We start from the raw sequence: 288,358 nt of genomic DNA on the forward strand, positions 1-288,358 counted from the left end.
TGAGTTCAGAAGAAACAACAGAAGAAAAAGAACAGTTCAGAAATTGATGTGGGAATCAGGACCTCTTGGATTGCCTAACATAGTTCGAATTCTCTTGTGCCAAAAATCATTTGAACATCAAGTCTCCCACTCACATAACACATGGACCAGCCTTTCCCAGAATAAGAGCTTGTTCATCTATGTACAGCACAATGTAAGCCTGATGGATCTGATTTTCAAAGGTATTTAGAGTCCTGAAACTGTAACTGGTGGGATTTGCTCAGCTCTCGAACAGGCTGAGCACTTTATTCCCATTCATGTCAGTGGAACTGAAGTACCTCATGCCCACCTTGTCTGTCTGAGAACTATTGGCACCCTAAATTTTCTCTATGGTCCAGTGAGGGGGATGTGTAGCTCTAAGATGAATTGAACCAACCAAGATTTGAATTGGTTTTTCTCTGTGAAGTGACTCTATAGAATGCACTATCAATGGCATTTTTATTGAGACTATATTTATCTATGCAGCTTCCTATTTGTAGAGTTCATAAGTAAAAGGAAGAATGCTCTCCAGAGATGTTGTAGTGTGATCTCACTCCAGGCTCATGATACTCATGCAAAAGAAGAGAATTTCCAGAAGATCCTGACATTTGCAATCCCACACACAGTGATGGCTTCTCCACAGAATGGCCACTTACTGATCTGCAATACATTTACCTTCACAGAGCAAGGAGAGATAGATTATAGAAGTGGAAGATCAAGAACACTGATGACAAGATTTGTGATACTAGAAAGCCTTGTGGTGATTTTTCTGATTGGGGTGGGTGGGTGGGTGTGGGTTGGGGAAAGCAGTTTCATAAAGCACCTTAAGAGGAAACCCAGGGACAAGACAACACTTATGGTATACAGTCAAGCCCACAACCCAGAGAATGGCAAAAGAGAGGTTCTGAAGACAAAATGCAATTTACTACATGGGGCGCTAAAGACCATGAACTCTGTGACAGCATCCCCTGATCTTACCCCTTAGTGGAAATTCAGACAGAAGGCAAAATCATAATGCACAGCTGAATAATTAGATGAGATCATAAAACCTGTGAACCTTCAAGTAAAAAACACAACAGAGAATGGCAAAACTCACGCATGAAAATATTTTTGCCAGGCTTGAACAAAGAGAGTACCCTTTAAACAGCACCTGAAAATTGGGAAACTGGATGAGGTATATACATACAACTACACAGAGATTAGAAAACTTCAAACAGCAAATCAAAACACAACAACAGCAACAAAAAAATCCAAATAAAAACCACCACCAACAACAAATCTACACCAAAACCACAGCTAGTATTAGCCAGCATGCTTGGTTTTCACACATACATTCACTTAATCAGCATATTCAACAAATACAACCTCCTCTCCCTCAAAGCCATTATGAAGTGATTCATCTCAAAAGGGACACCACATAAAAATAAGAAAAATTGTTATTTTCAGATTACAAATGAAATCCAAAAAATTAGAATTTTGCAGCTACAATAAAGATTGTTTAAATGCACCATCCCAAAGGCTGAAAAGATAACCAGCTGTTCCTCAAATAGAAACTAAGACCAGATGGCTGACAGTGATGAAGCACAAGGTTAGGGAAGCTGCTAGAAATAAGATGGTGTTTTGAGTCATGTTCAAAAGACGAAGTAGAAAAGAACAAACCGGGGAAAAAAAAAATAAGGTAAGCAAAAATCATTGAGAAAAATGTGTTGCTTAAGGCATAAAAACAAATAGTAATTACTTTTTCAAATAAGTAGAAAGCCAGTAGAAAGCCTGATCAGAGTGTCTCTAGGACTAGTAGACGATCAAGGTGTAAAAGAAGTACTCTGAAAAGACACAGCCATAGCAGAAAAGCTAAACCTGTTCCTTGAACTTCCTTGTAACTGTGCTTATCATGAAAGAAATCAGGGAGGAGACAGAGGTTTGAAGGAACAACAGACCAGTAAGGCTAGTGTTTGTAGCACACAAATCGCACAACTGAAACTGCTAAAAATAATGTAGTTAACAGACATACAGATAAATATCAAGTATTGGGAAAGATTACAGTATTTGAAAAAATGCCAGAATTTCACTCACGTTGTTAAACTGAATTACAATCTTGGATTGTTTCTTCTTCTCTGTGGAAAGACAGGATGATTTCTTCACTCGTAGATATCTACACAGTAGGTGTCTAATGTTGGGTGCCAGAAATATTCCATGAAGAGACGTCATGCCTCACAAATCTGTTAAAAGTTCTTCGCAAGAGTCAAAACGTATACGGACACAGAGATTTGGCTGATATAATAAATTTCAGATTCCTGGGGGGGGGAGGGGGAGGAAGTTATAAGAAAGGAAATTGTCTCATCAATTATCCAGCAAAAAGGGAGGGTAATAAAAATAATAAAAATTAGAAAACAAAGGTCATGAGTAGGTGGTCAGTTATCTCAATATAGGGGTTGATCTTTTCAGTCTAGGAACTTAGGCTAGAATCTTTAGTGTACCCTGAGTGATCTAGGCAAGATCATAACAACACAGCAGAATTTTCAGAGTACCAAAATCCTGAATGTGAAAAGCTGCAGGGGAATCTTGTATTACTGAGCAACTGGTGATATAATGGCAAGTAAAACGGAGTTGTGAGAAATATGAACCAAGGTTCCATTCACAATGGTGGACTGTGAATTAGATATTACTAATCAGGAAGAAGATCCCATTAGGGAACAAAAGAAATGGCAATTTGCTTCAACAAAACTGACCAAAAAAAAAAAAAAAGGAAATCAGAGATAATCCAAGTGCAGAGCTGCAAATTTCTATGTGTAACAGAAGCGAAAAGAAGATTGGTGTGGTAGTGAAGAGGAAAAAGGGAGCAAAACCAAGCAAGAGACATAATAGACAATTACTTTTATAAAACAAAACCCCCAATATATATAGCACTCATTGGCAAAGGAAGGTAAATAACAGATGATGAGAAGAACTGAAATATTCAGTGCTGTCCTGGGTTTTGGCTGGAATACAATTCGTTTTCTTCTAGTAGCTAGTACAGTGCCGTGTTTTTAAATTTAGTATGAAAATAGTGTTGACAACACACTGATGGTTTTAGTTGTTGCTAAGCAGTACTTACTTTCAGTCAAGGACTTTTCAGTTTCCCATGCTCTGACAGTGAGCAGTGCACAAGACACCAGGAGGAAGCAGGGCCAGAACAGCTGACCTAAACTAGCCAAAGGGATATTCCATCCCTAGAACATCATGCTCAGTATATAAACTGGGGGAGTTGGCTGGGAGCTGCTGACTACTGTACAGGGACTGGCTGGGCACTGGTCAGCAGGTGCTGAGCAACTGTGTTGTGCATCACTTGTCTTTTGGGGGGTGTTTCTCTCTCTCTTTTTGTTGTCTCCCTTTTCTTTACATTTTTTTAATTATTATTGTTGTTGTTATATTATATTTCAACTATTCTTATCTCAACCCATGGGTTTTACCTTATTTCCAATTTTCCTCCCCATCGCAGCAGTGAGGGGAGTGAGTGAGCAGCTGCACGGTACTTAGTTGCTGTCTGGGGTTAAACCACGCAACTGGCTTTTTGCTCCAATTATCCTAAGGAAAATTACTCAGCACAATTAGCATTTGTAACTGGCAATAACAAAACAAGCAAAACAATAAAAGACTTTGTTAAAGGTAAGTGAGATACAGTCAAGACAGAGAAACCTCATAAAAATTAACACTATGGATTTAAGAAACAAGCCAAAGCAACCTCCAAATTATTAATAAATGTCTTCAAGAGCTTAAGGGAGGTAAGAGATGTACCAGAGTAAAAAAAGTACCTACCTTTAAACAGAAAGAAGTACAAATACATCACTGACTAGGGAACTGAAAATCACACTCTGACACCTGAAAGTAAGCATGGAAAATATGAGACAATTGTTTTGTAAGATAGTAATTATATTAACATGACAAGAAATGTAAAAGTTGATTGTCTAAGAAACATGGTGTCATACCAATCAAATTTACTTCCCTGACAGGGTGTGGTGGGTTGACCATGGATGGACACCATGTGCCCACCAAAGCCACTATTAGCAGTCCCCTCCTCAGCTGGACAGAGGAGAGAAAACAGAATAAGAGGCTCGTAGGCTGAGATAAGGACAGGGAGCGATCACTCGCCAATTACTGTCATGGGAAAAACAGACTCGACTTGGGGAAATTTGGTTAATCTATCACCAATCAAATCAGAGTCAGATAATGAGAAATAAGCCCCAATCTTAAAACACCTTCCCCCTACCCCTCCCTTCTTCCTAGGCTCAACTTCACACCTGATTTTCTCTCCCTCCTCCCCACCAGCAGTGCAGGGGAGTGGCTGCGGTTCCCCACGCCCGGCCCCGCCGTGGGTCCCCCCGCGGGGCGCAGCCCCTCAGGCCCGGCCGGCCCCGGCGCGGGTCCCCGCGGGGGCACCGGCCCTGCCCGCAGCCCGGCCCCGGCCCGGGCTCCTCTCCCCGCGGGGCCGCGGGCCCTGCCCGGAGCTGCTCCAGCGCGGGCTGCCCGCGGGTCACAGCCTCCCTCGGGCACCCCCTGCCCCGGCGTGGGGCCCTGCCGGGCTGCGGGGGGGGAGCTGCCCCCCGGGGGCTCCGTGGGCTGGGGGCACAGCCTGCCCCGCCGGGGGCTGCGCCGCGGGCTGGGGGGAGCCTCTGCCGCGGCGCCTGGAGCCCCCCGGCCTCCTCCTGCCCTGCCCTGGGGGCTGCACAGGCGTTTCTCACATATTCTAAAAGCTGCGCAGATATTTTTTCCCCTTCTGAAATCTGCTGCCCCAGGGGCGCTGCCACCGTCACTGACGGGCTGGGCCTTGGCCAGCGGCGGGGCCATCCTGCAGCCGGCTGGCGCTGGCTCCATCATCATGGGGGAAGCTTCTGGCAGCTTCTCACAGAAGCAGCCCCGTGGCCCCCGGTATCAAAAGGTTGCCACACAATACACGGGGCTATCAGAGCAGCGGGAAGTAATTCAACATACACATTCTGTCTTTAGTAAAGCTTCTGGTATCTGGCATTTACATAGAAAAATTAAGGATATGTCATTTAGGTGAAGTTAATATTTAATGCCTACACAACCAATTGAAAATAATAAGAAAACAACATGTTCATAGAACAGTTATTAATAGTCACTTTTAGCCTGGAAAGGTGGGAGATGAAATGGAGGATCTGTCATGGGTTTTGAATTATATTCTGAATTTTCAGTAATAATATGGTTGATAGAGCAGAAACAATTTGTAGATGCTGCAAATGCCTTAAAGACTCTCAAGGACATGGTTAAAGCTTCTTATCAAAGAAATAACATGAAATTTAACCAATAAGATGGTATGCCTGAGAAAGATGAATTAAAGGTGTAAACACAAAAAATGAGAATAACTGTTTAGACAGCACCACTACAGAAACGTAGCTGGGGTTACAGTAAACCACAAACAAAATGAGTTGAGAACATGAGTACAGAGAAAAGTAATTCTGGAATTAAAGGTAGAGGAGCATTGCAGGAAGGCCTTGAAAAGTAGCTATTCCTTTCTGCGAAGTATTGACAAGACAGTAATTATGGTACAATATTTCAAATAAAATATGACAAATTAAGGAGAAACCAAAAGGAGGTGTTCTAAAAAGTAAGGAGTGGGTGTGGGTGTAGAAAAAACAAAGAATTATATTTGTATGAATTACAGAAGATTTTTTAAAAGCCTTCCAAGGTATAAAAGGTCAGAATAATGGAGGCCATACTGAGGTATTCTCCGAGATGCTAACAGCAAGTTTGAGAAAGGGATATTTTTCTGTTACACTTACAGGAAAATTAAACAAAACAAAGCTTTTCAGCCTGATGACAGTTAGGTACTAGGACTAATTATCTGTGGAGAGTACCTAGCATGGCTTCTAATTTGGCCTCTATTATTGTCAAATCACTCCCTGAAGCAGAGTGGCAGGGTAAATACACAGTAATGCAGAGCCCGGTTTACGTCTGTTGTCGCTGGATTGACTTTCTCAGTGTTGAAGATTTTTTAACTGTTTTCTCTGGGTAACAACTGGGATGAAAAAGGATTGATTTCTGCAGGGAATTTATTTGTACTATATGTTTGCAATTGTTTATTTACAAGAGACTGTAAGAGATATTTTAAAAATAATGAATGTTAAGGGCAAGGATTGGGTACTTACTAAATGCATCAGACTTTGAGTTCTTCCCATGTTAACTCTGAAAATAGCACAGAAGCAGAGTGGTAGTGGATACAGTGTGCCACTTCCTCCAGAGTTAAAAAGGGCATTGTTTTTCCAAGGGTTTGGGTGCTAGAGAACAGATTTCATTACCTCAACTAAGCATTTTGCACAATTGCATCAAATAAGATACCAGAATATCCATGAAAATTTGGATTTGAAGTCAGAGAAAATAGTATCGTAAAGTCTAGGTGTAGCTATGAGGAAAAGGCTCATTTAGCAGAGACAGATGCATCTTGGAGCTCATGATGCATGAGGATAAAGCAATACTTGACAAAACTTAGACCGAGCTAGAATTTTTTAACGGTATTAAATAGGAAAAGCTTTTTCCCACATTTGTCAAAAAAAAAACCCACCAAGGCTTTTCACTGGAAATTGGGCTACAGAGTTTCTAGAATGTTGTTGATGATGAATATGGGGTGGGAAGGTAGGATAACTAACAGGATTACAGAAATGGAAATGTACATCAAGCAAGGCAAAACCCCAGGGGAATCCCTGCCCACAGGACAAGGGGCTTCACATTCTGCACTGCAGAAATGTTACAGGACTATAATGTGGACTTGTATGCTCAATATCAAGGGGTTTTAAGATATGTCCCCTATGCAAATTTATTCCCTGTTAGGGATGAAATTTTATATTGTGTCTACAAAAAGATAATTGGCAAACAAAAATCAGGTATGTCTATTTTGACTTCCATAGTATACAGGACTTTATAATATTTTATAATGGTGCACAAGCTGACACTGGATGCCCTTTCTGTTTGCATTTTGGGAAACCAACCAGTTTGGAAGCCATCTAATCATAGTATTGTGGGGTTAAGCTTGAAAAGACATTAACCAATAAACCACATCAGTAGCCCAAAGGAAAAATCTAAACCTAAGGCATGGGCTGATCCTCAGTCCACTCACCTCCAGCATTGGCCCAGTTGAAAAATCTCAGGAGAGAAATCTCAAGGAAGTCAACACATTCCTTTGAAAGACCCCTGGAGCTCCACTATAACAGGAGCTCTAGGCTGTGTCTCTCTCCAGACCCCACTCTTGACCACCATCATACCCAAGGGCCTGGCTGAGGACCATGCATCCTCAGGTCATTCAAACGAACAAGTTCTCCAGGAATAACTCTGCCTGCTGCCTACCTCTTCTCCAGACAGCTTCTCCTTGGCTACCCTCCAGGTGCAACTCCAGGTTCAAGATAAGAGAGGGAAATGGGTCTTTTCAGTGCTGCGCTGCTGGGCCATGTATTTTGGGACCAAGCCTCTCTCCTTCTAGCTCAGGCTCAGCTCTCTGCCTAGGACCATTTAGACCTGTGACTTTAGTTTTACACAAATCACCAGATCTAGGTGGAAAAGGAGAAGTCAGGACAGTGTTTTGTCAACCTCTACCTATCCACAGGAACAGCAGATACTATGTCCACCCTTTTATGAGAACAAGCTTTAACTCATCTTTTCACTGGTAGCCTATATACAGAAGGTTGGACAAGCCCTATCACTCCTAACAGGTTAAGAAAAAGCACCGTATGGAGTTAGTTCCAGGCCAGATGGAAATCATTGCCAAATCGAAGCACAGAGCTAATACATCTGTGTAACATCATCTGATTATTGGCAGATAGATTATTTCACAGTATTCTCCCAGGCCAAGTCATAAACGATTCACAAACATGCTTTAGGATACAAGCCATCAATTCATAACACTGGGGTCTGAAGCTCTTTTCATTGTATTCTAAACATCTGTAAAGGAGATTTTTGCTGCTATACACAGGGACATCTATGGAAATAACATATCACAGATTCTGATGCACTTCTATCACCAGCTTGTCTTCCTCTTGCAGAAAAATCAAAAGAGGTTTAGCTAAAGTAATCCAGGAGCAAAACAATACCATGTATTAGGCTTTAAAATCCTCTTAGCCAAATTACTGGATTAATTAAAAATACTAGAAGCACAGAAAAGTAACAAGTCTTGGTAAGTAATCTGGAAATTAAAACTCATATATAAAAATTGCCACTGGAATATGTGAAATAAGAAAAATCAGCAAAAATCTCAGGCTTTCTACAAGTAACTCAAAAGGAAAATCAGGCAATATTCACTCATTTTCCCATCACAAATGGCTGGAATAGCTCTGAAAAGAGCAACCTTCTTCTGTTCTTTCAGGCCCATAATGTTTGAAACCATGAGATGCTATGGTTAAACATCAAAGGAGAAGAACTGGGATAGGCACCCATAAATGAAACAAAAATAACATCAATAAGGTATCCTATAGAGTCACTGGGAAGACAGAACGCAATTCAGGTCTTGGTTGGTTCAGTCCATCTTAGAGCTACGTATCTTCTGACTGTAGGATTAAGTCACTCCTAAGAGGATGTTTCTTTGAGTACAAAAATATGTTAATAAACTTACAGTTACAGTTTTGACACAAAGACTGTGGCTCACTTCAGATTGCTTAATTTTTGGTAATGTCAGAAGCTGCAACTGTGCAACAGTGGGGCTACAGGAGCAGTAACAACTGCTAAAATTCTCCAGGCCAATAAAGAAGAATCTTGGCATGCTGCAAAAGAACAAGCAACCACAAAGTCCTCCTTCATCTGCCCCAAAGTTCACTTCTTATAGTTCACCAAGCAAACCAGTAACTGCAAAGAACAAGTAAGGGAAATTTAATCCTGTAAGCTCAAACTTACAAATGTATTAAGCAATGCAAACTGATCTACAGCTCTTAGAAGCTGGAAAAGCTGCCAGCTCCAAGAACTGAAAGCTAACACTCTTGACATCAAACAACCCTGAAATGTTATTTTCCACAGCAATGCTAAATACTAGTCTTTAATAGAGGGGAGAGCTTTCAGGCCTAGGGTTAAGCCAGTCTTATCAAGAAAGTAGGGCTTTGGGGCTTTGAGATGTTGGCTGTCAACCACCACGTCCCACACATGGTTGTGTGACACTTATCAGTAATCATCAGTAGCAGCTCGGTAAACACTGGAGGTTGTGTTATTCAAACTCCGACTTAGGGATGCCAAAAATTGCACCACGCCTTTCCCCACAGTTACAACGCTGCTTTGTCTATGGATATTCCTCTGATTAACCTTTGTAGATTTGAAATTTGATGGATTGTAGAGGTGGTTTAGTATTACAAAATTCAGCTTGCTGATTTCTGTTCTGCAAATTTAATCCTTAATTATTGAACTGTGATTAAAACCAGAAGCTGAAACTAGCAGCTGCAATAAGTAACATGGTAATGAAAGATCTTCCCAAGGAAGTTAGTTGTTGGTACCAGCTGGTTTTCTTTTTGGGACAGATTACACCCATAGGACAATAGATCAGACTGGTACTGCAAGCAAGGAAGAATATTTAATCCATGCTGTCTGAGGCCTCTCCCAACAACACTGACCAACATTAAATCCTTGCTAAAAATCTCAAATGCTACAATATGCTGTGAAAAACAAAGAAGAAAGATGCAGAACATTGCCAGTGTCTTCAGTCACAGAAATAGCAGAGGACTTAAAGAGAGGTGATTCTGCTCCGCATTTTGTTCCACTGTCAATAATTCTAAGGACCTTGAGGCTTTTGCAATAGGTGTTGGATACACTGAGATCAGTGAGCAGCTGAGCGAACAAGGAAACACTTCAGAAAGTGCTCCCTGCCTTTCAGGGCTGAAGTTCAACAGACTGAGCCACAGCTACACATACTTTGTTATGTATATAAGGAATTAATAGCTAATTAAACCCCCTAGAGGTCTAATTAAAAATGGTAGCTTGTAGTTCTCTTCATTCATTTACCATTACTCATTGCTCATTTCTAGCAAGATACACTACTTTCATTCCTCTCCAAAGATCGTCAGACTCCTGAAGTGTATGTGTTAAATATTTTAGAAAATCCCACAATTAGTCTGAGCTGTTTGGTGTGATCATGCTAGCTGTTTTCCCATCATCATGAACAAGAAAAAAAAATCATCAAAAACAATTAACCACACCACTTAAATATTTACCTAGGATTTTCCTTCATCTGGAGAACTATCAAGTCATTACAGAGATACAGATTATACCTGGATATGAAGCCAACATCAACCCAAAACTTAAAACTTTAAATCTTGAACCATCTCAACCTGGACCTTACTTTATATGGGAAGCTATATCTCACAATCACTTTTAGTTTTTCATCCACTTGTGTCCAGCAAAGAGTTTAAGTGCCAAAGACTGGGAAAAAAAAGTCACATCTTGGGAACATATTTGTTACAGAAAAGCTGTAGCAGTTATAGTGCCAAAGTCCAAAATGGCCTAGGCTAGTTTTTGCTCCACTTTTCTCTGCAATGTCTTTAACAGAAATAACTTTTAAAGCAGCACTGTGACAAACACTCATTAAGTGCTTAAATGAATTGAAGAGGTGACAAAAGAAACACTCCCAGGACTGGGTCTTAAATTGCACTATCATTCCTTTTCCAAGATTATACAGGATACTGCCTATATATATAGTTTACATACATACTACTGAAATTTGCATTCAGATACCGTTGTGTCTTTTTTCTTCTATAGCCAGAACCAGTGCAGATGGTACTACCAGATTAATTAAAATCACCCCCCGGTTCCATTCTCAGTTTGTGTTCTGTATTGTTCTCCCATTTAGAGAAAACTCCTTCTGCTTATTTGTTTTCAAGCATTACTTTTTCTTTTTAAACAGAATACATCTGCTTTGCTCGTTAGAATAAATATTTTACATGCACATTATGTAGATAAAGATTCTCAGCAGAAAAAGGCTGTCATGCAGTTTTATGTATCTGGGTTGCAAAGGACATTGGACTATAAATCAGAGCCCTGTGTGACGCTGGTTTCCCTGTCACCTGCAAGCAAAGGGAAGCCTAGGAAGGTAGGCTAAGAGGACATCCAGTGACAGGGTGTCAGCACAGCTTGGTAGAAGATGCTGATTTCAGAGGGAGAACACCACACGTTAAAGCAGACAATTCAGTTTTAATGGTAATCACATATTTTTTTTTTATTTTAAAGTCTATCTACACTGTTTTTTGCCATTAACACTTATTTCCTTCAGAGAGTACAATTAATTAATTGTTTCCTTCTTTTGCCTTATAAATAGTGCACCAGGTCCAGTATTTTATTACCTCTGTGCCTTGAGAAAAGAGACTGACTTGCACCAACTGCTATCAGGAAACATTTCAGCATTTCGTATCTTCAGAAGAATGAATCACATTTAATACGCAGCTTTGCCAGAGCTAGGCATGCTAGCCAGTGACTAAATCACGTATTTCAGCTTCTACAGCTATTTTCAATAACAACCGCATATAAATTGATTATACGTTGTATTGGGTTTGCGTAGCAAGGTTGGGTGGTGGGGGCTGCCGGGTTGGCTTCTGTGAGATGACGCCAGAAGCTTCCCCCATGATGATGGAGCCAGCGCCAGCCGGCTGCAGGATGGCCCCGCCGCTGGCCAAGGCCCAGCCCGTCAGTGACGGTGGCAGCGCCCCTGGGGTGACACGGCCAAGGGGAGAAAGTCGGTGCACAACGGCAACTGCAGCCAGGGCAGAGGAGTGAGAACATGTGAGAGAAACGCCTGTGCAGCCCCCAGGGCAGGGCAGGAGGCGGCCGGGGTGCTCCAGGCGCCGCGGCAGAGGCTCCCCCCAGCCCGCGGCGCAGCCCCCGGCGGGGCAGGCTGTGCCCCCAGCCCACGGAGCCCCCGGGGGGCAGCTCCCCCCCCGCAGCCCGGCAGGGCCCCACGCCGGGGCAGGGGGTGCCCGAGGGGGGCTGTGACCCCGTGGGAAGGAGCCACGCTGGGGCAGCGTGTGGAGAACTGCAGCCCATGGGCAGGACTCACGTTGCAGAAGCCCATGAAGGACTGTCTCCCGTGGGAGGGACCCCAGGCTGGGGCAGGGGCAGAGTGCGGACTGACCACAGCCCCATTCCTGCTCCCCTTGAGCTGCAGGTGGAGAGGAGGGAGAGAAAATCAGGACTGAAGTTGAGCCCAGGAAGAAGGGAGGGGTAGGGGGAAGGTGTTCTTAAGATTTAGGTTTTATTTTTCATTACTCTCCTCAGATTTGAATGGTAATAATTAAAATAATTTCTCCAGGTCGAGCCTGCTTTTTCCGTGACAGTGATTGCTGAGCAATCTTTCCCTGTCCTTATCTCAGCCCACGAGCCTCTTATTTTCTCTCTGCCATCCAGCTGAGGAGGGGGTGATGGAACAGCTTTGGTGGGCACCTGCTGTCCATCCAGGGTCAACCCACCACATATATAAAAAATTTCCACTGTCATGTATCTGGTATTTATAAACAATACAGGAAGCTGGGGTTTGGAAATGACACAGCTGTGCAACAGGGAAGCTGTTGTTGGGGTGTCTGCCATCCACCCCCAGGCAGCTTCAGAAAGCGCAGTCTCTGACAAGTTTGTCAGATCTAGCAATGACTGAGCTGGACATAACCTCAGACTTTATCTTGTTTGCACACCTTAGTTTACCCTATGAAGGTTCAGTCAACATGATAAAATACCCTGCTTTGTTCAAATAGCATAGTTATTAGCATGAGCACCATGCCATCCCCTTTGTTAGCCAATCCCAAAGCAAGTGAAAAAAAGAGGACAGATGAAATGTATTACTATAAGAAAAAAATCAAAGTAAATAAGATTTTCATATTTCTGATTGTCATGGTAGTCAGAGAGGTTGGGAGAGGGGTGTGGGTTTTTTTTTCTCTGTGAAGTCTTGTCTGCTTTAATTACCTACTGAAAATACTGCTTGTAGTTAAAAAACGCCTTTCCTAAGCACTGTGGAAGGGTGAGACTGTCCTTGTGTGGCTCAAGTCTTCTGCCCTACGATGGGATGCTCATTCAGTTTGGAAACTCAGTACTCCATCTCCACCTAGTGCAACAGAGCATCACTGAGGATGAATATACGAAAGCTTAAGGCACTGAGCTCTTGTGGAGAATGCAACCATGTCAGCAGATGATTCAACCAAGCTAAAAAGGGCCTGTTTCTGACCACCTGTAGGACCTTTATGTAAAAGCAGAATAGATACGTGCCTTATCTTCAGCAAAATGAGCTAGCTGTTTTCAAGTGCAGGCAGTTGCTAAAGAGACTCAAGTTTACTATTTTCTGTGTCTACAAAAGGGGACCAATAGTAAAGGTGTCCAAGAGTGCTGATGAAGACAAGTTTTTGAGTAAGAATGAGGACTGGATGAAAAACTGTTGAAAGTACTGAAATGTACTGTCTGGGTGATCAACGGGTAAATGGACTTCAGTCTGTAACTACAGTAATGTATGAGAAAAATAATCTTAAAATAAAAGTTAAAAAAACATATAAAGTAATGTAACATCCAATGACTGCTACCAACGTGGAAAGAAAGCTCAGGGTCAAACCAAATAATCCCATGCAAACACTATCTCAAGTGCTTGGTAACAGTTAAACAATCAAACTGAAAAACATTTTTATGCCACTAGGTGAACCTTTGGGTGTATCCACAACACCTGATACAAGGCATGGCTCTGCTCCACCTTTTAATAACTCAAACAATATACTGAAAAAGATACGGAAATAAATCAAAAAAGCAAAGATTATGGAGAAATAACTAAGTACACTAGGACTCAACAGGTTGGAAAAGACACAGCTAACACTGAGTATATTAGAAGTTCACAAAAACTGGGAGGGTGGACAGTGATTTATTTTTTTCATTTTTTTTTTCTGATATAAGAAGTAGGGACATAATTTGAAACAAACGAAAACCAAAACATAAATAATGAAGGTGGCTCTACTGATAGACAAGTTTATGTCAAGGTGGACATTCAGATCAAACTAAACAATCTTGGAAGCGAGACGAGTCTCAGGGCTTTACTGAAAACGTGCACTCTGAACCTGAAAATCTTTAAGTTGGAAACGTGGCCGGCATGGTGGGCAATGCTACAATAATAAATCCATTCCAGAGGTGGAACACTTCTAGTTCTGTGTTCATTCTCTTCCTTCAGAATCTCTCAGTCTATCATCAATCAGTACAATAAACCACCAAGGTGTTAGATGTTACTTGCTGTGTGTTTTGCAGTGAAATACAACCCTAGCAAAATCCTTGCTTTGGCCCCCTTTTTCACTTCCTTCAATTACTGTGGCCGTTTCAGTGTTGCCCTGCCCTTGAAGTGCTCTCCAGCTAGAGAGCCTTCTTGTTTGGTACTCACCCGCTGACAGACGAACACTGGTTAAATCCTCAGTTTCTACGTGGTCTGCTGTAATCCTGTGCTTCTGCATAAGCAACACACTCTTTTGGAGAACTGCCTGGGTGGTAACCCACCATTGTTGTCAGGAGCAAACAGCCCAAGGTTTCACCCAGCATCCCCTGATGTGTGAGTAACAGAGGCACAGTCACTGTCTGCATACTGTTTGATTAAATCTGACCTTGCACAGAATACTTGCCCAGAAAGGAAAGTAGAGGTAAATAAAACAAACTTGAAAAATGGCTTGGTTTTGCAAGCATAGAAATTCTTACCCCTGTGATGAAGGCATCCATATTCTACGGCCATCCTCTCAAAAAGTCTTTTCACAGTGCAGAATGTCACAAACAATAAATCACAGGAAGAATCATTACACAAGGAAAATATCCGAATTATATGTAGCCACCCCACCCATTGAATTGCACTGTTTTGTTTATAAATGCATCTACTCTGCATCTGTTGCAATGACATACTGTCTCCACTTACAATTTCCAGTGAAGAACTTGTGAGTTATGATCTTTCTTCCCTGAGCTCTGGTTCTACTTAGCCAAAAAAAGGTGACATTTTGGTGCTTTGCTGTATATACCACACAGCAAAAATCTCCTCAAAGATACAAACACTATCAGTGTTCTTCACGCAAAAGAGGATTAATTGCTCTAGGAAGCCTTGCTCTTTGAGACACTCTTTATTCACCAAACTCTTTATTCACCTGCTTTTGGAAGCGCAAGCATCTCCAGAGCATGTATGTGTTTTAGATTTTCTATAAAAAAAATAATAATAAAAAAAAGTCACCTGTATTCTGAACAGATCCCAAATGCAAATTGAGCAGACAAAAGTGAACTGCTCAGCATCTTAAGTACTATTAATAATACCAAGGTGAGTTTCTTAAATATAAAAAAAACCCAAAACCAAAAACCCCTCAACCGCCCCCCTGCTGAAGACCACCTCCCAAAATAAAATCCAAACCCAACAAAAAAGCATTCACTAACATATCTTGATCACTCCTAGAGCCAAAATATTATTATGCAACACAAAAGATATGAAAAGGCTGGCACCGAAATACAGATATCCTTGTTACGTGCCTCTTCCTTCGCTGCCCCCCCCCCCCCCCCCCCCCTTATTTGGAACATACACTGATATAGGCTGATTGTTTTGGATGTATAAACTAAGTGTGTTCCTTACAGATGGAAGTTTTGAATACAGAATAAATCGGTAGTAGTCCTGGCTGCAAGGAAAACATTTATCATGGATTTGTAATGCCAGCAAAACAGAAAGTGGACAGAAGATCAATAACACTCATTAGAGCTTTATCTATAGCTCAGCTCTAAAGTGACACTAAACACAAACTTTTCATGATCCGGAATGAGAATGGTAAGAAAATCTAGCACTGAACTTACTAACCTCAGAACATAACATGCAGACAGACCAAAATGCTCCATTTATGAGGTACAGAAATGTCTTCTACAGAGTAATCCATTTTCTCACTGGAGGTATGCCTTGTGGTTTGCCCGCATCTACCGATTTCCAGTTACATTGCCTTTTTTAAATTTTTCCTTTCTTTTCTCTGCAGTTCCAATATATTTTGCTTTACTAGTCAGGGCCTCTTGGGACTGCTAACATAAGAGAACAGAATTAAGGCATATAGCTGAATGATATACATTTGATTTATATTTGTCAGATACATGGATGAGATAACCTTCTGTAAAATACTGAAGGACAGCTGGGACCACCAAGTACAAAAAAAATAAGTTAACAATCTGAAGAATTAAAGCATTCTTAAAAATCTTGCTAAGAGTCCTATGTAAGGTGGGAAGTAACACTAACATCTGAATAATTTTCAGTGTCAGTAAAAGCTGGTAAAACAAAGCAGATCCCACGTCAAAGACAATGCTAGTAAGAGTCAGTTTTAGTGCCAGAAATGTCATCACCCATTTCTAAATGCTGACATCTAGGAAAGAATTCAGTAATACAAATGGGCAATGAAATAGCTACTTCAAGCATTTAACCTCTTCTTCTTCCATCTCTATGGTTTAGGCTGACATTTAGGGAAAAAGGAAGATTTTAGACACTACTATCTCAATAACAGTCAGCTTTTTACTATATTGCATAATGAAGGGGCTGGCTATTCCAAACAGCACAAAGCTCAGAGAAGTGTTGTTACTGAAGCACAGACCAACTGCACCTGAACTGGATCCCTCTGTTGCCAAATTTTGACTGTTACCAGTGTTAATGGAATCCATCACCGACCTCCGTATTGTAGGCATGGCACAGCCAGCTGAATCATCTGTGAGCTGCACTACAATTGTTTTGTGTGTTCTTCTTCTGGGTTTTGTTTGTTTTGAGGAGGGAAGGCTGTGGGGGGACGCAATACCTACAAGAAGATTATCAAAACGATGGAACCAGGCTCTTCACAGCGTGCATGGTGGGAGGATGAGACACAATTGGCAGAAGATTAAGATAGGTTCAAACAAGAGGATAAATGTCAAAAAGTTTTTCAACATGGGGACAGCCAAGCAGTGGGTCATTCACCCTTGGTGGTTTTCAAGTCCCAGCTGAATACAGTTCTGAGCAATCTGCTCCAACAATAAATGAATGCCACCTTGAGGAGGAGGTTACATTACATTACCTCTAGAGATTGCTTCCAACAAGTATCTTACGGATATTACATATAATGTTTCTGTACATTATTACATCAACATCAGATCTGAACACTAGATTAGGCAAAACATTTACAGACTATTTTTAATAACAAATTCCTGTAAACACATGGTAACATCAAACCCTTCTGGTAATGCAGTGTAATAAACAGACAGTCCCCTTGTTAAAAAAAACCCAACAACTCTGAAAACAATCAGAAACACGTTGCCTTATTAAGACAGACATTTGGAAATAAACACACACTTAGGGAATTTTTCAGAACTCAGGAAAAATGTAAGTAAAATACTTTGAAAGTGTATTCACAAAAGGTATCAACAAGTGCTTAGGATCTGAGATGGCGCTTCCCAAATTGTGGAGAGAAAAGCCTCAAAGACTAGAACTGTCTTCAAGCACAGAAAAATTCAGCTTGTCCTTATGACTAAGCATTGCTAAGGAGAGGCAGGAATTACAGAAGAAGGGGCCATATAAAGAAAACATTTAGCTGTCTAAAAGAAGGAAAGAAAAGAGTCCACAATGAATGTAAAATATTTTATTTATTGCAAACAAAAGCTGGATAGCAACATTGCACAATACCAAATTTTAAGCTTTTGAAATTCTCAGAAATTATTCTTCGTTGTGATTTCTTTTTTGCTCCATATATCTTTATAGTTATATTTTTACATTAGCTTTACATTATGACAAGAGTAAATTACAGAAATTAAGACAAAGTCTATATAATCTGCCAGCTTACTAATGTTTCATTTATATGTCAGTGTGTAACCATTTAACACTTCGATCTGAAAGGATTACCAGATTCAACGCTTTGCTAGTCATAAGAGAATGATACGATCCACACCAATAATTTTTTTAAACTATTAAAAGTATATGGGAATTCACTGTGTCCTTATTTCAGCTGCGACAGAGAAACCAGAACACACCGCAAGTGTGCTGTTCTTATTTTGTACAAAACATAGGTAATAACTAACTATGTTACTTCACTAGAACAACAATTTCTCCCTTTTGTGTAAGATCTCCAGCAAAAAGGCAGACAAATGCATAAATCCAGCATTTTTAGATCCAATGCTGAATAGCCTGGAGGGCAGTAGTGAAAGTCCTGAGTGCTGGATGAGTCCCTCGATGAGACATCAAGAGGGACCCGGCCTCTGCATTGAACCCTGCTTCTTTAAGTTGTTTTGCTATTTCCTCTACATCCCAGCCTCCCTCTCCGTGGTTAGCCAGTAAGTGGTCAATAAGGCGAGGATAGAAAGCAGTAGATATGCACTTCACCACTAATTTGGCATTGAGGAGCAAGGTAAGTATTTCAGCATCGCAATTGGAATCATCAACCTATGAAGAAAGAAAAATCTAAAGTAATTAAAAATTACCAGATACATCCATCAACCAGAACATGTCATGACTGTTCTAACTGCACAGCACGACCTTGAAAGAGAGATGAGTATTCCACACGGATTAACAACAGGGATACGTGCTTTGCATATGTCGGAAAATGTAAAGGTATGTCTTTAATAGTTTCTGTCACAATAATGTAAATATTTGACCTGCATAAAATCAGGCAATAAGGATGCTTAGCAACCTGGCTAGGATTTAAAGAACAGCTTTATAGACTTTTCACAAGTTCTTAGCCCCAGTGCAGAACAGACTACGCCACTTACCTCCACATCAAGAATGACACTCTGAGGAAAGTCAGAGCACAGCGTATTAATTTTTTGTCACCTTATATTAATACAATATGTTACATACCACATATTAATATGATAGGCAACATTTGCAGACCCAGCGAGATTTCCCAGAGTTTCAGCATTCACAGAAAGAATGAGATTTTCAGAAGAATACAACTTTTAGAAGGAAACATTCTTAGAAGATGTAGAGTACAGAGCTGCTTCCTCTGTGAGACACCCTGGATGCCTCAGAAAAATGCGGTTACTTGAGAGCAAGTATCCTCTTGAAAGTCTTGTCTATAGCCTTACGAATAACACTACAGAATACTTCAAATTCTATTTCTGTTGATCTTGACATGTCTTTCCTGGGTTCCCTGAAATGCAGTGTTGTTTTAATCAGCTTAGGTGACTTACCACTTCAAGAAGTGCAATAAAAAAATATACTGGCCAAAGGAGGGATAGATAATAGTCAGTTTTCAATGACTATATCCTATCAAGTTAGAAATAAATTAATCAAATTATGCTACATTCACAAAACAACCTCTCAGTTAAAAAAAAAAAAAAAATCTGTCTGATTAGCTTCTGGTTTTATTTTCTGTAAAACTGATGTATTATCTTACATGGTTGGTACCAGCAAGTAATGAAGACTCTCTGATCCAGTGATTTGGTACCCTTGAAGACCAATTAAACTGCCACACAGGACTACAGAATGTGGCTAGATTTGGAGCTAAGACTTGACAGTTGAAATTAAGCAATTTTTTACCTAATTAGCATCACAACATTTTTAACCCTGATTCGTTTCAGGACAGCATTTAAAGTTTCCTTGTCTCTCTGTTTTAGTTCAAAGTGAAACAGTGCAGAGCTTTGCTTTCCCATAATCATGTGCAATGCGCTCCATCCACCCCTTGCCCTGCTGCACGCTGCAACAAGCACTCCTTATAACCCCATTCTCTGTCCCACAAAGTTTCCACACCCATTTCTTAGTAACATGTAACAGTGTCAGTTTGCACTTGTGGGGTGGGTTTTGTAATTATTTTCCAGATAGATCGAACAAAACTATAATCTATTAGTCTAGAAAACCAAATGTCCTGGTAAAAACAAACAAACAAAACAAAACAAAACAAACAAACCCAACCAAACAACCAACCAAAACAACTCTTACCTACTCAAGACACAACACTGTGGGATATCAAGCACGCCATTTAACATGGATCATCTACTGCGGGAGACTACTCCCTCCCATTTTCCTATACAGGTCGTCAAACCAGAAACAGGATGTTCAAAGCATGTATCAGCAAAAGTACATGATTTTCTCTTGAATGCATGGAATTCCAAGACTCCCAAGATTTGGCATCTTATTTGGAGGAATCACCATTACATTTCCATGTAGAAGAACACAGAGTTCATGAGGAAATACCAGGTAGCTCCTTGCACTGAAGTGGATAAGAAATTTGCAGCTAGCTTCAGGGGAAAGAACTTCCTCTGAAGTAACAACAAATTCTTTTAGAAGAAGGATCTTTTTTGCACATAAACATTAGTTTAAACATCCAATTAAGACAACTACTAAAAAGCAACGTTACCATTCCTGTGTTAAAAAGCTGCTGCTTCTGGGCAGACAGCAGAGGTAGGATCTTATCAATGAGTCACTGATCTGCCTGCATATGAAAAGCCCTTGCTATCCCCAGACCCTAACTAAGCCTTAAAACACTGGTTCCACCAAAGTTTATCGCTGATCCCAGAAACACTGTTCCAGCAATATGGGATGCAGCTGACTGCAGTTTAAGCAAGTCTCAGAGGTGCAAGTGTCTTCCACACAAATTAACACACAAGCACTTTCCATATTGTGTGAACATGTGAATAAACTATAAACCACAATAATGACAAACTCAGAGTATATATGATGGAGAAAAATCATTATGCCCATCTAGACTTCCATGCTAAGGGTGCTAAATTTTTCATTGGTGTAAAATGTGTTACTTCTGGAAGGCTTAAATGGGAGCAGCTTTAGTTTTTCATATCCATTTCTCCTTCAGTAGGATTTGACCATGCAGATTTAGCATGATGCCCGCACACAATGCACATGTGTACAAGTAAAAGAACTAATGGAGTTAATTACACTGAGGAGAGGAACTCCAAACTTTTTTTCCTTTGACTTACATATCTCTTTGGGTTTTGGCTGAAATCTACTTTCAAGATGTAAGCATTCATGCAGTATCTCTGTTGACTAGCTCACTCCTTTAGACTGTGATGATCAATACCCTTCCCTGCTAGAGACATACATATTCATCTAGAAAGTGAGATGGTATAGAAACAGATTATTGCAACAGATGTACTCATTTCTACTGAAGCAGCGCTACGGCACTCTGCTTCAAATAAGGCCTGTGCATTTTATCAAATGTCTCTTTCATGCAGAATTTATAAATGGATCTGCATCTACAGATGGAAAACCACGTCTCAGAGCAAGGTTTCTGTCAACAGAAGTGAGGACCCACTTACGCTCTTTCTCCACGAGTCCTCAACTCTTTCTGCACATCTTCAGCAGGATGGGAAGAAGCCTCATCCCAGACTGCTAAGTGCTGCTTTTAGAGAGGGTGGGGGATTCAAGCTGTTCCCCTGCACAACCCGTACTGACCCCTGCGCTGATTGCTGTATTTCTGAATCAGAATGGCAGTTTGTGTCTTACACTGAACTTGGTGCTGTCAGTGCATAATTAGTAAGGGTTAAGCATGCCTGCCTGGGGCTTTGCCATCAGCACACTAATATTATGAACTGCAAATAGGCTCAGGCTTGAGGCGTCAGCTCTACCAAGGCAGCAGGTCCCCTGGGCGTGCAGAGACAGGGAGCCTGCAGGTTTTAAGAAAGCCTGTGTGTGAAATAGGTCGGTGAAGATCTGTTTTGCTACAGGTGGCACCTCTTCTGATGTACTCGGAAGAGGAACTTAAGACATGTAAAAGGCTTCACTTATAAATCACTGAGGCCTCCACAAATCCATGTGATCATGAATGCATATCAGCATCCAGTGTTCTTTCTGGTTGCTAATACAGCCTACACGGCCAATGTACTTATACTTGCTATGATGCAGCATATCTTGTGGGGGCCGGGGGGGAACCCCTCCTCCTACAGTGAGAAATTCAGATAAGCAAGAGCAGGTCAGGTGTTATCTTTTGCTTAACTAAGAGGCAAGTCAGGGTCTGGGCAATTCCCCATCAGCATTGTTTGTGCAGGGATCTAGAGATTCTGCTATTAGCAAACAGACAGGATTTCATCCATAACTTATGGATTATAAAATCCATTCATTAAGAAATATGGATACTAATGGGAAGATAAGAGCTGCTGCTGATGTAACAGCAGAAAAGAACTGAACCTGCTACTTCCCTAAATATTAGCTCTCTGCTACTACTGGAGATAAAAATGCTTTTTATTTATTTTCTTATTGGAGTCTACAGCTATGGACAGATAAATATGGGGAGAGAAGAAAACAGAGAGATTATAAATAAAGTCTAGAAAAAACAAACTAAAGAAAGATATTTCACCATAATTACTGTTAGCTTACATTAGCTTATATACACATAATTCAACAAGATTTCTTTTAAAAGGTAAGCCACATCAAGTAAGTAGCCACAAATGGCATAAGACACTGGAGAACACTCGAAATTCCATTATTTCACATTCTTTATGATTCTTCATATTAAATTTTTCAATAAATCATGTTGCAAAGGTGGTATCAGTACTTCATCATCTAAAGTATAGTATGCAAATGGAGCTAAGGTATTGTTTTAGATTAACTAAAAAAAAAAAATCTAGTTCTAATTTCTATTAAAGCCTTGACTGAAGAAGTATTTTCACTGATTATATTAAGCCCCATTAGTAAGCTGTTTTAACAGTACAACTACCAACAGGTAACAGAATATTTACTTGCTCTGTCAGAAGTATAAAAATCACTTTTGAAGATAACCCAGTGAACAGACAACACTGAAACCCTTCCCAAAAACAATCTGACTCTTAAGAGCAAACTGAGCCCTATTGGCAGTAATAAACTTATTTAAGGAAACCAATTTTTAAAATTATTCACACACCACAGAGTAAGTATAGTTATTTCTGTTACCCAAAAAAGACAAGTGACAGTTTATAAAAAGATACGCAATAAAAAGAGAGGTCTGTGTAAGCTTTTTTGGAATTGCAAAAATCTTGGTTGTTTTATTACAGGCAAAAGCTATACAATTCTTAGTATCAGCACTTCAGCATCATCCTTAACTGTAAACATCCATAAAGCTGTCAGCAACATACAACAAATGGCTAACTAATACATCGTATCAGCAAGCCAGTGCTGTATTTTTCTCACAGCCATGTTTGTGAGCTGTGTTTGCATTATGTCAGGGAATCAATGGCTATGTTTTCCCTTTGCCAGATGTTATTTGTCCTTTTCCTGTTTAATGTAAGCAGAAATGGGCTTCCTATGAAAAATTCATTAAGAATTCTACAAAGAACATTAACAGGCCGAATACTGTTTTTAAAACGCAAAAAGTATGCATACAAAATTATACTGGAGAAACAACATTGACACAGCTAAGCAATATATGCACTTTTAGTACAACACCAACTAATGTAATCATAAGAGATGCATATACAACAAGGAGTAAGAGATACTTTTCCAAACAATGGAAGAACAGCTTCTAAATTTAGCATGGCACTCTTCTGTACTAGTTGCTTTTCTAACACTGGCAGTGGAATGTTACATTCAAGGTCCTGGCTAAGCTCTTTGCCCAATGTAATGAAGTCGATAGGTAAATTTTCATTGACTTAGGATGAAGCATTAGACCAAAGCTAAATGTTTTGAAACTTCTAAGTTATTTAGCAGTCTTACAGAACTATGCACTCAAATTAGTCATGAACTTAAAAGGAAAAATTAGAACAGCTTATCAAGCTGTCTCCTGCATAAGGCAGCCAAAAAGAAAATTATTTACGCCTGCACAGGTGTACAAAGTGCTTTATATTAGTAAAAAGATAATATGGTTCCTGGTCCCAAAACTCCAATATAAAGTAACCAACCTAGGGTGTACAAAACCAAAAGTTGTAGCATATTAGAACAAAAAGGGCAGTTACGAGAGCAATACAATTAGTAACCATTCAGAAAGTGCTACTACGCAGAATTATGCTTTAAAATTAGTTAAATATAATGTACTTGGACACAAATTCCCACTGGCAAGCTTCAGAGCGAGTCACACAGCAGCTTCCACCATAACAAAAAAGTCAATTTTGAAAGGTTAACAAGAACATGTAAGTGAGAAAGTGCATACATCCATCAGATCTCTGCTTGCTTTTCAGTGAGAACTTCTTGTTTAAAAACAGTTACAAAAAAAGCCTTGTTTTGCAGACACAATCTGAAATTGCAGGTGGTAAAAGAAAACTATCAAAAAATTCAGAGATTATTATATTGGTGATTAATATTTATAAAATTATGTTCTGCATAAAATTTGTGGTTTATTTATATAAAGAAAAGGGAACAGGCACATCTTCATAAAAACCTGTGGTTCTTTACTGAAAATGCCAAACTGAACTAGGAAATACTCCAAGTTCATATTGGATGCCAACTATGGCATTGGAAATTTCATACAAGCAGATACGTATTATGTATGATACACCCTGCCATCTTCCATGCTACCATTTTAAATGTTCATAGAGAACAGGTTCAAAAAGCTGGTACTTCATCTATTTTGGTAACCAAGTCCTTTGGAAGGAAAAATAGCAGTGTCTGAGATGGAGCCTGTGCTTCCAGATCTGTTGCTTCTCTGGCTGGTCCTCACTGCTGTGTTCTAGAAAGGAGAGAAATCCTTTCTCAAAGTATTCAATGGATACAAAAAGATAAAGATTCTGGAATACAATGTGTGGCATAATAAGGAGACACAGCACATAAGCAGGAATAAATGAGGAGGACAGACTTAAGGGAGAATCCAGGGTAAGAGCAGGATGCAGAATTATCTTTTCTAGGCAACAGAAGATGGTGTGAAAGTAGGGAATAGGATTGCACCATTTATTGCAACCAAGGAATCTGAAAAATTTTTATCATTCATATAACTAGAGCAGAGGGCCTGCCCTAGAAGGCTTATGCAGAAATAGGGGCATGTTTGCTGCTTTTGTGCATCTTGGAAAAGAGTTACAATTTCAATCTGAATTCCTACAATTCACAATTTAAAAGCTTTTGTGTTTGGGGATGCTTATTTTTAAAAGATATACACAGTTCCATTTTTGTTCCCATATGGGCAGCTTCATTTTGAAGTAGCAGATGGGAAATTTATGACAAATTGTTATTTTATATTGAAATACGCAACCAAGAGCTCCTTAAGATATGGTGCAGCTGGGAAATATTAGAGATGAGGTTTTTTTTACTTAGATATTATAATTCTGGAAATGTTCAATGCAGTTAATTTAGCCAGACAAGAAAGCCATTCCCTTTCATATAAAGGTCTCAGACAATACCTCCCTTCTCTTTTGTTGTGGTAGAATGCCAGATCATAAGCCATAGCTAACATACACTCTAAGGAAGTCAAGTTGTACACGCACAAGTTCAATTAAGAGCTTCAAGAAGTTTTAAACCCAGCTCAGTTTTCAGAAGATAAGATAAAAGATAATATAATGCTTTTGTCTAGGAGACTAGCTTTCATCTTTTTAGTTATTCCTTCTTAATTGAAAAGTTAATATGGGAGGGGAGTAATGTAACTTTATATAACAAATGAAAACTACAGTCATGTCTGTTAGTTCTTGTCCAAAGAAAACAAGGTAGCCTTTAGGTGGTTTTTTCCCCCAGAAACTTTGCTACAGTATCACACAAAACCTGTTTAGAATTGCATGAAAGTCCCCAAACATACCATCTTGCATTTCAACTTTTCCACAACAGAACCCATGATGCAACAGCTCTCCACATGTATATAAACTGCCACGTTTGTCAGAAACAAACTCATCTGCTGTACTATTATCACTTTAAAAAAAACCCAAAGTGCTAAAATATTAACACAGAGATAACAATCTACTTTATATAACAGAATAATTTCTGCTCTACCACACTGACTCAAAATACCGTATTAGATAATTTAAAGGAAGTACTATGAGTTTTAATCACCTCAAATATATATAAAAGATCTTAGTAGCCCTGTGTTACTACTCACCGTGGAGACAATAGCTGTGGAAACTTTTTATAATGATAAGGGTCTCAATAGTCTCTGCTTACTGTATGAAGATAAAAGAGCCAATTTATTACCTCGAACTCTGAAAGGTGGTTAATTCAACTGCTCATACCTTAGCAACAGCTGTTATCTGCTCCAGTGCCACAGCGTGAAGATCTTGATCTTTGCTTTCTACCAGCAGTTTCAGGGACGGCAGCAGAAGGGACTGGTTAAGCAGCAGTGAACATAATTCTTTTATACACTGAAAATAAAAATAAACTCATTTGGTGAGTACCTCTGGAGATACTAACACCATCATTCACACTAAAATTTATGAAAATTCTATGTCAAATGCAAAATGAGAACCAAACTTCTACAACAAATTAACTCCCTGTTGGAAATAACTCTTCAGAAACTTGAAAGGACAAATCTAAAACAAAGTGGAATGCAGGGTTGTAAGTGCAACATTTGTTATATTAAGACAAGGCAGGTACTGAATCACCATTACAACCCAGAGTTTTACTGTAAGAACAACACGGCAATCACAGCTTTCTGTGGGACTAATATATTTATGCTTACTGGAATACTGCAAAGCTCAGGAACAAACTTAACAGACACCTGCGATATTTCTGTAACTCAATTATGCAAGGAAATAACAGTACATACCAGAGTTCAATCTTTCGAAATTTTATGCTGTTTTTATACATGATTAAAGGTTAGCAAATTCAATTTTCTTTATTCATCTGATTTGTCATGGTTTATAATATAGCGCTAATTTAGCATCATAAATCTTCTACAAAAAGAAACTGACCAGAGAAATGTCTTTTAAAAAACAAAGTCCCACAACAAACCTACTGTGCATTTCCAAATCTTTAACCTGGCCTTCAGTTAAAACAAATAAACGAAACATCCTACATGTAACTTGTGGGCTGGGGTTTGTTGTTTGTTTGGGTTTTTTTTCCCTCAGCACTGCAGTGATTTATTCATTTATACATAAAAAAGTACTTCAACTAACAGAAACTGTTATAAATCAAATTATAACTTCCATTTCCCTTTTTGCCATTTCCAAGACTTTAGGTCATTTGTCACAACTGCTTTCCAATGAGGCTCATCAGAGGTGTCCCATGTTCCAGGACAAATTACATTAAATGCTTTGGATATTGTATGGTGATCACCTTGAAAATGGTTTCCAACTTTTAGAGGTGCGCTCTGTTTCACTCCAACATTTAGAGAGCAATTGTCAAAGGAGGTCATCCGCTAAATATTAAGCTGAGAGTATGCAAGTCACATATTTTTTTTATACCTTTTGCAGTTTAATGACAAGAGTAACGATTTGATGACCAAGACACAACCACACCTTCAGCAGCATGGTTTTAGTAGCTGTGCACCTAAAAGCCTAAAAATTATTTGAAGATGAGGAGACATTAAATGCTTTGACTGTAATGTACTGCAGAGATACCTGGCCTTGCTTGGCACAGGGAGCTCCCTCTTCACGTTGATCAGTCTTTTCTAAATTTATACCTTCAAGAAACACTGCCTAAAGGCTATATATCCTATCACACTGAGCTCTGAGTCACTGAGGCAAGGCTTGTTCTCTTAGCCAAACTTGTTCCTTTAAACTTGTATTGTGTACCACTACTAATTGCTGATGTTTTTAGTGAGATACGATACAGGATCACGGAACAAAAAGGTTAAATTAGCATTAAGCTCTGATTGATCAGTCACATGCTTATTAAAACTTCTGATAATTTAATATTCCGTTGTATTTGAGCAGTAAACTGCCATTCCAGCAAACTTACTGAATGGTAGAGATTCATTCTGTGTCTCTCTTTCTTGAAAATGTGTATCCACAGCAAAAAATGCAACTTATGTTCAGAAAAATAAATTCTGAGAGTCATAAGATATATAACCTCAGAAAACAGCAATTTTACCATGCTTGCTAACTTATTCTGTCTGAAAGCCTTTCAAAACTAACTGGAGAAGCAGTAACATATGAAATAAGTCATAACTATAAAAAGGCTCTCTAAAAGAACCCCAAATCATATTTTGGGATTGTAGGAGGAAGAAAAGGAAACCACACAAATTGTAAAATGTAACTAGTTACTGTACATTTTTAAAGCAAGAAGGCAGGGAAAGAAAAGATACAGATGTTGCATCAGTTTGCTGTCTCAATGAGCTGCTTTAAAAAAAAAAGAAAAATCAGATCTCTCAGCAAGCAAATGCAATAATACAGACATTAACATTGCTGTTTTCAAAGCAACAGCATTTAACTCCTATGATATGCCTGCATTTTGTTTTCTTCTTAGATGCTTCATAATATACTCTAGTACTGGTTACATATTCTAATGGGGTTGTTCTAACAATCTGCCTTGCTCACCACAGAGGCATAAAAGGTCTCCACATAAGGAAACACATGCTTAGCTATCCAGTTAACTTCTGTTTATCTTAGAACAATTATATTTTGAAGCCAAAGGTCATTAGATTTCATGTAGGTACCACTCAGATGACTTGAGTAACTTTGTGCCTGATGATAACATATCTAGCAAACATATCCAGTCTTACCTACAAAAATATTTCAGTATAGAGAATCCATAATCTCTCTTGAAGGAGAAATAACACATTCCAAAAGTTATTTTTACTTACTGTCAAAATATCATGTCTTATCCTAAAATTTCAAATGGTATAAATTAAATTCAATTGGTTCTTGTTACACCTTTCTTTGTAAAACAAGATTTTTAGTAGCTTGTGTTCTATCTAAAAATATCTGCAGAGTACAATCAATAACCTCTCAATCTCTGGTAAGATAATGCACTGCACTCCTCCTTCAGTCTTCAAGATATTTTCATCTGTGCACTAATTTTTGCAGGTTCTCTCTTTTGCCCCTCATTTTTCTATGCCCTCTTGAAATGCAGCTATACTAACAGGGTATTTTATTTTAATGCCAGTATCGCTAGTGGTTTATGGAGAAGGGTACTTCTTATCCACTCTTCTTCACTTGATATCTCGTAAGGTAAGGCTGCACTTCCTCTGTTTTGCTTATGACACTACTTTGTGATTAATGACATACTGATGTTTTTTTTAAAATATTAACGAAAAGCCAAGAAAAGCAAAATGCTAAATACCTTTTTTGCTTTAATTCTTATTAAAATGTCAGACAAACGAACAGCTAACAGTTGACGATAATAGTAACGGGTGAGAGTACAGCACTGAAAATTCAGCCTACAAAAAAAAATCACCCCCAAACACCTAAAGAAATAATAAATCAAGTAAAGCGATATCACCCTCCAGACAGGTTATAAAAGACTGGAAAAGAGAAATACAGTCTGTCTTTCAAGCAGGCACACAAGGGGAAAAGATATTGTAGACCTATCAGATACTCCCCGTTCATGAAAGCCATCAAAACATAAAATGAAAAACTAACCAAAAAGAGTGTATGGAAGTATGTTCCCACAGGGCCCTGCAACAGGTTCTACAGTTAGGAATAAGGCCATCACTATGGCACATTTTGACTTTAGCAAGACTTTGAAAACGTCACATGAAACACTCACTGTGCTCTGCACCAGGGAAATAAGGTGTAGGATAATGTGGTCCAGCATGCAAAATCTTGGAGTGGCTTCAATCCCTTTTTCCACAGGAAGGGAGTGGACAACTTGCCAAGCACTGAATACTGAACAGTACAACTAACTCCTCGTATCTCCGCCAGAAATGACTGCACTGCTGCTCTGGACAGAAATTGGAAATCCAGCCCTAGGCAGCAAGCCACCACCCACAGCGCTTCTCAGAGCAACACAAGTGGCTTTCTTTTCTGCAATAAGCACTCAAAAGCCTTTGAGTGTCTGCCCGCCTGCAGTGAGAGGCTGTGCTAAGAGAGGCCATGATCTTACCTGCGAGAGGGACAGGGAAGTCCTAATTCAAAATCTGGAATACCACGATTTAGCTGAAACCTTTCTAAGATAACTTTTCTGTCTAGGTAGGTGGCTACCAATGGTTCACTGTGACACCAGTGAGGCATATTAAGCGGATTTCATAGAAATCTGTTTTGGGTCCAGTATTCAGTATTTTCACGGATGGCTTGAAGGGCTGGATAATGAGTAGTACAAACAGCATTGTGTCTGGAGAGGCTCAAAGCAGACTGAAGGGCAGCGTTTAAATTCAAAATTATCTGAACAAAACGAACAGGGACAACTGTGAACAAAGAAAAATATATAATGTAAACTCATAGATAAAAACAGGAACTAGATACATAAATAGAAACAAGGAGACCAATTGGCTGCTACGTTATTCTCAGAGATAAGCATCTTATGGTTACTAGGACCACAGGGTGACTACAGATAAGAGACTAGATGCATTCTCCCATTGAGGTGTTTATGTTAACTGGCATATGACGCATAGTTTGATAGAAAAACATGAGATATTCAGGAGTCACACTTTAACAGTTGCTGGGGGGAGAAGGATTTGCCCCTTTCTAAGGAGATTAATCAGACAGTCCAAACACATGTGCCTTCCAGGCAAATAAAACAATGCTTCTTTCAATTAAGAGGAATGGAAAAAACTATCCACTGAATAGTGTAAATAAAATAAAAACAAACAAAAAACCCCACACGCAGACAAAAAACAAACCACACACACAAAGATTAAAGCTACGCAGCTCTCCAAAAGACATTAAAAAAAAGAACTTGGCTATAAAAAAATTAGGAAGACCAGCAGGAAGTAGAATAAAGGAAGAGAGAAACCTTTTTGGTTACATCCAAAGAAACAGTTTTCCTTACTTCTAGACCATCATGACTTGAAGTTAAATGTTTTTTCCATCACAACCTTTGGACTTCAGAATGGCATATGTTATTCACGGTGATAAACTGATATCTCTGTTTTTAGAATACCATCATTCTAGGTCTTTCTTAATCAGTGTATTTATTGAAATGTGAAGTAATCTAAACAGGTTAATTGTCAGTAATCAGATTTTCATCTTATTCAGCCACGTGGTTTCAGCTCTCCAATTTGTGCACTTAAGTAATGCAGCCGTGCATACAAATAAGTTACTTAAATTTATCCATGTCGTTCCCCCTCTTCCCAAGTAGAGATTGAAAGCAATCAACCTTGTTTGTAGATAACTGTACAATTACACACTTTAGAGCAACTCCTCCTGTTGCTGTACAGCAATCTGTTCAGAGAAAAGGTATATTTTACATTGGTAAAGGTAGTTTATGCTTGAGGACCAGAACACCCTCATACTGTACCTGTATATTCACACCTACATGGAAGGCTCTTCCAACACCCTGTACCATTAAAAAAGGAAGGCACCTCCAAACAAAGCTGCCAACCAATACCAAAACTTACTTACGGAGTTCAAGAAAAAGTTTACTCAATGAAGTGAGCAAATCATGACCTATTCTTGAGCAGAACTCTTGGTGAACTGACTTGCTGTATTACAGTGACTCTCAGTGGGATCTGTCTTCCTGGATCATTGAGCTGAGGTATAAAATTCTACTTTCACAAAGTTTGACTGCTCCTGGGCACAAGTAAGACCATGAGTTTACAAGCTATGATGCACCATTCAATACCTTATAAAAAAAAGCTACATATAATTACACCATTCCCAGGGATAGAGACCTGCCTTCCACCAAAAACTTTTGGTGGGATGAACTAATTAATTTATGTATTTACCATTTCAGCTTACTGACACTTCCCAGAATCACATTTTACATAGATTTTGAACTTGACTCAAATCAGTCTGTTGGACTATTTAAAAAACCCACATCCCCACCTGTCTGTATTTTAAACAGAATGTGTTGTTTCTATTCTGCTTCTAGTCTTAACATCAGCTGTTTTCCCAGCAGAGTGTGATTGCGTTAAGATAAAGGATTAATCAGCCTTCTAAAAATATGCACGACTACTCTGAAGTTGTGCGAAGTTTATTAAGCATTTCTCCAATCTGTCTTCATTAATATACAATGTTTATGTACAAAATGCTTCAATAATTTTATACTTAAAAGATGCTTGTCTTGAAGTATGCATACATAGTTAAGGAAGATAGAACACCATGATTATTACAAAGCAATTACTTGTTATTATTATGTTTTTTCAGTTTCCAACACATTTTGCAAGGATTCCTCACTAAACCTTTACGCATTTATTAGTAGAGAAAATTACCGATAATTTAATTAACAGCTTTTGCCACACTGACTTCAATAACAATACACTACTAAAGACTTTCTACAAGTATGTCAAAGAATAATTTATACTGGAACAGACCTCTAAAGGACAGCTAATCCAACCAGCCTTCAATCAAAGCAAGTCCAACAAGATCCAATTGCCTGTGACATAATCCAGTCAAGTTCTGAATACATGCAAGGATGGAAACTCCATGTCTCTTCTAGGCATCCACCTGCTCTAATGTTTCAAAATTTTAATGACGACAAACATTTTCCTTATATGTAATGTGAGTTTTTGGTGATGTAACTTATCTCTATTGCCTCTTGTCCTAGCACTGAACATCTCTGAGAAGAGGCTAGCTCCATCTCCTCTGCATGTTTCCTCATCTGCATATTTAAAGACAGCAATATGATCTCCCTCAGCCATCTCTTAAAACAGAATGAACCCAGCATTCTCAGCCTCTTTGCATTTTTTGTGCTCCAGCCCCGTAATCATCTTGCTAGCTCTCTACCAAACTTGATCGAGTATGGCAACATCCTTCTTGTAGCTGGGACCCCAAAACAGGACTCGTATCCATGACACCCAGAGTTAAAACTTACCTTGACAGGGAGCATGTGCTTTGTTTCATACAAAGAACGGCAGATTTTCAAAATTTCGTTTCCTGTGTTCTCCTTTTCCTCAGGTGGGCATCTCTGTAGCATAACAGTCCCCAGCTTCACCCAGGGATTATCATTTGTGCACAATCTGCCCAGAAAAAACAGAGATGTAAATAGAATATAAATATACATACACTCCTCCACCATTTTCTGTAAGTTTTTTTTCTTTTTTTAGCATATGTGAGTTAAAGAGAGAGGAAAAAGTTTTGAGACAAGTTACCGTCATGATGCCATCATTCTTTCAATGCAGCAAAGAAGCTTTAAGTGTTTTTGAGTTATGACATGCTGTTACAATCCCTGAGGAATCACACACCAAATAAATATTGATCAGACTGGAATAACATAGGAACAGCTCCTCCTGGCTTCACACCAGCTGATTTTCCAAGCAGAATGGTATCAAGGGAGGGGTGACAGGAATCCAGAATTCCTAATTTTGTTTGCTTTGATCACATTCCAACAGCATCTGTTTCTCAAGTATCTGTCTCTTGCTTCTCAGTGGAGAAAATATTTCCAAGATTCAAATTCTAATTTTCAGGTCCGACAAGTACAAACAAAAATAAACTTTTTATATAGCCCATCCAAACAGGGTAGGAGAGTGGAAGTACATGCATCTGTTGTTCTTGTCCGCTACTAGGTATGGACACAGATACATTTATTTCACATATTTAAAATGTTCTTTTCATTCCACACAGAACTTTATGCCATGTCACTGTTACACAGTCAGACTTAAACAGACAGCAGACAGTAGATACAAGTACATTTTATCACGCATGATGGCAAAGGCAATGTTTCTTGGCCTACAGCCCCTGTTTGCTAGATCATGGAGCTGCTTGCCTACTTTTGATAGGGATAGGTGTACTTGCTAGGACTGGATGCACTGACAGAACTGGGTAGCAGACCAGGGCTTTTAAATGACAACGTGAAATTTAACACTGGAATACATCCACACTGCCATTTTCCTAATGTGAATTAAGGTAATGCATTTGAATTCCTTTCTACAGTGAGCTAAAATCATGCACAATCCCAGCTTAGACTGTGATTATATTAAGCCACAGTAACACAAACACTATGTTCATCTGTGCATAAACTTAAGAAGGCACAAAAGGTAGTTTAAAAATCACTCCACCAATCTCTTTGGCCATTAATCAGCATCCCAAAGATATGGAAAACTTTTCATTTTAGCTTGAAGGAAAAAGAAAAAAAAATAATCACAGCAAGACCAAATCTGGCAGGTTGGTCTTACAATTTAGAGTAAATTAAGATACTCAGCTAGCACATACAGGAAGGAGCAGTAAAATGCTGTCAAAGCACTGCTTTTCAAAGATATTATTTAGCAGCAATCATTGAAAGTAACACATTAATATCACTGTAAATTGAGTCCATAAATAGAGTCTGTTGGATTGACATATACTAAGGAATAGGTCTGACAACTCTGGAGAGGACAACCACCAGTATCTACTATTTCATGTATAAAAGCTATCTCCTCCTCATCTTCCACTTCAAAATGTACGTTAAGGAATAAAACCAGCTCCACATGAAGCTGACGTTATATCCTATTGTGAAAACCATACAGAGATGCTAGGAGTGGGTAACTTTGAATGCAAATTAAATATAAGTCATTGTCTGTATTCATTCTGACAACTTAATTGAGCCTTTCCATCAGTCACAGTCACTGAGCACAGAGCTGCCACAAATCAGGCTGGGAACAGCAGAGCTCTTCCTCTCCTTTCCCTCCAACCTGATGGGTCAAACCCAAAGATGCCAGCTTATTCAACAAGCAGAACATGATACACTTAATCTGTGAACCCCTAGAAACTTCAGAAGAAAAAAATGCCTGCAACTCCTTCATTGGCACTGGCTAAATTGATAGTTCCTGCTATGTGATCCATCTCTTGCTTAAAGGCATAAACAGTCATAATGAATTTCCATTTTTATAGCTGCTGCCTCCAGAGTACATTAAGAAAACCTGTAAGAATTTCCCATTAGAAAAAGAAAAGAAAACAACAACAAAATCACACTACTAAACACAGAAGTCAGAAATAACCAGAAAGATGGAAGGCAATCAAGGCTTGCCACATGCAGGTTTATTTCAGTAAAGTATCAGATATATACATTACATCAATAAAGCTTTTCTCCACACAATTCCTTACAACTATTTCAAATACTTGTGTGATCTATTAACAAATACCCATTATCTTCTGTATCTAAATTAAAACAATATTCAGTTACCAAAGATTTGACACCTACAGGTAAAATTGAGTTTTTTTCTCTCCTGAATTTTACCTTAGTTCAACTATGGTTAAAAAAAAAAGAAAAAAAAAAAAGGCTTTTTTTCAACATGAAAAAAAGTAATTATTTAAAAAACTCAGCATGAACACATTATTTTTTTTTTGCCCAGAACCAAAACAGGGGAATTTTGAATTAAGTTTAAAAAAGAAGAGTGAACTAAACTATTGAGTCCCTAAAAGCAGGTCTTTTTTAATTCCAAAAAAAGCTAGCCTTTTTTAATTCCAAAACACCTTATCAAAATTAATATTAAAAAATGCCTTTTGAATGTAGGTAGGCAGCAAGTTCCAAAGAACTGCAGAGCTTCAGGTAGTGTCAATAACTTTTTAAAAAAATATCTTCATGAAATGCTTAAAATGACATCTGACTATGAGACACCTAGGCAGAAAAGCATCGATGCATAACAAGAGTGTGAAAATAAAATTTTAAAAGTAAATTGGTTTGAGTGCTGACTGAAACATCCAAGCTACCTCTTTGTTTCCTCACAGTCATCATGGCATATTATGCTATAAAGAGAAACAAATTTGCAGGTGAATAATGAGTTTTATTATAGCTGTAGTGTTTTAAAACACATGAACTCAAAAAACCTCCGAAACATTAAAAAGCACAGAGGTCATAAGAATTCTTTAAGAAATAAAAGTCTACTAAAAAAGAAAAAATCCCAAACTTAAGTTCTTTTACTCCTTCTTCCTTTTGAGCCTTCACAGAATGTAAATTGTAAATTTTCTAGCTTTACATTCCAGTATATGTATTAGATATTTACAGTTAGATTGAAACCCAAAATTCTAAGTATTCAGATGACTCAGACTTAAAGTCCCCAGTTCTTGCACATATCATGCCATTGTTGCTAACTGACTGAAGCAGAGAAGGAAAAAGTAAGTAAAGATTAAACAAAAATCTTAATACGTATGACTAAACAAATGGCTTATCTGCTCATAGTTTTCCCCTTTGCTCAAGGATTTCTTAATACAACATCTTTTAAAATGAGACTGTGGAAAACTACTTCCTGCTCCTCACTCCAAGCCAGCCAGCAAGGTAGGTTTTTCAGGAACACAACTTCAGGAACATAGCTGTAAAAAACCCTAGGCTGGTAAGCATAATTGAATGCTGTTAACATGGAAATACACAACAGAAGCAGAAGAAGGAAGAATGACCAATGTAAGAAGAGAAGAGCCCAGAGCAGACCTCAGACCCTAAAGGAGTTATGATACAGGTGATGTAAATATTTTGCACAAATTTTCAGACTGCACAGATCTTGGAGCTAAGAGGTATCCCACCCCTGAAATCTAATCCATTGTTAGTTGTGAAAACAAATCACATTTATTCATTAATTTGTTTTCTCTTCTTCAATTGAGGAAGTCAGCATGAAGGAACAGAACACCAAGTGGGAGATAAAATTAAATATTTTTTAATTTCCTCTGTAGCAGTAGACAAGAACTACCTATACATAAGAAGTGTTCTCCTTTCACAAAATCTTTAGTCTTTCTGTTCGACATAAGGAAAAAGAATTTTGCTAATTGCAGTAATATTTCACTTGACAATCTGTTCCATAAGTTTAACGCTTCATTATTTTTTTAACCTCAAACACTACCTTAAAGTTTGACAGTTCCCACACACTGTGAGACATCCAATTTTTCATTACAATTAAAACAAAACTAGAAAGAAAAGTTGGAATATGAATTTCTGACAGATCAAACAGCGGTCCTCATACTACTTAATGTACAGAAAAAAAATCTTTAGCTGTTAAAAGCATCATGAAGGATTTGAGATTTATGCTCATCCAGAAACTGCAAACAAACTACAGGCTTGAAGGTGAAAAACCCTTACAGATCACCTTCTATATGGAGCAGTTCTCTACACTACACAAAAGAGTTACTTAAGACTTAACTTTTCTGACATATCAATGCACATAACTTTGGGGAGTGTAGCCCTCAGGTAAAAACAGTCTATAATTCAATTACTTTGGAGTATTGATATAAGCATAATTTAATGTCTCCAACATAATGACCATCAGATATAACATGGCACATTGTACTAGACAGCAAAAAAAATATTATTGCTCTCCTTGAAAGATATGTGACTTTTACCTCATAAGATTAAATGAATGCTTTTATCTTAGAAGTAATTATGTTATAGAATATAACAACTAACATTTTTTTACTTCTAAATTTGTTCAAAGTCACAGAAAAAAACCCAAAGAACTGGTAAATAATAATGTAGTTAAGATGTTCCAAATTAACATCTTCAACAAATACCCATTCTAATGGGTACAATGCTGAAGTTCTAATTATTTTAATTTAAAATTCTTGAGATGGTCTTTATTCTTTACTTTTGAATACTCCATTTATAGACAGAAAGAACAGATAGTGGATCCAGAAAAGAGAAGCACCATTGCTTGGTACCATTACCCTCACAGACCTCTTGCAGACTGACTGGCACAGCTATCTGAACACTAATTTCCAAACGTTTTTCTGCATTCTCCAAATGTAACTTGGAATGGAAAAAACAGTCACAAATTTCTATTCCTTTTTATGGATTTTGTGCATACTGACAAAAATAAGAGCAAAATAAATACTTTAAACTAAAATGTTCAGGCAATAAAATCGTTTTCTGTCTCTTCCATGAAACATACTACATATGTATAGATAGTTTTTACAAGAAACTGTTCCAATTCAATTCTGCTTTAACGAAACCATTTATTCTACCTAGTGTGACCCTTTCCAAAGCTCATATTCCTCTTCATCATACTTGAATTAATTGACTGAAAACTAGATGATATTATCAAGAAAGAAGACTCCACAGAAATCATTTAGATTGGAAAAGACCTTTAGGATAATGACCCCAAGTGTTAACCCAAATGCCATGTCCATCTTAAGTGCCACATCTACACATCTTTTGAATACCTCCAGGACAGTGACTCAACCACTTCCCTGGGCAGCCTGTTGCAATGCTTGACTACTCTTTCTGGGAAGAAATGTTTCCTAACGTCCAATCTAAACCTCCCCTGGCGCAGCTTGAGGCCATTTCCTCTTGTCCTGCCACTTGCTCCTTGGGACATGAGTCTGACACCCACCTCACTGCAACCTCCTTTCAGGTAGTTGTAGAAAGCAATAAGGTCCTCCCCAAGCCTCCTTTTCTCCAGGCTAAAAACCCCAGTTCCCTGAGTTGCTCCTCATGAGACTTGTGCTCCAGACCCTTCACCAGCTTCATTGCCCGTCTCCGGACTTGCTCCAGAGCACCTCTATGTCCCTCTTGCAGTGAGAAGCCCAAAGCTGAACACAGTGTGCGAGGTGCAGCCTCACCAGTGCCAAGTACAGGGGGACAGTCACTTGCCTAGTCCTGCTGGCCACACTGTTTCTGACATGAGCCAGGATGCTGTTGGCCTTCTGGGCCACCTGGGCACATTGACAGCTCATGTTCATCTGGCCGTCAACCAGCACCCCCAGGTACTTTTCCTCCAGGCAGCTTTCCAGCCACTCTTCCCCAGCCTGTAGCACTGCGTGGGGCTGGTGTGACCCAAGTGCCGGACCTGGCACTGAGCCCAGTTGAATCTCATACTACTGGCCTCAGCCCATCAGTCCAGCCTGTCCAGATCCCTCTGCAGAGCCTTCCTACTCTCAAGCAGACCAACACTTCCACCCAGCTTCATGTCATCTGCAAACGTACTGAGGGTGCACTCAATCCCCTTCTCCACATCACTGATAAAGATATTAAACAGAACTGGCCCCAATACTGAGCCCTGGGGAACACCACTTGTGACTGGCTGCCAACTGTATTTAACTCCATTCTCCACCACTCTTTGGGCTCAGCCACCCGGACAGTTTTTCACCTAGTCCAGAGTACACCCATCCAGGCCATGACCAGCCAAGTTTCTCCAGGAAAATGCAGTGGGAAATGGTGTCAAAGGCTTTACTAAGGTCCAGGTAGACAACATCCACAGCTTTTCCCTCATCCACTGAGCGCGTCAGCTTGTCACAGAAGGAAATCAGGTTTGTCAAGCAGGACCTGCCATTCCTAACCCCATGCTGACTGGGCCTGATCCCTCACTTGTTCTGTATGTGCCACGTGATGGCACTCAAGATTGTCTGCTCCATAACATTAGCTAGCACTGAGGGCAGGCTGACAGGTCTGTAGTTCCCCAGATCCTCCTTCTAAGCCCTTCTTGTAGATGGGCATCACATTTACTAACCTTAACTCAAAACCTTCAAACTCTTATTATATGTTTTGAAGAAATGCTCACCCATTGCTCATATCCATCGGCGGCCAAGCTTGAAGCAGTAAAACCAAGTGCTGAAACTCTGATGGACTGTGACTAGACTCCAGAAGTTCCAGGAAGAGATCATACCTCTTTTCTTCATTTTCAATATCTTTTATCTCTACCTGGAAAAAACAAAACAAAACAAAACAACAAAACACTCAAATGATTTTTTGTTGTTGGTGTTTTTTTTAAGATATCAATTATTTAAAAGCAATTAGCAAACTATCTGTAAGGACATCACTGTTTTAAAACAATGTAGGAACACAGTGAACGTAATTTCCCCAGAAACAGTTTCTTGCCTTGCTTTTTCAATTACATACAAATAAAGCAGAAGAGTACACAAGTGATGGGGAATGACTTAGGTGTACGTTCCTAAAACAATATACCCCACACAAGTACATTCATTGATTAGTTCGGAGGATCTTATGTCTGTGATTCTTCAAACAACCAAAAATTCCTTAAGTTTCCTCTTCTAAACATACAGACACATACACACACATATTTTTAAAGAATGAGTATGTCTAGTGCTTCCCTTTCTCACCTGAGAAAATTCAAGTTTTATCTGAATTTACAGCACCTAATCTTTTCTCCCATAGGGAAGAGCCCTGAAAGAGGATTCTAAATTAATTTACTCAGCAAAGAACACTTGCTGACAAGCACTGTAATATTTCTCTGTATAGGTGTTTGAACCTAAGAAAAACAAAAACCCATACCCCATCAGCCAGCCACCAGACAACTTGTCTCAGAAAAAGTGTCCATCTAAGTTTAAAAGCTGCAGCTTCTGCCAGAACTTGAAATCAATTCAGTTGATGACAGGTTCTTTTACAGATAATTATTGCTTGCAGTCTGCATGGTAAAAAAGTGCAAGGTAAAAGGTCTGACTGTTGAAGGAAGGTTGCTATAAATGAGAAACAACTTGCTACTAAATGAGAAGCAGCTTCTGCTTAACAGTTTGGCTATCACAAATGGAATAGGTAATCACTGTTTATTTGACATACAAAAGTGCTTGGGAGTTTAAAAATAATCTGTTACAATAACAAGGTAGCTTACTCTGTGTTATTAACACATTCTAATGCTGAAATGCTCTTTCAAAGTTTGAAAAGTTCCAGAATATCATACACTTCAGTTTCATCTTATAATTCTGCTGAAGATACATAGCATTAACTGTTAACTTTTCTGTTTCAGTCCAAGAAGTTCTAAGGCATCAAACATGGACAAAGTTTTCCTTACTTCTGCGGCTACTCTGAAAGATTACAGATCACATTCCCATCTTTTGAAAGTAACTCTGATACATCAAGGCCAAATTTTTCAAAAGAGGTTGGAAAACAAAGATTACTGATGCATTTACTGAGTTGCCTACATAATTTGTGACTTCAAAATATTTAGCGTTGAAAAACTGTTTGCTTCTGTCTCCAGAGTACATCTGAAAGGACTGTATACTAAAACATTTTAGATAGTGAAGAAATGTTTCTGAGATCTGTTCATTTAAAATACTTTCCTGTTCTGCAAATGTCACACAGCAGATATCTGTTACCCACTTGCAATAACCCTACATTCCATCTATACTTGTTAATACAAAACATTGCAATCCTCAATATTTAAATCACAAGGCTGAACAGAGAAGGGAGAACAAGAAAGGGTAAAAGGGACATAAGATATGTTAACCTCTAAGGATCAAAAACATTTTGCAATTTAGCAAATGATGTACTATATAGATGAGAGAAGCCCTCTGATTACTTCATCTGTCCCCAAACTCCTTTTTCAGGCAACTAGCTCTTTAAATATTTAAACCAAGTAACTAGCATTCTGGATAGTCCATTGAGTATATTTTAGTATATCTGCATAACCAGCATGTTACTTCAAAACACAGGCTAAATCTGATCTAATGATAATCATAAAAATGGCAAGAAATGGCGCAGACAATATTAATAGATGAGAAAAGCTGTCACAGAAATTAAGCTATTAGTAGCAGAAGGTAGATGAGAGTAGAGGTAGATCAGACATCCTATTCAACATAAATTGAATTCCAGTAATTCTGCCTAATAATGCATCTATACAGACTTGGGTTCACTTTTTTTTTTAATGAGGTTAATTAATCTAACATTATAATCTTGCATTTTGGACAGCTGGATCCTTGCAACATGATTGCTCATAACAAAACACATTAATATGTTTGAAGTAAATTGGAAGAATTAACCTTTTATTCTCAAACATGGGGTGCATTTCTGCAATACTTCTTTCTACAATAGCCTTTTTTCAAGTCACCTACAATTCCCACTAAAAGTAATAAAGTGAACTTTCTACAATATTAATTACTTACAGTTTTTAAAGTAAACTATTGAAAACTCAGGGGGTTTTATGTTTTTTTAAATAGACTTCACTTCCACCTACTGTGAAATAGTTGAGATTATAAAGCTGCAACATAGTGTGTAAGTATGCATGCTTTTAAGAGTGCATGTGGTGATCTAAAATTGCAACTCTAAAGATAGAGGAAACGGAAGTTTAATGACTTCATAGAATCATAAAATCCTTTAGGGTGGAAAAGACCTTTAAGATCAGTGGGTCCAGCTGTAGGCCTAGTACTGCCAAGTCCACCACTAAACCATGTCCTTAAGTGCCACATCTACGTCTTTTAAATACCTCCAGGGGTGGGTAACTCAACCACTTCCCTGGGCAGCCTGTTCACATGCTTGACAACCCTTTCCAGGAAGAAATGTGTCCCAATATCCAATCTAAACCTCCCATGGAAAAACTTCAGGCTGTTTCCTCTTGTCCTATCGCTTATTACCTCAGAGTAATAAGCTACAACAAAACAATACACATAGGAATGAGTTTTTTAAAATTTATATTTACTACACTTATATATGTGTGTGTGGGTATGTATGTGTGTGTATATATATACACACATGCATACACAGAGAACATGTTTTCCTCTGTATTGTCTCTTTCTGAGGCTGAGGGAGAGCATGGTGAGGAAGCAGCCACCTCTGACAGCAGAAACAGATCACACTGTGTTAAAAGGTAGAAATTTCATCTTAACAGAGGTAAAAGCTAGGTGAGATGAAGTTGCCAAGGCTAGTCAAGCCTACTGTTAGCTGCAACAACACAGCAAAAAGATTAAAAATTCTACTTTTAATTGAACATTCTTTGTAGTGACTCTGAATGATCGATTCAGATGACTGAATGTTGTAGAAATGCTGTGCCTTGTTGCATGCATTACAAGTATGATCATATCTAAACCCATGGTAATGGGATAATACTAGTTCAGCTCCCCCCCCCCCCCTTTTTAAAAAAAAAAAAAAAAAAAAAACCGAAAACATCCCTCTAAACCACTCAAAGATTAATCATGCAAAGAAAGCTTGCCATGAACTGCTCGGAGCCCTGATAGCACAAGTGCCTGTAAAGAAGAATCTGTCACTAAACAGAATAATAAGGCCCATATCCAGGCAGTGAGGAGTACGCTTGAACTTCAGATGATCCCAAAGGAATATGAAAAAAAAAAAGAAAAAAGAAAAGAAACAAGGAAAAAGAAAGCAAGGACTTTCAGTCTTTACAACAGATTTTCTCCATTCTGTCTTGATTTTCCCTAGTTTCATGACTTCTCTTTGGCACCAGAACACAGCTGCCTTCATGCTTTTCATTAAAATAAAAGGCTGCATAAATATTTACCACAATGGGAAAGCCAATTAGGCAAATTAATTTCAGAAATTATACTTATGATAGATTATAAAACAAAATACAAATTAACTAAAATCAAACCTTATGTTAAACTGTTAAAATACATGATTTCATTATCAAGGGACTACATATGTTTAAAATCAAGAATATGCAACATCTGCATATGCTCATGTTCCTTAAAAAAATATTCAGAAAATTCACAAAGCAACATACAGGCTACACAAACAGCACTGAGTGTTCCTTAAAACTACATTTCATACTACTAGCTGTCTGAACCCATAAAAACTCCACTTAATATGTTCTCCTCATGAGCACTTGGCTTTTACATCTTTTACTAGTTTCTTCTGTTACTAGGTACCAGTGGTTAGCATGGCTCTTAAAAGAGTTCTGACTCATCCCATATTATCTCTGCTTAATAATGACAAAAATTAGTCCACCTTTCTCAAATATTGATTAAGACAGAAAATTAACCACAGCTCTGAATGGGAATGCAGACTGCAGCTACAGGCTGTGGCAGCTATGGCATGCCAGAAGTCAAAAGTCAGATTTTATTTTTATCTAAGATATATTATTTTGAGTGTCTTTGAGCATGGCCACACAATATACTTCATTGAATTACATGATTTTAGACATCAAACCAGCTATTTTTCCTCAAGTAGTTATGGCCTGCTTACCAGTTGCAGAGACTTGACATGGTGTATGTTCAATCAATCATTTTTACAGGGACAGTCTTGAACTGCTGTGTTGAAAAAATTATTGCTGGAGTTCAGTTATTTATCAAAAAATTGGCCAAAATATCTCTGACATCATTTTGCTAGTAAGAAGTTACTTCACACAAGATTCCCACTTTTTTTTAAAACATTTGGTTGTATATACAAAACGTGAAGTATACTGCAAGGGTGCTATTACTGCTAAAGTATAAATAAAAAGAAGGATCTGGCAGTTGGTTGAGATACTTGTAGTCTCTTCAAGAGTACATTGTCTGAGCACTAACATACCCTTCATCTGACTTTGGCCATCCTGAGCGAACTTGAAAGGCATTTTCTCTATATCCATATAAAACCCCAAGCTGTTCTGCCTGATGATAGAAACTTTAGAACACTTACACAGTTCTCTTCTATCACAGATTAAATCCTATTATATGCCCAAGATGTTGAAACCAACATGCTTTATCCACTTCCAACGCACAAAGATCTGACTCATCATCTTGTTCTGTAGTTCTGTTATTGCTTTATAGATACTCGTTGCATATGACACACAAGAGTCCAAACAAAAGTTTGTTCTGCACCTTTTAAAAATCTAGAATTTTATAAAAAATATAACATGATACACTTGAAGAATGATAAGGTTAAATAAAGCCGTGGACATCATACAGGACTGATAACGAAAACCTTTGGTATGGCAGCATGCAAGATCTGTTGTTTAGTTCCGTACGTTATCTCACCCTTGAAATTGAAGTTAGTTTAAAATCAGTATTTACAGCAACCATGGAATACTGCTGTATCTAAATTGTGTCCCTGAGGCATAGATAGCCACTATATAATGTTCTCCTGATCCTAAAGGATGGAGACATCTGATAAGAGCTGTAAATGCTTTATTGCTAAAGCTACATAATTTGAGAATCTGGTGCTGACCAACTTGGCTGATAACTTCAAGAGTTTTGTTTAAAAAATGGACATGCCAGTAAAAAGATTCAGCCAACCCAATTCTGTCCTTCCTCTGATTTAAAATACAAAAGATTACCTATTTACATATGAGAATGGTGAGCAGGAAAACTAACAAAGACAGACCTCTACCTCCGCCTGCACAATGAAATCTGTTGTGCAAATTATGTCTTTACTGCCTGTGACACGGCAAAGCCATTGTTTTCATCAACAGATTTTGTTCACTACTAATGTTTTATGGAAGTAATTGATAAGGGTGTTTGTAACCAAAGAATTGAGATGTAGAAATCAGAGAAATCTTTTCCTTCATTGTAATTGTTTCGTTATTGAGAAAAGCTATATCCATGCTTAAAAGCAGCTCTCTATATTAAAGGCAGAGACAGTTGTTTTCAAGAGCTGCAACCAAAAACCTACTGATTTACATGATTATAAAATTCATTTTATTACATCCACCAGATTGTAAATGTAAATATTTCAAAATATGTTCATGTTCATCACTGCAGCATAAATTTGAATTAATATCGCATTGAAAATAGAAACACTAAGCAGGCATTTGAGTAGTCCCTTATTGCTACGATACATTTTCAGTTTGTCAGGACTCCCTTGTAAAATGCACTACATTGTTATTTATCTCCCTCCCACCCAAGTTCTCGTGGTAGAGAATTCATCTATGCTGCATTTTAAAATAATAGGCAGATCTGACATGAAAGATTTTATTCAGCTTCAAGATAGGGAATGCTGATGCTAAAACTTGCTTCCACACATTATACAGGGTTTAACATGGGTTATAAACGATGACTGAAAGACTTTTAACAACTTGATTGAATCTCTCTAATTGACATCTTGGTGTGCCGTTCATGGTAAAAAAAATACAAGAGTCTTGCCTTAAGGAATCTACAATCTAATTAGGTAAATCAGCAAAGACAATACTGCCCTTCCTACACGAACAGGCCAGTCAGGGTCAGTCACTGAAGAAACTGTTCCTCACAATTTTGTGGTCAACCTGTAGTCTGTTGTTCGCTATTCTGCTGGTATCTGTGCAGCTACTGAAACGTCTGCATGAACATAAGTTACTGAAGCCTACTTCAAGTACAAGGCTGCAAAGTTAAAAGCTTGTTACAAAAGACATACAAAATTACAGACTAACAAATAGATATTTAGAAGTTATTTACTCCCAATATGAACATAAATGTGAAAAATCACCAGTAAAACCAAGTAGCTACTGACCCTGCAAAGATAAGATTAGGAGTTTTTAAAGGCTATTATTTATTTCATTCTCTTCAAACTGCTTCAAGATGCTCGACTTCCTATCAACTTTGATGTTAGACCCATTATATACTTGTGAAACAAAGCAAAACTGTAAGTATATATTGAGACATCTTATTCAAGACCTTTACATCCCAGAGCAACAGTAAACCCTTTTTTAAGGCAAAACCGTAAGTGCTGTACTCCCCAATACACTGCCAGCACCCCATTACTTCTAAAGCAGGGTTTCTTTAAAAAGAAAACTTTTACGTTGTAATTGAGAGGAAAATCTGCAAAGACACACAACAGGGTCAGGCAGGGGAGAGTAGTGAAAGGCCTGGAAAAACAAACCACCGTGTCATTCAGCCACCTATCTACCAGTATATGGGCAAGTGCACACAGAAAGAAAAGTCAAGAGTAACCACGAGAGCACAGCTGCAAGGTTAGGTATGGACAGTTTGAGATACCTGGTTAAAGGCAGGTCAGGAGGAGACCGTGCATACAGGCAGACAGAAGAGGTTAAAAACCGGTGAACTAATCTGTTTTGTCAGGCATACACTGGAAACTGGAGATCCCGAGAAAGAAGAAAAGTGGGGAATTACTACTCTTTCTCCTCACTTTTTCTCCCTCGCTATATTTATAGTCTCATTCTCCAAAGTTTAATAAGAGATTTTAGTGCTGGAAGAAGACATTATTGAAATCTGTTCTGATAATCTACATATCTCTGTGCATAATTTTACCCAATACTTTTTCATTAAAATTGTAACTTCTGTTTAGAGCTAGAACGCTTCCTAATAGACGTAGTCTTTTGACTTAAGTAAACAAGTTTAAGGTGTCACCAAGTTCAGTACCTTTCTGGCAAATTATTCCTACCTATCAATCAAAAAGTAAATCTTCCTTATTTGATTTTATTAAGATTTCACTTACTTGATCTTGTCACAGTAACACCTGAATTTACAGCTTGTCTACACAGAATTGTTTCCAATTCTTATTCCTAATTTAACCTCCTCTGACCACCCACAGATGAGGGCAATATCGAAGTTTCATATATACTTTTCCTTTTCCTACTCTTCTTCCACATCTGATCTTTTGGCTACTGTTGAACACAGAATACCAAGCTGGATTGGACCTTGATCTGAATTAGCATTGACATTTTTATATACTCAAACACTACTTAAAATTTACATTATGAAAACATACTGGGACCACAATATTTCATTATATGCAGTTTCCAAGTGGAATTGGGGGACTAGAGGGACTCAAGTAAGCTTAAAATTTTCCATATGTGAAACATGTACTCTCACAAGGTAGCTGAATAGGAGTCAAGGGGTCAAGCTAAACTTGCTTCTCAAAGACATATTTTAAAGACTTCATCTCAAACTTAGTATCTCCTTGAAGTTCTTTCCCCGTTTTTTATAGAAAATTGGAAGTTTAAACAATAACATGATGTAGTACCTTTCACTCTGTGTCCTAGCACTATATTGCTATGAACAGAGTTAAAAGCAATTAAGAATAGTTTAAAGAACACATTCATGCAGCACTAGGTTTTATATACTTTAAATATTCACAATGTTTTAGAATTAAATTCAAAAGATTTCCTAGAAAAAGGAATACTGCCAAATGACTATGATAAGACACTGACAAACTGCTGCTTTACTGATCATTAAATCTCAGTACTGCGCTTCCTATTTTTGGAAAGCCTTTTTTGTAAAGCTGATAAGAAATTTTACTTTTAAGAAAAATCACAGAAAGCTGTGGTTTAGATTAAAAGTGTTAGTTTATTCACACCACTGCTGGATAAGAAAAGTGCAATTTGAAGACTGCATACATACAAGTAAATTGTAAACCTTCAAGTTCAAAGATTTCTTGTGCACTAAATTCCATAACAAAAGAGAAAAAAATGTATGCCAATGTGTCATTCAAGATGTCCATCTTTCCTCTAGCACAGATGACTTTTACTTTCTCAGAAATGTATTCCAAATATATTCACCCACCCACCCCCCTCCCCCCCATGGCAGAGGAACCTGCCAGTTCTAAATGAGACTTTTTCATCTTACTTTCTCCATCTGCCCGAATTTACATGTGGATAATCCTACTCTCAAACCATTTTAGAACTTGGTAAATGGAAACTTAAATGGTAGTAAGTCACAGCTGAGACACGGCAACTTTTAAAAAACTGTTCTACTGGTCTCACAAATGCTCCCATACAATGATGGCCGTTAGTTCTATTATATGAAAAGACACTGTAGGAAAAAACACGATCTGGTTTGCAGCCTACCAATGCTGCAGATTAAACTCCCTTGCTTGAAAGATGCCTTTATGAAGCTATGCTTATGGATTTATCCCAGTTAATAAAAAGCAACAGCTTTGTTAAGGAATATTCACTTTTAAAAAATCACCAACAACACACCAAAACCAACAAAACCCCACCACATTCAAAGTACTGTTGATTTACATTACTAGGCGGGATATAAGCTGAGACAGTGATGTAAAGGCTGTCTCACATCACCCCTTCATTTGAGTTTAAGACCAACAAGGAGACAGCAGTTCATGGTGGAACATAGTCCAAGTTCTCAACTCACAAAGAGAACACGGGCTGATACGATCTAGACTTCGGAAAAAACAGCCACTGCCTGGCAGACCAGAAGGAAGAGTCTGCTATCAAAACAACAATCTTAGAGCAACCAATACAAAATTAAAACTGAAGTCAACGGTTTTGCATTACAAATTCAGTGTTCACAACCCACAGCTTCTACCCAAAAGGAGAGATCACTCTGATGCCAGGCTTTCTTGCACTTTCCCCAAAGCTGGACTTCACAAATTAAAAATTACTGTGAATATGAGCGCCGACCATATATGAATGCCTGCTGCACACAGACACTAAAGGGATGTGCATAATCTCACAGGTCAAATCCTACTCAAACTGAAGCCAGTGAACAGGATAAGCAAGTTAAGGGATTCAAGTTTAGAAACAAATCAACCAGAAGCCTACTGGTGATGAATTAAACAAAGGTTCAGCCACATCTTGAGTTGCCTGTCTTGCAGAAATACCCAATAACTTTTTTCTTCGTAACCAATTTATGTATTGTTTAACTCCTTATCTGCTTGTAACACTAAGAAATGCATGTAGATTCAATAAACACAAACACGTTGCCTAACGCACAAAAATGCGTAACTCGTGTGGAAAATAAAATCCATTCATTTGTATTCTGCAGGAGACTATGCCCTAATCTGCAAACACATTTTAGTACAGAAAAAAACCTCTGAAGACTGTATATAGATATTGATAGAGAGATAAGGGCAAATGAAAAAATTATGCTTTTGAAAGATTTATGTATCTAGCCAGCTAGAACTGAAAGAGACAGGATTAACATACATGTAATTTACAAAGGATATTAATGAGGTGTCAGTTAATAGGTAACAATCTGGATCTATGTTAGTTTTAGGCATGATTTACATCTGTGCAACAATGGGGACTTAAAAACATGTAAGTCATTTTACTTGTATGCGCCAGCTACTATTCACTGTTTCATATTTCATATCTATGTATAATATAGATACTTCACACTCAGAACAGAAAAGACTGTTGGAAGATGCAGACTGGAAATTACAATATTTTAATCCTTAAATATTACTTCTAACTTTAAGCTGTGGAATTAGTGTCAGCCATTTCCCTCCATACCTTATGCAAGTGGCTCTTCATTTTACCTTTTCTGATCATCACTACCATCAAGCAGCAGTGCATACACAAGCTCCCAGTATTGAGGTGAATGTATAATTGTCTTGGTAATAAAAGTCTGCAATTTTGCTAACTGAGGGAAAATGATTTTAAAAGCTGTTTTTCATGTAAATGAAAATTTGTCAAAAAACAATCTTTCCAAAATGACATCCTGCAGATACGACTAAACTGACAAGGTAAAATATGTATTTTTAGAAAGAACAACTCAGAATATACTAATATACTCTTTTAGGAACAATGAGTTGTTGATGTGGACTCCAGTTTTAAATAGTATTTCAGTACTACTATTTTCAGGGGAAAAAAAAAAAGAAAAGAGAAATTTTTATGAAAAGTTCCTCCAGTGTTTATCCATATTTATGACCTATGCCAGGAGCACTTAAAGTACCAGGTAGATGGATCCCACAGAATAATTTAAGCTGTAAAAAATGAAATAAACGAGAAGCTTTATTGCAGCCATAAAAATAATCAAAGGTAGGCAGCATCATGCAATGGCATTACGTAAGCACTGCAGTTGGTGGTTTTCTTCTTAATTTGATGTAGTGAGAATCCCAGTCACAGCCATCATAGATGAGTCCTTATGTAATAATAGCAATAATATGGAAAACCCCCTCACACTCTCAATCAACATGACCTATCAGAAATTACTATGAAGAACTACTTTAAGAATACTGAGAGGGGCTCCTCAGATATGCACAGTTTACAGACCTCTGAATAGGAAGCATCAGCTTGCAAGATGGTTGCTGGAACAAGGTAAGACTTTTTTAAAAAAAAAAGATATCAACTGAATGTCACAGTTATTAATACAAAATATTGAGATATTAACAAAATAATGCCTAAACCCCCTCCCCATTTTTACAATTTATTTTTTTTAAAAGGCTTTTAACAACATTCCTGACTAGAAAACTCTTAAGACCTTTATCTGCTAACAGGAACAAAACCAAAAAGCACAAACAAAAAAACCTGGTTATAATCAAATGATAAAGGTAAAAAGTAGAATCTATCAGCATTTTATGACTGCTTCTTTGCTTATATAATTTAAATGATGGTTTTGGAGCACTGCAAGCATAGAACAGATAATACTGCACACAAATAAGCTACATTATGTTTGTCAAGGACACTGTAAAAAGAAACCTCTGATCGACCTAAAGAAAATTCTAGGATTAGTAAATATGATGGCAAATAAAATGTAACAATGGTAAAGTCTTCACGTTTTAAGCTATGCTAAATTAGTCTCACCAAGTCAAAACAAGATCCTGAGCCTCACTGAATGAAAGTCAGAGACCTCTGGTTAAAATACAGCTGAAGTCAAGAGAGCAATCAAGGTGTTGGGAATGCACAAGCATAGACTGTTCATTTCCACACAAACATCACATTCATTTCTCTCATTACCTCCTTTCAGGAGGTATACTGCATATCACAGTGGGCTCCAAGATAGAGGGGAGAATAGTTACAGAGGCAGAAAACACTGTGGATGAGGTAACGTGACTAGAATTGTTTGCTTAAAGTGACTAAACCACAGAATAAGGAAAAAAGTGATGAAGTACATAGAACAGAGCAGGGACTTTGATTTTCTGGCTTCTACTATCCTATAAAACATAGAACGCCACCACATACCAAATCACATAAAGAGGTTAAAAATATAAATCCTTCTGTAAAGTTTTGGCACGTTTGGCATTCAATGCTGTATGGCGTACCAATGCCACAAATGTAGCAAGACACACTCAAGGCTGAATCACAGTTCATATAGTTTCTTTGCAACATAATAATAGAACTTGGAATACATCTCTGATGAGCTCTTAATTTCTCTGAAACTGAAATAAAAGCAGAATATGCAAAGTCTAAACCACGGTCCACTTATACCTTTAGTATAAAAGGCCTAATACAGAAAGTGACTTATCCTCCATGAATCCACCCCAGAGCGCTATCTTCCTCTGAAGCCACTACTGCTAGTCACAGAATACCACAGTACCCAGGGCTCGCATTCAAAACCATCATGTTCATTCAGGCTCTGCTGCTTTCCTCTCCACTTTGTCTTATCTATTTTACTTGTGTAGTTAATGAAAAATATTTCATTTGCATCTTAAAGTATCATACACGCTACAATTTATGTTCCCAGCAAAAATACAATTCACGTGTTCTCATACGGATAAATTGCATCTTCAAGGAACGGAAATTAGTGTTTTAAAATATTAATTAAAACTGAAATTAAATTTCTTAAACTTAATTTTTATGCATTACTAGCAGAGACACAATGTCTCTAGAATTATAAACAACATCATAACAAATTTACTCAAAGTTGATAGAACCATAAATCTTTCTTCTAATTAAGCATTTTTCACAAATTAAAGATGGCTGAGGATTAAACAGATACAGCTCCTTCACATGTATTTTACCAGATCAAGCTAAATACAGGTCATTGTTACTCAGTAAATGACTTCAGCAAAATTGACTTGGGAATTGTTAAATTTCACTGCGCTTTCCAAGCCCTTAGGTTTAAATCTCTCTGACACAAGCAGAGGCAATGGGAAAAAGTTGAAAATCACTGGACATTGACTTATTCCTGTTGAAACCTTTCTTTATGAAGTCATATGAAGATACACATTTTTCATATACTGGGGGAAGAGGAACAAAAGAGCAATGGAGGCTTGACAGCCATACCCAAGTTGTCAGAAACTCATTATGTTAATTGTAGACATTACTAAGGTTGCTAAGACACATAAATCTCGCATATGGCATACATAGATTGCCTATATGAAGGAAGGGTAAATGTACATATGACGTACACAACACATACAAATTAATCTGGCAAATTTTCAAAGCTAAACTTTACAAAGAAAAAAAAACCCCAGATACAATAAGAAAGGTGCTTAAAGTTACAGTCTTAAATTTGTATTAGATATCCCTTCCAGTTTTCAAAAACACTTAGCCCTCAGCAGCTCTGTATACCCCAAGATAATGAAAAAAACGTAACATAACAACATGAGGGGAAAGGCTAAATGAGATTAGCTTCTCTAAATGACAAAGCTATTTGCATGTAAGTAGCATGCAACTAGCAATTACATTTTGCATTTGCATATAATAAACAATCCTTTTAAGATCAGAAGCTTCAGAAATACTAACTTTTTACCTTTAACTAACCCCTGGTTTACCTACAAAATCTTTACCAGTGCCGCTGTAACTTTCTTGGGCAAAATTCTAACTCTTATTACTGTAACTTGTATCTGCAAGTGGTCACTGAACTGAACTACTACATACACACACATAACCTGTTAGTTGATACCTTACTTACACCAGTGCTGTGAGACATTACAGACGATATTTTTATATATTATGTGAAAACAAATGGATTTCCTATCTTAGATGAATAAAGCTAAAATTTGAGATGAACATTCTATAGCATGTTTTTCTCCCTCCCCAACATTTTTGTAATATATAACTAAGTCAGTATTTTGACCCATATTTTTCATGCACCAATTAACTAGAAAATTACAGAACCTGAAGAGCTCAGATAAAACTCATCAAAGGGATTAAAACAACACATGCCTCCTTCCTCCAGTAGCGTGGGATGCTACTGGAATGTGAATTAAAGACTCTCAAGCCTTTGAAAAATGAGGATCCCTGAATTTTTAATTTTGTTAACTAATCATTAGAGAACTGGAAATTGCTGTGTTTCTGACTGTTTGATAGGTAGCTGCTTCTATAAAGTACATTTTTAATTTTGTAAGAGCTGGCCTGTTTCCCAGTAGTACATTGATTTGTGGGACCACTACTTACAGCACCTACAGCATAATTAAATATTAAGTCCCTCCTTGATGTATGCAAAGTCTGACTAAGAGGATTACTAGACACACTGAGGGTGGCTTTCACACATTTTCTGGTAATTGAACACTGCAATATCATTAAACTTATCTTTACTCAATAAAAATCCACATTCATCCTTTATAATATCTGTTGTCGCTTTCTATGCCAAGGAATGGTAAAGGAAAAGAGGGAAACCCTCAAAGCATGTAAAAAATCCCAAGCAAGTAAGGATAAAACAACCTGGAAGTAAGATAAGGGATAAATTTTTGAAATATTTGCAATTTAAAGTTCATTAAAAAAAAAAAAAAAACAACCAACACCCAAACCCAACAACCTTTAAATACATTCCTCTACCATCTAAAACCAGCATTCAATCCACCCACCCACCCCTCTTTTTTTTTTTCTTTTTAAATGTGGTTGGTTTTTTGTTGGTTGTTTTTTTTTTTTTACTACTTTGCTGGAGGAGAAAAAAATGACCAAATTAATAAAGGTGTAGTGACACTAGAGAAATTGATACCTACAGACAAGGCAGACTGACATAGCAGTCTGAGCACGTGTTTGAAAGATGTAATGCCTTATGTTTACCTTCTGACCCTGCTTCACACAGGATTACACAGCAAGCTGATCGGACTTTTAAATTGTGCTTCAACATCCCCTTCTGTAGAACGGGGTTGCTTTTGAAGCACCTAAAGCATTAACTTGCATGAAAAACTTGCTTAATTAATGCTTTGCCAAAAGCTCATATACAAATCTCTCTTTTCACTTTTCAGCAGTCATGCAGCCACTGAATTCTGCAGGGTTCTTGTTTTACTAACATACCATGAAGGATTGTGAAATGTAGTTTTCAATATGCTATTTTCCCTGTTTGTTAATTCACAAAATAAGCAAAACTAATCATCAAATAAGGTCATCACTTGCTTTTTCTAATACCAACTTGTACACCAGGATTTGACATCAGCTGACTTTCAAAGAGAAAAAGAAAAAAAGAATAGTCTTAGTAGTGGGTCACTCATTTTTTTTCTTGGACATTCATGAAGAACTCTGAATTTCAATGACTGGTACCTAATGGACAAACCAATATGACTCTCCTGACTAAATCACACATTAGTTACCTAGCACAAAATATTCAATGAAAATAAAGGGTTCTGATCTAACACATTTAGCTTGAACTGACATGAAAAACAGAATAATTTTTAAATGTGTTCCAACAGGACACTGCATTCTGTAGCAGGAATTGGGGTGAAAAATCAATGATTTTTATGAATGTACTATAAGTACAGCTTTCACTATTGCTAAGCATGAAAACTATTTCTGAACTTAGCTAAATAATAAATACTATACACAGAGAATTTTATATTACAATATAGTATAGACATTTTTATACAATCAGGTCTGAAAGGTTTGAGCTTATCTAGCATAGTACTTAAGCTTTTTACTACATGGCTTCTTGCACTACTTGCTTACTCATCAGAAAAAAAGTAAAGCATTGAAGCAATCAGCAACTCTGTGTTATGAGCAAATGGACTTCTGCTTATAGTCAGTACAAACTTCTTCCCTCACAAGAAACAGGTATGTTTTCCTGCCTCAAACTAGGAGTATTCTAAAAATCCACCACTTCAAGAGAGAGAAATTATTAGCTGACTATATGAAGGGACCAAAACAAGCTGGAAGATTGCACCAACAAGAATCACACCAGATTTAGCAACCATGCTGCACCTGGGACAGCACAGGTGGGGACAGCCAGGCTGGGCAGCAGCTCTGCTGAGAGGACCCTGGGGGTCCTGGAGGGCAGTAAGCAACACATCAGCCAGAAGCATATGTCATGCATTCAAGTAATTCCTAAAACATCATGAGACAAAAGCAAATGGATGTGAGTTTCATGTTGAAAAGTTACACGCATTTTGACTTACCAAATTACAGGAGAAAAATATAAGTGATCTTATCTTATGTATTTTTCAAACAACTATAAGGAGTCTCACAAGCTTTCTGTCAAATACAGGTTCTTCTTCTGTCTTCTACAGACATGGCTGAAAGCTATTATCTACTTGTAACTTTTTTCTTTTAGACCTGAAATGCTTTTGGATTGGAAAGCAGGTCACAAGCAACACAAATATTGACAAAGGATTGAACTGAAGACAAAGAATCCAATCATAGACAGACACCTGAAGAGCAGTTGAAGAGTTAACTGCTGGTATTACTGTGAATGCAAGAGAAAAAGTAATTTCTAAAGCAAGCCAGAGATAAGCATTTTATTTTACTTTTAAGATTTTTATTAGGATTATTTCCTTGGATGATCTTAGCACAGTGAGTCACAACTGAAATACTGCTTTTGTTTTATATGAATATAAAACGGTTTTATGCATAGCTTTTTGAGGAAGTATTAAAAATACTATATTTTAGTTCTATAAGGTTGGCATTGGGGGAGAGGAGGCCTATAGGAAATGGATGAAAAGTAACTCTGCTTCCGAACACTTCTACAAGCAGCAAGTGATACTTAAATGATTTCAAAATGGCACAAGCTTCAAAGACAAGACTATACCTTCCTGTCTTCCTGTTAAGCCTTTAGTATATTTTCATAGTACTTACAAATGTAGAACATCTAAAAATATGTATGTTGATATTAAGCACTTCACCAAAATGAGTCATGAAATCAAGCAGTTAAAATATTAATGAATAACCAGAGCCTTTTTTGCACATATGGAATTTTTAATATACTACTTGACAAATTCAAGCATTTTCGCTCCTGAGAACATTCACTAGATGATCCTTATTAGTCTTAGATCAACTTCTACACGTACTTAAAAAAATGAAAGACATTTTGTCACCCTTTGATTCAGAAAGAAAGCTAACCTGTTAGAGTCTTTAAAACATGAACTAGAACCACTCTTTCTTAGCTGGAAACAAACAGCTAAGAGTAACTTCTTTCATGAACAATTTGACCTTGTTTTTTTCTTGACTTTACACCAAAAAAAGACTTAAAACTATCACTTGGGCAGTTAAAGGTATGAGCTGGTTTTAAGCAACTATCTTTCAGTTACGTGCTGTCTCTTGGGTGACAACAGCAGACTATGACTGAATGCATTCCCTATCAATCAAGCCTTTCCATTGAGAAAGTCCTTAAGGTTCCTACTACACGTTAATGGAATAATACTTAAAGACCACAGAAAAAAAGAGACAGTGGTCAGTAACTGTCATTCTAATTCTGACTATAATGTCACATAAAGAAGGAAGGTAAAACAGACAGAATAAATGGTCAGAAAAGAAAGATCATACAAAAACTGCAAAGTCAATGCTTGGACCTTCCAATGCAGGAAAATCATTAGTGTTTAATCAAGTTTGGTATTATGTACTTCTGATCCCAAAGAAAAGCTGAGATGTCCATTAACTTTACAGAACTTCAAAGAATCATAATGTATTAGAAACCTGACTCAAAAGGAAGGCAGGATTAGTTCCCATACCAACATCATGTATCACAATCATAAATTGCAAACCACAATTTCATCATATAATCCTTGCATAAAAACAGTCTTAAGCTAACATTTATAGCAATCAATATTAATACCTTTGTTTCAGGCCAGCAAGCTCTGAGAACAGCTTGTGTCCTGAAGTACACAAGTAGCTTGCTATCCTCATCACTGAGATGGAAGGCTTGCTCCAAAATTTGCAATACTCTGATGCGAGGCTTCACTGCTAAAGAGTCATCACCACAGAACGGTCTCAACCACTCCAGGAGGTCATCTGAAGAAACTACTTTCTCCCTGTAATTAAACAATACTGTGTTAAACAGTCCTTGGTAATCCTAATGAGAGTACTGCATGTATTTTCAAAGCTGTTAACAAGCACATTCAATGCATAACAAATACGTAACACTAGAAATGAAAGAGCTCACTTCTGTGAGACTGCAGAGAAACTAGCCTTTGTAAATCAGGTGCCTAAAGCTCAGTTGTGTAAGAACTTTTTTTGAACTTCAAATAACCATGTAATACCATAGAAATCCATCTATACAGTTACATATTCTCCCATATCTACCTTGCCTGCCAACTGTATCGTTGTGCTGGATTTCTGCACCTGAAAATGCAAGCCTTTTTATAGTGTCTGATCCTGATCAATGCCTGTACTTCCATGCCATATGACTTTATGGAAAACCACCTTGACTGCCTGCATTTTAAGTATGACATTTTAATATGTGATGCTTATTCATATTGCCATATATTTTCTTTCTTGCCTTACAAGTCCCTTCTTTAAACACCACATACACAAATTAGTTTCTCCTGATTGTAACTCTAGTAATTTCTTATTCTTTTTCTGGGCCATCTCTAGCCAGCTTGATTTTTATATGTTATAGTATGATGATTAAAAATGCCCATAATCCCTAGAAAGGGAAAAAAAAAAAAAAAAAAAAAAAGCGCTGTTAAAATAAGGTTTTGAGGTTTTCTGACTTGGCTAATTAGAAAAATTAGAAAAACTCTTAATTAAATAATCTGATTCAAAAAGTATATTATATTGAATACATTCTAACTGTGTGAAAGCATTTACAGTTCAGATTACCATGAACTCACCAACCAGCTAGCAGCTGCAGACAGAATCATCTGTTCTGAACTTAGAGTCTATAAACTAGCATGTAACAAATCAGTAAATGCTATTCTGCTATCTTTCAGTATTATTTTAAACTAAAGCTATTTTTTTTTCTTAAAAAACATTTCAAGAAAGTGGTTCCAGGTGGAGTGTGATTTATAACTAATGTTCCCTTATTTGTCTTAACAAGACAGATGGGAAAGTAGTATCAGACAGAAAACACCAATTTAACCTGTCTTACAGCCCTGAAATAATAAACATTGACAGCTTAGGTTTTCATATTACATGGATTTCAATTTTACTTAGGCTTTATATTGTCTGCTTGATGCTGTTAGCTCAGAACTTCAGCTAAATTAGACATGCCTCTGCTGAACAGGTGGCATTCAAACTGTAAATTAAAAGCTTGGGAATTAAAAGGACCTGCTGGAATATTTCAGTTTTGTAGAGCTCACATTTGATGTTTATATATGTTTTCCTGAGGGAAAGATTTATATTTTTTAAATTTAATAGCTGAGATTTAAGTCAATAAATAAGAACAAGTATTTAAATGAATGTAAGCTATCCCTTGTAATCACAATGACTTTCACTCCAGCTTACTGTTTCAGCAGTTAAACGTTGATGAAGTACACAAATAAACTCCAGAAAATTAATCTCAGAATAAAATAGTACTGACTCTCTGGTTCTACCTTAAATATTGCAAATGAGATTTACTGTAGATTTTGACATCAATTCAGTCTACTTCAGTATCTAATATTTAACTAATTTAATGTCAGTGGAGAAGCCTCCACACAATAGTGTAATTGTTTTTTGTGGCTAGCAGAGAGTATAGGGTTTTATTATTATCATCATACATGAGTTTATATGTCTGGAAAGAAAACTGTGTTGTTTTGTTGTGCTTTTTTTTTTATTCTTTCTTGTCTTTAGTAGAAATGCAATGGAAAATGTCAGTGAGACATACAGACCATTATGTGACTCGAAACCAGAACACAGCCAAAACATGAGGGGGGAGGGGGGGGGAATATGCAGTGAAGCATCATACAGCATTTGTGGAATTGTTTCTGCACTATACTTTACAAATACTGACAAATTTACCTATCTAAATTCAGATATCTGAAAGTGAGTAATTATTATTTGTAATTTTACCTTCTAAACTAAAACAGAAGCAGTAAAGTACTCCTGGTAGATACACAGTCTGCAATAGTCACAGCAGAAGAAACATTTTCTCAAATCACCGTAATACATGCTTATCTAAATTTTATGTTCGTTGACTTAATGATCAAATAAAGGCTTCTGTCAGGGCTCATATTTTGAACCTGACGGCAGACTGTTCCAGAATAAAGCCTCAGAAAATTAAGTGCAATCCCATTATATACAACCATGAAGAAAAAATCATCCATATTCAGTATTGTACCTTCACTGCTTTCATGAGAAGTATCTTTCAAAGTCTTAACCAAAGAATCCATACAGGAAGTTCTTACCCTTTCTCCACACTTGCATGCACTGCAGAAATGATGCCTTCCAGGGTTCCAAGTGGATCTGTCACTGATGTAGATGAGTCACTGTTTCCACTGTTATGGGAAGACATAAAATTACCATTAAAATGGTCCTTGATATCGTATCCAATTCTACCCACTTCTAGGATTTACATGATTTGTTCAATAATTACAGCACTTTCCCTACTTAAGTGGTACCTTTATTTTTATGTCAAAGTAATGTGAGGAGCACCAAGAGCGGGAAAGAGAATTACTAAAAATACTTAAGTGAAACTTGAAAGAAAAAAGAATAACTAAAATGGAGCACTTCTAACACAGATGAGGTCAGCAAAATATACACATGTAGGCTTGTTAACTTAAAGATCTCATCAATATTGACTAAACAGATTAAAGGTTACACATAAATGTCACCAGCTTTTCTTTTCAAGTATCACTATTGGTTTAAACCAACTTGACTGTAACCTGAGTCAACAGAATCCTATCTGCTGATTCATCAGATGTCTTCCCCCCCATCCTCAGGTTTTATTTTTAGTTGGATCAACCAGGTTCATGATTACCAGAACAACAAAATTAAGAAGCATGGAGTACATGGTCAGGAACAGCATGTGGGAAAGGGAAGGGTCAAATCACCCATGAAATGGCATCCACTATGCATGTGTAGGAATGGAAAAAATGTGAATTATGCTGCCTATCACACATTCCAGTTACAATAAAGTGTTCTGCAGGTCAAAAGGTAGTAAATACTGGAAAAAAAACATTCTGGTAGGAAAAATAGTTTCACTCATAATGCAATGAAGTAACATTTTCTGCTAAGATTTTCAGCAAAACAAACCTAAGATATGACTGGGTGCTGAAAGAGGGAAGGATTTTGCACTGGTACTCCAGTGAAGCACACAGTGTCTCTCCATGGAAACCACTGCAGTGGCAGATGCCTGGATGAACTACAAAAACAACAGGTTTGCCCCTCTAGAGTTTGTCAATGCTGCATTAAAGAAAGAGAAAGAAAGGCAAAAAAAAAAAAAAAAAAAAAGAAAGAAAAGAAAGAAAAAGTTCCAAAGTTAGTTTACTAAAGGTGACTCAAAAACCCAGGGATGAAGCGTATTTTCTCTACAGTTCATCAGTATATCAAAACTCTCCTGCTACTAAAAATGTCAGCCTCTTCCTATATGATCTCTTAATAAGAATGAATACATGCCCAGACTACCCTGACCACTCTGTCTAAAGCCAAAAATACACTGCACAGCTGACAGGAATGTGTAAAAACAACTGCAATTACACAACTTTTTTGTCAAGTTACGAGAGTATTTATAATTCTGTCATTTGTTACTTCAGTAAGATAAATAGATTGCCTAAAAGATTATTATACTCTATGGCATAGAGACCTGAATTTTTCTAAACTTTAACATCTTCCTGCATTCAGAACTTCTAACTTTTCTGGGTTTATTTTTATCTTAAATAGGAAACCAGCACTTCTGTGAACAACACTAGATTTAAGACCGTGTGACTCCACTCAGAACAGATGAAAGATCTGTTGCATGACGAAACCTTAGTATATTCATTTTACATTTATACTGCACTCATAAGTTTGAAGTAGGAGTAGAAAGTTCATAACACCTCCTTTTTCTCAAAAAATACTGTTATATATGAATATGATAGTATTGCCATTCTTAATACCAATACTATCATATGGCAGCTAAATAAATTTTAAAGGACTGAAGTTTAAATCTAAGTGTTTCCCTAAACATCTTCAGAATATTTGGAAACAAGCGAATTATAATTTATAGTACAGAAATATCCAGTATTTTAGACTCCTGAAAAGCCATGTGTGTCCAAAAGATAAAAATCTATTTTCACCAAGCACATAAAAAAAAAGAAAGAAAAAAAAAGTGTATTTTTCACAGAAAAGGAAACTCAACAGATCTGAATGCACTGGGGGGGTGGGGGGTGGGGGGGGGTGGGGAATGAATTACATTTTTCATTAAGATTACCAATACTGCAGTAGTGTGAAAGTGGTAGAAAGAACAGCAGTATTAAAGTAATCATTTTACACAAGCAGTACACAAGCAGCTACATGCATTAGGAGATGGTTTCAAACATGTTTTAAAATAAAACAAACTAAGAAAGTTTAAAATATGTTCCCAGACTGAAGACAGATATAAGCTTCTTCATCAACATTCTATTTACAGGACAGATTTAAATTTTCCTGTATTATTATGCTTTTTGTGGGTTTTTTTCAATTAAGTTTGTAATAAAAAGACATCTATAAAGGGCAATAATGACATCTTCAAAGAAAACTGGAATACGTACAAAGCTTGCATACTAAGAAGAGAATCATGATTGAAACAGAAAAAGACACTTGCTGCCCTCTAGTACTTAAAGGGGGCTTGTAGAAAGATGGGGACAAACATTTTAGCAGGACAAGGGGTAGATCGAAGTCGGGTTGGACAGGGCTCTGAGTAACCTGAGCTAGCTGAAGATGTCCCTGCTCACTGCAGGGGGGCTGGACTAGGTGACCTTCAAAGGTCTCTTTCAACCCAAACTATTCTATGATTCTATGGACTACAGAAGTGGAGATCTTACAGCTCTACTTACCCTAAATTATCTTTAGTATACATTAAGCAACTTATATATCAAAGAGACTGCCCAGCAATACTTTTATTTTGGATATTGAGAGTTTTGGACCTGCTTTTCAAAACGCCTTCATATCTCTCATTAGAAATGAAGGCCATTAGCTCCTATCACAATCAGGCTCTGAACATCTCAAAAACACTCAAGTCAAAAGAAACATATGTAAAATTAATGGATGTTTCTGAAAACAGAAAACCACTGTTTCAGACAATACATCTGTGAAACCAGTTTTCAAGTACAATACATATATGAACATTTACAGAAAGCTTCGATTTTGTTATACACAGGCAGGTACTATTCTATTAAGCAGGGGGAAAGCATAAAAAAGGTGAACACTAAGCAGTAAGTTACAGTTCTCTAGAACAAGAAATTATTTTTGAAAGAAATTTGCAAAGATTGAAAGCTAGCACTCTTTTTTAAGCTTAATATTGCCTTTACTGCCTAATGGTTAGAGAAACCAAAACGAAATTACAGCTCACGAGACAAATAATCATGTCAAGTTTCTACAGATTGTTGCCTTGTTCTTTTCTTAATTATTTAATTAATGATTAGAAATAAGCAGCTACTAACAGAAACAAATATAATTAAGGAAGGATTAGTCTTCCACACAGATTATATGCTATTTTATGCATGTTCTAAGCAACAGAACAGGGTTCAGTGTTCACTTCAAAACTCCTAGGTATGAGTCTGGTGTAATTACACTGATAAAGGCTTATTTTGATTTTAGTTCAGCTTCAGAAAAAGTGATGCATATTTAATCAACTTCCTCAAACACAATAAAGTACAAAGAATGCTTGAAAGGAGAATAAATTAACTTCAACTAAATCTTTTAACCTAATTACAGTATCATTGAAAATACTTGATATAATCTTATTTCTCCAGCCTTATTTTCCTCTTTCCGTGTTTCCTGTAAATCTCAGGAAAATAAGAAAATAAAGTATCATTGGTATGAATGTTCAAAGCTGGGGAAAAAACTCATAATGCCAAATGATCATTACAATCAGAAATATTATTCAATTATGATATCCAAGTTACAAAATTAATCTGTATGACCCCTGCTCAAGTGAGATGAGATAGTAAAAAAAAATGGCCTTTTTCCTTCGAAGTTAGCTACGCAGTCTAATACAAGCTGGTTTTACCACCATCATGAAACACTGGCCATTAAACAAGAACTCAATATTTCACCAAACCATTCTTGCTCGCTGCCTGGTGAATACTTCCAAAATTCCAAGAAATGCTACATCCAGGTGAACACCTAAGATAAGGCATTTAGGAGCTGCAAATGAAGGAGGTCATAATTTCAACAGATGATCTGTCTTCCCTGACTAACAAACCATGAACTAGGTCATGGATCATGGAAAGTCTCTAGTGTGTCATGTGAGTAATCTCGGGTAATGGATTAAATTGAATCTTAAATAAGTCTAATCAGACTACCATCGTTACCAAAATCTTTTGGGTTTTTTTCACAAGTGCATGATTTCTACCGAAGAGGCAACTGATCTTTATTTATAGTAGCCGTTTGCATAGACAAACAAGGAAGTGCCCCATACAATATACGTATAAGTATGCAGATGTGCTCTGCTGGAGAGATTTTATACATACCACTGCAAGAGCTTCTACTTTGAATTTCATATGCCAGAATTAGAGAGTCAAGGAGATGAAATTAGTTAACAGAGCTAGACAATACTGCTCCTGAAATCACAATATAAGTACATAATATTAGGCAAATAATTGCATTTTTTATTTAACAAGAAGTCTGGTTCTGAGAAGGTGTCAGAATCTAAGCCTGTGATACTGTATGCTGTTGAAAAATGAAGCCAAAAACTAACTTTTCTAATCTTTCACAAAAGCAATACTTCCTAGAAGGTTCTTCTGCAATAGTCGGTAAATATACTAGTAACAAAAGATGTTTTACTGTGTTTGAAGGGGGGTTATAGTTATGAAACTGAAAGAAAAGATGCATATTTTCAATCACAGAAGCGGTGGATTGACGCTTGACTTTCAGGGGAAGCACTGACGCTACCATGATTTTTCACATCCATACAGGACTATTTCACTTATAGATACAATACCTTAAGTCACATTCCCTGTCACCATAGCTACAGAAAATCCAAGTTCAGTGTTATAACCTTACAACTGCTACTGTGAAGGTTAATTGTCAAAGAAGGAATTTTCCAACTCTATTTCTTTCAAAACTATTGTATAAAACAGCCACATTGTATAACATATCAAAGCTCCAATACACAAACCTGAAGAGTTTTCCCTTGAAATGTTTCATTTATTGAACAGTATTTTGTAATTCCAGGTACGCGTACAAGACTACTTCTTTAATTACCGTTTTTGCCTATTAACCTTGACATGCAAGTACTGGGCAAAATGTAGTTAATAAGTTTTCATTTGTATTATGTTCTAGCCTGAAAGCTAACATCTGAGCATACAATAGACATGCATCCAGCTTTATTCACAGCAACCACATTAATACCAGCAGGCTTAAGAGATGCCAAGCAACAACCTTTCTTTTAATAGCCCCCTGTGTTTAGAGTGTTGCAACTTTATAATATTATCCTCTTACTGAAATTTATAATAGAGAGGATATTATTTCAAGTATTTTCTTTTTTACTTCATGCTCTATCATTGTAGTAGAAAACTTTCCACAGGTTAGTATCTGTTCATTTAGCATAGATGACATGAAAGGATCTTCCCCTTCCCCACAAAGGAAAAACAAAATCAAACAACAAACCAAAAAACCCAACCAAACAACAAAAACACACAACCATATTAGGTCACATCACACACCAAATGATTTTATCTGAAGCCTTCAACTACTTCTCCCATCTTTGCCATTACAGTTTTCTCTACCAGGGAGACAGACGTTCCCTTCTTTAGCGGAGAGTGCTGCATAGGAGTAATTGGTCATCATTTTAGCCCCAGAACTTTATATCAACTTGCCAACATTCCAGGCTTGCAATGCATACAAAGAACAAATATTTCAGTTCACAGGAAAATGTTGTTAAGCAGCAGAGTAGAAAGGAGAATTTTGATAGGTTTATCACACTCTGCATGTTAATGAGACTCATTATAGTTGAAATAACTCGACTCTGTGAGCTTTATATCCAGATGCATCACACTGTTATATTTCAGTCAGAAACAGCACAACGGTGATTATCTAAAGGCAAATTATTTTTCATCAGATGCACAAACCCAGACAAGAAAGACAGTATTACTTATGGTTCTTTACAAAAGCTCTACAATCATTGAGGATACTACGAATAAGCAACCGAGTGACAGGATAAATCCATTTTCTGCCAAATAAGACTGCAGACGCTTTGACAGGCTCCCTTCTTTTCATTTGTGACACTTCAGTCTGCTGTAATATATACATAGATGCTGAAGAAAAGGTAGAGCCATAGATTATTTTCCATGCTAGACTTGTTTCTCTATTTCTGGTATGTGCATTCAGGTCACCCGGCCCACATAATTTTTCTGCATGCATAAGAGCAAGATAAATTCCCAAAGTTTTATCTATCTAAACTGGTCTTAGAAGTGATAAAGTGTCTAGCAGCCATCTAACAACAGAATACTCTTTCACACTTGTTGCATGCCTCTTTGGATCAGAAATACTTTGGAAGAGAGTTTTGTATGAATAGTTAAATGAGAACTATCTGTTCATTTATCATGAATGACACAAAATCATCTCTTCCCCTCCCACCCAAAGGGGGGGGTGGGGAGTGGGGAAGAAGAGGGGGAAGAAAATATTTCTACTGAAACTACTAGGCTACAAATACAGTGCCATTTCATTTGGAATATTCAGTACATCAAAGACCCAGCCCAGAAGAGGCAACAGGTGGCAGTCAGAAATACTAAATCCATGAGAGCTTCCTCAAATGAGAAGAAAAAAAAATCCCTGATGAATTCATTTCATCTGACTGCAGAAGAAAAAAGCCAAAATAAATACTTCTATGCTGTTCTGAAGGAGAAAGAGCATCAAGGACAGAAAGACTCTTAAGAGCTCATTGATACTCTGTCAACAAGGGCGGGGGAGGGAGAAAAGAAAGAAAAATCTTGGGTTCCCTTCATCCTGGGAACGCAAATACTGACAGGGATATAGATGTAAAAGCCCAGAACTTCATTCTCTGCTTGCCGTCTTGATCATTTCACATCTCAGCTCTAGTCCAACAGCAATGGCAACCAAGTGTGCTCTTCGGTTAAGCTGTTCCAACAGAGAACAACAAGCCAGACGCACAGATTCCACTGCACTAAGTATGGGTCAGAATGCTACTTCCTTGGTAGGAAAGAGGACACATTGCACTTACCCTACTACCAAATTTTGTGGACTTCCACATATCCTAAATCTTGTTAAAGAACAATGGCACCTTCACAGACTCATTCAACCTGAACAAATCATCTTCAATGTACAGTTGCCTTTCAGTGTACAGCTCATTTGAGCCCCCAGACCACATCCCCTGTCACTTCACCACCCTAATAAATATCTTCAGTTTTGCTGTGGCAGGAAAAAGGTTGAAACTTAAAGGATAGTCTCACATGCCAAAGGAATTTTACAATCCCTATGACTACAAAAGCAGTCAAATCTCTTACCAAATCTTAACAGAGGGTGCTACAAATGACAAGCTGAGCTAGAACTGAAAACAAACAAAATCAAGGAAAAGCACCTTATTTCACTGAGAGGCTTTTCAGTGTGCTTAGCTTTCCCTCACCTGTGTCCATATCCTCACCGTGTCTGGGAACTGTTAAAAATACTTCTGTATGGATGCATTCAGTATTCCCAGAGATGACTACATTCTCCCAAATGCCAGACAAACTAAACAGTTTCAGCCTTAAACTTATGAAGAATAAGCCATGTCTCATCTGGGCTGTAAGACGTGGAAGTGCAGAGGCTGCAGCTAACCAAACAGGCAGGACTTCAACGCAGGACTCCTCCCTTGCCCAAGACATGACTAGTACTGGAGAAACTCACTGACTACAGTAGTTTTAGACTGTTTCTCACAAGCATTACAACTACGATTTGGAAGCAAGACTATAAAGAATATATACAACTAGAAGATCATCATATTCAAGTTAATTAAGACTTTAAGCTCGCTGTTAACAAGATTGAGTTGGTCAGCATCAACTGCATTTCATGTCCCTTTGTATCACCCAGGTCTCGCCTGGATCTCAACAGAGTTATTCAGGGATGTGTACATATAAACTGTGCGGAAGCTAGTTATTCTGCATCTTCTGTTCTCCTAGGGTGTCTCTCCATGATTTTAAAATATAAGGTGACGCAGGTTGCTGGGGCTGCATGAACAGGCTGGTTATTTGGTTTGTGTCATGCCATGAAAAAGACAATTGCTGAGGTTTGGGACTGTGAATCCCAGAAAAAGATGGAGATAAAGCCTTGTTTCTTGTACAGCATGTGGGATTGCTCATAATAGCATGTGGGATTGCTCATAATAGTGTGGCATTAATAATAGCAAGAAACAGCAACAATGGCAACAGTGAAACAGTTGAACAAAACAATCCCCTTCCTCACATTAGAAACCTATTTCTCTCCAAGAACTTTGCAGGTCAGGGGTTTTTAAAGGTATCATTGTTGCTTTTAAGTGCTGTAGGGAACAAAGCACTCATGCTTGCTTTTTAATTTGGAGATATGGTATGACACAAAGGGAGATGGAAGAGGAAGAGTAAAAACTCTATGAAGCATTCTTTATGAGAACAAAGAAGGATGATGTATAGCCTATATTTTAATGACAGATAAACATGTTTTTGAAAAACCTGCAAATAAAAACCAACCAATCAACACAGCCCCAAAAATACCCCAAAAAGTTATTCCAAGGATGGAAACTGTACTTCTTCCTGTAGGACTAGCTGTGTTCTAACTGCCATTGCTAGCCCTCTGCTGCCCAAATACCTGCATTAGGTACGCACCATTTCCAACAAACATTCCTTTTGACTCTGTTTAAGAGCAAAGAATTATGTGCAATTCTAAATCTGTCAAAAATTAACAAGTGCACGCACATGTAATGGAACATTATTATTAAGCCAAAATTTTTAACTAAAAAACACCCTCCAGTGAGTAGGATGAGTTCTGTAGCTTGCTTTGTTCAGATTGCCCAGGCTTCCCAAACTCAGAAAAATAAAACTGTCTTATCTGAATATGAAGTTATAGGTAAACATGAGCATAAATGATCCAAGAACTCATTTCCTGTTACCACCCAATTTTCTGCAAAATCCAGACATTCAAAGCAAACAAAGTACTAAAAAAAAAAAAAAAAAAAAAAAAATCAACCAACCAACAATATCCAAACCAATTAAAAAACCCCCAACAAAACAAAACAAACAAAAAAAACCCACAAAACAAAGCCTAAAAGAAAGCTTTTTTACCTCGATTAGGGCAGTGTACTTACCTCAATATACATACAATTTTTTTAATAGCACATTGGACAATATCTTTGGGAGAAAGACCTACATCTCCAACAGCCACTTGTAACAACTGTTGTATCATGTCCAGGGGCTGACCATCTATACACATAGCTACTGCTTGGTCATGGATTTTTTCTTTCTTTGACCTTGACAAATCATATAAATAACCATACTTCTGTACTGTATCCTGTGAACAGATAATTTTTAAACACAAATCAGCGTACTCTTTATTTACAGGGCTGTATCATTCAGAGTCTTTCTTTCTACCAAGACTGAACATACGCTATGAAAAAGTCAAGACTGATGGAAGTTAATTTTCAAAAACCAAGTCAACAAAAACAAAGATACAAATCATTAATAAAATACGATAGACTATTTATGTCCGTCACTGCTAGTCATGGGAACACTCCAAACAAGCATTTGATCAGTAATCATTACCTGTTCGCTGTTTTTCAAGTAAGCAATAAAACTATGAGTGAGGGTTTCCAGATGAGCAAGAGATTGTTGCAAGTGATCAAGAGTTTCTTCATAAGCAACTGATGGCTTTTCAGCATCTTCCATGTTCTCAGCAGGTTTTTTTCTTGATTTCTCATAAAGATGTTTGACTGCCTTAATAGCCTTCTTAGTCACTTCTATCCTGGCTTCAACTGGCAGCTGAAAGAGATTACTCAAATATTTAATCATTCATCATCTGTACACTACTATTTGTATTACAGCACGACCTAGAGGTTAGGTGGTTCCACTACTCTACAGCACGGCATACAACTAAATAAAGTATTTTATGAGAAACAACTTTATTTCTTATTAGTCATTTATTTAAAAATTATCAGTATTCCATTACATTCTTCTGTTGTCCTTTTTATTGATGTTGAATCTGGCTCATTTTAAGCCATTTGAAGCTTCTTTTCCCTAATAATGTTTAGGATTTTTGTAGACAGCCTTACAATCTTTGGTTTTTAATTCTGCATTGAGAGATATCTGAGGATCATTTTACAAGATTAACTGAAAATATCAAATGGCAAAAATTAACTTCATTTTATCAGGTTTAGGTCACTGTTTAAAACATATCCCTAAGATCACAATTGTAAGCAAAAACCCAATAGATGGTACACAAGTTTTAAATCAACCTATTTATATTACATGCTATACAAAACAGCAAGTTACTATTTTGAAAGACCCATACAACTAGATGTACCTAGCCACTAAACTTAAACAAGGAAGATTAGGGTTTAACATTGTATTTCTCAAAGAGTTTGAATTTTTACATGGAGTCATCATACATTCACTGAATGCCATTTTCCCCTACCCCTCCATCTAGCATGAAAGTGTTATTCCAGTGTGTCAGAATGGAATTTAGGACTTCAGAACAGAGCCTGGGCAATGATCACAGACTCCCAAGCTTCCAGAAACCAAGAGTATGTTGGAAAAAGATATAGATAGAAATACTCTTTATATAGACAGTACTTGCAGCAAACTGTTATGCTTTTAAGTCAGGAAAGACACAGCTTCAGCTTAAGTCCAAGTCTAAAACGCTATTTTAAAAAACAACGTATAATTTACTAGTTTATAACTTCCAAGTACATGTTGAAGCATGCTTGCAATATACTTTCTAATGGGTGAGGGTCTCCTCTGCCTAAACCCACAGCATTAGGTACTTTTACCATCAGGTGTTTAGTTACTGGAATACTGGACAAAGACATGCAATTTCAATCCTCAACTTGAAACACACAACAAATAGTAAACAAAGCTTAAATCTGTATGACCACTGAATAGGAAAGAGGCTGAATTACTACAGAAAGAGGAAAATTAAACCGTTATAGCATTGTTCATAAAAAAATCAAATTGATGTTTATATCGTGAATTAAACAATCTACTTGTAAAGCCACAGAAAACTTAATAAGGATTAGTTAGCGGAAAGTTTTATAGCTTATAGACTTTCCCACTCCCTCCTCCCTAAAAACACACAGTGAAAGAAGTATGGTTTACTCCTGTTTTTATGTACTGCTGCTGTAAACCACAATAATGGTCTACTGGACATTTTTAATGATGAAAGCAAAATGGGTGGACATTATTGTAAGAGCTCAGAAAACTTGCCAGTGTAGCAAGGTAAATACAAAGGGTACTTTACCATTGGGTTGCAAACGCAACTCAGTTCCATTCCCACCAAAAGTAATTAAGTACGATTTTGTTACTTTGAACAAGGTCTCAATATCAGGTTTTACACTAAGCAAAGGGGATATTCCTCACATCACATTAAAATTTAATGACCACAGATGGATCTATATATCCAGTTTGTAAACATGATAAAAGATGAAAACTGCTACATATTTTGTTTTTCTCCTTCTACTGTACATTGTAATGTTCAAAATGCAATTAAGAGAGATGCAAAAGGCAAACAATTTAAGTATTCCATCTAACTGTTGTATCCTAGAGAACAGTGTGAATATACTGCCAGTTTAGAAGTCATGTGCTTATGGCATCATACAGAATAAAGCATTAATAAACAAAAAACAGGCTTTTTCCAAGACACTTTTAACTTTGCATTCATATTTGCACAGTGCCAAAATGCAGCACTACAAACATGCTATTTCTCTGGTTATTGTATTCTAAAACATGAATGGTTATCCTGCATACTTCTAGTCAGTTTTAGTAATGAGATCTGGTAGCATACCTAGTGATTTAAAAAAAAAAAAAAAATGTAGCTTAGGGGCTAGTTCAATCTTTGCTTGCATGTGAAGTGAAGATTTATTTTTAAAAAGCTTTTAGAGTTTAAAAAGCTTTTTAAATCTATAGGCTGTAATGTGTAATGAAAAATCCTAAAAACCAGTTTTCTTTCATTTTCAAATCAATGAACATCACATACTATTTCAGCTCAACAGATTTCACTCCTCAGGGTAAAAACTCATCTCAAACCCATTTCCTTCTGAATATGTATTTCTTAATAAAGTATTGTACAAGTAACATTCACTTGCACATGAAGATATTGACCCTGCCACTCTTATTGCTAGTGATCAGCATGCAACTTTGAATGCTCTCCTTTTTAATGCCACAGGAACCTGGATCCCAGCAACGCTGAAACACTGAATCGTTGAGGTTGGAAGGGACTTCTGGAGAGCATTTGGCCCAACCCCCCTGCTCAAACAGGGCCACCTACAGCCAGCTGCCTAGTACCATATCCAGGTGGCTTCTGAGTGTCTCCAACATGGGAGACTCTACGACCTCTCTGCACAACCTGTGCCTGTGATCGGTTCCTCTCATAATGAAAAATGATTCCTGATGTTCAGATCAAACAGTTTGGTTCAGTTCCTATCTCTGCCACTAAAACCCAGCTCTACATATTGCACCAACCAAATGTCACCTATCCACAAGCCAATCAGATACAATAGAACGGAAAGCAAATTATGTTAATTCAGAAGCAGGTTACACAGTTACGAAGTAACAAAATCTGGTTCTCAATTCCTACAGGGGGTGAGAAAAAGAAGAGCAAAACCAAGAAAACTTGTGGATCAAGATAAAAATAGTTTAATACATGGAGAGGGTGGCAGAGAGAATGAACAAACTAAACCTAAGTGACGCAAAGGCAATCAATCACTCACCACCTCTCACAATGAGACCAATGCCTAGCCAATATACAAGCAGTAACCATCTTAAAAGACATTGTCCAACTCCGTTCATTACTGCTGAGCGTGACATTATGTAACACAGAACACAGCTTTGGCCAGCCCAGGTCAGCTGTTCTGCTTATGTCCCCTCCCCACTTTTTGCCTACCTGCAGCCTACTCAGGGCTGGGGTGTTGAGAAAAAGATAAAGCCTTGACACTGTGCAAGCAGTGCTCATCAGTAGCCAAAACACTGGTGTGTTATCAGTGCTTTCAGCCACAAATCCAAAGCACAGCCCCATACAGGCTGCTATGAAGAAAGCTAACTCCATCCCTGCCACACCCAGCACAGTTCATCTGGAGAATCACTGTGAAAGCTCTAACACCTGTAAGGAATCAGTTAAAGACTTTATTCATGAAGTCTCCTGTTTCGCAGTCTTGAAGTAGATTTAATTAAAATAACTATATTAATGGCAAGGCACAATAAAGTATCTTAAAATGTATTGATATTAGAAAAAGAGGTACTGTCAATACCCCTGAAGAAAACAAGGACAGACAAGACAAACCGACTGAACTGGAGCACAGAGATAAAAAGTGGCAGAAAGAAGCCAAGTAAATCTAAAGGTAATGTCTGAATGCAGTCATACTATGCAAGAACACTATTAACGCATTTCTTGTACATCTTCAGGCAATGTCATGTCCTGTCTTTTTCCGTAGCATTTTACACAGAGTTAAGCAGTGAGCCAGACAAAACATACTGAACATTACTTTGAGCTTTTTTTTTTTTTTTTTTCAAATTGAGCTTTCTATACAATTATTTAAAATAGCATTCAAAGTCATTAACATAGAAAAAAAAATGTAGGTTAATATCCAGTTGTAAGAGGTTCCCATTCCACAGCCATTTAGTGTGTGGTCAAAACACAGACATTGTATTCCTGCTTAAGCATGAAGAAAGTGGTCAAAAAAGCATTATTGACTCAGAGAAAATAAGAGTCAACCTTTAAATTATAAACACTGAGTTGCAAGTAGAGTTCCTCCTTTGCATCAGAACTTGAAGTTATAAAGGATGGAATAGTAAACTTACAATGTCATTAGCTATAGTTTCAATGAACAGGGCTGAGTCTACAGAAGACTGCAGGGAAGAATCTGTGTAAGGAAAAATTCCACTTCTCTCTATAGATGACACCACTGATTTTTATTCTACTTTTGCTGTCTAAAGCTGTAGTCTTTTCTTCTCAACCAACATATTGTGCCCATCCCCATTTGTAGTGGGTGTTCAATAATGAAAACACAGTGATTGAAAAAAATAATTGTATTCAGTTGTGGTTTTGTTTTTTGGTTTTGTTGTGTTGAGCTTTTTTTTCAGAGAACTGTTAGTCAACAAACATCAGGACAATGACCTACGAGCTCTGAAGCAGATGGTTCTTTGAAGACATAGCTATCTAGAACAATAAACAAAATGCTGGCAACAAAGGAATAGAAAAGAAAAAAAAACAAATTACCTATAATGCTTTACTCAGATCACACAAAGGGGAATAAACACGAAATAACCAAGATAAAGAAGCTGGTATGATCATTACTATAATTAAGAATCTATGAAGTCAGCACTAGTTAAAAGCAAACAGAGCTGCTGAAAGAAAAGAAGACAGACTCAGAATACAAGCAGTAGTTACACTGAATATCTGGAATATATCCCTTTTAGGGAGAAATCTGCTCCATACATGCAAATAGTTTAAGCTTACCACTATGGAGGTAGACTGAATTATTATTTAGTCAGAAAAACTGAAACAGTTATTGAGAATTAAAAGCATTTCTGAGTAGAGGTGCCACAGTCAGGAACTCTCTTCACTGGTTGCAGCAGTGAGCTGCTGTGGTCAAAAGATCAATATTTCAGTCCTTCAATGTGTGAAGAGGGTACTGATGAAGAGCAAAGGACTTCACCTGTTTCATTCACTGCAAATACAACCAGAATACTGCATCAATCTCTACCTTCTTTAACTAGAGACGGATGCTGATATACTGGATCCAAGGAAGAGTTGTCATAATAATGGAAGAGCTAGGGAAAAAAGAAAAGGGAACAACCCACACCTCACAAAAACCAAAAACACACAACAAGAGGGGGAAATTAAAAAAAAAAAAAGCAGAAAACTTTCCACGGTCAGTGCATTCAGTTTATCAAAGTCAAGTGGCCTCTGCTGAATATCTGACCGTGAAAGCAAACTTTGATGACTACCTCTTTAGTATAGCAGACAAAAGATCTATAGGTGGAATTTCAAAACTGGATAAATACAGGTTAGCATCTCTGCTCACACAGTTCCCACCACCCACTTTCACCACTTCTCTCAGCACTTAAGGCTGGGAAACTGAATCTCGTCTTCCAGGTAGTAGTAACTCATTTCTACTGATTGCAAGAAACATGGGAGAAAAGAATCTTTGAGCTCTTAGAGCTAAGAGCACCTAAAACCTCATCACACCCTAAGCTACAAGTCAGCATAACAATATTAGTTGCCCTTTCACAAATGCAAACTCCTCATCCATTTCTACAATTCAGACATTCTTGCAAGAGGGTCCAAGTGTAAGCCCAGTATGTTCCTGTCTTTCTCAGTAAGAACGAGAAGTTGCAGGAGTCAGCACTTAGTGCCTGTGTTTTCATTCCCTTTTGCACAATTACACATTCTGCTCCCAGGTTCTCTGCCATATCAAGGGACTCACACAAGTAGAAGCAGCGTCTTATTACTTTGCTGGCCCATCACCTACCTCTACTTACTACTGTTGATATATTCAAAGAGTGGGCGATATTCTGATGTCTGCTTCCTAAACTGCCACATGGTACCAGCAGCAATGGTACCCTTGAAGTTCAATTCATATAGCCTACACTGCTACACAGCCTACCTCCCATTACCCCTTATCACTCAAGACTTTTACTGATTGTTTCTGACAAGGAGGAGCTTTTAGATGCAGGTGCTGTTCCACAAGGGTAACAATGGAGTGCTATCTCATCACCTCCCTAGACTACACTCTCTCTTTCTCTCCTTTTCCCCCTTCCCCTTTTGAAATTTTGAGGAGGTAGGAGAGGCTGGGTGGTGTGTGTGCAGCAGTTTCTTTTTTTGTGTGTGTGGTTTTGTTTTGAGGTTTTTTGTTGCAAAGGGGGAAGGAGCTAATTCATCTTTCACCACTACTAAAAATCCTACTTAACACTACTTCACCTTAAGCTCCCTGTCAAGGTCCACTGAAGAACTCTGGAAATTTTCTGTGTACAAGAAAACTCTGCTGTCTCAAAGACAGCACAGATTATTTCATGATATTGACCATGGGCTTTCTGCAGTCCTTTACATATATTAACTATCAGAACTTCCATGAAATACAGGAATGTGCACCTGTTATGGGAATGGGAAACTGATATAATAAAGTGCTTGGCCACAGAACTAGGCTGGGAAAAAACTGCTGAATTAGAGATTAAGAACAATCACATCGCCAGTGCAGCCTCAAAACAGGATAAAACTAAGTAAAAGGTACAAGCCAAAAGGCAGCTTTTACATATGAAGAATTTTTCAGATCAAAGTTAGAGGAAAGAGATGTCTGAAAAACAAGTTTTCAGGTTCTGTAACAATAATTTTTCATTGTACACTTCCACTTGAAAATTGGATGGGATCCTGAGACAAAATTTGTTGCAAGCTAGTTAAACAGCTGTTTCTTTCCCAAACTCAGTGCAAGGGACACACTAAATCAACTGACCAACTGTTTCAAATACTTCTTGAGCATCTTTCATGCCCCAAAAGCTAACAGATTCCTGCTACAAAGTTCTGCTTGGGCACCAGCCACTATAATCCTGCCATCAATGTTTCCTTCCTGCTACTCCTACTCATCTTAAGAGACAAGAGAAACTGTATTAGAATCCTGAACAGAAATAAACAAAGGAAAAATAAACAATGTTTTTCAAAACAGAGCCCAGTGGAGGCTATCCACCCTCTCCCTGCACCGTTCATCTGGAATCTTGAAGTACTAAAGATACATTAACAGCAAGAGTTTCAAGTACTCACTAGCAGCAATCACAAGCAAAGACAGTATTTTCTTCTCATTAGACAAAAGTGATCCCCTGGCTATCTCAGTCCATGGTCAGGTCTGGCAAGTGGTATATCAGGGTAAGTGTCAAGTCTTTCCTGATAAGCATGAAACACTTAGTCCTAACATATGATAAAAAATATAAAAACACCTAAACAAGACAGTAGTTCCGCTGAACAGGCTTTAGAGAGAGACAGCTGATGGAACTAGTGATAAAAGGTGTCTAGCATGACAGACAGATCAAAGCATAAATTTTGTGCTGACAAAGCTTTTTGTTTTCCCAGGATTTCAATAAATTGTACATTTTTTTTCAACCAAATTTTGATATATACAGGTTAGACGGGTTCTAATAAATTTATACAAATATAATGAGAACACTAAAACAATATCCAACAAGGGAATAAATTGAAATTCACTTTATTAAACGTGGTGAATAAAGATCTCTAGAAAATGAGCACAATCTCGAATAGAGAAGATAAAGACACAAAAAAACCCACAAAATATCCTCTTTACCATCTTTTCATTTCAGATGAAGTTAGTAAATACATCTCAGGATCTTTCAATAAGGAAATATCTAAGAAATCTTATCTTTTTTGTGCTTGGCAGTACAGATACATAAGAACTCATGGGTAAAACTTTATGTTAGAAATATCCTTATAAGTAGGTTTCACTGGGCAAAAAACCTGCAGGCAGATCTGGTAATGTAAGTTACAGACACATAAGCACATTCTTACAATAATGGGCCTTCAGCCAGATGGAGATTATGACAGAGTTTATAATTTCTATTATTATAATGCCTAGAAATCATATGCACTGGCCCAGAATGCTTCTCTGTGGAGCATCCTATTCAGAATGCAGAAACCTGGTACTAAACACAGGCATGTGGCACCGTGAATTTTAGGGTGAGCACAAATGAAGTAAGTAAATATAACCACCCTGATATCTGTTGGACAGGCAACACAGTAGGGCATAGGTAATCCAGAAGATTCTTGGAATGTGTTGATGATAGCTTCCTTTTCCAAGTGATAGAGGAGCCAACAAGGAGAGGTGCTATGCTGGACCTTGTTCTCATTGACATGGAAAGGCTGGGGGGAAATGTGAAGCTCAAGGGCAGCCTTGGTTGCAGTGACCATGGTAGAGTTCAAGATCCTTAGGGCAGCAAGGAGGGCACGCAGCAGGCTCACTACCCTGTCCTTCAGGAGAGCAGGCTTTGGCCTCTTCAGGGATCTGCTTGGTAGAGTACCATGGGATAGAGCCATGGAGGGAGGAGGGGCCCAGGAAAGCTGTTTGGTATTCAAAGATCACCTGCTCCAAGCTCAGGTGTGTGCATCCTAACAAAGAGGAGGTTGGGTGAAAATACCAAGAGGCCTGCATGGATGAAGAAGGAGCTCCTGCACAAACACAAAAAGGAAGCCTATAGAGAGTGGAAACAAAGACAGGCAGCCTGGGAGGAATGCAGAGACATTATCTGAGCAGCCAGGGGCCATGTTAGAAAAGCTGAAGCCCTGATAGAATTAAATCTGGCCAGGGATGTCAAGGGCAACAAGAAAAGCTTCTATAGGTACATCAGTGATAAAAGGAAGACTAGGGAAACTGTGGGCCCTCTCTGGAAGGAAACAGACCTGGATAAGGCTGAGGTACACAATGACATTTTTGCCTTGGTCTTCACTGGTGAGTGCTCCAGACACACTGCCCAAGTTACAGAAGGCTTGATAACCAAGTGGAGAGTGATGATGGGTAGCATTCCTCACGGGTCAGTACTGGGACTGGTGCTGTTTGACATCTTTGTCAGCAATATGGACAGTGGGATCAAGGGCACTCTGAGCAAGTCTGTGGTGCAGTCCATACACTGGAGCGAAGGGATGCCATCCAGAGGGACACTGACAGGATTGAGGTGGGCCCATGGAAACCCCATGAAGTCCAACAAGGCCAAGTGCAAGGTGTGGCACATGGGCGGGGCAATTCCCAGCACAAATAGAGTCTGGGTGGAGAATGGCTTGCGAGCAGCCCTAAGGAGAAGGACTTGGGGGTGCTGGTGGACAAGAAGCTCAATATGACCCAGCAAAGTGCGCTTGCAGCCCAGAAAGCCAGCCATATCCCGGGCCATATCAAAAGAAGCATGACCAGCAGGTCAAGGGAAGTGATTCTTCCCCTCATCTCCACTCCCATGAGACCCCACCTGGAGTACCACATTCAGCTCTGGGGTCCCCAACATGAGAAGGACATGGGCCTGTTGGAGCAAGTCCAGAGGAGGGCCAGAGAAGATGATCACAGGGCTGGAGCACCTCTTCTATGAAGACAGGATGAGAGAGTTGGGGTTTTTCAGCCTGGAGAAGAAAAGGCTCCAGGGAGACCTTATAGTGGCCTTTCAATACTTAAAGGGGGCCTGCAAGAAAACTGGAAAGGGACTTCTTACAAGGGCAGGTATTGATAGGACAAGCGGGAATTTAAACTTTTAAACTGAAAGAGGGTAGATTTAGTTTAGATATTGGGAAGAAATTCTTTACCATGAGGGTGGTGAGGCACTGGAACAAGTTGCCCAGAGAAGCTGTGGATGCCCCATCCCTGGCAGTGTTCAAGGCCAGGCTGGATGGGGCTCTGAGCGACCTGGTCCGGTGGAAGGTGTCCTTGCCCACGGAAGGCGGTTGGAACTAGGTGTAAGGTCCCTTCCAAACCAAACCATTCTGTGATTCTTTCAAATACACAGGAAGAATACCTTACTCTCTGCTGAACCAGAATACAGGGACTTTGTGGTTACATCAAGAACTCTCTTATCCACAGAGTTAACTCCTCTAACTGAACAAAAATGTGGTTTTATACTGGCAGTCATAAAAAGAAGAGGTAGGCAGATAAAGGTAGATTTATGAATTTATTTTTTAAAACTGTAAAATGAAAAATCTCCTGAGACTTTCTTCTTTATACTACATTGAACTGTACCTCAGCTGAGGCCTGTAATTCTTCAAATATGCCTGCTTACCTTTGTGACAGCTTTTGAAGAAAATGTGATTTCATCGATAAGAGTGACAATATCATCTGGATCAAGTCTATCGAAGTACTTTGAACACATATCATATGCATGTAGCCACTCATCCATGGTTTCTGGTGTTTTTTTAATGAGATTGTGATCGCCATTCCAAAAAAGTTTTTGTAACCAGACAGCATAAATAGAGCTTGGTGACAGCATGCTGCCATCTTTTTTAGGAATTTTGGGAGCCAGTTTGGAAATAGACAAGACATTTTGACTTGTAAGGACAGACTCCAGTGTTTCCAGTGGGTTTTCATTTTCATCTGTTAGTTTTTTATAATTAAGACCTATTGACAGGACAAGAAAGAGGCAAAGTACAAGTTATTCATCATTAAATCTACTCAAACTCTACATTTATCTGTAAAACAATCAGTACTAAACCAATAGCTGCAGAACTAGAAAGACTACTCCATTTCCTTTTACAATCACACATACTGACAGACTGGGAAGGAAGACAGATCTGTATAAACTGCATACATATAGCACTGGGATTTTATGATGTCCTGATGGTGTGTGAAAACTCTCAATCCCGGGAACACATTTTAACATTGCATATCAACACAAACTAAAAAAGCAGATTCTCAAAGAAATAAGAATACATATATAGTATATAGAATCACAGTACTATTTTTTTTTTTTAATATAAAGCCTGGAAAGCCTTATGCACCTAATGACATAAGTCTTCATTAATTAAAAAAGATGCATTCTGATCATGTAACAATTGGTACTTATTATCTATCTTAACAAAAATGCAAGGCACTGACCACAAGTAAATTAAGTAAGGGCAACTAGAGAGAGGACACTTAGATCCATTTACATTAGTATCTCTATAACAGAAGAATCTGTTACTACTTTGGTTTCTACAGGAACAAACCTCTTGCAAGTTATCCTAGCAACAATACTATTTTATTCTCTATATCTATAATTCCCAAGAGAACTGACTTCTGCTGCCATCTTTTCTTTCATATATTTAGGGCTTGCAACCTCTACAAACACTTTAATGTTGTTCCTTGATGTCTACCTGTAAACTATCTTGAACACTGAGAAGTTTAATTAAGGTTATAATAGAATAGATTTAACTATTTAATAGATTTAAAAGTGACTAATTTGTGTCTGGTATATAGTTCTAGGATTATTTTTTTTTTTTTTAAAGCAACATTTAAAAATAGGTTTCAAGGCAAACAGTAACTTCTTGACAATTTTGTCTTTGACAAGTATCATATTACTTGAGTGTTTAAACATATCAATAAGAACTGAAGGTAACCCTTCTTTTCACAAAAACATTATTGCCTTTTTTTTCTGCAATACATGAATTTAGGCATAATCTCTCCAAATTCTGCAGTAACGCTAGTGTCTGATACAGATGAGATTCCAGTATTGAACAATTAATTCATCCACAGAGCAAATAATCCCATACAGTGTGTATTTTACGTTCTGAAACTGGATTTGGAGTTATTCAACTGATATTCAAGATACTGCTAATATGTGACTAACAAACAAACTGAAATGAGTATTCACAATTTCAGAGTGCTTTCTAGCTGCTCACTTTTATAGGCACAGTCTGATAATGTAGGAAGACAAATAATGCAGATCTCCAAAAGCAGATGTTAATATCAAGGATAACATGCAAAGTAAAATTACCCTCTTTAAAACAAACAAATGCTTACAGTTCCTAATACATTATGCAATTCAGACTTTTGAAAGGTAAACTGTTAAGTTCTTGTGAAATCCATGTTAAAATTGCAGTGTTAAAAATTACGCTCTATGCGGTCTGTATTTTTTTTCTTTAAAAATTAATTGTGAACCACTACCAATAATATTGATCTGCACCAACAGAAATCTGGTTTCACATATTTTTTGCTTGTTGTGACTGAGTAAATTAAATTTCCAGTAATACAAAGAGAAGGAATTTACTCCTATAAAGGTATGACTAACCTACTAAATTACTTGTATTCATCTGATATGCTCACTTTATTTTTTTTTTTAAATCTGGAAGGTATAAATTAAATAAACAATCATGTCAACACTCACATAACGGAACAATAAATATAGCTAAAAGGAAAAGAAACAGGAATTCTCCTACCTGGTGCAACTGCTTTGAATTTTTTCAGGAGTCGGATATGAGTTTCAGGTTTAACAGCATGCTTCACCACTTCTGCGCAACCACAATTTTCAAGGAGTGTAAAATAATAAAGCAACCGCTGGTGATCTCTGCCTTCAATACTTGGGTAAACATATTTAACCATGTGTTCACATAAGGCTTCAGGACTGTTTTTCAAAGTTTCAAATAGAGCAAGACTTTGTGCTCTTTCTTCTATTTCCAGTGTTGATAACCTGTGTTTACAAATAATTTTGGCTTTAAAGGCTTGGATGTGCCATGAAAGACTCTTCAGCTGCACACTTGGGAGATAGGACAATACTTTCCTTTGTTTAAGGTTCAACTTTGTAAGACATTTTGAAAGAGTAAGTATTCATTCATAAATACTTAGACAGCTGTCCATAAACAAAATCTAAGGAGTTCTTGTATTTCCTGATATTGATATCTGTTAACTTGGACTTACAAATTAAGGGTCGTGAACACTGAAGTAGAATTCAAAGCAGCATTTAGCTTAGAGAAGTGTAGCTATACGTAAAAGTAGACATATGCCCACAGTATTTGTACAGGAAGCCTTTTTTTAAAAAAAGGAAAAAAAAAAGTTACGCAACATCCAACCCACACACTCACCCACCCCCCAAAACCCCCTAAAAAAAACACCCACCAAAAAAAAACCCAAAAAACCAAACCCCAACAATCTGCAGCTGAATGATGACAGAAAATCCAACTGCTCAGTTAGTTCCCCAAACTATTACATTCTGTTTTCTGTAGTTGATAAGCAACGCTGTATGCCTTGATAGATATATTATCACTGAAAATTGGCTCTTGCCCACTAGTTAATCTATGTGACACTATTACGCATGCTTAGCATATATCATTTGACAGTTTTATCAAGTTGCTTCTCAAACTGTTATCCGTGAAAGCTTATGAAAATATCAGCAAGTCTTGAGTTGACCTCAGCCAAGCTCACTGCTTCAGGAAATTTTTTTCCTGACCCTTTTGAAAAGAATACATTAGCTCTTTCACAGCATGAATTCAGACACCTCCAGCTGACTACATAAAAGATAGCTGAATGCAATCACTCCTTTTTTTCCCCAGCTGCAAGAAAAATATGTGCATATCAAAAAAGTCTCATCTTAAAGTTTACACCTTTCTCAACCGAAAGTTTTACCTAAAATTTGAGGAAAGAAGGAACCTACAAATGACCATCACCTTGACACTCCCCAGAGTCCAATAATATGCCACATTAGGTAGTACATTTCATTTGGAAATCTGATGTCTTCTAATCCCATTTGATTTTCTTCTACCTTAAAACTGATTAAATTAGAATTTTTACATCAATGTTTCCTGACTATAAATGCCACATATAAGTTAGTGTTTCTCTGATACCTTTTTCATTCCTAAAGATTATTTTCCTACAGCAAATACTACAAACACAACTTTCTCTCAGTTTAAAAATTACTCATTGATTTCTGAGAGAGACTAAGTTATTTCTGAGTTATTTTTACATCTAGAACCTACCCAGTTAGGTTGTCAACCTTAGAAGCATTATTTTCATTCTCTAAATTCTTGTTATTTTTTTAAGTGTTCTACCATATTAATGGCAATAAATACGATATTAATGGAGATAAAGTATCATTCACTCCTAGTATCAGACAAAACAGACACTTGGGCCTGATGTATTTCAAGAGTGTGATCTGAATATATTCTTCTGTCCACACCCAAAGTTCAAGCTAAGGGCTGGATGGACATTAAATTACACCAACAGGATCTACAGAGGTTTCCCATTTGTTTTTGGGGCAGAGGTGATGATAGATAGAAGCCTTCATTATGCTGTTCAGAAAGATTCTAGAATAACAGATTGTGTGACAGGCATATAAAATTTTCTGTTGCTTAAATCATAAAATGCATTTTATAGATTTTGGGGAATTAAATGTGCTAAGATTCTTCAAAAGAACCAATTAAATTCCCATAGAATTAAAAAAATTCTAAACAATTCTAAACATAACAAAAACATGTGATGTGTGTTTGTCATCAAGCAATCTAATAAATAGTTAATACAAACTATGTAAGTGCTTCTTTTGAGCTTCTCCCTATTCAAAGTGGCATACAAAAAGACTGCATATTTTGTTAAACAGATTAAGTCTTATAATAAACTTCTTTCTAGTTTAGAATGAATGAATAACAAGGAATGCATTATTAATGCCACAATCCCAAGATTAAAACATATTGTAATGGCCATATGCTGTCAATCAACTTTAAAATGGAATTATGATAAAACAAAAACATGTTCAGCAGCATATTATGCTATTATACACCAATTTTTAAGATTTTTTTTTTAATTTCATAAGGGAAAAGGTTGCCACTTTGTACTTCAGCGATTTCAGAATTGTATGAATACTAACTCATGGAGGACAAGAACAAAGAAGATGACAGAAAACTGTTACAAAATACCTTAGGTAACATTTCAGACCCAGACAAGTCAGCTGGCTCTTTCACATTTACCCCAGTGTTGTCATGTTTATATCCTGACTATGTATTTTGTTTAAATAATTTAGCAGCATCAACATTTAGAGGGTATGACTTCTCTGTTTTCTGGAGGAAGCAAAGAAAATCTCAGAATGCTACTTCATCTTCTCAGATCTTGCACCCAACATCTATCAGGCTTTAGGTTTTATGCCTTATGTTTTATAAAATGTTCTAATGCTTTTTAATTAATAGTTAATGTTAAGAGAGGTACAAATACTGCTGCCAGCTAAAGCTACTTTCACAATTCAAAATCTGAAACAAACTAGGCTAATTTGATCATGGCTGTCGGAACAGTAGATAAAAGCTGCTGTATTACACAGGGGGCTCTACATCACTGTCATCTGAATGCACTATTCAAGCAAGTAGCTTAGTCTTCCACTGAATGGGTTTATTCATCTTTCAGTGGGCAAAAAGTACTTGTCTGACTGACAAGATGTCAAAGGTAAAAAAAAAAAAAAAAAAAGAACGAACAATAAGACAAGATCCTGGAACCAACTCTGGAATAGAAACAAAAAGCATCCCTCCCCATCATGACCCCAACATGCCAGGTCTGGTCTGCCATAATCTTGTAGGCTAGAACAGTTCCAAAGAAATACCGTAAAAAAATTGCTTCTACAAAAAAACTGAAACTGAGAATAGATGAATGATGGGAATGGTAAGCTCCAACACATTTATTTCCCTTTGCTATTATGCAGAAGGGATGTCAATAAATAGGAACACTTTTTTTTATTATTGCCCAAAAATGAATAATTATATAGAAACTATCAAGCTTCAGGACATATTCCAAGGGACTGTAAAAATAACTACAACGTAAGTTACTATCAGAAGAGAGCACTAAGCATTCAAAGCCATGGAAACCTAAACACTGAAACAGAAGTCACAAGTACAGTAAGACACATCTGGACTTTCATCCTTGCTTTTAACACCTATTTTCATGGCTGGTCACAAAAGCATCACATGTAAAAGACAAAAATTCCCAACTGTCACAACACAAGAAATATGAAAACATAAACCAAATTCTACCCTCAATATACTTCAATTCTTTCACAGGTTAGCACATATTTCTGTGTAAGAGAATTGCATGTGTATTTGCGGGGGAGACAACTTACCCACTGTCAGTGAATAAAAATTCCAGATGGGTCATATAAACTTCCCAAAGTGGAACATTGTATCGCTGAGCCAAAGAAATAGCAATCTTGTAGACATTTTCTTCAAGTGTTCTTACAGAGGAGAGATGTGAAAGAAAAGAAGAAAAAGTTACACTAAGACCCTACACACGACATGAAAATAAATATTTACATTAGAAAAGTAATGGCTTCTTTTAAATTATTTTTTTTCATAAACTAAGAAACTGGAATCACTGTTAAATAAAAATACACAAACTGTGCCTTCTTGCATTTTTTTTACACTCGTTAGTACATTGGGGGGATTAAAAGAAAAGAAAAAAAACCAAAACTGGAAACTACAGAGATCCTCCAAAGACAGGTACGTACTCCACATAACACTTTGGATCTCTATAACAGTGTCTTGCCTGACCTTTGTGCTAAACCTAAAACCTCAGTTTTCAATTACAAAGCAACACTAGTTGTTATGTATCACAGTTACCATTTGATTTAGTTGCAACACCTACAGTGTTTTAGCACAACTGGTATGCAGATTCTCAAAGCTCTCCCTAAGAAGATCACAGAAACACTCAGTATTTGTAGACTAAAAGAAGGTGTGAAGATGTCCAGCTCTACTCTGTACATGTCTGATTTTCTGTCATTGTATAACCATTTAACAAAGCAATAGATGGAGAATCTGTTAAGTGATCAAATCCTGAAATGAACTTCATATACATTTTTATTATAAGTTAGTATAGCTCAAACAGACATGTGGGTTTTGGTTTTAGGCTGATATAGGAGCAATGCTGCTAAGGCTGATGCTGGGGTTTGGAGGTTTTGTTTTTATTTTTCTTCTTCCGGATAATTCCAAGAACAATACTATCTGGAATTAGATCCTAAAATACCTGACATAGGCAATTTTTAAAAAAAAAATATTTAATGTGAATACTGCTGGTTTAGATTCTTTAATTAAAAAGCCATGCGTAACTAAGGTAAAAAGCCTTTACACAACACAAACTACTACAAAATACTGTTGCAACAGTCTGTAAATTAGTTTACAAGACCCATGTTAATTCCATAAACTTGAACAACCTTACCATATTTTGTTTAACAACTTTCTTAGATTCTTTACATTGTTTTCAACAATCCAGGGGCGAGAGACTTTATACTAATGTTTTAGTAAATTTTTCTACACAATCATCATGATCCATGTATAATAATAAAGGTAAAGTAGAAAAAAATTACAGATTAGAGACCATATCCTCCCAGGGTTTTTTTGTCATTTACCAGCACAGATGTATGCTATATCTTGATCTATGCTAAACAAGGCTTACAGGTGGAGTCAATGACTTTCTCACAGCCCTAGGTAAACAGCAGACACATCCATACACCTTAATTCTGATTTTTAGATGCTCAATCCAACATATCATTATATTCCACTATGATGGTTACTACAGATATTGTAAAATTAAAATAGGATAAATGATGCCGAGTAGAAAAGCAAAATGTCAGGAGATAATATAATGCTGAAAAATCTTTACAACCAGCTATCAGAAGTCTTTGTATTACAACTATTGCTTTGATAGTTAAACCTCAACCCCAAACAAAAAAAAACCCAAACCACCCAAAAAAGCAAAAAATCCACAACCCTCTTGTAATAACGTAGTTACAACAACCCCTAAAAAAATATTCAGCACCATACACTGCATAACACGTATGCAAAGTAAAGGAGACAGAACACAAGCATCAAAATTGAAAGAAAGAAATATATTTGAGGACAAATAAAAGTCTTCATTGAAATACACTTCAGAAGAAAAACGAAAAAAAAAAAAAAAAAGAAAAAGAAAGAAATCCCACACACTGTCCTGTCTCTTCTGTTCCGATGGCCATAGCACCATCCCTCTCACTTTCCAACACAGCAAGCCTTCCTGTACCCAACCTCTTAAAATTAGAATCAATACTTCAATGCAAACAGAACACTTTTTAACCCATCAAGCAATGATGTATGTATAAGAGGATGATGATGATCTATTTAAAAAAAAAAAAAAACTCAATAAGTCACGCAATATTTTAGAGGCAGATGCTCTATTCTGTTTTTTTATATTAGTAAGTACCATGACAACACTACATTGTAAACTCGAGAGTAGTAGCCACAGTTTGTGCAGGTTGCCATTCAGTACATAAAAGCAGATCTTTTTTTAACCAGGGATACACAACATCTGTTGTCAAATCATAACATGTAAACTTAAATTCCTTTGCATTTTCCAGAAATCATTTGATGTACATCAAACACGGGTCAACAAGGGGATTACTAGTTATAATGAAGGTGAAGATAGATGCAAGAACAGCACAGCAAGTATGCCACTAAGGAGAAGATAACAGGATATTTGGAAGAATGGTACGCTGCAGGTGATGAGGTTAACAGCAGTATTCTGCAGGCTAGTCCACAACAGTGACCTCAGTACTTCCACTAATTAAAAAAAAAAAATAATGAAAAAGTACAATATATACAGAATATCCTGACAGAAATAAAACATGATCTCTAGGAATGATCTAATAATCCTCTGCTTAAAAATTAAATGCTACAACTTCTGAAATTAAAACAAGCAGTCCTAAAATGAACAGTAGAGCTACTGGAGAGAATCTAGTGAAGGGCCATGAAGACAACGAAGGTACTGGAACATCTCTTCAGTGAGGAAAGGGTGAGACAGCTAGGACTGTTCAGCCTAGAGAAGAGAAATCTCAAGGGGGTCTCGTCAATGTATGCAAATACCTTCTGGGACAGTGCAGGGGGGAAGGGGCCAGGCTCTTCTTAGTGGTACCCAGAGGCAATGGGCACAAACTGAAGCACAGGAGCTTCCATGTGATCAGGGAACACTTTTCACCATGAGGGTGACTGAACACTGGAACAAATTGCCCAGGGAGACTACGGAGTCTCCATGCTTGGAGATATTAATAAACGACCCAGATGTGGTCCTTGGCAGCTCTAGGTCTTAGGTGGCCCTGCTTGAGTGGGGGGGCTGAGCAAGATGATCTCTAGAGGTCCCTTCCAATCGTAACCATCCTGTGACCGATTCAGCGAAAGAGGAAGATTATATGAATGCTTAGTTGCACAACAACTCAGTCAATCATACAAACCAGGAGTAGCTCTTGGAGCTAGTGGGATCCATTCCCCCCTAACACCTTATAAACACAATTAAAATCCTGTCTTTCTGTCTTAGGAGTGGCATGCAGTGGCAGCACAAAGCAGTAAAAGATTAAGGAAACAACACTGTACAAATGAAGAACAGTAAAAGGTATTCATTATTAAGATAACACTGACAAGACAAAACCAAGCACTTGTTACACAAGGAAAAGCTGAAAAAATGGCCATTACCTGTAAAAGACCTTTTAACTACATTCTCCCCACACCCCACACACACCCCTTTCCATGTCCAGCCCTAACTGCCTGTCTCTGTGAGCCTGAGGCCTGCCAGAGAAATCCCCACTGAGGGCTCCGGGGCAGGCACTGTTTGGATGTACTTACTGTGTGGTGTTGTACCAAGGCTGGTATGAAAACTAAGTCAGAAGCAGTTCTTGTGGATGGCTCTTAGCCACCCTGTCTGTGTGGTAGCATGAATTTCTGAAGCATCAAAAAATATGCCTGTGCAGTAGCATTCAGCTGGGATTTTGCTGGCTACCTTCAAGCTCATAGAAATAAGCATTTGGCAGCTCAGAGCAATTTTTTTTTTCCTATCTTGTTCTCTAACATTTCTTTTGTATCATACATGTGCATGGGCTTTCTCACAATTGCTGTCTTCAACTTTTTCTGTTGACATCAATCAGCTACAAAGCATTATAACCACCACTGGATTCCATCATAACAAGGGGAAAATAAGATCCACTTTTCCAGTTGCCTGTCCTCAAAAACGTTTAAGAAAAAAATGCAACTTAGAGAAGTGAAATGAAGATTTGAGCCAAGGGCTTTTAGTTTCCTCTACTATTTGCAGCAGGAAAATGAGATGGTGGAAAACACTACAGCTGTTTGTTAAGTCCTGCAGCAGCAAGAGAAAAGGCACTGTCTGCACTGACAGCAGAGCAGAACAAAAGCATAAACAATGGTTCAGAAGCTAATATTGCTGATAAGAGCTGAAGTACATTTAAATTTGCTTTATACAGGACCTTCTAGTTTAGTCTTCTGGAAGCGGACTTCGTTCATATGTACCAGAACCATTCTGAGAACCCAAGAAACACAAGCTGTTATGAAATTGAGATAGCTTGGTAATTGCACAATTTTTCTAAAAATATAGAAGTATTTCAGATCAGTGACATAAGACAAGGAAGACATTTGTATTAAATCATTAAAATCAACTTCTGATTTCAGCATTTTAAGAGAAGTGATGAAGGGCTGAAGACCTCAGAGCAGGTGAATAAAAACAAACAAACAAAACTGCCCAAAAGCTGGCTGCAAGTAAAAGAATAATTTAGAAACCTTGTTACACCATAGCTGGCCTCAAGATACATGGGACTTCAGCTGACTACTCAAGAATTCCCATTCAATCTCACTCTAGTTTAATTCCTTTCCAGATATGTTCTGGCTCTATTTTGCCCAAATAAATTGTTAACTGCTTGAGATCTAACATTGATTAAGTCTGTGAGGCACCCAGATATTTAAATATTTGATAAATAATGCATAATAAACTCTTAATGATAATACATCAAATATGGAAGATAAGATTGATGACTGTTTGTTAAGTAGTTTTAGCAAATTGTTCGCTCTAGTACAAAGCTGTTTTGTAAATAAGATACCATCTCTTCCAGGTGCTGTTTCTACAAACAGCACTTCATAAAAGATTAAAACATGAGCCACTCAATGATAGTTCAAAAATAAGAAAAAAAGTATGCTACACAATTATATTCAATTTGCACATTGTTTTCATTAAAAAATGCAGATTAAGAATCAACTGAGAAGATGAAAACAAGGAAGCTGCAAGCTGAACAAGTAATTAACTGGATCTTTGCAGCTGCCTTATACGGAACTACCACTCTCATCCACATCTCGTCAAGCCTTATTTCTACTCACTCTTTCATATTGTGTTTCGATCTCTACTTACTATAAGGAATTTCCTTTTCACGTTTAATTTATTTTTATGAAAGACAGTATGTAAAGGACTCTGGGATGAGAATGTTAGTAAGCATGCTGCATCCAAAAAAAAATATCTGCAATAATAGAAATATTTTTGTATTGAAGTAATACATGTAGGTGTTACCTAATTATACTGATGTAGGTAATCATCAAGATGTAACATTTACCTAGTGACATAGTACTGATATGGTATGTGCTCAGTGAACAATATATATAAAACAGGTAACTCCAATGGAAACTTTAAAAGATGCTTCAAGCTATTTGTATGAATAAGTGCCAATATTATGCAGGTATAGCTTCTATAGATGCAAAGCAGAAGCTTAATGTTCAAAACCTGAGGTTATACTATTGTTTTTATTCAGCATTTCATATCAATGTTTTTTACTAACAGATTTCCACTGGAATTATAGCCATGAGAAGCTAGATAGGTAGAAGATTGTAAACATCTAAATATTCCCTTCAAAAGCTTTATGTACAGAGTAATTTATAATTAGATTAAATTTTATATTAAAAGCTTCTTGTTGCACAAAACTCTTTCTTTGACAGTACAGCAGCTATTAAACTGAACTGTCTTAAAAACATACAGAGTTCAAGGTTATTCATGACTTGTTCACAGCTTAAAGCACCTGCATACAGACGTTAAAGGTATTTTTAAAATGAAAAGACAGTACTATCCTATATCTTGCTTTTTTTTCTATTCTGGATAACTAAAAGGTGAGATAAAAGCATTCTAAATATCACAACACATACAGTGAAGGCTTCAGTACTTCCAAATAAATACAGGGGGAAAATATTGTAATATACAGTAGCTTTAAATAAATTCTTAAAAATAAAATACAGTTTCTTCACTTTTTTTTTTTTTAAACTATAGTTCAGTACAAAATGTGATGCTTAGACATACCCTAATGGATTTTTAGGGCAGGTTTACAGGAGATAGAAGATGAGATCAGACCTCCACCTATGCTCTGATTTCATTTATTCCTGATTAACTTTAATATTAGTAGTTAATAAACAAAGAGTTATAGCTTCCATTTAAAATTATCGATTCACTTCTTTGAGCAACATTTCATTTAAGTGGAGTAGTTGAATAGAAAACGCTCCACTTCTAGCAGCGTTACAGTGTAAATATCTAAAGCAACTGGTAACTTATCCCTTCTAAAGGTCAGCAATACTTTCAATTTATTTTCCTGATTTAAAGCTTAAAGTATTTCCATTTTTAAAAAAGGAAAATAAACATAATAGATATTACTTACTCTGCCAATCCCAGTATTGTTTCTCTCTTGTACTGTCCATCTGCTGTAAATCTCTGCACATCTACTCCTTTGCCAAGTTCTTGCAGAATCTGAGCCTGAGTGAAATCCAGCAGTCGTTCATTGTAGTAATGCAGCTGATTTATTAAAGTTATGATTTCTTCATGCCAGTCTGTATAGCCACACTGAGTAACATGCTTTGTGACCATCTGAATCAACTCTTTTGGATCAGCCTGTGAAAATAATTGACAACAAACTAAAAAAAGCCCTGTAAATTTCTGCAAAAAATGTATCATTTTATAATTGATCCCTGTGTTCAGAATTGAAATATTGTTTCCATTTCTGAGAATTTTTAAGTACAAGAGAACTCCCAATTTTTCTGTAAGGGCTATTCACTGTAGCATCACAATTTATCCTTTTGGAATGTTTTAGCTTGTTCCATATGCTACAAAAATTTAAACCCACCTAACCAAATTAATAGTAACAAGTTCTTCACTATGACTGAATTAATTTGTTTTTAAACCCCTCATTTTTATTAACTTTGAACTAGGCAAAGTTCACTGGTAAGAAACTGATTGGTAAAATGCTTCAAGAAATCAAAGAAAACTCATCAAATCTATCTTCAATCCAAACATTACAATTAAGTTTACTCTAAAATAGAGCCTCTACTTCAAAAATAAGAATAGAAGCAATATTGCAAACTTGGTTTTCTTGTTACTGAATTTCTGATATACTTCTATCATACATATTTGAAAAAAGGAATAGTTTAGTATTTTAAGTGTCAAGCACCAATACTTGCAAAGAATGAGAAGCGCTGCAGGATCTGCATTACATGAGGCACTGTCTACACTCTGAAACCTTCAAATAATTAAATATTGACCATCCATGAATTAGGACAACCTTTGTTTTCAAAATACCTTCATCACAAATAAAACTTACTTTGCTGGATTAGAAGTTATACATCAAGCGCATATTTAATCAACCACTATGTTCTGCAACCAGAAACACATGTAGCAAAGCAACAGTTCAGAACACGAAACAAATACAGTCTGCATGTTTGAAATGAAAAAAGTACACATGTATTGTAGAGAGTTCTCAATTATCTTAAGATCTGGACTGTGACTATGTCTAGGTGCTTCCACTTGAACGCAGTTGTGTGCGATATGCCATCACTCAGCACATTGATTTCTCTCTTCCATGAAAAACGAGGCCACCAGCAGCACAATGACATAAGGAAGCACCGTGATTTCTACATAAAATCCACTGAAGGAGGAATGCCACCAAAAAAGTCACCGAAAAATACCTGGGGATGCCAACTGTAGTTGAACTACTTTCTAAAAGAGCTGATTTAACCAATCTCAAAAATGCTGAGTGTACTGGACAAACATACTTTTGTTTTTATTACAGAATAATTCTGCTAAATTAGAAGCTAATCTTATGAATGTTAACTAGAGTACACAGCAGGATAAAACACGCACCAAATGTTTGAACCCTAAGGCATGCTTGAATTTTTCTATGACTTGCTGGTCATTCTAAATTGATTTTTTTTTCTTTTTTTCTTTTCAGGCCTTAGCTGACAGGCTGCTCACCAAGTCATATTAAATGCTACAGGGCATCCTTTTTCCTCTCCACATGATATTTTTCTGAAGCCCTCTAAACATCACAAACTCATCGATTTTATAAACATCATCAGCAGTTCTTTCAAGGTTGCTTAGAAGATTGGTAACAGTATAATAAAACCTCAAAAAAGAGATAGGCAAGCATAGCAGTGCCTCTACAATACAATTATATCAGCCGGAAACCAATCCACTGCTTATTATGTATCTTGGTATCTCATTTTAGGTGATACATTAGAAAACCGCATGGAGGCTCAGAGCAAGATGAGGAAAACTGTTTAACATAATTGCCTAAATCCTCTGTACAGTCCACTGAGAAAGGCAGGTTCCTCCGACAACCTGTAAGGGTAAATTTGCCCTTTTGCTAAGTTTTCCCCTCTCTCCATTAAGAAGAGTAGAATTCAGCATTAGCACTCTTCTTCCAGTGCACAGCCCACCCGATTGTTCATAAAGTACATAATTTTGAAAGTATTTTCAAACAAATAGACCAAAACTCTTCATTGACAAATGGTTTCTGAAGATGAAATGATAACATTTTCAATAAGATTCTTAAACAGCACGTAATTTTTCACCATTAGGCAGCATTAAACTTGAGTATTTACAACAACAACTTAAAGTAATAATAATTACTAAGACAGATTAAAATCATTTTGGTTTTGGTCCACTGTTGTCTTCAATATACTGGGCAATCTTCACCTTTAAATGTGAAATACCTTTTTAAAAAAAATCCCACTGTACTTCCAATCATGTTGTCAGCCCTCTCAAATGACATCTCTCACTGTTGTCAATCTTTATTCCCCATTTGTTACATTCCCTGTGTGCAATGTCGCATGCTGCCTGCTTATGCTTCAACGGAATAATTTAAGGTCCTCTAATCAGCTTAACCATTTTCCTGTTAATACTTTTGCCAAATAATACCTACAAAGATGCAGTAGTAAGTGTGCAGTTCCTCCAGAACTTCTCTCTATCGAATTGGTCAGTATTGTTTCATGGTTTCTGTTATTCTAATCTCTTCTACCTCTTGTTTCACTACCAGGTTATAATAAAAATAAAAAACCTGGATCAAGGACCACTGTGTGATACAGTAGTACCACGACAAATAATAATGACAACAAACTGTTACAGGGAGGAAAAGAGAAGGAAGTGGAAGATAATCTGATGTATATGCTGCTTGAAGGATGAATGTGAACCTTGGCTGTACCTATGAGGAACAACAAACAAAAACATTACACTGATGATTGTCATGAAGAGAACCAATTCCCACTACTAGGTTTTTCTATGGGTGTTGAAGTTCTGAAATATGTTATAAAAGGAACGGCTCTGAAAAGCATCACAAAAAATATCTGAAAGATTTAAGAAACACAGCAATATACAATATCTTCAGAAATAATGTTTTAGGGTCTATTGAGCTTATTAACAGAGAACAATAGAATCATAACCTGTATGAACACCCATGTATGTATATACATACATATGTAAGGTAAAAAAGCAAAAACTCTTCAATGTTGGAGATTAAAAATATGAGATATAATAGCTATATATGTTATCAGATATACATTCAGAATTAAGAAAACACAATTTCTTGGTGTTGGTTTTTTTTATTTTTATTGCAAGCAGTTGCCAGGGATTGCATTGAACTCTTCACTACCAAAAATCTTTCAGTCAAATGCTATCCTCTTTTATCCCTTACTTATGCTCCAAACTATCAGAGCATGTGAAATCAATAATTAGTTTAGAAAAATTCCACAGCCTGCTTCATGCAAGAGCCTATACTTATATCTGACGTGAGACATTCTAGGGTTTTTTTTGACTTATAGAAAACAATTTTTCTCAAGTTGCAGTTGTTTGCAAAACTCATTTACTGGAATGACACACAGTTTTCCTTCCCTCAGATTTGTAATCCTTCTATAGATTTAAAATTTTTTCTTAAAATAACAGTGCTGTTTGTGCAGATATAACTTGCGCAGGATCAAGCATTCAACACAAGCTCAAGGGAAAAAATATTAAAAACGTAAAGAGTTTGGTATCAAGCTGTGTAGAACTTGTTTTTAATAATAATGTTTTTTAAAAGATAAACACAAAGATTTCTACACCATTAGATACCTAGTTCAATTAGACATGATGCTTGTTCTAACAAACACTAATAAAGTTGGTTATAGCTCTATTGCCAGTATTCAAAAAAGTCATAATAGTTTTTAACTGAAAAGACCATAATAAATAGTTAGTAATAGTAGCTGGCCATAAAGAAAATCAGCAAAATCAGTAAAGGTTGATTCTTAGTGCAGCATTCACAGGGTTTACAAATTCTTTGACTTTCTTAAAATTGTAACAGGTACTTAGAAAAAAATAAATTTCTACAGCAGTCTCTGTAAACACAAATGAACTTTGACAAGATCAATAAAACCTCATGTTCAACTTGTATTCTTTCTAATGTTATCTACCAAATAAACCCACCAAAAATACCCCAAACTGCTACTACACCATTATCTCTGTTGGCTTTTCAGAATCCTTCAGATAGCTAGAAATCATGCCTAGGTGTCCAACCCCCCGGCTTTGCCAGACACATCTCCTCTAGTGCTTTTGGGCAGACATCTAAACATGGCTTCCCCTCCTTGATCATTCAGGAAGGGTACTGTACATATGAACACAGCAACAAACATTGCACAAGTGTCCAGAGGAGCCACAAGAGCTGACCCAAATGTATTACACCCTTGTGAGCCTCCCTGGCATTGCCAGGGAAATCCCTCATGAACTACCTGCCAAAGCATTTTACTCATCTACTCGACTAGCACTGTGTTTTGTGCTGTAACATAACAACAGTGTTGTGTTGTCTTCGGGAATTGGGGAGGGGGGGGGGGGGGGGGGGGGGGAGAGAGAAAAGAAATAAACATCCATTGCTTCAACATAAAGTTAATTTAATTTCATGCTATTAGATGTCATTTACCTAGCACAAGTTAGTGTCAATATTGTACCACCAGGTATTACCAGTAAGCAGTAAGCCTCTGCTGGGGATCAGGGTCTACCTGACTAGATGTGTTAAAGCTGTATTTCTCTTTGACCATCCTCTGGGAGTCACACCTGTAAAGCACTTCAGAATCTGTATGTCACTGCGATATTACAAAAGCAACACTGGTTTTAAAGAGAGAGAAAATGTTTTCATCTTGGAATTTCTTCACCCTGATCTCTAAAATAATTTCGATTTTATTATCCCCCACCCCATGCCCCGCCTAATATGCTATTTCTTTTTTCTTTCAAATCTCTTTAAAAGACTTAATTCAGCCATACACATGGAGGGCAGGGGGGGAAGGAATCTGAGTCAGTTTTTTCTCCTGTTCCTCTCCTGCTCAGAAAGTGGCAACCATTTTACAGCTATGGTAAGACAGATAAATAATAAAAAGCTCTACTCTAAACATGTCATTGAGATAATATTAGAACATTGAAAGGCTATTTATTTAGCTTGTTTACTTCTTTTAAGACCAAGAATCTTCCCAACTGCTCTAAAAAGGAATATAAGAATATTATTATTTTGGTTTGTTTTTAATGGACATTTTCAGACTGTAATACAGAATTGACTAGGAACACTGACATGAAAAACTGCTTAGATCGAGGCTAATCCACTTACAATCACCCAAGTACCTAACTGATGTGGTGGACCTTTCTGGATTGAAGCTGCAACAGTAATCTTTTGGTAATGGTTAAAAGCTGCAGCCACAGTGAGCTATTGGAAAATGAATGGGAAGGCAGAAGACATGTTGTGTCCAGACCCTGTAACACCAGATTTGTTCTAAACCATTTTAAGTGATCCTAAGAAAGAGATCATGCTACAGAGGGAGATATGTACACCAAGCAAAACCCTAATGATTAGCAAAACTAGGAGATGACAGCACATGGACAAAGCAAGAGATACCAGGGAGCAGCACGTAAAATCCTGTTGCAGACAGCTGCACTTTGATCACTACCCTGCCACATCCAGCGCTTCCAAGGGAACCAAATTACACCTCTGGAAAGCACTAACATTTCAGGGAGAAAAGGACAGCTCTCCCTAATCCTTGTAGCAACTGCCACAGTGGTGCCTGTAGCAAGAGATTCAATGTGCTATAAATCTGATGGAGAGAGAAGCAAGAAAACAAGGAATGAAGAAAAACACAAAGGGGACACTTTTCCAAACACACCAAAGCAGGAAAAAAGATTTACAGGAGAGAGATTTGCTAAATCTTAACAGTTCACTCAAGAAATGAAATCTGAACATGCCTGTTCACTCAAGAAGTAAACCCCATTCCTCCATAGGATTAATTAAATCAGCGACACTTGTCCTCAACCGAGTCTTCTTGTCACACTGTGTCAAGAGTACATTAACATAGACACAGCGCCATATGAATCTGGGGTGGCCTGCCTTTCAGATCACAGCTGCCTCCTGTCTGATCTGCTCAAAGCAAAAGATAAACTGTATGGTTGAGATGGATTACCAGAACATCTCAGAAATAAAACCTGTACTGTCACATCACTCAAGTGCAAGGATACTTCAATGTTTTTGTTCTTCCACTGCTGCAGCTACACATATTGTTGGGTGACAACACCGATTTCTTCAGGATCAGCCTTCACAACTGTTTTTTAAATGGGTACAGGAAGCAGAAAATCCCATCACCTACCAGTGAAACCACACCAAGTCAGCACAGGAGGATACCTACTAGAATACCTTTTATAAGCTGCAAGATGCATCACAATGAATTTGTACAAACTAACCAAAAAAAATGAAGTAGAGATGAGCTGTGCAATAAATCCTCAATTATCAAACCTAAAGGAAGGTCTTACATATTCAGACAATATTAAAACAATTCTCTATTTCAGATTCATAAACTTAAATGATCATCAGAAGTTTTTGTAACATACTCTAATGTCAAAGGTATATTTAAGTATGATTATTTTAAAGTCTGTTCGTACTCTCTAAAATTGTTTGTCACCGCAGTACTGTACATGGCTGATGCAAACAAGCAAATTCATACTGTACTCAAAAAGGTAGATCTGGATTTTGTAGATCCAAGAATGCAGCCGTGGACTCTAGCTCCCTAACTTCCCTTCTCATCTTCACCACAGATTTCATCCAGATTTCTCTTTATTCCAAGAGCTGAAACTGGTTGTTTTAAAACTTCATTCTAGATGAGTGGCTGCACAAAACAAATGCTCCTGGACCACAGTTTAAATTCCAGTACAATTACCTCTCACTTGAAGTGACCAAGTTTAAAACACTCTCAAACATATATATTACACAAACACAATTTAAAATGTTAATACAAAATGCAGATTACACAGGTGACTGAGGGCTTCACAGTCCTAGCCCTCTTAGCAGTTTAAGGCTAGTACTAACTTTAAGGGATTAGTTGAATTTCTGGGGAAATTAGTGGAAAGCCAGTATGTACATTTGTAGTAAAATTAAAATAAACTAATTCACCTCAAAAAAACCCAGCCAAAACCAAAAGAATTGGTTAATTATGAGGGGAACACAAAAATACAGATAAACAGTTTGTAAATAAGCATTCACAATTTCAGTGAAATTGAAACTAATTAATTTCCAAGGTCCTGCTTTCTTCCACTATCAGGCAATAGGGACCTGCCATAACAATTCAAACTGCAAACATATGATCATAAATGACATTACATGCAAATGTGCTTTGTTGCTTTATGAACAGAAGTACATTGAGAATGCAAAATCTATAAAAGGCTGAAAAATTATAATATTGCAAAACTGGAGTCTACAAAGAACAAACCATCTCTTTGGCTATTTTGTTTGTTTCTTTTTTTTAATAAAAGGAATGCTGTATGTTTTGAATAAGCAATGCTGCAATGTAATGGTTGAAAAGTGAAACACTTGGAATAGGAAGACAGCATACACCACTGCCATTTCAAGATCATTACATTGGAAATTAATTGAATCTTATAAGGGCAAAAGGTTGCCCAAGATGCTGGCATGATTAAAGATATGACCCAAGTAGAAACCCAGGAGTATTTTCTGCCAACAAAGGCTCCAGATGAGATTGAATAAGAAACAACTGAGAATTAAGCTGTTAGTTTTGAATTACGAATCAGATGTTGCCAGCACACAATCTTAAAATAATATTTCCTGCTGGTTTTATTTCTGCTTCAAAAATTACACTGAAGATGGTATTAGAATTGGGCTAAGCAGTGTACAGCATCTATTACACAAACCCATGGTTTTTTAACTATTTGCCCCACAAACTGTAGCACAATCATTGCCTAGAATTATCAGAATACTCAAAACCAAGGATAAAATGTAGTTAAATTTATCTATATATCTTGCTTTAATGACAAACAGCCACCCATCATAAAATTAAATCATATAGTCAGCCAGGATATCTGCAGTATTTATAGACTACTGATTGTTAATATCTGCATGTTAATCTAAAAATTGCCTTGTATTCTTACTAAAGATATTTTAAGGTAGAACTAACAAATGAAACTTGGTTACAGAAATAACACATGATCTTTTAATAGCCAGCATCATAAGAAAAAATAACAGAATTACTTTAAGCCCAAATAAAACCACCAGGTATAAGTTAAATCAATATAATTTCCAATACAGAAACCAGTATTCCTGCAGGGGAGGGTGGGAAGCAAGAGGCTGCTGTTAAGTAATAAAACAAAAATAATTTGAAGTGTTGTCCAAGCAGTTGTTTCTACAGTTATGTTAAATGACTTGTGCCTAAAGAGTTGAAGAAATTGCTCTAGTGCTCTGTTTCAAATGCTTTTTTGCTTTGTTTTTAATCAGCTAGTCCAGCAAGAGTGAGAAATAGTTTGTCCAAAGATAAAATGTTTTCACTGTTTCTTTTCTACCTTGTGTTCTCTTACAGACTCTCTGTTATTGAGTAAGATATTGTCAACTCAGGTTTAGGTAGAAAAATCTCTTCTCATTATTTCACCTGACAGCTGTTTTAGTGGAACTAACAGATGATACATAAAAGTTTAAATGTCAACTGAAAGACCACCTCTAAAAATACAAAATTACTACATGGTTTTGAGTGAATTGGCTACTAAATCCATAGTACATAATTAATTTCCCATTTGCATTCAGCATTAGTCTCAATAAATAATGTCCCCATTTAGGTAATTATCTTAACCTTCTACCTCCTTCTTCTCTAAAAAACTAATAATTGTGCTTTCTTTTTGAATAAATTATGTTATTGTATACTCTTTCAGAATATGCCTTTTAATTTGATCTATATAACAGCAGCTGTAGTCATATACAGACTCTGGGACAAGTACACGCTCCTACTATAAAACTTCAGTACGATATGATACAGTTTTAGCTGAAGTACGATACTGTATCCTTTTAGTTTGTACCGTTAGTTGGCTGGATATATGCAAATATTTCTATACTTTACTGTTTTAAAGCCTGAAAACTAAATATTCCATGAGCTGTAAGACATAATTTTCCCTTCCCTAACAGTTATTAAAATACCAGAAGTCAAATACTTTTTCATCGTAATCCACAAGCACTGCTAGCACTTGTGATCAGAAGCATGATTTTCTCAGTGACTAGCTTCTCTAATGGTGGTGTACATTTACATGGATAGCTTTTTAGGCTAAATTTATAAAGGCAAATCTAGCATTTATCCTCAATTTTGCAAGATAAAAACAAACAAAACAAAACCCACACACACAAACCACCAAAAAAATTGCCACCACGACACAGCCAAACCACTGAAACTCGAAGAGACAGAGGAGCCAGCTCTCTCACTTGATGGGAATTTGGGTTTGTCTGAAAAGTTACCTACATTGCCAAATTTTGTTTAATTTTTTTTCTGTTTTATGATTAATAGAAAATTTCAGTTGGGCTGCTTATAATTAATGATGCTCACTGACTGGAGAAAACAGTTGCAAAAGCACAGAAAAGGCAAATAAATAAAAGACAAAGCCAATTGACTAGGGCAAGACTGCTTCAAAAAGCTGTTGATCACCTTTATATTGTTTCCCAGAGAGGAACTAAACCCTTTGCAAAAATGAAAGCATTAGTACTTACCCCAGCTACCACCCTTGCATGATCAGCCACAAATATGTCTCCAGAGGAACACAGCCAAGCTAGACCTCAAACCTCTGCTGAAATGGAAGCCTGGTTTGAAGATTCTCTTTTCTAAAAGAGTATTTCTGAATAGCTGGCTCAAGAACAACACTCACTCTGCTTTCAGAAGTAGGATTTAACAGAATAGCTTATATAACCCTTGAGAAAAAAGTAAGCAACACTGTAAACATCTCTTTTTCTTAAGCACAATTCATTTTGAAGAAATTAAAAAAAAAGGGGGGGGGGGGGGGGAGAGAGAAGGGGGAATGTCCCAACTATTTAAAAATAGCTCTTTTCTGAGTCACCTAAATATCATTTGGTCCCAAGTAAGAGTGGCAACGCTTCTTAGTGTTGTGTACTTAAAACAAATAGGAGGATCTGTGAAGCACTGGCTTATCTGTATCAGACAAGCCTCAAACACAGCTGTCACAACCTGACTGCAATGTCACTAACTGCTGGATTACTATTTCAGAGATCATACTGAAAGACGTTCAAAGGTCCACAATGACTGCTAGTTCAGGAGAGCTTACCTGAACTTCAAGATTTCAAACATAATAGTGTTTAGTGAGCTCACAATTTTTGTTAGATCAGATACTCATTCATTTAAAAAAAAAAAAAAAAAGTGTGTTTATTTGCTGAGACATCACTAAGGAGTAAACAAATCAATGAGGAAAAGATACAAAATGGGACAGGCCAAAGAGGAAATTCAAAGGGCCTAAAAAGTACCTGGAAAATGTCTTACAAAGAACAGGAAAGCTGACAGCAAAAAGTTCTGAAAAGTTACTCAAAATCAGGAAGCAGCTAAAGAAGTGGCAGGATCACCTGGTGAAAAGGTGTCAAAGGGGCCCTCATGGATAAGTCCATAGCAGATGAAATCAATAAGCACTTTGTGTCAGCCCTCACTGCTGAAGATGTGAGGGACAGAGCTCAAAAGATATAAGAGTTAGAGAAAAGTTAGAAGAAAATGTATCTGAAGTGTCAGGCCAATTAGGTAAGTGATGTACTTGCACACCACCAGGACCAGATGGCGTTCATCCCTCTGTTCCCAAGGAACACCAATGAGAAATTATGTTAAATGGCAGGCTAAGGTGCATCAACGAATGTTCTAAAAAACCACTGTGCCAGAGTGCAAAAGTCCCATCTGAAAAATGGAACTCAAGAGGATCACAGATCAGCAAGTCAGATTTCCATCCCTGGCAAGATGGCAGACTGTAACAGAGCTTGGTGGGAAAGAGTCAGCATGACCTGTGTAAACAGAACTTAACTTTGTTAGGTTGCTGGAGGACTATGAGAGTGTCAAGGAGCACATGGATGAAGGGAATCCTGTGGCAAAATATATACAGATCTTCCAAAACTATTTGACAAGTTTCCTCACCAAAGTCCACTCAGGAAACTTAGGTTGCCTGGGGATAGAACAAAGGTATTTTTATGAACTGAAACCTGGTAAAAGGAGAGGTAAATGCTTAGTGATCACTTTCCAGGTAGGGGAGAGTCAGCAGCAAGTCCTCTAGGGGCAAGTTTTGAGACCACTTTTACTCATCAATGACTTGGAGAAGGGATAAGCAATAAATATTTAAGTTTTCTGATGATACTAAGCTCTTTGAATTATTAAAATGTCATATCAATACTACAGTGTTTGATCTACCTTAGCGTTTTTAATAAAGAACCCCACCCCACCCACCCTCTCCCCCCCAAAAAAAAACCCCAAACAACCCCACAAAACACCACCAAAGAAAACTTCTCCCAAGTTCTTAGTCTGCCAGTTCATATCTCATTCACGGTGCCTTCCCCTACTGCCCTCTATCTCCCTGGTTCTCCTCTCCACCACAGACTCCATGCATATGCGGGAAGGTCAATGGGAGAGAGACTAGTGCAGTGTAGATTCAAGGAGTTACACTCTCATCTTTTCAAGTTTTGGGGCAGACATGCACTGGATTTAGATGCATATGCCAAATGAGATAAGACGTTATTTCCGCCCCCTCAAATATTAATGAGTAATTGTATCTGAACACGTACAAGCAAGCAGCCTCGTATATAAAAAAATAGGAAGTGCCAGGCATAAAGAGCAATGTGACAAGGAAGTGGAGCAACCTAAAGACCAGCAAAGAAACTTCAACTTGAAGCAGAACATACAACATAAAATTCAAACAGGGAAGCAAAGGGGAGAAATTACACTGCCAAAGGAAATTTGCGAGTTCTCAGCATCACTAACCAAAGAGAAAGAGGGGTCAAAGAGGAGGCAAGGGCTTGAATCATGAATTAAAATAGTAATACAATTAAAGAAGGTCATGTTTTAAGTCCATCATAAGCCAACCTAAAAGAGCACTCTACCATTTTACCATCTACAACAGACTGTGCTAGCCATTGCACTTATGGATGAAGAGCTGAATGTTCAGACAGAATGAAACAAGACTGACTGACATAGTTTGTTAGTTTTCTGCATCAGTGTTAATACTCCAGTAAACTTCATGAACACACACCCAATTTCAGAATAAAAATGTATATACTGTTTCTAGTGAGTTAAGTTTATAAGTTAGGAATATGACAGGATATTATTATTAAACACAAACCAATACGCAACCATTTAATAAGCATTTGATTTCCAATGTGCGATTACTTCGTGTATGGAATTAACTTCTAGCTGCATATATTGCCAGTTGCAATGCACAAAAGGGCAGTAATCATTTTCTTGAATGAAAATAACAGGTAAGGGAATAAAATATAAACCTAAGAATTTTCTGCTAATGGCAACATTCCTCCTCTGCTATTAACTGCAAAATTCCCATTCCCCTCTGCAACTTAACAGTATCTGTTAGAACTGTTGCTTGATGCTCCAAGAAAAAAGCTCATCCCCCAGCTAAAGTCAGTAAAATAATCCTCTCCAAAACCACAGAAACACCTCAGCATTAGATTATTAGCATGGGGACAGGAACATAAAGTACTAATTAGCCTTAGGATAATTAAAGTTTTTCACTCCTTTCTAGAGTGAAATCCTCCAGATATATTTATCCTGCTCACTTATCAGATCACTGGAATAGGACAAATGAGAAAAGCTTTAACAGCAAAAATTATCCAGCAAATTTCTGGCTCATCTGTATGACTTTTCTTCTTCTTCATCAAGACTTGGAAGTAGTGAGCAGTGAATCAGTGGTAGTGGGAAGACAGCCTTGATGCTGTGCAAGCAAAGTTCAGCACCAGCCAAAACACCAGCGTGTTATCAACGCTGCACAGTGCCATAGGGGCTGCTATGAAGAAAGTTAACCCCACCTCTGCCAGAGGCAGTACAGACCTAAACCAAAAATAAATATAGCTTCTCTAAAGGTCATGTGCCTCCTTACACCAATGCTTTCCACAGCCAGTCCATTTCTGGAAATTTTGCTCTGTTCTGTCTGGCATTATTCTTAGACCTTTACCTATGGTTTCATTTGGTTGTAGAGATCTAACATCTTACTCAGGAGAAGAAACTGATATAGGTCAGATGCCCTAAACTATAACTATTATGTTCATATTATTATAACAACTAAAGTTCAAAATTGTCTTGCGTACAAAACTGAAGCAGCGCTTTACACCTAAATCCTTTTTTTTCCTCCTTAAAGCAAAGTAATAACTTGATTATCAAGCTGATTTCCTTTTGGACATCAACAGTACAAAAAAGTTAATCAGAATTTTTGGCAATTTATGATTCTTTTTTGATGTGCAGATATTAGCTGTAGGTATTTCACATTGCAGTTTAAAAAAAAAAAAAACATAATCAAGCCTTCACGCAACAGACCCAATCATTCCTTCAAAATGTCTTTCTTGACTAATGACCAAGTCCTAAAGGTCTATCTTAGCCAGCTGAAAGGGAACTCTCCCCCACTACTCCACATTATCCTTATAACACAACTGTCATTTTCATTCTGAGAACGTATCTCTCATTATGCCAGATGTACTCATTTACTGTTTTGAAAGATTTACACAGTATTATTTTAAAGTAAACAAAGGAAACGTAGACTTTTCCATGCCTCTTTACAGCTTCTTATAAATTCAGCTAGAGTTTTCAGGCAGGGTACTTGATTCAGCCGACTGGAGAAATCACACTGTGACTCAGATGCTGCTAAACAGAAATAAATGTTCTATTATCTCGAGGATCCACCTTCTAAGCATGTGGCTGAAGTGCCAGATTTAAATCTTTACTGAATATGTAAAGGTTTGGGGTGGGGGTGTGGAGGATTGGTTACACACTCTCACCTAAAACCCACACTCAATTATCTTCTAAGAACAATGCACAGCTTTGAATGATACATTTAAAATGGCCTAGGTACACATTTCTGCTTTACGGAACAGTTTTAAGATAAAGGTGATGCAAGACACTAGTGGCAAGAGCTGGAAGACAATCTACTATGTAATGACGTATACAATTGAGTTTATCATATTCATAAAAGTATGTACCATAAAAGATTAAGAGCAATGGTTTTTTAACCCCCACAGAGCTCTTTGGAAACACAAAACCAAAACCCACGGCTAGATCTATTTCCATGAACAGCATCTGGTATGGCATTGAGGACAGCAACTTGTAAGTAGAGCCATTCTTTATTACCAGCATTTAAGTGTACATTTACTCAAATGGCTGTTTTGCAGTATAAACTAAGCATTTAAGTCTGGGTTGGTTGGTGGGGGGGGTTTGTGGGGTTGGGGGGGGGGGATGTTTTGTGGGTTTTTTGTTTGGTTGATTGGGTTTTGGTTTTGGGGGTTTGTTGGGTTTTTTTTGGGGGGTGGGGGGAGAGTCTTACTGGGCATTCAGGTTTTCCCCCCTCCCCCCCCCCCTTTCTTGGTGTGCTCTTCATTCAGGATCTTCTCATACAGTTGTTTTCAAAAGCTACTGTTTTAAGAATAGTACTTAAACATAGCACATTATTTTTAGCAAACTTAGAATCCACTGCTTATCACAGTTGCATACAGTATTTTACCAAGATGGAACAAAAGATTTAGCCAAAGACTGTATCAGTAAGAGATAAACTACATGGTGCTACTGATAAGACTTTGGTTATTAAACAGCAGTTGGAGCAGAAACAATTCATCTTTACCATCCTTGCTCTTATGACTTCCTCTTTCAAAAGGATTCACAGCTCTTTCTATAAAATAAGACTGTTTCAAAATGCTAAACTAAAAAAAAAATATATTTTTTCCCCATCAAAGGTGTCTTGCAGCAGGTGGACCTCAGCTCAGGGAAAGCTACTTAACAAACATGAATTAATTCCTCACAACCAACATATTTTGCAAGCCCCCCAAATTTCAGTTGTGAGCTAAGTTTTCACTTAGCGTCTAAACAGAAGATGGAAAGAATGCAAATCTCAGCAGGAACATGAAAGGCGGCCTACTTGCAGAACTGGGCAAATACCAAAACAGGCTTTCCTCTGTAAATCAGCAGTCATTCTGAACACGGGGAAAAAAACCAAAATCTGCTCTCATGCCACAGTGGTGATTAGTGATTCATCTTTGCTGAAAACCAAGCAGTCCGGAGAGCTTGTGCGCAGAAAAAAAAGAATCGGTGTAAATTCAGAAAGGCTCTTGGAGTGGCAAAGAAGAGTTTTTACTCTAGTATCTTGGCAGAAATGGCAAATGCTGCCATGTTAAATCTTTGTATGTCACCTCTTCAATTTAGTTCCAAGTTTACCATGTAACTGCTTTAATGACAGGCAATGAGTAAGAGGGAAAGCTGTGCCTTTTCAAAAAGAGACACTTATCAAAGGAAATCAACCAATTCATCAATGAATGAGGATGAATTCTCAAAACACCATATGTAAACCGAAATACAAAATAGCACACCTCAGGGAAGGCTACAGAAACTTTTTGCATAGCACCATTCTTGCTGAAATGGACACTTGACTCTTCTAGGAAGTACTATATTGTATCAGTATTGCAAGATAGCAGCACAGGTTATGCTCATTATTGCTCAGTTTTTATAAACTACTTTGAAGACTGACAGTGCTATTACCTACAAATGACACTTAACACTGTGCTTCAAAAACTCCTCCACAAATTGTGAAGTACTTGTCTGTTTACAGCACTGTAGAAGAATAATTACGTGTAACTTAAAAGACTTCTCACAGTGTAAGTCAGATCAGCTCCTTAACAGGCTTAACTCATATACTGGTTTTTCAGAATAGCTTTAATGCTGTACATTAATGAATATGGTTTTAAAAAGAAAGAGTACTAACCCTGTAGAGAGGGTGGCATTTGTCCTTGAAACACGGTACCAAACGAGCATAGATCTGCAGGCTATAGTAATAACTTGCCAGCTGGAGAGATAACGCAGAATGTAATTGCTTTTCAAAGCATTTGTTGGCATCTACCACCTAGGAGAAAAAGAGCATTAATTTAGATGAAAGATTTAATAAGCATACAACATTAAGTGCACAAACTTTCTAAAAAGCTACTTGCTGTGACTTAGAAATAGCTGTAGCTACGTTTTTCTGGCACAGAAGTAAATCAGTAACATACACAAACACACAAATATAATTTTATATTACAATGTTTCTCACACTCTTGCACAAACACCTAACCAAAATGCTCTTCCAATTACAGTTTTGCTGCTTCTATACCACAAACTAATTATCCACCTTTCTGAGCTACGTTAGAACTGTCAGTCAGGTGGCCAGACAACTATTTTAAGGAAGAAAATGTGTCTTTTTGCCAGTGCCATGTTCACAAGCCAGTCCAACAGCATTTGTTCAGAGTTCCCTTTAAATGCACCAGCCCAATCTATTAAAAAGTGTATTTAAATGAATTCAAAGAATCAAGATTTTAAAACCCTAAGGAAATTACTTTTTTTTTTTTTTTTAATGGAATTTTGAAATGCTATGAATAGTCTTTCCTGGCAAAAAAACAGAAACAAAATCACTATCAACATACCTGTGGCAGTGCAAGCAAATAGGCAAGAGACAAGGCCATATCATTTGGTAAAGCATCGCTTGCCAGTTGTAGCAAAACTGCAACATATAAGGAGCAGAAAAAAGCTTTGATTCATCAAATGAAATTTTTTCAGTGTAACCCTATTTTATTAGATACTAGCTTGAAAAGCTCTACATACTTAATTAAACACTTATAGTGCAATCCAGGAACAGGTAATATGTAATTAAACTGAAGCACAGCTTTACCTTGACTTCCAGGCAAAGCATTTGATGCATTAACCAAACAATGAGATTGTGCAGTAACAGATGCTAAGCAAAGCCATAAAGTTATCACCTGTACCAATTTATGATAGGTAAATATTTTGTTTGTAAAATCAATGCAGTTATGTTTTAAATGTTCAAAGATAATAACCAGAGGAACGGTACAAAAAGTCCTCTCTTCAAACCTGAGCTCTAATTCACACAATAAACCACATTAAAAACTTGTCTTAAAAAAAAAATGAAAAAAAACCCAAACCACAGAACCAAACCTGCAAGTGTCATATGAATTTTAAATAAGATCAGTGGAACACCAAAACCAGGTCCTGCCATTTACCGCAAACATAAGCATGAGCACGATGACATAGCAGAAATTAATGCATGGAAGAATAATTATTCTGATTATAAAAATATATATTTCTGGTAAAACTGGCAGAAAAAGTACCTGCTTTTCCTACATTATAGATGCCAAACTTGTGGGGTTTTTTGTTTAAAAAGCCCCAATATAACTTATATTCCACAAATAGAAGTGATACACAGACACAATGTAAACCCCCAGAATTTGTTAATTAGTAACAGGATCTCTCTCTCAGCACTTCTGTACTGAAGTCAAGCATCACCCTGTTGCTACCAGGGTTCCAACAAACAATTACAGAATAATGATTCTCATGACACACTTAATATTCAGGTTTTGGGGTAAAAAAAAAGTCTAAATTATTAGTTCCAGGGACAACTTCAAAAAAATCTTATGAACCCTGGACCAGAAATTGAATAAGGAATTTAAGTATATTGCAAGAATAATATTATGGTTCCATTTTTTTATAGATTGTATTTTTTACGATTATTCTAATCTGTACAAGCTACCTTCCAGCAATTTAGCTTTTTGTTTAAGGACGTCTCAAATACCTATATTCCCACACTACACAAACTACTCTTGAGGGAATGCTGGCAAGAGAACTGATTACTTTATATACAGAGCCCCCCAGTGAATTCTTTGTTCCAAAGAATGATTTATAAAAGGCCTGAATGGCCAATTATAATTTTCAGATTATCATTAATTTGCCATCAGCCTGAAGTGGATTTACATGCTGGCCCTCAGCCAGAAACAAAACCCAAATTTCTATATGACAGGTCATCACAGAGGCTGTCTACATGGCAACATGTCAGTTACTGCAAATACAAGCCTGTCCAACAGCACCTATGCTCGTGCTTCAAACTTTTACCAAGAGTTTCTTGCTCCTGATAGCTTGTTTCTGCTACATTCAAAATAACCTGTATACCGTCCTAAAAAAGGTAATAGGACTCTAGAAATACCTAATATTAAAATCTTGATGAATTAGTTTGCAAAATTGGTATTTCCTACTCTGAGCACAAGTGAAGTTACTTTATATATTCCTATAACCACCTCTAGTTGAACAGAAAAAAATGGGAAAAGGGAAAGAAGAATCTGGGCTCCAAATCCTTCTCCATTTCTCTGCAAAATTAGCAGTTGCAAAGCCTTGGGAATGATGAACTGTGGGCTCTCTTCCAGCTTAACATCCTCAACATGGTAACAGCCACAGTAGCAAAACTGTAACTTCACCTTTCAGATAGCAAGCCTGACAGAGAACATAGCACCAGTACAAGCCAGAAAACAATGTTATTCATACTCTTGCATTAAGCTCAACACAAAGACACCCCTGTTGCCAGAATGCAGTTAAGACCTGCCTCCACTGTCATCCCTTCTGAGATTAAAAAAATCCCCTGTACTAATTCAAAAAATATAAGTTTTCTGTGTGTTTGTGTGCAGATGTGTTAATATATCCATACACAGATGCCTACTTTACGTACACACAAACACACGTGTATACACAAAGATCAACTTCAGTTTTCTGTTTCTCAGTGAAGCCCTATGGGAATTCTCTGATGTCTAACAGGGCTGAGTTCGAATCACAGGCTATGGTCACTAGCAGGATGCCATTCTGTCCTTTCATTTTTTACACACAATTTTACACACAATTACATACAAAATTTACAGGAACTTAGTATCATTTCAGACCACTGCAAAATTTGAAATTTGCCCAAGGGATTAAACATTAGAGGGTTGGTAAACCAGGAAGGACAAGCACTGACAAACAAAGAGCCAGTGCTGCTGTCTCACAAGCAATATTTCCTTAGGAAAACACTAAAAAAAAGTTTAATTTTAAAAGTAATTTTTATTTCCTGTGCAGGTCTCTACTTTATGCCACAAGACTGTTTGGAAGGCAAAGTAGGGAAGAAAATTATAATTTCTGATAACTGGAATTTATCAATCCCTAGAAAGTTTCAGCTCTTTCCTTTTTTTCTCTCTCTAAAAAAACCCACAAAAACTGCTTCAAGCTTTCAATTCTTCATTTAGCATGTGATAAAATCTCACTAAACTTAAAAAGTATGTATTTCAGTGAAACAGTCATATCTGTAAGCAATTACAAAATCATGCAAAGCATTAAGCTATTCTTTGTTCTAAAACTCCTGAGGACTGATAGGTTATGACCAAGTGTCCTGGGTTTACTGTGAGTTTAGTACCTACTCTGGTTACAATGAAATGCAGTGTTTGTAGTAACTTCCTATTCAAATTTCATCTTCAACCTCCCCATCAAATCCCTAAGCCCTACAGAGAAAGACAACCACAACAAAACAGGGATGCACAACACTGCCTCGGTCACACTAAGACTGTATGTGTAAGAATGCTGCCTACTGACTACCCAGAAGTGTCATGTCATACGGGACTGCAGAGTACAGAATAAATACACCTCAGTTTTCCAGAGGAAAACACAGAAATCTCAATTCCCTAACACAGTTGGAGGGACTTGTAAGCGAAATTCAGACTGACTATAGAATAAGAGTGTTAGAAGAGAACAGAAGTATTAACATTGCAAAAGCAGTTATCTGCACACAGGAGGAGGAAGATAGAGGCTCAAAGACTAAAGCTGGAATCTACAATTTCTTCTTCAAGCACAAGTCCCTAAAACTGAGATTTACACCTCAAAGGCAGCCACTGAATTGTAAACCAGTTCCAATTACTCAAGCTGGAGCAGGAAGTATTACCAAAGATCTGCCAACTAACATCAGTTGTCCTAAGCAAGCAACGAATGCTTTTTAATCCTTGCCTCCCCCTCCTTTAAGACACAGCAATCACAGCCAGAAGCCTATGGGCTTTCTACAGGCAAGAAAAGAGATCATAAGTACTGATTTGAAACTACTTTTGCATTAAGAGAGTATGAAAGGAACAAAATGTGAACACATCCCCATTTATGCAAGCTGTTGCTGACCTTTTCCAATTCATGTTATTCTATTACAACTGTACAGGTTATCTGTAGAAATACCATATATGTCAAACTACTGAATCGTATACTTGTAAGACAAATATGTTGGTTTTCACTAAACAACTCAAATAAAACTGTGGCTAATGAAGAAAGTCTCACTTGAAACTTTTCTCATATTGCAAGTGATTTAATATACTCATTTTTCATGGCAGAACTTACCAGAGTAAAATAATACAGTTTTCTTCCTTCAAGAGACACTAACAGCATGTAAATATTTAAACAGTTCATTCCTTAAACCAGCAGGAGATAGCCAAAATGAAAGACAAACAATCATAGGTAGTTTTTGTGTGGTTTGTTGTTTTTTAAAAAGTGAAACTGTTTCAGTTAAACCGTTAAGTATAACCTATAAAAATGTAGAAATTTCAGAAGAAGTTCTGATGATTCCAAAAGCTGCAGTTATGCATTAATTAGGAAATAAAATACTGTAACAACCTTGCAATACTGAAAGCTGTATACACAATTGCACACAATTTCAACAAGTGAATACACAGGCATACATACAAGTAACATTAACACTGGGTTGCCAATTTTCATTTAAATATCTACACATGGTAGTTTTCAGGAAACTTACAAAAACTTCCACCCCCCCCAACATCTGTATTTTTGTCAGCCCCCAAACACCAGTTTCTGCTCATTTAAAGCCAACTTTCAAATTTCAGATTGTAGTCTTTACTGAGGTACTTTAAACATACCACTTCTCTTGAAAACTCTGCAGATACTTCTATCAAGACTACTTAGGAACTTGAGATGTTAAACTGGATCCCAATTCATACAAAACGCCTAGACAATACTTTAGATCATTGTGTGCAACTCTCCATATTTAAAGCCATCCACAGATTCTCATGTGTTTACTATATATAGTAAATACAGGAATGAATATACATGTACCCATACCTTCTGTAGTTGGAAGTAGGTCTTTCCCTTCACTCTTTGTTTCTGTCAGTTTCTCTGTTCTCAGCAATACTTCCGCAAAGCTTTCTGAAGAATTGTTCTGGTATGTGCCATAGCTGATTTCAGACTAGAAGTAAAATAAAGGTAACTGATACACGTGCACTATACCCTGAAGTTCTATTTGGCTCACCTGAATTGGATGCAATTATCTGCCTTAGTTCCTGCATTTGCTTTCCTTTCTGTTTATTTTTCGATTTTTTCCTACTATTGCACAAAATTTCAAGTCACACAAATAATCCAAAATCCGTATTTTTACTTAATTATAACATCTCAACAAAAACTAACACTTCAGAACTCTAACAGAAACTTACTTCTGCAACATATGGATCAGCAATCAGAGACTCGTAAAATGGATGACAGCCTTGTTTTTCCACAATGGCATTTTCTTCAGGCCCACTTTTTAACACATCTCCAAATTCTTGGCCCTGGGAAAAATAAGTATAGTTGAACCTAGTTGTAAAAAAGCTCATTAAAGAGTCTGTAACTGCTGCTCAGAAGGAAAACAGCTGTAAATGAAAACATAATTCAATTCAGTGGGGAGTAAGATATGTATCATCTTACATAAACCAATGCTGAACGAGGTCCAGTATCCTTAAAGGAAAGAGAATCATGTTTAGAAGTACTATCAGAAAAACTAGTATCATGAACACTATAGAAAATCCACTGAGATAGAGAAGGTAGAAAAGAGAAACTGAAAAGGAACGGCTTTCAATATAAAAAAAGAGCATTTAAAGATCGGGCTTTGCTGTGCTTCCTTCCTCAAAGTTTCGAAGTTCTGTCAAATTTCAACTATGCCTTCCCACGCTATGCTAAGAAAGCAGGATGAAACAGATTAGAAAACAAGAAAAAGAAACAGCTTTAGACCCCTTCTTTAATTGGGGTTTGCTTGCAAACAATCCCATCATGTCTCTAGTTCATTTACTGATTTGAGGTCTTCAGTTAGCAGATACTACAAAACAGCCTAGCTTTTATACTAATGTATCATTGAATGTGTAAACGTTCAGAGACACATCAGCAATCCCTTACATGTAACGGTCGAAGATAAGTTAACGATCTCTTCCACCACTGTCCATCACTGACAGCATGCAGCATGGCTTTTGTAGTCATAGTTGTGTTAGACAACACCTTCATGGTTTTTGATGTCGTCCAGTACAACAAATCAGCAGACTGGCTAGAGGCGGTGTTGGTTTCATCCTGTGAGCATATCCAACACACAATGGCAAGTGTTAGACTCATGCTTTAATTAGGCTAATGACCTAAAGGCAAATGCATTAGAGTTCTATGCATAATACTAAGATACTATGTTAGTAACATACTTTAATGATCATTAATTTAAGCAGCAGCTGTCAAAGACAAACAAAAAACAAGTTAAAAGTGGTTTAGGAGTTTCAATCTGAAGTTACCAGCATGACCAACAGAACATTTTGCCCCTTATTCAGTTATAATCTCCTGTTTCCACAGACAACAGCTGGTTTTAATTCCAAAGTTTATAATGGTAATGTTTTACATAATTGTTGAATGCTTCTGTTAAAATAATGATGTCTCTACAAATGAGCAGATTGAGCATGCTAAAATTAATTTTCAGTAATTCAAGAAAGCTGATAGTAGACACAATCTTGTATTTGTACAGAGGCAGCATTAATTAAGTTGAATTCTCAGTAGGGAAAATGAGAAGAGATGTAAACATTCATCTCCAGACCAAGTGAAAAAGAATCATCAAGATCTGAAATTCTGTAGTCAGCATTTAGAAGATACCAGATATAGCAAACCTAAAAGACTGCAAAAAATAACAGAGACCCCAGCCTACCCCCAGTTGCAAACTGCTTCTGTAATACATGCACATACATGTGTACACATGATCCTGTAAAACGTTTTCACTCAGTAAACTCACATGTAAGTCAATTCTTAAAAGCAAAACACGTTCCAAAAATGGAGCTTTGGCTATCAGCTTTACCTCATGTAAAGCATTTAAATAATACCCAGAACACTCATGTTGGTTGATCTGTGTTATTTCTGTCCTGAAAGGTTTAGCATTAATTGCATGCTTTACAAGGCTTGCACATTACACATGAATATATAATTAGTATGCTAATGTAAACACACTGTCTTCAGCAGTAGAAAAAAATAAGTATTTTCCTCCATACAGCAAAGTTCAAGAGCTTTATATCCAATGGTTCTCACCAACAACCCTATTATTCATCTCCCCACACGCTGAAGTGTATTCAAATAGAAAACTTCTACATGTATAACTAAATATGAGGTATTAGTTTACAACATACTAATTCATGACAAAATTCCAGCCTCCAGCCCAAAAAGATGTCTTTACACTTCAGTGAATTACGTCCCCTACCATAAGCTCAGCGACAAAACACGTTAGCTTCAGTAAGCTTCACTGCAGACAAACTTATATTTAGTACCTTTTACTGTAGTATGCAGTAAATCACAGCCTCAAGCTGACCACTGAAGTAGCAGGTTCATCTTAAATCCTTCTTTCCATTAAGGCTTCAGCATTTTTTCAGTCCTTTCTGAAACTACATTCTGCATTTCACGAATGTACCACTAATGAACTGACTGGCTAAACTGGAAATTTCAGCTTTTACTTGACCAAATAAAGAAAATTAATGCCAATTACAACATGCCAGTATTTTTACTCCTCTGAAAAGTTAAAAGCAACTGAAAATCATAGGTCTGGTGGCTTGGGGTGGGGGAGAGAATTTCCTGTTTGTATGTTAAGTAAACCACTCTTGTTACTTGGTACAAAAGATTTTTGTCATTTATTTTAAATGTTGTATACAGAATACTAAGTTTTCTCTCTGCCTCCCTTTTCAAGTAGATGCTGCAGGACACTGAAAATTTTTCATGGGGAAAAAAATAAACCAAAACTAAACCAAACAGAACCAGGGAAAAAAAAAAGTCCCGCTCAAGTTCTCAACTGCATTCGAGCAAAACTTGAAGCATTCAAGGCCAGGCTGGATGGGTCTTTGAACAACCTGGTCTAGTGGAAGGTGTCCCTGCCCATGGCAGGGGCGGTGGAAACAGATGAACTTTAAGGTCCCTTCCAACCCAAACGATTCTATAAAAATAAATTTTCTTAAAATAAACCTCCTTCAGTAGTGTGAAAACTAATGGGCTAATTTGTATGCTAGTGTGTATGTTTCTATAGCTCTGCTGCTATCAGATAAACTCTACTGATCTTCTCTAAAAACAATTTCAACTTTAACAAGTAATTACAGTCTTCTCTGCACAAATAAGAATTCTTTTTTCTAAAAAGCCATTCCTCTGTGTACCTGGAACAGCAACATTTAAAGGCTATAACTTTTTGCTATCCTGAATCAATCTCTCATAAAATAAATTATTTCCTAAAGATTGTTTGAGATCCTATCTTAAGACAACTTGCATCCTTTAATTGTATTGTCAGGAGGAAGTTAGTTTGGATGTCTCGAGAGCTGTTTCGAGGAAATTATCATTTCTTCCTGGTATCTTTTATAAAACTAAGTACATCAGGTTAAAAACAAAATAATAATAGCAGCTTAAAATTTTGAATGAATCTAAATCGGTGTAAAAAAAAGTCAGTCAACAAATTCTGAATTATCAAGATACTCTAAAATAACAGGTAAATTATTTTTATATCTATACGTATTCTCATACATACACATATATATAATTCCAACCAGTCCAATGCAACGACAAATAACAAAGCCACCTACATTTTAAATAAACATGGAAGACAGAGTAACAAATCAGAACACCTGTAATATGGATTATTTTTTTTTCTTTTACAATTACAAAACAACAATTACTGAAGGTGCAAAGATTAAAGCATGCATAAACCACACACTGTATACACCTTACTGCATAATGTCTCTTAACGCGTAAGACTATAAAGGAAACAAAGCGAAGTAGAACAGATTCTGTTCATAAGACAGAACATCAAGTATTAGTTTTCCTTTTTCTTTTTCCCTTTTTGATACTTCCATTGGAAAATAGGATTTTGAAATAGTTTCTTTTACATACATATTAATGTTTAACCTACATTTATGTTTTATGCCTGGGAGGGGTTTGGTTTGGGGGTTTTTGGGGGTGTGTGTGGTTTTTTCTTTTTGTAAGGTATGTTACAGCTGATGAACCGGTCTAATTGAAAACTCCACTCCTGCAAAGATAAACCAGACCCTAGATGAGAGACTATCGAAAAGATTCAGCTCAAGATGACAACACTAAAATTCAGGTGACACTGGATGTCTAAGCTCTTATTAAGACTTTAACGTCACTAGAACCAAAAAAGTAACCCAGCCTTAAGCATACACAATGCATTTGATTCAGCTGCTTAAACGTAGGCTTTGATGACTGAGATATATGGCAGTAATAAAGATACCTGCTTAACACACTTGTAGATCTGACAGAGGACGTAGAGTTTTTGGATCAGTAGCTAAAGGAGGAGGATAACTTGGGCTATCTCAAATTGCTGATATCTATGATTAAGTAACTGCAACAAGCACCTAATGGCTGATTAGCTGCATTATTCTCTATGCATCATATACTGGACCTCCACTGACTACAACAGGAGCTTAAATAGTGCGTGTATAGAGTTCCACGTTTAGATTTTTCTCCTCTGCACAAGAGTTCTGTGACACTGTTAATGAACACTATTTCTTCAGGAATTACAGCTACCTCTTCCCACGAGAAGAATTTTAAGTTACTTATTACAGAATTAAAACCAGTACATTTACTAAACCACAAAACACAGTTCCAGTTAATCTCAAAATAAATAAAATTAAAAAACAAAACAAAACAAAACCCACCAAACAAACCCAAAGCATAACTATTTCAAACAGCAGCTGGAGCATTATTTTTGCCCTGAGGCTCCAAAGACTCCAGGTTGAAGAGTTCCCAGTGCGTGCCGCAAACACAACATTCCCTAAGCATTTCTAACCAGCAATGATAAAAATGCATGACATACCAATTTAATGTATACAAATGTTTAAAAGATCCTGTCTTTCCCCAGACCTAGTGCTTGGGAAAAAATGCAAAAGCAAAGAAGATGCTAATACTCTGTTAATTGGGAATTTTCTTTTCTTTAAGCAACATTTAAGAAAATCATTCCTATAACTTTAAGATACTCTCCTCTAGAAATTATGTCTGCTCTCCTATCAAAAGAGTTTGTTTTCAAGGGAATGTGAGACCCTAGATTTCTCTTCTGCTGATGTGCCATGTTACAGTAATTAAGTTTTCACATTCAGATATGTAAAAGATAAATATTTTTCTTAGATGTAATGCATGTTTTAACTATTCTGCACATTTAACAAAGTCAGAGATCACAAGGCAATCGAAGGTTATTGTTTCCACTGTTTAGACACAACACAGCATTTCATGATTAAGCATTAGATTTTAATCAGATGTTAGCTATAATATGCTGAAATGCTTTTCATTATCAAGACCTTTATTTTCTTACTGAGATATTTTGTTTGAGAAGCGTAGATTAGTTGTCAATGCATTTGTCACATACAACAAAAAGAAAAAAGGGTGCAGACTGGGGAAACTTAGCATTTTGCTTAAAAATAGTCTGCTATGTGAGAATCATTGTAGCTTCCAAAAGATAATTCCTCCAATGGATCCCACAAGTTCAATCAACGGTGACAAGCTGACACTAAGCTAATGAAGTACATTCTTGTGCAAATAGGTTAGCTCCTACAGAATAATTAAGTGCATCTTTATCATAGCAATCAGGAATTTCCTTCGAAGTAGAACCACCAAAAACTTGGAGAAAAATTATACTGAAGGCAATATGACAGCAGTATTAAATGACACATTTCTATGCAATCTGTGGAGTTATAAAGCCAGCTGCTATCAAGATTTCTGGAAGTTTAATGGGAAAAAAGTTTTTAGAGGAAAAACTTAAAACAAAAAAAATGAAATTAGTTTAGACATTTCTAGAGAGGAGTTCAAGAGAAGAATGATTGACAAGTATGGTGAGCTGGTGATGTAAGTTACTATAATGAAAAAAAAAGGTAGCAGCAACTAATGAGTCAATACTAGATGAAGGTAAGAAGAGTAGAAAAAAAGTCACTAAAGCTTTGGAAGGGAAAACTGATATACTTACAGATAGGTATTTTTAATGCAACAGAGAAAGGGATGCCCAAACACATGTATGATAGAAGACGCTTAGTCAAGTCAAGATAAGAAAAATTACACTTAGAGCACTAATTTGAAAAGGTATCAACAACTACGAAAGAAAAACATTTGTCAAATCCTCGAAAAAATGATGCTCTAAGTTAATCAGGACATAAGTGAAAAAGAAAGGAGAAAAAGAAAGGGAAAAAGTCTTACAGTTTTTTCTTTGAAGGAATTGAAATTCTGTACAAGACAATGAAAGTGAAGCACGAGGAATTAGCTGAAGTGGAACTATGGGGATTGCAGACATGGGATTCGGCTAAGTCAGAGAAACTGAGTTATTAAATATATTGCTTTTCTAACATTTCAGATGTCTGTAACAAAGGAAGGGTTATACACTGACTAAATTCTGGGCCCTTTCCCCCTGTGTCATTGCAAGAAATGAAAGAAGCTATAAATCCCTATTAAGTTAACTGGGAGAGAACAAAAAGACAGAATTAGCAAATATACAGAACTCATTTCATAGTCTAACAGTCTGAAATACGACATGCCAAGAAGCTGTATTAACACAGAAAGAAATAAAAAACTCAATGCAGCAACATACAAACTTGTCAGGTCAACTGCTTACCTAATTCCAATTCTAAACAGTCAACCAACCACAACTAAGGGCGGGGAAAAAAAAATATCGAACAAATTTCCGAATGTGAATTCTTTATCATAATGAAAATTGCTTCAGATATCCAAACTGAATGGATAATAAATTTAATTATTGAGTTTACTCAACTCTGATAAACCTCTGAATAAGTTTCTGAATCATTTTTATGCAAGTCTAATTGTTCTGTCACAACACAGTAAATAGCACTACAGCATATGAAAGGTGATGCATGACAGTTTGTTATATACATTAAAACTCTGTAAACACATGCATCCACATCAGAAAGTTGAACAATTTTAACATCTACTTAATAATCTTCCCCTCAGAAAGATTCATTTACCAATTTCCAGAAAATATTAAGCACTCCTGCCAGCGAAACAGACCTGTTCTTCATAGCAATGACTCCAGCAGTTAAGGTGTTTAGCTCTTTTCCCCTGAATACTGTTTTCAGCGGTATTTTGCTTTCTTGCCTATTTATTTTTTATATATGCAAACATGTATATGTATGTTTACATACACATATATGTATACAATGTATGTATGCCTATACATATATAAAACATACACAAAACAGAGGCATAGAAGTTCTCTTACCACTCCAACAACGTGAAGGAGAGGTGTGGGTTTTTAAGCCACATGATGTTAAGTACATTAAAAGGCAAAGACTAGTGTGTTTCATCTACACTGTCATTGGTAAAAATTACCCAAGGGTATAGTGACATTAAGGTGACTGCAGCTCAAGACACTCTTCTAAAAACGCCAGACTATGCAACATGAACCACCTTCTTTCTTTCTCTCTCTGTTCTTTCCTGTATGTCTTTAAGGCTTTTACCACCCTTCTCCCCACCCAAGATCTGTTCATTATCTACAGAAAGCCTTAATTAAACAGAAAAGAATAAAATTAAACTTAGAATTTCATAAATAGGTAATTACATCTTCTTTAAAGAGAGAAATATACTTGCAATTGTACATGTACAAACTTAAAACAATAAACATGAAAAGTGGAAAGAATAATAACAGCCTATTTTCCTGCTGCCCTGCCTCTATTTCCCACAAAACACTCGATATTTCTCCTGATCTTACACATAGAAATAGTTTCAGATGCAATATATGGAAGTTATAAAATGGCAAAGACGACACAAACTTCATGATACACAGAACAAAAGGGAAAAGTAAGTTTAATTCAAGGCATTTTTTTATTAAATTTGTAGCTTAGGTTTATTTTCAAGTGTTTTGCTTCGCAATTGGGACAGGTCAAAAATCAAATCAACATTAATGTATATTATCATGTTAATTTTTTTGGCACTTTCCTCTTCTGCCTCTGGGTTTGTGGTGGTTTTTTTTCCTGTGGTGCTAAGACTGCGTAGGAAGAGGCAATAAAAAAATTGCACCAGACTAACTATAAAGACATAAACAAAACCTTGAACTTACAACAATCTAAGAACAGAAAACAGTAGATTTCTTTTATGTTGTGCATTTTATCTAGTAAACAGGTAGATATTGCTAAAAAAATCAAATCCAGCTCTTCATAATGCAGAACAAAATAATTATTACTCCAAAAACTCTCTTTAAAGCTTACCTCTGTATCCTTACTGATCAGTGAAGACGGTCCTGAGGCATATACATTCTCACCTCCTTCTGAAGGAAGGATCTGGTAATTCACAGCCTGATAAAGAATCTATAAACACAAAATAATCTCTTACCAGTCAAATAACAAAATGTAAGAAGTATGACTGATGTCGTAGGAAATGCAAGAAAATCTGATGTAAAAGCTTCCATGACAGAAAAACAAGGGTGTGGGAGAAGACAGGGAGAAGAACACATAGGTATCTTTGGCATCCCCTCACTGTTGTAGCCCCAGACAAAACCACCTTCCCTTCTCTGTGATTTTTGTGCAATATTTTTCACATAATGTAAGATATTTTTAAAAAAATTATATGCACCCTGCTATACTATGATAACTAAAGAACTTACATGAAAAACAGCCATTATCTGAACTGTGCCTCTGAGGTGCCTCTGTGGAGCTGCCAAGCAAGTGTTACACAAGATTGTAGTTTTGTGGGCAAAAGACACAGTCGTTTAATATCATATAGTTAGCATGACTTTCTGATAAGGTTTTTCAGCATATATCTATCTACCTACATACAGAGACAGAACATGTAGGACAATTAATGGACAGACCTGAAAAGCTTATGCTTATTTTATGGAGAAAGTAATTGCAGAAGAAACTGAGTAAACATGCTTTGACAGAAATCATTACTTAGGTTTGGCTTCTTGGGGCAAATATTACATTAATCATCACTGCACTTTTGCTACAAATGATACTGCACTAACAAAGAAACCTGAGCAAGATTCAGCCTCAAGTTTTGTGAATGGAGAAGACAGAGGATCTTTTCCGTTGGAGAAGTGGGATGCAAGAGGTTAATAACTAGTGGCTGAACAGCTGCACTTCATTACAACTACCAGGACATGAAGCCTTTAGAAGGAATGAGACAGCAACATAGAAGCAGTGAATTGACAGAAAGTATAACTAATTTTCATTTATACATTGTCAAAAGTTTGTCTGACTTCAAATTCTAATGCTAGGTATAGGCACATAAGGGGGGAAACAAGTTTTTATTTCTATATTGTACAGATATCAGTTCTGCAATAATTCCACTTGTGTTTAAGCTCATAATTACACTTACCTCTCAAATTTGAGTGCTTTCATGATAAAAATAAAACATTAAATAGGTTGCAGGAGATAGACTTTTATTTCAAATTCTTTGTAGCGTTTTATTCTGATGTTACCCTGTCCCTGAAGCAGTACAGACTGCCTTCATATGTTGCCTGTATTTCTCATACACATTATTACAAAGGCAATTTTGTAAGGAAAAAGGGTATGCATTTGCAGGTGCCTTAGACTACGTAAGTACTGTACTCATTGCTCCCTTCTCCCCCGTTGTTCAAACACAGAATTCAAGCCCTCTAAAACAGACCTATCTTTGTGTAATACAAACATGAACATTGTGAATTCTTAGACTACTAATACAATTATGAAATCTTAAACAAGTAATAGTATGTAGGCCAAGCTGTAATTACGCTGAACAGAAATTGAACGTTTTGACAACCTAAATTACCGCACTGCAGTTTCAAATAAAACTTTTCAGAAGGTTTGCTATGTCACTTGGCATAAGTTGTATTTAAATGCCACAATTATGCATTCTTACATACATACTATGATCAGCTGAACACCTGAGATGTGATTCTATTAAGTCATCAGTCATTGCAGAGTTAATATGGCTCAAACATAAAGCCTATTGTAGTTGTTGAAACCATTACATGGCTGAAATGAGTGGGAAAAGAATTTCATTGTATATTGGGTAGAGATCATGAAAACGTTTGAATAAACATTTAATAGACATTTACATGGGCATTTAATGAAGTTGCATCAGAAAGTGTAAACACTTGGAAAACACAGGAAAAATTATTTAACCGCATTTGGAAATAAAACATTTAAATGAGGCAATAAATAAAGAAAATAAAAGTACTAAAGGCAGAGAATACAATTGCACTTCTACTGGAGAAGCCAACTAAACATATAAAAATGCTCATAAAGAGACTTCATTTGTTGAAATGTAACACTGAAAGAAGAAAAACAGAGTAGAACAATTATAAACTTGTAGGGGGGTAGAATTTAAGGGAACAAACTTCAAAATGAGCACAAGTCTCCTTTACTTTGGTAAGCACTGACCTTGCATGAAAATAGTTTCAGGAACACCCACCTGGGTCTGCAATGAACTGCTCACTCCCAACAACGCCTCTATGGAACTTGGGGGACAGTGTGTCAGAGCAAAAGCCATGAGCTCCTGACGCATACCTAAATCATGGTAGCCTTCTGATTGCCCAAGCTGACTGCATACTTCCCAGCTCTTAGAATAACCTACAAGGGAATACAAAACATACTTCTGAGGTTGGTAAGCTTCACAAGTGATAGGAAGATGCTGCATAACTCTTACTGGATGAGATAAAGGAGGGCATGTGGCATTCGTCCTGACACTTTACATCCCCTAAGGAAAGAACCATAAAGGCTCCATAAATCAGAGATGTAACTCAATGTTAGACTGACCAAATACATAGAAGATTAATTATTATCATATTGTAGATATCAGTACAACAGGCATCTGTAAGCCTACACACCGCAGTAAGAAAAACAGCATGATATTGAACACCTTACTGGAGTGGCTGTAAATTTAAAAAAAAAAAAAAAAAAAAAAAAAAAAAAAAGTACAATGTATCACTTGCTATATTAAAAGAATCTCAATTCATCGCAAATTTCCCCCTTCAATCTCAAGGCAGAAAAAAGAGCCAAAGAAACAAATCCCATCTTCTTTAGTACCTTGACACATATATTTCATTTATCTCCACTCATCCCCAGACAAATACAAATTACATAAATAGCACAAGTATTTTAAGAGTTCTGAAAGAATGGTAGACATCTAAAAAGTTGTACATTCCTGCTAGCTGCAGTCACATATTTTTATCTGCTTGAGATGGGTACAGTGTAGAAAGAATAAAAATTGTGGTTCCCAGAGGAATATAGAAAAGCTTCCTAAAGTTACTGAACTATTAGACATGTAACCATCTTCTCACATACAGTATTTGCTGTATACAGCATCCATTCCACGGAGATGCCAGTTGACTTCCACAAACAAAGCATAACTAATTTTTGAATGAAATGGACCAATCTGAAGTGCAATACTTCACAGTAAGCAAAGAGTCAGAACTCTGATTACCACCACCATCATCCCATGCAACCCCCATTTATTCACTTCACCTGTGGCCATGAGCTCCTGGCAATGCATACTAGCTGCTTTGTAATCCTGGAAACTGAGAGCTTGTTCCACTAAAAGGATTAAAACTTGGCCTTTTCTCTCAATCTGATCATCTCCTGTAAGAAAAATTCAACATTTTTATTAGCTAATTGGAATTAATGGTCAACTTAAACTTGATGTTTTATGTCTTAGGAAAACTATATGCCACAACATGAAAAGCACATCTTGAAATTGAAGCAGAAATAAAATTATCTGCTTTTTCCTGAAAGAAACAATAAAAACAGTAAAAACCACTGGCATCATAACTGGCTTAAAAAAAAAGAAAGTTACACAGCATGTTATGTCTAGGTAAAAAAAAAAAAAAAAAAAAAACAACAACAACAAAACAAACCACCTCACAAAAACAAAACAAAAAAAACCCCATGAAACAACCACATAAAACCCAAACAACAATTTTGAAAACTGTACTTATGTGATGGCCAAGATACATATCAAAAATCGGCATTTAAGGTAAGTGACATAAATCAAAACACTGACATAGGAAAAAAACTTCTGTGAACCATAAGAAAAGAAAAAATTGGAAAATTTTAATTGTTTTCGTACAGCATACAAAGCCCTGGGTTAAATTCCCACTTCACAGCCAAATGTGATCCAAATCATGAGATATGGAAGACACAGGTATTTTAAAAACCCTACTCTCATAAATTGAGCAAGTACATCAAACTATTTTTTCACGCCATACACACATCTTGGTCACCAGATCTTCTGGACAACACCTCTTCCCTCAGTTATGAGTTAAAAGTTACACTTCAGATATCATTTATCTCTTCTGACTAGAGTTTCATCAAGAATCTTTGTAGGAAAATGTCCTGACCTTAATTTTAATACATAAGCATTCACAGATGAAAAATTAATCAGACAACTCACCCCTTTTTCAAAGCTAGTTGTAGTTAATACAAATAACATTTACCTGCAACCCTTTACCAGACATCTATTTTATTAAAACTTTTTCCAATTTACAGTGAACACATGAGACAAAGTTATTTACTGACACCAGCTGGTCCAGTCTTGTGCTCAAAATAGCATATATGTCTATGCACTGTATGACAAGGTGACTAAACACAGGAAAAATCATCTTATGCTATTAATTTTAATTGAGGAAAGAAGGATGACAAAAAGCTAATAAAAATGAGTGGATTTTTTCAATGCAAGCTTCTTGCTCATGTTTCTCCCCTATTATTAAAAGTGATTTTACACAGTCACTGGTGTTACAGTCATTTGAAAAGGACACTGGTTTATGAAACTGTATTACTGTAACTTGGGAAATCAAATATTTCAGAAGGTTAAACAGATCCAGTTCAGAAAACCATTTAAAGAGTACATGTTCTTAAATTACATAGCTGTTATTTTTAACTCTACTTTGCAGGTCCATCAGCGCAGGCAAAGTAAATTTCTTTTTAAAGCTTTCTCAAAAGAAAAGATGTAGCAGTTGCACTAGAATGACATTTGGGGAAGTGAAGTTACCCTAATTACTCAACTCAGTCTAAATTCCCCTAATCCTTGCATGTCATGACTAACTCAGCTGGGAGAACAGGTTGGCTTCCTATCATTTTATCTTTCGGCTTCTTGTACAATGTACTGCCAACACATGATGTTGCAAATTAATCACATCCAAGGCTCTTCTGTTGCAAAAATTTGCCCTCTGGAACCTGGGAACTTCTCATTCGGGCAAAAGCAATTACAGATGACAAAGAGTCACTTCCAACTACACAACTTAAATGTGAACTGTCATTTCGATAAGCAAGAGATCTGTACTTGCCACTCACCTTCTGATGCCCACTTTGTCCTGACAGCTTTACTACTTTACACAGAGATTTGACTAAGTAGCAGACACAAATAAAAAGCAAGAGAAGTACTTTTGTTGCTCAGATTTTAGCTAAACAAAATAATTACTGCTATTTATCACTACTTAAAAATCAGTGGAATTGGAGGGAAGAGGAACACTTGGAGCAAGGAATGGTTTTCTTCTTAACTATGCTTGAGCAGTTGCATGCTAACAGGTCCCCCAACCCCAATGTTTTAGCAAATTATTTTTGATGCAGTAGGATACATCTCCACATGTTTTACAAAAGCACAAACATAAAATATAAGGATCATTTCCCTTTCCATCCATGGCTGTACTTGCTCATTTTATCTCCACTGTTCACTCATTTAAATTTCCATTATCTTGACACATGCTGTTATGCCACAGAAAAACCATCAGCTCTGACATGACGAGTGAATCCCCTTCAATGCACAGCCCGTCTTTTTTATGCAGCTTTTGTTGCCTCAGCAGTACAGTCACTTAAAATACTACCTGCTGCAGTTTAGTCTTGGTCATATTCTATTGAAACATGAAAAAATTCATTGCTACAGCTTTGCAATGACTCATTTGAAAGTATTTTTAATAATAAAGTCTTCTAAAAGTCAAAGTTTTGAATTCTAAATTGTTCCCCTTGCCATTCTGACAGACATCCAAGATATAAAACCAAGAAAGGTTCAATAACAAAAACTACCAAAATGGTGACCTTATTATATTACATAGTAATTCTGCATTAAGCCTTAATGTCAATGTCTGACATCCAGACTTAAACAAATCAAGTTCAGAAACCGGAAAGGATATCTTAGTTATTTTATTCCCCTTTTATTATCTGTGAAAGTTTGCATGTGTTCAGCTCCTTTGGATGATTGCCTCTTTACATCGTAAGATTTACATTGTAAGGGTTACTCCACCCAGTAAGATTAACAATAAGATATGGAAACAACTTCAGAGACTTATGATGTTTAACATTCAGATAGGAATTGATACAAGCAGATATGAATGACATCACACCTAAAAGGAAGTTGTAGCAAGGTGGGGGTCTGTCCCTTTTCCCAAGTAATAAATGATAAGAAGAAAGGAAATGGCCTCAAGCTGCACAAGGGAAGGTTTAGATTGGACATTAGGAATTACCTTTTTTCCCTGAAAGGGTGGTCAAGCATTGGAACAGGCTGCCAAGGGAAGTGGTTGAGTCACCTCCCCTGGAGGTATTTAAAAGAGGTGTACATGTGGCACTTAGGGACATGGTTTAGTGGTGTGTCTTAACCTTAAGTGCTAGGTTAACAGTTGGGCTTGATGATCTTCAGGGTCTTTTCCAATCTAAATGATCTCATAATACTATTACAAATTATAAGAAGAAAAATACAGACGCTCAGAAATAACAGGAAATAGTTTTTCTTCAGAAATAAAGGATATTCAAAAGCTGAAACATTGAAACACTTTCAATAAGATAAATACTACTTCTGAGTGGATGAAACAACATTCTCTTGAGTGAAACCAGGTCATAAAAACTTAAAAAGTCACATAGTATCAAACTTGGATGTATAATTCAGAAATTCCATGTCACCTGCATTTAGGATGTTAGAAACCATCTGCATGGTTACTTCCACATGCATTAAGCAATAAAGTCAGTGCTGAGGAAGGTAGATTTCAACAATAAGCTTTGACTTACTGTGAGGAATATGAGTAAAGCTTAAAGTTACTAGAATTAACTTACGGATATTAAAATTAAGTGAATTACCACAAAAAGTTGTAAAAAAAGAAAACAATGAACAGAAAACATTTCTAGAGAGCCTGACTCAAGAAATACAGGAAACTCACTAGATATGCACAGTAACAGTAGAGAAAATGCTCTTAGTTTCTGATACATAATCATTTTCTTACTTTTTTTGCTCCTCCTATTTTGTAAGCAAGCAATTGCATTAAGTGAATTGTTTCACACCCTTTCGTAACAGAGTGTGAATTAAGTGATGATCACAAGACATAGAACAGCTCCAGCTCCCTGAGCAGATGCAGATTTTCCAGCTGTCATGCTGAGCACATTCCCCCTCACTCACTTTGCCAATCTATGAAATTAGGAAAACACTTGTGTGCTTACTTCACAGAGGTTTACAGAGACTTGAGGCTTAAGTAGAGTTCACTCTCATTAATCAAATACTTTAAAGCAATTAATAAGCTAGGTGATATATCATTACCTAAGCAACATTTTAGCTTTGATAAGTATGAATATACATTCTATTACTCACTTTCAACCTTGCTCTGTAAACAACCTGTATTCAGAGAACACAGCTCCTAAAGCTCCTTAGGGATGACCATGTGCAGTCTACCCTTGTATGCACAGCAAATGCATTCTTTCAGAATTGAAATTAAAATATATACGCTCATAGTATTTTATAGGGTATATATTATATACAGTATAACATCGCATATACTATATACATACACATATGTATAGAGTTTATATAGGTATGGATAGGTGTAGCAAGCAGGTCTTTCACAATCAGTAACTGTATGGGCTGGGGTGGCAGGGAAAGCAAAGAGGGGGAAGAGCTACAACAAATTCCATCAGTCAGCAGATAAAGCAGAAGAAAGCACTCTACTGGTAGATACACACAGTGGTTCAGGAATGGAAGGGACTGCAAGTTTGAGCATGCATAACCAATACTGGCAAGTATGTTCCACAAAACAAAATTAGAACTTCTTTCACAGCAAAGGTGGCTCATAAATCAGGATAATTGTACACGTAGTGAAAACCAATTAGGGACAAAACCCAATTCTTTCTTCCAGTTGTGTTTTATCTAATTCTTCATTAAGCAAGTCCATAAAGTTCAATCCCTAGATTCTTTTTCAATATCCAGACTCATCCCAATATATCTCCATAAAACCATTCCCTTTCATCATAAGCTGTTAGAAATCAACTTACCCTTTCTCAGTAGTTTTAAACCTCCTAACAAAGACCATCTGTGCTATAACTGCAAAGAAGATTTTCCTTTTCTAATATTCAGTTTAAAATAACATATACATATTCACAAATCTTTTAATCTGCATGTGTGAGATGCCTCTTCAGCTACAAACTGATTTGTGGAATAATATTAGTGTTTCTTAACGTTCTTATGGCTACCAAGTTCTAAAATAACTCTTCATCATATTAATAATTGTAATTAACCAACTCAACTTACTGAGCCAACACGTAAAGAAATGCCATTTCTAAATGTCTTGTTTCAGTATCTTTTTATACCTACTATCAAATTTTACAAGACTCTTCATTTACAGACTATGATTAAGGCTATGCCAGCATTCCACTTTTTTACAGGTATTATTAACCTGGATAATAATATCATACACAACTTTAAATTCAGTGTACGGTTGCCTATTCTACCACTCACTGGAAGTATATACAGCAGTAATTGAGGACTAAAGCGTAAAGCTCTACAGACTTTCTTTAATTTGTTGGGAAAAGCATCTGCATACATGACTTAAAAGAGCAAAGGTAATTAGGCTTCCTTTGTATGCTTTTGGAAACCCTTCTGAATACTCATCAATGGAATGTAATGTCAGGCACAAAAATATCTGCAGTAATAGTGGTGGGCTGTTTATAGCTTTCAAGTCCAGAAAAGCTAAAAAATACTAAAGCAATAGTTTCTTAAAAATAAAGAAACCTGTTTTCCATATCTCATCCCCTACAACAAATAAGTTTAGATAAAATTCACAACTACGGCATTCTCTCAATTAACCCGTATGTTGCTCACAAATGAATATCCTGTAAAGAAAATATTTCTCTATAAGCAATATGACTAGTCAGCTGTCAGTGACAGTGAAATGGTTTATAATCACAAAAGCTTAAAAATACTTACTTAAAAAAAAAAAAAAAAAAACAAACCAAAAACAAACAACTCGCCCACAAAAAAAATCCACCACATCTACCACCAGACAAAGTCACTACAGGAAATGTTTTATTGCCATCTTTTCCTTTCAAATAAATGTTTTTCAGTAACCAAAAGATAACTGTGAAAGTGACAGAGTTAGGTATTTATTTAGTATACAAGACAAGAAAGCAAGTGTCAAAGCAGTATATTCTTTACCAAGATTCCCTCTTGAAATAGACCTTTACTACTAGAATACCATATTTACCACAGCAATAACCATTAGCATTATTCCTGAGGTTAAACATTAAAGTCAGAGCACTCAATACTCTTAGAATAAATATGTAATTTGTAGCTGTCCTGGTTTTGGCTGTGATAGAGCTGTCATCCATACAAGTGAGCTGCAATAGAGAAAGGTAGCCGGTACTTCAGGGCATTAGCTGTGAAAGAGATGATTTATTATTACCAGGACAATCCACGGTCACCCACGCATCCCAATGAAGTTCTATGCCTATGACGTATGTGGCAGAAATTGATACAGAGCACACCATCATCATATGCCAATTCAGTGGCAACAATGGGTTGTAAACACAACACACCAATGATGGATGAAGTGATTTCGCCATCTGCAGAACTACGAAAACAGTACCTCTGCTTCCATCATCTCCAGCACCCACTCCTCCATCATCTACCTCTATAATGTCCATCATCCACTCTCCACCTGTATGGACCCGCATCTCAGCCAGTAGGTGCCTTTCTGTTTGGAGGGGAGAATATAGGAGATACACACCACAGGGTACCCTGCAGTTACACCTGCAGGACCACAGCAAGGACATGAAGAGGTGGGATGGAAAGCCTAACTCAACCTTGTAGACACAGATGCATAATTACAATGAAAAACAATCACAAATGGGGAGATTTCCAGGAAGGTTGCTGCTCCAGTCTCCAGAGGACAGTTTCCCAGACAAAGTGATAGGGCTGCCTTTATTCTCTATCCTGTGAAAAGGAATTCTAATCCCTTCTGGCAAGACACAAGTGAGGGGAACCACTGCATGCTACATCCACTTTGCACCACTTGTCGTCCTGGTGGGGGATCCTATGACCAGGATTAGGGGGGGCCCTACCTCCAGCCAGGAGGATGACAGGGATAACTGGGTTTACGGGACTGTGTAGATCCAATAGTCTGACACATTGAACCCAGAGGAATATAAAGCTCTAGTAGATCCAGGTGCACAGCGTACTCTAATGCCATCAAGCTATGAAGGGGCAGAACCCATTAGTATTTCTGGAGTGACAGGGGGATCGCAACAGCTAACTGTATCGGAGGCTGAAATAAGCTTAACTGGGAACGAGTGGCAAAAACATCCCATTGTGATTGGCCCAGAAGCTCCATGTATCCTCTGCATAGACTGTCTTAGGAGAGGGTATTTCAAGGATCTGAAAGGGTATCAGTAGGCTTTTGGTATAGTTGCCTTGGAAACAGAGGAAATTAAGCAGCTTTCTGCTTTGCCTGGTCTTTCAGAAGACCTATCTGTGGTGGGGTTACTGAAAGTCAAAGAACAACAGGTGCCAACTGCTACTACAACAATGCACCAGCAGCAACACCATACCAACCAAGACTCCCTGATTCCCATCCACAAGCTGATTCACCAACCAGAGAACCAAGGAGTCATCAGCAAGACCCATTCACCATTTAATAGCCCCATATGGCCCGCATGAAAGCTTAACAGGAATGGAGATTAACAGTGGACTATCATGGCCTGAATGAAGTCACGGTGTCGCTGAGTGGTGCTGTACCAGACATGCTAGAACTTCAATATGAACTGGAATCAAAAGGTAGCTAGGTGGCATGCCACCACTGATAATTATAAACGCATTTTTCTCAATTCCTTTGGCTGCAGAGTGCAGGCCACTCATCTTTCAGTCTCCGGAGATGGGAGCCATGAGTTTGTTCCCTGTTCAAAGGTACACACCAAGGCACTGTAGATGCTGATCTATAACTAATGCACTAGGATAACACTACTGGACAAAATAGTTTGTATTGTTAAGCTTCACAGAATCACTGTGGATTTGCTCTTCCTTCTCTCATACAAAAAGAATCACACAGTTTCAAAAGAAAGTAAAACAAAAATCAGCAGCATTAGCCTAAAGAACCCAGATTATTTAGAAGAAAAACTGACAGATTTTAACTTAATGCAGGTAGAAGCAGAGAGGAGAGGGAAGCAGCTGTACAGCAATCTTGTCTTATGAACTGATCCGAAGAAACTTTTTTTTTTTTCCCAAAAAGTCTTGCAAACAAGGAAAAATAAAGTTAATGTCTGTCACTCTAGTTTTTCTGTAGAACAGAAGATTACATGTGAAATGAACAAATATATAGATTGGATCCAGCTAACTAACATGGTACCATACCATCCCCTCCCCTCTGTCATCTTTCATGTAGCAGTGCTATGTAACAGGAACACTGAGCTTATCACAGTCACAATGCCATTTCCAGTGCTGTCTTTCCTTAGGACATGGGTATTTTGGAAGGTCAACAACCTAATTTTTATACCTCTATTCATAACCTCATCCAATCCCTTTGGATAGCCCCCTCCTATATATATTTAATACTATGAAAAAAAATTGCCAATACTAAGCTTCCTGAAAACATAAGAAGAAAATTGTTAAATGATTTAACAAATACAGAAAGAAAGGAATTAGTCAACCATGCATCAGTGACAAAGCTGGAATGCATTGATTTTTATATACCACGGTGCATGAAATACAAATCTGTATTTTATATTTCTCTATTCTATTGCTACATCAATAAAAATAGCAGTATTGTATTTGCAGTTGCACCGATGAAGTATTTTTCAAAAATCGAAAGGTCTGTCAGACACTTTAGGTAGGCCATCTAGAAAATGAAGATAAAAGAAAAAAATCATCTAACATACTTAGGATTTGATCCTTGAAGACGTTCAGCTTCTCAAATGAATAGTCAAGCTAACACATTATTTGTAGTGTACAAAGGAGACACACAAAGCTGAAGTTTATGCATTATAGATGACTTTCTTGTCTCTAACTTAAATGGGACTATTATTAAATCAAACTACATTACTTGACAGAGACAATAAGATTTACAGGAATTTTAGTATTATCAGTTAACTGTAAGACAAATTATTCTCAGTCACAAGTCCTCCAACCTGAAATACGCTTTTACTAAAAATCCAGATTAGACAAAGCTGTTTTTTTTTATTTTACATATCTGTGGAACATCAGAACAGCTGACAGTATCAGCTGTTTTACAGATAAAATATTTCATTCATCTAAAATTATTTCATTCCTCCCCAATGACATAATTTTTTGGTGACATCCTCAAGCACACATTCTAACGATAAACTCAAATGACACGAAGTATAACACAAATGCATGTTGCATTGCAATTCAGTGTCTTATTAGCACAGCTTACCTGCAACCCTTAGCAAATTTGCAAGTCCCAAGAGCTTAGCAGATTGTTTATAGTTTGTTGACATCTGAGCAAGACAGTCCTTGATGAGACTAAGTCGATCTGAACATAAACGCACTGTTGAAAGAAGAGCTGGTGTTAGAGACTTCATAAATGAACCTTACTGCTGTATTACCGGTTAAACAATGCAGGCACAGAAAGAGTACTAGGGAATATAAAAATGCAAACACAATCTGAAAACTAGCTGAAAGTTACTTACATACAGATCCTCAATTATACCGATAAACAGAAAGTTAAAACAACACTCTAATATACCCAGCCCCAATCACTAGCAAGTCGTCAGGCTAGAAAGGGAGGAATAAAAGGGACCCAAATGAAAATTTATTTTTGTTTCAGGTTTTCAGACTCAATGCTTTAAAGTTCATATGACTAACCACATGCCTTTATACAATTATCTTTTTAAAATATAATTTCTGCAACGTTATCAGAAAGGCTGCTAAAACAGACATTAACTTTCATTCGGAACGTTGTAAATAACTAATATTTCATGCTACATTTTATTGTAGGGTGGACAGGATATATCATACAGACTGAAGGAACTGTCACAGGCAAAATCTTCAGCTGTTTTAATTTACATAAATATTCCTGAGCGAGTGAAGGGAAAGCCTGCAAATCACCATATCCTGTCAACCATATCCTGAGAAGCTTATAATTAGTACTGTGTTTCAAAAAAGATTTTATCAAGAATTAAACAATTACATTAATTATATAATGTAATACCATGAACCAAATGCAGTGCTCTTTTTAGATAATGGGTGACTAACTTCAGGCTGCTGCTTTAAAAAGGTAGCATTTTCATACCATTCAAGTTTCAAAACACAGAAGAACAGCATGCAGATCTTCCACTTAACACTTAGTAAGACATTAATGATTGCATGAGGGATAAGCTCCATGTGCTATTGCACAGTTTAAAACATATCTTATTAGGCCTCAATAAGTGCTATGCAGCACCTGCATAATGAAAACTCTATTAGTAAGTTCTAGAAATCAAGACTAAAACAAATTAAGAATGGGGAAGCAGGAAAGGGTTACACTTTTGGTTTCACTTTTAATATTTTATCACACATATATTAGTATACAGCAGTAACATGTTTTCATTCACTGATTAAGTAAGATTTTTTTGTAATATTTAACATAATTGAAAGTAATCTGATATAATACCATGGGTTAAATACTCTCATTAAAGAAGGAGTTCTCTTCACCTTTTATGTTAATAAGGAGTGTCCAAACCAGATTTTATTAAAATACATCATAATTATAGTTCACAACCTTAACTTCTGAGTTTGCTAAAAATGCAAGGGGGGGAAGCTCTACAGAATACTAAACATAAAAGACTATTGCTAATTCTTATTGTGGGAATAACTGATCCTTAATGTTATTTTAATTACATTCTATCAAAGTAACTGACCATTTAAAGGCTTTCATTAAAACTTTAAAACATAATTTTAATCTTATTAATTAGATTTACATGAAAGATACTGAGGAACGGATAAGTCAGGATCATTAATGAAATTACAGGCATGATTTCACATATTCTAATTAATCTAGATCAGTTGTACTACACATGGCAACATAATATCGCATTAACATTACATTATTTACAATAAAAATCATGTGCACACTGCAAAAGATGAAGAAAATATGTTTACTTTTCTACAGGCTGAACAAACTGACTAAAAAATAATTCTCCTCTAGATATCAATATTGCAAGATACAGAAACCAGACTTATTCTCAGCCCAGAAACGGTAAGATTTCCAAATATAACATATGGAGCATCAGCTTACTTTGAAGGAATACTAGGGAAACAAAAGAGTAGTTTGTTGTTTTCTTTTTGTTAAGTAACAAAAACCATTTAGAACATTCACTTCATTTCCACAGACCCACAAGTGCTTCCCATAAATCCCAGTATTCCTCTGCACAATGCCACAAGTAAAACATCAGCATGTTTCATTGGTACTCTGTGCTCAGCCAGTTTTTTAGAGTGCTCCCAATACCCATGTTCATGCAGTTTCACATAGTTGCCCTCACACGATACATTAAAGCTTTACTGAAGGCCAAGTAGTTGAGCTCTCTTGTACTTCTTTCACTTAGAAAAGTGGAGGGTTTTGTTAAGTGTATTGGGTTTGTGTGGCAAGGTTTTGGCAGTGGGGAGACTACAGGTGTGGCTTCCGCGAGAAGCTGCCAGAAGCTTCCCCTTTGTCCAACAGAGCCAATGCCAGTTACCACTGAACCCATCAGAGATGCTGGTAGCCCGTGTGGGATAACCTATTTCAGAAGAGGAGAAAGTCGGTGCACAACAGCAACTGCAGCCAGGACAGAGGAGTGAGAACATGTGAGAGCCGCAGCCCTGCAGCCCGCAGGACAGGGCAGGAGGAGGCCGGGGGGCTCCAGGCGCCGCGGCAGAGGCTCCCCCCAGCCCGCGGCGCAGCCCCCGGCGGGGCAGGCTGTGCCCCCAGCCCACGGAGCCCCCGGGGGGCAGCTCCCCCCCCGCAGCCCGGCAGGGCCCCACGCCGGGGCAGGGGGTGCCCGAGGGAGGCTGTGACCCGCGGGCAGCCCGCGCTGGAGCAGCTCCGGGCAGGGCCCGCGGCCCCGCGGGGAGAGGAGCCCGGGCCGGGGCCGGGCTGCGGGCAGGGCCGGTGCCCCCGCGGGGACCCGCGCCGGGGCCGGCCGGGCCTGAGGGGCTGCGCCCCGCGGGGGGACCCACGGCTGGGTGTGAGGGACTGACCGCAGCCCCCTGCACTGGGGACCGTAGAAGGGAAATAAAATCAGGGGTGAAGCTGAGCTTGGGAAGAAGGGATGGGTAGGGGGAAAGTGTTTTAAGATTTGGTTTTATTTCTTATTACCCTACTCTGATTTTTGATTGGTAATAAACCAATTTCCCCAAGTCAAGTCTGTTTTGCCCATGATGGTAACTGGCGGTGATCCCCCTGCCCTTATCCCGACCCACGAGCCTCTCACTGCATTTTCTCTCCCCTGCCCAGCTGAGGAGGGCAGTGACAGAGCAGCTTTGGTGGGCACCTGGCATCCAGCCAGGGTCAACCTCCACATAAAGCAGTGAACTAACTTTGTTTGGCACAATCTATAAGCAATAAAATACACTACAATACAGTCTATTTTTCCCTTTATCTCATTGTCCGTATTATCCTTTCTTTCCAACTTTTGTCCAACAACTTCCCATACCACTGGAGTCAGAGCTCCAAAACATTATTTAAAGTTTTAAACAAGTCATCAGAAGAAACACCTTGTGAAAGCTCATTTCCCTTGTCATTGGGTTTTACGTACCTCAGAATGAAACAGCCCAGTGCAGACATGAGAACTGCCTACATGTGAAGTACCTCTCTCCCCACCCATTACTTTAAAGCTCATCAGCAAATGAGCAAGGGCAGATTATTTTGCAAATAAAAAGTGAGTTCAAACTATTTCTGCTGAAGTTACCAGGAACTTCAGATGCTCAGTAGTCTATTAAGAAGTTCTGCTAAAAAAGTCCCAAAACACAGACTCCAAATGCAGACATCTTTCTCATCTCACGTCAACAGAAGAATGTTTTTTTAAGAAAAACCCAATTTTTTGGTATGTGTCTGTAAGCTGTTTGGAAGCAGAAAAGGGACCTTTTTTTTACCCATGTAACATGAGTTTAACCATGTAACACTCATGCAATAGTAAACTATATTTCATGCATATTTATGCCCGTGATTCAAGTAATCACATAAAGAATGAAAATATGCAGTACCTTGTAATGGTAGTACTTTCACACCAAATTCTTCAAGGTAGCCAAGAGCACGAATGAGATCTAGCTCCTCCTGAATAGCACTTGGACAGTCTACAATAAGCTGTAGACAGCACCTAAAAAGGAAGGAAACAATTTTTTCTAAAAATTGTTAAATAAATTTGAAGTTAAATTTGTGGGAAAAGTTCAACTGTGAGTATGAAAAAACCCACCAAAACCCAATAGTAATTTACTGTGCTTATGGAACATCAAAATACTCACTAGTGCTGTAACACACACTGTAAGTGTCTGGCACTGTATCTCTGTCATGGCTGGCTAAACTTTCTTATGAAATTCTATTCTTGGATTGCCACAATCTTCTTCACCTAGTTATGGTAAGAACATCACCTAAACCCTACTGAAATTAGACCTGCAATGATTTTAACAAAAGACATTGTAATATAAATGAATATGTAATTATTTAGGGAAGTATTTCTTGTATCACTACTGTATTTTGGTGTTGCTACATAGTAGATAAAGACTGATTTGAATCCACTAAGATAAAAACGATATTCTGCAAAAACTTGATTGGAAGTGAGATGTTAGAGCTACTGTCAAAAATTCAGTTTCCTTAACTAGGTTCAGCAAATGAAAACAAAGCTGATTAAAAAAGAAAACTATCAAAATTGCTCTGAAGATGTATATATGCAACTATTAATAAAATGTTACTTTAAGTAAACTATTTAAAAAATTATGTTTTATAAATATTACATTAACATAATCAGATTTTACATATTTTTAAATAAAACTTGTATTCTGGTACAGCATATTCATAAGCAGTTTTAACAACAGATATTTTCAAAATATGCAAAATATTTCCACATGCAAAATAGCCTCAGTGTTTTAAAATGGCTTAATTCATCATACACATTAAACATATTTTGTTTGTGCAATTTGTTGTATGTTTTTTATCTCTACATGTTAACTAAGAAATAGCTATGTTTGCATAAAAAATAAAGTTGTATGGTAACTACATTCCCATCTGAACCCATCACATTTTTCAGGAGCACTGACAAACATTTCCAGGTAAAGTGGAAATTAAAACAGGAGCAGAAGGAAAACTAACTTGCTAAAGAGAAGAAAAATATGTTCTGCCTGAAACAACTCCTACAGTAAGACTACTAGGAGACCTAAACTCTGTGATAAACACTCGGGGAGGTAAGTTAAGTTACCATGAAACAACTGATTGGAAACAAGTCAGAGAAGGACCAAAACAGCTTACTAAACAGAAGTAAACACATGGTCATACATTCATAGCAAGTATTTGAGATATTATTTTGAAATATGACCATAAAAACAGAGATAAAAGTTAATGACAGCAAACTTCTAAAATACTAAAAACAGTGGTACTTTGTATTTCCAGAGTCTTCTAATGGAAAAGACTCTCAGTCAAAGACTGGTGGGGGAAGGGGTGGGGGCAGAATTAGAAAATAAACCTTAATTTTATAATGACATTAAATCACTTTTTCATAGCAATTATAGAATGGGTTGAAAGGACCCTTTAAAGATCACCCAGTCCAATACTCCCTGCAATGAGCAGAGACAACTTCCACTAGACCAGGTTGCTCAGAGGCTCACCCAATCTGACAACTTGAATGCTTCCATGGATGAGGCATCTACCACCTCTCTGGGAAACCTGTTGCAGTGCCCTCACTACCCTCACTGTAAAAAATTTCTTCCTCGTATCTAGTTTAAATCTACGTTCTTTTAGTTTAAAACCATTACCCCTTGTCCTGCCACTATACACTCTTGTAAAAAGCTTGTGTCCATCTTCTTATAAGATCCATTTAGCTACTGGAAGGCTGCTATAAGGTCTCCTGATGCCTTCTCCAGGCTGAACAACCCCAGCTCTCTCAGTCTGTCTTCACAGGAGAGGTGCTCCAGCCCCCTGATTATTTTTGTGGCCCTCCTCTGGACTTGCTCCTACAGGTCCGTGTCCTTCTTGTGTTGGGGGCCTCAGAGCTGAATGCAGTGCTCCCAGTGGGGTCTCACAAGAGCAGAGAGGGAGAACCACGTCCCTTGACCTGCTGTCACAGTTCTTTTGCTGTAGCCCAGGATACAACCGGCTTTCTGGGCTGCAAGCACACATCGCTGGCTCACATCCAGCTTTTCATCCACCAGTACCTCCACATCCTCTGCAGGACTGCTCTCAATCCATTAATCACCAGTCTGTATTGGTACTAGGGGTTACTAGGGGTTGCCCAGACCCAGGTGCTGGACTTTACGCTTGTCCTTGTTGAAACTCATGAGGTTCACAGGGGCCTACTTCTTGAGCTTGTCCAGGTCCCTCTGGATGGTATCCCACCCCTCAGGCCTGTCAACTGTACCACTCAGTCCAGTGTCATTGGCAAACCTGCTGAGGGGGCACTCAATCCCTGCATCTGTGTCATTGATGAAGATATTAAACAGTACTGGTCCCACTACGGATCCCCGAGGAACACCACTTGTCACAGATCTCCATCTGGACATTGAGCCGTTGAATGCTACCATCTGGATGTGGCCACCCACCAAACAGTCCACCCATTTAATCCATATCTCTCCAATTTAGAGAGAAGGATGTTGGGAGAGGGGGGGAACCATGTCAAAGGCTTTACAGAAGTCCACACAGACTACATCTGTGGCTCTTCCCTTGACCACTGATGTAGTCACTCCATCGCAGAAGGCTACTAGGTTGGTCAGGCAGGACTTACCCTTGGTGAAATCATGCTTCCTATCTCAAATCACTTCCCTGTCCTCAACGTGCCTCAGCATAGCTTCTAGGAGGATCTGCCCCACAACCTTCCCAGGCACAAAGGTGAGGTTACATTGCATTACAGTGCCACATGCAACAGCAAAGGACTAGACTGCTGACCCAAAAGGTCTGTTCCAAATAACCATGCATTTTGTTCCTGCTGCTCCAAAATGAAACAAAAAACCAACCAACCTCTCTGCGTCCTAACTTAGCCCAGAGGTGGGCTTCTCTCCTACACATCAAGGAAATCCCACAACTACAGTATCCTATCCCCATACAAGCAGCTAACACATAAACTTTAACGATGGCCATTATATGCACACAGATAAAATTCAGTTGTAATTTGGATACTGTAACAGTCTATGCACGTTTCATTGTGATCACAACTTTTTTACAGACTATCTAGTTGTCCTGGTATCCAAAATTTAAACATCTATATATTTATATAAATATTCATATATTTTAAAATAAAGTAAAAGCCAGTGACTCTTGGGCCTTTTCAGCCTCTAAAGCAAGCATATACCTAGAACACTTATAAGCAATAATGATAGTCAATAAATTGTGCTTTCAATAAAAAGGTAGAAAGAGAGCTAGCATTTTTACTCCTGTAAAAGTGACCATCCTTCAACATTGACCTGAGGTGATAATGCCTTTACTAAAAAAGCAAACAACAAAATCCCACACAAATAAAGAAAGAAACCTTCATCCACATCACATGTATTTATGAGAAAAACAAGCTGTGAGTGATTAGGGAGGAAAAAACCCAATGCTTTTTCAGTCATTGTCCAATTAAGTTATGCAGAATATAACTGTTACTCTCTAACAAAAAATATATGATTTGTCAATCCATAAAGCTTACAATATTTTATTGAGGAAAACTTAATTTGAAAAACAATAATTACTTACAAATAGGTTGACTGTATTGCTGTAGTCAGTACTCAAAAAAAACTCCACAAACTGGTAATGTGTAGTACATACCATTATGTGTCAAGATGAATTTGTATCTTGAAGGGAAGAAAAATAAGTAAACTTTTTTCTTGTAATTAGTAGGTCAGTATACTCACATTAAGTGACAGTAGTACTTTATAAAGATGACATGTCTTCCATTGTAATTGAAACAAATATTTTTGTTTGGTTATGGGATTTTCTTTTGGTTTTTTGGTGTTTGAGTTGTGGTTTTGGGTTTCTTTAGGTTTGTTTGGTTGGGTGGGGTTTTTTTATTTTTGTTCTTTTTTTTGTGTTTGTGGGGATTTTGGGGGGTTTTTTTGGTTTGTTTGTTTCTGTTTTTAATAAGTGCCTTAAGGAAAATTTATTTGGATTAACACATAACAATACCCACGGAAAAGCAAATTCTTAGAATAAAAGGGAAAGGCTGGAAATACTAAGACATGCTTCTATTTTAAATATTTAGGGTAAGCCAAGGAATCAATCTTCTACATAGGTAATACTAAACTATTTTACCTATCTGCATCTAATCTGTAAAAGAAAATACTTCCATGTCTAAATTTATACAAGAATGAACATTCACACTGCAACCTTTGAGGTTGCTCTATGGCTGAACTGCATTGTGAAGAATTGTCTTACTTCTTCATGCAACAAAGAGAGACAGATAGCCTCAAATGAACTCTCAGAATTGGGAAAGACCAAAATAATAAAAGTAATGAAAGAATCAGTAAATTGCTATTTTCTGTTGTGGTAGTAACCGGGGGCCACAATTGTGTTCAATGTCATAACGTGGAAAGGGTCCAAGTAACACGAGTGAAAACCTTCTTATCCACAGAGAAAGGTTTGCACATTTCTTCTTGTTCTTCAACCTGAATTCTGTAATAGATCACTCCTTCAACCAGGAACTGCAATGGTGAACACACACACAAAGCAAGGGGTGGGGGAACCACAAAAAAAAAAAAAAAAAAACACCAAAAAAACAACACACCAGAAAAGTTTTGCAGAAGCCGAAAGTATTGTTTTGACTTACCATATAATTTTACAAGAAAAGAAATAAACTCACCTAAAATTCACCCCCTCTTACAGGGAAACAAAATTCAAGTTTCAATTAAAAGAGCAATATGTATTTATGTATATCGTAATTGTAAATATACCTGGCCAAATCCATACAGCTATCTGTCAAGCTCGTTGAAGAATTGAAATATTCTCTGCCAGCAGCCAAAACTAGTTCAATACTTTTTGCATAGTTGACTCGGTACTGTGGCTTCCCTTTTGATGCACTTGGTAGATCCACTGACCAAATACTGCAATGCATCATTTGCCCAGCCAAGTGGATATTGTCTATACTGCTTGAGCATAGAAGACTTTCTGTGAATATCTAAAAGAAAGAACAATAATTCAACAATCTGCAGGAGCAGCTTCAAAGAAGCTTATCTGTGTTCTATGGAACAACCCCTTTGATTAAAACAAGCAGAAAATAGAACTTTTATCAAGAAGAGGATTTCCAAAGGTAGTTGTGGCAGTGGGAGATTGTGGCCTCTGATTCAAATAGCCCCACTGAATGAGGGCAAAACCCCACTTGAGGAGCACGCGTAGTTAGCAAAAAACATCAGTGGTGCTATCTGAGGATGTACACTAGTTTCCATTAGAACTGAGAAACTTGTAACCAATCCTGTACGTGAATGAAAATGAATATGCAGCACACTATGAAGGTAAAAAAATTAAAGTAAAGCTAAAATTGACTAATAGCTAATTATTTCTACTTCCGGGGGGAACAGGATGGGAGGGGGGGGGGAGGATGCGGCAAGGAACAACCAACACCAACTTATTGACTGCCTTTTTTACAGTGTGACTTCGAGGAAATTATTTATACCTGCATTCTGAGGTGTTAATAGGATGTACAAATCTGAAAAGGCAGTTCGGTATTAAGACCTTAAAACCAAGAATATATGTGAAAAAATGCTGTGTCCCTGAAGAAAGTAAAATATTTAGAACTCAGCAAATAAGAGGGTTTTTAAGTTTGAATCAAGACTATCTTCAAAGAATGCATACCAATATGCATACCAGCACCTGCCACAAAACACCTAACAATTACTTTCAGGTCAAAGTTTTGCCCACTTTAAGATGCTCAAAATAATCTCAATTTCTTACAAAAATAAATTTACTTTTTTTTAAAACACAGCCGGTATTGTCCTAATGAAGAGCAATATATTCATTTAATCATTTCAGAAAATATCACAGCTGCAACAATATGGCCTTTATAAAAAGTTTTAAATTTCTTAACAAATTAAATAGAGTCAATGAGTCATAGTCAAGCCCCAGTTGAAGGGACCTCAAAAGGTAATCTGGTCAGAACTTTCATGGGAAAGGGGGCATAAATGAAATTATCTAGCACCCTGCCCAACTGCATCTGGAAACTAAAGCATTTATTCACTAGAAAGAACCTCTCCAAATCATCTTATACTCCAGGAAAGGAACACAGTTAGTGCTTCTTAAAAAGCATCATACAATTGGATCACATTCCATTTCACAATACATTAATCCTCAAGGAACAGTGAAAGATGCAAAGTATGATAGCTGACTCTTTTTTCCTTAAAGATCACATACATACATCTTACCCCTCTCAAAATGTATGGACATTAAGTCCTTCAGGAGGACAGGATTCACTTTGCATGCAAGCAGAATAGAGTAAGCATCACGCTAAAAAAAAAATCCCCATAAAACCTCACATATGATTGCAAATCCTTAATGCCTCAATTTATCAATTTTCTAATTATCAAAGCATAATTGGATACAACGGCACTACATTTTAAAAGATTTGCAGCATTCCTACATGAATTTTTCAAAACTCTTTGTTGTGGTGGGGTTTTTTAATCATATAGTATAGAGGTTAAAAAATAATTTAGTATTAATAAAAATATTAAAATCAAAAAAAATCAAATGCTATTATTTTCAGAATTCTCTAGTACTGTAATTTTTTTAAATGCACTTAAAAAAAAAAATCCAAGTACCATAAGCCACAGCCTATCACAAAAGCATGACCATTAAATACAGTGCAGTTCTCTTTGAGCAACACTAAACTGTAGAACTACAGAAAAATCATGAATTTTTTTTCCATACAGGTTGAATAGCATTGCTTTTTCAGTTCAGGGTTTTTTTTCTAATTTGCTTTCAAAACTTCTCCCAAGAGCTAATCAGATTGTTAGCCATAAGCAATTAAATCTGCCAATTGCAGTAAAACACCTTAAACTTTTAAAATATGTGACTATTTAAATACCAATTATAGTGGATACGGCACATCCTATAAAAAACTGCAGCCTGTTGAAGTGAAAATGCAGATAAATGACACATGCCACAGCAAATTCTACATTAGTCTAATAAAAGCCCTTTGAAATATTAATCACATACGTTTTGGATTTATGTACATGCAAGTTTGGTAGTTTTTTTCCTTCAATGAAATTAGATTTTTTTACCTCACATTATTTTACCTCAATTACAAGCAGTAGAAAGTCCATAATCCTATAATAACCTTGGATAATGTTATCAAACCAGAACTTCATGTTTAAAAAACATGCTTGGCTAAAGATAACACTTAGCTAAAAGATTGTTTATTTTCATTAGTTTTAAGAGTTTAATACTAAACACATTTGTACATACAATTATAAAGTCTCAGGAAGTTGACTTAATCTAAAGAAAGTTTAAATCTAGAAAAAATTTCCTGTATATTTATTAGAGGAGCTTTCTATGAAATGAATTAACACAGGAAGTTTCTGATTTGAATGAAAATACTGTAAAAAAGCCAGCAGACAACCAAGTAACACAACACATGAAAATGTATTTAGATTTGTGAGCAACAATATGAAATGAGGATTTGTAGCTTACTTGGGACATAAATCAGGAAGAAAAAATAAAACTCACCTCATAGCAAGTATCTGAATGTAAGCATGTATATACTTTCTGCTGCATGTCTAACATATCCTGGAGCAATTCCTTCCAGTGTGTCTCACTGACAGATGGTTGCCTACAAACATTTTTAAAATTAAATATTCTCTTCCTCAACAGACTTAAAGAAAAGATGTAGATGCACTGCAGTTCTATCACCAAAAATATGAATTTTCACAAACAGTATTTAAATCTTTAATTGGACTTTTAACGAGAAGTGATTTAAAGACAGCATGTTTTTAATATTAATTAACATTTAAACAGTGTCTGTGGGATAAAATTGATGATAACAGTGTAGTACCCAAAGTGTTTTTTCTGTGGAATAACACAGAGATTTAAGCAATCTTTATCAAAATCCCTCAAGTAGGTTTTGCTAATTTCCAGCAGTACATCAAAAAGCTGGACGTGCTAACTTCATACTGATCCAAGAACAGCTGGGTAAAAAGTTTTTAACAGCAACAAAGAGAATCATTAAAGTGCTGTTCATTATAAGCAATCTTAAAGAACTAATCAATTGCATGCAAGCACAGAAGAATACAGCTGCAAGTTTATTTTGTTCCTTAAACTGGAATGGTATTCAGATTCTTAACCCTCTGATTCCACACATCTGTTTACTCACAAAGCTTCCTTTACAACCTCATGTGCTCTATCAAAACTTTTCATAGAGTTTTTACTACTAAGGTTTTTTGACATTTTCTTGAGCCTTTCCAATTAAAAGACTTTAAGGTACACAGACTAGTCCAGCTAATAGCGATTTTCTCATGTGGCATTAGCTTTTGTTTTGGCAAAGCAAAGGGTCTCCACAAAATAATTTAAAAAATAAATCAACATTTTTCCTACAAAGGCATTAACTTGATCTTTCTAAAGCAATGTTTTTACAAGTCTTAAAGCTTTCAGTACGTCCAAGCGAAATGCTACTCTACCATCACCAATACACTGTTGTGCACATTTACTTTAAATAAGAGAAATACATAACTAAGAGAAAGAAAAAGAAAAAAACAACAAACCACAGTGAGCTGTATAATAATTCGTCTACAGTTGGAAGACAAATTAAATGTAGTCGTTCTTAAATAGAAAATTTGAAAAATTATACTGGAAATATAAGAAGTAGAATCAATACATACAATCAATAAATTGCCCTATTACAAGAGCTCCTAAGAAAACACATCAAAAACCAGAAACTATTATTTTACAAATCCTACACTTTCAATAAAATTTCATAGGTCTTGAAGAACTTCATTTACAATACGTTAACTTCTACTATTCATGATCTTACAGTATTTTGCAGCCAGTACACCTTTTAGGCAATACATAAACATATTGAGATAGGTTTAAAGCAAGACAGTTCTTTGAATGTGGAGATTGCAGCCAGAACACTAATCATGTTAATCATCAGTTTAAGAAATGAGTTTTATGTGCACAGTGTTTAGTTTGTACACTACAGCTCCCTACTGCAAAACAGGCAGGGACGCTCCCTGACAATAAGTACTGTTACCTTACTGTCCTTTCCCCCTTATCTCCCATTCCCCTTTGAATACTAACTTGCGACCTGTGTGCCTTGTCAGCCTAACCATCAGCTTCCGAGCCTCCTCTGCATTGTCTTTTGTGTCTTTCACAAAGGAAACAGGTTTCTGAAGTTCATGTTTCTCCAACAGCTCTGACACACTGTAAATAAATAGTCAACATTTTTGAATCCTGCACAGTTGTACAACTACCTCTACCTTAGCGGTTTTAAAGCTGTCTCAGACAATGTACTGCAAATGCAAACAGTCTCTATAAAGTCTATAAAAGTATGGATTAGCCAGAGTAACAGTATTTATTAAATAAATTTTTTAAAAAATTTAAAAAAGCTGTAGGGTAAATGCATATCACCAACAAGTTTTCCCTTATTCAAAGCATTACAGAGTATCATGACCAAAACAAATCTCCAGGGTAACCTTCCTCTCCTTTATAAAACAAAAACCAACCAACCAACCAAAAAAAAACACAAACAAACACAACCAAAATTACTTGTATTCCAAGGAAAATACCCATGCAGTTTTACAATATTCAAAAAAATAAAACCATTCAAAATTTCATAATTTATGACCACAAAAAAACTTACATATTATCTTGTTGACAGCATTAAAACCAAGGAAAATATTCTTGCTACTTTCTTGTCATAAAAATATTCTTGGCTATGCCTAGTGACTTCTGTAAGAATACATTATTTTCACAAAATTAAATACCTAAGGATTTGTTCCAGTTCATCTACTTTATCATGAAGAGTGTTCGTTTTATCTGTCTCAGGCCTGCAAAAAAATATACAATTAACATTTTTTATATATATATATACACACACACACTACTTGTAATTTCTTCATGTAATCCCTATTACATAGACGTACAGATAAGCAGTTTGAAACATTCCTTGATGAAAATCAAATATATGTTCACTTGAAAGAATAAAACTGTTGGCTTACTGCTGGAAGGATAGCTAAAATTGAGGGGTCCCTCGGTCTCCAAAGAACAGAACTTTTCCTTCTTCCTAGGCTTTTCTCAGGCTCTCTCCTTCCTACATGTAAAAGATACTGGGGAGAATAGCTTACATCCCTTCCTCATGCTTTCACTTTCTCAAGAATTACTTATCCTTCATATAGATCTTCCATACTGAGATCTCTCTCATAGGGCCATATTGCTGATTATAGCTAAGTGTGAGACACCACTAACAGTAAGTCGTCCAACAAGACAGCACTAACAGCCAGTCTCAACTCACCAGGCTATAAAAGCCTAAGATTCTAATACAGAAGCCTTGGTCTAGGCTGCTACTTTAAATCCTGTTTTGTTGCGTTATCTGGTAGAGTGCATATACAGCACAAGCACACACAGACGCACACACACACGGCAACTCACACCAGGACAGAAAATTCCAGTAACATCATCTCTCCTTTTGTGACTTAACAACTACTTCTGAAGCATTACTTCACAACTGTATTTAACATACCTAAAATATTTACAAATAGCTAGCTGAAAATGTTTACCCATATCCTCTTTGTGGAAGGCATTCCAAAATATCATAACAGAGTGCGAGCTGGTCATCTCGTTCACAACTATAAATACATTCCAATGCTGTAATCATAAGCTGGTCTTGATCAGAAATAATTTTTGGCTGACACTAACAAGAAAAGAAAGCACATTATTTTTAGTTTTCTGTTTCTAATTCAACAGTCAAGTTTCTTCTGGATATATAAAGATATGTATTCCAAGTAAATGAATTGTCTTTAGTTGTAAGTAGAACATCTCCTGCTAACAACTGAGTGAAGTACCTGTTGAAGTTACAACATGAAACATAATTTGGCTGGTTTCCTACACTGCACATGCTTGAAAGAATAGTAGTACACCATTATACCCTTCTTGAATTTGAGAGATGGAGAGGGTGCAGGGCAGAGGAAGGCAACTGCTGCAAACATTTGTCACATTTATTTAATATGTACAACAGTAACAACACACATAAAATAGCTGTAGTTTTGCTTCACTGACTATTTTCTGTCTATACACTTAGAATGTTCAGTAGTATGCAAAAATGTGCTTATGTGACCTGGAATAATTATTCAAAATGTAGAAGCAGCATGAAATATTCACATGGAAATTAACTTCAACACTTATTCATTGAACTCTTGGGTCCATCCTAATGGCCCCCATTTTATTCTTTACATTTGTTATGGAAAGACAGGGGCGAGGGCAGCAGGGGAGTGGAATAACTTTAAGTGCACTGCTAGTAACTTTTTCTTCCTTAGGCGAAATCAGATAAAATTGGAAACTCTTCCTTATCCATTTTTTAAAAAGTAAAAATACCAGGGATTTACTTTAAACACATCACCAGAAAATTACTTCAAGAAGAATCTTTACAATAATTTTTGTTCTACTAGGTCAAGATGATATTTACATTAGTTTGACAATCTTATCAAGGACAGTTGATGCATTATAACTTATGCTGCAACATTTTTTAATTAAATGTTTTAGAAAACATAACAAATACTTGCTCCAAAAAGAAGGGAAATATCAGAGAAACAATCAGATTTAGAAGATTAACTAACCCTATTTATGAATTCACCTGTTCAATACAGAAATTTCTTAATAAACCAGTAGAATCATCAAGGCTCTACACTTACAGCAGGTTTTGAATTCTGAAATATCTTCAGAGGTAGCCTCAGGTCTTCCTTTGCCAAGGTTACTAAATATTCTTTTAAAAGTGAATTTGCAAGACCGGGGGACTGATTTTCACAGCGGTGGAGAAAAGGGATCATCCACTGGTAAACATTATTCACATATTTCTCATCAGAGGACTGGAAAGCACAATGAATTAGAAAACAAAAAAGAACAAATTCAGTTTCATTGTCCAAAACAAACAAGAAAACAAAAAAAACCCCAAACCCAAAGTATTTTGATCATTACAACTGCAACAGCATCTTCACCTATCACAAACAACAGCTGAAGCATGACATTCACCACTGCTGCACAGATCACCGCATCATAAAACACTGAAATAATCCATCATCTTTCTGCTGCCCAATGGCTTGGGGAAAGCAAGCAGTACAGAAGTAAAGCCCACTGCATGAGGAAAGCCTAGTTGTCTTCCTCCTACAATTTCATAACGAGTGAAAGCTCAGCTTGCGTTCATGTCAGAGTAGCATTACTTTCAGCATGCAAGAATGCAAGACAGAAAAATGAATGACGAGTGGTTACATAAATCCTAGCAAAAATTTGAAAGTTCTGAGCATTATCTTCTCATACTTAAATATTTATTATTTGACTGAATTTCAGAGCCCTCTTCAATCTCTAGGTGTTTTTCAAACTTTCCAAGAGGTTGAAATGCCATGCGCAGGCTGAACGCAGGGAAGACAAAAACCACATATATGCTGCAGAGGCAAATATTAAGATTTTTTGCTAATATTTAAAGACACCAAAAAATATCCAAGGAAAAAATTCAGTGTTGTTGCATCTGCAGCACCATTGACAGGGACACTAAAGATCCTTTAGAAAGGGTCAATGAAGAAGCAATTCACAGCTTTCAAAAGACTAGATTCATTACTGTTTAGTCCTGTGCCTAGGATAAAGAACAGGTCTTTAAGAAAACTAACTAACATTTTAACTTTTGTTAAAAACAGATAAAAAACCCTCCACTACAACAAAAAAGCAACAACAGAAGTGTTGAATTCAAAATGAAGTTTCACCAGAAAAATGTCAGCCACAAACAGTATCTTTACGTAGGATCTAGGATAACCTGAATTACTGGAAATCAAGGTATACTTACTGCTTTATTCACAACACTTACATTCCTCATCAACAGTCTCAGCTTTTCAATGTCTTTCATCTCCAGAAGTTCCTTCAAAGTTAAGGTTCGATCACCATCAGTCTCATAAACTATTGTCTCAAGAGTGATCAGATTGTCACAAAGCACCTGCAGACCAGGAATATTCCTCTCCATGCCAAGACGAACAAGGGACAGAGCACAGTCCACCTGAAAAATAATTAAAAACTCTGCTGTACAACTGTTTGCTAAAAATCAACTTCAAGTCTGATCTGTGTCCTGTTTCTGTGTCTATTTTCTTTCCGTTTTTGTTTAATAGGCAATTCTAAGTTCCTAGAAGTTTTTGTAGACTATATTCCTACATGGATTGCTCTTCTCAGCCTTATAAAGTCCAAATATAGTTTTTAATCTTAGTGGATGACATCATTATAGGCTTTTGACCCAGATGCATCTCACTAATGCATGTAAATTAGGAGAATACTATTCCTTCTGGAGACCACGCACACAGATACATCAACTCATCTCACTGCACAGAATATAAAGGAATGCTTTAAACTAAGATAATCAGTTAACTGACTGAAGTTATGAAAACCTCTGCATGTAACATGACTTTTCTAGCTGACCATGAATTAATAATTTTAATTATTGCATTTCACTTCACAGAGAACAGTGACAGTTTTTTCCCTGGTGACCAAAAATGCCTCTATATGGAAGATTCTATTTCAATTTCAGAGAATGCAAAATTGGCTGTAAGTATTCAGTGAGGCAGACATAGGTCTGGAAGAGAAGAACACAATTTCATTTATATGTTAGTAAAATAACTGATCCTTGGAAGTTACTTTTATTTCCATACCTACTGATAGGCTGTTAAGATCACAGCAAACTATGATGAAAGAGACTTGGAGGACTATAAACTTCAAGAATAAAAGAACTCCTCCATCAGAACTAACTCATAGTTCCAGCCAACCTCCTTTCCATGCAGGTAAATTAGCTTGTGAAGCAATAAAATACCAGAGCACGTCAGTGGTGAGCTCTCTTCTTGCTTGCAATGCTTGTCTTTACCACACAGATCTTCAAACATTTTGAAAAATATGAAGAAAATAAAAGCAAAAATAAGCTGCATGCTAGTCCCACAGACACACAAATAACCTACCAGAAAGCAATGATGACAGTACTACATATTGGCATACGACAGTGACACATGTGACTGTCACTTATCGATACATATGACACTGTATCATGCAACAGATAAAACCATGTTTCTCAATACCTTGTGCACCAAATTCCCTCCCTTGGTTACAAACATAAAATGTAATGGTGAATATTTTCCATGGACTACAGAAGTGCTACGATCTGCTGTGGCAAGCCAAGTGAAAGGCAATCTACTAGCTTCTTGGTCATTCCTACAGATCAATTATTTGGCTAAGTAAACTTCGGGGCAAACATTAAAAAAAGAAAACAACAAACCAAGTCCTTCAAAAGCCATAACGAAGATTGAGACAGTGTATGTCACCAAGCAAAAAGCAGCCCATGAACACACGATTCTGCTGAAGAAGGCAGGTCAGCCTGAGTCAGCCATCACTATTTCCTCACTGCTATTCTCACCTGCATTGCATATTTTTCAATTTCCTGTGCTCTGCTCAAATACCAATCGGTAACAAGATTAACTGAAAGGTCAGTAGTCCTGTACTTCAGTAACTCATGTTGCATTTCATACAGAAATTCGCCTTCATCTTGTAAAGTTGGTTCAACAATTATCCTTAAAAAAAAAAAAAAAAAAAAAAAAAAGAGTCAGCATATGTTTAAGTGTAGATTTGTTTGTATTTTTTTCACATCAGTCTTTTCCTATATTTTTCTGGTCATTCTGAAAGAAAATGATACAATCAACCTACCACTACACCAATTATTTCATGAGATTCAAATGCCAATCACAGCAAATATGCATTTTTGTCAGCAAAGCGACAAGTAAGAGTTTCAAAACATGATGCAGATCACGAAAGGAAGAATCCTCTCTACTAAAGACAAACCTCTGCTTCCCATCTGTTCCTCACACAGCAAGAGGCAGTTTTGTGATCCTGCTATGATAACATTACAGCTGACAAATAAGGGGGCAGGAGAAAATAAATAAGTAATTCAGGAATTCCAGCAGTAACCTCCCTCCCCCGGCTCCCATGCATTTACAAGAGGCATGCATCACACAATCAATCCAAACATAATGCTTTAATATTAAAGAGTATTTGCTCAGTCAGTCTCACTAAGAAAGCTTAAAACACAAGTCAGCGTGTACAAAATTAAGAAGTGAGTCCTACTGGGCATTTCACACATTTTAAAATTAATAAGTAAATTCCTTATTTGAAACACACATAAATATAGAAAAAACTTTTTGCTATTTCTACATACTTACCTGCATTCTGCTTTTTCACACCAATCTTCTTCACGATGTTTCTGCTCATTCCAAGGAAGAATTTTCAATGTCCCCTGTTTGTAACTGGTATAACAGAAAAAAAGCTTTACACGATTTTTGGGATTGTAGGTTTTTTCTTGTTTTTTCGGTTTTTTTTACTGTGATGGCATTCAATTAATGGAATACAAAGCACACATGCTCATTATGAATTCACTGAAATACTTGTATCATTCAACTACAATATCAATTCTTTAAAAGATTTATCACTTTTTAATGCAGCTTTACAAGTGTGATTTTACCTGTATATTACCTGTACAAACACATATTCTACCTGTATCATTAAAGATCCACTAAAAAAACTAATTTTCTTACTGGCCATACCTTAAAAAAAAAAAATAAAAAAGGAAAATCTCCACTATATGCTTTAAGAACATTTACAACTTCACAGTAAGTAATCTGAATTCATATGCTGTCATGGAAGAATGAAATAAGTAAAAACTTGTGATCTTCACAGCATAAAAAAATACAATTCTTCACATTTTAGCACAAATCCTTGTACTGAAATGAAACAAGATATGCCCTGCTGTACTAATCTTCTCAATTAAGTTTAATGTGGTTTTCTGAGTACAAACTTCGACGGTGAAACACTCTCTAAATATTGATGTTGAAGGGGGTGGGGGGGGAAATCCATTTAAGATACAGATTAGAACACTATGGGCTACTAATACAATGATTAGTTATGACTTGCTGCTGTAGCCTAGTTGTTCAAGCAGTATAAAACCCAAGAAAACCATGTCAAGCTATACAAACTAAGGATAGGTTATGGCATTTGTAGAAATAAGAAACAAACCACGTACAAAGTAAAGACATTAAAGTTCCAGGATACCGTAACAATAAGCTATTTTAAGTCTCATTCATTTTCTTCTAACCCTGATAATAAACACCAATAGTACATGGACAATTCCTATTTATAAGTTAGCAACTGACATGATCTCCACATCTCTTGAAGGGCAGCACTGTAACTCAACAGCTTAACAAGAAACAAAACTCCAACAAACAAATCAATTGCACAATGTAGTAAGAGTCAAAACAACAAACTAAGAATTAGTTACTACATTTCATTTAGCAACAGCCATTAAATACATTTAACAAAAACAGACATATCCATGATAACTGCCCTGCACTGTACACATACACGTTTCTGCCTGGAGGTCAGCCACCCTTTCTTTCCCCCTTAAATGCACTAACAAATACCCTGTGTTTTATCACATTAATTCCTACTCTCCAAATGAAACACACAGTAGAAATCCAGCAATAAATTGGCAGAGACAGATTTGCAGGCTATAAGACTCAAAAGAAAGGAGGGGAGAAGATGGAAGACTGCTAAATCCTGAGTTTCAGCTATAGTAACATCTGTGTTCAATTCCGATTCAGTTGGACAGAATGTTCCACAATTATCTTTATAATTAGGCACCACGTATTAACATCACTGAAAATAATTAATAAATAAACTACAAATTAAAATTTATGATATAAGCCACCAGAAATAAAGTTACTTCCAGATTCTGGAAAGATTCATCATCAGCCCATGTATTCTGGGGATGGGAGGAGGGGGGCTATTCTGTAAGTCTTAAATAACATAATTTATCAATTAATTTTAAATATTATTATTTAAAACTGGGCTCAATAACTAAGTAAATAAGGTCACATTTCACATGTCAAACATAAGAATGTTGTTATTGAAGACCTAGTCTGCAGTGAAAAAGTCCTCTCTATCAGTTGAAATGTCAAATAACAGAAAAGGCAAAGTGTGATTAACACTCCCTTCCAAAATATAAAATCAAGACAGCAAAACCAGGTCTTTATATAATCAATAACACTCTCCTTTCCTATGTTCTATTACACATAAAAGAAAACTGGACAAAATTGTATTGCCCAATACAATTTCTTTTCATAGCAAAATTACTCTATTCACTTCCCAGTAGGCTTAACAAGGTATTTCAAGAGGGGAATGGCTGGTTGATTACTTTATTTGGGGCAGGCCTTTTTGTTTTATTTTCTTAATCTTAACACACCTTCTTACTGGGGTGGAGCAGACACTCAAGACCTTTTACACAGCAAGGACAGTCAAGGGTTTCATTTAGAAGCTGTTTCAAATAACATCTACAAAATTGTAGCAGAACTACTATGAGAGAGTAACATTAAGACAGGAGATTTTCAGGTAACAACTCCAATTTCCTGTTACAGATAGCTTTTTCCCCCAAATGTTAGCTACACATACTAATGCCTTAACTAGTGTTCTGCTTCCAAGAACTGTAACATTTAAGATTTTGTTATTTTACAGTTTAGAGGGTTTTTTTAAAAGAATTATTTAATATACAGTAACAAGAAGTAAATGTTTAAAATAAAAAGAAAAAATCTCTACTACAGTATAGGCCTGTAAGACTTCACTACATCAAATAATTTCAACAACCTTTTATTCATAAACATTGGGGTAAAAAGAGATTCAGTCACTGGCAAGGACCAGTTGACAGTGGAAGCTCTCAGAAGAGCCTAAGGGCTTGAGCAGTTTCAGAAGCTGAAGAATCACAAAGGCATGGTGAGAGGAGCACTCACACCACATCTTGCCCTGCCCTTAGTCTCCTTCCCATAGCTCCACTAAGAACAGCATGAATAACCTGGGTAACCTGTAAAACAAAAGTTAACCCCTCTCTGTCAGTCTCTCTCATGCATCTCATAAGACAACACATTGGTTGAGTCACATCCATGGAGGTATGTTAAAGATGTGTAGATGTGGACCTTAGCGACATGGTTCAGTGGTAGACTTGGCATTGCTACATTAACAGTTGGACTCCATGATCTTAAGGGTCTTTTCCAACCTAAACGATTCTACTAAAGAGAACACAGACTGTGCCCCTACCCCTCTTCCAAACATTGGGTTTTGCATGAGTCTCTGAAACACCTAACTGATGGAGAAGCAATAGGGGAGAGACACGTGACAAGTTAATAATTATATCAAGATCCATTACAAAATCGCAGCAAGTACCATTTATTGTATTTACTCTGAAAGCAAATTCCTGTTCCAAGTAGTCAGTTACAGACTGTTCACAGCTCTGTAAAGTAAGAGCATCCCATTTGAATAAGTCTTCTCATATAATCTCAGAGCCTGAGGAGAAACTTTTGGGAAAGCTGCTTTGGTTTAGATGTTCCTTCACTGGTTGTTTTTGTTGTTATTGAGAGAAAGAAGTCATGCAAAAGAGTAAGGAAAGAGGTACAGATATTTAATGGATATTTACCCTTCAAAATTTTCCTCTTTTGGCTAACAAAGTATTAAAACAGAAAATCACTAGAAATAAGCCAAGACAGTTGAAGTTCACAGCACAAATTTAAAGCCACCCATGCATGAATATAGGATCTGAATGACAAGGCACCAAGACATTCCAGAACTCACACACACTCTCCTAATGCTAGTATCGCTCAGTATGAGACCTGAAGGGGAAAACAAACAAACAAACAAAACAACAACACCACCAAAAGAAAAAAAAATGTCTACTGATCTAAATCTGTACTGTACTGCCAAATACTACATTGAATATGTTCTTAATTAAGCTGCCACATCCTACATACTTGCCATAAACGTGGCAAAGTTACATTGTGGAATTACAGCTCCAGCTCAGAAATTGTTTCTGAACACGTTCAGTAGCACAAAAGGCTCATAATTAAGGTTGGCAAAACTTGCGAATTTTCTTAACTGACCTGAAAATCAGGATGAATGTTTCTTCCCTCCAGTTATTCTTAACATCATTAACTCAATTTCCTGACTCTGATAAACAATTATTAGAGACTGAACAATTTATCTTCTATGCAAGCAAGAATTATCCACCCACCCTAAAATCAAAAGTTATGTAGTTATTGTGTTATTAACTCTTCATTTTGCAAACTGATGCAGTCACCTATCTGGCCCTTCTCCCCAGCTCATTTCAGAAAATAATATGTGTTTCCTTCTCCCCATCTAAAAGCAGGTATTCTCTTCCCTATTCCTGTAACAGAAAAAACACCTGAGTTTGTCTTTAAACTTAACTGCTTTAATATTTTTTTAAATACATTTTTAAATAGAATCCTTTCCATTTAAACATGTCATGGATTAAGAACAAACTCCATTCAAAATAACTTCTCCAAAACCACACTATGGCTTATACCCTTGACTAAAATTCAAAGTGTATTGCTTAAAAAAATGCTTGCTGAGAAAGATTTCACTCAATTTGAGTTCCCAGGCCTTGCTCTGTTTGACTTGCTTCCCACTTGCCCCTCACCTCCAAAATCTATCAAGTAAGGAAGCAATGCCCAACTGCCTCCCCCTGCCTATGTTACTCAACGAGGCACGGCAGAAAAAAAGTTGGAAAGTTGAGAAAAAATGTGAATGACCAAAGGCAAGAAGTGTGTGAACATCCCTTCTGTGAAAGCCAGAGCAGACTGAAGAATCCTAGAAGGAAGAAAACAACAAATATGCTAAGACTGATACCAAAGTTGTTCATTTTTTCATTCCACTCAAATAGGAAATGACATTTCACTGTTTTTACTTCCTACAACACTGTAAGCACTGATGAGACTAGCAGGACCTCATTTAAAATAAACAACAGCAGATAAGTGTTTTACACCATATGCAGCTAAGCTGTTAACTTGTCATTAACATGTTGATGCATGATATAAAACACTGTGTATTTGGGTTCAAAAATAGAAAGAATTCTTGAATAAATGTCATGAAAGTCTACTATGTCTAGAAAATACCTAGTTCAGGAATATTTGTACCATGTATTATAGACATTTGTGAAACTTCAGGTAAATACTGCGATGTGCCTGTCTGTACCTGTTTCTTCCCTTAGCAACTGCTGCTGGCCGTTTGCCTTACGGCCAAATCTACCAAGGCCAATCTCATGTTTCAGCACAGGATTTTGCTGGAATGAAACCTACAGTTGTCCCAACACATCAATTCAAGAAGTACTATAAGCATACTTCACAAGTTTTTCATAAAAGCTTATTAACAGACCAGCACAAAATACTGAAGAGAAGACTTTACAGTTCATGGGAAAGAACTGTCATGCAGTGCAATCTTGACTGGAGAATGTCTACTCCATCTTTTTTCCCCTTCTCACAGCAGAAAAGGTCAGAGTTAAATACTTTAACTCAGGTGTATGGATAAGCAAAAAAAAAATCTTTTAAAAGTATTTTCTGCTCTAGTTTGGTTTGATTTGACATTTTAAAAGTATTGAGGTTCACCACAGGAAAAAGTTGAGAGGAATTTTAGATTTTAAGCTCTCACCAAGAGTCAAGCAGCACTCAGTAACAACCTTCTCTAAATGCTTAAAGAAAACAACACAATTAAAAGATAACTGCAAAAATCTTTCTTCCTAGTAGAAGTCAGCAATTATGGAAAGCCAGTCTTAACAGATACATTTCTTGCTACATTCACACAAAAAAAAAGGAGAAACCATACCACTCAGAGCTGACTGCTAACTTCATTCACATTCTCAACAATGCTAAAAAAATTATTTACTGCCTTCTGCCCCCTAAGTGACTGCATCCAAGTGTCCTTAGTTTCTCTCCTCATTCTGAAGAGTTTAGAAAAACTCTTTGTATTTGAATTCAAATGCAAGGGCTGGAATAAACCGGTCTCGATATCAGCAAAGGAAGGATGGGAGATCCCTGTACCCAAGTCCTTTATAAAGGCAAAGAAATTATTAAAATGTTGTATTGATCTTAAAGTGCATAAAATAGCTTTTATCTTAACTGATACATGCTTTAGCACAGGTATGGGGGTTTTTTTCATCAAATTTCTGTTATCAGTAACTCCAGTGACTTGTGCAGAAAGGAGAACAACAAAACTTTGGAGGACTATTAAAATGGAAGCAAGTCAGTCGAGAAAAAAATTCAGGCATCAAAGCACCATTGCAGTCTGCAAACTCAAAAACATAAATGCAGATGCGACTGAGAAGATAGATATACAGACATGAAGACATATATGAAAGAGGTAGGGCTTCCATTTCTCTACCATGCTTTTGTTCACAACACACATGCAGCAAATCCAGCTGAACTGGGGCACATCAGAACTACCATGTATGCCCTACACAATACGTAAGCCTAACTGGGCTGAAAGTAGTGAATTTAGCATGCACAGGTAGCTTGCCATATGTGCAATGTACACTTTATGCTACTGCATCCAGAATTCATTAGTCCCTCCGCTTGTGCTATGCAACTTTGCTGCTTTGTTCTAGAAACTGAAATTCCACAGAGGTCAGAGACATGTGCAGGTTAAGTCTGCATTACTATGCAGTGGTCGCCCACCCTAAATTCCAGATACGGGGATAGATCACTGTGGCACTAAGGCAGATCGTTTCTTCTAATTGGAAAAGGCAGCCATCAGCTGTGCCGCACTGTAAGTCTACACTTTTTTTTCCCTGAGCCACTGCTTTTCCCCCACCCTTTGCCCTTACCTTTTCTTTTCAACAGTAGAATAAATATGGTTGGAGCCCAGTAAATTGACAGATTACAGAGGTATTCAGCTCTGTTCCTTCAAAGGAGCTGACTTTTCCAGTATTGCTCTTTTCACTATTGTTTACATTGGCTTGGCAATTCTTCCCATTCTTTCCTTTGACAAAAGAGGTCCATTTCTTTGGTAGTTTCTGTATCCTACCAACTGCATTAATTCAAACCTGCAAATTATTTTTCTCTCCAAGGAGAGGCGTTCAAAACAGGAAGGTCTAATTCAGTTTTAAGGTCAGAGTCCAATTCTATTACCAACAGCAACTGTGCAGGTTTTTTTTCCTTCAAGCATTTCATACAGCAGGCCTGTCTCTCCAAGACTCATCTGGTTGAGGATTAGAGTTTTATTTTTTTAAAATCTTTTCCCTTGTTAACTTGTGCACATCAAATTCAGGCTCCAAGCAAAATGCAATTCTCCAACACATTTATGAAACAATGTATTTTTGCTAAAAGACATGCACATCTTTTAGAGTAGGTTTGGGTTTTTCTCTAAAAATATTTTGGGAGTTGATGAATCTTTACTTTTTTTTTTAAATCACATCTTACTGTCTGAAAAATAATATTATAAACACTAATTCTGCATTTGAAAGCTTGTGTTACATATTGGAATAGTTCTGAACATAACATTTAAGTTAAGACAATTAGTATTGATCTGTTAGAGGCTAGAAAGCTATATATGAAAGATATTGTAGGATAAAAATAAGGTAGTGTTCCATCAAATGGTTTTCACTCAAAATGTTTTTGAAGAATGTGCTTGACTCCAATTTTATTACATTTTTTTTAAATTATCTCAAATTTATGTTTTGCGATAAGAGGGATATAAAATCCTGAACCATCAAATATTCTTTTCCTACTGCTGACTCTTGTCCACTTAACAGAATTTATGATTTCCCTATTTTACTGTAGGTACATTGTAAGTTATTTTAGACTTCACATTCAGATTAGCACTTTCATAATCCCACTACAAATAGATATGGAGGTATTAAAAGTCGGCTATATTTAATATATATAGCTGTATAAATGCAGGATATGTAAGGGAAGTTTTTAAAAATGTTTTTTAATTTAGTCCAGAAACTCTTTTGTCCACAGTCTGTATCTTCTCAGACAGCAACTAGGAAACCAAAGCCAGTTTCTGTTGCTTTGGAATTCTTATGGCTCTGAAACAGTTTCATTACATCACAATTACTGTATTTCATCCTCAGTTACAGAATAAGAAATGCACCCTGGATATGTACTCTTGCAAAGCTATGACATGTACTGCATTTTTTGTATTGCATGAAAACATGCTTTTCTACCATTATAGTAGTTTAGCAATGAATTAGTAAATGCAACTATATAACTGATTACATATATTTTTTATGTTTCCAATTATCCAATATACTACACAATACAGTAGTGGTAGGCAGAAAGAGAAGCTCTTAATTTTCTAGGAATATCCACAGGTCACGTGACAAATTCATCAGGACAGAAGTACAGCTGGTGCCTAAACCAGTGTGACAAAAACACCACACACTTTGAGAAAACTGTTACACAGAAAAGGCATCCTGCTTGTGACTACCACAGCTAATCACCCTTCACAACTGCTGTGCACGTAACGACAGGTCTTTTGAAGCAACTCTGCCACCAGAGGAAAAAAGTTACATCTGATCTTACATAAAAAAATCAAGCTATGTTTTAATGATGTAGTAAACCTTTAACAGAATTTGGGGAAAGAGGAACATTTTTCCCCTAAAAAAACCCTAGACTGAATAATCTAAACATCAGAAAAATCAACCAACACTACATAACTGCCATTTAGAAGCTTGCTGTGGATTTTTTCTTGATGATACAATTAAAGTTGTGAGGCAGCAAGAGCTTTCACAAAATCAAAACAGGCTATTTCAAAGACACAGTTAAACTCTGAGTAAGATCAAAGCTGTCTGCCAACACATACTGAAAATACTCCTTCACAACTGTTCATTTATAAAGGATAATGATGTTCATAGAAGAAAATTTGTTCTAAACCCTGTAAAAAGGTGACAAACAAATACGACAATGGGAGCGATACACTTTCATGAGAAGACTGGGGACAGCAAGCCAAGGTACAGTTCAGGACTATGCAGGCAAGACACACATGGTAGATGAAGACAGGACAAATCAGCATGAACAACTCAAAAACATAAAGAAAATTCCGTTCATGCTCTGTGGATAAACAGTACAGGCACAGTTTAGCTCATATGCTATAGAAAGTTATGTGAAGGCTGCTACTGGCCTGCCTGAAACCTCCATGTTGAACACACACAGAGCTCTCAGCCTTCAAGTGCTCCAGTCCCCAATCACTTTGGTGGCCCTCTGGCGACGTGGCTCCAGTATACCAACGTCCTTCCTGAACTGAGGTCCAGTATTCTAGCTGCAGCTGAATGAGTGCGGTAGTCCAATTGCTCTGTCTCCTGGCTATGCTTCTGTTCATGCAGCACAACATGCTGCTGCCCTTCCCTGTTGGCTGATGTCCTGCTTCTGCCCTCCAGGACATCCAGGTCCTTTTCAGCAGAATACTTCCCAGTCAGTCAGTCTCCATCCTTTATTGTTGCAATTCAGTTGCAGGAACAGGACTTTGCATTTATCCTTGAACTCCCCAAGGCTTTTGCTGGCCCATGCATCCAGCCTGTCTAGGTCCCTCTGAATGACAGCTCAACTCCAGCATTGCAGCTCCTGTGAAAGTTCCCTCCTTCCTTGGTTACAGCTCATGCTCTCCCTGGCTCCCTTACAGCTTCAAATTCTCAACAGAAAAGAAGTGAATGTAAAACTTATGCCCTTCTTACTTATTTCACTGTAGCACTACACACATTAACTCAAAACAAAAAAAAAAAAAACAAAACAACCAACCCCTGACCACAGGATTAATTCTTTTAACATGAACTACAAAAGCAGTTCAGCTTCAGAAGAGAAAACTAATATGAAAAAGTGAGGACCATATATTAGACAGTTCTGCAGACATTCAGTCATCAAACCAATTCACATACATATATACTAAGAAGAGATGAACTCTCAGAGCTTTAGTGCAACTGCAGTGCCACAGGCAATAACTAAAAACCTAGTTCAGGAGAAGATATCATTATGGAAAGGCAAAGTTAACTGCTTATGAACCTCTTAGTTTAATTGTGTAGTATTTACCTATTCATAGGTGAGAGCCAATTATGTGGAAATTTTCAGGTTTTACAAACTTCACTAAGTTTTTAGAAGATACTTCTACTCCCACCCTAGTTCATTAGGCAAATGGAGTTCATCCACAACTCTCCAGTGAAAATTCACTTTAAGCTACAACTGAAAATCAGTATTTGAGAAAGTTAGGGAGTGAAAAAGTAGAAACATATAAGAAGTTGCTATTGTAAGAGGAAAGACTTTTACTACTAGAGTAATGTGCAATATAGCAGACTTATGGCTGTTGAGGGAACCATATATATGAATTTCCCAACTTCTGTGAGTTTAAAATGTGAGCGGTAATGTTGCAATATAGCAGTTAAATGTAGTAAAAAGGATAAGAAAATTAAAAGGGGGAAAAAAAAAGCACTGGTTATATTTATAATGGTGGTTCAGCATTATTTTCCTCTGAGATCACCTTTAAAAAAACCTCAGGGCACCAGTCTTACCTATAGATTATGAATGCTAGCTGTAGCTATTGAAATAGAGATAAGAAAGAGCTGTCATCTCCTAATAGCTAAACTTTTACCACCTTCACTCTAGTTGTACAGACTTCATCTGTTAAGACATCTGATGGACATTTGAGAAGGAGCATGAATCCCAATGACTAAGACAGCAGAGACTTAGAAGCCATCATTATAAAAGTAGCCAAGAAGTAGTATGAAAAGAAAACTTTACAATTGCAATTCTGCAGAAACACATTACTGACAGTCCATCACAATACCAATTTGAAGCTGACAGGCATGTAGAGCCACCAATGCGTCTTATTATTTCTTCTCAATTCCAGGAGCAGTTGAGCTTATATAACCTGCAGTCCTTTCCAAGAGTCTTATGTATACATAAATCGTCTGCTCAGATATTACATAACTCCTCCTGAACAGTTCTGAGAGCAACCCCTAAAGATGCTAAGCTACAAAACCTGTGCTAAGCTACAAAACCTGTGCCAAAAATGAGCAATGAAAGGCTATCTACAACTTCAGACTTTCTGTAAGCTGATATGGGGGGAAAAATATGTATTTCCAAACAACTTGGCCCAGAACATGGCGGGCGGAGGGGAGGGAGAAATTCTTCTACCTTTTTTTCCCCTCATTTATTATGCCAACTCTTCCTTGATGGGTAAGACCTTAAAACTTTTGTGACACTGGCCTCTAAATGCCATCCTAATGTAAATTACACGTGCCAGTAACAAGAAAACAACTGCTTTATGCCTATGGAATGCAGTAGCAAAATAAGCCTTTCTTTCACTAGGTACTTAAAATTTACTAGCTGCAGCTGAAGTCAAGGCTCCAGATGAAAGGAAATAGCATTTATAATGCAACTTTTACAAAACCTCTTTATTATAGGGGAATGAAATTCTTCAGATATAGCACTTCTGTGCGCATTCACATTGGTAGTGCTGCACAACAAGCAACTGTGTCTCAATGTTTTTGCCTTGGCAATAGCTAGAGGTGGCTATTTGTCCCACCTTGCCTGTTCCGTGCACAAACAAGGCAGCACCTGCTATACAACCTCAAGTTCTTCTTCAGCCAGATTCCCCTGCAGATGGGGGAAACTATGAAAGCACAGAGCAGTGTGGTGAATTTCCATAAAGACAGGTGTCACCTCAGAGAGCTCCAGCTGGGAACCAACCCTGTCAGTGTTTAAAGTGCTCCATATACACAGACACAAGATGGTCAGTTCCCAACAGTATTCATCGTACACATACACAGGGCCATATAAGAAAACCTAGAAGATGCACTACTGGGGTTTTTTTCCCTCCACCAAAATCTTTTCTGCCTCCAGAGCTGCACACTGCTCAGCAAGATGTCTGCCCTGCAGAAGGCTGAGCAGCGAAAGCATCAGCAAGGCACAAACAAGGTGTTCTTTAAGCATGGCTACCAGGGCAGGCTGCACTCAACGTGGGCATTATCATGCAGTTGGTCCACGTTAGTGGTCTCATCACATGCACCACAGCAACCAATTACCCTATGGAATATCTTCATACAGAGAATTACGGCCTTGAAATTTCAGAAAAACAATGATCTAAAAGAAATCACAAGAGAGATTGCTCTTTTTTTGCAGCTGAAAATAGGAAATCCTGCTGATATCCACACAGTATTTCATAACTGCAACAGTGTGACATTTAAGGAGGAATACGAGACTAAGTCATTTCCTCAGAACCCTTTACAAGATTTTTCTAGAGTCAGAGTTCATGAGGATAGACTGGATCATTCTCACCCCTTATCCCAAGACCACTGTAATGACAAGCTGCATAAACTGAACAGTGACGTGTAGTGTTGCCGACGTTTTTTTTAACCAATTGGGATTTGTATTTTTGTAATGTCTTCCTTTTGTTCAGAAGTTTATCAATTACAGTTAGCACTTGCACTTTTTTTAATATTATGTGGGAATGAACCAGTTTCATAAGTTGTATCATAACCTTGGTCCATCAGTTAATGTAATGCAAATTATGTCTACATACTGTGTTCTATAGAGAAGTAAACTAGATAGCACACATTTAAACTGGATGTCACAAAAACTATGTATCTACAGAATGCCAGTAACTCTATTCATACTAATAACCCACTTTAAAAAAAAAAAACGCTAGCACTAAAAGGCCCAATAAACTCACTTTAAAAAGACCAAGACCTTCAATTCTCTTTGATTCACATAAAACAACTGCCAGAAACTGAAGCTGTTTGGACTGGGGTAAAGGCTCATGCAATTAAAAAAAATAAAAATTAAAATCATTAAGAAAATGTACAAAGTAAGAACTTAAGTCTATTAAGTATTAAGTCTCATTAATACTTTCATCAAAACATATTTAATCATTACATTAGTAAAATAGTTTTAGGGAGTGTATTTAGCAATACTGTGTGAATAATCCCTGTAACAGGGAACCAGTTTTAGAAAAAGGTTAGATCAGTATTCAGTATGCAGGATTTGTGTATATGGGATTTGCTCTCACCCCCTTCAGAAAGAAAGTGACCATGTTTATGAACATCAACAAAATTATAATCACATTTAAGATGACCCTTCTTCCCACCCTCTCACATTATAGACCTTCTCAAAACAAAAGAGAAAGTTGTGAATAAGTTTTACTAATTTTCTAAACACTGCAATAATTTCTTTTCATGGTCCTAACTGTTACCTTAAATAAAATGTTCAAACAAGAGTTTTCACATCCTAACTAAATAACTACATGTGTTCCTAATACTATCCACACAATAAAAAGGGCACTGGTAAGTACTGGATATTGTAAAACAAAGACTAATTTCTGCTCAGAAAGAACAAAGGTGGTAAGCATTATAAGCTAGAAAAAATGTCGGGGGAATAACCTGATGAATGAAAACCCCCTCTGCTACATGGAGAATTATCTATATGGGACTGTTAAAACCTTCAAGTGAAAAACTATAATGCTGGAAGACTACAAAAAAATTATTATCTATTCGAAAAACTATCCCTCTGCAGTAAGGCTTCAAAGTCCTATTGTAAAATAGTGCCCAGTTCTTCATGGGCACTGAACAATATGCTTCAAAACTAATTTCATAATCAAAGTGTTTAAAAGAAATATTCTAGAAGGAAAAAAAATATTTTAATTAATACACAGAACATAAGTATGATGTTCAAGGAAGACTCTTCCAAAAATTTATATGAAATTGACAGTAAGCTAAAATCTTATGCTGAAATGAATGAATAGGAAAGTCTGGATTTAAAGCTTTTCATAATTCTACCTTAGCAAGCTGCATAAGAATCAGTAACAAGGAGATTAATGATTCTGAAGTTACTGACTCTTTAAGTATTAAATTACATACCAAAACAAATCCAGGAAAATGTAATTGCTTCCAGGGAGCTAAACACTTGTATTATTAATTTCCTAACATTGGCTGTTATTACAAATCAATCACAGATTTGTACTTAGACCTCTGAAAATCCAGGCCATTGTAGGTCAGAAGAGGCCATGCTTCCTCTTTAGCATAATGGAGACAAGAACATTTAAAGTCCTTACTTTCCTGATATTAACCCAAAAGAGACCAAAAAGCTTCCAAGAATGGCATAAAGTAAAGCAGAAAATGAAGACTAGTCAAGTACACAAAGACAAAGCTGCTCTCTTGATTCCATGTAATAACCAACAGCCGGTTGCCATATATAAAAACTAATTTATGTATTAACCTAAAAGTCTCCTTTTTTTTTAGTTAATATCCATTGAGGCATCCTTACCAAGCTTCAGGCAACAAGAAAGCATATTCATGTGGTGAAGTAGTCTCTGGAAAATTGGACAGAATTGCCTGTCTGTGTGGAAGTAAAGCTGATCCATGGAAAGTGAACAGAATTTCCAGGGCTCTGACATTGCTTTCCTAAAGAATAAAACATGTTGAAGAACTAGCTTAAGACTGGTTCAAACGGAAAATGAGCAAAAAAATGTAAACTTATGTCATGCAAAAAACATTTAATTTTAAAATTTTCTGTAGCAATAAAGAAAATTATTAGCTCAGGCTCATCACATTTATTACTTACTATCAGAAAAATACCCCCCACCTCTTAAATTCCCACTGAGATTTAACCAAGTTCAAAGCGGGGTGGGGGGCGGGGAATACACTTAAATGCAAACAGCATTACCAGAACATAATTACGTTCTAACAAAATAAATATTAATACCCGAGCATAAGTTCTTGCTGAAAGTACAATATTCTGACTTCTGAACTTCTTGAAGAATTCGCTATCATAGTGCTGTTCAGCTGCATGTGGCCCTCCAAGGATTTCCTTTAAAAAAAACCACACACAAAAAACATGCAACTTTAAAAAAAAATGGGGTTTATGCAAGATTTACAAAAGCATCAAAAAAACTTACACATTACTTCATCTTAGGATGAGTAAGTATGAGATATATGTGGAAAGGCATGCTGGTTTTTATTTGTTTCAGTATGAAAAAAACAGATGCATTTTTGATTGACAAGCTAAGACAATTCTCCACTTTATCTTAATAGGAGTTTAGACAACATTAGTTACAAAGAGATGTGGTAAAAGTCATATGACTAGTGCCAACTTCAAAATTAAAATTAACAAAATAAGCAAAATACAGTCTGACATTGCAAAAACTTTCACTTTGGTAAGGTCATGGAAGAAGATTTATCACAGAATCCAAACAGAACTTACTGATTAGACTGACAGAGATAAATAATAGTGATCCTGCAACAACTCCATATGGCATTTTGCATAACTTAATTCCCTGCAGACACAGCATGTTCAAAGAAGGCTTCAGCCCAGCTATACCTCTCAACCCTAGAAGCTGGCCATTTGCAACAGTAAAGCAAAAGAATCTCAGTAAGCTTGAACAGAAAACAGCTTACTTTTGCCAAGTGAGATTGTTGCATTTCAAGACAAATATAAACATAAATACTACAATATATGATAGAAAAGTAACAGGAATACCTATGGAACGAGAACTCAAAAGAACTGTAGCCAGTTGCCAAGTTTCCTCACCTCATAGGTTTCAAGGCGATCAAGGTAAGTTAACAGCTTCAGCCTGCTACGGCAGAGTTCTTTTTGTTCCAATGTCAGCCTGTGTTCAGAAGAGGAATTTTCATGCTTGCAATTGATATTGTACATCATATGAAGGCAAGGATTAAACAATTAATGACTTTGTGCACTGGAATATATCAAGAAATTAAGTAAACCAAGAACTTTGACACAATAATAGTGCCAATTAAATTTGAAACCACTTTCCTATTAGGAATAACATACATAAGAGTAATTACATTCTTGCAACTCTGTAGTTATAATAAACCTCTAATTCTGAATAAAGCATGGCCTAATGTTTCATTTACCTTGAGAAGTTTACTGATAATAGCAGTTCTTGACGCTTCTTGGCCTCTTTTTCCTTTCTTGCATCCATTTCTTCATCTGGTGACAAAAAGTCTTCATAGGGAATGTCAATGTCCACCTCCCCTGGTAAGATAAATCTGCAAGACAAACCCAACAACATCATCAATGTTGATAAAAAACCAACAACATAAACTAATTTTTTATAAAACTTATTAACACAGCTTTCCATTTATTTCTTAACCAAAATCCAAACCTTTTACAGAAAAAGATAATTCTGACTTTTGCTGTTGTAGAGCAGCAGGCACTCATCACAAGTCAAGAGGGCATCATCTCTTATTTCCATCCCCTCCCTAAAACAAACCAAAATACCAAACCACCAACCACACAGCTATGATGGTTGATAAATTTCTAAATTCCACCACTAGCACTGGGATTGACAGCAGCTCTACAGCATACAATATTAATAGCTGACTGCACAAAGAACAGCCTCATCTCTCTACCACCAACAAATGAATACTGAAGAGAATTGTCTCTGCATGTGTTTCCCCACTGACCCACCGTGTTTTGCTTTGTTCCCCTCCCCACTTGAACAACAGAAGATCATTACAATTAAGACATACAACAAAATGCATTTATAGGGATAGCTGCAGCTCCCAGAAGAGGCAACACAAACAGATTGTGTGTTTTCTTCATCATAGAGAACTTCATATGTCAAAGGCCATCCAGAGAAGAGGGAAAATGCAGTACAAAACCTTTTACAAACATAAAATGAGAACAGGTACCTTATGGACATCTTTAAACTAGTTTGATTCAAAACATTACTTTTCTTAAGGTCCTGCAAAAGCATCTTAACATTTTCATTAGTGGTTGATATAAAAAAAAAAAAATTACCAAATTATCAGAAAAGACTTCACACACCATTCTTTAAAAAGAAAAAAGAAAACAAAACAAAAATACTCTTCCCAAACCTGCCACCATCTTCTCCTTTTCCTATGGCCACAAGAGCCTCTAAGTCTGTGCCTTTCAAGCCATACTGAAGCAGCTTCTTAGCAGCATCCACATTCTCTGGAACTCTTTCCAAACACTCATGAAGAACCCACGTGCGCTTCTTGATTTTGCTCTGTCCAAGAAAAGAGCATAGACACAATATTATATGTTTTAATCCTCCAAAGCAATGACATTGGAAATGTTAAAATCTTCTAAAGCGTTTCTTCCACTTAAGAGAATGCCAAATTAATCTGATGACTGACAATGCAAACCAGCAAAAGAGGTGAGAACGCAGGAAACATAATTCCCTCAGAGTATATGTGGCAGAAAAGGGCACAGAAATGCCAAATGATTTAGCAGAACTTTCACAACAACTGCAATAGAAGTTATTATTTTTATTCCTTCAATAGTATCCCTTCCCCTTAAACCAAATAAAAAGTGATGTTTTGGGGCTAAAATTCAGTTTTTATAAACCAAGTGTATTCCCCAATAGCACTACAGTCATTTTTAATTCCAACCTCTTCACATGCCGATAGCATTCTGTGACAGAAAAAAAAAAACCACCACGGTCACGGAGTATTATTGGTCTTCTCAGCTTATCTTCAATTGAGATTACATAGCACATGGAGAACGGCTATTTGTAAAAATCTTATTTTGACATTAAATCAACGCTTGACTTGAAAAAACAAAAATTAGATTATATTTCTCTTGAAGACTTTACCTTATAGCACCATTAGAAGCACCATTAGGTTGTACAGTTTTGACAACACTTCACTGAATTTAAAGTCTTTCTTTCAAGCCAAAAAAACCCACATTCGATTCTACTGAAAAGCTTCAGTTACAGGTAGCAGTTCACTGTAAATTTTCTTATTCAGATTTTGCTATATAGCTACTGATACCAACTTCACCTTTCCATTTCATTTTCTAAAATATTTACAAGTCATTTAGGTGTTTTATGTTTATATTTAATACTATTCATTTGCCAGGCAACAATCTACTGCTGCATGTAGGGGAGAGATTATACTAGAAAAAGCATGCTGCTGTTAATGAAAATTAGAAGATACTCCAAAGGAAAGATTTCCAGTTATGTCCAAAGTCTCTAGATCAGGCCTTCAGTTAAATTAACAAGACCACTCTCTTCCACATAACATGAAATTAAATTTGCAAGACAGCTCTCCACATTGCCACCAATTTATGTTGCATAAATTAGAACACACTTGAGAATTCAATTTCTGTAAAGATAATGCAGACATTCCAGTAAGAAAGCCTAGAAGTCACAAAAAACAAACCCACCAGATAGTCCTGAATTGAAGCAACATTAACAGCTGACTTCCTCCACTGTCTTTGATACACAAGATCAGAATCAAGGCCATATGCTTGAGCCAAAGACAAAGCTTCCCCGTATTCTTCATTATCAATCTAAAAAGCAAACACATGCAAATGAAAGTCATCCGATTTCCATATTAAGCAATCAAATATTAATTCTGTGTGCTGAAACAGGTAGAGGAATAATTACTGTGAGTATGCTTAAGCAGGTAGGAAAGAGAATGGCTCAAGATACAGACGAGTAAAACTCAGATCTGAGGGACACCTCTAGAAAATCAGAGATTTTGCCTCAAGAAAAAGAAAGAAGTTATTTAGGTAACTAGTATGACATCGACACTCTGTGGAAACTAACAGCTATGAAGTGAGCTGGTTTACCATCAGAACAATTGAAATGGCCTAGACAAAGTGCTCTCTAGAGTAGTCCTAAAAATTAAGTATCTGTTCAGTACAAGAGTCACAGGCCTGATTTGTATGTATGCCTGAAAAAACATGCAAGTAAACTACATTCACATCACAGTACCAGTTAACCCATTCCTCAGCCAGTAACAAGCTGAACTAATTTCATTCAATCTATTTGCCAGGTCTGTCATTATTTGTAAACATTCACACAAGTACACTTCCAAGTCTGGCCAAGATGATACAGTGTCTCCTCAGTGACCTGCAAACATCATCTCATTTGAATTACTGTATTGCTGGTTTTAAACAATGATCCCTTCAATTAGGTAACACATTATACCGTCAACTAAGAGACTTAGCAATATGCGTCCAAAATACTCCTGTTAACATAGCAAGAATTTAAAGGGGTGGGTGGGGTGGAAATCTTTCTAAATAAAGCTGATTAAGAGATAGGACCCTTCCTTCTACACTTACTTTTCTCTGGTACAGTTCCTCTGGAGTCGTGGATCTCAAACTGACAAGGCGGAAATTCTTTGTAATAGTACGTGGGCGTTTCCGTGGAGGAGCAAATCGTTCCATTTCTGTCACAAAGTACAGGCCTTGCTTTAGGTAACTGAAGTATCTGTCCTTAGCAGAAGTTTCGTCATCTGAGTCAGATTCATCTTCTCCCTCATCTTCATCACCAGGCCTGCTCTCCAAGCGTAATCTTTTTGGAACAAGTTTTATCTCACACTGCACAGAAAACACGAATATGAAATGTCCACCTAGTAAACCTCAACTATTTGGTGAGAATTGAGTGTATCTTCACACCCAGTCCTCCAAATTTCAGAATCAACATCCTCCCTCCTCTTCTCCTTTTAACCCTTTATTTCTCAGCTTGCTTAACACACTCCACAAACTCTGTGCGTCTCCTGGATCTGAGGCTTCATCTCTTAAAGAGTTGAAGGCTTCTTAATAGCAACCTGCTATTATGCTAAGTGTCCTGCACCACCCCAGACAGGCAGAACCATGGGGACTTCTTCATACACTGTTACATAGCTTACTGCAGCGTACTCACAGCTATACAACTTGTAGCTATTCAATGCAAGGTTTTCTGTTGAATGCTAATATAATCTCAGACCACATCCTTAGGCTGTACTGGCTGTCTCTTATTTCCAGTATAAACCTTTCCAAAAACATACATGCAAGCTTTGATACATATTGAGATACTCTGATAAATACTAAACTTTTAAGACGTTTAAGGCCTATTTCAGTGTAAGCCTTCAGATAGAGTGATTTTCTTAGTTTCAAAGAAAATTCCTGGTTAGCTTCATTATGTTCTACCCCTTCCTGGAATCCTACTAAAGATGAACAAAAAATACCTCTTATGTGGCGGCTTTGCCTTAATTTAAATGCGTTCCTCATTTCTTTTAAATATACTCCCTCTGTAAGAGGCATTTGTTTCAAAATGGGAGGGGGAGGCTTGCAGTATTCTTCAAAAGCACTAGCATACAAAGCAGTGAAAACTGTCAACGCTGTTTCCTGCAACAAGATTCCTCTCAGACTCAGCTTCCTACGAGTTTTACTTCTACCCTCCAGAGGTTATTTGACAATCAAATCTTTATTAAGACAGTTAAGTTGCAGCAAGTTCAGAATTTCACTGCAATACCTATCTGGAGATAAGGAAACAGAATCACTTATTCTGTTAGTAATAACAACTTCATTTTTTAACCACACCACACACACAACACCCTTAGAACTACATACACAAAAGCAGATTGTTCTACTGCATTCCAAAAAAAGGTATCTGCTTGTGCACATTCCCCACCTCCAGGCTTAGAAATCCTCCATCATGAGCTGATGTGACCTGAGGAGAACTCTCAAACCATTCACATGACTTTCCCAGCAAGTTTCTCAATGTCTTGACCGATGACACAGTCAACGCACCAGAGCAGCGAGCCAGGATGACACAATTATCTGCCCACCAATTTATATCTATCAGTGGGTAATAGGATTCTTTGTCTAAAACAAATAAACAAATAACTTTAAACATCAGATAAGAACAGAAGTGACTTCAATTACTAAGAGATTTCACCTGATGGCCTAATTTAACAGACGTTGATTATTGTTTATGCATCCTTGGTTCACCAAGTTTGCATTTTAGATTAATTATGTTTTACTAAATCAGTTTTGCGTTAAAGAAACCTGTTGAGAAGGGGAAAAAAATCACTTCATTGTGGATGCAATTATTTTTTAATATTATTTGGAGAAAGAATTCACAGTAAACAGATTTACTTGCACAAAATACAATAAATTTTAGGTATTTGATAAAGATCTATTTCAATACTTCCCAGGCCATCCTTGACCAAGTCCCCCTGGCAATAAAGATACAGTATTGATGAAAATCAGAAAAAGTTACGCTGCTTTTGAGGACAAGTGACAATTATCAACAAGACCTCTGAAACAACCTACAAGATGAGGTTAAGAAGACTAAACCAACAAAACAAATAAAAATTGCCACGACTGATGATGGAAGCTGTGTCATTTCTAAGACTGTCTTGATTATGGTAACTGGATGTTGGGAGAAAACATTCACCAGAAAGTTAACTCAATTTGTTCACTACAGTGTCATTTCCCACATCTCTGATGAAAACAGATCTTTCCCCAAACAGCACTGAGAAACAGATCAGCTTAGCACCTTTCTGCCACTTCAGTGCTTAGTCAGCAGCCTACCCACAAAGGTCAACTGAATTAACCCAAAGACAGAATCACCAAGAAAAACAGCATAAAGAAACAGAGATCTTTTAATAATATAGATGCATACAAGCAGTAATGAATGGATCATGGAATAGCTATTGATCTCTGCACTCTTCCAAGAGCCATGCAATAACCAGGTGATTAATGCCTGCATGTGGTGGCCTGAATTTTGGGAAAAGAACAGAGACTGACATGAGGCAAATGCAGCTGGAGGACACAAAGGCCTTTTCCTTTAGAATTTTAAATGTATACCTTTACATTACATTAGCGTTCAAGATTTATTAGACATTCATAGGAAGAAAGGTAAAGGACAGTTTAGGTTTTAGACTGTTGACTCTAATAATGCATTACCTACAATATTATGATGTAGTGGCTTCTGATACAAGCAGAGACATCTGCTGAAATTTCAGCATTCTAGAGAGTCATAATCGCATGATTAATAATAAATGAAGTCCTGTACTAACTGGAATATCATCTTTATTTATGGTTATGGCTGCAAAAGTATTCCTAGGAGAGGATTTTAAATAATACCTATTGTGACACTCATTTATCTATGCCATGCTACAAATTAAAATTATACATACAATTTTGGCAGCTATTCTAATTGAGATTTAATTAAGTCATTTCAGGCCTTCATATATTTGTGTAAATATTTTTAATTACACAATGGAATAAAATAATGATCTAACGGTACCACATACCTTTTATTTTCTTTCTTTTTTCAGTAGAGAGTTTCCAGTCTGGGTTGAGCTCGTCATAACCTGGCTATACAAAAAAAAAACCAAAACAAAAAACCACCAACAAAAAAAACCACAACACAGACAAAAAAGAATTACATGCAAGTAAAAGAGACCATCTGTGTTACGAAGATTACTTACTGTATTGCTGACCAACTAACTTTTCAATGAAAATGCTCCCCATAAATTCAAACTTTTCTTCAACATAAAATGTACAGCTGCTATAGTGACATTGTACTTCTCTCCAGACAGTTAAATTAAAAAAAGTCATAGCAAAACAGACTTCTACATTCCTAAAACTCCGTATTATAAAACAAGAGTACCATCAGACCTGGCCTAGTCAGCATTAAACAGTAATCACACCCTAAAGATTTCTGAAATAAAGGCTCTCCAGCAATCAGAAGCCTGCCAAGCATTTATTTTTCATGTCTATACATAAGACTACAAGCATATAGAAGTATCTCCAATCCCTTCTGTTTGGGCTGTGTAAACATTCCTGAATACCAGCCTAGTACAGTGCTGTAAGTGTTCACTCTGGTTATCTTCGTAACTATAAAGCCCCTTTGACTAGTGCAGGAAGAGAAGCAACATTACTTAATGATGCACTGCAACATTTACAATTAGCAAGCTGTTGCTGTGTTGCCTTTTTAAAACTTTTAGTAATATCAGAAACATGGGAACTACACAAATACAGATGACAGTAATCCTGCCCCTAAGTGCAATGCAATGGAAATACAGGTAGATTATACAGCTGACAACTGAAGCAGGCTTGGGTCAAGCGGAAGGTCATTTGCCGATTTAATTTTTTAGTAGAAAGAGAAGGGTCTACTAATTAAAACTAAACATGAAGCCACTTTTAAGTTATTCTATCAAATATGTGTGGGTGACAATAGGAAACACGCACATCATGAAAATATCCATTATACTTGGACACCAGTCTCACCTATAAAAATCATTCTACAAACAGTCAAATAGTTAAGTACTGTTTTATGTCACCCTCACTAAATGATAGTGTCCTGAAAACTGCTTCAGAATACATATTATCATTAAAACAAACAAAAAAAAAAAAAAAAGCACTGTAAGCACCCTTAGGCAAAACCTGTATTCTCACAACAATCTGAAGTTTACGTTAAGAATACATACAGATAGATAGATATGCATACATACACACAGTACAGCACTTTTGCCAGCACCGGAGCAGAATCTTTGGTTGGTTGGGTTTTGTTTTTTTAAAAGCACTTTCCCTAAATAAGCTTAGAATTACATTTCTGTGGTGGACTGATGCCAGCTAAGCACTGCACAGCCGCTCACTCACTCTTCTGCCCAGTGGGACAACATAGGGAGAGCAAAAGCAAAAATAGTCATGGGTCAAGACAAAGACAGTTTCATAAGCAAAAGCAAGCCAGAAAAAAATTAAAATAAAAACAAGTGACACCAAAAGCAGTCCAATGCCCACCCAGTCTCAGAGCCATATGTACCCACCAAAACCTCCCTCTGCTCTGTTTTTATTTCTGATCATGACATTATATGGCATGGAATATCCCTTCCATCAGTCAAGGTCAGCTGTTCAGGCTGTGTCCCTTCCCAGGTTGTTGCACACCCCCAGAGTACTCACTGGGGGACAACAGTGACAAACAGAGAAGGCCCTGAAGCTGTGCAAGCACTGTTGAGCAACAGCTAAAACACTGATACGTTATTAAAACTGTTTTGGTCATAAATCCAAAACCCAGCACCATACAGGCTGCAATGAAGAAAATTAACTCCAACCCAGCAGGACCCAGAATAGTTTCACAGTCAATACAGCCTAACCAGATCTGACTGCTTACCTCTAAGAACCAAAACTTAAGCTACACAACACCACAGCCATGTTTCCAAGTCAGTAGTCCCGCTCTTGCAGTCAGATTCAAAAGATAACAGCACACCAGTAGTGTTTAGGATGGCAACACACCACATGATCTCTAAAAGTATTCATTGACTTGAAATTCCCTATAGTCAAAAGTTTTTAGCCTATCTTTTTTGCCATTTTTCTTGAAAATGTTCATTTAACCTCATAGTCATCATGATACCAAAGGACATCTTCCTTCATTTTGTCCTCTTCCTCATTATAGGAGCCTGTGCCTATATGCAATGTCAAAAAAGTGTTTTGTTGCAGACCTTACAGTACCCACTGCACCATGTGCAGAGAGCAGAGAAATCCAATAGCATGGGGAAAAGCTGTCCATTGTTTCATATGATTGCATAAATCTTAAGAATTTAAAACATCTACAAAAATAGAAGAAATATTTTTGTATTGGAATTTCTAAAGGAGTCAGTACACTGTCCAAAGGTTTACCCTGCAGAAGGAAATTATTAAGAAGTTCAGGAACTGCAAATGTTTAATGCTAATATAACGTGGATTTATTGATCAGTATATGCACTAAAGCACACCTGTTTACATTTAGTAGTAAATGTTTCATTCTATTATCATTTTCTAAGAAGCACACTTCTGTACAACAAAACCATCTTGAGATCAATACTGTATAGCAAATATTAGTAGTAATTTCTGCCATATATGTCTAGTGAACAAAGATCCTGTTTGACAGGTTACCCTGTTTGGACTTGATGTTGGTTCATGTCTTGTAGGTTTAGAACATAACACACAGCACTTCAAGTGAAAAGCCTTTCTATATCTATTAGCCAATGAATTAATAGGAGTAAACCCAGAATACTTCACATACCTTTGTACATCATTTCAGCTTTGTCACTTTTCAAAAATGCAGATATATTTTCCTTATTAGAATATAAAGTTATTTTTACCCAGAGAGTGTATTAGTTATCTGGAAATTTATTTGAAAACTAGTTAGTTTTCAATTCCCAATGTTCAAATTCACACTAGTCATGTAAAAGTTTGCCAGTATCTGGGCAATTCCTATCTTAAGTTCCCCTACTTAGTTTTGCAAATAATTTCTGTAGAAAGCATGTGAGTTACTAATACCAATCTGATGAACAAACTGTTCTGGAGCATTATCTGGCAGAAGGCAAGGTAAATTTTAATGGAGGAATAGATGAACACATTAGATATCCAGCAGAATTTGGTTTGAACCATTCAAGCAAAGTTACCTGTGTTGGCCTCCACTTATATTTTAAAACAGCATTTCAGTCTAACTGTTACCCACTTGGCACCAAAATGCCTCGTGAAAAACTGGTTCTTTTTCTTAATTTTTCAAGTTTAAGCCTTATGGTTAAAAAATAGAAAGATTATTTTAAAAGAAAATGTAGGGCTCTTGAAAAATATGGAGTTGACTGGAAAGATAGCCAGCAGCTAAAGCACAGTTATCTGAACTACTTTCACATTCTAGGAAAACACATCTCCAGAGGATTATGCCATATAATGTATGTTTCTAAGTATCTACATACTTCTTACCTGATCAGTTTGGTCCCATTCTCCTTGTTGTCTCAGAGATGGAATAGACCAGATCGTCAGTTTTCCTGAGAAATGAATAGCTGCCAGAAGAGCTCCATCAGGAGAAAGATTCATCTTGAAAACTCCATCCTGCCAAATATTATGTCAAAGTAAAAAAAAATAAAAAAATAAAAAAAAAAATCAACAAACAAACAAGCAAATAACACAAAAAACAAACAAAAAAAACCTCTCCACATGCATCAAGGAATACCTCCCTCCCCCCCAAAAAAAACCAAAAAAAATTTCCCCAAACTATTTAACAACCTGTATAAAGGAAGAACACTACCGTAGCACAAAAAACTCTTTAGGAATGTGAACTTTTCTATCTTTGTTATACAGCAAATAAAAACTGAAAGCGTGTCATTTCTAGTTGCACAGACAGCAATGCAGAGCTACTTGGAGGAAAAACCAGAGGCTGTCCTCCATTCACAGAAAACATTCAGCAGCCTCAGTTTGTTACCAAAAAACAGTTAGTACAACAGCTTTTTCCTCCCTGGGAACAAGCTTTTGCATGAGCATTATTACCACAAAAAAGAAATTAAAGAGATACACACACTAAGAGATCTTGGAGGAACACATTTCATTTCATGACACTGATTTGGAATTTAAGAATCTCTTGGGTAACTCTTGGGTAACAATAGACTAAGCAGCAATATAGCAAACTTCAGATTAAGGCCATACAGATGAAGTAATTCAACATCTCTAAATACACTTCATCAAGGATACCAAAATTCTCCTGGATTACGTTTTCCTTCACTTTTGGATATTTTAAGATGCAAAACATACTTCTAACGAAGTATTTCCTCAAGGACTCACTAGCTCCCACATAATGACAACTGGATCTATACACTATTTCCACAAGACTAGCTTCTAAGTATACATTCAAATCATGAAGTCAAACCTAGTGCCACTGGCAATGCATAACAATTTCTGAAAAAACAATTCCTATTTGTTCCCCCCAGTCCAAACTGAATTCTGAGTATTTAGAAAGATTGTTACATTCTCAGAGAGTCTAGTCTTTGCTGAAAGACAATAGGATGTAGATTCCAAAACTCAGTGTGTTTATAAAATCCCATTTTGTCAGTTCCTAATAAGGACCCATCCTACAGTAATATTAGAACTGTTCAAGTCTGCAGCTAATCAATTAAGCCAGCACTTCCCCTCTTGGAAAACACCCCCTAAACGAAGTACAGGAAAGTTACTAGATGCCCATACAATTAAGAAGTTTTAATGGCATTTCTACAGGACATTAGTGACGGTTATCAGCTGAAGATAACAATATTCTTTTAGGGGATGTTTGTTTGTTTGGGTATGGGGTTGGGTTTTTTTTGTTATTTTTATTTTATTTCTTAGGCTATTTAAAGATCTAACTATGCCACAGAACAAGTGACAATCAAGTAATCTGCTCACTGTTGTTCAGCGGTTTGCAGCTATTGAGAACACTGCTTAAATCCAAGCTTAAAGTATGTTCTTAATTGAAAAGGAGAGTATTATTACGTTTTTTAAAGACAATTAAGAATTATCTGTATTAGAAAAATTTCGTAAGTATTCTTTGATTATATTCTTAAGCAGCTAGAGTACTGCAATCTCTACTGTAGTTTGCCAAGGAATTGTACCTGCCAGCTAATGGCAATTCTCTCTTTACAAATCAATTTGCATGCACAGAAGACAAAGAACAAGACTGTTAAAGAGCTTAGAAACATATAATTAAAATATATAACCCATTCAGATAAATGATCAGTGGTATATATCACTGATCTTAAAGAGTTTACTCAGTAGTTGGTAATAATTCTCTTGCTGTTAAATTTAGATGTTGGGTGGCCATTAACACATCCAGATTCACCACTTGAGCACTGTTATCTAGAAATTAATCAGTTCTTTGGCAAAGCAGGCAATGCTGCCTTAGTAAACAGCTTGTCAACTTTATGGAACTGCAGAACAAGATACTGTAAACCTCAGCAGGTTGGCACTTCACATTTTTTAAGTGTCATTTAAGTTAGCAACACTAAGAATCAAATCCCAATATAGCTAGTTCTAATATACAAGTCCTCCAGCTGCTGTTCCTGTCATATGTCAACACTTGCCAATTTCCCACTAAGAATATAAACTACCTCACATGTTTGTATCATTTTCTCTGAAATCAGAGTAAAACATTCAAGGATGAATAACAATCTCTGCTTCTCTTTGTAAATTTAGTACCAGCAAGTGCAATGAAGTTTAGTACAGCTACACTCAGTACTAATCTTCCAGTAAAAAAGTTTACTTCAGCCTTCTCTTGTATTTTCAGTGAAGGAAATAAAACCTCTACCCATTCCACCCTCAAGAGAGATTCGGAAAGATTTGTTTTCCCCTTCCAATCAAGCATGTAATTTCTTCTTTTAACCAGTCACCTAAACATCCTAAAAATCAATTAAGGTCATTTCAAAGTCCATGTAACTTCAGACCAGCCATTTTTCCTCTCTGGAGGACACAGGAGGGTGGTACACAGATTCTTTACTGTTCTTTCCTTGCAAAACAAAAGAAGGCAAAACATTTATTTTTTTTTACAAGCACGGAAAGGGGGACAAAACAAGGCATCAAACCAAAGCTGCACGCGCCTAGTAGACAAGAGATTGGAGAAGGTGGGTGCAGTACTGCACAGGTAGCTCCTCAGTCATATAGAAGAAAGCCACAAGCACTGTGTGCAAAGCCTTAGAAATATAAAAAGCACACACCTGCACCTCAGGATGACAATATTTCACACTCACTCATTCAGAGGAAAGGAGAATACAAGACCCATACCCAGGCTTTGTTAAGAACAAATAGATTCTGATCAGCAATTTCATTAGGTTCGCATGCATCTTGGTAGCAGAAATTTGACCCACAACACAACTCTGAAGCTACTTAGCAAAATATTTCAATAGTATCTCATAACAGACTGTAAAATTCAAGTCTTTGTGTCTGCCCTATTTAAGCCATCAATCATTAGTTTGAATCCACTCATTTTTTCTTCCCAGCACTGTATGAGAATTTTGGGTTGTAAGGTAAGGGATTTTTATTTTGCCTTCTAGTTGAAGTGGGGTAGTGTAAAAGGCTGAGGTTTGTTCCTCTTATTTCTCTCTTGGGCACGTATTTGAGAAACATCATCACAATTCACTCTCCTCTTGTAGAATATGTAACACATCTAACATGCTATTATCATTACATTCATGAACAAATAACTAGGAGGCTTTTTATACCTTCCTTTCTGAAAAAAGTTTACATTTAATATTGAACTCTACATCTCTAGACCTGTTCCTGTCAGTATGCTGAAAATACAAGATTCAAGCTTCAGCAGATGAATTAACTGGATTTTTTTTAAAAGCCAAATAAATGGCAAGCTACTCCATTTACTGCTAAAAGCTTATTATTTTTGATAAGAATTAAGATTTCTATAATACGTAAGTTGCATAAATTAAAAACTAGTTTCAATCAGTCTCTCAGGCAGTCATTAATAGTCAATTGTGTTAGTAAAAAAATTTCTGAGGTAGACCTAGACTTTAATACCTGTTCTGTTCCTCGCCTGCTGTAAAATTTTAAATTCATAATCCTTAATAATCCTCTTCTCTGTGTCTGTAAACAACAGAAACACATCACACAATGAGAGACAATCTCATACATTTTTTTATGTACCAAAACCAAAGTCATATCTAAAGTACTAAAACAACTATGCAGGTTTCTTTAAACTTCCTTAATACAGCCTACTTCAAAATAATGCAAGGATAGTAAACCCCAGTTTGTATAACTTTGCCCATTTCATCAGGTATGTATCATGCCACAGAAAAGCACTACCCATGTGCAGTGAAGTTAACAGCTCACTTTTAATACTAAGCAATTCCTATATAAGAGCAAATATTGGAATTTATCTCAGTATACTGTAGATTGATTGCACTTTATCCACACAGCAGCTGTTACCAAATAAAACATTTACTTATACTAGAAGCAAAAGATGTCAAGAGTCAGACTTAAACAGAAACATTTATTTCAGGCGCACTGCCTTTTGTTATGAAGTAACAAAAAGACAAAAATAACTGGAGTTTTTTCCAGCAAAGACATGTAACATAGCCCAGTAAACAACAAAGGAGATTGTTTATTTCCACACTACAATTTTTGTTGTGTCTTGTTTTAGTTTGTTTGTTTGTTTTTTAAACCACAAGTGATAATCAAGAACTTAAAAGTTCAAATCATACTACAGAAAAAGCAAAGATAGACTGATGCTGAGAGGGAAGATATAACTTACTACAAGTTCACATGGTATCTTACAAAACAATAAAATATTGCCTTAAATTCTTCTTTCAAAAAGAGATTAATATTGAACTTCCAATTAGATAATTCTATTGGTGCCAATATTCACCCAGTAAAACAAGGAAACATACTTACTGTTCTAACATCATCTTCATAACTAGTGACCTGTTTATAATGGGGAGAGCCTGACAGAACTCTCCAAGCAGATATCCCACAACCAGTTGCTTTAGATACTCCATCTTCATCCGTTTCACAGCCTCCTACAAGGAGAAGTCTGTAAAATACAAAGACATATTATGGTTTTATATACTGCCACATAAATGGGGGGGAAGGGGGGTAATTGTCTTAAGACAAAACTAGAGCAGTTTGCTTGCAGTAACAAAAAGACCGATACCCAACAGCCCCAATAAGCTTTGTCTGTGAATAAACACCCTGAAGTTTAAAAAGACTTAAATATTACCTGAGTAACACTTGGTGGGGTTTTTATTTTGTTATTTGCTTTCCAAATAGGGCCCAATTCCCAACATTTAAAATAAAATACGTCTGGCTACAAATTTGAGCTTTTCCTCTACCCACAAGGAATGCTAACAATTACAGCTTAAGCTTATGAAAAGCTGTGGTCATTCTGTTTAACTATTAGGTTTCCATTTATTCAGATGTGGTACTAAAGCTATTTCTCTTTTATTGAAGAATTTAACGCATCAAGGTTTTCCAATTTTCTTTTCTAAAGCCACCCTACTGATTATAAATGTGCATGCAATAGTTTTGTTACATGCAGTAGATGACATTTTAAGAACTTTGAGGGAAGCCTTACAATCATTGCTAATTACCACTAAAATGTATCAAAATATTTTCCCTTGAAACTCACTTTATTAGCAAGGAGTTTTATATTTTACTGATAACTGCTCTGACAAAAACTAACAGGTCTGTTTGGAAGCATCACTTCAGTGAACAACCCATCAAAAAGTAAAGTATCTGCAAAAAAGGCACAGATTGGAAGAGCCAGGAGTTCAGCCCTGAGAACACTCCTTTATCAATTTTCAATCTCTGCATTACTCTTGAGATGCTCTGCCACCTAGTGGCTGACAGTCATATAGCTCTCAGCTGCGATCTGAGCGTATTCCAAAGCATTATCTGCAAAAGTCAACTGAAAGAAAAAAGAAGAAAAAAGGGGAAAAATAAATCCTTCCCCATTTAATCCGCTTTAACAGGTCAGCAAAACATATTTAACGTTCCCAGGTTTCAAACTATTCAGAAATATACAGCAAGATGATTTATACCATGGATGCTCACAGTCTGTTCAGGTTCTTAAAAGAGTTTTAGTTATTTTGTAATGTAAAGAGTTGCTTAAGCCAGCAAAACAGGAATCACTTTCACTATTTTTCTCAAAAACAGCAATAGGAGACTCTCAGTATACCATAATTAACAGGAGAATAGGTAATTTTACATTGTTCTTATGATCAGAAAGTAAAGCATAGCACAGCTAAGAGTAATTATTTCTCTCTTAAGGTGGTGTTCTTTAACTTTAGAACATGTAAATTGCTCTGGCTGTGCATCCATGACACAGTGGTTTCTTCTTCCTTCTTCCAAGAAAAAACTGTCATATTATTTAAGGAACAAATGGATTCCTATGAAAGTCAAGGAAATCTACCATGAGTAGCGCAGATCATATTTCAGACTCCTTAAAACTGGTAACCTGACCAGCAAACGTGCTTCTTGAGTAATTAGCATACATTTTTTGTAGTAGTAACACAGGAGAAAAGCAGACAAAACTCACCTATCATAGCTTTCCTGTAGATACTTAACAAAGCAACTGGGTTATGAAGATAAGAACCATTAGCAAAACACGGCATTAGACACAGCAGCAAGGGAGAACTGTACTTCAGCATTATGGAGATTGCAGAAGCAGCTTCATCATAAAAGCTACTTGTTAAATAGAGAATACTACTGTTGCTCAGTAAGCACAGCAGTCCCATTGTTAAAATACCAAAGAATTCCTACAGCGAACACATCTTTCCTGAACGAGCTAGTAATATGACTGCATTAAGAGGCTTATGTGACAAACTTCAGATCTTAAATGAACCCAAGTTGCTCTACATTTTAACAGTTTCCAATCAACACAACTGTTTGGTTTTCATCTGGTGGCTTATTCTGGTCAACTAGTTGGGCAATTCAACTAAGTATCTGGACAGGAACTCAGAGGAACATACAAAGACACCACTTTAACACAAAATACTAGTAATAGCACTTTGTTCTGGAAGTCATACCAAGCACAAGCTCGATCTGAGGATATCTCTGGTACCAGGACTCAAAAAGAAACTACTGGGGTTGGTTAAAAGTAACAATAATGAAAAGGCAGACATTGAAAACCAGAGTATTTAAGTAATTCCATATTCAAGCAACTGAGGAAATTAAATCAGAAACAATAAGCAGGACAACAAAGCAAGTTTAATTTCATTCAACTTTGGGACGCCAGCAAATCCTACAAACTACTTGAACAGTTTGCTATTCTTTGATGAAGAAAGTGACTTTCACCAAGGAAGGCTTGGAAAGAACATCAGTCCTTCAGGAACATGGAAAAACACAAGGTACAGCCACCAATAAACAACATAGTTCTCAGAACTACACAAAATATTTTAATACCAAATTTTCTGCTGCTTACTGGGGGAAAAACACATTTGGGAAGAGAAAAATTTCACATATTAAGTGTCATCCAATTAATAATCCACGCTGCTAACAACCCAATTAAATATCCCTTCTGCATATCTTTTTATTTTCTTTCTCCCTGACCTTTTCCTGCAACTTTCCTCTGCCTACAATTGTTCCATCAGAGAAGCTTGACATGCTGCCACTAATCAAAGAAGAAAAGAGCTGCCCCCAACTTGTACAAAAGCCATTGTTTAGATGTGCTATCATTCTTCTGACGAACTTCAGTTAAAACAAAACCAAAAAAAAGTAGTGAGTTTTCAAGTATCTTGCAGCACATACCACATATAAAAAAACCAAACCAACCCAAAAAACCCCAAATTTTCAGCACAGACATAGTGCACCACATGAAGTTCCTTGTAATAGCACCAATAGGGTTTAGGGCAAAATACTTTATCTACCCTGTTGTAGGGGTATGATCCAGTTTACGTCCAATTGCAAACAATGCAGTTTACATCCATTTTAGCTAGCCCAGAATAAAAACGTTTGGGTACCCAAACATCTGAGCGCACAGTCCAATATCATGAAAACATATCTTAAAACATGGGAAGATATTGGCAAGATCAATGTCACACAGATCATTACGCATAAAGTGATCAATGTCCTAACTTTTTTTTAGCATAGAAAATGAGTTTGATGTGTCTCTTTTGCAGGCTTTCTTGGGGAAAGCTTTAAAAAAAAATAAAAACCAAAAATCAGTAAACAAGAACTGCATGAATTTGCCACAGCACAGCTGGCATAATCCTTTGGAATATTAATTTCTCTATAGTCCTGTCCATCCATAGGCACATGAATTCTCCCATAAGCTTCAACTTCCACTGAAATTTTTAATTCACTGGCATGTTGCAACAGCAGCAGTGACAAACTCAATTACAATTGACCGAACTGTGCCAGGGGTGACTGTGAGACAAATAGTAGCACAAAGACAAAGAGAAGAACTGTCAATAATAGTGACAGCAAGAGCTCCAAAACTGCCTAAACTAGCTCTCAAAAACTCCATCAAGATAAATCTTTTCAAAGAAATTTCAGAAAAATTGTCACATACAGTGCAATGTATTTATAATTCAGAAATATTTTTTAGGATAAATGAAAACCAATGACAGCTGGAATGAAGATGTCATATCAGTTTAGATACACACAAAACACACAACCTCAAGACAAAAAGCCTTCTCTCAGGACTGCAGAGAAATTCATCAGGGCAGCACGTACTCAAAAATTTAAAAAGCTTTTCAGAGAGCAAAATACAACAGTAGGGACAGAAACTATTAAGATGAATAACAACACTGACATCAAAAGAAAATGAAAGGTACTCCTGAGAGCCTCAGCAAAGATCTGGCCTTGTTTACCAATTATTTTTTCAGGACTAGACAGGAGATGACTCCAAAATAACAAGTTGACAGGTAGACTGGAAACAGCAACAGGAGAGGGTTTTTTTTCCCTCCATTTACTTTTTTTTTTTTTTTTTTAAGTTAGTCTCAGTCTGAAGAAACAGATACCATGCCAACAACTTTTTTTTTTGTCTCAGTAATTTAAAAAACTACTTTTCCTGGCCAAATACTTGGGTTCTTAAATCCCATTGTATCAGCTGTAGTTTTATGCCACTCCAGATAGGTCACAAAGCCACTTTAATATATGACACTTAATAGTAACTCTGTAAATAAAACTTTCCTTTCTATCATGCTGCTATGGAAATCAAGGTCAACGCAACATCCTTTAGTACTTAAAGTGTTAAAAACCTAAATAATTTTTCTTCTTGCATGTATTCTCTACACATGCCACAGCTAGCAAGCAGCAGTTTGTGCGGCAATTTCTGGGCTCCACTTCTAGATCCGCTTAGTCTTCTACATACTCCTGGAATCATCACAGGACTCCTGGGAAGCCTTTGAGGAACTTCACAAGGCCTGCCATTGCCAGGAAGAGCTACCTAACAAGCTCTAGGTTTTAACAAGGTCTGCCAACTGTTTCTGATCAAAGGGTGCTTTGAGCTTTTGTTCCAGCTGACTCCTGATCAGTAAGGGTTAGGAACCCTTTCAACAAGTCCTAGAAAAAGACCTATGTAAGTGCCAGACCTAGAGCACAGCCAAGTATTTTGTGCAGCGGTTTGCAGAAAATCATGGCTAGAAACTCTGAACATGTTCTCTGCAATTGTGGTGAAGCACCGCCAGGCTCAGTCCCAGCACCCAACTGGAGCAGCTACCCCCACACATCAGACCATCCTCCTAGGAGAGGATACAGATGTGCAAGTGCTTGGACTGCAGGTATATGGCTGCAAGCAACCTGTTCTAGTGGTCCCTGCTATGAAGGGGAATGGATTAGATTATCTCCAGAAGTTCTTCCAGTCTCAAAAAAATGGCTGCCCTTGCAATACCTCAAGTGTACTTCATTTCAAAGGTTTCTACAAAGTTGGGCTGAAAATAGCTAGTATAATTAATGCTGGCCTCAAGAACAGCAAGTTCAACGGAGACACCCAAGAAAAACTTGAGACTTCTACACAATTCTTCATTCATCAGCTTTGTTACAACAAGCAAATTCCAACTGATTCTAAAACCTTTTATCTCCTATAGTCATCACAAATTTTAGGCTCTAGTAACAAACATTTTTTGTAACAATGGCAGATAACCCTGAAGTAAGACATTCAGCTCCAGATTAAGATACTCAAAATAAGCTGGTGTTGAACCTTCTGTTAGTGCCTACAAAGAGCTTACAGAGGCAGACAAAATTTTAAGTTTTGTTAACTACAGTGCACCATAAATTCCATCATAGGTGAAGTCCAGATTAGATGAAAACACCAACATTAATTTAGGCATCTAAATTAAGGTATATAACACTTTTCAAGAGCAGTGAAACTCATTATTAGACTTTTTCCCAACGCTATTGTTTCAAGTTTTCTTACAGACTCTGATACATGCCCTACTGACATATTCTCTTTGCAATTATCATACATCTAGTTGACAAAATTAAGCATATTAAGTTCTTTAGTGCTATTTTATTGCACTGTAATAGGTAACGAGCAAATATATGGCAATATAGAGAGCAGTAAGTCAAGGCTCACAGTGGAGATAGACCAGTATAACTTCACGATTTGAAACTAAATGAAATGCAAGACAATGTAAGCTCACCTTTGTCACTTTGTCATAAGTGATCAAGGTTCAAATTACTGAAAGTGAAAACTTCAAAGAGTTCATATGTATTTACAATTTCCTTGAATATACAATATAAGGAAACTGCCTCCCTTCAACTCCTGGGATTTTTCTGGATAATGACAATTTCAGCAAAAGACTCTGCTCATGAATTTAGAGTTCTTTACTGTCAGATAGAAGTCTTCTACCACAGAGTAAGTTCAAAACAGAATAAACCTGCCTACATGAAGGGCAAAACATCAGTTCTTTCTACTTTCCATCTACTTGTACATTCTTTCAAGTACCAATTTTTCAACTTTACTAAGCTGCACTAAAGTGGCTGCACTTAGCAGGAGATACTACAATCACAGGGGACTCTACCCAACTTTCTGTTTTCATGGAATGCATCATGGTATTTCCTGGTAAAAACAAGTAATTCCTGAATGTGTATGCGACACATCACGCAAACTTACTATTTCAGCAGCAGATATAATCACATTTTCATGTAAGGAAAGGGCATTTCTGTCCCTAACAAATATGGAATATAGAAAACAACAACAACACCACGCCAACCATAAGCTTCCATAAAAATATAACTTTAATTACTAACATTCTGAATAAGCTATTCTAAGCACAAAGCCAGCATTTTCTCCTGCTTTTACTTCACACTAATATCAAGTTCTAAAAACATTAACCTAACATCTTTTAAGAGTAGTAGGAAAACCAAAGCTATTACTTCTCTTGGAGGTGAGAGGAAATCAGGAAAACAAGAAACTTTTTCCTCTTTCCTCTCTCCTCTTTTAAAACTCTAAGGCAAGAAGCATACACAAAGCAATATCCATATTATCTGGCTGACAACTACAGCAGCTGATTTTCTGTATATTTTCTTGTTAAACTCTTATAATGGATGAACCTATTAACAGTTCTGACATCATTTACTCAGAAATGCACCAAAAATGAAAGGCAAGCCCATCCATCTATTATAATTGTCAGAATAATTATTTGGCTATACTTTGAATATTAATCGATATTCTTTGCAACACTCACTGTTAAAATCAATCTACTTCCTAATATTACAAGCAGAAAAGATAACTTTGGAAACAAGTCTCAAAAACCATTAACCCTGGTCTGCTCAAATAAAAGGATGAGTAGGTTCTGTTGTCTGGTCAGATAGCACTACCAAAGCTCCATAACCCACACCTATTACCTCAAAACTCCGTATTTTGTATACTGAATATTAATTATGTGGAATTAAGAGATATGAACTAGGTAGAAAGAAAAAAAAAACCACTCAAAATTAATCTCTCAAAGTAACAAGCTAGAAGAACACTGCTTCTCACGAATTACTTTTTTTCTAAGATAAACAGGACAGCTCACTTAGCATTGAAGAATGAGATAAAGTTTTTAAACAGCAAATTTTTTCTGGTATTCTATAGCCAAGCCTAATTTCTGTTTAAAACAATGCAGTGATACAACATAGTGCACGACTAGTTCAGTTCTAGAAGATCTAATAGAAGACATATCTAGAAGGAAGTTTAGTCCCTACAACTGAAGAGAAGTAGAAAAATAATTTGCCGAGTTTATCTTGCAATAGAACAAGTAGATATTAAAAAGGCAGGCACATATTTAACATAATTGGCCAACCAGAACCTATTCTACCTACATCTGGTTCAAGAGCAGGCAGTCAACTAGTCCACCTTTCAAGTATGTTATCTGTACCCAATACATTACTAATAGAAAAAAAAAAATGCATCACAAGACAACTCCAAATACCAAATCCTGACAGTTCCAGTCAGAACACTAGGGAAAATGGGCTGCCCAACAAATCCAGCAGTCAAATCCAGACAGGGAAAAAAACCCAACCAACCTATACACCAGCCTTTACCCCCCATCAAATTCAAAACCATCTTCTGAAGCTACTCCTGACATCCTAAAAAATGCTGCTTATGCAAGGTACTTGAACAGAAAAGGACATTACTAATGCAATAATGAAAATCAAGTTGAGTGAGATCACCAACCAGGGCTTCCTCCATAGGTAAGATACATGACTTGTTATTACTAAATCACTAAATACCAATTGTAAAATAGATTTTTTTTTTCTCTCCCTCCTTACCCAACACACTTCAATATTTATTTTGCCACTTCTGTTCATCATTTCCATTTTGTTGGCAGGTAGCGAACAGAACACTTACCTGTGACCAGGATGATAAATGACAGTAGTTATTCCATGGGCATAATGGCTGCTAAAGCTGAAACTATGACTTTCTTGAAAGCCTTGATTTGTTCCAACACTAAGTATGGGAAGAAGAATAACATACTATTTCAGATTTATTTTCTTTATAATGTGTGGAAAGAATTTCTTTGAAATTCACTGTGCCTCCTCAAAGGAAGTCAAAATGCATGCTTACCTTACAAGGTAACTTCTCAGTTCTCCACGATAATTAACAACAAGCAGTTCAGCTGACCATTGGGCACTTGCTTTATATTCTAGAAAAATCAGTCCAGCAATAGCATAACTCAAATCTCCTGGAAAACTTGCTGTCTTTACCCAAAAATGCAGAGACACATTGAGAGAGAAAGGGATTTAGGGAAAAAGAAAAAAAAATATTAAATGCCAAAAGAACTAGGAATTTATTATATTGTATAAAAACATATTAAAAAAATAAAATTTCAGTTTGTATTACTAACAAAATACACTTCCTTTTACCTTCAATTTAAATAAATATTATTATTATAAAGTCTGCAAAGACAATATATTAAGGAAATACACTTGAGCTACCTTCCCAAATTAATTACAAATTAATACAATCTTTTAATATGCAAAATAAAATATATTATGTGGAACAAGCCAATAGCAACTAACTATTCTCATACCAAGAAAACAAAATCCTCATATTGCTCCATCAGCAATATTTCTTGACATATAAGTGACTCTGCATATAAACTGCAGATTTGTAATAGTACTACAAATTTTAATGATATATGCACACATGGTAATTAGGTCATTCTATACTTCCACAATCTGATGTACCTGCAGATCTGCCACAATTCTAACAAAAAGAAAGATGAAGATTCTGCCTAGATACAACAGCGCAAAGAATACACTTTGTGAGTGCTACAAGACTTCAGTTTAACTATAATATAGCCATCATATGATAAACACTTCACTGTAGTACATTTGTGAAAGGTATTCATACTATAAGCCTTTGTACCAAAATAAGCCATGATTAAAAAAGGCTTAAGAGTGGAAACTACCCTTTATCCTTACAAAAAGTTCTGCTACATTCATATTTAATATAAGAGAGCACCTACCGGTGAAATGACCAAAAGCTCGCTACCCATTAGATCAAACACCCTCACTGTTCCAGTGCTTTCAGCATAAGCAAGCAACGTACAATCATGACTCCATGCCACCCTCCTCCACTGAGGGTTAGGATCCTTTGGCACTATGAAAAAGGAAGAAAGTTATTAAAAAGCTGAATATAAATATAGTCCTTTAAACAGAACAAAGTCAACTGCATCAAAAAATGCAGGGCGCTTACCATCATTACAAGCTTATTTCAGAGAAGAAAAAAGAAAAACCCCACACCACCGCCAACACCTGCTGCATCTCCCAAACCCATTAATTTTAACCACCATTTCATTTCAGATTCAGCTTTTATATGTTAATCATTATGAGAAGAAGAGGGGGAGGGAGGGTAATGGAGCTAGTCACAAAGCAAAATCAAGAGATTCTTGCCAGTGCTTTTAAGAAGTTACAACATTTTCTTTAACGTAAACCAACACCACCTTGACATTTTCCAACTATGGATCCAAAGTCATCTTTTGCAGACCTGCAGAAAAAGACTCCGATGGATTTAAATAAGAAAAAATAAAACCACTATTCAATTTTCCAGAATAAACAGAACACTATAAAAATACTCCAAGTGCAAAATTCAAAGGCCTGCATGCATTTAAGTACTTGTTCAAAGAGGCACAGTAGCCTTCACCCTTAGGCAGCTGCAGTAAATAACAATACCATTTTAGAAAACATCCTCCCAACACATAAATAGTAATATCCTTCATTTAGGATGTTCAAAATAGGACAGCAGCATTTCAGAACTTCAGTATGTAACTTCAGAAAAAAAAAAGTCTGTATTCTCTATGCTACAATTTTAGAAACAATGCAAGAATATACTTAATACACTTGAAACACAAGATTTATTTTACAGTCTATAAGCTGACATTTATGGTGTTCACACCACTTCTGATTGAACAATTTTCATACACTTGCTTCTTTTACATATAAATAGAAGGTCTGACCTTCTAGCAAATGGATTTTTGTGAAACAAGTAAACACACTCAATCAAGATCCATTCTACAGCTAAATGTGTTCTTGAGCGGGCAAAGGAGAGCTTGTTGTTAGGGAGCAGAAGAAAAAGGGAAAGCATCAGCCTTTATGGCAATCCACATAACTTGTAAAATAAGGTGAAGTATTATACATGCCAGCTTCTCTACAGAGAAGCAGAATACTAGCTCCTTGCCCCATTTATTAGGAGATAATTTCTAGGGGGAACAGAAAAGCAAAGGTTAGAACGACCATGATTTGGGGTTAGTATTTTAAAGCATCTTCATTAATTTTGCAAAAAGAGATACACAGGTAGACGTTTATATAAAGCTATGTAACATTTATAATTATGGGGGGTTTTGAGAGAGGTTTTGTTGTGGTGGTTTTTTTCAATAGGAAACAGCCAAGGACTAAGAAGAAACAGAAGGTTTCTGCTTTCTAAGTGATAATATGTTTTATGATTATTCCATAGACTACGTTCACAATATATAGCATTAAAAAAAACCCACACACCAGGAAAATCTTTTAAAGTATGATTAGTACATGAATAGAAACAGTGTCTTAGAACTCCACAACTGTAGTCATGAAGTTGTAGATAATACTAAGTTACCTGATTTCTACACATTGGTCTTGAACAACTGCCAACAATTTACCATTGCTGAAAGAGAAAAATACAGGTGTGAAAGTTCATTTGAAGTCCAGTCCAGTCCTTACAAAATGTGCATCAGAGCTCTTTTTAACCTTTCTGTAAGGTTAGATATAAAAAAAAAAAAAAATCAGCACTATAATAAGGTTCCTCTCATATCACCGAAATGTATCTGCCACTCTTTTTTAGTGGCACTAAGAAAACAGAAAAAATGTCTAAAAGCTTGCCGCAGGGAATTTCAGAATCAGATGTTGCTTATGGATAATTTTATAACATAAATATTTAAACCTATGTATTGCGTTTTCTGGAATAAACAACTACCACACTTCAGTAAGTTACATTGCCTCCTTAGGAGCAGACCTCCAGTCTTTGTACCTGACACGCCACATTGCAACTGGCATGCTGTGCATCAAAAGAGATCGTCACTCCCCTCAAAGAATCACCATCTCAACAGCACAGAGCTCTTGCTGAACCAATGATCATATTCAGTAATAATATATAATAAACTAAAACATGTCTTCATGTCATTTAACTATTTTTCTGTATATATCTATGCTTATTTTTAAAAGCCAGTGATCTCACTGATGCTGATCAAGTTACTGCAGAACAGCTGGTTCTAGCCTTGGAACTCACTTCTCTATACATAAAATAGCAGATAAGTCTTGAGGGCAATTTAAAAACAATTTATATTATGTATCCTGCTGATTTAGAGGTCTTTAACTGATCACTTGAGTTTGTCAACTACTGCACTGCAAGCCACTTTGGCTCAGAAGTTAGAGGGACATTCAGACCTGAGTGAGAGATGCATTAAATGAAGGAAAGCAGCATGGAAGTCCCCACAGAGCAGACTGACTTTTCTTTCCCAAGCCTACCTGTGAAAGCCTCCAGTATTTCTCCTGACCAAAAAGAATAACACTATCTTAGCACAGTATTAACTCAGCATTGCTACCAATGGGGATGGTGGGGGGAGGAGAGGAAACATTAATGTCTTCACTCCTGCCAAAAATGAAAAAGCATGTAGGCTGGTTACCTTGCAAGTACTAGGTGCCAGTTGATCTGCTTATTAACTAGACGAACCAGTCCAGTGGGCAGAGAAAACTTTGCAGGGCTGAAATAACAAAAACATTAGACTAAATCAGAACATACCCCTAACAAAAGCAGTACCTGAGATACACATGCCAGATGACTTAGCTTTAAGGCAACCATCAATCACCTGGAAGGTTTTAGTAACTGATCATGAATCAACACTGCACCCTACCAACGAAAAAGGCTAACAACACTCTTGTTTATATTAACAGTACAAAGCCAGATATTAAGGGAACTGACTATTTACTCACCACACTATACTCTGGTCAGCAGCCAGCTGTGTGTGTACGTGTCCATTACAAGAAGAACACCAATAAACTGGAGGGCCAACAACATGCTCAGGGGGACCTGAGCACTCTCCCTACAAGGATATACTGAGGGAATTGTACTTGTTTACAATGGCAAAGAGAAAGCTTCGGGGGACTAAACAGCAGCTCTCTGATATCTAGGAGGTTATCATGAAGATGGAAGCCACTGAAGTGTGTGATGGGAGCACAAGAAGCCGTGATTAACCCTCTGGTGGGCTTAGCAGTGTTAGATTAATGGTTGAACTTGATGATCCTAGAGGTCCTTTCCAACCTAAATAATTCTATGATCCTAAAACAGAGGATGTTCCAAGCTGACATAAGGAAGAGAATTCTCCACCATGAAGACTAGCCAGGCACTGCAACAGGCTGCAGAGAGAGTCTTTGGGATCTCTGTCCTCTAAGGTTTTCAAGACCTAGCTGGACAGAGCCCTAAGAAACCTAGTCTGAATTCAATGTTCTCCCTGCTTTTAGCAGGACTTTAAACTAGAGGCCTCCTGAGCTCCCTCACAACACTTTTATTAAATACATTAAAATAGCAAATAGAATAAATCTTAAAAGTTAAAAATCAGACTTTAAATATGACTACTGGGGGGAGGGGGGGTGGGAAGAAAAATAAGTTAATTCTTTCTGCAACTGAATCCTTACAGCTAGGTTGGTATGATGTTATACAGCCCATAAACACCCCACCCCATCCCCAAGAAAAAAGGAGAGGGAGGAGGCACAAAATAAAGTATGACACCAACAACATAGAAAACAGCACTGTCTGTTGAAATCAAGTATAGTACTGCTTCACAAGGATCACATTAAGTGTCCCTTTCCCTATATATCCCAAAGCCAACAGAATACCCCTAGAAAGGGAGAACTGGTATCTTCAAACCTGCCAAGTGTACCAACAGAGTAGTATAACCATAGAGCTGAAAATTCTCCAAGAGCACCGTATTTACCCCAATATGTTTGAGACCATTTAAGTGCCTTTTGAATCAGAAGTTAAATTTATAAATGGCATGAATGTTGCTCAACTAGTTATCCAGCTTTTTGGATGACAGTTGACATTGTCGCAGGGAAAAAAAAAAATCTGAATTATTACTCAAAGGAAGCAAATTCTGCCACGCCATCATACCTATCACTGAGGCCTAAGGAGGAAAAAAAGAGAAAAAAAACCAAACTAGCTTCACTTGCAATATGTCACCTGGGAGTGGGAAGGCCAAATACATGCTTTGAGAAAGATGCTGTTCCAATTGCAAGTTTACTTAGGCTTCTGATAAAAGTAAAAAGCCAACTTAAACTTATTCTAAGAGAATATTCTAAGCATTGCTTGGACAATACTCTAAACAAGTGTTCAAGTTTACTGTATTTAAAATAACTTTTCATCAAATCAAAAAGCTATAAAAATATTACCAAATAAAAAGATTCAGCACTATTTTCAAACCTACCTGTACCAGACATACCGAAGCAGAAACAATGCAGGACCTACAATGGAAATAAGGCAAAAATTTCATTTCTAGCAGTTTTACAACACTCTCCAGTTCACTGTACACAGAATCTCAGAAATCTCACAAAAGAAAAAGGTATTAACAGAAAAACCCTCTATCTTTGACTAATGAATTCTTACGTTAGAGTAAATATAAATGGCAGATTAAAAGAATATTGCTACACTTTTCTGGAAATTCTAAGAGAAATTCCTACTGTGTGAAAATGCAATTCAGTTACTGCATAAACCAAGTGTTGAATATAATCTGAATTTAAAGCTTCCTTAACAAATAGCCCAATGCAAGAGCTGGTAGAGAAAAAAAGCTCGACATTTTGCAAAAAGCAACACAGCTTCTAAACTTCTTAGATGTAAGGTTTAGAAGTTTTTCCCAAGCTAACAGAGACAAGAAAGCTCACCAAAATAACAATATCAATAATCAGAAAACGTCTTCCTGAAAGCACATCCTGCACTCTATTTCCATTACACCAGCCACCCTAAAGTACAGAAATTGTAAATTTTGCAAGCAATCCACACACCATTCTTACCAGTCACAAACATAAGAACAAGTCATATTTACCTGTAATTGCTCTACTGATGATAAATGATGCACCATGTTTTCTGTTGCCTCTTGGCTGCAATTACAACAATAATGGTCAAACACTATGTTACACATTTTAACTTAAATACAACATTCCTACGCATATTCACTGACTAAATTTAAAGTTGTTTGCTAGCCTGCAAGTTCCTTATGTATTTTCTATTACTCACAACTTCATATAGTGAGTAATTTAACTGCATAAGCTAGAACACGCTATAGAACCAGATCTTTTAAGTGCCAAAATGCAATAAACCAAACATACTACATACTGTCTATTGATTCAGCTTTGCCTTGACCTTTGGGAAGTAACAATAGATAATGATTTCTGATGATGTTCTCCTGTGAGGTATTATAAATCATTCTTTCTATGCCAAACAAATACCAGATTGATCTGTAATGTCCAGAAGTCAAAGCAATTGGTGTTCAATGTATTACACTAATATGTAACTGCTAAGCTACATAATAAAGACTGTCCATTAAAGTTTCAGAAATACTAAGAAAAGCAAAGAACTTCTGAAGAAAAATTCATTTTATGTCAATCTGTACTAAGTAACACAGCCACTCAGATCAGCACCTCTACTCTGTATCATCTCACATAGCCCTTCCAGCACTCCTGCTCTACTTAAGACAGAGGTGAACAACTACACTCACTATATAAATGAAAGCACTCTCCAACAACAGAAAAAAAGAAATAGAAAACATAGCATGTATATTCTTACCTATATGAAAGGGCAAAATTATTTGCCAATAAAAAAAGTAAGAAAAAGGGATTAAACTGAGAAGACAATAAAGATGAGCAGTAAGGAAGGCATCACACACAAATCTTCAAAATAAGCAGTCATGCTTATACTTTTCTAGTGAAAATATTAGAGCACCATAAACTGAGCATTAGAGTACGTAATGAATGAATTTCCTCCTCCCTTCAGTATAGAATACATACAGCAGATCATTACTTGTTAACTGAAATATTCAGACCTCTGAACCCAATTTATAGAACAGCAACATTCCAGAGTATGTCTATATTTAAAAAAAAAAAAAAAAAAAATGTGGACTCCTTGTTTTGGCTGGAACAGAATTAATTTTCTTCTTAGTAGCTGGTACAGTGCTGTGTTTTGGATTTAGTCTGAGAATAGTGTTGACAGCAATAACAAAACCACCCATGTGTTAAGCAGTACTTACTCTCAGTCAAGGACTTTTCAGTTTCCCATGTGCTGCCAGTGAGCAGGTAAACAAGAAGCCAAGAGGCAGCAGGGCCAGGACAGCTGACCCAAACTAGCCAAAGGGATATTCCATACCGTAGAACATTATGCTCAGTATATAAACTGAGGGGAGTTGGCCGGGAGCTGCCAGTCACTGCTCAGGGACTAGCTGGGCATTGGTCAGTGAGTGGTGAGCAGTTGTGTTGTGCATCTCTTTTTCTTCTGGGGTTTGCTGCTCTCTCTCCCTCTCCTCTTCATTACAATTATTATTGCTATTGTTGCTATTATTATTATTTCAATTAATAAACTGTTCTTATGTCAAGCCACACTTTTTACCTTTTTCTAATCCTCCTCCCTATCCTGGAGGGGGAAGGGGAGAGTGAGCAAGCAGCCATCTGATACTTAGTTGCCAGCTAGGGTTAAACCACAACAGCTCCCAAATTTAAGTTACTGAAGTAAAGATTAGAAGTTCTATATGCAAAGTTTGCAGTACAGAAACAGCCTTTCAAGTAATCAGGCTGTCATCTCCGAACATGTAAGAAGCCAACACAGCTGTACTAATAGATAGTGTTCCAATTCAGGCTGATCAACCAGGCAATAACCAGGCATTACAGTAAAATAAGTGAGAGTATAAATTATTTCTTACAGCTATCATAATACCCCAGGGAAAGCTGCAACTTCTTAGGGAGGTTAACAGCAGAGCCTCTTAATCCAAAACCCTTAACAAAAGTTCTCAGCAAAAATATTTCCAAAAATGACTTATACCTACTTAATTTTTTTTTTAAATATTGTTAGGGTCCACTCCTGAGCCTAAACTACAGGCTCCTATTCTACAAGTTAAACCCTTCACAAAGCTGATTTACTATTACACTCTGAAGACCTGAATTTTATTTTTCATCATTTATTCCTAGCACCTCAGCAACAGCAGTAGCTACTAGATCTGCTGTATTTCTTTTTTAATTCATTCCCATTAGGGAAAACAACTTCAAAGTCTCCTTCACTAGAGCATACCAGTAATAAAACCTAACTAACTTCCTCGCTGATAAGACACCCACTTAGTTTTGTATTTTGTTGCACACACAGCAAGGTTATAGGGGGCAGGGGGTGTTGCAGAAATCTCAGAATATGAGATGGCAATGAAAAATGCTCACAGAATCAAGTGATACATTTGATACATTTCAGAAGACAGACAGTACTTGTCTACTGGAGAAAAGTTCAGCCTGCCTGTATTTCCACAAATGATTCCTTAAGTCCTCCCCTGCAACCACTGCCTCCTTCACTATTTTCATTGATCAACTACTGTCTTGATTCCTTTTATTCTCATTATATGTTTCAGGGTTCCCAAACAGTACATTAGATACAATCACATCACTACGTTGAACACAGACTGCTTGATTTCCACACCACTCTTGTCTGGCCTTGTTAGTTCCTTGCATGTGTCCTTTACAAATAACTGTTATTTCCACCCACCCAACCACCTAAAAAAAAAAAAAAAAAAAAAAAAAAAAAAATCAATCAAACAAACAAAACCCATAAACCTTATTGGGAAATACAATACAGGTGAATAAGAATACTAACAAGAACTAAAAGTAAAGCTAATTTGGGGTTCCAACTTAAGAAATCCATACCAGTTTTATCAGTGTCTTGAATTTAACCTGACTTTACATGTTCATCACAGGGCTCGTCCTCCAACAGACATAATTACAGTCGTTAAGTGCTCAGCACTGTGCAATTAAAAATGCATCATCCCAAATGAGATAACAGAAAATTAAAACAAAGTCAATAGAGCCCTGTGAAAAGTCTGTTCTAAGGCCTTGTTTTGTATCCTAGGTGACTGTGTAGGAAGACACTTAATTCATTTCCCATTGCAGCAGTCAACTTCCTTTTTCCCTTCCTGCTGTTCCTCACCTCAACCATTCCAAACCATTCAGTTCTACAAGAAGTAATGCAGGGAGTGTTCTGTGACTTCTTCTGAAAAGTGTGACTAAACCAGGATTTAAAGAGACATGTTCCAAAAGGAAAGTCACAATCACCTAAATAATATCATTGCTAAAGCAACCTTAAGGTAAAACCAGAATCATACTGAGAAAATAATTTGTTTGCCTATTATGTCTGTGTAAAATCAATTTTCCACTAAAATTGTAAAAAGAGTATCAGAAGTGACCTTGGCTACTGACAGTTCTCAGGAATGTAAATCCAAACAAATTACATAGCATAACATTTTCAGCCTTCCTATTTCTGCCATTGAAGATGGGAATTATCTTGAAAATAAAGTAAATGGGCAAGAAATACAAAGTTTAAAATACCCTGTACCATTTGCTGAAGTTCACAAGCAGAATTCTACAATGCATAGAAATTCTATCAGAGCAGATGAGGATCCCAAGACCGTGGTTCCACAATTACTTTATATCAGCATACCCACACGCTGCCACTGAAGGGAGGTCTCACACTTCACTCAGCTTTGACTGAAACATTATTCACCCCACTTGGTACATGAGCACTAGGATGACCACTCAAGAAAAGGAAACGAAACAACATGATTGTTTCTCAGACTAATTGGGTTTTAATCAACTAACCATACAACTTCCATACTAATGGCAGCTGAAGAGAAGGGATACTTGTCAGAAGTGTGCCCCCTTTACATAGTTGGTAGAACCAGTCTCATGCCAGCACACCGAAGTCCTCACAGTTTACAGACATATAAATTGCTTTCATATGTTGCTAGAAACAAACACAATTTACCATCTCTCACAAGCCAGTTAAATAAAAATAGGTGTATCTGTCTACTCACCTATCTGAATAATCTATAAAGTTAGCAATTGGTTACACCACAGTAATATTTTCCAAACACCCATACCTGTTACTGCAACTGAGGACTTACGGATCAAGCGAAACAAACAAAATCACTTTCTGATAAACAAAAACATATTTTTATGAGAATGGCTTTCGTAATTATAATAGGCACATTCTTCCACCTGTAATTTTTTACATCTTCTCTGTTCAGATGTTCTCATAAAGCATAAAACTTTGTTAAAATACATCCATAAAGTACTTTTAGTGGGAAATGCATTAACAGCAGCAGCGGACTTGCAAGTTCCTACAAGAAAACCATATTGCTTGCATATTCCATGTCCAAATCAGACAAGAGCAGACACAGAGGCAGCTAGTTCAGCGTATCACAGGATAAAAGACCAAAAAGCAAAGATGAAAGAGCTTTTTAGCTTTTCCACTGACCCATAAAGAAGAGCAGACAGAAGCAAACAAAAATTTTAATACAAGAATGAGATTTTCTCATCTTTTCAGCTTTGGCATCAGTTTGTGTGCCTTGTGGATACACTGTGATACAGTTCTCCCTTTTAACCCACTTGTGAAAACACAGGTGAAACCACTGCGATGCACAGGTCTCGAGAGGGATGTGGTTCTCCTCATGCAAACTAAGCTCAGTACAGACCTCGCTTGCACCAGGACAGCTTCCACTGCTCTCAGCACAGCTCTTTGCTGGAGATGAGACCCCTCACGGCTTCCCTCCTGTCAGCTGAACAGCAAAACCTGACACACACTGCTCACGGGCCACGAGCAGGAAAGGCTCGGAGGCATCTCGGGCGGCAGAGGCGAGGGTGACAACGCGGGAACCAAGCGACACGAGACCACGACAGGGGCAGGATGACCGCACGGAGCCCCTTCAGTGCTTGCCTCTGCTGCCCTCCCCGCTCCTGTGCCCATCAGGAACGGAGCGGGCAGCCCGGCGAGCCTCCCCGGGGCTACGGCCCGGCCCCGCGGCCCCCAGGGCGGGCGGCCTCCCCCCGCCACAGCCGCCACCCCCGCCCGCGCCTACGTGGCCGGTCACCTCACCCGCAGCCCGGCCACGCCGCGGCGACACACACCTGCACCTCCGTCTCCGGAGGCCACTCGGTGTTAACCAGCAGGTCGTACAGGATATTGCCCTTCCCGTCCTCCTCCTCGACGGCACCGAACATCCCCTCCTCTCTCGGCACCGCTTCGCCCCGCTCCCCGCCGGCAGCGGCCATGCTGGCCTGCTCCCCGCCCTCCCAGCGCCGCAGCAGCGACGGCGCCCGGCGGAGGCCAAACTAGTAACGCCCGGCAGCTGCCTGGGCCCGGCGGCCGTTAACTCTTTCGGCGGCGGCGCCGCGCCCCGCTTCTCGCCTCGCCTCGCCGCGGGGCCAGAGTCCGGTGCCTTCCCCGCCCGAGCGGGTGCGGAGCGCTGAGATGGCAGCTGCTGCGGGGGAAGCTCGAAGCGGAGGGCCGGGCAGCGAGGCCATGGAAGCCCTCCCCGCCTCAGCCGCCGCTCTGAGGGCCAGCAGCTCGGCAGACCTCAACCTCCCCTCTAAGCCGCAAGGGGTGGCACGCACTTTTGGGGCAAGAAACAAAAAGAGGCAGCTACCGCATATGACATATGGTGTACACCTATAGAGAGCATATACAAACAACCCTGGAGATCCACAACTTGCCTGCTGCCCCAGGGGGCCCCGGAGGCCTTTTATCCAGCACCCACCAGTGCCCGGTGGTAAGGAGCCACCGGGGCCACCCTGCCGGCATGGCGGCCCCGCTGGCGCGGCCCCCTCAGCGGGCCTGGCCGGGGACACACCTGCCACTGCAGCCCTGTGCCAGCTGTCCAGAAGGCTGATACTGAGAAAACTTAGGGCAAGGAACTCCTGATGTGGGCAAGGCCGGAGTGTGCTAATTAAACCCTCACCGAATAGGGAAAAACTAATGGGGGCGAACATGGCCTATGAAGGCACGGACTCCAGTTGTGGTGTAACCAGGGTCACCTTACTGTACAGAGAAGCTCATATTTATATCTCTGAGCCCAGATACAAATTCTAGCTGTAAGTACTACCAAGCTCACGGCAGAAACCATTCATGCAGTTATATAGCTATATATCACTATAAGCATGCAGACACCTGCTGTGAATGAAGAGATGGGACGCAGCTTGATGCAAGCAAGATGTCAGTTTATTAGCGATTTTCTTACAATTATATACGTTTCTACCTTCTACATATTACACACTGATTGGTTAAATCTTAAGCATAAAAAACACTGATTGGTTGACATTTAAGGCACACCGTTAAAACAATAAAAACTGACTAGTTTACCTTGTCATAGCAACAATTTCTATTCTAAGATTAGGGGTTTTCTTCCTACCTGACTTTCGTCATTAACAGAGTTCCTTATCAGCACTATCCGTTCCCTTGTCTGGCTACTTGTTCCTCTTTGTCCCTCTGGTTGCCATCTCAACCGCAAGGGCTCAAGAGTCTGTGGTTAGCTTGCTCCTTTGTTCCCAGGGCTTGTGCCCTACAAGTTCTAACACGTCTCTATTCATCAGGCTAACAGTACTTGGACTCTTGTCCTTGAGGCCTTGTCCTACCGACACCTATTTGCTACTAGATAACCATGTTTATCTTTCTTAACTCTCCTTCACAATACCCAGCTGTTCTCTCATCTCCTGCCAGATCAGACATTCTCCATCCTCCTCTCATACATCTCTCTTCAGACATTCTCTATCCCCCTCTCTCTTATCTCCCATTAGTAATGGTCAGACATTCTCTGCACTCCTCTCACACATCTCTCTTCAGACATTCTCTATCCCCCTCTCCCACAGGAAAAAAAGCAAAAGTGACATTTTTCTCACAAATTTTTCTTCCAAGCTTAATGACACTATGTAGAGCTAAATATTTCAGTCCTACAAATGTTTGCGCTCATAGAGCTGAGGTCTCTCACACAGGTAAAAATAAGCCTGTTTATAAGTTACTATGAAAGTACTGAGGTTTCAGTCTCTTTCCTGTGACTTTATAAAGCATTTGTAATACTGAAAGAAAATTATCTCACACCCTGTCACTTCTGCTTCTGTGCTCTAAATTTAGTTTGTGTTTAGTAGCCTTTTAGTCCTGTAGGCAGCTGTGCAGCCTAGAATTAGGTTAAACTAAAAATTAAATTCTGAAACTAGGGATTCAGGACAATGTGAAAGCTGTGTTGGGTACTTGGGAAACACTTCAGGAAGAAACAATTACCAAGGGAAAAAACGTTTTCTGGCTGCCTCTTTGCTTGATTTTTCTTTAACTGTATTTGACGATGTAACTTGTAAAGCAATGGCTAAGTATCACCTCCTGTCTGTAAATTCCAAACACTTGTGGGAGATTTGTAGTAAATTACACTCTGGGTGCCACGCCAACAAGCAGTACGATGTATTGATATCATGGTCTGCCTACTGTGATTTTCTCAGATTCACGGTCTAATCTGTAGATTATTCATATCTCTGTTTTTAAAAATTATCAGATTTGTCACTTACCCAAAAGCAAGCAAAATAATGATTGACAGATATAGCAAATAATAGTGAAAGTAAGCACATAAAATTCAGGTACTCCCAAAGAAATTATTAATGTACAAGAAGACACTGTGATGCAAACAGCCTGGTACTAAAGTTATAAAATACCTGCTGTATTTCTCTCTGCATAACACCTGGTTTCTACAGTGTAAGTCAACAGTCAGTAGGGCTCAGTGAGTGTTTTAAAAAAGGTTTTCAAATAAACTTCCAGGGCAAAACCAGTACTCGAATTGTACACACTGGTCAAGAGAATGACATTGTCAGATACGTTGTTGTTTATTTGTCCTTTGAACCAGATGTGTCTGTATGTGAAGCCTGCCTTAGAAAAGTTGTGTTTCTCAATGGAAAAGAGTAGATTGTACTTTATGCTGTGCCCTCCTTTTAGCAAACAAATGCACCGTTGATTCGTGGTGTAGATTTAGAAAAATGTAAAGCTGCAATTTTTCTTTTGCAATCTGATTTTATTTTTATAATAACACCCCAGAAATTCTTGCCTTTTAATTTACTAGAAATTATCCTAGAAAGATTGTGCAGAATTTGGGGAAACTTCTGTAGAAACTGGAGAAGAATGTATCACCATTAACTTATGTCTAGAAAACATAAATTGGTGTGTGTTACCTATGTGCAAAGGTACTTCAGTTCCTATGAAACTCTGAATACTTTCTGCCAAACGTGCTTATTGTAGAAAACTATGCAAACATGAATTACACCCATGAAATGCAAAGGTGACAGTGTTGTATGCAAATATAATGCAGGTTCTCATTGCAGACACACACTTCGTGTTCAAAACATAAGTTACCGTGGGTGTAAGCTATATTATCTATATGTTCTCCTGCCTTTGCTGCCTGCATGAAGCCGTGGCCACAGGGCTCCGCACGACAGACTCGAGCTTTGATTTGGGGGGGGGGGGGGGGGGGGGGAAACCACACCAGGCATTCAGAAAAGTGATAAAATCGTGAGCCTGCGCGCACCCTAAAAACCCGCAAACAGACGAAAAATAATTCCTCCTTCGACGCTGTCCTTGGTGCAGCCGCTGCCGAGCCGTGCCCGTGCCTGTGGCTGCGCCCGGCGGGAGCACGAATCGGCCGCGGCCGGAACTCGCGGGACGGCACCCCCGCCGCCCGCCTCCCACCCGGCGCCATAAAGCCGCGGACGCGCCTTGCGCTTGCGCTCGCGGGGCCGTGGTGGTTGGCGCTTCCGGGTGCCAAGATGGCGGCGTTTTCGGGTACGTGGTCTTGGCTCGGGTGGGGGCCGTCGGCTGTGTCGCCGGCAGCAGAGCACTGGGAGGGAGGTTTCTCGCCTCAGGCCTTTGCCGGCGCCTTGTGGGGATGGCGGCTCCCGGTCTCCCTGCGGTGGACGAGCCCTGCTAGCGCCGTACGCAGCCCCTCGGGCCTGCCCCCCGTGCGGGCATCCTCTAACGTGTGTATCGCGTAGCAGGCTTAAGGTCGAGAGGCCTGTGGGGGTGTAGGTGCTCTGCGCGGTTCCTTGGGCTTTTGCAGGCCTTCGAAAGGGGTTATCAAAATGGATTTGCTGGTTTTGGTGCATATGTGGTATGCAGGTATCCGGCAAACGGGGCTGCTTGAAAGTCAAGACTCGTTCTTCGGGCTGACTGGTTGCTGTAACAGGAGGCTCATGAATATTCTGTGTATTGCAGTGGATGATAACGTCGAGTAGCTCTGTTCTGTGATGTGGTTTGAACTATGTGTGTAAACTGTAATCTACGGTAAAGGAGACAGCATTGCTGTCGTCCCACCCCCCACCCCCCCCCGTACATACATGTACACGCAGGTGACCAGTCAGTGTTAGGGATTAGGGTACTGTAAAGTTTCAAAGTATATGAGGGTTTTAATTTGTTTCTTTTAACTGAAGCATCCTCTGTAGATTTAGAGATGAGTTTATTTGCTAGACAGTAGCATAAATTTGGTTGTAGTTGAGGAAAATGTTGTAGTTACATTGTTTGATTAAACCCTTCTACTGTATATTGACTAAAACTGTGAACTGGAAGGATATTAGAAATCTAGGGATTTGTATATAATTTGCAAACAGTAGCTATTTTTATTATTATGAAAAAAGCTTTTTGCTTATGTGGATTGTCTAATTTTGTAGATAGGTTCATAGGCTGACCCTTGAAAATACTAAAGCTTTCTGAAATCATGTTAATCATGTTTCTTACAACATTTGTGCTATAGTAAATGGAAGAATAATTTTTGGCTACATAGATATAGATCCATATATGTCAGCCTGGCTCTGTGTGTGTAGGATATGTGAAACTCAGCATGTGACAGTGTAAAGGCTAGCAGGTGAAAGATCCCTTTAGAAAGGTATGTATTTGTACTTAAATTGTTCTAGAGTAACCCTATGCACTTGAGAAGATAATCAGCAGCTAAACTGCTATTTTGATGGTATAATACCATTTTTGGGGTTGGTTAAGTCTGCTTTCTTCCCCCTTTCCTCTTGCCCTTATTGAGTAACTGCAGGCCTCTTCCCCTCCCCTGCTTTTTTTTTTAAGTAGAATTTGTTGATCAACATACTAATGTTATTACATGGGTTCATGTTTAACTTGTCTGAGGCATGACTATCAGACCTTGATAGGAGCTTGCCGGAAGGGGTATCCAAGGAAAAAACCTTTCAAAGTTAGTTGTGGTTAGTAACTGTTTGAAAATCAAAGCATTGTCTAGTTAATATACATGCTCAAAGTGTGCAAGGCAAGATTTAGTGAAAAGAAATCTAAGTGTTACAAATTTGAGTCTTTATAGGGTACAGTTTTTTTTCTTTTTTGAAAACTGTTCCCATCACAACTGTAGAGAGAGTCAGGATATTTGTGATTTAACAAAGCTTTCTTTGTTGTTTGCATGAGCAAACGTGTTTACTTAAATGTGCAAAACCAGTTTCCTTAAATATGCAAAGATAAGTGCCTTGTCCTTGAAATGTTACTCCGTTCCCAGTCCTTTTGTTTTGCTGCTATGTCAGCACCTGCCCTTATGCCTAGTATATGCCTGACTTTGGGCTGTAAGTGGGGACAACTGTCAGAACTGTATGTGGGGAAGGGAGAATGTGTTTTTATCACGAGTTCCATAGAGAAGGTTGCGTGTCCTGTTGCCAAAAAAAGTGCTTTTTTTATTTTTCTCTGTAGTTGGAAGTCTTGACACTTGGGAATCATTTGGGCTACATTGAAGTAAATAACGCTGCTTGTTCCTTTTTTCTTGTTTTACAGAAATGGGTGTTATGCCTGAGATAGCTCAAGCAGTGGAGGAGATGGACTGGCTGTAAGTAGGAAGGCATTTGAGCCTTGCAAAATCTGATTTGCCTTTAAGCGATACATGACATGCTGCTTAAAATACCTTTGCTGTCACATTAAAACAAAGCAGATGAGTTTTCCTTTAACTGTCATTGCAACTCCATGCACCACTTTCTAGCGTGAATGACTGAAGAACACTTATTGTGTAACATATAAACTTGGACAAGCAAAGCATGACTGCTAATACTTCAATGTTATTTTTTTGACAAAAGCCTCCGTGCTTCTGATTTGTTTATTAATGTATTGTGGGATTACTGGATGTAAAATACTGTCACGTAGCTTATGCTAGTTTATTAAATGTTTTCCAGACTGTGATCTGAATTTATGTTCTTCAGAGTTGATGCTTGTGTATCAGTGTTCTACAAAAGCTGGTCTTGGTGTAATTACTTGTTTGGCTAAAATATTTCTCTTCAGAGCTTGTTTGGAATTGTTATTCAGAATGTTATCAGTATAGACAATCTTATTGCATGTAGTTCTTTTCTCATATGCATGGTATTAATTAGCTGTGATTGTCTGAAAACACTGGTTGCATTTAGCTATCTTTACTTTCTTTTCCAGTATTGAATAGCAATCTTCTAAATGATGGCTGTGTAAGTGGCTTTAAAAGTGAAACTCACATGAAAGGAAAACAGAATATATAATTAATCTGGGTTTTTTATACTTTAGCATAGTGATGAGATGTAGCCCTCTTGTCAGTGTACAACTGAATCCACTGCATCCCCTAGTCACATCCTGTCAAGGTGTCTCCTGTTCCAAGCTTTCCTTGTAAAGGGAGTCCTTTTCCTTAGCTGCAAGCCAGAAAGTGGCCTGCATTAGTGCATAAAGCCATTTACTTGTTATTTCTGATATTGCAGGTGACCGTGGCTTTTGTGAGTTCCTATGTAAGCAAAAACCGTTTTTTCTACTGATAACGCTGGTTTGTGTAATGTGTTCTTTGCTGTAGTCTTCCTACAGATATCCAAGCAGAATCCATCCCACTGATCCTGGGAGGTGGTGATGTACTTATGGTAGGTATGCAGGATAGTCCTATTCCTAGAAAGCCTATGTCTTTTAATTGTTGTTTGTGCAATAGATTTCCTTCTTTCCAGAAGGATCCATAGTTAGACTAGGTCTCCAGCCCTTCTTCAGTAGAAGGTATAATCTTCAGCTAAAAACCTGTTTTGTCCAGCTGTTGTTGCAGATGGGATTAATTCTCATCAGGCTTTATTTTCTGACTACTTGACAGGCACTGCCTTATGAATGACAGCTATCTGATTTAATCTACTATTCTTTTTGTTGTAAATACCTGACACAGATCTGCGTAGAACATGACTGATGCTGCCTAAGCAAATGCTTTGGTATTGATAACCTTGAAGATACCAAATTAGTATGGCTTGTTCATCGTGCCTTTTGCAGCTCTGTGTGTTCTTGATTCTGTAACCGAAGTAACGCTTCCTATAATCTTGTGTAGTGCCTCTAGAGATCAGACAGACATAGATTTTTCTAGTGGGCCTTGGAAGTTTCTGGGGTTTTGTTTTTTGTTTTTCTTGTTAAGTCTGTTGTAAAGGTTTTCCCTGTTTGTGTTTGCATTTAATTTGTGTGAAGTAATGGCATTACTCTATAATGTTTTCCTGTATTATACAGAAGTAAAATTAAAATTAGTTTATTAAAATAGAACAGTAGAACATTCCTTACAGTGGAAGTTGCAGCTCTGGTTAAACTCTTAAATTTTTCTTTCTATAGGCTGCTGAAACAGGGAGTGGAAAAACTGGTGTAAGTAATCAAATTCAAATTAACAGGAAGTAAGTTTTTAAGTGGTGAGAGGTGGCTTGTGTGTATGCATATGTACAGGGAGAATGTGTATATGTTTGTATATGTGTTTAAGCAATATTATTAATCGCCTTTACAAGCATATGTGTAGGCACATTGGAAAGTGTTTCTGGCCCTGGATATTGCACCTGAAAACAAGACTGACTGTATATCTGGAAGTATCTGTATAATACAAGCTGTGGAATGAAAATAACTTTCCCTTTTAGGCTTTTAGCATTCCAGTTATCCAGATCGTTTATGAAACGCTGAAGGACCAGATGGAAGGCAAGAAAGGGAAAGCAACTATTAAAACTGGTGGGGCAGGTAAGTTAATAAGTGTCACACTCCTCAAGTTTCGAACTTAAATCATACAGATTAAGTCAACTCCCAAAGTGAAGTTAACCTAACTTGCAATTAGATAAGTGTTTTTTCCTTTATTTGGAATAATGTATGTGGAATATCATCACCCCAGATCTTATAAACCAGTGAAAGTAAACTTACTGGTGGAGTCATCGAAAGAACTGGGGCATGTTTGATACTGCAGTCTCTCAGTAATGCTTGTTATCTTCATGTTAAAGCTAGCTGATCTGTAGAAGAATGAAGCTGGGTTAATTATCATTGATAATATACAGTGGTGGGTTGGTGTCAGGGGTGGTGGGTTTGTTGATGTAGATAGGGTGCAGCTGTGGCTAGTTCTGTTAAGAGGTTGGGCAGCCAATGAAGAGAGCAGCCAAGGAAGAGAGAGGAGGAAAAAGCAGAGAGAAGAGGGAGAGAGTGCACCCAGGATGAGGAGAGCTTAGGAGAAAGCAGCAGAGGGACTGGCATGAAGAGTGTGTTGGTATGAGATGGTAAAAGACCTTGTTGCAGCTTGATAGTTTGGAGAGTGCTGCGACACTGATTCACACAACACTTTTCAGTGTTATTCTGAAAGCCATACTGGTTTAGTGCTTTGCAAGATGTGAAATGGTAGTAGTGCCCGCTTAAAGGAATTAAAAAAAAAAATAGTCTTCAGTTGTAGGGATGAATGAGACATCAGCAGTGACACCCCACAGTTGATTTAGGCCTCTTAAGTAAGCTTGAGCAAAAAGCTCTTCTAGACTCAAACTTTTGTATGGCTGGAGTAGCACTGCGGTATGTCTTTCAATTCGATGCTGCATAAAGCTGTTTCTGTTCCTTTTGGCACTTGGCTAGATGCAGAGGTCGAATAACAACATCTTGAATTGCTGCAGATTTGAACTAGTAAACATTGAACTCAGCAGGAAATGCACAGGGCCAGAACCCACTGATGAAAAATGGATTATAATGATGACAATATCCTCACAGTATTTGAGGATCTGTTGTACATTTGTTTAAATAAGCTTGCAACTTGAAAGCTAGTAACAGTGTCCAGTCCATGGTACTTACAGATTGAGATTTATGTAAGTGACAGTAGCTGCAGAAATGACACTGAAGATGTTGTAGAAGTTCTCATCTTTCAGCTTTGTTGTAACTACTGCTACCGTAGTGGTGAACAGTAAACTTTAAAAGGAAAAAAAAACCCAACCTCTTTGAAAGAATGTAATGTAAATACGCTCAGTTAATCCTAATAGAAATGGTGTCTAGTTTAACAAAAAAATCCTTATATTGTGAAACATCTTGACTTACTGCAATATGTTATAGGGCATATGAAAATAAGTCAGAGATTTTATGTGCTGTATGTGCATGTATCTTAGCTCTTCAGTAATTATACTTTGATAATCTGAAAAATATCTTAATGTAAACTTGGAACAGAAATAGCAAATACATTTCAAATATGTTGCTCTTGATGTAGTTTTGGATATTTTCTAGCTGATTTTAATTGTGATTATGTGGAACTCTAGCTTATTTTGTAAATGTCTTCATTGTTGTATTTTTAAGTAACTTCATCTGTGTGCTCCGTAGCAAAATAATCTAAACCTTTCATAGAATACCTTTGTATTATGCATCTGTGTCCCTTCAAGTTGGATGCTGTCGTTTTGACCTTGTATGAATTGTATTGGAACAAAGCTGTCTCACCAGGCAGGGAAGCCAAACACTGTAGAGCCAGTGTGAACTTCTAATTTGAGTTTTCCAGTCTTACCTTCTTGGCTTAATGCTTGTTTCTTTTGCTGTGTTTCAAACTTAGTGCTCAATAAATGGCAAATGAACCCCTATGATAGAGGATCAGCTTTTGGTGAGTTGTCTTAATGTTTGCTTGGTGAAAAAAAATTAGAAGAAAGTATCCTTGAAAACTTATTTTAAAAGCAGTTAAGCAATTTCTTTAACTAAAACTATCTTGTCATTTTCAGCAATTGGATCAGATGGTTTGTGTTGTCAAAGCAGAGAGGTAAAAGAATGGCATGGATGCAGAGCAACTAGAGGCGTGACTAAAGGTAGATACAAAATTCTGTATTTTGGAGACTTCTAGAAAAGTTTCAACTGAAATGTCTGCTTGTCACCCATTGTTGTAGATGGTTGCATTTGAAACTTCTTATCCATCTGAGCAAATGTGCAGTTACTCACTTTGCTAGCTGAAGGCTTTGGAATGACAAATACCTCTGGTTTGTTCTCCTTGTGTTGTAAATTACCTTTTACTTGATAGGGGATTGAGATAGAGGAGACGGAATCATAACTAGTATTCACTAGAACATATTTTATCAAGGTGTCATCAATAGGAAATAGCTACTCACATAGTACTTCAAGTTGTTTACTTGCACGCTTGATACAGATACATGCATGCACAGATTTCATGGTTATGTGGTTGGAGCAACAGCTGAGAGGCCAACCCCCAAGTTTTCACTTGGAAGCAGAGTCATATTGAGATACTCCAGTGGTTCTAGGTGGGTGTTCAGAGAGACCCTCAGTCTCATTTGGTCAGGTGCACAAATAATCCTGTAGTCTGTGTGTACTTATCAGCTAGTTGGATGTGGTTCAAGTTCCATAACCAGTTGTTGATGTTAGTGCATACTGGTGGTCTTGTATGTAAGTTTATTCGGCAGACCCCTGGTGCTGTGAGTTTATCAGTTCTTGTGGATTTAATAGAACCAGGGGCTTCTCTAGCTTCTTTTGGAGCCTTTTACACACTCTCTCAGCATGCACTACTTTTGGCTTTTGCCTGCTGTTCTCTGTTAATGTTTGTTACATACATAGGTACCTATAGAACCTTTTCACACTAACACAATAGGGGATTTTGACACTTTCAGCAGGGGTGTTGGTGTTAGACTTCATGGCCCTGGAAGTAGCCAAACTGAACCACCTTGATGAAACTGAAACTTAGGTGTTGCTTAGACCCTTTCTTTCTCTCTTAAAGGTAAATACTACTATGAAGTTTCCTGTCATGACCAAGGCTTGTGCAGAGTCGGTTGGTCAACTATGCAGGCTTCACTAGATTTGGGTGAGTTTACTTCAAAAGAAGAATCCCATAAAGAATTTTCATATTTGCATGGAATGGCTGGAGTTGTGCCCTACTCTGGCAGAGAATGGGCTCTTGGTGAAGGATAGCAATATTGGGGAGCTTAAAACTTCTTGTTCAAATGCTCTTCCTGTAAAAGGAAATAAGTTTAGGTGGTGGCCATGTTTGTCTTTTCTGACTTTCTCCTTTTATTTCAGTTTTTTAATTGACATTTTAATTTTTTTAATGAAGATAACTGGAGACTAGTAAAATCAATATTTTTATAGCAGTACATTTATTGATTTAACATACATCAAAGCTAGAAATCTTCAGCACTGTGTATTACTATTTTACATGGTAGAGTTAGAGGCTTCAATTGCGGATACAAAGAGGAAAAAACATAACCTGTCAACAAAAAGGTGAAAAGCTATACTTTTTGTCTTTAGGCACTGATAAATTTGGCTTTGGCTTTGGTGGCACTGGTAAGAAATCTCACAACAAACAATTTGACAGCTACGGTGAGGTAAGCTTGAATTGCTTATTGGTAGAAACATCAGAAGTTTTGCATGTTGATTCTGTGCTGTAACAATCAACTGTCTTTCATAGTAGTACTAACTTTTAAGGGAAGATCACTGGGCAAAAGCACCATGAAACATTGAAGCATTTTTTTGATAAAAGCGTTTTTAACAGATTTAACAAAAGCAGTTATCAACTTGAGGCTTATGATTGTGGCTTGAGTGCAAATATGTTGACTCTTATTTAGAAGATAAACCTTTTTTGTGTATTATGGTTAGAGGCTGACTGATCACTTGGATTTATTTCTTGACTTATGTCAGTCTTAGCTTGGATTTGGCGTCTAAGTAAGGATGTCATATCCTGTTTATTAGTAGTTAAAGCCGAAGTAATCTTAAAACCTTCTAGCATTTAAGTCTGTGTTTTGACATAGTAATAAGATGTAGTTATTCACGCCCTTTTGCTGGCTATTGAGTTGTGTTTGCTATTAGACTGTTACATTAATGTGTGCTTCTGAAACTGTCTTTCAGGAATATCTGTGGTGGGTTTTGTGTAGCATGCCAGTCAAAAGTTTAGATGTTTAAGCATATTTTATATAAAATATGAATTATATAGCAGAAACTCTGGTATCTTTGTGGTATTAATGAACTTTCAATGCCTTAAAACCTGCAACTTCTATGACTGTTTTGTAGCTTTTTCTATAGTAGTGACTTCTAAGCTGTTGAATTAGAAGCAGAATGTTTTGAATACCTTCATAATGAACAGATTTCAAGATACTTAATGACTTACATAGGTAATGCATGCATGTTATGTATACTTTCTCCGAGACATAGTCTTTTTATATAGTCAGAATACAGGTTTCTGTTACTGTGCTTGGTGCTTCAAGCTTAGATATGCATTGGCTAATACATGCATGATTAATGCCCTTTTCCATAATGCATAATACTTCCAGGTAAATTACTTAAATTTATCATTGTCAAAGTGCGTGGTTTTAAAGTAAATTTAAAGCAGCAATAAATGCTTAAATAGCTAAGATAAATTGGGCAGCTTACAGAAGATTTGTAGTAAAATAAAAATATACATGTTATTTACAGTGGTATTACTGGAATAAATTGAACTTCTTAAAAAATCAGCATTTAGTAGGGAGAAGTGGGAAAACTGTAAAAGTTGACAGAATATAAGCACCAAGTTTCTTAATACACTGAAGGTAACATTTCTTAGCTTCACAAACTTCTTTTTCTTATAGGAATTCACTATGCATGATACAATTGGATGTTATCTAGACCTAGACAAAGGACAAATAAAATTTTCCAAAAATGGTAAGTTTTATTCACTACTTTTGAATTTTATTGGGCTGCTTGTATTGGAGGAGGGGCAGGGAGGGGAATGCAACACACCTGCAAAGTCTGACTGAACTAACCCTGCTTTCAGGGAAGGACCTTGGCCTTGCATTTGAAATCCCACCACACGTAAGGAACCAAGCGCTTTTTGCAGCTTGTGTACTGAAGGTAAGTTAGGAATATCACAGATGGTGTAAGGTCACAAAAATTGTTCTAGCTTTGGTAGCTACTTATGTATAAAATTTCAGAGCCACCTACAATTGCTGTAGTTGTGCTTGTACACTATCTGCTTTTGATCTACTATTATTTCACTCCTGGAGAGGTCACCAGTGTGTTAGCTTTGAGTACTGTTCAAGTTAAATACCAAATGTTTAAATTCAAATTGAAATACTTACATGCTATTCTAACCTTACATTTATAACTAATTGGTAATACCAGTGCTACCTTGCCTGTATTAAACTCTGAAATACTGTGATTAAACAGATACAAGCAAATAAATTGAAAGTGCCAAAATTCCTGTTTTCCTTTTATTTTCAACTCTAACATTACAGTTGGGTAGCAGTATGTCTTTCTGGAGTTAGTATATCTGGGATGATCTCTTACCAAGTAAAGGTTTTAGCAGAATGTTCTCTTGGTCAGAGAAATGTACAAGTCAAAAGTGGGTTTTTTACTAAATTGTTTTGTCATTGAAAATGAATGGAGCGTAGAAGTTCAAAAAATGTTTCCTTGATTATGTAAACCTGGGGATATTTCTGATGTAGAAGAAAAAGAGTTTTAAGAGCTAGAACCATGTACAAAATGGCTGGCAGGTTTTAGGTAAGTTAGGAAGGGAAATGTGTAAGATGGGAGAAAATGTTGCCTTTCTTTCCTGGTCTAGATGCTTTCTCATGGGGAAATTAATCATGGAAGTGTTTCTCACTTCATGGGATCTCTTGAATCTGTATGACACTAACTTTTTTTGAAATCTAGAATGCTGAACTGAAATTCAATTTTGGTGAAGAAGACTTCAAGTTTCCACCAAAAGATGGCTATATTGGTCTTTGCAAGGCTCCTGATGGCAGTATTGTAAAATCACAACACTCAGGTAGGTTATATATTTACACTTTTCTCAGTTCTGTATTCAGATTGTGTTACAGAGTATCTTTTGATCACTTTAATTGCTTCATTACTGCTGCATTCAAGGTCTTACAATTATGTTACTGGTAGAAATATTAGTGCTTTTAAAAAGTATTCCAAATCTTCTTCATCTTAAACCACAAATAATCTAACACTTTGAATTTAGAAATGCATCAGATAAAGAGAAGTTAGCAAAGTTACTGAAGTGTCATCTTACAAGTAACTGTATGTTTAAGCTCTGCAATAGAACTAATCATGCTGCATGGCCAGTATACCCACTATCATTGCCAGATTCACTTGTAATCTCTGAATATAAATCTGAAGGTATTCATAATTGAGTGAGCAGTAACATGATCATTTAATGGAGCATTTAGAATCATTAGGGTTTAGACCACTAGTAGAAAATCCAGGTTTGTTTCTAGTAAAAAAATTCTGGGATAGGACTAAATTTGTCTTAAATGGCATGTGTTTCTCGCTTAGGAAATGCACAAGTGGTTCAAACACAGAACCTTCCAAATGCTCCAAAAGCATTGATTGTAGAACCGTCAAGAGAGCTGGCAGAACAAACTTTGAACAATGTGAAGCAGTTCAAAAAATATGTTGATAATCCCAAATTAAGGTAACACTGGATTGATTATAATTGTATTTATGGTATTGTTCATGGACATGAATTTGTGGGGGGATGTGGAGTGTTCCACTCTGTAGCAAAGTGGACCTTACTCTGCAGTGCTACTGATAATAGCCTCAGTAATACTTGCTACCAACCAACCTTCTGGCTTTTCAGCTATAATCAGACCAGATGTGTTTTGTCTATGTAGTGCATCTTTCTGGTATGACAAATTATTTGGTTTTTTCTGCACTTTATCAAAGGTGTATGTAACTTAACGTTTTTAATCAAGAAAAGCACGTGTTCTGCTTATTGCCCTTCTTTTCTGAGCCACCTTCCTGTGCCCCCCCCACCTCCCCCTGCCCTGGTTTTATTTATTTTTCATCTCCAACAAATAGTTACATACAAGGTGTGTTCAGTTTATAGTAGTGTGCTTGCAAGACAGCTGTTGTGGTGATTAGCATGGAGGTGCAATTCTGAAATGCATCCTCTACAAGCTGCTTTGGTCTAAAGTTGTTTCTCTTCTGACTGTGATTATAAAACTTAAATGAACGTCTCCATATTCTAAACTGTAGTCAATTTACAAGAGTATTTTGCCAAAATTGCAAGGGAGTAGCAATGGGGAGAGGCAAGCTATCATGTAAGATTCATTTGGTTATCTGCTCTACATTTCTAGCTTTCAAGGAACAGATTGTTTTTTAAAATGAAGTCAAGGAGTTAAGGTGTTTAATACAACTCTGATAAACTAGTCAAATTCAAATACAATTTGGTAACAGAACTTTCATGTCTTAAATTAAAATATAATACACTAATATGAATGGACAAACTTAAAAAAAAAAATACCCTGCTCTTTTGTTCTTAAAAATACTGTTCAGATCTGGTAATAGTCAATTACTAATAAAAGAATCAGTTTTCAGCCAGATGTTTAATCTATCTTCTGAATATGATAAATAAACAAGTATCAAAATACGTTGATGTAATTTCAGGGAACTGTTGATTATTGGTGGGGTTGCTGCAAGAGATCAACTCTCTGTACTGGAACAAGGAGTAAGTTTGTGTTAATGTGACTTAATAGTTTGGATTCTGAGTAACTCATAATGTTGCCAGAGAATAGTAATGGTGCTTCTTGTAATTCCTGTAAACCTAATGAAAAGAAATTGTGCAGTTGATGGCAAGCTCATGTTGCACTGAGCTAGCACTTGTTGCTTTATTTCCATGGCAATTGTCAACACAAATGCTTATAGTACTTGGTCAAATTCTATTGAAGCCTGAGTAGATCTGAAAATTTTAAAATAAAGTTGTGATTTTTGCCATTTTTGCTTAACCAACAAGACTGAGATAGTTTTCCTCTTAACTTCTGCTCCATGTCTGTGTGAACAAAACTGGTCTGCTATTATCAGGGTCGACCTACACCACGAACCAGTCTTACATAGAAGGTGCCAGTCTAGCTTCAGCAGCATGGGATGTATAATCAAATCATTCATGCTGTAGGGATAGCATAGTCTTAAATAAAATCATAATAATTAAAAAAAGAGTTGCTTTTGGAAATGAGACCCCATCACAACTGATAAATTTTCCAGTGGCTCTAGCCGCAAAAAATGCAGATGTTTTTCTCCTAAGCAGGCTTGAACTGGAAGATTGCTAAACTTTCATGTGAATGCTAAATTCATGACAGTGAACCCTTCCATCTGGCAAAATCTTAAGTTATTTCTATAGCTGATAGACTTGATATGTATACTTTCACAGTAAGAAAAGTTGAATTTATTTTATACCCATTTAAAAACAGATCTGTTTGTTGGCTTCAGATAACAAGGTTTAACACAGCTTGGGAAGTGGGGGAGGGGAGAAGGCACAGCACTTCTCAAAATAAGGGAAGGTTTTTTACATGGGGCAGATTCTTCTAATGAAAAAGCCCCAGAATAGAAATGCAGGTTGCCCAGAGAGTTGTTGATTTGTCTGTCCTTGAAGATACTGAAAATTTTATTGGGCAACTACCCAAAGTAACTTGGGGACTGTTCTTCATTTGCATGTGATGGTGGGAGTGGAGGCCACATGACTCTAAGAGATTCTTCCAACCAAAATTGCTCTAGGATTCTATGAAGTTGTAATAAATAAAAGATAGGGCATCATACTGATAATTGTATCATAATCTTTAATTTAGATAAAGCTGGTAATGCCTCTAGTTAGTTATGGGACCAGTTCATACTCTTTGTGTTTCACAGGTGGATATTGTCGTTGGAACTCCTGGAAGACTGGATGACCTGGTCTCAACAGGAAAGCTTAATTTGTCTCAAGTCAGATTCCTGGTTCTGGATGAAGCTGTATGTAGAGAACTAAGTGATACTTAAGTTCTGTTCTTAAATGCAGTATGTCATTCACTAAAAGAGTAAAGTGAAGCATCATTGTTCTATAGCATTTGGTACTTCAGTGGAACAGCAACTAGCTACCTGTGGGCTATTCCAGGTTTATCTTGTTTTGTAATCATAGCAATCTACATATTTTCCCCCTTATAGCCTCACTTGTAAAGCTGTTTGAGTTATTTCTGATTCAGAAATGTATTTCAGGCTGTAGTCACAAGGTTGTAAAGTCTGTTTCTGTCACTGTACAGGGAACTTGAAAGGACAAAACCGAGATAAGTGTGTTTTATTATCCTGCTGCATTGTCTTGAAGGCAATGACTGTTGTAGTCAATATGCTGTGAAATGAGCGCCTCTAATCAGTTATAGTACAACTGAATATTCACAAAGATGGAATGCCTTGGGTTATTAGCTAGGAGAAGCTGCTGAGACAGATGTTCAGTTTCTTGTGAAGCACAGCAGATGTACTTTGGAATATTCCAGATGTTTACTTTTTTCTCCTTAGTAGTAATATCTCAGCCTGATATTGACCTGTCCAGCTAATCAAAAGAGAACTTCTGAGACTACAAGTGTATTGCTTATTTAACTTAAGTGTATAGACAGAGAAATGACAACTAAAAATTGCAGCTTTATTTCTTTTATTCCCATGTAGGATGGCCTTCTCCTCCAGGGTTATTCAGATTTCATAAATAGGATCCACAGTCAAATTCCTCAAATAACTTCAGATGGGAAGAGACTTCAGGTATAAAATTTGTTCGTGGTTTTGGGGTTTTTTTTGTGATGGGTTTAGGTTTTGGTTTTTTTTGTTTGGGGTGGGTGTATGTTGTTGGGTTTTTTTTGTGGTGTGCACTGCTTTCAATTGTTGACCGTTACATGGCACGGAGCTTGCTGCTTTGAAGTAGTTTGTTATACCTCATGTTCAAAACTAATGCTTGTTCATTAGGTTCAGTAATGGCTTGTGAATATGTATTAGCATCGTAGATCTTGAAGCCAAGTGTTTAGCAGTATTTGAGTTACTTAGATGTAAATGTGTCTGAAAAATGAGTGACTACATACATTATGATTTCTAATGCTCTAGTAGTTTTGATTCATGTGCTCTTAGTAATTCTGCTTTCTTCCTCCTAAATGATTGGGGTGTTGTAAGAGAAGAATTCAAGTTACTCGTCAGCTGGGTCATTCCTGTGATGAGGAAAGCTGGTCAGGGACACTTTCTGTTGTGCTACATTATGGTATTCAACTACATAACTTGCTTCCAGCTCTAGTCTGACCTTTCATGCTGGGAGAATCTGATCTTCAGTGGTATCTACATGGCTTTTTTCTTCTTAGGTGATCGTGTGCTCTGCAACACTACATTCTTTTGATGTGAAAAAACTATCTGAAAAGATCATGCATTTTCCCACCTGGGTTGATTTGAAAGGAGAAGATTCTGTCCCTGAAACTGTACACCATGTAGTTGTGCTTGTAAATCCAAAAGCTGACAAACTCTGGGAAAGGCTTGGCAAGAATCATATCAGAGTAAGTGGTCTCTAAGTGAAAACTGTTTGCCCATGTGTACTTATTAGGCTCCAGTTCTGAAGAGTAAATGTTGTAGGACCTTTGTCAGCTGTTGACATAACTTAGTATCCGAAATGGCTTGTTCCATTGTAGTCAGCATTATGATATTGGTGATGTTCTAACACAGTTTCTGAACAGCACATTCTTACAGACATGATTAAGGAAAATCTTGTTAAAATAACATTCCAATCTGTACTGGAGAACAATGACACTGCACTGCTTTTTCACTCATTTCACAGCTAATGAATCTGTGGCCTAACTGCAGTTAGCACCTGTGTTTTCCAATTGATCAGGAAGAAGTAAACCTTCCAATATAGATCATTCTGTTGAGTGGTTTTTGTCTCTGAGATGAGCTATTTTTAGAGGAATGGACTTAATCTTAGACTATATTTGAGACTAGTTTAATTTCTACATTAACCTGACACCTATTCATGTGAGAAAGTGGTGGTTGTTACTGAAGTCCTTAGGTTTTGAGTTCTGAATAACCTGGGACTGTTTCTTTCTCAGCAACTCTTACGCAGTTACAATTGATAGGTTTTTCTTAACCACTTGTTTTCACTGGAACCTCCCTTTGTCAGGTCTGTTAGGGCCTTTTCCCTAAATCTTAGCATTAATTTATTTTTCTTGGGTTTTGTATCTGATTCAGCCTCGCATAGGGAGAAAAGATAAGGAGCAACACTGTATATGATTTAGCCATGCTTCTAGTACATTTTTTCATGTTTGGTGGTATGGCTTTTAATTCATCACTTTGTTCAAAGGTGGTTTCTATTCAGTGTCTACATAAATAATTTTATTGTCCTTTTGTTTATGAAAATTTTGTGTGCTTAAACTCAAGACTTTTCTTCAGCTAAAGGTAGATTAGCTTATCTGGTGGGAGAACAGAATGCTGAGATGACTTTTAAATTTAATTTCTTGCTAATTATAACTTAATGGAGTTCAGTGTTTCCTTTGAAGTATGGACTGACTTTGGGGGCGGTTATTTGTTTGTGTTTTTTCCTAGACTGATGAAGTACATGCAAAAGATAATACACGACCTGGCGCTAACACTCCAGGTAATCAGCAACACTAATTAAATAATAGCTTGTGAAGTAATCCTTTGTAAATGTTATAAAGTAAAGCTAAATTATACTAGATATCAGCCTTGAGTCTTGTTCCTCCAAATTTTTATTTCTACACTTTAGTAGTTGTGAAATGTGTTTCTGTAATAAGGGAGGAGAGAAAAGTACTTGAATATTCATTTTTGTGGGTATGTAAACAACAGGCGTTTGGTGTGCATAAGTAAACCTGAAACTCCTGAGGAGTTTTGTCCTTTCTGTATTATACTACCTTGGAGCAGGGGAACGTGGGAGTGTGTGTGTGGGGAAATTGCAAGTCTAGCTCACTTTCTTTGCTAATAATTTTATTAGTCTACTGAAAGGCTAGAGAAAACTTCAAATGTATGCCATTCAAAGGCTCTTCATACTCATAAACAATTTGACTGAAGTAACTTTTTTACTTTTACTTAGAAATGTGGTCTGAAGCTATTAAAATTCTAAAAGGAGAATACACCGTTCGGGCAATCAAAGAACACAAGATGGACCAAGCCATTATTTTCTGTAGGACTAAAATAGACTGTGATAATATGGAGCAGTACTTCATCCAACAGGGCGGAGGTAATATTTTTCACAAAATAGGAAAGTGAGCAGAATGTTATTTCAAAGCCAAGATGTTATGGTAGAGGGCACTGGTATTTGGACTCCACACAAATAAAACTGTGCTTAAGTTTTTTGACATACTGACTGGGCGTAAAATTCAGGGTTGGGTAACAGGCAGCTGCAGGGATGCCCTGTGTGGGAGGAGGCAATGAACTGCATTGTACCTGTTCCAGCCAGCTTTGAAATGACTTGAAAAAATCCGTCATGCACCAAAATTTGAACCAATGAGAGCAGTATATGTTTCTGCTTAACTGTTTATATGAAAGTAGTAGTTGCTATGGGCAGGAGACATGGGAAGAAGTGTGTGTACATACAAAAGTAAGTACATAAGGAGAAACGTGAGAGAAAACACAGGGCCACTGAAAGGAGATGTGTGGGGAGAAAGGTGAAGACACAGGTCTGGAGAAACAAGGGAAGCTTAGATTAGGGAAGGAGTAAGGAGACATGCCTGCATAGACCTCTGGGGGTGGGGGAAGGTATTTTTTTTTAATTGTTTTGTTTTTCTCCAATGCTTCTGTCAGTAATTAGAAATCTGTATTAATTGGTAATAAATTAGGTGAAATTGCCCTTACTCAAGACTTCTGCTCACAAAATGTACTTTTTTCCAGTTCTGTATGGTGTTGTGTCATAACTTATACATGAAGTTATTAATGCATAACAACTCTTTCAGGCCCTGATAGGAAGGGACATCAGTTCTCATGTGTCTGTCTGCATGGTGATAGAAAGCCTCAAGAAAGAAAGCAAAACCTGGAAAGATTTAAGGTGATGCAGCAGATTCCTGAAGCTTTTTTCCTCACTTCCTGATACCTGAAATTATATGTTAATTTGTGTTGCTAGTTCTCCATTTAAAGAAAACTGTGGTCAATTGACCTATGACCCACTTCCTAAAATTGGGAGGCACAAGTGGAAATCTGTACTGTCAGTCAATATGACCTTTGAGTTGTCACTGACAGGATTGTTGAGCTTACTTTTAAGTAAAACCTGTATTTAAGCTCCATATCAGATTACATTGTTTTTTAGTCTTTGGCTTTTGTATATTAGAAAAAGTTATTTAAATATTAGACAGTTTGATTTTAAGCCGTTCATTGATTTATACTTGCCTTAGGCTGTTGGGGAAAGAAATAAGGATGTAAATCGATCAAGCTGTTAATGTTCAAAAAGCACTGTTGCACTGTGGAAGAGCTTTAAAATGTACAGAAACATTTCCAAGGTGAAGTAAATGCAAATGACTACTGTTTCATTGCCTGGGATTTAGCTTGGCTTATTTAGCACAACAGTTCTTTACAAATATGTTTTTTGTAGAGAGGAGATGTCCGTTTCTTGATCTGCACAGATGTTGCTGCTAGAGGAATTGATATTCATGGTGTTCCATATGGTAAGACTTATCTTAAGCTAAGCTATTGAATTGCGTACGGCTTCAATGTATTTGCAGTTCTGTCAACTAGTTAAGACGGGTATATGCAACTCTTTAAAATGAAGCTTTAAGTCATATGTTAAAGGCTTGAACTAGGCAACTTTTAATTTGATTGTTCAACATACCTTCTCAAATTCTCGATGGTGTTCTGCATTGTTGGGGATTCTTCGTTTGTTTTTCCACTCTTGTCAAAAAGTAATCATAGAGAAAGCAGTTTTATAGTGCAGGCCTTCAGTGTAGGTATTGCAGTTAATGACACCTGTAACTGCTGTAGTAGAACATATAAGTATGTACATGGGCTAAGGAGAAGCATTGCAGCAATCAAAATCACTTATTTTAGGTGTCTAGTCTGTGACCTTAGCTCATGTATCTTGTATTCTCTGTGGATTGTGTGTATCTTAGTTATCAACGTCACACTCCCTGATGAAAAACAGAACTATGTTCATCGAATTGGGAGAGTAGGCAGAGCTGAGAGGTATGTATGTGTTCAGACTAATCACCATGTTTTCTGAATTTTTGTTGTTGTTTTGTAACTTGGCAATAGTTACTGAAATACATTTTTCTCTCTCCCTTCTCCCCTAATACTTCAGGATGGGTTTGGCAATCTCTCTTGTAGCAAAAGAAAAAGAAAAGGTAATTACACTCCAAAGCAAAATTGAACAGAATTTATTTTTACTCTTCTATCCACAGCTGATGTCAGCCTTTTAATATCATTCATTGGAAAACTGCTTGTTTGTTCTTGTTTAATTGAAAGGGAACTTAAATAGCATGAAAAAGAATTCAGACATCTATAGTTAATCAAAATGAATGTACTCAGCTATTTCACAAAGTTTAGAAGTTGTTTTCCTTTATTTTTAGGTTTGGTATCATGTATGCAGTAGTCGTGGAAAAGGGTGTTACAATACTAGACTGAAGGAAGAAGGAGGTTGTACCATATGGTACAATGAGATGCAGGTAAATGTTTTGCTTAACCAGAATATTCCAATTCCTCTAGAAGACTGGGATATAGTTCTTGTTTTAGCAGCGTAATTGAAATACAAAACCTCCTGATTCCATTTGAAGAAGAAATTAGAAAGTGATACTTACATCTCTGATTATGAAAGCTTATTTTAATACTTCCAGTCAATTCTGTCACTGTCGGCTTCTCTATATTTTAATCAAATGCTTTTAAGAGTTACAGGATGTAAGTTACACATTTTTTAGGTGGTTTGTTGCAAAACTAACTTAAAACTGTTGTTCCTCTAACCTGGAAATAGTGTGTCACAAGTACATTTTTATTGGGATTTGTATGTTAGGTATGAATGCTTGTTAAATTCACAGTGCTTCCCTTCTTTCTACATTAAAGAGGGGCGAATGATAGGTCATCCATGGCAAAATAAGCTTGGACTGTGAGCTCTTCAAAATAAAGTAGCCCCACTTACATAAGTAGGATAGTATGTAAAATAAAGGTTTCTAGGTAGGGTAAAAACGTACTGAAATTGGAAATGAACTTGTATAGTCCATTTGAGGAAAAAAATGTTAGTCAATGGTGTCTGTGACAGAGTTGTTGTGTGTACAACTCCTGTTGAAACTACTTGAATGTGACTATTTGGAACACTAGTCTCACTGAAGTCTTGGACCATAGGAGTACTTTGTGACTTTGTTTTTTGGTGTTTTTCTTAAGTTGCTGGGAGAGATTGAAGAACACTTAAACTGCACTATTGCCCAAGTTGAACCAGACATAAAAGTACCGGTAGATGATTTTGATGGGAAAGTTACATATGGGCAGAAGAGAGCTCTGGGTGGTAAGTATTGAACTACCCTTGAGTTACCTTGTTATGCAACACTCAGTTTCTTGGTTGTCTGCTGTGTAACTACAGAATGATAGATTAAAAAAACCTGCTAGTTCTTTGCTGTCTTCTGCCTTTGTTACATGAAGTCCATGGGTTGCAAGCAACCAAAGGGCATGTATGCCTGTGGCTTTTTTGTTTGTGCTTTGTGTTTAACAGGTTAATGAAGTTACTTTAACTTTCTGAATGACTGGTTGAGCATTATTATTTCTGCTGAAAAATGGCTTTGAATACATCATTTAGATTGGGTCTCTTTTGGCAGGTGGACTGTATAAGGGCCATGTGGATATTCTGGCTCCTACAGTACAAGAGTTGGCTGCCCTTGAAAAGGAAGCGCAGACATCTTTCTTGCATCTTGGCTATCTTCCTAACCAGCTGTTCAGAACATTCTGATTGTGCCACACTTGAGACGAGGCTTGAGTTAATAAATGCTCTGCCCTGCAAATACAAAAATCCCATACTGCCTCTGAGTAGCAGTAGTTAGAAAAGGATTAAAACTACATGTACTTCTTGCATGATGAAGAGTGTGTTGAAGATTAACTGTTAGCTGTTGAATTGATAAAATACAACAAGTCAAAGATGAAATGGTTTCTTTTGCTTTTCTTTTGCCTTGCTTTGAGGATTAATTTGCGGAATTGTTCTTTGCGTAGCTTTTTGAGTCATTGAAAATATAAGTTAAGCAAATCTGGAAGGAGAGTGTGATTCTTCGTAGAATATATGTTAAAATGATTTAATTAGCTGTGTACTGAAACTTTCGGTGCTGGGCTTTCTAAAGATGCATCCATATTCAGACAGCTATTTATATTTAAGATACTGAAGAAGAAGAAAAAAACTTCCTGAAGTATCTGATGCTTTTGGTTGTCCTAAAAACTTAAATCAAGTTGATAACTGTTTTGATTCCATAATACTAGACTCTTCAAAGTTAATGTCTTAAATTTCTAAAATTGCTCTTGTGGCAAGAATTCTACAATACTCTGACTTTATAGGAAAGTAACACACTAGTATTGAAGCAGTTCATAAATCTTTGGGAAAAGCTTTTTCATGCAGTATAGGTTGAAGTATGCCTCTTGTGCACCTTCCAGGCAGGTTGAATTTGTTCAGATGAATCTACTTTAGTCTGATCGGAATTTTGTTTAGCTTCCTTTTTTTTCCTTGAGTGACTCCTTTAATGATACTTAGATCTATTTCAATGACTTTGCCTGCAGATTGTCACCTAAAAATATCAAAGATCACTGGGAATGCGTGACAACCCAGAAAGTAACCTTTTGCGTTGCTCATGAAGACTTCCAGTCACCAAGCGTTCAGTCCTCTTGCAGAGGACACTGAAAACCAGATTAAACTCAAACTGAGCAAAAAAACCTTTTTTGTAGTTACCTGGAGAGGATAGACTGAGATTCCTAGCTATTATAATAAAATACACGGATTTCTCAGAGTTAAACAAATGTGAATATTAAACTTACTGTGACTGTGTGGTGTTACCTGATCCTGAACTGGTAATCATAGAATCCTTCCTTTTAACACCTTTTGTATACTTTTAAAATGGTGTGGAGGGTAGGCCATGTGGGATGCCTTTCATTAGAACTTGGAAAGAGAAGTTCTACTATTTGTTTTATTGGTCTCATCTTGTCAAGATGAGTAATGAAATCTATTGATGGTAAGTCATTCTTTTTTGGCAATAACTTATTTCAGTGCCTTAAAATTGGTTTGGGTACAGGGAAAACAGATCATGCATGTTTGCAAATTGAAGCTGAGAGTAAAAACAGTTTCATCAGTTTAAAGTGGAAATATTATACATTTAAGTGGGAATCATTTTTAAATCTGGGGAACAATGGTGGGTAGATAGAATCAAACTGTTACCAGCATTTATCTTTTTGTTAGTGTAACATTTATTCTAAATCTGCCACATGTTCAAAGTCATGATACCTTTCAAGATTAACTATTGGGCATCCAGACTTCAGTGAGTGATAGCAAATAAAGACTATTTATCAGGGCTTTACTCCTGCAGACAAAAGTTGCTTTAGGGATATAAGCTTAAGCATGCTGCTACTTACAAATTTGTATTTCCTTGGTGTTGTAGGAGCTGAAATTACTAAAACAGCCTGATGTATACTTGTTTTGAGGGGGGGTTGGCTGATGTGCCTTCAAATGCTGCAACATGAGGGAGGTACAGGGGGAAAGTTTATGGCTGAGCAACTCCGAGTTGACTCAGATGTCAAGAGCTTAACTGTCTTGTGCTAAACAACAGAAAATCCCATCAGCCCTAGAGTAATCTAAGGAAAATATTTAGGTGAGATGGCACATAAACTGCTTGTGACTGGTTTTAGGGATTTGGTCTGGGGTCTTTATATATTACTGTCAGTTACTGCTAGAGAGAGCAGCTTTCTGGAAAGCATCGCATTTCATCAGAAAGCCAGTAAGGTTATTTGGGAAAAAAAAAAAAACCACAAAGGAAACCCCTTAAAGTAAAAGGAATTATACCAAATTAAGACTTGAAAATTGTCCCTGGATGTTCACTGTCTCCTACTATTTTCATTTCAGAACACACATGCCTTTACAGCTAGTAATAGCTAGTGGTAAGCTGTATGTAACTAGATAGGCATGATTCCAATTAAAAGTTTTATCTGCCTTTCTTGAACCAAACACTGATTTGCTTTCACATCCACAGTCAAGATTTCACACTGGAATTTAAAGTCAACAGATGTGTAAGAGTAGAATTTCTTAGGATCAGGTGTTGTGATCTTGTCATTGGGAATGTTCCAAATGATATGCAAAACAAAATTTCTCGTTGAAATGAAGTATGCAGTTGTGTCTCTATACATACACAGAACAGCCTGCATTTATATATACGTATACGACATGGATGTGACTGGCGGGGGGGTGGTGTGTGGATGTTGCGTTTTGCTAGTCTTTGTTAGCTGACTAACCATTGCCTGCCTCGTGGTGGTGCTGATGTTTCACATGTGGCTGGAAAGGCCGTTGGGGTAGCAGCCTTACGGCTTCCAACTGGGTCAATTATATTTTCCCTAATTTTTTTTCCTCTCCTTAGAAACAAACAAACTCCTAAACAAAAAAGAACTTAGAGCTGTTAGAACTGTTTGTGTGGAGTACAAACTCACAATGAAGGGCCCTTGCTTCACTGGCTGACTTCTTGTCGAAGCTTGAATAAACACGCAGTTTAAGCTGTTAGGATGGTTAATCCACTAACTTCTGTTTTAAATGGCTTGTTCCTTGTCTGGATACAGCGCTAATTCTTGCTACTGTACATGTCAAAACTGTGTTTATTTTTCTTCTCGGTGTTGATTTCTAGGGCTGGCTAACTGAAAACGGGGAGGGGGGGGGGGGGGGGGGGGGGGAAGCATTCATAAATAAGTGCCCTCGGCAGCGTTTGTTGCAATTCACTGGCTACAGATCTCTGTAAGCAAATGCCATATAGGCATGGCATGCTTGCTGCACTTTGACCAAAAGGGGAAATATGGGAAGTTCAAGAAGATCTTAAGTAATATTAAGAAAATAAGAGTTCCTATTTTAAACTCTCTTCCCTAAGTTATATTTTAATAATAGCAGTATAGTTAGGACAGGGCAAGATTTTTGTTCAGCTGCTTGAGTTTGCTTATTGGAGCACCCTTGTTCAATAGTTTTGTATTTTCAACTAAGTTGCTTTAGTACAGTGTCTTGAGAGAATTCGCATACTTATTGGATGATTAACTATTCATTTGAGTATTTATAACTACTGGTAGTAATCTGTCTTTGTTTTCCTTTACACTTCTATAAAGGTTCCTTTTATGGAAGGGAAAAGGATACAGATGGTGTTTGCCACTCAGTGTCCAAACTGCTGAGCTGGGGCCCCCTTTTAGAATACTCCAAAGGCAGGAGTTCACTGGTCTCTTACGGTTTAAGTATGGTTCTGTTTTGCTACTGTGAAAGCAGGCAAAATTGCTGCTGGCAAGACAAACCTACACTCCAGTCTTCTCATGTTTATGGAATCACACACACAAATAAATGTGCCTGGTCTATTTGAAGAGGTAATTGGCCTGTGGTCACTACCATATGTGAATGTCCGTGTAATGCAATAAGCTGGGCTCCTGCTTAAGCTAGTTAGCAAAATAACTGCATCTCAAGTAGATTAGATAAATGTAAGAAAGGGGAAAAATGGGATGGTGAGTTCAAAGGGTAATCTTTCCCAAGGAGTGTGTACCCTTCTGCCTTGCACCTTTCGGAGATAAGGAAAAGTATAAAAGCTAGGGACACTTAAACCCTTTATAATTGCAATTACAGCAATGCTTGCCAAGAGAGAAAATGAAGATATGCAAAGGGTGAGGGAGGGAAAACCTATGGCTTGTGTGAGGAATCCTCTTAAGAATAGTTCTTTGACAAATTGCTTGAAAGCAGAGCTGCTAATAGTTGCAGATACTAACCCATTCTGTGAATGACGAGCATGCTCTTAATCACTTAAGATATTTTCAAAAAACACTTTGCATCCTGCAGTGCTCGTTCTTAGTTTCTTACTAATGTGGGTGGATCCACAGATAAACTGTGGTAAAGGGATGCAGTAATCTGCTGAATGTCAGCTGAAACTGTCAAGAACTTCAATAATTCCTTTGCAGCAACGATATATTAAAGGCTTTTTCATGATACTCCGCACATAGCCTTTCATGTTTGTTACTATTGGAGAACATAAAAAGTACATTCATGAAGCGTATCCTGTGTCTGTCAGTTGAGCACTGCTGCTTACTGGAGTGTCTAAGGCGTGGAGGAGAATATTCCTCTTGTCCCAAAGGGATTTGCCTGATCTAATATTTGGCAGAAAAATTAAAAGGACAAACAGCTAACAGATACATGGAGAACAGGTTGCTGGAATTCAGTTGTTTCTAGTTAACGCTGAGCTAAATAGCATCATGGGTGACAGGGCATGCTGCCACTCGAAAAAGATGCAGGTCTCCTGCCTGTAGGTGCCACATTGCACATGCCAGTGCTGTACAGAAAATTCAGGTAGCCTGCAGAATCAAGAGCTTGTGTTTAGATGACTTGAACCATCCTATGTATATAAGGTTAATTTAAAAATTGTAACACATGGAAATGCCATAGTACTCCTATTTAATAAACTGTTGCTGCTGCAGTCTTGCTTTCTTTGCTGCCTTTTGAAAGAACTGAAATGTTGCAGAATTGTCCAGCGGTGACTTTCTTCAATTTGCCAATTTTCGTGATACCATCCAAATCAGCCATTGAGTTTTGTGTATCAGTTATGCCATCCTTCTATAGATCTGTTTTTGAGAACTAGCATCCTTTTAACCAGAGCTATGACTGTGTTGGAATTAGTTCAATTGACTTGTATGAGTTATGAAAAATAACAGAAAGGATAACAAAACATAGAAGTTAGTCACAATGACAACAAAAGCAATTTGAATATATCTGGTGTATTATGTATGGCTATCTGTTATTTAGGTTTTAAGCAACATGTTCTATTGTAATTTTGTGATATTTTTTTGGTTACAGAATTTAGTTTCTCTGAACAATAGTGGTATTTTTAAATTAAGTGCTTCAAAATAGGAAGCAGAGAATTTATTAGCATACAGTAGTATTCAACTACGCTTTAAGCAGCTCTGTACCAAATGCCATAATGGGTTTGAGCATGGTTTGGTTCTTTTTTTATTGAGGTTTAACCTTTTTTGAAGAAATTCTTCAATTGCTCTTCACTCCTTATAATGAGAATTTTAAACAGTGTTTGGCCGAAATGGTTAAAAAGTAGTAAGCTTTGCAAAGAAGTCTATTTACCTGGAAGCACTAATCTTTGGTGGTATTTTTAATGTCCTAAACCAATGAGAACAGAACTTTAAATTCAGTAAAAAAAAATTAATGGTCTGAAGTCATCTGAAGTTTTGTCAGCAGCCCAAACTCTGGTTAGCAGTTTTGCCAGCAGCCATTGTTGCCAGATGGTGCTTTTATACTAAGTGACTTCATTTAGTCCAAGTTTTTAAAACACAGTTAATTCTTAGTACATGGTAAATACACCTAATTTTTCTGTATTTTCTTAGTAAGCTTTAACTTTTCTGGTATGTCCGTACATACAAACAACTTCTTCTGATGGCTTAAAAACAGTCTTTATAACAAAATGAAGAAAAAGTTTGTTGTTAACCTTTCCATATTGAACTTGTCTCTTTTCAGTATAATGCCAGTGGTATCAGAGGCTTCCTCCATGTATTTTATTTACCTCATTTAATTGTGTAGGTAACTTATGTAAATGCTATGCTCCAGGATGCAGTCTCCTTAATAAAGCAGGAAATCCCTGGGAAACTGTCCAAGTAAACACTACACAGGCTACTGAAACAAGCAGAAATACAGGTCTGTATATGAAATGTTTTCATCAAACCTATATAATACTCCCTTAAAAGTTGTTGTTTGGTGTTTTTTGTGTGTTTTTTTTTGTCTGAGAAGACATCCAATAAAGTGACCTTTCTACTTGTCAGACCATGCATGTATCCAGTTGCCTCTCCTGTTACCCTACTGATGAAAAATGAGTTAACTTCTCTACCAACAGAACTGTTTGCGTTGTGATTGTCAGTTTGCAGCTCTTGGAAATGAACCAGGGGCTGGGGAGAAAACGTGTTGGGGTAAGATGGAGAAAAAAAAAATGTGAGCTCCCTAAAATTAAAGAAGAAATGCAAATCAAATCCTGTCTGAGACCTAAACTGCTAGTTTGGAAATAATCTCCTGAATGTTTCCATAAGTGACATGATTTGTAATTAAATTTGTGATGCCCAAATGAGCTGTGGTTTTAAGGTTATGAGCTTCAGAGATCAGTGTCTTACAATCTTAAATGTATCTAGTAATCTTGGCTATGCAAATCAGTATGCAACAAGTGCAAATTGTCTCTGTCCTGCTATTGTCTAGAGCAAAGTAATGTGGTTTGATACGCCATAAGGAAAAATCCTCTCACTGAAGCATCTGTATCTCAGTAAGATGTCAGTCTGTGCAGCTCATTCACAAATCCCAACCTCAGCTATATTCTGGTTCAGATTAAGTTTGTACTGAACAAAATGCGGTGTAACAAAAGCAAGCAGGAAGCAATTCCACCCCCTAACTGAGGCCATTCCAGTTCTTGTAAGTACTTAGTAAGAAGCTTAATGAATTGCAAACTCAGGTAGAACTTGTGGGATGTTATTCTCTCTCCTTTTATATAGTGATGCTCGGTTGTTCAGAGCATTACATCCAAAAGCCATGCTTTCTCAGGCCATATTTACCAAACTCAAGTGTCTAACTCATTTATTTGAAGAAGAAATCCCCAACTTCTGGACTATTTCCTGCATTAAACTAATTAACCTTCATTGAGAAATTAGGTCTTGCAGAGGTGGTTATGTTTCCTAAGACAGCAGCTGCAGCACTCCCAACTAGTGTTTGATGCAGAACAAGAAACTTCAAAAGAAAGAGTTTATTTCCAAAGGTGCTGCTGCTACGAAAAGCAATTTCCAGTATTATACGTGCTCCTTGCTTATCTTAGCTGTGTAGTGAGAAGCTTTTTGTTATATCGGCAGCAAGCACTCGTGTTTTGTTTGCCAGGTAGACTTTAAAAGGATTTATTCTGCAAAGGTTTTGTAGCAAAAGGTATTTGTGTATTATTTTGTGGAACCAGTATCACAAATTGGCTTCAGTTTTAGTAATTAGTCTGCTCCTTTAAGGGGAGAAAAAATCCTGGGGTGGGGGGAGGACAGGACAACAGTGGGCCAGGGTAGCCCAGCTACAGCTCAGTCTAGTGCCATGATGTGAAATAGTTTTTTTCCCTGGAGTGCTGTTTATGCAGTCCCTGTGGTATATGTAAGCACTCCCTTTTCCTCTAATGTTAGCCTATGGAGTTCTGCTATTTTAACATTCCCTTTGGATAACGGGCCGTGCTGTTGGCTCACCCGTGCGTGCCAGGTGCTGTGCTTTGCTCTCCCCTTCCTGTGGCGCAAGGGGTGTATGCAGAGGAGGGAAGATGCCTGGGCACTAAGGACAGCATTCCTCCAAGGAAACTTGCTGATGTGAGACCTAATAATGAGGGGGGGATTTAAGAGCAGCAGATGCAAATAATTCTGGATTTGATGGGAGCAGAGAAATTGGGGAATCACGTGGACAGTCTATTTACTTTATTCTAAAACTTTTGTATTGCCACTGTGGTAGCGCTTTACTGCAGCAAAGTGATACCTTCTGACACCGGTCAGGAATGGCTCATTTTCCTTGCTGTCTCTCCCAGGAGGGAATTATATGAGCTTTTAGGCTCAAAAACATTATTTTAAAGGAACAAGCAGGGTGGTTGAGGTAGACAAGTAGTGAGCGTAATGAAGAAAGGAAGGAATTTAAGGTGATCCTGGGTTTCTCTGAGCAGCCACTCTATCCACCACAAAATCAATTTCCTATGCCAGTAGAAATTATATTGTGTGAGAGAAATTTCTGTTCTGTCCAAAGGAGAGAGAAGTTTTAGTGCCAAACAAACTGTCCTTTAGCTACACTGGTTTCTTTGAGAAACCAAGGAGTAGATCAAGATAGCTTTTCATGGAGTGCTTCACCTAACAAATGAGATCGTTATGGTCAAATGAACTGTGTAGCTGAGCAAACACACTGAACTTTGAATTTGTTGGAAGTGAGTGTAAAGAGATTTTTGTGCCCTGAGAGGTAATTCCTTGAATGGTGGCAAAGATGTATAATCATTGCTAAATTTACCAGCATAATTTTAGTCCTGTAGTCAATTACGGTTGATAACACTACTTGTGCACACTGACAAGAACTTATGGGAATAGCTAAATTGCGGGGTTAGCTGGCTGTGTGTGGCTGCAGCCAGTGGAAGTTGCACTGTGTTTGGAAGACTCGCTAAATTCTCTGTTGTGCTGAGGAGTGGTCTGCCACGCAGCCAAGGACTGTATTGTGATGTATGTTTTCTCTTCTGGCAAAGGTCAGATTTGCACAATCTGTACATTGTGAAGGTCTAGAAAAAGGTGGTGAGGTTGATCTCCTTATTTATTCATTTATTTATTATTTTCTTCTCCAAATCACTTGTGTTCCTAAGTTTGGTAGTAAACACAAGTAGTATGAGATGTTATTTTGAAAGATTTTCACACTTTAATTTTTTTTTTTAAATCTTATGATTTATTTTTTTTAATGGATGACTGCTGTTGGTAAATTTTTAGATTTTTTTTTTTTTTTACCCCCTGTTCCTTTCTTCTTTGACCAGGGCTTAATTATAACATGCAGGTGTCATGAGGTGCATGTGTAAGTACCACGGAAAAGAATATTTTCAAGGTCAAACTCCAAGTAAAATTTTTGAGAACAACTTTGATTCATAAGGTGCTTTAGCCGTGAACTGAAGTTCATTAACAGGTCAAGTGTTGAAGCAGAGATCAAAACAAGAAGCTTCAGGCAACTGCATTCAGAATCTGATTGCTTTAGACTCATGTTTTTGATGGTACTACTGTTCTAGTAAATATTATTACTGACACTTACTGTTTTCCATACTTTCACAGAATCATAGATTCATAGAATGGTTTGGGTTGGAAAGGACGTTGAAGATCACCTAGTTCTACCCCCTCTGCCATGGGCAGGGACACCTTCCACTAGACCAGGTTGCTCAAAGCCCCATCCAGCCTGGCCTTGAACACTGTCAGGGATGGGGCACCCACAGCTGCTCTGGGCAACCTGTTCCAGTGCCGCACCACCCTTGCAGTGAAGAATTTCTTCCTTGTATCTACCCTCTTTCAGTTTAGAGCCATTCCCCCTTGTCCTATCAGTACCTGCCCTTTGTAAAAAGTCCTCCAGCTTTCCCTTTTTCCTTGACCTCTGGTTCAAAAGAAATATCTGAGGGCAGAGTGAGCAAGTGGTGTTTTGTGGTGTATCCAAACTGACAGATTAGGAACAGGAGATCAGCCTGGATGGATCCAAACCAGATTCATCGTGCTTCATGCTGGACAAAAAAAATTTCCTAGGCAGGTGGGGTGAAGTTGAAGGAATGGTGATTTTCTTATTAACTAAGTGCTCATTGTTATGTCCTCATAAGGAGTAGGAGGATGTAGCATGTTTGTATTGTCACTGACTTCCAGATAGATGATGTGCTTGGCTGCGGCCATCTGTCAGCTGGGAATGGCATTGCAGCTTATTCATGAGAGGGAGCCACATGAAGAATTATAGCCACCGCTCTTCTCTAGGCACCATTTTCTGCTGTTGCACTTGATTTGACTTTTAATTATACCAATATATATTTGCAAATGTTTTCAAAATGGCAAATTTCAAAAATTGTCTGTGAACAGTTTGGTTGGCCTTATTACCTTGCTGCCATTTTATTTGAGCTAAATGATTCCTTATTTAAGGAACTGTAGCCAAACAAAACCCTACTCCTGCTGACTTGCTGAAAGAGAGCAGTAAAGCATCATGACTGTCGGCATGCAGCTGCATTTCTACGTAAGCACTGGAGAAAAACTCTGAAATAAATATTCAAAAATCTACTTCAAAGAGTGGAACGTGGTCTGGGTGACCATTTAAAAGTCTTTGTGGACCTTTGCCCCTTGTAGATGGGTGGCACTAGTTTCATGGAGGTACCCCAAAAGGACTGTGTAGTACAGGTGGCTTGTGGTGTTCTTTTTCCTACCAATACAGGTGATGCTTTTAAAGATGGTAATGACAATTAATTTTAAATGTTTTTGCCTTTAGGAGTGTGTTTTAGTGGAAGGCTTAAGTTGCAGAAGTCTAGAAGATACTAATATGCTGATAACAAAATGTGGACATTATTTAACTTAAAATGTTTTCTGTGTTGCTAAACGGCTGTCTAGAAGGCTTTATTTTGTAACATACACTGCAGCTTTTTGAAACAGAAAAGGCCAAACTCAGAATTAAAAAACTAAATTCTAGCATTAAAAAAAGGAAAATCACTCCTGCAAGCAATACTCTTCAATGATCTCCATCCTGAAATTTAATTTGCAAAGGTGATACTAGGACCATACATCCATCATGTTTCTATGTTAAGCTCCTACAAAGTTCAAACTCAATGAGAGATTTTCCCTATCTAAATTTGGTCTCTATATGAAATGTGAGTTCATAGAATACAGAAAAATTCAATTTATAGGTGTTATTCCTTTTGTATGTCAAAGAAGCTATTACTTTCATATGCTCTTATGCTTCTCACAATGTAGGATAATGATGCTGTATATATTAAAACTTAAATATTTTATATATGAAATAAAAAACCACATCTAAATAAAGTTGAGGGTTGGACTAAAATGTGAAAGCAAGGAAACTTAAAGCTCAGGTAGGAAATTCAGGTCTATGTGGTATTCTTCAAGATTTTCAAGACCACTGTTGAGTGCTACTGGCTCTGCTGCCTTTTCTAAGCTTGTGTTGACCTAGGAAGAACCCTATATAAGTTCCATTTGTGAAGTTTGATTTCTTCTTAACAGAAAAGTGAAAATAGATATTTAAAATTTTCATTTTGATAGTTACAGGAAGCTGCCTATGGGATATGAGTATATTTATAAAATAAGGCAAAAGTATAGAACTTGGTGTTAATGTGCATTTATTTTACTATGTGCTGCATATTTTTAAATTGTATGTCTATTGGAGAAGACAATGTTCAAACCTCTGTTAAAAAGACATGGGTTCATTTTATTTATTTTCTTTGCTTCCAAGTACAGTTCTGAATTAACTACAAGGTAAGAATTACACCCATGACAGAGCATACGAGATTCTGGGCTAGATCCAGGACAGCAGTGAAGTGCCATTTACTTTTTAAGTTCGTGATGTCCTTGAAAAATATTTTTCAGATGCAAAGTCCAAGGTTGTCTCATCTCTGCAAATACTTTCCTTACCAAATTGCAAGGTCTCTAGAAGCTTGAAGTCTTCTTCCAGAAAACAACTGAAAGTGGATCTATAGGACCAGTGGATAAGCTGGAGACTGTCCAGGGCATATTCAAGAGCCAGAAACAAAATATTTCTCCTTTCTCTGTCTAAATTGCTTGCAGATGCTCTTCAAGAATATCCTTATCAGCTCTTCTCTGAGAACTATGTTCCACATCACACGTAGTAATATACTTTGCTTTCTCTTCAAAAAGTGGCATCACCAGCGATGGCTTTTGCCCTGCAGATAAGTCTTTAGAGCGTTAGCCAAGATACAGGCGAATGAAAAGCGCATCCTCCCTTCCATATAGAAGGCTTAAAATCCTTAACTCTATCCCAAAAGACGACACCACCTAATCAGCTTTAGGCTAGTTTTGCATGAGAACATGTTCACCTTCCAGCACAACAGTGCAGAACAGAGTTCAAGATTCGTTGATCTGGGGGAGAGGCCAGAGAGGAAAGGAAGAACACTGCAAACAATGTTACTCTATTTTTGGGGAGTTTAGGTAATTCTAGTCTAACATTTCCAGCTTAAGCTCATAGAAATGGGAGCCTGTTAAATCTTCATCTGGACTAGAAAGCCCTCTGTTGTTCAGTTTTGTTCCTTAAAAAATGAGGGAGTAATAATTAATAAAAAAAAAGTTCCTTTAATAATAAGGGACTTCAAGAAGGAAAGAATATGGTATGATTGTCTTTCTTTGCCATAAATTATTTAACTGAGCTCTCAACTACCTCAAAAAGATCTAAATTTTCTAATCCTCACATCATTCTTGTGACTTCTACTCAAGCTAATTTCCCAGGATGGTTCTCTATCTCTGGGTACCAGCACTGGGCAGTACCCCAAATTGAGCAGCACTATTTCCAAGCACAGAGTTGATGCAACCTCCCTTCCTATTTGAACATACTCTTCCTGTACCCAGTGATTGTATTTGCCCTTTGAAGTAGGGAATCATGATGGAAACTGGAGCTCAACTGAGAAGTCACTGACACTTTCTCTCTCCCCCGTCTCCCCCCCCCCCCCTTTCTTTTTTCTTCCAGAGACTTTTTTAGGTTGTAGCCTAGAAGTAGTGATTATTCTTAGAAGTACTACCATGTATGTGACTATGTGTAGGATCAAAGTACTTGTTTACGGTTAGGTTATGAGGTGGTTTCTACCACTTCGTCATTCTCTTCATGAGTTAGTGACTGATAGGTTTATATACATATGTGAATCAGGTATATATTTAAAGAGAAAGTAGTTTTTTCAGATTTTTGATAAAAATTACTTGTAGGGACCCAAAAAATACCCTGTGTTCTCAGTGATGCATGTCCATTTGCAGTTATGTTCAGAGACCAAACAGTCGCATAGTTTCACTGATATATGCTATGCTGTATTTGTGTCACCAGAGTTTCTTAGTTCATAAATAAATCAGTCAGAGTGCCAAATCGGTGCCTTAAAGAGGTATAAATATATGAATTCTCCCTTATTGCCTTTTTATCCAAACTGGTAATTTCATCATAAAAGATACTAGTTTAGCTTGAAGCAAATCTTGTTGATTGGCATTAATTATATTGCCCTCCTTTAATTTATTAATCGAGTTCTGTATCAGACAGCTATTTTGCTTAGGATCAATGTCAGTGTGACAGGCCTATAATTACCTGGGTCCTCTTATTTGCCCTTTTAAAATATTGGCACAACATTCAGCTCTCTGTAATGTCTCTAGTGTTCCACAGCTGAAAACTGTATTGAAAATGCGATGGCCCAAACAGGTCCTTTACAAGCTGTCTCTGAAACCTTTAAATATAAGTTATTTATACTTAAATGTTTGCTTTTAGGCGCTACTTTTTATATTTTTCTGAGCTGCTGTTAAAATAGTATTTTGTCATCATCAGCTGAACATGCTAGGAGAATTTTTTCATTAATGTATTTTGGAAATAGCTGGGAAATGTTTCTGCCTTTTCACCACTGTTATTAACTTTTTTCTGTTGGGGATCTTTCTTAATCTTTTGATAAGGGTTTTCTGATTCCCAGTCTTGTTTCCTTACAGGATCCAGCAAAACCCTGCTCCTGTGTTTGACAACCATTTGTCATGGAAATCACTGTAACATCCCAGGCTGAGCTCTAGAGCCGCAGTGTCAGAGGGCAAGAGTGAAAAAGGATGAAGTTTTGATGTAAACATTGTATTTACAGTGTTATAGGCTCACCTGGATGCCACAAATAAGGCTTAAGTCTTCGCATGGTTTCAGCATCAGATAACATGCAAAGTGTAAGATAACGATCCCTAACAGAGCTGAAAAGGGGGCACAAAGAGCCCAGTGACACAAGAGGTTTAGTCAGTGTACTGGGGGGGGGGGGACGGACACAAACACGTTTGACAGCCTGCCCTGAAGCATTGTAGAAGCTTTGTAGCACTGTTTTAAGATCAATGTAACCCTGGAACTCTTAGACCCATTGACGTCTGTCAAACTTGATGTTCATTTGCTGAATAAGAGAAATAAAATATCCGAAAAGCAAATATTTCAGTCAAATTCTCCAGGATAAAAGAACCTCTTTAAAACTGAGTAATGAGCAATAAACGTGACAGAGGGGATGCCGCATGGGCTCGCGGCCTCAGTGCTCTGAACAGCTCCATTGTCAACTGTAGCCATTTCTCTTCATGTCATTTCTGGTGCACCAGAGCTGCAGGTCTCCTTGCCAGTGGGGTCCTGCAATGCATAAACACTATCAAGCTGCTGCTCAGTAGTGGTAAGATCAGGGAAGGCTTCTCGTGCTGCCGCTGTGGCTGATGGCCTGGAAAAGGAATGCTTTTGAAATTGGCTGCAGTGTTTGCTGCTTCACTTGATCATTTCCATCTCTGCATCAATCCCTGCTTCAACACAGTGTGAGGTGGCTGTGGATGAAGGTGAAAGCAAACAAAACAAGAAAAGCAAAGTCCTAGATTATCTTTTATACAAAATGGATGCTATCTATTTTGAGTTCAAAAGGAAAAGCCTGTGTTGAGTGCACCTAGCTTCAGACAGAAGATTATGCGCATCCTTTTTCTGTTTGTTGCGGTAATTTTCTCTTTGGCTACATCTGCCCAGCTGGATTAACAACTTTTTTCAGTCTTTTCCCTGTCTCTTTTTGTTGAGACTGTGGAGTCACATTCAGTTAAAGGTAAACCTAAGAAGCCAACATCCTATTGCTCAACATCTAATAGTAATCTTGTATAAACCACTATAAAATGTGAGGTTTTAACAAGGTAATGCAAGGTTCAGGTTTTACCAGAAATACATACCATAGGGTATCTGACTTTGGTAACTTCATAATGAAAATAATCCCCATTATGTCATGACAGCATACTTTCTGTTTTCTAAGGGGCTAGAACCAAAGTCTGCTAAAGCTAGGAGAGTTCAGACGAGGCATTTCTTACTCTAGCAATAAAATCTCCAAAGACATGATACTTACATAGCTTCTTTTCATGTTAGTCATTATAGAAAGCACAATTTTAATACAGGAAACAAACAAACAAATATTGCTTAGATAGTGTTTTTCATGAAGTCAGAGAAAGACCCTATGAGAGAAAATGCACCCCTTTTATGAAACTGTTACAATCACTTTTTAAGATTTTAAATTCCCAGTACTTGCATGCCTTTTAATCTACACAAATCTGCAAAAGGTGTGTAAGTTAAATATATAATCGGAGATTGCAACCTTTTTCTTTCCATGTCTTCTAACACAGGAATAAAATTACTTTCACTGAAAATTAAAAGAACTTACATCTTGTCATTCTGCGTCCTACCAACAGACAAAGCCTCTTGTCCTGGATAATGTGCTCGTCTAGAACAGAGTCAGCCCCAAGTACAAAGAGTTTTGATGTAACTAGAAGAAAACAGGTAATATGTAAGACAGATAAAAATCAAGCATCAGTGGTGGCACATTAGCAGTGTTAAATGGCAGCAGGGCATTCTAGCTGTTGCTGCTGACATTGTGGAATTTATCACCATGGAAAATAAAACGAAAATTCAAAGTATCATAAAGAGTATATGGATGTATAGGATGTCTGTATATGGGTAATAAACATACACACAGGGATTTGATGGTTAACAATAATGAAAGCATTGTGATGGATACAAACTTTTGTTTTCTATTGAAGTACATGATTCTCTAGTTTCATCATACAAGGCAGTAGCTGTGCTCATATTCTTGCCATCATGGAAAGGAGAGTACTCATTTTGGGAAGCTGATGATAGGACTGTTGTATGTTTCTTGCAAAGGCTTAAAAGAGAAAGGTAACAAAAGGTAAAGGAAATACAGGAAACGATTCAGCAGGAAAAGCATCTGACTACCAGTAAAATTCTGTATACAGTTAAGGTTGCTGCTTTTTGTGCATGAAGCTCTACATCTAGTCTTCCCCTCCAGCAGTCTGTCTCTCTTGTGTATCACCACATTTGCAAATGCCAGTAAGACTTGAATTGTAACCTTAATATGAAAGAGAGTAAACTTCCAAACCTTTGTACTAAATAGTGTGCTATCATTTAAGTATCAGGGCATGTTACAGAGCATGTCTGTTTTTCTAGATACCTGGGGGTGGGGGGTGGGGTATGGGTTGGACAGAGTTTGAGATACAGTAGGCTATTGCTATTCAGTAATAACAGATAAATATTTAAACATTCAAAGATTGACAGCTTGTATAGAAGGTAGCATCAGGACCTTTGTGTTCTGTTATCGAAATAAATATTAATAACCATTACCTAATTTTTCCATCTTGTTGTCATAGTTACTACTAATAAACCCACACAGTTCCTCTGTTAACTATTTCCATGTATTTCCCCCAATACTTATCTATTTTTTTTCCCAAGTTCTTGAGTCCAGTGAGAAACTAGCAATTTTCATGTGCTTTCATCATTTTATTAACCATGGAACTATGGTGAGCACTTCTCTGGTTTGAAACCAGCCATTTAGTTTCTAAGGATATCATGAAATAGTGAACTTAATCCTTTCATTAGTAGTATATCCCTGTTCTGTAGACCACAGAGACACAGTGTGCTGTGCTCGCATGGACCCACCACTGCAATTCTGATTATTCGTTTCCAAAACTGTATGCTGCTAGTCTCAAAATTTCAAGTTGGTAACAATAATAGTCATATTGTTCTATGATTCTGACTTTGTTTTATAATAGTATCAAGCATTGGACATGATCAGATTCCTCCCCCTGCCTCTGAGCAGGTAATACTAAGCAGAGGCCCATTGATCTGTTATATTTGAAAAGTACAACTGCTTGGCCTGCATTCCTTATCTCATTAAACTGGATGTTAATATCCAAGTTTTCATGGCTTACGGTTGGATATTTAATGTTCTTTTTGATTACTGATGTACTTTATGCTGCCAGAATTCACATACTGTGATCAGCATTTTTGAATGGCTTCAATTGTAACACTCAATACTGTTTTCTACACTGGCTAAAAAAAAAAAAAAATAAAAAAAATCAAGGAAATAAGAAGCAAATTCTCTCTAACAGCATGATTGGTGTTTCCTGAACTGGGAAATAATGATACCAATTAACAGGTTTTTTTTTTCCTTTTCTTCCCACTTTAAAGTATCCAAATGCACAAGCAGGAGTCATGCCAGGTTAACGGATCGGCTGTTAATGAAACCTCCGTGTGAAGACCCTCCCTAATCTACTCAACCCTCCAGAGATCAAACAGAGAGTTAACAGAGCAGAGCAGGTTCTGTGTGATGGATGTGTGTGTATAAATCACTTCCTCAAAGCTAAATTGTTCCAATTCACTCAGTGGCAACAAACTGCAAAGATTCTCACAGGCTTGTAACACTCCCTCCTCCTCCTCCTCAGCAAGGATTACTGGCTGAGAGTTAGAAAACTCCTGGGAATCCAGGTAATATAGTAACAGGGTAGAAAGCAGCAAGTCTGGTAGGGAATAAAAGCAAGCATGTAAAAGAAATAATCACGATTTTTGACTTCTGGTGAACATCTTGTTGGCCCTGAGGGAATCCATACTGTTGCTTCAACTTTTAGTGTTGTGCTGGTAGCTTTGCTTAGATGTTCTTAAGGAAGATAATGTTAAAAGTGACCTAATGGCAAAAGAAGAATAAGTCATGATTCTTTAAGGAATGACTTATGCAATTATGCGATAAAATTCACCTGTGAACCACAAGCTCCACAGGGACACTTCTGGCAACTGCTACCCACAATTCATGTTTTTTCTGGTTTTCTTTTCTTTTTTCTTTTTTTTTTTTTTTTTTTTTTTTTTTTCTAATAAGGTAGACTTTTGGGTGACATGAAGAACAGTTACTCACTAATGTCTCTCATGTTCTTACCTTCTCAGATATCCTTTAAGGAACTAATCTTAGAGCTCCTACAGAAGATAAGTTCACTGCTTGCAGATTGCACTAAGACCAAAACAGTCTCATATGATTTGAGAGAGAAATTCTGCTCTTCATTATTATCTTGCTGGCTTCAGTAGGACCTATTAATATAACCAATTGCATTCAAGGAAAATTTTAAATGACTGCACAAATAAAATTAAATTACATGTTTTTTATATATTCTTTGTTTCCCACTTAAAATTATTCTTCACATGTTTATTATTTGTGTCTTTCCCTCTGCTTTTTTACCCTACTGTGTTACTATTACACACGTTTTCTTTCTTTTCCTAATGTTCCACTCCAATTATTTTTAGCTTTCTCCATGCTCAAGGAAAAGGCTCCTTACAGAGAACAATCTGCTGATCGCTGCTTCTTATTGAAGCATTGATATTCATGGATAGTTGTCCATTAGGAGTTTCCCCTGAATACATGTTAATAGAGTAAAGGAAGGTTGAGTGGGTCATGAGTGTAAGTACGTGAAGGGCTAGTTTTAGAAAGGAAAAAAAAATGTGAAAGGCTCAGACTATTGCCCCTGCTCTGTATTTTAAGTTTATTATTTATACTGAAGACAGTAAAGCTGAATATGCACATTTCAAGACCATGGTCGTAGATCCAAATATGTTAAATTCCATCTTTGTCCAGAGACAGAATGTTTGTATATGAGGTTAATAGAGAGAAAGTTCCTTGACTAGTAAAATAAAAGGCATTAACAATGGGGAAAAAAATCCCAAATAGGTAATTATTAGGATAAAATAAGTATTTTCAAAGCATTAAACTTAGGTCATTCCAGCCTACTATACTGGTGGAGGTGAAATTAATTTCACTTCACTATAGATGACTACAACTTGGCCACCTTTAATTTGCTTTTTACAGATAATCTTACATGTGCCTATGGCATGATTTATCACACTCTATAGCTGATGTCTTTGGATTAAAATGAATCACAACTCTTTTTTTTCCTTTGGTTGTGTAGAGCATGTGATTAACTAAAATACTGACATCTATATAAGTACAATATAGACATCTACAGATGTCCATATTAATATAGAGGTTTATATATTTGGTCAGACAAATCCTACCCAAAGCAATGTATTCAGCAGACCCACCTTTTTTCCCTAATACACCCACCACCCCACCACCCCTTGCAAATTTCTAAAGACATTTGAAGTATAAGGTTTCAGAGTGGTATATACAAGCAGACAAGTTTTGAGACTTCAACAAAATATTACTTGTAACAGCTGAGCTTAGCAACAAAAAAGCCCCAGTTCTGTTTTTATAATGGACATACTGACAAATCCTCTGTGTTATAATAAGCATATGGATGAATATAATAAATTACAACTGAAATCCAACCAATGTCACTTCCTTTCCTATGCCATGGAAAACATAATTGTGCCTTTGTATGAGACAAGAATTGGTTTGGCTCAATTTATTCTGTGGGTAAATCTAAATCTTTAATCAAATCCCTGCTTAGTCTTAATGCCAACTTCTGCATCTAACTTTAAAGATTTCATTCCAGAGGTTCAGACAAATCAGTCTGGAGGGCCATGTACTTCTCACACTTGATCAGCTGGGTCATCTGTATCCAGGGGAAAGGGGGGTGATGGTGGTAAGTCAAACAACAGTGCAAAATAATTGCTTTTTCTCTTTTTATATAGAAAAAAGGAATTTTGTTGAAATGGCTGTCTTCAAAAGGCTATTTTGCAAAACAGAAATACACTTAAAAGCATATAATCTTTAGCTGGAGGCCAGACTGAGTATGTTTCTGATTATGCTGGTGACCCTCACCCTAAAATCCCTTTGTAGAAATGCCTTTATTCTAGACAACATACTGCCTAGCAAATGATCTAACAGATTTCACAGCACATAAATTAAGACCTAATAAATTATTTCAAATTCAGACTCCCTAATTACAGAATCAGTGAAGCATTCCATTTACAATTGCAATTATCTAAACAATTAATAAATACAACTAAAACGAGGCATCACAGAGAAATATTTGATAGCTATTTATTACAAAAAAGACAGGCTAAAACTTTAAGCACTGACTAAAACTGGTAAGGACTGGCTAAAACCTATTATTCATGGTTGGGTCTAGATACCAGAATAGGAACATTTTATTATGTTAGCTTAGCTGAATGTAAATGCTCAGACATTAACCTCTGTTACTGATTAATTTTTATACTTGTTTAGAAATGCTCAATTTTTCTACTACTTTTACAGGTTAGTAGTGTACTCACTTTAGTAGGAAAGATTTCTGAAATACAGAATATATATTATATATTAAATATATAATTCCAATGTATTTCTTGGAATTTATAGATATGGAAAGAACAAGTAATTGCACAATTAGGATATGTACTTTGTTGTGAATATGGCTGTATGTGGATGGCTCCAACACACATCAGTCCAACAATATTCTGTCCTGTCCCATGTAAATCTAATACTTGGAATGCATATCACCTATAAAATATAGAATATCTCACCCTTTGCACATAATGGTGTTCCTATAATGCCCTCCTTTTGTCTACTTTTTACCCTATGCCAGTAGCAGAGATCAAATGGAGAAAAAAACTAAGGAAAATGTCAGTTGCTGCTAACAATTAATTTCAGATATAGGGATATCTGCAATGAGAAAATTAAGACAGGCTATCAAGAAATGATAAAGGAATATATATTGCATGTAGGTGTAAGGTGCTTCTGTCCCGGTACTTTGTATCATCTCAGGCACTGCTAGTGAACAATAATAGCCCTGCTGCCCCAGAACTCTGTCTCCGCGATTTCTTAGGTTTTCATCGCATCCGATGCAGTGGGACTTCATTTATTTCTGCACTATCAGAACAAAATACGTGACAATGTTGAAATGTAGTACTGAGCCTGTGAGAAAGGTCCGCACGGCTCACCCATGACCCCAGGCAGCAGAAGGCTGTTCATCAGAGAAGGAACATGAATGCTGCCGTCTTCTCAAATGACCATGTCAAAATAGGGGGTAGTGGAAACAAGGACATAAACTGCTTTTGTCTGTTGGCTCAGACACATGTAGGTGTCTTCTGAGTCAGATAATGCATTAATTTGAGAAGACAGTGGGACCTCAGAAACTGTGGGGCTAGTTGGTTTGCTACCAGACACAGTGAGGGCTTGTATCAGAGTGCTTAGGAGCTTTCAAGACTTCTGTGACTTCTGTTCAAATAATGGCTTCAAGCTCTGTGAGGGAACTACTGAAATCATAATCTAGTGGCTCTGAATTACACCTTAGGATAAAGTTTTTCAATTTTGTTATTTTTTCTTGGCTGAGGGGAAACGTCAGTTCTTTCCAGGAGCTGTGGCTTAAGTCTGAGATGACATGTTGGGCCTGTGAGTCAACTATGAGCTTGTTGAAATGTCAGGGTCTAGTCAAGGAACTGGGACTGGTGAGGAAAGTTCTGGTTTCCTTTGCAATTGCTGCATGTAGGGCTAAAGGACCTCTTGCCGTTGGTTTTTCCTGGATTCTTGGGATTTTCTGAAGTCGGGGACTTGTGGTAGAAGAGTGATGAAATAATCCATTCAGCTGACTGAAATAGCAAAAATTCACCTCTGTTTTAAATTGAAGGTGGTCCAGCAGAGTAATCTTCCATATCTCAAATACAGCATTCTTGTTTTGTAAAGTCTGTATGTTTTTGTAGGCACAGATTGATCCATACAAAGCTTGAAATAACAAATTGTCTTTGTACTATAGCATATTAAATTTTGCACATTCATCCTTGACATGGTCCCTGTGCTAAGCCCTCTTGCTATGTACCAATCACATCTGAAATATTCCATAGGAATTTAAGAAATCTCATGCTGTTCAGACTAATGGCCAACATGGCCTCATACTCTGCTTCTGACAGTGGCAATAGGACACTGAACATCAACTCTGTCCACCTATCTTCTCTTCATCAGCGACCCCAGATTCCCTCCCTCACACTTTTCTTCTGTAACAGTAGGTGGTAGGTTTTTCTCACCAGCAGATTTAACATTCCTTGTTACAAGGGCAGAAGTCCTACAGGGCTTTTATTGGAAAAGGACTTAGAAATGTGAACTTTACAGCACACCTTTCAGACGGAAGAGAAACCTTCCACTGAATTAACAGCAGTGCAATAGCAAATCCTAATCCTACCATCTCTTTCTAGAGTCAAATCCTGTGATCCTGAGTCAAAGCTTCATCCTGGAGTGTGTGGAAGTTTAGCCACAGTAATAATAGAGTAGTTCTGAGGTTTGTCCCTTTGTAAAGTAACTTGTAGCTTTTCGTGTATTGCTGTAATATATGTTACTTTCCCTCTTTACTCAGCCTACACTGGAAGGCATTTATGTATTTTACGGAATGCCAAGAAAACAATCACAAATCATCTGTTGGCAATTGGATTATACAATCTCCTAAAGCTGGTTAGATTTTCTTTGCCAAATATATTCTACTCCTTTTAATCTGGCTTGCTAGGAAAAAAACCCAATCAAGCTGCTATACATGTTGCCTTTTCATTTTAATTGCTGGCATTTTATAAAGAATGCACACAGGTCCTAATTTGCACAAAGATCTTACTGTACATTCATTTGCAATATCAAATTCCATGTCTTGCTGGAAATTATATTTGCAATAATGCTTTGTGTCACAAAACTGCAGTGTACTATTTATTTTACAGCCTTAATCTTATTACATTCAGTTCTTGAACTTGGTTTTAGCACGCTGAAACAGCAAGAGAAGCATTCATGCTAAAAGTCAAGGAGAATCATGGCTGTTAGGCAGGGATGATACGCTGCTCTTCAAGTCATAAGTAGAAGATGGACACACTCATGAGCTGCACCTGAGGAAAGGGAACAAACCAGTCATTGTTGATTGAATCCAAAAAGGCTTTGTTGAATAAACAAGTATGAGTAGGGACAGCAGCTGTTCAGCACCTCTGAAAGTGGATTCTTCCAAATCTCTAGTTTGAATGAAGTATGGAGGCACCAAAGAATTGGTTGCCAAATCCATCAGTCTGGATGTTTAGGAGCAATTTATGCTGTGTCCATCAATGGAGAGCTGAAACGGGTAGAGTTGCAACATAAACTTCTCATCTGGGAGTCAGCAATTTCTCTGGAAGTCTGATTAGTGCTATTTTAATTGATGATAATTTGTAAAAAGGTAACAAAGATGCGATGGCTTTCATTCTTCTTAGAAAACTATGTTGAGTGGTGCACATTATTAGTGGCTCTTTCATACCAATTAAAAGCTTAAGACTGGTTCCTGCTACAGCATCTACTCATTTCCTCCTAGAAGCATAATGTGGTTTTCAGCAAATACTCAGAAAGGCTGTAAAATAAAAGAAAATCAAAATAATTCTCAAGAGACTCTTCTGCCTGAATTACTAAGCAGTCTGGTACAGTGTTTGAGTAAGAAAATGGAACAATGACCCTAAAAGCCAAACTCCTGATCTCAGCTCCTCTGAATTTTCTGTGTTACAGAATCTTTGCTTGAATTTTGCATCTCAGTTTCATTTCAGCAACCTGTGCTATGAACCAGATGCTGTCTCTGAACTCAAAGCATTGGTAAGGAAGGTGAAGGGAACTATTTTTGAACATGCCTAATCAAGCACGTGAACAGACTAAGGTGTAAAATGCAGACGTACATTTGTTTTGAAAAGTAACAGTTAAATCTGCTTGCCACTCTTGTGTAATAATGTAATTGAACAGTAAAGTTTGCCCATTAAAAACCAACACCTACACTGGAAAACTTGTATGTCCTTAGATTGACTGTGCCTCTAACCGCCTGCAACTGATGCAGTATGGTTTCTTGTTTTAAAATGGCATTTGAAGACATGATTATAATTTTGATTTTAAGAATCCAATTGGACATTCCTCACACATCTGAAACACCCAGCAAAAAAACAGCAAGAGTTTTGTATTTGCAAGGAATGCAGCAAGAAAGACCGCGTAGTTGCTGCTCTTCTTCTTCTTTTTTTTTTTTTTTTAATGTTTAAAATGTGTACTAATAGGGTTGCTTTTCCCTCAGCTGACTTCGTGGTTTATATGTATTATTTTTTTTTTCACCTAAGGCATCTGTACCAGAATAATAAGAATGCTCAGATAAATACATTCTCTGCATTAACTTCACTGTCCCTAACAGAGTTAAGAGAGTTAAACAAGGAAGAAAATTGAGTATGGATTTACTTTGTAATCAGACATCAACTGATGTAACTGCAGAAAACAAAAGCAATCCTAAAAACCTAAAACCTACCAGAAATATCTAACATACAAGTTGATCTTCTGCTTATGCTATTTTGCTTCAGTTCACAGTAAAGTAACATTTCTCCTTCACTAGCACCTGCTGTGTATCGCTGCAAATGATTACGTATAGCAGCACAGGTGCCTTGAGAAAAGGCCAATATACTGTTCAGAACATACAAACAACTATATTTGAATTTATGAGTATCATAATTCCTTCTGAAAAATGTGAACTGTTTAAACAAATAATCCTTTCATAAGTGTTTATTCTAGAAAACCATATTTTTTTTCCCAGAAAATTACACACAGCAATGGCTGATGACACTAGTGATTTGTGAACCATGACATTCCAAGAAATGAGAGCTTTGAGCTTTTGTAGAGAAACTGGAAAAAAAAGAGGCTCTGGTACCCAACTAGAAAGTGCTTGTGAAAACAATCTGAAAAGAAAATAAACAAATACCTACTGCAAGGCATAGTTTAAGGTTAACCTCAAACTCATTTAGACTGTTGCACGTGATGTTTGCCTCCAGTCACTCTTTTGTCAAGACACCAAGAATAGTTTCGTATCTACATCTGGACACTCGAGTAGCTTAGTACCTCAGAAGTGCTGTGCATAATATCTATCAAGAAAGAGGTTTTCCTGCAGCCCCCTGTGCTGCTGGGAGCCCCCATCCCAGTGGAATGAGTGTGCAAACCTGCTGCAGACTGGAGCGTTGGCTGGGACACATCACAGCCAGGCCCTGTGAAAAGAAAAGGAATTTGCTCAACCCACTTGGGTTCCCCAAAGCCCTGTCTGTGGGAGCATTAGGTTTATTGCTGTTAGTTTGCCTCACAGTTGTCTCGTGAAGGAAAATAACTTTTGCTTTTAAGAAAGAAAAGAGATAGTGAGTGATCAACCTAAGAATATTCCTTCAAAACCCCATAGGCATGCCACTGTCTGTTGCTGCCCCTCCTCATGTCTTGGTGCTCGCTGCAGGGGTACAATTTGCTAACCTGACTTAGACATCATAGTTCGAAGTACAGTGAACAGGAGGAAAAAGATCAGTTTGAACATCCAGCACATCAAACTGGACAGAGTCTTGTGAAATAGCTGTTCTGCTGGCAGTGGAATTATTGACAACTGAAGGCATCCAAGAAATGTAAAAAAAGAGGGATGCCTGTGAAGTTTGGTGTTTCATCTTGGGCTTAGGTAGTACCTGCAGCCGTGACTTGGATGTCTCCGAAGGTTAAATTTGGAAAAAAACAAAGTAAGTCTTAAGGTAAGACATCTCTTAGAGTGCAGGCAGATATTCTATACATATTTTAGGGCACAGCCAGGGGAAGCAGAGCTGCATGGCTTCCACACAAGAGCTTAGTGACTATAAAGCTTGCAGAGTATCTGAGATGACTGGCTCTTTACATCTTAAGGAACCGCGGAGATGCAAGAGGTGGGTTAGCGCTGCAAGCAAATGATTAGGTTACTTTGCTGAGGGAAGAAAGATTAAGAAAGTTTTGGGGTTCCAGTCATTCCCTTAGTATTCCTGCTTTTGTCCAATGCTTGCTTAATGTGGAAAATATAGACAGCTAAGGTACCTTGCAAGTTCCTGTGGAATTAAGTGGTTGTGTGGGGGTTTTGTGGATCACTCGTCTAAACTGCTGTTTTCAGGTTTCACAGTCTGTGCCTGAAAGAGAGTGGCTGTAGGGTACATCTGGCTCCAGCTTCTGTGCCTAATCACAAGACCTTCCTAACAGTTCTGTATGGGATATTTAGCTTGTAGAGATACTACCAGTGGTTTCAGGCATGGTTGTAATAATCTACAGACAACTCCCAAACTAAATGCACTAGCATGTCCATGTTTTGCTCAGCTGTTTGTCCCAGCAGGGCTTTCCTGGGCTGCTAGCCCTAGCCCTGTGTGAAGGCAGCAGGGCTACTTCTGCTGGTTGTTTCCATGGCTTGAGATAATCAGGGGATTCTGTTGCATCAGCTTGCTGTAAGCATTGTCTGTGGGAGAGGGAGGGAGGGAGAAGAGCGGAGATTCATTACTCTTACCCACCAGGCTCTCATGAGACCTCATGGAAACACAGTCTGCTGTTCCACGCTCCAGGCAAGATTCATGACACCTTTAGAAGTTCATGATACAGATGGTTACCTCTGGGCTACCCACAGTGACTCTTTTTATGGCCCACAGACACAGGCATTTCCAGCCAGCATCACTTTCTAATCTCTGGGTGAATCACACCCTATTTTATTACCTGACTAGCTCAGGTGAAAATGTCTATGTTTGGCCAGTGGGTTCCCACCCTTTTGTGCCTAGTTGAAGTGACAACTTCAAATGACTACTGAGCAAAGGATTGCTGAGCAAATGACTGCTATCACCCGGTGCGCATTTGGAGGGAGAGGTGATAAAAAGAAGGCATTGTATGCCCTTTTCTCTCCATCAACACCCTCAGATGCTACATGTATGCTCAGGATCATTTGAAAACAGTAAAGGCTGTGTTGTGCTCCCAGCCAGGTATTAGCACGATCCACATCATTACATTTGCAACTATTATGAAAACTATATGAAAAATATGCAGAATACCTTTTTTGTTTAGAAGCTTTGATGCCATCTGCATCTTTTAAACTCCTGATACTCACTGATCACCCTTCACAGCTCTGGCTTGTTCTATATCCAGTTCCAGGGTCTTTTTGTGTGCATCAAGAATCATGATGGCTAGAAAGGTGGCAAATGTTGCCAAAAAATAAAATTGGAGGCAAAATCAATGAAGAGCTTTCTGAGACATCTTCTCTGAATGGCTCCAAAATTTTGTCTAAATGTGTTATTCTGTTCTGTAGTATTGAAATAACTTTAAAATGCAAATAAATATCTTGTCCAATATCATCTGGTGTCTGTCATGCTCCTGGTGTACGCATATGTGTAAAATATTTAAATGGTTCTGGAGTGTCATTAGTTAAAACATTCACTTGATTTCTATATTTACCTGTTTCTGTTTGGGTGCAGTGCAATACTGATGCCATCAGTTAATACAGAAAGTCAGATCAGCAGCTGGATAAGAGTTCATCACAAGTAATGGCACTGTTTAAAAAATAACCCTTATAATCTACATAGATTGTGTGCTTTGATATATTTTTTATTGCAAAACCAAATAATTTTCCCTTGGCATTTGTTAAACAATAGATTAATCCTAATGTAAAATGACCACAGGGCAACTATTTATATATTGTCAGTCTTTAAAACCACGTAACTAATGGTTACAACTGCAACTTTATACTGACCTTTTCCTTTTTTTCAGATAAAACCATCATAATTACATAATTTGAAGCACTTTCTTTAAATTGCAGCTTGTTACCTATCTTCTGCAATAACATGTTTTTAAATTATAATAAATTAGTGCTTTTAAATCTGATGTTCTCCACTCTGCTAGCAATAGGGCTCCATACTAGATGTCAGTGGCATTCCGTGTAGGCACAAGAATCTCCACTAATGAACCTGAAGCAGATGAGGGTCATCATTAATGTTTGACTGTGTATTTACAGACGGCAGTTTGATGGGGAGTATGGGCAAAAGTAATAGATCTCCCACCTTGCTTCCTTAACCATAAACACTGCTTGAGAACAAGTGGCGTGTGTTTGGGTATACATTTAGAGAGATTTCAGTCAAGCTAATGACCAAATATCACTGAATTTCCATAAGCACGTGACAGTTAAAAATGTTTTTCTTCTTTTTTTTTTTTTTTTTTCCCTGCATAATACTTTATTTAAACCTGATGCAACACAAATTGGATCACAAGCATGCCACTCGCTGGCAGCAGGAAAGGAGTATCTTCCACAGGCTGGTAAATTAGAGGCAAATTCATGGGAATTCTGCAGGCGAGAGGGAGGGCACTGAGCAGCCACCCCAGCGAGGAGACACCTGATTATAAAACTGCCACACTGCCATCTCAAATATATATCCACACCACTTTGTTTCAAAGGGCAGGGATTTAAGCAGGGAATCAGCCCGCTGACTTCAGCTGGCTTTAGATCTGTGCCACCTCTTTGCTACAAATCCATGAAACCGCTATGAGCAGCTTTAAAATGTATTGCCAGATATCCCATTCTGCATCTTGCAGAAGGGCAATTATTTGACGAAGCAATTGTCAGTTTAGTATTACTTCTGTGAAACACAGTTCTCCTAAGCTTTGGTGCCCTTTATTATCTGTTTTATAACATTTTTGTAATAAGGGTGGTGCAAAAATATTCACTGGAACTGCTGCTAAGGCTACTGGCAGTATGCCACTTCTAAAGACACTAGAAGATTTGTATTTTTTTCCTACTGAATATTATTGCTTCTGAAATTAGACCTTATTTATGCTGGATAAAATGAAGCATGCCACAGAGTGCAGGGCTGGACAACAAGGTGATAAATGTGCTGGAATCCCACCTACATTTTATTTTTCATGGTGAGTGCCAGCAGCCAAGTCGGGTGGCGGAGGGCAGTGTCGGTGCAGACAGTGGCACAGGCAGTTCACAAATAAATGCCGTTGGTTTCGTGTGGTGGTGGTGAGCACCGAGCTGGGGGTGAGGGGGGAGAACATGACTGTGTGTGTTCACGGGGTTGGAAGGGCCATCATGTTTCACAGATTCCCAACAACAAATTCTGACAAGTGAAAAATGTTTGATTTTAAAAAGTCGCACAGCTCGCCTTTTTTAAACACTTTCAGTATTTATTTAACCTAGTAAATAGGTTTATTAGCAAGGTTCCATTCTTTGTAGTTTAGGTAATGGATTTACCATATGTTTATGCTTTAAGGACTTGTGTAAGACTGCTAACACCTATTTCTTCACCTCCTGTCTCAGGGGTTAAGACCTTGGTATGTTGCCAGTTTACTGCTGTGGTCCCTTCCCCTTGTATAATTACAGTCATTCCCAGAGTGAAGGAAATTCCCTGAGCTTTTGCTATAACTAGCTACAATGTTTCACTACAAAAAGGCACTTCTTTAAAAGAAGAAAAGTAATAAAACTTTCACATTATTAACTTTTTCCCTTTTAAAAGAGGCTGAAAAATGCCATTGTACCACATTAAAGGCCTTTACGTAAGACTCACCATTGGCTAATGAGCCTTGTTGTACAATCTACCACATGCAACTGCCTTCAAGTGCTGCTTTTAACTTAACCTTGATGTAGTGCCAGGAATGTGCAAAGGATATACTTTGATGGTGGGGGCAGGCTACTCCCCCCCCCCCATTTTCATATTGATACTCTTCAAAATATCTTTAAGATTTAAATTTTACTGTCGTTTAAGAGAGCAACTACTCTATATCCCATAAAGCAGCAATGGGTAATTATCTGTCCTATAGAAATAAGCAAGTAGATCGGTTATTTAGAATAGAAACAATAAGAAGTTTTTGATACTTTCTACTTGTGCAGAGACTTTCTTCCTGCAGGTACAAGGCACTTCATAAGCATCCTCACAACTCCCCTGTGAAGCAAGTATCATAATCTCTGCTTTATCATTAATAAAACTAGTTCAGTGACTTTCCAGAAGATGACACAGAATATCAGTATCAGAAACAGGATCTGAAGAATTTTTACCAGCAGATCCCTCTTTGATTATGAGTCATTTCCTCCCATCATTGGAGTGAATTATTTGGTAGCAGTACTACTGGAATTTGTTTAAATTTCATGTTATGGCCAGATGCATGCTCCATTGAAACACCTATTTGATTTCTATAATAGTATTTATAACACAGGTGATGTTCTGAAGATATTTTGGAGGCACTTACCTGACATTACTCTTTCCTTGAATAAATTGACTATGATGTTGAAAATGAATCCTAAGCTTTCCATGAAGATTATTTATAGAAATGTTAATTTTCTTGAGCTTTATAGAGTTGATTGACTTAATTTTTTGCCTGCTATTTCCTTGATTGCATACTCAGAACATACAGGAACTTTTATCTAAATGTTTTAATATTCCATCATTTAAGAATTTTGTGAAGGAAGAGTGTCTAATATTCCTGAAACAAGACATGAAAGGTCATTCACAAAGAGTATATTCAAGGGTGAAATGGATGACAGACAGCATGAGAAAATGAATAGTAAGGGGCCAACAATAAGTTTACTATATGCACCCCAAAAGTCAGAACAAAAGATATTCTTTTGACATGAATATGAAAAGCTTGGAAAATTTTCATGAGACAGCTCACAATCTGGTGGAAGTGGAAACTGAAATTCCTTTTAATTTCTGCCATGCTTTCTACATCCATTGTGCATGCCAAGCAATTTGCCACTTTCTTTAGATTTGAACACAAAGAATCTGAAGTGATATTTTGCATAGGTGAAGTCTTAACAGGAGCAAAACCAGACCATGTCATAGCTTCTGAAAATACCAACCTAAGTGTAAAAAAATAATGAAAAAAAATCTGGGAAGCTGTGGGGTTGCCTAGAACATTCAATCAGGATCTTCTGTGAGAGTAGTTTATGAATTTTCAATTTAACAGGACAGGATCACTGATAGAATTACTAAAACTGAACATGAATTGCCTCCTTCAAGTAAAGACTGAACTAAATCTTTCAAAAGTAAAGGTTATTAAAAACGAGGCTTCCTTCCATTCCAACCTCTTCAAAGTCAGGAAGGAAAGTATTTTCCAGATGCCGGCTTCTGACACAGTGGAAGGAGAAGTGGTGCTCAATTTTGGAAATTACCAGGTGTCATGACTGCAGTAACACAGTTGAATCAAAGTAAAGTGAAAAACAAAAAATTACAAAATGGCATTTGTATCTTTTTATTTTCCATTTTGTTACTGCACGTTAACCACTCACTGTCATTTTTCTTTTAGCTTTTGTCTATCTAATTCTCTCCCTCTTCTTCTAGAATAGCCTTCTAAAGGAGAAAATTTCCAAATTTAGGTTTAATTTCTTCTTTTAAATATTGCTACTAATTATGACCAATTTTGACCACTTCACAATATGAATGACAGACTAGAACTGGTTGAGATAGGTTAAGATTTTTTTTCTTCAAAAACATACATTTAGTGGTTTTAATTTCTTAATTTGAGAAGAAATAGCAAGTTTTGAAGGTATTTATAGAATGACTTCTGAAAGATTTAAGGACAAGAGGAAATGCCCTCAAGTTGTGCCAGGGGAGGTTTAGACTGGATCTTAGAAAACGTTTCTTCCCTGAAAGGGTTGTCAAGCATTGGAACAGCTGCCCAGGGAAGTGGTTGAGCCACCATCCCTGGAGGTATTTAAAAGTTGTGTAGATGTGCTGCTCAGGGACATGGTTTAGTGGTGAACTTGGCAGTGCTGGGTTAATGGTTGGACTCGATGATCTTAAGGGTCTTTTCCAACCTAAACAATTCTATGATTCTATGCCTTTTCAATGAAAATCCTGTGGTTATGGTTTTATACCCTGGTCAATCAAACATTTTGCTTCCTTTTAAGAAGAAAAAATTATGAAAAAAAGACACACATTTAAGAAAAAGGGTCAGTTTTTCAGTAAAGCTGTGGTTTATTTCATATTTTGAAAGAAAAGGAAAAAAACATCAGCTTTAAAATATCAAAAAACCCTGCTATGTGATACCTTGAGACTTAAAATCTCTGATCAATGGATAATGACAGTAGATGTGAAAGTTAAGATGATGGTAGAGGCATGAGAGAAGCACATACAGGTTGGAGGGAGAGGTGGAGGGGTAAAGACAAAAAAACAAGAAGTGTGAGACTCAGATGGGAAAGGACTTTAAAAGTGTAAAATAAACAGTTTCCCTGACCAATTTGTCTTCACCCTGCATCGAACTTCTTATAGTTATTATAAACACCTGGACATTTTGGATAATTACAGAAAAGAGTTATGCTGAAACCAAACAACTTGATGTTATTAGAAGCAGAAACCCTTAGAAGACAGAAATATATATATGTTAGAGAACACAGCACTGTTATTTCCTAAAAAATTACGTGTATGCGTATTAAATGTGATTTTTGATGGGGGTTTGAATAATCCATATGAGCTCTGCCTGTGTTGCATGCATTCTGCTTAAACAGACAGAATAGTTTTATTTTCTCTGTTAGTCCCCCCAAGTGGTATTAAATCCATGTAACATTCTTCCTTGCACCATGTTTGCTAATTAACTCTTCAAGCACTGGCATGTGTTAAAGATTAGTCAAACATGATTTGTTTTGTTAATATCTTTATGGAGAAAGGATTAGAGATTTCCATGTAATCACATGATCTTTTTGAATCAGAATTTCATGTCATTCAATTTATTATATACTTAAAATAAAGATATTTTCTTACTGGCTGAGGAATTCTGGGATTTTCCAGAATCCTGTGATTTTTATGAACTTCAGTTAAATAATAGGATTGTTGATCTTGCTTTACAAGGCACAGTGTTGCAGTCAGAAACTGCTGGTCTTGCTTTGCAAGAAAAACAAATGGAGAAATAGCTGCTATTCTTCCTTCCACCTAAGCAAACAGAAACCTCCACTGAAGTGCAACCAGACAGTTTATTTGAGCTGTAGGCATGTGGGGATAAGTGGTTGGATATGCATGGGAAGAATTCTTTAAAGTGGCCAGCCAATTACTATTTCTGGGGGGGGGGGGGGGGGGGGGGAAAGTATTTAGTTCCTATCTAATAGCTTACATGAATATCATCCTCCAGCCAACCAGACTTGTGAATTTATGGGTTAAGAACACTTTAACAAAATCTAGATCCTCTGATATTTTGGCTTACCGGTGTTTGTAGGAGTGGCTCTAACTCCACAGCTTGCTGCAGCTCTCAGTTCATGATTAAGGCCTTGAAGCTATGTTGCTCTGAACATGTTGAAGCTGTTTCATTGAAGAACCATGATATAATAAATAAATTGCCTGGAAAGCATGTTGCTGCTAAATGGATGGAAACTCTGGACACTAGTGAACAATTACCAGCAGCCTTTTTTTTTTTTTTTTTTTTTGTTAGAGATCACTGTCCTTTTATAAGGACTGTCAGGCTGAAAAGATGGAGAAAAGGTAAGAAGGAGCTTGGATATTAAATAATCTTCTGGATTTCAGCTTCCAAAGTTAGTTACTTGTTTCAATAAAACAATTTTCTTTTCTCTGTAAATTTTTTACTTATAAATTCTCCTTCCATGGTTCTATTAAAACAAGACATTAAAAATGATGCAACTTTATGTTCTGCATTGGTACACTGCTTTATAAGTGTAATCCTGAACTGCACTATACTATGTATGGAGTGCATCTGTGGTGCACTGAGTGGTAACTGTGACTGAAAATGGTAAAGTGAAAAACTGGAAATCAGCTGAAGCCTCTGGTGCTAAACATCACAATAGGTAGTGTAGGAGGACATTGAAAAGAATTGAAATTAGGAGAGACTTCTGGAGATCAAGGTCAAGCTCTCTGCTCAAAACAAGGTCAATTAGAGCAGTTTGCTGAGAGCCCTGTCCAGTTGGCTCCTGAATAGCTCCAAGTACTGAGATTTCATAACCTCTTTCAACAAGCTGTTCCAGTGTTTGACCACCCGCATAGTAAAAATGTTTTTTCTCATGTTTAAACATAAATAACACAGTTTGTGCCCACTGTTGCTTGTCCTTTCACCGAGCACCTCTCAGAAGAGTTTGGCTCCTTCTTCTTACTACCTCCATCAAGTATTCATACACCTCAATGAGCTTTCTCTTCTCCAGGCTCAACAGTCCTAGCTCTCTCAGACTTTACTCATAGGAGAGGTGCTCCAGTCCCTTAATCATCTTAGTGGCCCTTCACTGGACTCTCTCCATTATGTTCATGTCCCTCTTGCATTGGGAAGCTCTGAACTGGACTCAGCATTCCAGATGTGTCTCACCAGTGTGGAGCAGAGGGGAAAGATTACTTCCTTCAACCTGCTGCTGATGCTTTTCCTCATGCAGCCCAGGATGCTCTTGGGCTTCTTTGCTGCAAGGGCACATTGCTGGCTCATGTCCAACTTACTGTCCACCAGGAGCTGCAGGTCCTCTGCAAACTTGCTTTCCATCCAGTCAGCCCCCAGTTTGGTGAATGCGATTATCCTTCCCCAGGTAGAGGACTCAGGACTTCCCTTCATTATGTTCCTGTTTGCCCATTTCTCCAGCCTGCTGGGATACACATGGTGTTATCAGCCACTTGTCCCAGTTCTGTATAATCTGCAAACTCTGTCCCAAAACTCCAAGTCAATAACGAGGATATTAAACAATATTGACCCCAGCATTGTCCCCTGGGGCTCACCACTGGTGACTGGCCCCCAGTTCAGCATTGCACTACAGATCACAACCTTAAACAATATTAGAAACACACACTGTAAAGACCAAGTTTGAAAGGAAGTACAATGGGCATAGAGAAAAAAAAAAGATGAAAAATGACTTTAAAATGCCAGCCATCCTGTCTGCAATGACAGTCTGATGCTGAAATATTTTGACAGCATCCTAAAAGTGTGTTCACGATCTATAGGCAATCACAGAAATCTTTGGAGTTAATGGGTGTGCTTACCACATTAGGTGGGAATAAATTGTAGAACAATTAAATATGCATTAGACTGTAAGGGAAGTTGTGATTGGGAAAAAACTGAGGACAGAAGAGCTGACCTTGATTGCTTCAGTGGCCTGGACATGCATTGGTGGAGTTGTGCATGACCACATGTGACAGAGGATGTGACCAGAGCCATGTGCCGCAGGAGAAGATGACAGTGAACCTAGGACTATGAGGGATCCAAGAATTAAATAGGTTTTTTCTTGGGGAAAAGCAGGCAGAAGGGAGCATGACTATCAAGAAAGCAATTGTGGTTTTTTGAATGATTAAATTTTATAATGCTAATTGTTCCTGTTGTATTCAAGGATTCAGGAATGCTCTATTTTTCTACAAATAAGTTTGCAACCAAGATTATGATCTCATCTTAAATAAAAATGGCAACTGTATGCTGACTTGCAGTGGAGATTTTTCACTGTCACTGTGTTGTACAGACTGACTGATAGAATGAAGTCCTCACTAAATGAAGTGTAAACATGCACATTCCCTTATCACAGAATCACAGAATCACAGAAGGGTTGGGGTTGGAAGGGACCTCTGGAGATCATCTAGTCCAACCCACTGCTAAAGCTTCATTTTACCAAGAAGTTCCTTGGTCTTATCAATGCGTTGCAGTTATATCCCTAGGATTGGTTCATCTGGAAAGAAATAAAGGAAAATCAGTGCAACAATGAATGTCTGGTGTCTTCTAAAACCAATGTGCACTCATCTCTTTACATTACCTTATACAAAATCCCAGTAGAGGCGGAGTGAATATTGTACAGAAAGGGGCTCACGAACTGGAATTTAACTCAGTGTCTTTGGTAATTTTGCCAATTGCTTGCAATGTCAAGGGCCACCCCTATCCAGAACAGAGGGATGGCATCATCTTTCCAGTCAATCAGATATACTTTACATAATCTCGCTGGATTTTGCCTCCTCCAGTCCTGACATTCTCTATGTTTCGGCACAAGTAAGGGTCATTCACTGCTGGCAGAAAGTCACCAAGGTCTCAGAGGAAAAAGAGGTTCAGCCTATACGCTCAAAACTGAAACAGCACAGAGGCAGGCAGGACCTGTCTTTCATAGTGTGTTTTTCAACTAAGGAAAAACTACTGAGAGCTACTGAATATCCACCAGTCCTTAGGGCCCTTGGGGATGAGAATCCACATGAAAAACTATCATTGCAATGTCGGCAGTGTTGGGGTTACTTCAATAATTCATATCCTTATACTCTGTATCCTGTTATAAATACTAAAAAAATCCATTTAATCCAGTGTTTACCTTTTGCTTTAATTTTTTTCCTTTTGTCATCATTTTGAGGATTAATGCTCACACAGTTGTCTTGTGTGCACAAGCTCCCCAGATTTTCTATTATACACAAGGATAACTTGTTTACACAGAGTTTTCCCATTCACTTTTACACCATGTCAGCAGACTGAATTGTGATCTCTTGGCTTATGCCAGCAGAATGGGAATTTAATTACCAGACAAAAGGTAAAGGTGCATAATTTTGATCCTCTTTACTTTTGGGGCCACCAAGGAGGATGAAAAAGATTCCACACACCTTTTTGGTGAGCTAGACTCCTAAGATGTGATTTTGCAGATAATGACAGTAGTAGCTCACACAGCACATTTGTAGCTATGTTTAAGAGCTGTGTAAAGCAGTTTGAGCTGTTACACAACACCAAATGCTCTCCTTAACCAACACTTTCTCCTGTCATAATCCAAGCCTTTCAGGTTCTTGCAGTAAGGGTAGAAAGGACTGTGGCTAGGGAGGGATCGATGCAGCAGGGATTGCTCTCTTATGTGCTGAAGATAAATTAGCCAGAGAAATTATATCCTCTTGGGTTTTGTTGTTGTCTAAATCTCAGACCTTGCAACTGTTGTCAGCCAAGTTACCGTGGGATTTGTGTATCTCAATTCACCGGAGAGCAATGTTCAGTATTAGGCATTCAGCCCATCTCCTGCCTTTCCCCATAGATCTCCCTTCCACAGAGCACTTTGTGCTCTATGTGATATAAGTCTAATTTCTGTCTTGGTACTTTAGGCCCACATTGGGTGCCAAAAAAGTCTGGTGGGTTGACCTTGGCTGGATGCCAGGTGCCTACCAAGCCACTCTATCACTCCCCTCCTCAGCAGAATAGGGTGGGGGAGAAAATAAGATAGAAAAGACCTCTTTTGGGTCAAGATAAAGGCAGTTTAATGAAGCAATAGCAAAAGTCATGGAAATGAAGGAAAACAAAAGATGTTATTCTCTCCTTCCATCAGCAGGTGATGTTTGGCCACATCCCGGGAAGCAGGGCTTCAGTACGCACAGCAGTTGCTCCAGAAGACAAACATTGTAAGGAATGAATGCTACCAACCCTCCCAACCCTCCACACTCCCCCAGCTTTTATATCTGAGCAGACATCATATGGTACCGAGTATCCCACTGGTCACTTTGGGTCAGCTGCCCTGGCTCTGTTCGCTACCAAGACCTTGCCCACCTACTGGTGAGGTGGGGGGAAGGTTGGAGAGACAGCCTTGATGCTGTGAGAGCGCTGCTCAGCAACAACTGAACACCAGTGTGTTATCCCCACCTTTCTAGCTGCCAGAGCAAGCACAGCACTGTGAGGGTGGCTGCGAGGCTCAGTCAGACCCAGTACACTTACAATATCAGATAGCAGCAGAGGTTCATGATGATAAAACAGTTTTTGAGATCTTGAACACTGTGACTCCAGGCAGCACACCGAAGAGCTTAGTGCAAAGCATGCTTGAGAAATTTTGAAATTCTGTTCAAAAATGGATTTTTGAGGAAAGCTGGTTTGCAAAATCTAGTCCTGCCTTACATAATGGGTACATAATGGATCTTGTAGCTGAGTCCTATTTCTTCTTTGTAATCTTACAAGTCTCAAACTCTGTTTTATATGAAAGTGCAGTCCTATAAAGCAGATGGTGGGAGACAGAAGTAGTGCATGGGAATTTTGAAAGGGATTGTACTTCAGGGGGTCATACCGCTCTCAGCTCACTGAGGGTTTTGAAATCATCCTGTAGGTATAATATTAATAGTAAGCATTGTTCATATAGATTTTGATGTTCCACTTTATGCTTTCTAGCTATTGTGCTACTTAAAGCATTATGGGTGAGCAGTAGTTTGAAATACTTCAAATAACAGCTATTTCACACCATTTTCAACTGACAGTCAAAGAAAACTGTCTTGCAAAAGTATCCTGGCAACAGGGCTTATAGCTTCAGTGTAATTCTTGCACGTGTATTAGCATGCTGTGGAATATCACTGTGTTCAGAGAGAAGAGCTGCAAATATATTTTTTATCCTGAAGTGGCAGTTTTCCTGAACTATAGCAGTAATGATTAACCAACCATTCAAACCAGGGTATTTGTGTGAAAAGACAATAAAAGTCAAATAAAATAAGGTTGCATAAGCATTTTGTAAGACTTTACCATTATTTGCGTTAAAAAGCTCTCCCTATTTTAGATTCAACAATCCTCAGCCACGGGGCTGTACCCACCCTGTTCAGGTATTCATACGATGCCACAGGTCTTTAAAATGCCTAAGAGCGGTTTAGAAGTACTTATAGGAAACATTCAGCAGTGAAACCTGCAACTTTGTGAGGGAGGTGGTAATTTTCACAGAGCCTTTCCATTTGGAAAGAATAATAGTTAGAGCCCAACCGACAGCTTATTTAGTCACAGGCAAAGTAAACAGTAGCCTACAGTGACAGACTGCCTGAGATGGCAGATGAGGACAGGCAGTGTATTGCTTGAATAGCCAGTCTGCCTCCTACCTGCACAGCCTTCTGCTCTTTCCGTGCTCTCACCAAGCAAGGGATCATGTTTTTGCAGCAACAAGAGAGAAGCTGTGGGAGTAGGAAGCTTAAATTGCCTGGGTTCTTCCCAGCTTTCTGGCCTGGCCCAGCTCCTTCCCCTCCAAAGCACCTTGTCCTCATTTCTGCAGTCAAAATGTCCATTTTGTGTACACTGTCAGGAAGCCTTGAAACCAAGAGAGAAAGTGCCCCAAATGACCCCAAGTATGAAATCAGTTCCAAAAAGCAGAGTGCCAGGGAATGCCATGGGTCTGATAAGGACTCTACTGATTTTTAAGTAAAAGAGGTTCAACTGCAATGGCAGTAGGTAGTGATATGAAGCATAAAAGGACATTGGATAGAGCCAAGCATCTCTTAAATGTTTGTGTAGGCAGCCAAACTTCAGTGGGCCCAAATTTGTGACATAATTCAGAAGAGAAGAGGAGGAAGAGAAAAAGGGACATGATTTGCGACTGCTGTAGCTATATGAAATACATGAAATAGAATCTCTACAAGTGTTGAACCAAACAATTTTGTGTGTGTGTGTGTGTGTGTATACTGTTCCAGTAGAATCAATCCCATGTCAAGTACAATCTACACTTGCCCCTTACTTCAGCCATGATAGCTATCACCTGTTTTCATATACCTAACATAAAATCAATATAAACATGGTATCATATATGCTGGCTAATTCAGCAGGGAGGTGATTCTGTAATGACGCACGATTCAAGCTGAATTTGTACTGCAGGTGATTTGGAAGGACTTGGATCCAGTATTAATACATGTAGGACTACACAGACTACACAGTCAGAAAAATTGAGCTATGTGAGCTAGTTGATTAAAACCTGAGATTTCTGGGGCAGGGTGAGCGAACTTGAATAGCATGAATAGTCCATGAAGTGCTTCATTGATTTAACTTACCAATCAAAAACTCGCTTCCTACCTACACAGAGGTATGTGATAATAGCAGCTTCTCTGTACTTTTGTATCTGTAGCTACAACAGATGTTATGATAAGGCAGATTATGGACTGTGGAAAAGCTCAGAAAGTTTAGTTAAGCTTTTAGTTTTTGACTGACATTCTGTGTGGCTTGAATGTATCTCTGAATATCTCTTCTTCCTCAGTAAAATTGGGATAATTATATATCGTGTATGAAACATTTGAACATGAAGGTATCTAGGATTATATAGATACGCAGAGAGCACCAGAAGTGGGTATGTTCTTTGCATCTTCACCCAATGTAAGAATAACAGAATTTACTGAGCAAAAAATAATTCATATAGGGCTAATTGACAGCTGATGGTGCAACCAACATGATGAAAACTCTGAGTCTCATCATTAATTAGCCCATAGCATTTTATTGGTAATGAACATGTAAAGTTTCAGATGAGGCAAAAATGTCCTAGCTCTCTAAAATGTCTCTAAGTGCAGTTGGTTAAAAAGATCTTCTCACTCTGCCCTATAACAATATGTAAGTCTGAGTAGCTGCAGCACAGTACTGCAGGTGGTGATGGTATTGCGGTGGCAGATGAACTTCTTCCTACTGAACTAGATTCTCAGGTGAAAAAGACCTTTTGATAACTTGAGGCTTTTGGAGTTCTACGTCCCACTGCATTTTGGCAGGATTATTGTATGTGAGAAGTTCCTGAAGAAGAAACAGATAGTAAAGAGGAGACTATGCTGGCTTTTTGTATTGATTCACCAGGTATTTCTACACTGCAGCTGTTAATGAGAAATGGAAATAATACTATAGGCTTGAGGACCTAATATCAGTGGTCTTTAAGGTGTCTCATACTGTAGAGCAGTAGCATTAATTTCATATATCATAGCAGCTTGTTTTAGCCACATGTTTACTTGTTTTAATTAAAAAAATGTTACAGATTTCCATTTACATAAAAATTAAGATTATTAAAATCAGTTCTGTCTAGATCAATCTAGTATTGAAAACAGAAACAAAAGACAATGGAGGTCAAAAAAGGATAGTCAACAGGATTTAGGTATACAAGTAGACATTCATATTTTTGAAAATATTTTTCCTGTTTTCTCTACCAGTAAAGAACTAATGTAGATAATAGTCTTAATGACATAAGGAAAGCAGTGCTTAGCAAGCTAAGCAATGCTACTGCCACCCCCCATCCACCTGTCCTGTTACTGTGATGACACAGTGAAAAAGGACAAAACAAGCTGTCAACAAAGAGAAGTATTCCCACTAAACACCTGAAACATCCTTTATGGAACACAGAGACAGATGAAAGAGGGAGACAGGTAAGGAAGAAAGCTAGGAAGAGAGCTTTGCGGAAATCCTGCTTAAAATAGGATGGAGTGTGTGCGAACAAATGATGAGAGGGCAAGACTGAAAATGAGAACTGTCATCAGCAGGTCACCTTGCTGCGAGACCTTTCCTGTTCTAGAGACAACCACAGGACATTTCCTGAGGGCAAAAGGAGCAAAATATTGAAAGGCAATTATAGCTGTTTTAAGTGGACAGAGCTCCTCCGGGCCTACACAAATTACATCCTCAAGTCTGAAGAGGAAGCAGTGAGGGAAGGAATAAGAAAAACCTTGGCAAGAGTTTTGAAATCCTGCCAAGGATGGCAGTGACCCCAGAGAAAGGGACAGATGGCTAACTTGGTTCCTGACACTAAGAAATTAGTAGAAGCAACATGCCCATAAAGTTGACTTCTGCTATGGGGAAGATTTTGGGATGATCAGCAACGTTTTTAAATCATTTTAATCATTGTGTACATATTCTTATGCTTCCTAGAAAACAGAATGGACTACATGATCTCTTGGCATCTTCTGAAGTCTTGCATTTTTAATTTCTCTCGTTTAAAATAACTTGGCAATGTCAGCTGTATTGTGAGAAGAAAATTAATTTTAAAATAATGAGAATTTTCCTTCACACTACTAGAGATACAGACCTATAAAACAACTCCATTAAGGGGGAAAAAATCTGAAAAACAAAGACGATATGAAATATGTGAGTTATCATGTTGTATACAGCAAAGACAAGATGATAGTATATTTGAAATCATTCAGATGGACTCTGAAGCGTGGTGGGAGGGTGGAGGCAGAGAAGACAGCAGTCTAACATTTTCTACACTTTCCCCTATTAGCTGTTGCTTCCTTTGTGTTTCTGTTTTGAAACACATCTAACAAAGTACTTAACTCTTACAGAAATTATTACTCCCTCAGACCTAGCTGAAAACACAGCTTAGTTTATATTCTGGTATTTAGTATCACTAAACTGAACAATGCTTAGGACAAGGGTAGGAGAAATTTGTGAAAGCCTCTTCTTGTCAAAGGAATTGTTCTCAAGTATCAATTAAGATTCCATTCACTTAATGAAATGAAATATTCCATTCATTGCACCTGACAAATCATCCTGCAAAAACTGCATCTGAAAATTGTGTTTGATCACTTTATCTCATGCCTCCTTTCTGAGGAAAGAAGAAATGGACTTTAAAAAGAAAGACTAGCAGGTAAAGATGTAGTATAAAAACCCTCAACTTTTATTGACTGGACAAACATGAACGCTACGATAACGCTAAACTCACAAATTATTACATTTCCCAAAATACCTTTACATGTACATTCTCTCAATTCAGTTATGGACAATTGATTTTCAGTAATTATTTTTGAAAGGCTAGTAGTAATGATCTCACAAAGATGAGGAAGCAGACAAACATATTGAATTTTATCCTCCTGCATTACTATACAGGGCAGTTAGTTACTCCTAATAAGCAGAAGACAATGAAAGTTCTTTGCGGGAGAGAAAGTGATACCTCACACTGGGATTTTTTTAACATATTTTCTTTTTTTCTGACATCATGTCATAGCAATATTGTTGCATATGTTCATTTCCAGATCTTTTTTTACTTTGCTAAGGGGAAAAAAACCTGCTAAACTTACCTTCTTTCCTAGACAATGCCCTATCTTCACTGAGAAAACTGCAGAATATTGTTTCTACCAAGTAAAGAGTTAGAATAATGTTCCTTTGCAGGAGCAAACTGCCTACTGAGGTGGAAACAGTAAATTCAAAACTTCTCAGACTAAGAAGAACAGAATCTGGCCCTTGTGCTTCCTCTTGTCTGAATACTATAATCACCTTTTTGTTACAGAAAAACTGAGTAGCAACACCTCTTCTGGTCCTGTTTTAAAGGGTAAGCTATAGCTCTGATCAGCTACTTAGATGGTATCTGGTATTTCTCCAGAGAGAATCCTGGTCTTTGGTTTCAGATACATCAAGAGGTCTCTAGGAGTTGGCCTAAAAAGCTCAAAGCAGGTTGGAATTTCAGATACTGAGATTTCTAAGTAGCTTCTTTCTCAGTGTGTGAGTTTTATGAGGTGTGTGACTCCTCTCAGTCATCATACAAAGAAGGGATCTAGTCCTGTGTCCTTAATATAACAAATTAGATGAGGCAATATCTACTTTATATCATTCTAAGTTTCTTTTATTTGAATTACATTTTAGCTGTAGAAAGAAGTACATTAAATCGTCTATGAACAAAAGCTCTATGAAGCTGTTGGATCATTAATGAGATAATCAGTACTCTGGGCTTTGCCATACTCCAGGCTTTGTAATTCTGACAGCAGTGTATGTCCATCAGTCTTCCTTGTAACTGTTTTCTAACTATAGAAATAGCAGGGGCTTTTTATTTCTTTCCCTTCTCATGTTTCCATCTTTGTAAGATTTTTGCTTGCTTCACTGCATTTATTTATGCATAGAGTCTAACTGTTCGGCAATAAAATTACCTACTGCAAATAACAATAATAAAAAAAAAAATCCCAGAAAAAAGCTGTTGAAATCTTAGTGGAATCACTGGTGCAAAGTTGGTCCACTAACATCAATTCTCCCTTGAAAATAAGCAAAGGTTGAATGCAAGTAATTCATCATTCAGATTCTTTATCTGGTGCTTGCAACCTTGAGATCATTTGCCTGTTCCTGACTAGACAGAATTCAAATCCAATTTGTAACAATAAACTATGACTTTGAATGGATCAATCACAATTGGTTCTCTTTGTTACTTTAATTGAACTACCCTGTAATTACTGAAGTATTTATTTTTAATTATCAGTTCTTATTTGTTCTGAATGACTGTATTGGACTTCATTCCTCCAAGAACAATTTAGCTATATAATATGGAAACCTCAGTAGGTTCCGTTGTGGAAAAATAATAATGAATTTACAAAGTGAATAAAGGATAATGATCATCCCAGAGATATAGCTGTTAAAATATCTGGGAAAATTAGATTTCCAAAGTAAAGCATTACTTTTCACCCTTTAATAAAAGTGTCGCTATCACACCATGAATATTCCTAATGGTATTAATCCACCAAGGCTCTCCCTCAGCTTTCCCTGTCCTTCTGAGCTTAGACGGATAAACACACTGTTCTATTCCTAACCTGACATCAAAGCTGTTATTCCTCTGAGTATATAGGTCAGCAACTATTCCAGAAGTCAGTCAGTTAGCTATTTCATGGAAGTTCCCCTAACATTTTTACTGTTAGTCGAACGAAAAGAGAGAAACAGTCTGCTTGGGCACTGCAGTAAAATTCCAAGGTAGTATGAGCTCAGCTAAATTTACAGTATGAGAAACTTGTCTTGGCTTTTACCACATCTCAGATTATGTTCCTGACCAACCACTTCCAAAGCGAAGAAAGAAGTCTGTCTAGAAGAAACAACCTTTCCCAAAGGTGGATGTAGTGATATGCGTACCTCCTCCACCTCCACTTTTGTGGAAAGCCCTGTCACTAGACAGATTAATTAATTCACAGAATCACAGAACGGTCAAGGTTGGAAGTGACCTCTGGAGATCATCTTATCCACACTCCTGCTAAAGCAGGCTCAGCTACAGCAGGTTGCACAGTCACATCCAGGCGGGTTTTGAATGTCTGCAGAGCAGGAGACTCCACAGCCCCTCTGGGCAGCCTGTGCTGGTGCTCTGTCACCCTCAAAGGAAAGAAGTTTTTCTTCGTATTCTGAGGAAGCAGATCTCTTTCTGGTAAAGCTGCACACCAGGAAAACATTTCTTGACAGTCATGGTAATTAGTTGGCAATGATAAGGCTCTGAAGGCATTTGATTCACTGTCACTAAAGGTCTCCAAGAGTAGATGTACAAAGAATGAGAGGCAAACATGGATACAAACCCTTTCCTGCAGAGGGCATAGAGATGATCCAAGTTCATCAGGTCTTTTCCATTGCTATTATGTATAATTAATTCAGGAAAATAATTTTCCTCCCCTCTGCAGCTAATTTGTTTTCTGGAGGCCCTGTGTTTCCCTTTCTCTCACTTAGCTCATTAACTGTTTGCTTTCCTTTCCCTACACACACATTTGAATTCCATCAATGCTAATGGAAAATACATGTGCAGGGGTTAATAAACATCTAAATATTTGGATTCTGCTAATGCTCCTCCCTGGGGCATAACAGTAAAAACGTTATAGGAAAATATATTTGTGCAGAAGCATCAGCAGCACAGAAAGAGCAAATTTGACATGTCTCCTTTTTCCTACAGCAGCGAGATAAAGAAGCAGTAGAAAGCGTCTTTTTGTTCTTTTTAGACAAATCTGTTCACATAAAAAGAAACTGAAATTTTAGTATTACTCCAGCAACTGTGTTTGATGAACATAGCTTAGTTCTGCCTAGGAGGGATAGACGTGGCATCGGTGCATTTGTTACCTTCCTTGGAGGGAAAGGCTCTTCATTAGAAGCCTGGCAGAACTAGCACGCAGAAAGATGTGGATGCAAGCACCTTACTGAGACAACTAAACTAAGATCATGGCCACTTTTTGCTTTGTCTGTCATCAGTGATGAACAAGACAATCATGACTTCAGGGCAACTGAGGTCACTGGTGAGATGAATCCTGTTTGAGGGGCAGGTGTCTTAAAAGCTGTTAACAAATGTATAGTTTGTTGTTTCTCTGTATAGCATAATTCTGCTACTGTACCACAACTTAAATAGTAACACTAATATTTCAGGTTTTGGCCCTGTTTTTCTACTTTTATTGCACTAGGACTGGAGAGATCATCTATGTCAGCAAGTCCAGACCTTAACAACTACAAGAAACCATGCATGAGATGGCTTATTCTGTATGCCTCTGCAAACCCCTTGCCAGCACCCTATTGTAGATGCCAAAAATCTGCAGTATGAGAGCAAAAGCTGCAGTGACAAAATGGCACAGAAAGCGGAGACTGAGTGGAAACTGCCACTTACTGAGAAGGTGCTGGGACTCATTAAACCCTTTAGATGATCCTAGGTAGGAAATCATGACCTGCAGAGAAGGGATAAACAAGCACACAGCTGTTCTTTCTAATTATCACCCAAGGAATCAAATACCCAGCCAAATCTGGTGATCTGAGTATGTAAGCAAGGTACACAAATTTTCCTGTACAACTTAACCACTGGAGAGAATGCAATGCTCCAGGGACACCAAAGCAACCTGCCTAGCTCTATCTGATCTTCTGCATCTTGGGAGACAGTGAATATGCCCTTACACCCCTCATCACTATCTCTGAAGCCAAATCAGGTGATCGGCAGAGCCCAGAAGTATGGAAATAGGAGGGTATAAATAAAGTGACAGCAAGCCAATCTGTTTTCAGACTCTTGTGCATACAGCAAAAACCAGATAGCCCAGGTCTCATTAGGGGAGCCAACCCAAAGGCAGATGCTTTCTTGCCCTGTGGGTTGCTTGGGAAAAGGGGTTGTACATGTGTCAGGGGAGTGAAGGGGATTTGTCGGGGCAGGGAGGCATATGGTGGTGTTCTGCCACACTTATCTCCCAGTGGGGTGGTGGCCATTAAGGAGCCTACACAGCTCTGATCCATCTGGCAGCTGCTCCTGAGCGCCCTTGGGCCCTCCAGTCCACACCGAGCGAGCGTGGGAGAGCTGCCCCAAGCTGGCACCGCCATCCCACTGCCTCCACTGGCCGCCCTCGGGCAGGGAGAGGAGGAGAGCCCAGTCCTCCATCCCTCATCTTGTACAGCAGAGCAGGAATCATTATTTTTTTTAGGAATCTCACAGGACTGCATTTTTTTTTTTTGCTGGTGAAATTCAAACTGGCATGAATGCAAAGATTCGTAGCAGCATGCAGCACATTTGTTTTGTATCCACCGAAGCCTCTGGGGTACCCGGCTGAGTGAGGCATAAGCGCTTTTCTTTAAATCCGGGGATCTCTTACAAGGCAAAAGCTCTAACTACTAATACGCCTGTCTCCCCCAGGGCTACCTACTGGCAGCAAAACTGTAAAAACAAGGTAACTTTTCACTCCCTTTTATCATTTCCCTAACCCCACCCTCCTACAAACCAGCCAGTGGGGAGAGGAAAGTCCTGACACTCCTTTTCCTGAAGGGACAAAACCAGTAGGAAATAGCTGAACAACTTTGTGTCCCTCTGGTGACTGTAATTCCTCAGAACACACTGTTGTTATAGTGATGATTACCAACCTATAAATATTCACATTTCACATTTTTATTTTTTATTAAATTTGTAGGTAGTTTTTCCCCTTTAGGAAAGTGAGAGATCTGTGAGATTGGGAACAAACTGACTGAAAATTACAGAATGCTTTTATCAGCAAGAACATTCAGACAGCTACAGAAATGATAAACAGCTTTGTGGACAACATTATTTAAATCCCTTCGGCAGTGTACCATCCCTTCTGAAGAAAGGTCGCAAGATTTCTTGAGTACACTAAAATACTACTGCAACTATCATTACTGTTATGAACTTGCATGCTTTCAAACATTCTCAGTGGCATTCCACATAATCTAAGACATAGTCAACATTAAGAAAATGATAAATACTAGTGAATGCAATTCCAAAGTGAGAAAAAAGTCGGGGGGAAAGAGTGTATCTGAATATTAATGGTCAGGCTCCTAATGATGAAAACAGAGTAATTGCCAGTTTCTCTCTAGTGGTCTCTTCAGTCTGTGTTTTAAACAATGATATGCTTTAAAAAACGAAGCAATAGATTGACAGTGCTCACCTAGAAACTGTGCCTTGTTTTCTTGAAATAAAAGTTCACTATTTTATGGGGTGAGAACTAGAGGCAAACAAGAAGTCTGTATACAAGCTACTTGAGTCAGTACATTCATAACGGCTGAAGATATAGAGGGTTGTTTATTTCTCCTGAAAAAATTCGCTCCTAAAGCAAGCAAATTAGAAACCCTTTTCATCAGTATTTTCTAGTAAAAAAACACCACCTGTTCCACATTCATCCCTTACGTTTTTTTACAATGTCACTTTTTGGTTGTGCAAAAGGGAATTAAGGGGTTAGGAGAAGACTGGCAAAAGTTAAATAAAAGTTAGATAAAATGGGTAGCTTTTACATAGAAAACAAGATCTTGTCAAAATATTTCCCTTTTCCCCCAAATAATTTCTATGACAAGTTTTGAGCCTTCCTAGTTGTAACACATACATAATGGCAAACTGCTTGTGCCTGTGTTGTTCTTGTTGGTTAGTGTAATTCTTTCTGGCTTTCAGCAGGCATAATCTCCTTTAATTGTGAGCCTTCCTTAATCAAGACTATTCTTGAAACTGTCATTTAAAATAAGTCATTAATTGTTTTCCACCCCCCATTAAATATAATAGGAAGCTATACCATTAATTCTGTCACTGCTAAATCCCCACACTGCCAGATGCTGAAGCAGAATGGGACTATGGATTACAAAACATATGGATTTATTTACACTAGGTAACTTCTTCATTAAAATATCTTAACACAGTCATTACAGAGACTTCTTTCCCAAGCCCCTGCTGTCACACTCAGCTCTGCTCAGGAACACACACCACATCTGCTTTTCACATATGCTCTCCAGCCCCAGTCCACCCACATGGGCCCCATTCGCAGCAGTACGTGCCCCTCCTCCCGAGCCTCAGATGCAAACACACAATGGGGCTGTAGCACTAACAGAAGTACGGTGGGTTTAAGTTGGCCTTAGCTGGCTTGGAGAATATGCCTAGACGGTCCCTGTTCCAGCATAGCTGGTCTTCAGCAATAGATTCTCCAGCTCCTGCCAACTATGCAGGGCCTTCTGTGATAGCAGCGCTCCTCAGAAGCAATGGAGTTTATCCAGTATAAAACTGCTGAGGCAGATTTTTCACTGGTGATCCCACGACTAGGGGTTTCTAACACATTAAAGAAAAATTTAAAAAGCAATCCCACCCCTTCCTCTCTCCTTTCCTTTAAGCCACAAGTCCTTGAATTAGACTCATGTTAAACAGAGTCCCTTGCTACTGGGGAGTGAGGAAAGAGAAAGACCTTGAGTGAACTACCTGTTTCTCTTTGCTTGAAAACTGTTCAGACATCTTTCTGAGCAGTGTAAGAAAGATGCCTGCTGGAACAGATAGGTGGATTATTCTGAAGCTTTCAGTTTGTGTTTGCTTGCATAAGTCAGGTTTTCTAGCTGCAAGAGCAGGTGTGCGCTTCCCTTCCCCATGTAGTTTGTTCTAATTCTGCAAATAGATAACCGGCAAAAAGTGGAAACTATTCATAAAATGTAGACTCTTTGTTTCCTACCTGTCTCCTCTTTCCTTAGTTACAGACTGTCTTTTCCCTATGGGCAGCATGCTTTTGCCTGACTTTCTAATTCTCCACCCCTTCAGTGATTTTTTTTTTCTTACTGGGTTATCATCTTTGAGCCAAAAATGTGTGACCTCTTTTTTTATTAGCAGAAAATACATATTCTAACAAAGGTCTTTTGAAACTGCCTCCATAGCAACCAAGGATTCTTTATAAAAGAGGATGTTTAAGATCTCCTCATTGCTTAACAATGTATTGCAAACCACAGTCCTCATTCTAATGAACTACATTTACAGTGCACACTTCACCCCCACATTAAAATGCTAAAGAAGCAAAGTAATGCCCTCTAAAATTAGTAAGTATGTAATTAAGGCTTTTTAGTGAGGCATTCAATTTTTTTTCTCCCCACCTTTACTCTCTCCTCAGTGGCACCATGTTCTTAGTACCAGTCCCATCTTTATATCTGAACTATCAGCATGAATTCCCTCTCCTTACTGTACCTTTCTTGAATCCCTTCAGTCCAGCCTTTCTCATAGGGTCAGCATACACCCATTCTTGCTTTCTGTTAATGAACTCTCCACCTAAGCTCAACTCAGCTGCAAGCCATCTCTCACCTAGTTCCCAGCCCTGCCTGGGATTCAAGCCAGGTCCTATTCCTTTCTCCTCTCCACTCCCAGTCTAACTGAGATGTTGCCCTTCATCTAACTGCTTTTATAGCTCCTTGTTTGGTCTTAATTTTCTCTGTCTCACCCACCACTCCTTGAATCTTGCTCCCATTTTCCGCCTTCTTTTGTCTGGCTTCATAAGGTCTTTTGCCTTCCTATGTCTTCTTTGTCCACTCAATTCCAATTGTCCAGATGGAAAATTATTCTAGCCTAATTGCTCCTAACCTGGGTTCTGTCTTCCCCCATTGCTCTATTTATCAAATTGTCCCATTTGCTCTAACAGACTCTCCACTCTGGCCTCTTTTCACTTAAGCAGTTCAGTTCTGGTTTATAAATTAAATTCACTATTGCTTGAAATATTGGAACTTTCTTATTAAATTTTTATCATTTATAATATCACCAGCATGGATTCCAGTATGGTTTTATCTACAAATGTCTGGTAGATGGCAGCTCCTTCCTTACTATCTAATAAATAGAAAACTTATTTATTTTACATTCAAAATCTATCAGGGCAGGAAGAAGACGGGAATTAGCAACAATCAGCCATCAGTGGAACTACCTTCCAAACACAGGCATTACAGGCAAGTATTTATAAACTTCAACAATGTGGATATTTCTGCTCTTTCCAATCCCCGCGCTCCTCTGATGTGGACCACTAAGGCTTACTTTTGAGAATTTTGGGGGGACTGGGGAAGTCTTCTTTTTATGTACTCCTTTTACCACATCTTGGCAGATATTGGGACTGAACATACATATAAATAGTGATGGTGGGCTTCAACTGGGAACGCTTAAGAGAATCAAACGGGGCTTAAGCAAGAAAGTAGGTATTAATTATGTGTGCCTTTACAAACCCTACCAACATGATGAAATAAGTGGAAGTGATACTAATGAATTATTGCAAAATAAATGTACTTTATATACATCAAAACAAAGCTTTGCAGAACACCCAGGTAATATCAAGAAATTGCAAACAGTAGCTGTGTCCAAAAATACTGACTGAGAATTACAATTAACATCTAACACAGACCAGATGTTAGCCCACAAGAACATTGGACATATTAACATCAATAGGCTTCCGCATGGAACAGTAACCATTTTTCATGAACAACAAAGTTGTCACTGAGCTGTGCTTATGGTGCTAACTGATACTTCCACGTTGGGCCTTCTTCACAGGGGGTTAAAGCAGGATACAGGATACAACAGATTTCCAGAGGAAATTAATTAATTCAAACCATTTACAGCATGTTGACGAGGTTAGGTTTACAATGTGGTCACTCAGTTTAGATAAAAACACACACAGGTTTGGCTAATCCCAGGATTTAGGAAGGGAGAGAGGAAAAACAGGAATTAAAGACCTTCTAATGCCAACAGTATTCTTTTTTAAAAAAATATTATTATTTTTTAAATTTTATTTTCTCATAACAAATAAACACATTGTTCTCCATGCCCACATAGTTGAATATTATCAAGTTTTACGGTAGCTTTTGCAAATTTTCTTGAGGACACTTGGCTCAAAATGTCCCAAATCATACTGTGAGGAAATAACAGGTAATTATGTGGGTCCAAAAAGATATTGATCTTCACATTTTGAAGAATATAATCTTTGAATAATTCTTCCTGCTTTTGACTTCTTAAGCAAATTTCAATAGAGACAATCTCATGTCATATGTAAAGTCATTTCAGATGATGGAAAGAAGATAACACTAGCCGTACCATCATGTGGCTTTTTTCATATCAAGATAGCTAACGAGAGTGCTATAAGAGTGGAAGTAGGTTTTCCTTTTTAGTATCTTAGACATCTGTCACAGAGATGTTTTGTCTTTTTTTTGATGGCAGAAACAGAAATTATCAGCATTCCCTGAATGCTACATGCTTCCTGAACCAGCCATCGGTTCCTCTAGAAAAGAAATTACATGTACAAGTAGGTGCCCATTCAGCTGCTGGATTCTGTGAGATGCCTTTAGTACATCTCCTCTCAGTCCGGTATTACACATACCTAGTACATCACCTGAGCAGTAGCTACAAAGCGACACTGGCACAGTTAAAAACTATTGTTCCTTCTCTCATTTTGTCTGAGAGACCTTTGGACTGGACTTACTCACAGTAACAAAGCTTTAAAGTTTTTTTCCTCTCCATCTATTTTCCTCACATGATATTTATTTTTGTTTTATACCAACTGTATATCTATGCATCCATATAGCTGAGTTGTTTTCCATTACTTTGGCACTTAAACAAATATAAATAGTCTAATAATTACTAAAGATTTTAGACACCATGTTCAAACTGGAGAAATGGACTTTTGGGTGAGGGAAAATTCATGAATGAGGAATTTTTTCAAGTGTCAAGTAAAATCTGTTAAGAAGTAATGTTTTGTGACAAATTCTCAACTCTTCATCTCCCAGCCAAACCAGAGATTTCTTTTTTCTCTGAAATCACTTCCTATAATTCTGCTGCCGGGATACATGGAGCAAAGAACTGATCCACCTTGAGGACCAGTGCCATCATTTTGGCATGAAACCTAGAAACTGGTGATCTTACATGAATGCATAGCAGCTGAGTCATGAAAAATAAAAACAAAAAACAGGCCACTGTTTGTAAAACTCCATTCATTGATTCTGTAATGAGATTTAGGGACCAGGATGTGCAGTATACCAGTCTGGATGGATATAATACAATCACTGGCTGCCAGATCTAATTAGAAGAAACATGGTTCCCTGGGAAGCTATAGGGAAAGAAAAAGAAAAAAGGAAAGGAGTTTTTGAAGCTGACTACAGCTGGTTGGTCTTTAGAGCCTGATGGTGTCTATTTAAGGCAGAGGGTCTACCTCCACGCAGTGTCCTCTTGCAATCTGATACCAGCATGCTGTCTTGAGAGGGGGTGAATAATAATTCCAGTAGCAAAGGAGCAAGAGGCCATGAGATGCAGTGCAGAAGTCCAAAGAGGAAATGAAAGATGGAATGATTTATAATTGGGTCCTGAAAGTGCTGAAGTGATCTATGTGATTACTGGATTTGACATCCCGTGTGGTATATACCCTGCCAGTACTCTAAGTCCAAGATGGTATGGAAAGCTTGCTGAGACTCATCTGCCCAGTGGCTACTCCTTCATGCTGCTACTCATCCATTAGGAACTTATGATAGTGCCAGAAATAATACTGAATAGATGAGTTGTCATCATCTGCTTCTGGGAAGGAGGGTGAAAGAGCTGAACTCAAATGATATTTTGGTTAGACCTTCTGGGAGAGGGTAAAAGTCTGGGGAAAGCACAGATGTATCCTGAAGATGAAGCCACTGCTGAACGTATAGTGTCGTTGGGAGGGTTTCAGTCTTATGTCTGACTCGTGATGAATGGGGAGAGTGATGAAGCTACTATTACATGGCAGTTACCATACTTGAGTATTTTAGCAGTGGTCATATCCAGTCTGGAAGAGAAGAATGTATTTAGTTTGGGACTAAAGGGTCTGTCCTGGATTAGAAACCATGTGAACTTTTGGTGATAATTAGAAGGAAAGAATAATGTAATTTTATTAAAGTTGTAAATGACACAAACTGAGAAAGTTTTAAGTACACTGTAGAAGAAAATTTAAGTTTAAAATTATCTCAGAAAATAGGGGAATCATAAAATTATTCAAGTTGAAAAGAATTTAAGAAGGTGACTGTCCAGCCTCTGGCTTATTGCAGAGCTAACTATAACATTCGATCAAGCAGCTCAGGGGCTTTTAAAATCTATATAGAGAAAAAAGATGCAGTTCTACAAGGACACACAGAATTCTTCTCTGCAAATACAAACTGAAAAATGTCTGGCTAAACAAAAAGATCTGAGAGTTACTGTGGCTCTCAAGCTGGTCAAGAATTTTAAGATTTTCTGAAAAAAGTAAATAAGAGTGTTATCTCTAATTCGGCTGAAATATTTGCTGTATTTGGCACTAGTAAGGTGTCAGCTGGAGTATTAATGTCTGATTTTGTGTACAGTCCAAGAGGGGTGTGGACCAACTGAATAATGTATTGTGATTACAACAAGGATTTCTAGTTTGCACAAGGGAGATTAGATCAGGTGACAGGGAAAACCTCCTAATGGAAAGGTTGGTATAAAACTGGAATGTATTGCCTGGACAGGTTGTGAAGTTTCCGTCACTGGAGGTTATTAAAAAACAAGTTGGACAAGAACCTTTCAGGAATGACACAGAAATATTTTATCTTATCTTTGTGCATAGGAAGGGAAGAGATGGCCTGTTAAAGTCTCCTGCAGGCCTCCTCCTATCTGTAATTTCTAAATTTTTAATTCATATTTGGTGAAGAATTATACTCTGTGACACTGCATTGTTTAGATGTATCCCTTGGAGACAACAACCAAGTTATTTCTTTCTGATCTGGATACAGTTGCTGCTCCTATGTGGATGGGTGGATAATCCGAAATATTTCAGCTCACCACCCCTTACTTTAGAAGATACAAAGTGCTTGTGTGAACAACTCTGCAAGCAAATTAATGTGAGGGTAAGAACTTCTGCAAAAGATGCAGTAAACACCAGCTGGATGTCGGCTAGTATATGGCAACCTTTCTTATGGGCATACCTGTTTGAGTAGTACACACCTGTACACGCTCTTCATGATTGCTTGCAGCTTTTATGTACACTTCAACACACTGGTAAAAGTAATTTGATATCCTGTAATGAGAAAGTACTCACCCTTTTCCAAAAGTGAGCACTTTTTGCTTCAGTGAAAATCAATCATCAGTAAAGTATTGTAACATTCAATGCATAAGAACTAGAATTATATCTGAAATACACAAAAAATGCAGCACACTTTCTCAGGTTAACAAGACAAAGTAAAGCTTTTCTTTCTGGAATCTGGAATCCTGGATTCTTTGTCTTGCTTACTTTGCTTTAAACAAACTTTGAAGACATGATGCTTCCCAGTGGCATGGCACTTTGAGAGCTGGGAATTCAGAGTTCTCTTCTAGGGGCAGTGGTTGACTTAATCTGGGATTTGTGCCAAGTGACATAATATCTTTTTGCCTTTTCCACAGCTTTTAAATCTTCAGTGCACTTTATTCTTTCAGAGAAAGAACGATAGGAGTTATCTGAGAAAGCAGATGTCAAATATGCTGCTTTCCTGCTCAAATGCAGCAGTAAGCACCACTGCTTACTAAAATCCTAATTTTAGTGCCATCCACCACCTCCACTGCTAGCCCAGTCTTCTAGATTACTACTGAAACAATGTCATTTTTTCAGCACCTTGTCCTCAGTGAGATGAATATAAGTGAAATTCGTATCCCTTTCACTGATTTCAGCTTGTTCACCATTTAGCCAACTAAATGACCTAAAGCCAACTGTATGTATAGACTGAAATGGAGAATCTTACTTGGAGAAACAAAGCATAACAAAAGAAAAGAAAAAAAAGAGAAAATCGGTGTAGGAGGCAGTGATACCAATGAGGCTGTTCTAATACATATGACTAATTACTATTTTTATTGATACTATTATATTATCTTCATTGCTATTGAAGCTGTTAATAACACTTCATGGCTATTACTCTTAACACCTGTGACCAGACCTGCAAAGCATACTATCTGACAGTAGCAATGAAAGAACCTTTACTTATGTTTTATTAAAGTGACTGTTTGTTAAAAGACACTCTTAAAATGGTTTCTACAGTAATAAATGACTGACATGGGTTTCCTGAGTTCGTTAATTTTTGTAAAAAGTAACTTTGATCTTCATTAAACTTAAATAAGCAAAACAATGTTGACAAAAATTATCTTAAACAAAACACATAAAATCAATTACATGACATACTGCAGATGTTTAAAACTTGAAACATAGCATATTCAACTTTAAAGAGATTGAGTACTACTTTTCTCAGAAACAAAGATGGAACACTGTCATCCAGTGAATAAAACTGTTTCAATAAATAGAAATATGGGCCAAGACAAAAAGCAAACAAAACCAACCTAAGCATCTCTCCCTTCTCTTTTTTATTATGCTGAAATGTAAATATGAAGAAGCTGCACTCAACATCCAAGCCCACTATAGCCCAACTATAAATGTACTTTTACTGTTACAATGGAATGTTACAAATGAAAAATTATGTTAAAGTATATTAACAGACTTTCGGAATAACAGTGACCAATGAGCACATGCATTTAATATATTGAAAGTAAACATATTACTAGTGTTCATACTTATAACAGTTTTCTGAAATGAACAAGCATTGTTCTGAAATGAACATGAACGGGCAGCATGCCTTTTACCCGTGCCTTCTGTGTCTTTGGGCATAAGGCTGGGAAAAGTTAGTGGGTCATAAAGCCCTGTTCCCTGTTGTTATAGGCAACTGAAACCTGTTTATAAATGCTGCAAGACTCATTATCAAATGGGCTAAGATTTCTCACTTGATTCTACTTGAAAGCTGTTCCTGATATTTGAAATCTTCTAGCTTCCAGTTTAAAAATATTAATGACCATTTTGCACCTTTTTATTACTGTGCCAATAGTATCCTTTAGCTTAATAACTCTTTTTTTTTTCCTTGATGGTTTTCACCATATGTGCTTACAGATATTTATTATTTTTTGTATATATTGTCTCCAATTTTATTTTACAGATCTGTATAAAGGTTATTTTCTGAGTTTGTTCTAGTTTAAATTCACAGTTCTTGAACATGGACTGGATCCAGTATTTCACAGGAGAATTTTCTAGCACCTTATATAATGGCATCAACACATCTCTATTTCTATCACTTCGCCTGAAGCGCACTAGGATTATTTTTGCCTGCTTATAGTCACATGACACTACTTGATTGAATAAGGATATTCAGGTCTTTTTTGCCTTCTGCTATTTAAAGTTATTGAAAACTTATTTTATAGAAGAAGCCTTTTTAAAACATAGCTTTTGATGATAAAATTATATCCCACCTCTTGTTCTTCTCTGGGCCTTCCGAGGTGACTGACAAAAATTTCAGAGGTGATGGATGGACATGAAGTGATGGCCCTTGCTCATATGCCTGAGGTAATCCAAGCAATCAACATGCCCTCAGTGTTGGAGGTTCTTTTGGTAACTGAGCTGACCCATGTGACACAGATTTTCTCCTTGTTGTGTCATAAAGAACCACATCATACAAAAATCTGTGGGTTTCACACAAACTATTTCTATATAGAATAAATAAAATTAGCCACAGAATGGAACCCTGAGAAACTATGTTTCAAATCATTTCATCCCAAAAGTTTTATCCAGTACTTCTTTCTTTTCTGGCCAGTCCAGCTTTATCCACCTTCAATTCTTCTAACAATGTCTGTGTTCCGTTCACCCATTATAATTTCAAGTATTACACGGTACAAAAGGTTTGTTTCCTCATTTTAGACAGATTCTGAAAACTGGGGGGGGGGCGGGGGGGGGGGGGGGTGTTGCCTGAGTACAAGGGTAATTGTTTGAGATCTGGTGTGGGAGATGTAGCAGCTAGTTTTAGTTATCTAGGATGTAGACATTTATGTCTCAGCTAGTCATCTTTACTCCCTTCATAGTCACTGGGATGAAATTGGCACACTCACTGTGTTTAATCTCAGTGTAAACGAGACTTTAAAATAGACCAGATGAGTCATACACTTACATCCCTCCAATTACAAGCTCAAAGATAATAACTAGATCAGGTGTAGATGTCTCTGTTTTATGTTTAAAGCTAGTGGAAATAACTCTTACTGTACACGTTTAGGATATCTCAGTCATCTAATCTGAATGGTCTCCTAAATTAATCCAGAACAATTCTTTAAATATAGTTTTATAATACTGGTTAATGGTGCTATTGGAGACAAAGATTACAAAAAAAATCCTGGAGAAATTCAAGGTCATCATGGACTACATAGTTATTTCCACAATTAATTCTATCCTTGGTTTAAAGGTAGAATACCCTGACCTTGCACACAACTCAACTGAGTTAGCTGAATATATTCAACTAACATATTAATAATATATAGTTTTATATCTGTAATTATATAAAACAAGAGTATTAGCTGATATTTCCAAATCAATGAAGATGAAAGAAATTAAGACAGACCCTCACTCATAAATGAATTTTGTAAATCTCCTGAAACTGACAGATTTACATTAACATAAAATGGGTGCAGCAGATCAGATTAGCTATTCTGTTGATAATAGCATGTTACGTGATAATTATCAAGTAATTTATTATCAGGTTGTACCATGTAGTTACAAGTAAATGAGAGGAACTTTGGGAATTATGAATAACAATTAAGGATTTGTATACAATAAAGCTGTGGTTTTTCAAAGGTTGTAGAATGAATTTGATAATAAATAATTGCAAATTGGATTTTTAAAATATATCAAATTAAGCTAAGACCTTCTTAGATACTGATTTCACAGGTTTTAGAACTTGATCTGGCTGACGTTCTGGAGATAAATTTTTGCAATGTTCTTACAGGATGACAAGACAATACAGAAAACAGACTGAAAGAGATATACACAAGACTGCACATATACCTGTGTGTATGGAGCATGGGAGTCTTATACAATATGTTCCATGATACTTGCAGGAACTAGTTGGTAGCTGATCCATTTTTCAACCATTATTGAAATGGCTGATACTGTATTCACTAGTGGTCCATCTGTTCTGGATTTCTGTGTTCTAGGAAAATGGTCTTTTCCAATTCTCATAACATTTTTCAGCTTTGTGAGCTAATCATACCTATCTTTTTGTGCTGAAGCAATGAATAAATTTTTTATTATAATTTTTATTTCTCTTCCCTTGAATTTTCCAGAAGTAAAGTGGGTAAAGGTCTTAAAGTGGTCTTTGCATGGGAAGCTTTTAATGGCAGAAATATTTTACCTGTTTGACACTGTGCACCTGTTATGAAACGGCATAATATTCTGCCTCATTTTTTGTTAAAGAGGAACTGCTTTTTGGAACAGTATAACTAGTGTTGCTTTCTTTTATACCAGTACAGAAAAATGCCATGTACATAGATTAAATGAGTGTTACCCATTCCCGGCCACTGAACAGAGAGATGATCTTTTCCTGACTTTAGAATTTTGCATCTGCAACCCGGCTTTTGCTTTGAAGCAGGAAAAAAAAACCCCAAAAACAAAAACAAAAACCCTAAGAAACAGTTAAAAAGAAAATAACAGTTTCCAGCCCTTGCTCACTAATAAGTATACAAAGTTACAAGAAGCAAATAAAACCCCTTCTTCAAACAGACTTCTAAATGCAAATTTTAAATTCTAAACTCTCTTCTAATTCGGGAATCAGTGCCATCCCAGCTGGTGGGAAGAAGGATTTAGGCATCACTGGAATGTTGAAGATGAAACTCTCCAGACATGCTACTGTCAGGTAGATTAGTATTTGACCTGAAACCGTCACAATGCTCATTTCGCTTCCTGCAAATCCCGTAGTATCAGTAACTATGCTGAGATAGGTTAACCGGAGATGTCAGTGGCTAATCTATTGAAGTGAAAGGTCTCTGGCAAGAAAAAATAAGGCCCACCCCCCACGCCCCACCCCTGCCCCCCCTTTCAAAGCAGCTAGTGTATTTTGCCTGGAAAACAAATTTAGAGAAGAAAATTAAATAATTTAACTTGAAAATAGATCTTGATAGCTACCTCAGAGTGAGCATGGAAAACTTAAACATCGTCAGAAATATAATGAACCCTGGGCTTCCTTAGCATTTACTGCTTCACAAGAGTTTGCTCAGGAAACATACCAGAAACACCAACATTTGTTCAACCCTGATAGAAAATTCAGGCTCTGTTTAACTCAGAGGGGAAAAAGACTGTGGGCTGCATATGCCCTGTTTCTTCTTCTATAGAGTAGAACTATGCTACATTGAGAGGTTTGATCTTTTTTTTTTTTTTTTTTTTTTTTTTTTTCTTTTCTGCATCATGCATTTGTCACATTCTCAAGCGGTATTGTTTCATAAGGCCAAAACTCAACATCATATGTAGATATGCTTTATATTTCATTCCACATTATGAAATATCTAAAATGTATAAAGGATGCCACATTAAGAGACTCATATTATGGTTGTACTTTTTAAAGACACTTCTGTGCAGCCTTCTTGGACTAAGGAAGTTACACTTTTACATCTTATAAAGTGTTTTGTATAGTCACAGTAGGCTAACAATGAATGTAGGATCTAAATTAATGTAATAATAGTCAATCTCTTCCTGCAGTATGTAGTGTAATTTATTAGACATGGTGGAATGGTCTTTTTCTCCAGGAAGACATATTTGACCCTGTTTTTCAAAATGAAAGTTAAACTCTAACAAAGGTGATATATTAAAATAAATTCAGTTTGCCAACAAAGTGGCCATTCTGGATTTAATTTTATTTTTGTCACTTTTTAAATTAGGCTACTCAATTAAACAGAACAGAGAACAGCAACGCCGAATAGGACATGTTGATAACTGAAAGCTAGTCCAAAATACACTTTTGGTAGTCTGCATTAAGTACTTCATTGTAATGCTTTAGCACTTTCTTCATTGAAAAGTTATAGTCTTTTCACCAGGTCTTGCAGCCATTTTACAACAATGGCCCTATATTTGATATATACATATATCCATAGATATGAGACCCAGAAACTACATCTACTAAAAGCGGTCAACTAAAGAGCTCTAAGGACCATTCTCTGGGCTGAGGCCAGCTGGCATATTCTGGTCATGTGCATAGTGTTGAACTCTCTCTGCTTTTAGAGTAGGGAAGCTTCATCGAAAACACTTATCAGGAGTGATCCTTACCATGTGGTAACCCCAAACTGTGCCTGGGAATCATTTGGAAGAGTTCCAGCTGACCAAAACTATGTGAGGGACTATTCTAGCAATAAAGATAGTACAGATGACTGAGTCCCAGTGCCTGTGCCTATGCTCTGACACTGCTTAGTGGGGAAATGTAGCTAAAAGATACTTGCGAGAACAACTTTCAAATCTAACAGAGATTTCATTTTGAGATTTTCAGACTTTCAACAGGGGTGAGAAAGAAACTTTCTCTGTGGTGAGAGCTGTGACTCTCCATAAGTAATTTCAGCAATTCAGGAACAAAATAACATCTGCTATTGTGTAAAGATTTTTTAAAATGTAGCTGACATGTCAGCACATGTTACAGCTGCCCCTAAGAACTGCTGCATGACATTCCATGTAGTGGAGCAGATACAAAGATTTATTTGAGGAGTAAGATCTTAAATATTTTCTTGTTATGATGTAGTGGGCCATCCAATGTATATCCTCCAAACAGGATATAATTATGAGTAAATGGTATATAGGCTTTATTGCAGCCTTTTGCACAAGGGCAAGAATTGCTTGCACAAACATTAAAAAAAAAAAAAAGGAACAGAATTTCCTGTATGCAAAGCAATGATCCCTCATTTCTTCTGATAAAAGTCCAAAAGGCTAGAGTCGACTGATTATGATTAAAACTGGTCAGCTGCAGGGGCAAAGTCAACAGCTATCAACCACTAGAACACATCTAACTCTTAAAAACTGTCAGATGAGGAAAAAGGAGTCTAGTTAGCTTGAACTGAATAAAGAGTGAGATGATGAGGAACTTGGGAGCTTGCAGCACCTCCTCCTAGAGCAGTTGGTTTGTTGTTTGTCCTCAGGTTCAAGTGACATGGTAGTGGCCACTGCAGATGGGCAGTTGCTCCCTCTTCTCTCTCCTCTATGTCACTCCTATCTAGATCTGTGCCTGCCTCCACTTTTGCCTAAAATGCATGCCACCACTTTTATTCAAATTAAATAAAAGGATTCAGGCCCACGCATTTTCCTTCATTGACTGACAGAGAATTAAATATTCACTGGTGGGAATAGTCCTGTTCTGACATGTGCAACAAAAGAGGTCTGACTTTGTCTAATGTGCAACTTTACAGGAGAGGAATATGGAATAATGGCATCCAACAAGTGGTACACTTCATTATTTTGGACACAAGAAGTATAAGACTGAATGAAAATATCATAGTAAATATTCCTGATTTGGCAAGGGGGCAAACGTGGAACTTCAGTAGCAGGCTTTCTCTTTACCATCCATGACTGAATTTAAATTGTTTTCTGAATTTTTCAACATTGGGTGCTTAAATATAAATATCTTATAAATACTGTTGTCCCCCAGAAGAAGATATCACAATCCCCCTTTGACTCCATCACATGTATAATATCAATCCCTAGTTTTTAAGCTTCCTTGGATTTATGTTTGTTGAGTATGCCAACATTCTGCAGAAACATCAAATTTAAGTGAAATAAAAAAATATTGGAAACAATTTAATATTTTATCTGCAGAACGGTAGTGCAGATGAAACCAATGCAGTCAAACAGAATTGTTAATGTCAGTCTTTCTCTTTGCATATATTGCAAGCACATAGAAATGACGGTACTGGGACATGGGAAATACTACAACCAGGCAAGGCAAGTTATGTACCTAGTTCAGCAATACACTCCCCCAAACCTCAGCATATCAAAGAAACTACTGAGTAGTTCAGTGTAAGATAATCTGTCTCCTTATAGGAGTCCCATAGTTCTTAATGTGTTTAAATAGGGAAGTAAAAGATTTCAAATCATATGTGCACACTGCCATCTTCTCATTCATGCTTTAGTCTAGACTACATCAAATAAAATGAGGTGTTATTACCATGATATAAAGCACTGTCTGATGTCCACATAAAATTAAAGTTATTGTCAGCCCTGTCCCTAATAAGTGGAAGTCTGTGTTGTATATCTTACCCTAGGATTAGATTCTTTGCTGGACAAAGGCTTTTAGATATGGAAAATACAATATACTCAAATCTCCTAAATGTGGCTGGGAGACAAAAAATGTGTAGAGGATTATCATGAGAGGCACTAGCTTTAGATGCAGAGTGAACTCCAGTTACAAGGTTGTTGTTTAGCACCTTTCATGAAAAACAGATTTATAAACAACGGCATTAAAGGCATCAGGCATATAAAAATATCTGAGGCCTTATAGCAAAAATTCCCAACAGCCTCAGCAATCACTCTTAAAATTCTGTAATAAAATTTTGGTAATTATTCACTTAAAAATGTGTCTGGAACAGATCCATTCTAAGATTCATATTTCAAAAGAAAAAGGAATCAAATTTTAAAATAAAGTATAATAAATTTAACATAACATAGGCAAGAGAAGATGAAAAGCCTGGATTTAAAAGTCATACATTGGCCAAAAATGATATCAGAAATCTCCATAACAGTTTATTTTTGCAGAGAAAATTATTTTCAGACTTTGTTTATTGATTTCCACAGACAAAAGGTGTCAAAAAACTTAGATAGAAAGATACCAGATTGATGTCTGGGGTGGGGGAAAAATCAGAGTCTTCTGAATTGCTGCCCAAAAAAATTGCTAAAAGATGTCAAATTGGTCCCAAAACTAAAAACACAGCCTTTCAGCTACTGCTCCACAAGTTTTACATGTGCCATATTGGCCAGGAAACAAAACACAGTTTCTCAGCTGTTGCTCCAGTTCTCCATACTGAGCACATAAAAATGAAGTGTAAAAAATATTTTTATTTTTCAGAATCAGCAGAGCTAAATCAGTGCAAATGAGGAAAAAACACTTGGGACTGAAAGTGTAAAGACCTGGAAGAAAGTGGGCACACTGGTAGGAACATTCCTATGGAAGCATACGTTCCATTGTAGACTGCGTATGGTGAAGATTATTTCAAAACTTTGAGCAGTGGATATTCCTGTTGGACTTGGGAACCAAGGGAGTTGATAGAACTAGAAAGGTCAGAGCAATTCAGAAGAGAAGAGCGAAGACACTCACGCAGAAAAATGTTCCAGATTGACATGAGCTGTGCCACTGTGAGAATGGGGGAGATGAGGAGGGTGTGCTCTGGTTCCTGCCACTATCACTCCAGACCCTTTCTCCCAGGCTCAGCATTTTCAGAAGAGATGCAAATTTAGAAGAAAACATAAATAAAGCATAAAGAGAGACACTGGACTTTATAGAATGGCCTAATTGAACTCCTGGGAAGAACCACTGTTCCCTGTGCAACCTCACCCTGTGTTTTCATGAACACCTGTGTGGCAGGCAAGGCTCTCATTCACTTCTCCCTCTCAGATATTTCCCTCCCTTCTTCCCAACTCCAGGAATCA

The 288,358-nt window shown here is 37.4% G+C and overlaps 2 protein-coding genes across 2 annotated transcripts; one reads left to right on the plus strand and one right to left on the minus strand.

Annotated features, from left to right (window-relative positions):
* Positions 1-17,572: 17,572 nt before the first annotated feature.
* Positions 17,573-204,447, minus strand: NBAS (NBAS subunit of NRZ tethering complex). Its single transcript, XM_080390504.1, has 52 exons — positions 201,036-204,447; positions 195,932-195,986; positions 195,317-195,353; positions 193,520-193,597; positions 192,454-192,501; positions 191,306-191,349; positions 190,829-190,962; positions 189,925-190,058; positions 189,709-189,807; positions 181,827-181,965; positions 180,954-181,019; positions 177,390-177,518; positions 173,951-174,014; positions 172,321-172,514; positions 170,988-171,245; positions 170,085-170,210; positions 168,773-168,924; positions 167,807-167,941; positions 167,463-167,541; positions 166,638-166,742; positions 166,200-166,336; positions 152,280-152,363; positions 151,481-151,634; positions 149,900-150,085; positions 148,737-148,910; positions 147,606-147,739; positions 146,814-146,876; positions 146,128-146,250; positions 144,562-144,664; positions 141,798-142,021; positions 136,932-137,044; positions 133,144-133,257; positions 123,977-124,090; positions 122,925-123,082; positions 120,740-120,838; positions 113,424-113,591; positions 112,709-112,822; positions 112,341-112,464; positions 107,846-107,922; positions 107,152-107,289; positions 91,265-91,494; positions 84,893-85,003; positions 81,243-81,493; positions 79,112-79,446; positions 68,912-69,127; positions 68,458-68,660; positions 59,411-59,500; positions 56,920-57,115; positions 39,213-39,352; positions 32,630-32,774; positions 26,011-26,139; positions 17,573-18,385 (listed from the first exon to the last, which is right to left on the minus strand). Exons 1-52 carry the CDS (start codon positions 201,177-201,179, stop codon positions 18,110-18,112), a joined length of 7,143 nt encoding a protein of 2,380 aa, XP_080246630.1. The 5' UTR covers positions 201,180-204,447; the 3' UTR covers positions 17,573-18,109.
* On the plus strand, positions 204,447-225,083 carry DDX1 (DEAD-box helicase 1). The gene is made up of 26 exons (XM_080390505.1): positions 204,447-204,720; positions 206,710-206,761; positions 207,737-207,800; positions 208,516-208,545; positions 208,809-208,905; positions 210,725-210,772; positions 210,888-210,971; positions 211,889-211,972; positions 212,416-212,492; positions 213,729-213,801; positions 213,914-213,990; positions 214,792-214,906; positions 215,419-215,557; positions 216,532-216,592; positions 217,768-217,866; positions 218,554-218,643; positions 219,228-219,416; positions 220,456-220,507; positions 220,961-221,107; positions 221,820-221,911; positions 222,452-222,524; positions 222,966-223,038; positions 223,154-223,196; positions 223,422-223,517; positions 224,227-224,347; positions 224,655-225,083. Exons 1-26 carry the CDS (start codon positions 204,705-204,707, stop codon positions 224,783-224,785), a joined length of 2,223 nt encoding a protein of 740 aa, XP_080246631.1. The 5' UTR covers positions 204,447-204,704; the 3' UTR covers positions 224,786-225,083.
* The last annotated feature ends 63,275 nt before the right edge of the window (positions 225,084-288,358 follow it).

This window comes from Falco punctatus (assembly GCF_963210335.1).
Source record: "Falco punctatus genome assembly, chromosome: 5".
NCBI lineage: Eukaryota > Metazoa > Chordata > Aves > Falconiformes > Falconidae > Falco > Falco punctatus.

Excerpts from the sequence above, each read along its gene's own strand:
- NBAS (XM_080390504.1), bottom strand. The coding sequence starts at position 201,179 with ATGGCCGCTGCCGGCGGGGAGCGGGGCGAAGCGGTGCCGAGAGAGGAG. Across the intron at positions 147,740-148,736 it reads TTCAGAATTCAAAACCTGCT|TGTCAGCCAAAAATTATTTC; the intron begins GTAAGTGTAGAG and ends TTTTCTTGTTAG. Across the intron at positions 146,877-147,605 it reads CTTCCACAAAGAGGATATGG|GCCTGAGACAGATAAAACGA; the intron begins GTAAACATTTTC and ends ATTTTTTTGCAG.
- DDX1 (XM_080390505.1), top strand. Across the intron at positions 219,417-220,455 it reads TTGGCAAGAATCATATCAGA|ACTGATGAAGTACATGCAAA; the intron begins GTAAGTGGTCTC and ends GTTTTTTCCTAG. Across the intron at positions 224,348-224,654 it reads GCAGAAGAGAGCTCTGGGTG|GTGGACTGTATAAGGGCCAT; the intron begins GTAAGTATTGAA and ends CTCTTTTGGCAG.